The following is a 240,540-nucleotide window of genomic DNA, read 5'->3' on the forward strand; positions in this document are numbered from 1 at the left end:
GGACGCTGTCAAACGCTTTGCTGAAGTCCAGGTACACGACGTCCAAGGACTCTCCTGAGTCTAGTCTTCTTGTTACCCAGTCAAAGAAGCTTATTAGATTGGACTGGCATGACCTACCCTTGGTGAATCCATGTTGGCTGGGATCCCGGAGATTTCCCTCGTTCAGGATCGTATCTAATTTATACTTAATTAGTGTTTCCATGAGTTTGCACACTATTGAGGTGAGGCTTACCGGTCTATAGTTCGCAGCCTCAGCCTTGCAACCCTTTTTATGTAGAGGAACGACATTGGCTGTTTTCCAGTCCAACGGAACTTTCCCCGTACTTAGTGAGAGATTGAAGAGCACCGCCAACGGTTCTGCCAGGACATCTCTCAATTCTCTGAGCACTCTTGGGTGTAAATTGTCCGGTCCCATGGCCTTGTTTACCTTTAGCCTTGCCAGTTCGTTGTAGACGTCCCCAGGAGTGAACTCAACGTTTTGAAACGGGTCATCCACGTCTTGTATTATCATCAACTGTGGTCCGTGTCCCGGTGCTTCGCAGGTGAAGACTGAGCAGAAATATTCATTTAGTAGTTCTGCTTTTTCTGAATCCGCCACCGCGTAGTTTCCATCCGGTTGTCTAAGGCGTACTATACCGTCTGTGTTCCTTTTCCTATCGCTGATATACCTAAAGAAGGATTTGTCCCCTTTTTTAATGTTTTTTGCCAGAGCTTCCTCCACTCGACGTTTGGCCTCCCTAACTGCTGTTTTGACCGCTGCCGATCTGGTCTTATATTCTACTTTAGTTTCTCTTCTCTGGGTGCGTTTGTAGGAAAGAAATGCTTTTTTCTTCTCCTTAATGAGGAGTGAGATCTCTTCAGTGAACCATTGGGGTTTGTTGTTTCTTTGCCGTTTATTTACTGATTTTATGTAGCGATTAGTTGCTTCGTGTATGGATGATTTCAGGTACGACCACATAGTTTCCACATTGCCGGTCTCTGCTTGGTCCTGTAGCGTCTGATGAACGTGATCTCCCATACGTGCGAAGTCGGCGCCCCGAAAGTTGAGCACCTTTGTTTTTGTGATTGATTTAGGGGATCCTTTCCCAATGTTGAACCATACCATGTTATGGTCGCTGGAGGCTAGCGTATCTCCTACCGAGACCTCTGAGATGCTTTCCCCGTTTGTGAGTACCAGGTCTAGGATCGTCTGGGCCCTAGTGGGCTCCGTTACCATCTGTCTGAGATGTACTCCTTTTATGGAGTTCAGAAGCCTCCTGCTGCTGCTGGTTGCTGCTGAAAATGTGTTCCAGTCTGCGTCGGGCATATTGAAGTCCCCTAGCAGCAAAGTGTCACCCCGTAGAGTTATATTCTCTATGTCTTCAATTAATTCTGCGTCCATGTTTTCCGGTTGTCTTGGAGGTCTGTATACCACTCCAAGATACAGGCATTTTTTACTACCTCGTGCCAGGTTAACCCAGAGGGACTCCCCGGTATACTTGACATCAGTGATCCTGGTAGTTTTGATGTCTTCCTTAATGTATAGTGCTACCCCTCCACCTAACCTGCCCTCTCTGTCCTGACGAAGTAGATTGTACCCCGGTATAGCCATATCCCACCCATGTGCGTCAGTGAACCAAGTCTCGGATATTGCCACCACGTCCAGGTTGGCATCCCTTATTTCAGTTTCTAGTTCTAGAATTTTATTGCCTAAACTGTGTGCATTAACATACATGGCCCTCCACACTTTGTGTTTGCTGAGTCCCTGTAAGGCTATTCCTGACCGAGTCTGTGTGGCTCCAAGGGAACTGTTTGCATATTGGGTCCTTACCTCGGAATCTGAGTGTCGACTCGTCCCATCAGGGTAGTTCCTTTCCACCCCAGTATATGAGTAGGTCCCCTCCCCCAACGTGTATGACCAAAGGACATATTCACTAATCACTCTTTGCAAAATGTTGTCAATGGCTCCCAAATCTTCAGAAACTTCTTATAATGTCCCTGATGTATGACCTTATTACATTCCATCTTAAAAATGTGTCAGAGAGACTCCCACCAAAAGGAATAGTTCAGTCTATCCCAGTTTTACCAATTCCTTAGAATAATCTGTATGGCAACCCCAGTCATAATAAAGAGAAGTTTATTATTGTGAGATGATATTTGGCTTTTAGCTGTCATCATAGTACCAAATAGCACAGTGTCATATGTTAATGCCACTGGATTTTCCATTACTTTGTTTACCTGATCCCAAATGGATTTCCAAAATTGAAGTATCAAGGGACAATAAAATAATAAATGATCTAATGTCACAGGTTCAAGATGAGAGACATGATTTGTAAAATAAAATGACCAGAAATAAAGTTAGAAAAAACTTTTATTTTCTATTTTGTGATTAGAATATATCAGATTATACCATACCAGAGCTGATATTAGATATACCTGGGGACCACAAAGACTACTAACAGGGTGTGCCTTCTTTAGCTTCCAGCAGACTTAGGGCTCTCTCTGGCCACAGGGCAGTTGCCCTAGTTGCCCTAACACTATTCCTGCCATGTGTGACTGAGGTATTCTGTTATCATGATTTTCTATGTAGTATTATGTAGTAATTTGGCAGTTTTCTTGATAGTGGAAGGGATATTTGTGGGAGGGAGGGGGAGACAGGGGCTTTGTTGATCTTTGTTCTATATTATATGTACAGAATTTTGTTTCTTTGTAAAGTATATTATAATAAAATGATTTCAATATAAAATCATAACTATTCAAGGTTTGTGCATATGGGATTGGGCAGAACTTGCGGGGATGGAGTGATGACGAAGATGGAGCTCGCGGGGATGTGGTGATGATGGGGACAGAGCTTGCGGGGATGGGGCAGTGATAGGGAGAAATCTTTTCCTCGCATCATTATCTAGGCCAGTGGTTCCCAACCCTGTCCTGGAGGACCACCAACCAGTCAGGTTTTCAGGATAGCCCTAATGAATATGCATGAAAGAGATTTGCATGTAATGAAGATGATAAGGAGTGCAGATCTGCCCCATGCATATTCATTAGGGCTATCCCGAAAACCCTACTGGCTAGTGGTCCTCCAGGACAGGGTTGGGGACCACTGTTCTAGGCTACAGTACCTGAGAGGAGTGCCAGGGAAGAGAAGCAACCAGAGCTAAATTTTTTGCCTGAGGTAAAAAATTGTAAGCAGTCGATTCTGCCTCCAGGAGTTATGATACATGGATAGAAGACTGCCAAGGCAGGAGAAAAACTGTATATGTTTGGGGTGTGCCCAGAAGGGACCTGAGGTGGCATTTGTTGTCAAAGTGTTTGGACCTGGCTAAGAGCCAGCCCCTGTGACGAGTGTTTACTGACACTATATTGTGTGAGAGAAAGAGACTCTGCTTAAAAGCACTAAGCCTGTAACATAACAGAGCTGAATAGTCTTTTGGTGTATATAAAGTACTTTTTACTTTTACCTGCAATGTACGTGTGTGTGCCCGCGCGCGCCACATTTCTATGATGATGTGTAGCCAGCCACAAACCATGCTGCCACACCCAATATAACAATGTTTATGTTCTTTTGAGACATGGATGGGATCATAGGGAAGGAGGGAGAAATCATGGTTGGGAGAGCTGCAAGAAACTATGGCCTAGATTCACTAAACTTACCGATCTGGATCGTTGTTGGGTGATTCTTGGCCAAGTTTTGCCGCATGACCGATTCACTACAGATTCTACATGCAAATGATCTGATCGGACGCACGCCCTATATAGCGATCCCACTGATCGCTGTATGAGCGATTGAAATGCATGCGCAGAGTATCCTTGTTGTTTATTGATGCAATTTACGCTTGTGCTAGCTCTTCGCCCTTACTGCGTAGTTAGTGGGCGGGTTTATTCCCACACGTCATTGGCAGCAAAGCACAAGCGAGCTCGAAAGAAAGGGGGAGGGGTGGCTGCAGTTTACTTTTGCTGGCCGTACGAGTTGGACATTTTTTAAAAGGAATGATTTGTGACTGACGCAATGAATTATTTTGTGTAGCCAGATTATCGAACAGATCATGCTTTAAAACCATGGGCTCGCAATGTGCTTTGTACAGAATATATAAAAAAGGAATTCTTACACATATGTAAAGATATTTTACAGTTTTATTTTTAATTTTGATGATTGTTTTATATGAGGTTGTAACCTCGATACTGATATTTCAGGGCGGAAGAGTCGGCAAGGATAGTAAGCGACTGGTCCTCAGCAGTCACTTCTTTTCGGATCGGCAAACCCAATTGGTGTTTCTTCCTACTCTTGCATTCCATTTCCCCTCATTTGCATGGGTGGATCGGATCGGATCGGAGATTGATCGGGAAGCTGTTTAGTGAATCCAGTCGGGGAACAATTGCAAAACCAGCAAAACTGGTTTTGTGATCGTCGGGACAGGATCGTTAAGTTTAGTGAATCTAGCCCTAAGGAAGGGAGATGAGGTTTAGAAAGGGGTAGAGATGAATTGAAACCTGAGAAGGTATGGGAGGAGGAGAAGAACTGGAAATAGGTCAGTAGAGAAAGGTTGAGGGACTTGGAGGGATTGGTAATAGACAGCAAAGGGAAGCTAAGACTACTGGGAAGAGCAACAGTGAGATTTGAAGGAAAAAGAAAAGTGAAGAGACAGAAAAATGCAGAGAAGGGTGGTAAGAAGTGATATGGAAAGATCAGTATAGATTTAACAGAGATATAGATGGAAAGGAAGGTTAATATGGAGAAGTAAAGAGAAGAAAAGGTATCAGAAAAGATGGACAACATAAAAATAGGAGACCATGGGTTGTCTTCATGCTGACGGTTTAATATGGGTACGTGTGATAAAGTTCTTTTTCATTTGAATCTTTTTGGGTAACATTTCAGCGAGTGACCACTGAGGACCGTACTTTGCACCATTTATAGAATTCCTCAGAGTTCAGTTTTATCCCCTCTGCTCTAAAAGCTGTATTGTCAGGCTGCATATTTTTAGATTTCAACTATTTGCTAATGACCTGCAAGTATACTCTTTGTCAGAGGAGCCCAACTCTTTGATAAAGAGAGTTAATTCTTGTATGATAGACATTAATGCATAGATTCAAGGCCTGGGAAATGTGATGCAGTATTGATGCCAGTTATTTATAGGTTATGTTTTGATAGTCAGAGATAATTAAAGCAAATTATCTGGGTGTTTATTTGAGTGAATCATTATCTATGAAAAGTCAAGTTGCTGGAGTAGTTAAGAGGGCGTTTTAGAAACTGAGACTGCTGTGTCAAATTTGCCACTTAGACCATCCAAATGATTTGGTAACGATAATTTATGCATTGATTTTGTCTGTCATTGATTGTTTTCTGTATGGGAATATTAAAAGGCTGCAGTGTAGCCAGACTGCAGCAGCATGGTTAGTGGTCGGCGCTGGCTTTTGGGATCATATTGCCTCAGACTCCAAGAGAGTTACATTGGTTCTCAATTAAATACAGATGCCAGTTTATAAATTGCTTTCACTGATATTCAAGGTCAAGCAAGGTTTAGTTCTAAGATTCGTGGAGAAAAAAAATTCAACCATGTGATTTCTTGCTGTTTGAGTTCCCCTCAGGAAGATTTGTTAGGGCGTACACACTTACCCAGCTCTATGGGTAAGTGCTTGTGACTGACTTAGTGCTATACTGCTACCACTATTTATTGGAGAATACATTTTAAATGTGTTAGCATAATTTTTAAAATTATGTCTGGGATTTTTTTCCCCTCCCTTCTCTATTTCCTGTAATTCTTTTCTGCCATGGAATTCTAGAAGTGCCCACAAATATAAACTCAGCTTTCCCTCCTTAAAAATATCAAAACTACAGCTAATTTCCGTCGCTCCTTCACTTTTTTATTCGCAAAGATTTGGAATGAGCTTCCATCTGAGATTAGACTTCTCTCTCAATTGGCGACATTTCTTAAAATCTTTTCTGCGATTAATTAATGACCTTTTATCTGTCAATCACGATTATCTTTGTTATGATTCTTAATATCTGTAAACTGAGTCGAGCCCTCTAAGAGGGATGAATTGGTATATAAAATCAAGGAATTGGATTGGATTATTTCTATAGCACGATCAGGTGCACACAGCGCTGTAAGTTAAAGATGCAAGATGTAAGTTAAACAGTCCTTTCTTGCAAGAGCTTGCAATCTAATTATGACAGATACGCAGGACAGAAAAAAGGGGGAATTTATACATGTCGCTCATGTGGGGAGTAAGAAGGGGGCTGATGGGGTGGAAGGGATGGGGACTAATATGTGGTAGAATTAGGATTTAAATGCAGTCAAAAAAAAAAAAAGTGGAGTTTCAGCCTGGACTTGAAAACCGCCAGAGACGGAGCCTGCCATACTGAGTCAGGCAAGTTGGTCCAGGCATTCGGCACATCAATGTAGAAGGGATGGAGACAGGAGTTGGCAGTAAAGAAGGGTACTGACAAGAGAGACTTATCAGATGAGCGGAGTTCCTGGGGTGGAGAGATACTGAGGAGCTGCAGAATGAATACATTTGAAGGTCTGTATTTTTGGTGTTAAACTACCCAGGTACCTCCTCTGAACATCAGCAAAACCCAGGTAATTTCCAGAAAGCTGCTGAGTGCCTGGATATTCAGCATTGGTGCCCAGATCGGGGTCAGCACTGAGTACCCAGGCCTAATTCAGCTGGCTAAATTTTGATTGAGAAGTAGATGACAGCAGATAAAGACAGAAGTGTCCCACACTGTCTGCCTGCTAAGGTGATTAGGGTGGAGGCTGCCAGTTTGTCTAGTTTTCCCTTTCCTCTCCCCAGCCCCATACCTCCTGTTTTGATTGTGTCTCCCTCCCTCCAGCTTCATTTCATAATCTCTTTTCCATTATATTGTGAGTTCCCGAAGCCTCTCTGTGCAGGATTTGGCATTGCTAGTCTTGCAGCTTTTTGGCACAGCTTCACTAAACTGCTTCCAAACTCTCAGGGGCAGATGCACAGGAGTCCCTGCACTGCCCAGAAAGCACTGGGTTATAGAGCGATTTTAATGTCTCGGGAGATGTTCAACTCAACAGCATGCAAATACGAGTGCATGCTGTTTGCGTCGAGTATCAGTAGTAAAAGGGGGACAAATGTGCCTGGCACCTGAGCAAAAGAGCTGAGCAGTAAGCACAGCTTTGGTGCGCAGGCCCAGTGGAATGCAAGGCTTTGATTGCCAGCGCTCTGATCAAAAGGCAAACAAACAGCAAGGGCAAGAAACAAACAAACCCCTTCTAGTTGCAGCTGAAGCCTCTTTGGCTACGGCAGAAGTTTAGCCCTTTTTTGGGGGGGAGTTCAGTGGACGTTTTTAGACGCAGCTGTCGTGCATGTGTTTCCCGTGCCTAAGGCCATTCTTGCAGACTTTTTAAATTCAAGCATACTACTCCTACCTGAAGTCATTCTCTTGCTACTGACAGCTCCAGACTAGAAGTCTGCATGGGAACGGGGATTGCAGGAATCCCCCCCTAACCTAAGGGACTCCCACAGGGACCCCCCTCTAGCCAACGGGACTCCGACGGGGATGATAGGTTTGGAAGAAGGATTTGTCCATATAATATAATGGACACGTCAGCCTTAGTAAAAGAGGGGGTTTATAAGTTAATTACCTGAACAGAAAACAAAAAAAGGGTTCCACCAAAGAGATTCCACAAGGAAAACAGCAAAAGAAACTGTGGAATTGATGATCCTGTCAGAAGTAATTGCTGCTTTTTATGGGGACAGGCGGGGATGGAGGTAATGCCTTACGGGGACGGAGAGGATCCTGGAGGGGACGGGTGGGGATGGAGAGGATCCTGATGGGAACGGACGGGGATGGGTGGGAATTCTGTCCCCGCACAACTCTACTCCAGACCTGCTGGAAAATTGTGCATGCTGAAAGGTGGGCGTGCCTTGCTGTGCATTACATGGAGTGCTCATTTTAATACTAATGAGCTCCTTGTCGTAATGCCTTTGAATAGGATTCTCAGTGGCTGCTACCGTGGTTGGTAAAAGTCACCAAGAACCCTTTCGTGCACTGGAGGCTGAAATAACTTGCAAACTAGACGGTCTACAACATGTCTTACTGGCACGGCAAGTTTTTGAGCATCAGGCCCTCAGTTGCCACAAACACATGGGGCTCCTTTTATGAAGGCGCGTTGTGGCCTTAACGCACAGAATAGCGCGCTAGCCGCTACCACCTCCTCTTGAGCAGGCAGTAGTTTTTTGGCTAGTGCGCGCTAATCTGGTGTGTACGCTAAAAACGCTAGCGCACCTTTGTAAAAGGAGCCCATGGACTCCAAAACCGAAGATACTACATAGGACGTTCCTTGTCCCTGTTCTCCTAGGCTTCGGCAGCTGGCGTCATGCTTGTTCAGTTTTCCAGGTCTCGCCATGTCTTTGTAGGTAGAACCAATGTTCCATTTATCATGCTGTGGTTTTCTTCAGGGTATGCTGTGAGGTCTGCAGTTTGTCCTTTTCCCTGTTTTGTTCCTCTTCCTTATTCATACTGTTCACTTTCCCTGGTGCTTTATCTTACTGACTCACAATCTTTAAGTCCTCCATAATGATCACTAATAGGCATCTTTTCTGTTTGGGAGAAATCTCATCCTGCAAAGGCTGAGTGTAGTTAATTGACACATAGGGCAAGACAGAAAAAGTTTGCAGTTCATTTTAATGACAGCTTACTTTACCACTCACTCCAAACCACTCCCCAATGAATATATGTGTATTCTTAAACATAACAATCTCATTTAGCAGTGACGAGCGCTGACCATTTGCTGAGGCAGGCTACCATATTTGGTGTATCTGTCTGGCTGTTTAGCCAACACTACTTTGGCCTTTAAACTGCCTTCCCATACCAACAAATACACAGCTCTCCAAATAAATGATTCTTATATGTGAGGCATTTGTCTACGTATGACATCCCTGTCCACCCCAATTTCACTGTGAGTAAGAGAGTAGGCAGTGCTTGAACTTCACAGTGATTTGGCGCTGACTCTTGTCTGAATACAAAGCTGCTGAGCCTCGACAATCTGCTACCAGTGTTGCTGGTTTCCTAGTGTGATGTGATGTGATGCTGCTCATGCCTTGGCCTGCTGGTGAATAGCCAAAAAACAATGAATCAGTCAGGCAAGCTTACAGAAAGCATCTTTTATTCTGTTTCTGGGTCTGTGCTTCACAGATTATACATTTTTTTTCTATCAGACCCTAACTTCTGAAAGACTTCTGAGGAAATTAGAAAGTCATGGGATAGGATAGGAGGATTAAGAAATGATTGAAAGACAGAAAAAAAAGAGTAGGTTTAAATGGCAATATTCTCAATGGAGAAGGGTAAATAGTGGGGCTCAATACTCCAAACTCCTAGGGGATATATTCACTTGTTCCTTAATTAAAAGGAATTAACTTTGAATATAGTGTTATGCTATCATAATGTATTCAGCTCAAAGGATACCACAAGGAAAGGAGGAAAGAGCCTCAGACTCCCAGCCTGCCACTGCTCGTTAACTTTCAAGCAGGCTGTATTCATGATCTACCTCATTGGCTCAAAAATCTCCTCCTTAATTTTATAACTCCCTATCAATTTTATAATTTCATAATCAAATAATTAATTTTATAATTTAGTAATAAATCATTTTATAATTTTTAAATAAGTTTTATATATGAAAAAAACTTCCTCAGAGCTAAACACTACATTCCAGACTTACTTTCTTAAGCTGCTGCTGGAGGCCTGACAGAGGTCCTCGGGAGTACCCATAAAATCACTTCCCACTAGTGTGTTAGCCTTTTGAGCACAAAGTTAAGTGCCGATACGCAGCCTTAGTGCCCTGACGCAGCATAACGAAACGCTGGCAGGCCATCATCGGCTTTTGGCTGATGGGCTTAACAGACCTGCTGTTTTTGAACAAGAGTTTGTAATGCTGATGATCCCTTGAACTGCAAGGGATAGAGAGAAGTGTTGTAGCTTAAGGCTTTTGTGCATATTTTATGCTAGCACTCATCCAATCTAACACACTAGCGGGAAGTGATTTTATGGTCACCCCCGAGTATCTCTGTTAGGCCCCCTCCAGCTTAAGAAAGTAAATCTGGAATATAGTGTTTAGTTCTGGGGAAGTTATTTTTATATATAAAACTTATTTGAAAATTATAAAATTATTTATTACTAAATTATAAAATTAATTATTTGATTATGAAATTATAAAATTGATAGGGAGTTATAAAATTAACAAAGAAACATAGGGGAGGAGGAGGTTTTTGAGCCAATGAGGTAGCTCATGAATACAGCCTGCTTGAAAGCGAATGAGCAGTGGCAGGCTGGGAGTCTGAGGCTCTTTCCTCCTTTCCTTCATCTAAGGCAAGGCAGATATTGGGTTGTATCAATAGAAGTTTCGTCAGCCGAAAGCCTGAAGTCATAATGCCGTTGTACAGGGCCATGGTGAGACCTCATATGGAGTACTGTGTGCAATTCTGGAGGCCACATTACAGTAAAGATGTGCGCAGAATTGAATCGGTTCAGCGGATGGCCACCAGGATGATCTCGGGGCTCAAGGGTCTCTCGTACGAAGAGAGACTGAACAAATTGCAGTTCTACACTCTTGAGGAACGTAGGGAGAGGGGTGACATGATCGAAACATTTAAGTACCTCACGGGACATGTCGAAGTGGAAGATGATATTTTTTTTCTCAAGGGACCCTCGGCCACAATAGGGCACCCGTCAAACTCAGGGGCGGAAAATTTCATGGCGACACCAGAAAGTATTTCTTCACAGAGAGAGTGGTTGATCATTGGAACAAGCTTCCAGTGCAGGTGATCGAGGCAGACAGCGAGTGGGCAGACTTGATGGGCTGTAGCCCTTTTCTGCCGTCATCTTCTATGTTTCTATGTTAATACATTATGATAGCATAACACTATATTCAAAGTTAATTCCTTTTAATTAGGGAACAAGTGAATATATCCCCTAGGTGTTTGGAGTATTGAATTGTTGGTTTCCTTAGGGTTGTGTGATTGTGGAGTGTAGCACAACAAAGAAAAATGGGGAGACCCAATGATCCACAGTGAAAACAATCCACCGATGAAAACAAAAACTGTGGATACAGATGTTCTGGATGTGGAGTGTTTCACTTGGTAAATAGTGGGGCTCCCCAGAGGTCTGAGATGGGACCACTGCTTTTTAACATATTTATCGATATCTAGAAATGGGAATAACTAGTGAGATAATTAAATTTGCTGTTGACACAAAGTTGTTCATTGTTGTTAAATCACAAGAGGATTGTGAACAATTGCAAGAGGACCTTGCGAGACTGGAAGAGTGGATGACGCTTAATGTAAATGCAAGTGATGCACGTGGGAAAGAGGAACCCAAACTATAGCTTTGTGATGCTGTGTTCTGTGTTAGAAGCCATTGCAAAGGGAAAGGATCTAGGTGTCATTGTAGAGGATACTTTGAAACCCTCAGCTCAATGTGTGGCGGTGGCTAAGAAAGGAAACAGAATGTTAGGAATTATTAGGAAAGGAATGGAAAACAAAGATGAAAATGTTATAATGCCCTTGAATTGCTCTATGGTAAGGCTGCAACTTGAATACTGTATGCAGTTCTGGTTTCCCTATCTAAAAAAAGATATAGGGAATTAGAAAAGGTACAGAGAAGGGCAAAGAAAATGATAAAAGATTTGGGATGACTTCCCTATGAGGAAAGGCTAAAGTGGCTAGATCTCTTCAGCTTGGAGAAGAGACAGCTCAGGGGTGATATATGATAGAGGTCTATAAAATAATGAGTGGAGTGGAAAGGGTAGATGTAAATCACTTGTTTGCTCTTTCCAACAATACTAGAATTAGGGGGCATGTGTTGAAGCTACTAAGTAGATTTAAAACAAACCGGAGAAAATATTTTCATTTACTGTGTAATTAAACTCTGGAATTTGTTGTTGGAGAATATGGTGAAATCAGTTAGTGTAGTAGGGTTTAAAAAAGGTTTGGATAATTTCCTAAAAGAGAAGTCCATAGGCCATTATTGAGAAAGCTTGGGGAAATCCACTGCTTATTCCTAGGATAAACAGTATAAAATCTGTTTTACTATTTGGGATCTAGCTAGGTACTTGAGACCTGGGTTAGCCACTGTTGGAAACAGGTAACTGGGCTTGATGGACCTTCAGTCTATCCCACTTTGGCAGTTCTTATGCTCTTTGGGATGTAAGTTTTCACACCACAACTGGCCAAAATGTTTATTTACATAACATAAGAACATAAGAAATGCCATCTCCGGATCAGACCTTCGGTCCATCAAGTCCGGCGATCCGCACACGCGGAGGCCCTGCCAGGTGTACACCTGTCGTAATTTATAGTCCACCATATCCTTACATGCCTCTCTTAAGGAGATATGCATCTAGTTTGCTCTTGAAGCCTAGGACGGTCGATTCCGCAATAATCTCATCTGGGAGGGCATTCCAGGTGTCAACCACTCTCTGAGTGAAGCAGAACTTCCTGACATTAGTCCTGAACCTGTCCCCCCTTAGCTTCATTACATGTCCTCTAGTCCGTGTCAAATTGGACAATGTAAATAATCTTCTCTGCTCTATTTTGTCGATTCCTTTCAGTATTTTGAAGGTCTCGATCATATCCCCACGCAGTCTCCTTTTCTCAAGGGAGAATAATCCTAGTGTTATAAGTCTGTCCTCGTATTCCAGTTTCTCCATACCCTTCACCAGTTTTGTTGCTCGTCTCTGCACCCTCTCCAGCAGTTTTATATTCTTCTTTAGGTAGGGAGACCAATGTTGGACGCAGTATTCCAAGTGTGGTCTGACCATTGCCCTATAAAGCGGCATTATAACTTTCTCCGATCTACTCGATCTATTTAGCTTCTTATAAAAAGAATATCAATAGACTCCAGCTCTTTCAGAACACAGCAGTTCGCTTAATTATTAATGAAAAAAATCTGATCAGTTGAAGCAAGGATACTTTCAAAAATAGGCTGCGTTTGCCGTAAGATATCGTATGACCTTGTCAGTTGTCTTAAATTTGCAGACAGAAAGCTGACATTACGTAAACTTACTATATTTGCGTTTCCCACAGTAAAAGGTTGTATTTACAAGCAATTTTTCCAAAGAATCTTAGGGTTCTTGGGGCAAGAGTTTTAGTAAGTTGATATTAGGTTCCAGTTCTTATCAAGTTTTTAGAAAGATGTTGAAGACTTATCTATTTGAGAAATTTTATAAATGAGCTTATAATTCATTGTGCATGTACAGCTTTTTAAATTTCCTACGTAAACTGCTTAGAACTAAAAGGTATTGTGGTATATAAATGGATTTTTATGTTATGTTATGCTATAGAGCAAGACTGAGTCTGGGCTTAAAACCATATTTGCTCAGTGAGGCTGTTGAAAAGAGTCATTCTCTGGCAATATTATGGACAGAGTGGTGCGGAGGCCTTTGATGGTGTAGTTGCCCTGAGAAGCACCTGTCATTCTCACATTTTATCTAGAGTTATCAAGGAAGCAGCAAAAGAATTGTACAGAGAGAAAATATTAATGGTTATGGGATGTACTCTTGCATACTACGTTAAATATGGTTAACCAAAAAGTACTGAGAGGCCACAAGTGCCCTTTCAATTACTTCTGATTATTGATGTTCATTGTCATGACTCATAATTATGTAGGTACTATAGCATTTAACCTGCAATAACAAGGTATATTTAATTTCATAAAGAGAGAGCCAGGAAAGGATATTAAGATTCCTGGCAAAGGAAACAGCAGCTTGCTGATAAAGTATGGATAAATTTAAACCACATATGAAATGGAAAAGATATTTAATTAGAAGTGTCCTGTACTCTGCAGTGCGTTTTCAGGAACAAGAGTCAAAGAGACCAGAAAAGTGGTGTACCTGGCCGGGTGGGAACCCAGGGCTGAGCACCCCATCCCCTGGCCAGAGCACCCACCTGCGTGCGGCTGTCGTCTCTGCCAATCTCCCACCCCAGAACAGGAAGCTGATGTCAGAGGGGGCAGGGGGCCGGTAGACTGCAGATCTGCAACCGCTCCAGAACCTCTGAGCTCCCTGCACCCAGAGCAGAACCCCTTCCCCCCCCCCGCTCTTAGTATTCCACTCAACCAGAATTATGTTTATCTGAGAATAGAGCTAGCGGTGGACATAAAAATGCTGGCTACCGCCAGCTGAATATCAGCTGGTGAGTATTCTAACAGCTTTCGCAGTTTGCTCTGAGACTTAACCTTCAGGGGGAAATGCACGCTATTTATGCTGAGCACCTTGGTGAAAGGGGGAGGGGACTGTGCCTGATACCTGCGCACAAAAGTTGAGCGTTAGGAACAGCTCTCGTGCACACGCCCAGTACAGCAGCAATAGGGCAAAAAAAAAAATCCTTCCAGCTGCAGCTGAAGCCTCTTCTACTGTGGCAAGCTCGGAAGTTTTTTTTGCTTTGTTTTTTTTAGTTTTGTGTGATTTGGACACAGCAGTTGTGCATGTTTTGTGTGTGCATGTTTTGTGTGTGTATGTGTCCCAGGCAGAATGCAGCTGTTAGGCACGGGACACACACACACAAAACATGCACAAACTGCTCCTATTCAATCTACTGACAGTTCCAAACATGCTGGAAAATTTTGACTGCTGGAAGGTGGGCGTTCCCTGTTGTGCATTACACAGAGTACTCATTTTAATACTAATGAGCTCCTGGTAATGTATTTGCATAGGATTCACAGCGGCTGCTACCGCGATTGGTAAAAGCCCTGGAGAACATCTTTGTGCATTGGAGGCTGAACGACCTTGCAAGCTTACTTCCACGGTAAGCTTTTGAGCATCGGTTCCTCAGTATTCTAACAGTGGACCGAGAAAGCTAGTAGAACACTGAAAGTCATTTTGTTTATTATCGATTAGACATATGAATAATGATTTATGTATAAAATATTTTAAAGAGGTTTTTCAACCATTGATAAAATATAATCTAAGCACAGTTTTGTGCCTAAAATACTCTGAGGCTTTTTCTCCAAATTTAATATAATATTGTTTTCTGTTTACACTAATTCTGGTGAAGTTTTTTGTTTTAAATACAGTGATTTCAGATCTGCTACGTAGTATGCTGCTGAAATTGCTTTGTATCTGTCAGGTGACAGGGCCAGGCTGTCCTTTATTACTGGAATTGTTCCCACTTCCCTTAGTTCACTGGTGTCTTGTGTTTTTCTTCATGTATTTTTTTCATTTCTCAGTAGGAGGGCCTAAATTGAGCAACAACAAAAGGAACTGCAATTCACTTTACTTGCAAAAAGCAACAGTAGTAGATGGTATAGAAGAGCAGATTGGATAGGCCATGTGGTCTTCTATCAACTGTCATTTTCTATATTTCTTCTAGAAAATCTTTCAGATACTCTGAAATGCTTTAGAAATGCTTTAGAAAAGGTTTTTAAAGTGTACTGCCCTAAGGTGAATTTTCTTTTGTTTTCCTTGTAATTAAATATGTGATTAGCTTATGTAACAAAGGAAAACAAATCTGCTTTTTGTCTTAATTTCTTGAATTAGTGTTGACCACATCATTGGGGGGAGGGTGCTAAAGAGCCATGCTCAAGATGGATGTCTAAGGGCTGATATCCACACAGGAAATCCTAAAAATCTTACCCTCACCCTACTTTCAATTCTGTCATCTCTTCTGGATTTCCTGAGGTTTATTTTGAGAAGTTGGTGAACATTGGGCAAGCTGAACTTTTTCTGTTTTTAGTCACAGTGGATAAAATGCTCAAAATAAGACTCACTGTTCCCACACAAGATGGCAGGATGCCAAGAAGCCAAAATCATGCTGCACTCCCTAAAGATCAAGCTATTGCAGATGAAGGAGGTGTTGAAAGAAAGTTGGGGGTGCCTTTGCTGAAATGAGCACTGTGATTTCTATCTTATTGTACACTGTCAGCTTTCTGTCACACATACCAAAATGGCAGTCCTGGTGAACAAGATGGAAGAAGGACAACAGAAGAAGGGGGCTAGCCTCGAAAGTAGAACAGCGCAAAAAAACAGGCAAGAGAGATGTCAATACCAACCAGTAGTTACATTTATTCAAAGCATAAATCATAAACCAGCAAACATCTTTGATCTTTAAAGATCATATGTGGCCCCAAAAATGGAGTCCTAGGAAAGTCCCAACCAGTGTCGCCTTCCTCAGGCGGCAACAAACAGTTGCTGGAGGAAAGATGAGGCCAATCAGGACAGAGGAAGTTAGAAAAAAGAACAAGATGGAAATACTAATCCGGTTGTTACACTGCAGAAGCAAATAAAAGCTATCCCAACACTTGAGTGTAATTTAAAGGATTTAAACAATAGAGAAGGAATAATCTTTGTGTACCTGATGTGCCTGGGGCACCAAGCGGATTGAAAGGAAACTGTTCATGCCGACCTTAGTAAAGCTCTTCGACTTACGGTTCCTGATGCCTTTTGATATTGAAAGGGTACATCATGTTCCCTTGTACTGTATTAGCACCAGCAAGTACCCCAGGCCTATTGTGTTAGAGGTCATACTTTATCCGCAGGTACTGAAAGTTCTGACTATAGGAGAAAAATTGAAAATACAGCCGATGCAATGAAGTAAACATTGAAATAGAAGATGATAGTGTTAAGGAAACAAGTTACAGTTAAAGATAAAGAAATGAGAGAGAGAGCAAATACATATTGAGAAAAAAAAGTAACCACCCAGAAGAGGAAAAGGGGGATGGGACTTGTATATTGCTTTTTTGTGGTTATACAATCATAGCAGTTTACATATATGCAGGTACTCATTTTTTACCTGGGGCAATGGAAGATTACGTGACTTGCCCAGGGCCTTAAGGAGCAGCACTGGGAGTTGATCTCACAACCTCAGAGTGCTGAGGCAAGAGCTCTACTACTACTACTACTTATCATTTCTATAGCACCGAAAGGCATACACAGCACTGTACATTTAAAATTCAATAGCGGGTCCATGCTCAGAAGAGCTTACAATCTAATTTGGACAGCTAGACAGGACATCTCAGGATTGGGGAGTTTCTGGCAGAAGAATGATACAATGGGTATAGGTATCCGACAGTGAATGGGAGTTAAGAGTTGTAAGCAGCTTCAAAAAATTGGGCTTTTAGCTTGCATTTGAATATTGCTAGAGATGGAGCATGACGTATTGACTCTGGCGGTCTGTTCCAGGCATCCAGCATGACAAGAAAGAAGGAACACTCTGGAGTGGAGAAGGGTACAGATGAGAGGGACTTACCTGATGAACAGAGTTCATGTGGGGGGGGGAGGAGGAGTATAGGGGGATACAAGTGAGAAGAGATATTAAGGGGCTACAGAGTGAATGCACTTGTAAGTCCATAAGGGGAGTTTGAACTGTATTTGGAAATGGATGGGGAACCAATGAAGTGAGTTGAGGAGAGGGGTAATGCGAGTGTGGCAGCTCTTGTGGAATATAAGTTGTGCAGCAGCATTTTCCACCAAACCAGACCCCACACTTCCCTGTGACAACTCATTCTCTGCCAAAGTCCCTTCTCCTGCCTCATTGACGCAGCTAAAAAGATCCATATCGATGCCATTCATTCATTCTCTTTCTGTGGGGTTTATAGCTACTACTACTAAGTCGCTCCTCACCTCCAAGAGAAGATATACAAATGATTTCAGGAGAAAAAAATCATTTTTAAAAAGATGGAATGCTCGGACAAATTATTGGACAAATTATTAAGACGATTGTAAGAGTGATACTGAATCAGAAGAGGAAGGAGTCTTGGTATGAAAGAGAGCAGTAGAAAAAGAGAAATAAATAATTTGATAAAAACAAACAGAGAAAGCCAGATTTCTTGAAAGAGTATTCAGTTTACAATGAGAAATTAAGGGTGCCGGATAAACATCTCACCAGAACTCCCATACACCGTATTTTTCGCTCCATAAGACACACCTGACCATAAGACGCACCCTAGATTTAGAGGAGGAAAACAAGAAAAAAAACATTCTGAACCCAAGCTCTGCAGCCAGCCCCCCCACTCCTTGCCAGGCTCTGCACCCTGGGGGGACAGAGTACAGAGCCTGGTAGGGAGGGGGACAGGGTGCAGAGCCTGGCAAGGAGTGTGGGGGCTGGCTGCAGAGCTTGGGTTCAGAATGTTTTTTTCTTGTTTTCCTCCTCTAAATCTAGGGTGCGTCTTATGGTCAGGTGTGTCTTATGGAGCGAAAAATACGGTGTATGGGAGTTCTGGTGAGATGTTTATCCGGCACCCTTTATGTGAAGTTCACAACAGTGCCCTCTAAGGTGCCCCCCTGCTGTGTTGCCATTTCTGGGAGGCCAGTCCATTACAGGACTGGCCCCTCCCATGTCCAAATGGTCTTGTTCTGGGCATTTGGAACTTGGACAAAATTTTGGTCGAAAATGTGGTATAAAGATAGACGTCCTGGCGGTCTGGGCATCCCAATGGCCTGGAAGTCCAGATAGAGGATTTTAAAACAAATTATTTCTAGACGTATGGTGGTTTGTCTTTTGAAAACAGGCATTTTCTTACTGCCGACTTTAGACGTCTAACGCCATATGTCCAAATCGGGCTTAGGCGTTTGTTTTGAAAATGCCCCTCCACATGTACACTCCCTTGCAGTGAGTTGCGAAGGCGCTCATACATTACATTCTAAAATAACCCTAATGCAGTTGCACATGTAAGTGCTAATTTTTGTGGCGCTTACACATGCAAGGTGTGTGTATCTGCAGATGCCCAGTTGCAGAGCGGCTGCCTTTTTGTTTGTAACTGTACAAAAAAAGACTGTGATTAAGAAGAGCAGAGTCACCCAGTATAAGAGGTTTGAGGAGGCAAATCCTTCTTTTAAACCTAGACTGGCAGACAGGGGTAAGAACTGGACCATATAGCACTGACAAGGGTGGGCTGGTAAGGGTGGGCATAGTGTGGTGACTGAAAGGTTGATGCAGAAAGGTTATGTTAGAGCAGTTCTCGCAAACTGTGCTAAACTGCGGCCCACTGAATATGGTGGCTACAACTAGAGGGCATCTGGAAGTGTGCGGACATTGACGCAATGACGTCACACACATGTGTAAAGGCCCTCCAGGTGGGGTCCTGAGCCGCAAGTGGGGGGTGGAGGGGGGGTGCTGGAAGGGAAGAAGCGCTGGCATCGGCTGACTGCCTACAGGATATGCCTCTCGCTGCATGAGGCAGTCAGCCAGTGCCTCTCTTCCTCCCCGACGTCTCGTGGCACACAGTTTGCAATACATTGTGTTAGAGCCATGCACTGATTGCTTAATGCACAGCTTTCTCATGCAAGAGTAATGACCAATTCATGCTCACTGATGCAGTAAACAGATTTTATGCAAGTAGGATTATATGCAAGAAGGATGTAGCTCAATGTGCAGCCATTTGCCTCCTCTTCCTCCCATCCTATGATCATTATAGAAGGGAGAGCAACATTTTCAGCTATGCTGCTGGGGGAAATGACAGAATAAGCTGAAGGTGAGGGCTGCAGGGGGTGGGGATAGAAAAGGCCAGGGGTGTTTGCCGGGGAGAGGGAAGACAGAAAAAGCCAGATGATATACCTTGTGGGAGGGAAAAATGGAAGAAGTTGAGGGGTTTGCAAAGGATGAGAGAGGGGACAGGGACAAGCTGGGAGCAGGAGGAATGGGATGTGTCTGCTTTGGGGGTGGGGGAGAAGCTGAAAGGTGTCTTGTGGGGGGAAAATGACAGAGCAAGCAGGAAGTGTGTAGCACTGGTGGTGCTGGGAAGGCAGAATAAGCTGCAGATGTGTGCAGCAGGAGAGGAGGGGGAGGGGTGCTTAGGGGATGCGAGAGATCTTGGGGAGGAAGAAAAATGAGAGGTTGTACTTGGAATTGGAGGGGGAGAACTGAGGAAGGAGGCAGAGAAAATTGAGGGGTGGGGTTCCATAGTATCTGAAGATTGGAGGATTGTTAATGTTATCTCAGTTTTTTAAAAAGGTTCCAGGGGCAAGCTGGGAAATTACAGACTGGTGAGCCTAACATCAGAGCTAGACAAAATAGCGGAAACTATTATAAATAATAAAATTATCAAACACATACACAAACATAGTTTATAGGACAGAGTCAACATGGATTCAGAGAAGGGAAATCTTGCCTCACCAATTTGTTTAATTTCTGTGACGGCATGAATCAGCATGAACTGGTTGATGTAATATATCTACTGTAGATTTTCAGAAAGCTTTCAACATAGTCCCTCATGCAAGATTCCTAAGAAAACTAGAAAGCCATAGCAGGCAATGTTCGGTTGTGGATTGGGGAACTGGTTAACAGAAAATAGAGGATAAGATTAAACGGCCATTTCTCGCAATGGAGGAAGGTGAATAGTTGAGTGCCTCAAAGATCTCTACTCGGACCTGTGCTATTTAACATATTTATAAATGATTTGAAAGTGGGAACAATGAATGAGCTGATTTAAATTTGCAGATGACACAAAGCTACGTAAAGTTGTTAAAATGAATGCACACTGTGAGAAATTGTAGAAATTGGGTGGGACGGGATATAATTTTTATGTTTGTAGAATTATATGAGAATTACAAGTGTTATTGTTGTTACTAATGATATATTCCTGTACGCTTGCTGTAAGTTTTCAAAATGAATAAAGAATATTAGGAAAAAAAAAAAAAAAGAGAGAAATTGTAGCAAAACCTTAGGAAATTGGAAGACTGGGCAACCTACTGATGTACTTTAGGAAGATTAATCCAAATCATAGTTGCTTAATTCTAGGTTCTACCTTAGGGGTAATCAGGGGCGGTCCACCCTGGGTGCTGTCTTGGTGGAGGTGCTAGCACCCATCCTCCTCTCTGCCCCCCCCTTACTGCACGTTCCCCCCTTCCCCATACCTCTTTAACCCCAACCTGCTGCTCGCGCCAGTTCCTGGACCTGCGGGGCAGGGAAGGAGCAGATGGAGGTGCGGAGAAGAGGGTGGGGCGCCTCACACCCTCATGACGCCACTGGGGGTAACCAAGAAAAAGATCTAGGTGCCATCGTGGACAATAGGTTGAAATCTGCTCAGTGTGCAGCGGTGGTTGAAAATGCAAACAGAATGCCAGGAATTATTAGAAAAGGGATAGAAAATAAGACAAAAGAATTCTATAATGCCTCTGTATTGCTCAAGAGTATTGTGTGCAATTCTGGTCACCATACCTCAAAAAAAGATATACAGCTCCCCCTCCTAATTTGCAGTTTCCCCAATCGCAAATTCGGTTATTCACAATTTTTTTGCCCCTTGAATTTTTAATTCAGAAACGCTGCCCCTGGACATCCTCCAGACCTTACCTGGTGGTGTAGCGGCGATGCGAGACAGGAGCGATCTTCCTACACCTGCCCTGTGCAGAGTCGTCATCAAAATGGCTGCCGTGGGAACAATGGGAACTCATGGCAGCCATTTTGATGACGGCTCTGCACAGGGCAGGAGTGTGGGAAGATCGCTCCTGTCCTGCGTTGCCGCTAGACCACCAGGTAAGGTCGGGGAAGCAGGAGGGAGGTGGGTCAGAGCTGGCCCCAAAAATTATTTGCGATTTTCCCTATTCGCGGGCTGGCTCTGCCCCTAAACCCCGCAAATATTGAGGGTCTGCTGTAGTGGAATTAGAAAAGGTTCAAAGAAGCGCTATCAAACTGATAAAGGGGATGGAACTCCTCCACATATAAGGAAAGGCAAAAGAGGTTAGGGCTCTTCATCTTGGAAAAGAGACAGCTGAGGGGGGGATATGACAGAGATCTAAAAAAATCCTGAATGCAGTAGAATGGGTAAGCATGAATTGTTTGTTTAGTCTTTGAAAACATACAAAGCCTAGGGGACACTCAACGAGGTTACATGCTAATATTTTGGAAACAAATAGAAGACAATAGTTTTCTCACTCAACAAATATTTGAGCTCTGGAGCTCTTGCCAGACGATGTGGTAGAAGTACTGTATCTGGATTTAACAGAGGGTTTGGACAAGTTCCCGGAGTAAAAATTCATAATCTGCTATTAAGATAGACATGGGGAAAGCCAGTACTTATCCCTGAAGTTGGTAGCATGGAATTGTGCAACTCTTTGGGATTCTGCCAGGTACTTGTGACCTGGACTGGCCACTGTTGGGCTAGATCAGGGGTCTCAAAGTCCCTCCTTGAGGGCCGCAATCCAGTCGGGTTTTCAGGATTTCCCCAATGAATATGCATGAGATCTATGTGCATGCACTGCTTTCAATGCATATTCATTGGGGAAATCCTGAAAACCCGACTGGATTGCGGCCCTCAAGGAGGGTCTTTGAGATCCCCGGGCTAGATGGACCATAAGTCTAATCCAGCATGGCTACTCTTATGTTCTTATGATGTTGTAGACAGAGGGGTAGGAGTGGAGAAAAGAACTGGGGGGCGGTGCAGAGAAAGTTGGGGAACAAATTAAGGGAGGGATGAGTAGTCAAGGGAGAGGATCTGATGAAGAAGGTAATTCATATCTGCAGAGATGGGCAGATATGAATTAGTGAAATGAGTCTACACAGCAGCCACTGGAGTAAGAATATGCAGAAAAGTCTAGAAGAAATTCAAGTCATCTGTGAAGTTTCTGGAGTCACTGATGATGTGTCCCGAATACAGTCATGCAAGCAGTAGAAAAAGAAAAGTTGTTGAAATGTGATTGCATTTGCAGCCACTGAACTCCTGGTAGTAAGGTTGTTGACCTTGGCTGATAAATGCAAGCAAATCTGTACAGAGATACCTGATCAATATCATTTTTATTCCGAAGGGGACAGCATTAAGAGAGCAAAAGGTCAAAGGAACATGCAAGCTGTCCCTCAAGTTTCACAGCTAGGTGCTCCCTTGGCTGTGAATGGACGCCAACCGCTCATTTGGTTGCCTCCGCCCGCAGGCGCTCTGCCCTTCCAGTCCTCCGGCGTATCCCAGCTACCTTTTGGAAAACATCCCCCGAAAACTCTCTGATTTCCCTCGATCTTGTCTTCAATGATATTTCCGAAGGCTGCATTGCTAATTTTCGAGCCTCCAGACTCTTCTCTTGGGAGGGGGGGAGTGTCATTGTGATACAATTCATTCCGCGAGCTGACAGAGGAGGCATTGTTTGCTCCGTAATGGGCTTGGCAGCCAGATAAGGAAGTGAGCTGTCCTCTGCATGCAGATTCCGAGCGCGACCCAGCAGGCGCGAGCTCGGCATTCCAGCTCCATGCTGGCTTTCACCGGCGGCGGGAGGAGTTTGTGCAGCGCTCCCCAGCCCCCGTTCGCTTCTTCATCGGCAAATCGCCCGAAAACCGGACATGTGCTCCGCGACGGGGAAACATTTTTCATAGCAGGTAACGGCTGCATTTTTTTTTTTTTTTTTTTTTTTGGGGGGGGGGGAAGGGGGTTGTAAATTTGACTTCTGACGCCGCGTTTTTAATGACCGGTTAATGAACGTGTAGGATTTGAAGCTAGCTCGGCGAACAGCTTCTGCTGGACCCCAGCGATCTTTGAGCAGTGAGTCCACTGAGATGAGAATGCGTTCAAAATCTGGGTGACTTTCTACCTGATTGCCTGCATCTTACTGCCGTGACCACACTATTGGGAGAGGCACGGCACTAGACATCATTACAGAGGGCAAATAGGGTTTGTAGCTAGCCGGTAACTTCCCAGCGCTCCTTAATTGGGGAGGGGGGGGTAGGTTTATTAAAAATCATCCTATAACAAGAGAAAAAAAAATAGAGTTTATACTGATTTAAACTTTTTAAACTTTTGATGTTCATCTGTATTTTTGCTACTCCCCCCCCCCCCCAGACAGTTGGAACCCAAGCACAGTACCCGGATTCTTGCCCAGAAATAGCTAACAAGAAAAAAAAAATTTAAATTGAATCAGATTGGACAGACTGGATGGACCATTCGGGCCTTTATCTGCCGTCATCTACTATGCTACTATGTCTTTTCTTTAATGCCAAATAAGGTGGATAAAGTGATTCCTTACAGATGTTCTTTAGCGCTCTTTTGTTATTTTTTACACGCTGAATGCAATATTAATCTGAGGGGAAGTTGGGAACGGGATACAGTATGTGCTTACCACAGACAGTCAGACACAGTTCAGTTAGAGTTACAGTCGGATTAGTGAATGGCATTCAAGAAATATAGGGAAGGGGGTTGGCTGCGGCATTGATCGATCACAAAGAGGATAAGGTGAGGTTCATGTAGATTGGTGGAATGCTGCTCCAAAGAAGTGCCATTTTGCCAGGAAATGACAGGATCTAGATTTATTGGGGGGGGGGGACCCACTTACAGCTCTTTGGGGCTTCCATTTTAATCAGAACCAGGACTGGTATTCTGCTATCATGAGCCTTCATTCACAGCAAAGTGAGGATTGTTTTGTGCATTTCACAATCCTTTCTCTCCCAACATGCTTAGTCCAGTCACTGCAGTGAGAGAGTCCCCCCTACCCAGGGACTGCTAATAGGCTTTGTCCAGGAACTTAAAAGTCTGGGCCCTGAAATGATCCACTAACAATAACCATTACTCCCTCTATCCCCAGGGACATGAAAGCCACCTCCAAGAGTAGCAGACAGGACTCTGGAGGGGGGGGGATCAAACCAGGAGCCAGCACTGTCACTGAGTTTTGAATTGCCTTAAGGAATCCTAGGAGGGATGGAGCAGCCTCCCCCCCAAAAAAAAAAAAAAGAACTGGGAAGAGTGAGAGGGACAGAGGAGAAAGGAGCAGAATGTGGTTATTGAGAAATGAGGGATTAGAGATTGGTGGAGACAGAGAAGTGAATGAGGCATGGATAAAACTTCAGCTGGAAATGGGGAACTAATGGAGGGAAAGGGGAAGATGAAAGGATCACACAGAAAAGGAAAACTTTTTTTTTTCTACTGCATGGTAGTCACAGGGTGGAGGAATAGTCTAATGGTTAGAGCAGAGGACTGAGAAAAGGGGGAACCCAGTTTGAATTCTACTGTAGCTTTTTGATTTGGAGCATGTCATTTAAATTCCATTGCCTCAGGCGCAGACAAGGTTGTGAGCCCTCCCGGGACAGGAAAAAAGAAAGGGAAAGGGATTGGGACTTGTATGCCACCTTTTTAGTAGTTTTACAATCACCCTCAAAGCAGTTTACATACAGGTACTTTAAGCTTTTTCCCTGTCTGTCTTGGTGGGCTCACCATCTAATGTACCTGGGGCAGTGGAGGATTAAGTGACTTACTCAGGGTCTCAAGGAGCAGGGCGGGGTTTGAACTCACAACCTCAGGGTGCTGAGGCTGAAGCTCTAATCACTGTGCCACAGTTTTTCCATATGTAAATCCTTTTTTTTTTTTTAAATGTGGAAAAGGGTTTTTATACAACTTTTGTAACTGCTTAAATTTGGGAAAAGTAAACATGTGGAAAGGGTATGTCTACTTTTATATGATTGGTGCATAGACATTTCCAGCAGAGCATAATTGGAGTTGCAGTGCACCTGTGTATTTTATATGATGTATGAGTGCATTCCTAAAGTTCACAGAGCATGTGTAAATTTGGGTGTGTGCATTTGTGTACAGTGATGGCTGGTTTGAGGAGTCTATTTTAGAAAGTTACTTGGAAGGCCATTTTCAAACAGAACGTCTATGTCCGATTTGGACGTATCCAGCAAAATTTCCAACGTCGAGGGCCATAAAACGGGCATTTTCCAACTGGGACACCCAAATATATATATATTTTTAATGTAATCTACTTGGACATCTTGGCTGACAGAATGTCTAGAGCACCAGAACGTCTAACTTTATACCCCATTTTCGACCACAAATCCGTCCAAGTCAGAAACGTCCAAATCGGCACCATTTAAAATTTTATTTCTCGTCTTCAAAACAAAACAAGAAAACACATCCGCTTTCATCGACAAACTATTGATCCCACATACTACTTCCCGATCACTACGATCTTTCCCCAAATCTCTCCTTTCAATTACTCCACTTCACCATATTTTCAATGAGGCAACACGCAAGACTGTTTTTTCTGTGGAGGCCCCTACACTATGAAACACGCTTCCATGTCCTGTCAGGAATGAAACATCCTTATCGATTATATAAATCAAATCTATAGACTTTTCTGTTTACTTCTTTAGAAAGTCCCTCCAGTAGATAGTGCAATTCATTACTCTTACCCCTTCCCAATGTGTCAGGCCTTTGTTTCCCTTTTTCTTTCTTTTTAATAGTGTATTTTTTTCCCTTTCCCTCCTATATGCTTCTTGTCTTTTGCATTTATAATTGACTTTTCAGTATGATGTATCGTTATGTAATGGGGTGATTTTTCCTCTTTGGTTTTAACCTTGTATTTTTATTGTAAGCCGCCTAGACATAATGTTAGGCGGGATATCAGATATATAATAACCTTGAAACTAGATGTGGTAGGGGCTAGCATTGTAATGGATTGGTCACATAGATCATGGGTGCCCAAAAGGTCGATCGTGATCGACCAGTAGATCACGAAGGCAACGTGAGTCGATCGCGGAGCCCATCCCAGGCTCCGAGATAGACTCGCATTGCCTTCTGTTCTACCTGCTTCCCGACCCTATAAAGAGGATGCTGAAGCGCCGGGCCGACCAATGTTCCTCACTCGACATCAATTCTGACATCGGAGAGGAAGTTCCGGGCCAGCCAATCGCTGCCTGGCTGGCCCGGAACTTCCTCTCCGACATTAGAATTGACGTTGGGTGGGGAAAGTTGGTTGGTCCGGCACTTCAGTGTCCTCTTTACGACGGCAGCCTGTTCCCTGATGGCGGCGGTGGTGGCCTGTTCCCCGATGGTGGCGGCAGTGGCTTGGGGGAAGGCAGGGAGACGGAAAGACAGACAGGGAGACAGACAGAAAGGGGGCATGGAGAGAGAAAGACAGGGAGACAGACAGAAAGAAAGGGGGCATGGGGAGAGAAGGACATACATACAAAAATAAAGGGGGGTAGAGAGACAGAAAGAAAGACGGAGAGAAAGAAAGAAAGGGGAGGAGGGCAGGGAGAGAGGAAGAAAAAATTGGGGGAGGGAATGAGGTCTGGAGGAGAGGTAGCATACAGGAGACTGAAAGAAGGGAAGAAATATTGGATGCACAGTCGGAAGAAGAAAGGGCAACCAGAGACTCATGAAATCACCAGACAACAAAGGTAGGAAAAATGATTTTATTTTCAATTTAGTGATCAAAATGTGTCCATTTTGAGAATTTTTATCTGCTGTCTGTATTTTGCACTATGGCCTCCTTTTACTAAACTGCAATAGTGTTTTTTAGCGCAGGGAGCCTATGAGCATCGAGAGCAGTGCAGGGCATTCAGTGCAGCTCCCTGCACTAAAAACCGCTATTGTGGTTAGTAAAAAGGGAGGGGGTATATTTGTCTATTTTTGTATAGTTGTTACTGAGGTGACATTGCATAAAGTCAGTTGCCTTGACCTCTTTGAAAACCCGCGGAATATAAATGGGAAACTTTATGTTTATGTTATAAATATGAAAAAATGAATTCAGAAATTTTGTGTCATAATAAACTATTTAAATTATCCTGGGGGGTCCATGGATGAATTTTGTTAACTCTGATTAGTTGGATTATGTCTTTATTTTTCTTTTTTGATTTGCACATCAAGGAAGGGTGGGAGGGAAGGAGGGTATTATATTTTGTAATATTCATTGATTGAATACAAGTCCTGTTTATGATATTAATTTTATGCATAATTTAATGCATCTTGTTTTTTGTTCTCAAATTAGGGCGGGGGAATATTTTGTAGCATATTTTGATTGATTGTAAGTGCTGTCTATGTAGTTAATTGTATGTTTATTTTAATGCACTGTTCTCGAATTGAAAATTAATAAAGATTGATTAAAAAAAAAGAATACTCACCTTATCAAATGAGCTTTTGCTTAATTGAAAAATTAGTGGAGAGCACATTGTTGCAGTGTTAGTCTTTGAATGAATGTTATTTATGTTTCTTTTTGTATGAATGAAGTATGCTATCATATTTTAATAGCATTATATTTCAATTTTAATGATGCATTTTATTGTAAACCGTTGAATTGTGTTTCAGCTAGGGCAGTATATCAAGTTTAATAAACGATAAACAATATATGACAATATAGTAGAATTTTGGTAGGTTTTGGAGGGCTCATAGTTTCTACCATAAATGTAGTGGTTAGAGCGGCTTATGGGCCTGGCTTCTCCTTTCTATGGTTCACTAGCCCACCCACCTGGCTACTTAAGACACCTGTGCGATGCTTTACTTGGCTTCTCTATATCAGATTCTGCTATTCTAAAGACAGGTATTGTACTCTTTAATTTGGATGTTTGGGGAGTTGAAAGGGGTCTGTGACCACTAGGGGAATGTGTGTGTGTGTGTGGGGGGGGGTCATTAGTTAATCCCTCCAGTGGTCATCTGGTCAGTTAAATAGAAACATAGAAATAGACGGCAGATAAGGGCCCACGGCCCATCTAGTCTGCCCACCTTAATGTCCCTCCACTACCTTTGCCCTGTGAATAGATCCCATGTGCCGATCCCATTTGGCCTTAAAATCAGGCACGCTGCTGGCCTCAATCACCTGTAGTGGAAGACTATTCCAGCGATCAACCACTCTTTCAGTGAAAAAGAATTTCCTGGTGTCACCTCGTAGTTTCCCGCCCCTGATTTTTAACGGATGCCCTCTTGTTGTCGTGGGACCCTTGAAAAAGAAGATATCTTCCTCCGCCTCGATGCGGCCCGTAAGATACTTGAACGTCTCGATCATGTCCCTCCTCTCTCTGCGCTCCTCGAGCGAGTATAGCTGTAATTTGTCAAGCCGTTTTTCGTATGGTAGATCCTTGAGTCCCGAGACCATCCGGGTGGCCATTCTTTGCACCGACTCCAGTCTCAGCACATCCTTGCGATAATGCGGCCTCCAGAATTGCACACAGTATTCCAGGTGGGGCCTCACCATGGATCTATACAATGGCATAATGACTTCCGCCTTACGACTGACGAAACCCCTTCGTATGCAGCCCATGATTTGTCTTGCCTTGGACGAAGCCTGCTCCACTTGATTTGCAGACTTCATGTCCTCACTGATGATTACCCCCAAGTCTCGTTCTGCTACCGTTTTTGCTAGGATCTCGCCATTAAGGGTATAAGACTTGCATGGATTCTGGCTGCCCAGGTGCATACCTCTTTGGCACTTAGATACTTCTAAACAGGTTTAGCCTAAAACGTCTTAAGTTTCATCCAGGACGTCTTGCAAAATGTTCGATTATAGCCGGACGATATCCAAGTCTAAACGGCCCCAAAGCCCGTCCAAAACATGCCACTAATATGCCTCTTTACTAGTTAGATGTTCTGGAGGGAAAACGTCCTGCAAAACGTCTTCACTTTTTTGTTTAGAAAATCAGCACTTGGGACATTTTAGCGAGAAAAAAGTATAAATGCGTATGGGGGTCTTTTGGAAGCATATGTTAAATAAATGATTAAATTGGTAAAATCTTTAATTCTTGAAATATCTTAATTTTTCATGCACATCCAAGTAGGGAGGGAGGGAAAGGGAGGGGGAGGGTGTAGGGAAATTTATTTTAACTATTTATTCAAGTACAAGTGCTGTTAATTGTTGTATCTGTATACATATTGGCTTGCACTTTTGGTAAGTCTTGAAAATTAATAAAGATTTATTAAAAAACAAAAAGTATGAACTCCACTACTTTTAACTGAGAGCATTATCACCACGGAAGAAAAAGCCTCAGGTTCTATTACGGGCAGAGCAGAACGCTCAAACCTCCACCTCCCACATCATTGGCAAAAAACTTGCGTAGGTGATGTGTAGTGCCACAACCTGTGTCGGTGCAGGACTAAAACAACTACTCTAACTAACTTACTGAAGTGTTAGTACAAATGCAAGCAACTCATAAAACGTATTGGACAAATGAAAATCCATAAGCCCTGAAGAAACGGTCTTTACCATGAAACGTTGGCTATATTTCATTAACACTCAGTACGTTAGTTAGAGTAGTTGTTTTAGTTCTGCACCGACACAGGTTGTGGCACTATATATCACCTACGAAAGTTTTTTGCCAATGATGTGGGAGGTGGAGGTTTGAGCGTTCTGCTCTGCCCGTAATAGAACCTGAGGCTTTTTCTTCCGTGGTGATAGTGCTCTCAATTAAAAGTAGTGGAGTTGGTTCATGCATTATTTATTTCCCACTTTCACTGAATTGAATTGAATAGTTTTCACTAAAAAAAAAAGTATAAATGCGAACTTATTTGGGTTTTTGGACATTTTACAGTTTTGAAAACGCCCCTAATTAGCACCTACATTGTCTTTCTTAAATAAGCCTAAACAAAGCACTTCTTGTATATAGGTGCCATTTTATAAAGTCAAACCTCATCTGTGAGGATTTAGAGGGGAATTCATCAAAAGGTGCTAATGATTATTGGGCGCTAAATGCCAAGACCCCCCCCATAGGAATATAATAGGCATCTTAGCGTTTATTGAGCGCTAATTGCTTAGCACCCAGTGATGAAATTCCCTCCTTAGTGTTCAGTGGTAGTAGGAATTGGGTAGCAGAGAGCTTCCTCGGGTGTAGTTTGGAATTCTGGTTGTAGATGGAGAGAGAAAGGAATGGTCCTGATGGTGCTCCAGAGGAAAATATTATACCCCACCCCACCCCCCTTTTACAAAACTGCGCAAGCGGTTTTTAGTGCCAGCCGGGCGCTGAATGCTCTGCACTGCTTCGACGCTCATAGGAGCTCTATGGGCTCCTTTTACAAAGGCGCTCTAGTGGTTTTTAGTGCGCGCTAGCCGCTACCACCTCCTTTAAAGTAGAGAGTTGCGTGGGAACAGAAATCCCACCCATCCCCGCCAGGATCCTCCCCGTCCCCGCCAGGATCCTCTCCGCCCCACCCGTCCCCATCAGAATCCTCTCCGTCCCCACCCATCCCCGCAAGGAATTTCCTCCATCCCCGCCCACCCCCATAAAAAGCAGCAATTACTTCTGACAGGATCATCAATTCCACAGTTTCTTTTGCTGTTTTCCTTGTGGAATCTCTTTGATGGAATCCTTTTTTTGTTTTCTGTTCAGGCAATTAACATATAAACCCCCTCTTTTACTAAGGCTGATGTGTCCATTATATTATATGGACGAACCCTTCTTCCAAAGCCTTCCATCCCCGTCGGAGTCCTGTTGGCCAGAGGGGGGTCCCCGTGGGAGTCCCGTGGGCCAGAGGGGGGTCCCCGTGGGTTATGGGGGGATTCCCGCGATCCCCGTTCCCGTGCAGACCTCTGTTTTAAAGCAGGCGGTAATTTTTTGGCTAGCGCGCACCGATCTTGTGCGTGCGCTAAAAACGCTAGCGCATCTTTGTAAAAGGAGCCCTATGAGCGTCGGAGTAGCACAGAGCATTCGGTGTGCCAGCCTGTGCTAAAACCGCCTGCGTGGTTTTGTAAAAAAGGGGGGGGGGGTTTGTCAGGGAGTAAATGTTGGAGTGGAGAGGAGTGAATTTTGCTGTCCAATAATGGGTCTGGGAAGATACTGGTAGTTTATATTTATGATATCTCACCTTTCACAGAAACACTGAAATGAGTTACAGCACGAATCATAAAAATCAATACAGTTTAATACATAAACATTTGATATCCTACACAAATATTTTTGTTTTAAATTCTTTATTCATTTTTAAACTTTCAACAAGTGTAACAAAATACAGTCATATACACTTTAATATCACTTACTAATCTAGCAAAGATTAAGTCATAACACATACCCTCCCTCCATTATACATATCAATAACACTTTAGCTCAAGATATCATTAAAATAACCCACCCTCCCCCGTACTTTAATAAATAAAAGGGGAAAAATAAATTATTAGTTATAATCAATATACACAAAATTTTGTTAATGGCTCCCAAACATCATTAAACTTTTTAAAACGTCCTTGCTGAATGGCTAATACTCTTTCCATTTTAAAAAATATGGTATCCTACACAAATATTAAAAATAGACACATAAGTGAATTCTGAACTGTACGACCCCCCCAATACCTCCAGAATCTACTGACACTGAGATGAAAAAGAGGGTTTGTGAAGGAAGATGAAGAGCTCAGGCTGGGTAGGTTTTTTTTTTGCATATTAATGCAGATATGATACTGTAATTAAAAAAAAAACAACTTTTAAGAGTACCTAAGGGAAGCGTAAAATGAGAATGAATTTAGATCAGAGCACAGGGGGATTCTTGTAGTTGAAAAACAGAAGAAGATATGGATGGATAAGGTGGAAAAATAGGGGGAAACATGCAGGAGGACAGAAATTGCGAAGTTGAAGAGCGTGAAGGATTCAGAGAAGTAAAGGTGGTCAACAGTGTCTAAGCAGACAAAAAAGGCCCTAAAGAAGTGAGCTATCAGCTTTGTACTGTGTTCATACTTTGATTATGTTACGGTGGTACAAAAAGAAGTTTCATAAAGGTGGTTAATAAATCCCATTAAATAAAATAAGTTTGACAGTGAACAACACAGCAACACCTTCAGTCTTTTTACATAGACTAGTAGGCTAAAGCAACAAAATTGACTAAACATCTGTGCTAGACAGGAACTCCTCCTTCTAAAATGAGAGAAAAGGAAGCCCTTATAAAAACTTCATACTATTTTGAGTGCTGGTAAAGCAATCATGCCTTTCGAAGTTATGACAAGACACATAAACAAATCTTTAGCCAGGAGTCAGTGGCTCAAGCCATCAGAAAGTGCTTACAGTAAAGTGAAGTCTTAAATGTTGCAGGAAAACAGAGGGAAATGCCCTCAGTAGGCAGAAAGAACCAGGGGTTTTGCCATTATCTATGCTTGTTCTGGCTGGCATGAAACATCCAACTGGCAGGCAACATTGTTGCTTTAAAGAGTTTATGCCCATCATACTTCACAGTGAAGAAGTGGTGTTTTATGTTTCACAGGTTCTTCTCCACCCCTCTTTATCCCAGCAGAAAAAAAAGATAAAAATGCAATTTTCCAGAGAAGGAAAAAGGTAAAACAAGAGGGCATAACTTGAGGTTGCAGGGAGGAAGATTTAGGAGTAATGTTAGGAAATTCTTTTTCATGGAGAGGGTGGTGGATGCCTGGAATGCCCTTCCGAGGGAGGTGGTGGAGAGGAAAATAGTGATGGAATTCAAAAAAGCATGGGATAAACACAGAAGATCTCTAATTAGAATATAGATGGTATAAATTAAAGAACTAAGGTCAGTATTGGACAGACTTGTATGATTTGTGTCCCATATATGGTGATTTGGTATAGGATGGGCTGGGGAGGGCATCATTGGGAATTCCACTAACTTGGAACATAGGACGTTACTGGCCAGACTTTACAGTAGATATCCTGCAAACAACGAGATAGTTAGATGGCAACTTCAGCAGTTAGAGCCTAGGACAATATCAGGTGGACTTTAGATGGCCCAGAAATATCAAAGTGACAAGTTAATTTAATCATGTTAATTTAATGGGCAGACTGGATGGACCATTCAGGTCTTTATCTGCCGTCATTTACTGTGTTACTATGTTACAATATAGTTAGAGCTGCCAAGTGACCCATTACAAATTAGGAGGTTTTAGGCCAGTCCTGGAGATTTGACAACTTGATTCCATGCAGTGCTGATTTCCAGCGATAAAGACTAGCGTGTTCCAGAAAGCATTGGGATGTATGCACAGATCGTAGGACTGGTTAAAAATCTCCCTCTGAACTGGTTCACATAGCAGCTTTGCATATTGAAACTTGTTAGGAGCTGAAGTCCGCCCTGTTATTCTCTGTAGCTGCCTCACTGGATTCTTCTTAGCTCACATAAACTGGAGGGGTACTGTTGGCCTCTTTTTGGCTGAGATCCAAGTGCAGGATCTGAGCTCTGAAGAACCCCCAAACTGTGGACCAGATGATATAGGAAGCCTTCCCAAACCTCTTACTAGAAGAGAAAAAAAACAACAAAAAACCTTGTACAGCATGAATTCTGCAGTGGCACTGCAAGACCTGCAGGGAGGTGGAGGTGGAGGGAGGTGGAGACAGGCTTTGGATGGTTACTATTCTTTCTCCCTGATCAACCTGTATGAATCCCTATAACGAGTGCATTTTCCCCAGGGAACTCTTCCAGGATTGGTTTTGAATGCTTCTCAGTGCTCAGAGCTAGTAATACATCTCAAGATTTTTCATAATTATAAATTATTTGCTGTCATCCTTTTGCTGGGAATAGGGTCTGAAAATGAGTTAATTTTCCATAAAGCATGACAGCATTGAACCTCACTGCTATTCCAGGATATGTTGGATGATCTCGCCTTTTGGAATTCATAAAGTGCCAGGCAACGTACTAAGATATCTGTATATTATCTTCTGTTTATCCGCTTTAATTGTAGTTAATCCTCTTAGCTTTCTTATTAACTTTTATGGATTATTTTCCTACTGCCAGCAGGTCCATGAACAAGATCACTATGGCTTATACAAAGGGGTGCTGAAAAGTTCTCAGCCCGATCAACTTCCCAAATTCTGAGTGTTATTTTGCCCCTGTACCTGAAAAGAGTGTTATTTTATTTTGCAAAGTGCCAATCTGCAGAGTCATAATGCTATGTTTTTGACATTTTCTCAGATTATTGATTGAACCATGTCAACAAAAAGTGTGGAATTTTAAAGTTTGGAATGCCAAGCTGTCATGAAGTTCCTATTCCTGCAGAATAAAACTCCAAAGGAAATCCATGAATGTATGATTCAAACATTAATTGACAGATGCCCATCATACTTCATAGTGAAGAAGTGGTGTGCTGAAGATTTTGGGGCTGAAGATGCAGCAAGGTCTGGAAGGCCTCAAATGGTGTCGATGCCTGAAATTGTTGACCATGCGCAAGACCTGATTTTGGCAGATCGGTATATATCGGCTAGAACAATTCCTAAGACACTATACATATCCATGGAACGTGTTGGGTGCATAATCCACAAGCAGCTTAGTATGCAGAAGCTGTCAACCAAGTGGATGCCCAAATGTTTGAATGCTGACGAGAAATGGCATCGAATAGACACTTCCAAGTTCATTTCGCAGCATTTTCAGCAAGCTGGTGCCAACTTTTTAGAATAACTAGCACTGCTGATGAAACATGGTTACACCACTACGATCCTGAGACAAAACAACAGTCCATGCAATGGCGGCACTCATTCTCCAAGGCCAAGGAAATTCAAGACCCAAACATCAGCAGGAAAGGTCATGGCTATAGTGTTTTGGGGTCAGGAAGAAGTTGTAATGACTGACTAGCTTCCAAGGGGCCAAATAGTTAATGCAGAATACTATGGTAACTTGCTGTGCTCATTAAAGGAGGCATTGAAATAGAAAAGGAGAGGGAAGCTGCGGAAAGGAGTTCTCTTTCTGCAATACAATGCACCTGCTCACAAGGCTGGCAAAACAATGGATGTTTTGACACAGTTGGGGTTTGCTCCATTTGACAATTCTGTAGTGATTCAGAGGTGATTGCAGCAGTGAAGCAGTATTTCAGTGGCCAGATATCAGAGTACAGTGGTACCTCGGTTTACGAGTGCACCGGTTTGCGAGTGTTTTGCAAGACGAGCAAAACATTTGCAAAATCGGTGCCTCGGAAACCGAGCATGGCTCGATTTATGAGCACCCCCCCCCCGCAATCCGGCACCCCCCTGCGATCCGGCACCCCCCGCCTCGAACCGGCACCCCCCCCGCCACGATCTGACCCCCCCCCCGACATGATTGGGCACCCCCCAGCCACGATCTGACCCCCCCGACACGATTGGGCACCCCCCCCCGCCACGATCCGACCCCCCCCCCGACACAATTGGGCACCCCCCCGCTGCTTCTTACCCTCATCGGCCTTCTCCTCTGCTGGGCCTTGAGCATCTGAGCATGCTCAAGGCCCGGCAGAGGAGGAAGCCGATTTTCAAGAGTGCCCAGATGAGGGTAAGAAGCGGCGGGGGGTACCCAATTGTGTCGGGGGGGATGTCGGATCGTGTCGGGGGGGGTGCCCAATTGTGTTGGGGGGGGTCGGATCGTGGTAGGGGGGTGCCCAATCGTGGCGGGGGGGGGTCAGATCGTGGCCGGGGGGGGTGCCGGTTCGAGGCAGGGAGGGTGCCGGATCGCAGGGGGAGTGCTTGATCGCGGGGGGGGGGGGCCTTCGAGGGGAGCAATGCCGGTTCTCGGGGGGGGGGGGGAACGCATCAAAGCGAGTTTCCATTATTTCCTATGGGGAAACTCGCTTTGATAAACGAGCATTTTGGATTACGAGCATGCTCCTGGAACGGATTATGCTCGTAATCCAAGGTACCACTGTATTTTTTTTTTTTTTAGAACGATTACAGAATCTTCAGACACGACATGCCAAGTGTGTTGAACTTAGGGGTGAATATGTGGAATGACGCGTAAGTTTCATGGCTCCGCGTCATTTCCTTCTGAGAACTTTTTAGCACCCCTCATAATGTAGCAGAGATGTTTTATCTTCTTACTACTATATATTATTTCGATAGTGCTACCGGATGCATGCAGCGTTATTCATTAAACATGCATGAGACAATCTCTGCTCAAAAGAGCTTACAATCTGACAGACAAACAGGACAAAAAAGGTGAAGCTATACATGCTGCTCGGGTAGGGACTTGCAAAAGGATTGATGAGGCGGATAGGGTAAGGGACTATAGAGGGAATGACAAACAGAAACGGGTGCTTTACACGTATCTGCACTATTCCTGCCATTAGCCCTAGAGCTTAAGAGGGGGGAGCAAATTTTTATCCTAGGCAATATGGTAAGTTTAAACGTTTTGGGGTTAGATACGTAGCAGTCAGCGTTTCTATTTATATTTATTTATTTTTAGTATTTATATACCACTTATAGCCTAAGTGGTTTGCATTCAAGCATTTTTCCCTATCTGTCCCGGTGGGCTCACTCTATCTGACTGCCGCTGGCTTTACGCCTGGCTGCTCAATGTCGAGCCACGTTTGGGTTCTAGCACTGAATATCCAGGAGTATGCAGCCAGCTAAAACCTAGCCAGTTACATGCTGCTATCCAGCACTTCCCTGGCTAAGAAGAACCATATAAAGGGCCCCTTTTATAAAGCCACAGTAGTGATGCTGCCATGGTAATGCTCCAAAGACCATTCAATACCTATGAGCTTCGATGTGTTTACCGTGGCAGCACTGCTACAATGGCTTTGTAAAAGGGTCCAAAGATAGGACTATGTTTTATGTGGTCCTATTTATGTGGCTATCGTAACCGGTTACGTGCTGAATATCGGAACTTAACCAGCTAAGTGCCGACTCTGCCCCCCCAGAAAGCCCAGAAAATAGCTAGTTTTGGCTTGGGTGCTAACTGCGCATTTTCAATGGCACTGTTTGGTTAAGTACCACTGAATATACCTGATTAGCCCCAGAATGGCAATTTAAACTGCCAGGACCCTCATCTGCTCTCTTAAATTATTTTGAATATCTGCCCCTTCATTTTTCATCCTGTCATAGTTGCTTGTAGCGGTCACCTCACTGAGATTTGGTGTAGATATTATACAGCAGAGTCACCACGTGAAGCTACTCAACAGAATTTGGTAAGAAAAGGTTATTCTATCTCCCACAGAGATTCATAGCCTATGTTCTCTGCCAGTCCCAACTGGCTTTCTAGAATGTAGAGCAGGGGTGGGCAACTCCGGTCCTCGAGGCCGGAATCCAGTCGGGCTTTCAGGATTTCCCCAATGAATATGCATGAGATCTATTTGCATGCACTGCTTTCAATGTATATTTATTGGGGAAATCCTGAAAGGATTCCGGACCCTCGTGGACTGGAGTTGCCCACCCCTGGTGTAGAGTATGCTCTGAAACCCTTTTACTTCATGGTATGTTCAGACAGATTATGGATTCATAGATATAAGAAAAACTACATTATTACAAAGGGACATGCGTTAACACGAGTTATTTAACACAGGTTCCAATTGTCTTCACAAATGAGGACATTTCGACAGTGCCAGATACAGGAAAGCTATTCACCGGAGGCATAGAAGAAAGCCTCACAACAGTAAATGTGACGTTGGACATGATATACTTTCAGATTGACAAACTGAAAAGCGACAAATCCCCTGGACCGGATGGAATTCACCCGAGAGTATTAAAGGAACTTAAGGTCGAAATTGGTGAATTGCTACAATCTGTGGCTAATATGTCAATTAGAATCGGGCAAATACCAGAAGACTGGAGGATAGCAAATGTTATCCCAATTTTCAAAAAAGGATCAAGAGGTGATCCAGGAAACTATCGACCTGTGAGCCTCACTTCGGTTCCTGGGAAGATAATTGAAACACTGATTAAAGACAACATTGTACAACATTTGGAGGATCACAACCTAATAATTGCTAGTCAACACAGATTCAGGAAAGGGAAGTCATGTTTGACAAATTTACTACAATTCTTTGAGAAAGTGAACAAACAAGTGGATAGTGGAGATTCAGTGGATTTCCAGAAAGCGTTTGACAAGGTTCCACATGCAAGGCTTATGAAGAAACTACTAAGCCATGGAGTAGGAGGAGAAGTGAACAGATGGATCAGCAAGTGGTTGGAGAACAGAATGCAGAGGGTTACAATAAATGGGAATTTCTCGGACTGGGAGAGGGTGACTAGCGGCGTGCCCCAGGGCTCGGTTCTTGGGCCCATCTTGTTCAATATTTTTATAAACGATCTGGAAGAGGAAACAACTTGCAATATAATAAAGTTTGCAGATGATACAAAACTATGTCAGGCGGTTGACTCTCAAAGGGACTGCGAGGAACTCCAGAAGGATCTGAACAAGCTAGAAGCATGGGCAATAAAGTGGCAGATGAATTTTAACATAAACAAATGCAAGGTGATGCATCTAGGAAAAAAAAAACAAAGAACACGAGTATAAGATGTTGGGGGCGACATTAGCAAAATGCGAACAAGAAAGAGATTTGGGGGTACTGATTGACAGAACCCTAAAGCCTTCGGCACAATGTGCGGTGGCGGTGGCGGCGAAGAAAGCAAACAGGATATTGGGCATGATTAAGAAGGGGATCACGAGTAGATCGGAAGATGTAATAATGCCACTTTATAGAGCAATGGTCAGACCGCAATTGGAATACTGTGTACAACACTGGTCTCCATACCTCAAGAAAGATATAACTCTGCTGGAGAGGGTACAGAGGCGAGCCACGAAACTCGTCAAGGGATTGGAGAATTTGAGCTACAAAGAGCGCCTTAGGAAATTGGGACTGTTTACCCTCGAGCAGAGAAGACTGAGAGGGGATTTAATAGAGACTTTTAAATTAATAAAGGGATTTGATAAAATAGACCAAGAAGAAGCATTACTAACTTTTTCGGAGGTGACACGGACAAGAGGTCACAGACTGAAACTGAGTGGCAGCAGGTTTAGGACGAATGTCAGGAAGTTCTTTTTTACACAGCGAGTGCTGGGAATTTGGAATGCTCTCCCGGAGGATGTTGTGACAGAGATGACTGTTCTGGGATTCAAGCGCAAGTTGGATGCACACCTTCTTGCAAATCATATTGAGGGCTACGGTATATCTGGGTCTCCAATCAGGAGTACCTAAATGGGCCGCCGCGTGTGCGGATCACCGGACTGGATGGACCTCGGTCTGATCTGGTGAAGGCTTTTCTTATGTTCTTATGTTCTTATTTTATACAGTAGGATCTCTTTACTAATAACATATGCTAGTGCATTAGCACACTTCAATAAATCTAGCTTAATGTGAAGAAGAAGAAAAGCTTGTTTGAATTCTCCTCACACAAGCACATATGCACAAAACTCACTGTGTGTTTAATGATCACCACTAAACAAGTTTTCACTGGTTTAGCGTCAAAATATTACATCTATCGATGCCCAAAATGGCAGAATGCGGTCTTTTCCATGGTTTGTAGTAGCCTCTGATATAATCATATGTAAATACATTACAACAAGCTCATTGATATTAAAATGAGTGCTCCAATCAATGGCTACATGATGCACACAAGCACCGGTTTTTAATGGTCCAAAATCTTCAACAGGTCTGGAGGTGCTGGTAACATAACATAACATCACATCATACTTCTTAACCGCGTAACCATGAGTTCTACGCAGTTTACAAAAGATTATAAACTAAAAACAATTTAAGAATGACAAAAAAATTATTTGACCAAGTATTTTGAAAAGAGATAAGTTTTCAGTTGAGTTCTGAAATATTTATAAGAGCAAGCTCTAAGCAATAACAATCAAAATTCTCTGTCATGTGAAGCTGCTTGAAATGCTAAAGTATGGTCCAGAAATTTCTTACTTTTACAGCCCTGTACTGACGGGAAGGTGAATAGGGCATGAGACTTTCTACTATTTTTATACAATGCTAGAGAGAATCTATTAACCATATAAGACAGAGCGGTACCATACATCAATGGTCCCAACCCTGTCTTGGAGGACCACCAGGCCAGTCGGGTTTTTGGGATAGTCCTAATGAATATGCATGAGAGAGATTTGCATATAATGGAGGTGACAGGCATGCAAATCTGCCCCATGCATATTCATTAGGGCTATCCCAAAAACCCGACTGGCCTGGTGGTCTTCCAGGACAAGGTTGGGAACCACTGCCATACATAACCGTATAGCAAAAGCAACCCAACTTAAACAAAACACGAGCCTCCATTGGCAGCCAATGCAATTCACAATAAAATGGAGTCACATGATCATATTTTTTTAAGACCGTAGATCATTCTAACTGCTGTATTCTGAATCAGTATGAGTCGAACCATGTATTTCTTGGGAATTGTTAAATACACAATATTACAATAATCCAAAAGACTCAATAATAAAGATTGTACCAGAAGTTTAAAAGCAGAAAACTCAAAAAAAGGTTTAATAGTACGCTGTTTCCATAGCGTGTAATAACCCTTATGTACCACAGCATCTATTTGTTTTTTCATAGTTAGATGCTGGTCCAAAATAATTCCCAATATTTTAATTGTTGGTTGAATTATATATAAGGTAGAATTTATACCAATCGATGGCTCGTGAATAATCTTATGTGGCGACGCAAGAAAAAACTTTGTCTTATCAGGGTTAAGCTTAAGTTTGAAATCCTGGTAGCGTTAAAAAAGCGAATAGCAATTTTTTTTTTAATGGGCATAGGTGTTACACGTTTGTTACACAAGCACAATATCTTGTCCCTATTAAAAATAAAGAACTCACTCCATGACGGCCCACATCCCCCGAACTTAAAAAAAAAAAAAAGTAGCAGGAGGGAAGTCTACTCTCTCCAGCCTCAGCCACCCAGACCACCATGCCCTTACCCTCCCCCCCTCCCCCCCGACACCTTTAAATTAAATTAAAGAGCAGCAGGAGGGCCTACCCCGCTCTTGTATAGAACAAGCTGTCACTATTGCTCCCCACATCCAACGTACAGAACAAGCCCCTTCTTCTTTTTCCCCGGGCCTAACATCCATCCTTTGTGGTCGAGTATGTAGCTGGACAGGAGCAATGCCCAGTTGCTTCTGTCCATGTCTTGCCTGTGCCAACTCCAATCTCAAAATTACTGCTGTGTTCTTCAGCTAGAGATTACAACCACCATTTTGGCAATAGAGAGGAATTGGGTATTGATCCTGCCCCAACTACCAACTAGACCACCAAGGATAGACAGTAGGTTCTGTGCACAGGGGAAGGAAGGGCTCATTCTTTGTGTGGAGAAGGATGGAGGGGAGCTCATTATGTGTGCGGGGGAAGGGAGAGCAAGGGGAGCTATCTGACATTTCAGTTCCTGCCAAAAATGCTACTGGAATAAGGCTGAACAAGGGGTCAGTTTTAGCGCCAACCCCGAATTTCATATTCTTTAGAGTTTTATGTTTAAATTGATAGGTCGCCCAATCAGTCTGTTTTGAAGGGAAGATGCTCGCCATGTGTCAGTTGAAAGCAACTAAATAACATGGAGTAGGATTTCTGCATTCTTCCCTATATCACAAAGTGCTTCTGTTAACAATAGGTCAATTTTGGATCCTTAAATGGAATGTCATATACTGTAGTTGGAAAATGCGCACAAGCAAGTTTATTCCCATTTCATGCCTAAAATGTGGAATCAAGTTTCATCATTAGGCAGATCATTGGAAGGGATGGGTTGCTAAAAAAAAATGTCTATAAATGTGGATCCTGAATTTCTCACCTTATTTGATTGGCTTAAATATCTTAAATCTGTAGAAACTAAATTGGTGTAAAAGTGTGTCATTTGTATTATCTTACTGTTGATTTACACTGTGTATGTAGATTTGTAACCCGTTCTGGGCTCTTTTGGGGGAACCGGCTAAAAAGTTGAGTAAATAAATACCTAATAAAATACAAATTCACAACCAGTGGCACAATGTTCTGTTAAATGAATGGAGCTGTTGCATTCTGAGTAGCAATTTCTTAAACTCACTAGAAAGTTCATAGTCGATAGGTCAGGGACCCCTCCTGGCCCTTTATCAATATAACATCTCTGCCTCAATGTAATCAATAAGGTATCTTTATTTCTTAAAAATCCTCAGAATAAACCTTTCTAGAAATTAGTGTAGTATAAGCTGTAAAGGGCCTTTCTGAGATCTAAAACTGATTAGTAATTCCACTCTACTAACATCCTACTGTGAGATCTGCCAATCTCTCTGAGATAGTAAGGTTCAATTATTTTCTTAAGGGTCCTCAGGATAAAATTATCTAAATAACCATGTTTCCTGAACTGTGCTTGATCTTTTTTAAAATTGCAGAGAATCTTAATTTTGCTAGTCAAAAAGGCCCAGTCCATAGTATTTTCCAGTCATGACACAGCCCTCCTTGTAAAGATTAATGAGGCAGTTACTTACGGCTAGTTAGGCATGCAAAAGGAATTTAGGCATTGAACCAGATCATCCACAAAAATGCTTTTCTCTCATACAACAATTTAAATGTGGTCCATCTAATAATAAATGGCTTTGATTGAAATACTGGGGGGGCCCTATGTCCCAAACTAGGGTAAGATTTTGCAGTGACCTCATATTAATTGCTGGATTAACCGTTGGGGGTGTTTTCAGCAGTTTTCCTTTCAGTTAATATAGAGAAACTTTTTTAAAAAAAAAATCCTTGTTAATGCCATTTCAAAAAAACACAATGCAGTTATCTAAACCTTTTCAGCTGGCTTTAACCGCTCTGTGTTGCTTGCCACCTTAAAAGTCAATGATATCCTGTTACTGAGCTGCAATAATAATAGGCCGTAGCGTGCCCTTACATAGATCTGTCCTGTGCACTAAGGCCATTTTTACTATGGCTATAAGAACTCTGATGTTCTTTTTTTTAGTTCAATAATTTTTATTGACATTTAAAGAGATCATACATAAATGAATACAACAGTATATTAGATAACATGAGTTAAATGTATGAGAAAAGAAAAGGTAGAGAAAAAAAGCAAAACAATATAGCGATATAATGACAATTAACAATTAATCAATAATACTATCAAAGATACAAAGAAAAGGACAGTATGGATGTACACCTTGTTCAGCTGACTCATCATGGTTTTAACAGGCATGTAACTGTAAGATTTTAATGGCTCCCATATTTTATTAAATTTATTTAACCCTTTTAATCTTTCTGTAGCAACACGTTCATATTTGGCAGTTAGGCAAACAGTATTCCACACCAGGTTATATTTCCACCCTTGAAGCATCTTTCAAGTGTTGCAAAATGATTTTGATGGCCAAATTAAGTAAAACTCTGATTTTCTAGTTTGTCCATTAATGGCCATATGCTATGGCCATTAGCAAACAGCCACTCTTAAAAATTACTGTGGGAGCACTTCTGCTACCTATTTAGGAGGTATATATAAATATATATAAATATATAAATATATATATAAAAAAATATATAAATATATATATATAACTAACTAGTTGGCATGCGGTAATGTATTTATTTTATTTATTGGGATTTATTAACCGACTTTATGAAGAGATTCATACAAGGCGATGTACAGCAGGTATGGTTTAACATAACTCTCCTTCTCTCCCTATACCCTTTCCCAGGGGTAGGCAATTCCGGTCCTCGAAAGCCGGAGCCAGGTCAGGTTTTCAGGATATCCACAATAAATATGCATGAGATAGATTTGCATCTCAAGGAGGCAGTGCATGCAAATCCATCTCATATATATTCATTGTGGATATCCTGAAAACCTGACCTGGCTCTGGCTCTAGAGGACCAGAATTGCCTACCCCTGTCTATCGAGATCTAGTACTGCTCCCCCCCATTTCCTAGCCTTCCAAATTTGCCTGGATCACTAGCAACAGCAGCAATTAAGTCAGTCTGCTTCTGACTGGTGTCGTGCCCTTTCCTTTCCAGTGTCCCACACTTGCCAGTGCTAGTGATCCACCCAGAGGCGTACCTAGGGTATTTGGCACCTAGGGCCTATCATTTTTTAACCCTTCCCTCTTCCCATATAAAAAAAGGATCAGAGGAGCACCACCTAGGAGCTGTACCTGGGGTGAACTGCCCTCCCACCACACTCCCTCCCTGTTATACCACTGCATGCGGAAGGGGATTTTGGTGTCCAAAAGTTAGTAAAAAAATATATTAAAATTAGTCTAATAAAAAGATTATCTTATTTCCATTAGCAGTTTAGAAATGTTTATCAATACAGCTACAATATTACTTTAGTTTATTCTAAAGCAACAAAAAAAATATTTTTTTCTACCTTTTGCAACCTCTGGTTTTTGCTTTCCTCATCTTCTCTTCATTCTCCATTCCATCCAGCATCTGCCCTCTTTCTCTGTCCCTTCCATTTTTTCTCTTTCTGTCTCCACTCCCTCCCGCATGCTTTGGCAGCTCTCCCTTCTCCTTTCCTTTCCTTCCCTTATTCCTACCCCAACTCACCCTATAGTCTGGCATCTGCTTCCTTTTTCCCATGCTCTGGGATCTCTCTCCTCTCTTATCCTTCCATCTTTACCTCTCTATCCCCCTTAATGCTCTGGCACCTCCTTTCCTTCCTTCCCTCCCTTCCTTCCCAATGGTCTAGAATCTCAGTCTCCTTTCTTCCCTCCCCCATACCCTGGCAACTCTCCTCTCTTTCCCTTCCATCTCTCCCTCCCCCTACCCCTCCATGCTCTGGTATCTCCTCTCTTTCCTTTTCCTCCCTTCTTCCTTTCTCCGTGGTCTGGCATCTCTGCCTCCTTCCCTTCCCACCCTCCATGCCCTGGCATATCTTCCTCCCCTTCTATGGCCTGGCATCTCCTAACCTTCCCCATGGTCTGGCATCCCTCTTTCGTCTCCTCTCCCTTCTCTGGTCTTCCATCTCCCTCCTTCTTTTTGCCACCCTCCAGTTGGCAACAAAACATTCACAATTCGCTGCTCTTGTCAGCATCTGGCCTTCCTCTCTGCCAAGTCCCACCTACTTCCTGTTTTTACAAAGGTAGGACTCGGCAGAGAGAGAGACCCAATGCCAGTAAGAGCAGTGAATTGTGAATGCTGCTGCCAGGAAGAAATTCTTGGCGCTGGTGCCAGTCCCCAAAGGAGTTGTCGGAGCACCCCCTGCCCTGCCACCAACTCCAGAGTCTTCTCGGCCCTGTGTTCCACCCTGTCTGATGTAACTTCCTTCTTCCTTAGGGGTAGGATGAAGATTCCGGGTCTGGCAGCAGGGCAGTATTTGTGTACCACTGCTGCAACCGGTGCTGGCCACGTTTCGGTACAGGGAGGGAAGGGGCATGGAAGGAGAAGTGCCAAAAGTGCTGACCCTTGGAAAGTACTGCCTGAGGCTACCACCTCAATTTGCCTCATTATAGGGCTGCCCCTGGTGGGGGGTACGCAGTGTAACGCAAAATATCAAACACCCAATTTCAACTCACAATAGATCACGATGGAAGTCATCAGTAGCAAAACTTTTCACACAGGCACACAGCCTGTGATTCACTCGCTTTTGTCATTGGCTCAATAAAACTCTATGATCAACATAACTGATATTTAATAAACTTTTTGTTTGCTTTTTGTCTTTTTTTTTTTTTAACTAAAATTCTCAAATTGTGCCACAGTGTACCAAAATGTAATTGTGACCACTGAGACACTTATCTCAAGAAATAAAAACCACACTTTTCAAGAAATTCCTGAAGCAGCATTAACATCACGACCTCTTAGTAACTCTAAAACCGACATCTGATCTACCCATTACTGCACTAACAACAACAAAAGAACCTCCACTATAACCAACTATTAATTCTCTTACAAACCACCTCACCCTCAACAACCCGTTAATGTTTATAAAATCTACAACTTACCTATCTAGCCAATCAATGTAACTCTGTATTTCTAAATTAACCTTTTGTAATCCGCCTTGAACCGCAAGGTAATGGCGGAATAGAAATCCCTAATGTAATGTAATGTAATGTAATGTAATGTAATACTGGACCATACACTGGCATGGACCGTATTTTGACTTCTGCATCAGGGACTGGTCCTGTAAAGACAGATATCCACATTATCAAAGTGGTGATATTGAAATTTGCAAAACATCACCACCCTCTCATCCCACTTAAATTTTATTAGTTATTCTTCATTTTGTATATGCCACTGAATGAGCCTTATTGATTCAATGGTTTACTAAAGGCGCATTTGTAACTTGGCTTTTAAGGCTTGATTTATGTTCACTGATCCTTTAACTGTGCAAGTAGACTTCCCCACACATGTAAGCTGACAAGAACATTGAAATTACAAGTAGTATTGGCCCTATTGAGTTCTGTCCAATTTATTGTGCTATAACACCATTGGTACTGACCACATAATAGCCAATGAGTCAGTTGGATAGTCCAATCTCTTATAAGTGAGAAACTCATCTATAGTTTTGCCATGCTGCATGCTGGGTTTTGATATTTTGTCTGATAGTATTGATGTCAGTGAACTTTGGGCTCCTTTTACCCAATATCCAACACTCTATTTACCCTTAGATCTCTCTAATACTCTTTTATCTACCAAACGTTATCTAAAACCCATAATTTCACCCTATTCTTATCTCCTAAAGACCTCCACTTCCCTTTGGTAACTCTTTACCCAATATATATTACCTTAAAAATTCTATGTCATCGCTTATTCTATTCCTTCAAATTTTGAATGTAATTTTGTTTTAGTTTGGATGTAATCTGCCTTGAACCGCAAGGTAATGGCGGAATAGAAATCACTAATGTAATGTAATGTAATTAGTGCGCAATTAGTGTGCAATTCTGGAGGCCACATTACAGTAAAGATGTGCACAGAATTGAATCGGTTCAGCGGCGGCCACCAGGATGATCTCGGGGCTCAAGGGTCTCTCGTACGAAGAGAGACTGAACAAATTGCAGCTCTACACTCTCGAGGAACGTAGGGAGAGGGGAGACATGATCGAAACATTTAAGTACCTCACGGGATGTGTCGAAGTGGAAGATGATATTTTCTTTCTCAAGGGACCCTCGGCCACAAGAGGGCACCCGCTCAAACTCAGGGGCGGAAAATTTCATGGCGACACCAGAAAGTATTTCTTCACAGAGAGAGTGGTTGATCATTGGAACAAGCTTCCAGTGCAGGTGATCGAGGCAGACAGCGTGCCAGACTTTAAGAATAAATGGGATACCCATGTGGGATCCCTACGAGGGTCAAGATAAGGAAATTGGGTCATTAGGGCATAGACAGGGGGTGGGTAAGCAGAGTGGGCAGACTTGATGGGCTGTAGCCCTTTTCTGCCGTCATCTTCTATGTTTCACTAGCTGAAAAATTACCACCTGGCAATTTAGCGTGCGCTATTCCGCGCGTTAAGGCCCTACCGCACCTTTGTAAAAGGAGCCCTTAATTTCTGGTCACTCGGCTTTTAAATCTTATAAGCTGTTGAGATGTTTCCAAAAGTGTGAATTTATTAGATTGCAAAATTGAGGGAAATGAGTTGAATTATGCTGATCTGTGTATTCCATGAAAAGTTCAAAGTTTGGAGTTTCTGCTATGGCTAGTATTACACAGTTGTGTTATTTTACAGTGCTTGGGACTACTACAACTACTATTTATCATTTCTATAGCGCTGAAAGGCATACGTACCACTGTACGTTTTAACATTCAGTAGATGGTCCCTGCTCAAAAGAGCTTACAATCTAATTTGGAAAGACAGAACATTTCAGGTTGGGGAGTTTCTGGCAGAAGGAATATAGGTATCTGACAGTGATTGGGAATTAAGTTGAAAGCAGCTTCAAAAAAGTGGGCTGATATACACTTGTCGAGCTGTTTTTGGCCAGGCTTTCATTGGTTTTCATCATTCAGACAAAAGATCATAGTCTCATTTATTGTTTTCTTTGAAGGAATATTATCCCTTCTGGATGAATGTGTTGGAAGGGTGTATTAGTTACTTGGGGTCACATTGTGAAGGGAAACTATCCGGCCGTGATCCTGCCATGCATGTTCTACATACTGGGAAAAGCTGTCTTCAAATACTGTAAATGCTTCTGGGTAATCTTACTTCTCTTGCAGTTAATCTAATCTTTGCTAATTGGACAGACTAGGCTTTTAGTCATGTTAACTAAGGTTGAATTCTCTTTATGCGAGTCATAAATACAAGTCCCTTATTTCAGAAAACTCTAAGATATGGAAACATCTCAAAATCTGGAAACCGTGCATGCCTTTCCATTCCCTTGAATGGCTTTGTTCATTATTTGGGGGGGGGGGGGGATTTATTTTTTTTTAAAGTGTCTGTGAATCTTTGAGGCTGGACACAAAGACAGATAGGGCTGTCACAATTTCACCATGCAGAATAGTGAGGAAGGCAAGCCTTTAGTATTTCAGGAACCAGGCAGGCCTTCCCTTAATCTCTAATGTTCTGTCCATTTGGCATAAAACAAACATTTGCCTTTCATGCCTTTAGTAGGGACTTAGGGAAGTCCTCTGAATTAAGTTAAAATGTGTACGGCTACTAATCACTTATGTTATAGAGCAGTGTCTCTCAAATTGCCTGTCACGGCACAGTGGTGTGTGCCACGAGAGATTCCAAAATTTTACTTTATTTTTAATTCCCTTCATAAGTATAAACTAGAATAGATGACATCTATGCAATGGTGTAGTAAGGGGCCGTCTTGGTGGAGACACCAACACGCGTACTCCTCTCCGCTCTTTCCCAACCCCCATTACCACCGCAGCGCATGTACACCCTTCCCTCCCTTCATACCTCTTGAATTTTTCCGGCATGAGCAGCATCACAAACTTGCTGCCTCCATCGGTGTCGTCTCTCTCTCTCTCTGACATCACTTCCAGGCCCTGCGTCTAGGAAGTGACATCAGAGAAAGAGAGCAAACACGATGTGGGCAGAAGTTCATGATGCTATTCGCACCGGGAAAATTAAAGAGGTATAGGGGAAGGAGTGTACACGGTGGGGGGGAGGGGTGATTCGGGAAGGAGTAGGGGAGGTGGAGAAGAGGGTGGGGTGGGGTTCCCCTCGTTCCGACTGCCACTCCCCCTCACTACACCACTGCATGTATATCACATACGCAAGAGTCTATAAATGTTATGAGCGTCTGTGTGCATAAGGATACGACTGCCTAGACAAGAATCATTCTTTGTCGTGATTGGTCCTTGAAGACTAACAGTAAGTCATTTTAGTTTTTATGCAGTAACTTGATCAACAAAGCAGTCAAGGCTTTGTTACCGTTTGGATCTTCTTATCTTTGTGAACTTGGATTTTCAACTCTGACAGTAAATTAAAAAAAAAAGAGAATGACTGCTAAAGGTGGATGATGAACTGCGTGTTTGTAGACTATTGAGCTGTGTTTTGAGTTAATTTGTATTCAAAACCAAGCACATTTATCGCATTGATTAGCAATTCTATTCTATCTACTTTAGTTTCACTGTCGTCACAATTACCCATACATAGCTTAAAGAGCTTTAAATAAATAACTTTCAAATTTAAGACTCCTTTTACGAAGGCGCGTTAGGGCCCTAACGCATGGAATAGTGCGCGCTAAAATGCCACGTGAACTAGCCGCTACCACCTCCTCTTGAACAGGCGGTAGTTTTTCAGCTGGCGCGCGCTAATCCGGTGTGTGCGCTAAAAACGCTAGCGCACCTTTGTAAAAAGAGCCCTTAATTTCTTTGTTAGTTTTGCAATTTTAGAATTTCAATTATAATGTGCTGCGAAAAACATTTGCTCCGTTTACAGTGTGCTGGAGCTTAAAATAATTTGAGAGACACTGTTATAGAGGGTTGACTCTGCCCACTTTGTTTTCATTCTGTAATATATCCCTTCCTACATGCAAATTTGTATTGGGCATTTCTCATTTGGATTTTTTTTTTTTTTTCCAGTAATGGCAAAAACATTTTTTACATCTAGCTGGGTCATTTTCAAAAATAAATAAATAAATAAAATGTCTTGTGGGTTTGAAAATGACATTTTCTCCACCCAATTTTTGGACGTTTTTCTCAAAATGTCCAAAGTCGGACTTAGACATCCTATCATAAATGACCCAAGAAAATCAGGAGGGGATCCAAGATGGCTGCCGCTATCTGAATGCTGCCAGGACGCCTGAGAGCGTTTTTCTCATACCTTTCCACGATGCCGAAAAGAAGGGGCAAACTCATGGAAACACTAATTAAAAGCAAATTGGACACGATCTTGAATGAAGGGAATCTTTGGGATCCCAGTCAGCATGGATTCACCAAGGGTAGGTCCTGCCAATCCAATCTCATCAGCTTCTTTGACTGGGTAACAAGAAAGTTGGACTTGGGAGAGTCTTTGGACGTCGTGTACCTGGACTTCAGTAAAGCTTTTGACAGTGTCCCACACCGCAGGCTGCTAAGCAAGATGGAATTGATGGGGTTAGGAGAGACACTAACTGCATGGGTCAATGATTGGCTGAGTGGCAGACTTCAGAGGGTGGTGGTTAATGGTACCCTCTCTAAAACATCGGAGGTGACCAGTGGAGTGCCGCAGGGCTCGGTCCTGTGTCCACTCCTTTTCAACATATTCATAGGGGATCTTACTCAAGGGCTTCAAGGTAAAATAACACTATTCGCCGATGACGCCAAACTATGTAATATAGTAAGTGAATGCAGTTTACAGAATTATATGGCGCAGGACCTGCTTACATTGGAAAGTTGGTCCTCAACCTGGCAGCTAGGCTTCAATGCTAAGAAATGTAAGGTCATGCACCTCGGAAGCGGAAATCCATGCAGGACGTACTTCTTGAACGGAGACTTCAGCAGAACGAGATTTAGGAGTAATCATCAGTGCAGACATGAAAACTGCCAATCAAGTGGACAAGGCTTCATCTAAGGCAAGGCAGATATTGGGTTGTATCAATAGAAGATTCGTCAGCCAAAAGCCTGAAGTCATAATGCCGTTGTACAGGGCCATGGTGAGACCTCATCTGGAGTACTGTGTGCAATTCTGGAGGCCACATTACAGTAAAGATGTGCGCAGAATTGAATCGGTTCAACGGACGGCCACCAGGATGATCTCGGGGCTCAAGGGTCTCTCGTACGAAGAGAGACTGAACAAATTGCAGCTCTACACTCTTGAGGAACGTAGGGAGAGGGGAGACATGATCGAAACATTTAAGTACCTCACGGGACGTGTCGAAGTGGAAGATGATATTTTCTTTCTCAAGGGACCCTCGGCCACAAGAGGGCACCCGCTCAAACTCAGGGGCGGAAAATTTCATGGCGACACCAGAAAGTATTTCTTCACAGAGAGAGTGGTTGATCATTGGAACAAGCTTCCAGTGCAGGTGATCGAGGCAGACAGCGTGCCAGACTTTAAGAATAAATGGGATACCCATATGGGATCCCTACGAGGGTCAAGATAAGGAAATTGGGTCATTAGGGCATAGACAGGGGGTGGGTAAGCAGAGTGGGCAGACTTGATGGGCTGTAGCCCTTTTCTGCCGTCATCTTCTATGTTTCTAAAGCGTTGGTGGTGCCTCCCAGCGATTGGTGCCCACAGTTCCTACTGTTGAGGACATTTTCAGACGCCTGCAAATGGAGCAAACTGCTTCGGGGAATCGCTCGCTGAGAGTGCCCGCAGAGAGGAGTGCTTCGGCAGAAGCCCACGGGCTAGACGTGACTCTGAGACGTCAGGACGCCTCCCCTCCAGCTGCTGCCGCTGGGAGCCAGCTCACCGCGAGAGGAGAGTGTGTCCGAAGAGGCAGTATTCTCCCCTTGAGAGGCCAGTGAATCGGAGGGCTCGCCACAGGAAATAGCTCAAAAGGATTTGCTTCTTTTGGAGAAACCAGCGACCGGATCACCTTTAGCTATGGAGGAACAAGGCACTGGGGAGGTAAACCAAACATCTGAGCCTGCTTACTCTACACTAATAGTTCCTTTTGCTCCAGTTAAGCTCCCAGAAGTTACACTAGATCAGTGGTCTCAAACTCAAACCCTTTGCGGGGCCACATTTTGGATTTGTAGGTACTTGGAGGGCCGCAGAAAAAATATAGTTAATGTCTTATTAAGGAAATGACAATTTTGCATGAGGTTAAACTCTTTATAGTTTATAAAACTTTCCTTTAACAGTTTTACCTTATGCAAAATTGTCATTTCTTTAATAAGACATTAACTATTTTTTCTGCGGCCCTCCAAGTACTCTATTTTTTCTGCAGCACTCACATTTAAAGTTTAATATCTTTTCTTTCTCAAAATTGGCACATTTCTATTACTAAATTGAAAATAAAATCATTTTCCTACCTTTGGTAATTTCATCAGTCTCTGGTTGCACTTTATTCTTCTGACTGTGCATCCAATATTTCTTCTCTTCTTTCAGCCTCCTGTATGCTTCCTCTCCTCCAGACCTCATTCCCTCCCCCAACTTTTTCTTTCTTTTTCTATGTCTGTCTTTCTCTGATTCCTTGTCCCATTTTTTGCTTTGTTTCTGGCTCCTTGTCCCCCCCCTTTCTTTCTTTTTTCCTTCCTGCCTTCCCCCATGCCACCCCCGCCGGGGAATAGGCTGCTGCTGCTGCCACCATCGGGAACAGGAAGAGATCTCCATGGGGCCGACCAACTCTCGCCGCCTGACGTCAATTCTAACGTCGTTCCGGGCAGCCAGGCAGCGATTGGCTAGCCAGAACGTCCTCTCGACGTCAGAATTGAGGTCGGGCGGCGAGAGAAGCAGGGAGATCAAAGAGCATGGGCCGGCGGTGAGAAGGGAAGGGAAGCAGTTTGGCACCCCTGCTCTAGACGAGCCGCGAGCCGCACTAAGAAGAACAGTGGAGGGTGACCAGCTGTGCGGACCGCCCCCCCCTTGGTACGCCACTGGAGCAGCAGCGTGTCTGGCCGGCTCATTCCATTCAAAGCCGCGGGTGGCGGCTCCTTGCGAGATCTGCGCCTGCGTCAGAAGCCTCTCTGATGTTGTGATGTCAGAGAGGCTTCCGATGCAGGAGCGAATAGCGCAAGGAGCCGTCAACCCGCGGCTTTGAACAGAACGAACCGGCCAGACCCGCTGCTGCTCCAAAAGGAAGGAATTATCCAGTCCAGACCGCAGGCCGGAAAAAAAACTTGGAGAGCCACATGTGGCCCGCGGGCCGCGTGTTTGAGACCGCTGCACTAGACTCACTTTGGGAATTAGTTTTGGCATTGGGGAATTCCTTGAATCCTCAAATTAAAAATCTAGATAAAGAATTGAAAGACCAGAAAGAAGAAATAAATACTTTGAAAGAGGATATTATATTATTGAAATCAGATATGCAAGAAGAAAAGAAGGACATAAAAATGATTGGAAGTCATCATGATTTACTTGTAAAGGATAATTTGATTATAAGGAGAAAATTGGAAGTACTTGAAAACAATAGTCATTAATAATTTACGCTTAATTAACTTTCCAAGTGAAATGATAAAGCGTTACTTTCTGGAAATACTTAAAATTCCTGAGAACTCTTTACCACCTTTGTCAAGAGTGTATTATTTACCTACAAAGACTCAGGATTCTCAGAAGAAAGAAGGTGTTGGAAAACCTCAGGAAAGTTCTCTGGACGTTTCCACTTTACTGGAACAATCGGATAGAGAAGTGGCTATATCAGCCACTCTCTTATTGTCTGTGGCTTTGGCTCCAGACAAAGATTGGATCCTTAAACTTTTCTTTAAAAATAGATCCAGAGACTTCCTGGGTTTCCATATCCAAATTTTTCCTGATGTCTCTAGGGAGACTCAAAAGAGAAGGTGTGACTCAAATTGGCGGTTTATTTTTCCTTAGATATCCTTGCAAATGTGTAGTGAGGTATCGTACTTTAAAATGTGTTCTTTGAACCGGCTCACTTGACGGCTTTCCTCTCCACTAAGCGCCTTGAAATGGAATAATATCTACGTCCAAGTAATAATTTAGCTCTATTTCAGCATCAGATAATGAGCTTTCTTGTTTATTATTAGATAGTTCAATCACTCCTATTCCTTAATCATGGATCCTAATTTTGAGGACTAGTGTGTGATTAAGTAGAGAAATAATTTCCTATTATAATTTGATTTATTTTCTGGATGGAAAGTAATTTTAATATTATGTTATCTTAATTACACTTTCTGTACAAGATGATATGCTTGTTAAATAATGTGAAAACTTATAAATAAAAAAAATAAAATAAAATAAATGACCCTCCCTTGACTTTTGTGCTATGGCACACTTGTTCTCAGGATGTTTAAATCCTTTGGTGTGTAGGTTTTAATTATTGGCTTGCATTGTTGCACATTTTTTATTTGGTCTTGTGATTGTGTCGCTCTATGCTAAAATATGTTGTCTAGAAAAAATTCCGAAGCCGACAGGCATGGGCCTTATTTAATCTGGACTTTCTTCTATTTACTTATGCAAAGAGAAAATGGTTGAAAGAAATGTTATTTGCAGTTGATTAACTGTTATTTGCACTGCATATCTTTTCTTTTTGCTTTTGCCTTGGCTGACTTATCAATGAAACCAAAAACGAAAAGGGTCCTGTCAACTAATACAATAGAGCATGCACAGGCTTTCCTCAGGGTTACTGTGGATTTGGTGCATAATTTTGTATATGGCACCCAACATTGGATGCTAATGAGCCAATTTAGTGCCAATAAAATATTTTACACTGCTGGAAAGACTCAGATCTAAAGTGGAATATGTTGTATGGTGGAATACAGAATGTATCGCCATCAAATATGAGTGTTATAGCTGAAAAACACAATTCTACTAGTACATTTCTCAAAGTATGGGACCCTGTTCAATCTTATTGTAGTAAAGAAAATTTATGTATTAAGGCTGTTGTCTGTGTCATCCCTTCAAAAGTTGATTTGGCTGATTGTTGTTGCGTGGTGCTTACTGGGAACCCCCACCCCCTTTTTTTTCTGCTACTATACCTGCCAATATATTTTTTGCTGACATTTTAAGCTGGTTTTGTGCTATGAGTTCCACGTGTTTTGACTAGTTGTAACATGTTTGAAAAACACTGTTATTTACACAGATTTTAATGCAGCTTGTCTGTAACATGTCCCACCTCCATTTCTGTACTTAGTTTTTGTTATGTTTGGATTTATATCATATCTATGGTATAATGTTATATTATTTCACTGTTATGACATAAAATTTCAATAATCATTTTTTAAAAAAATGAATAATTTTGTGCTAATTGGCACCAATTTGAATTTGCATCCACATCTTAACAGAATTCTAGGAATGATTAAGAAGGGGATCACGAACAGATCGGAGAAGGTTATTATGCCGCTGTACCTGGCCATGGTGAGCCCTCACCTGGAATACTGCGTCCAGCACTGGTTGCCGTACATGAAGAAGGGTCCAGAGAAGAGTGACTAAAATGGTTAAGGGGCTGGAGGAGTTGTCGTACGGCGAGAGATTAGTGCAGGGGTGGGAACTCCGGTCCTCGAGGGCCGTAATCCAGTCGGGTTTTCAGGATTTCCCCAATGAATATGCATGAGATCTATTTGCATTTACTGCTTTCAATGCATATTCATTGGGGAAATCCTGAAAACCCGACTGGATTATGGCCCTCGAGTTCCCCACCCCTGGATTAGAGAAACTGGGCCTCTTCTCCCTTGAAAAGAGGAGACTGAGAGGGGACATGATCGAAACGTTCAAGATAATGAAGGGAATAGACTTAGTAGATAAAGACAGGTTGTTCACCCTCTCTAAGGTAGAGAGAACGAGAGGGCACTCTCTAAAGTTAAAAGGGGATAGATTCCGTACAAATGTAAGGAAGTTCTTCTTCACCCAGAGAGTGGTAAAAAACTGGAGTGCTCTTCCAGTCTGTTATAGGGGAAAACACCCTTCAGGGATTCAAGACAAAGTTGGACAAGTTCCTGTTAAACTGGAATGTATGCAGGTGAGGCTGGACTCATTTAGAGCACTGGTCTTTGACCTAAGAGTCACTGCGTGAGCGGACTGCTGGGCACAATGGACTACTGGTCTGACCCAGCAGCGGCAATTCTTATGTTCTTATGCCATTGTATAACAATGTGTGTCTAAATCCCATAGTGTACAATCTAAAAGGGGTGTGGCCATGGGAGGTGCAAGGGCAGTGTGCCCAAATTGGTTTCAGGCACCAAAATCAGCACTTGATGCAAATTCTTTAATGGGCACTGATTTTTGTGCGCTGTTTACTGTACCTAGCCCATGATGCTGAATGGGGTTTTGTGCACAAGCTAACTCTGCACAAAGGCTTAGATCAGTGTATCGCAAACGGTGTGTCGCGGCACACCAATGTGCCTCCTGAGATTTCAAGTGTGCAGCGAGGAGAGTCATCTGCGGAAAGATTGGAAAGAACTGGGGGTCCTCAGAATTAAGGGGAGTTCATTCCATAGTTGAGAAAGTTTGAAAGCCAGTTTAGGAAAAAGGCCCCTTAGAACGTTGAAGAAAGTAAGCCACTTTATAGTAAGTTGTCCATATGGAATACAGTAATTCCAAAGGTTTGATTCAGGAAACTGCATTTAGTTTGTACAAATGGCAGTCCAAACCATGTTCAAATTATAACAGTGGGCTCTCATTTTAAAAGCCTTTGCTCAATTTCAGATTTCCCTTAATCGGTTCTTCCATTGGTATCCATTGCAGTGTTCTATCAAGTCAGTTGTTTCATGTTTATCTGAGATGGAAGAGAGCTGGTTTTTAGAAGATATCTCGGTCCATCTAACCACCCAGCCTAAAGCAACAGCTCAGTTCTATAAAATTTCAATTTACACAATGATAAGTAGTAACCATGGCACATGGAAAATTTGGGAAACAGACTTAACTTATGTTAATCAGGTTTTCTATTCTGCCTTTACCTATTCATTTCAAGGTCAGATTACATTACAAGAGGTTGGGTCAGTTACCCAGGAAGTTTGACACGAACATTCAATAGAGTTGCTAGTACAGGTAGATCAGTACAGAGATTAATACAGTTAGTTCGTAGTTACCAATACATAGTTACAAGTACAAATAGGTCATTGTTGACTCTTGTTTTGTCCCAGGAGTTGCATTAGACAGTTTAGAAATGGGTTTTTACAATTACCGTTTCGGTTACTTCAGGGTTGGCTCCCTGTCTTGGTACAGAAATGCTTTTAAAAGTTGTCTGAGCCTGAGATAGTGGTCACAAGATCATAGTGTAATTGTCCAAATTCTCGCAGTTGAAGTTCAGCTCTCAAACCCTGGATTAATATGGAATTCTACTGTATGTTACTGCAAACAACATTAACTAACTCTGATGCTTACTTCTTCGGTCTTTTCCTTACTATGGGCTCCTTTTACTAAGGTGCCCTGGCGTTTTTAGCGCGCGCTAACCTCACGCCACACGGCTAGAACTAACGCCAGCTCAATGCTGGCGTTAGCATCTTGCACGTGCGGCAATGTAGCACGTGCTATTCCGCGTGTTAAAGCCCTAATGCAGCTTAGTAAAAGGTGCCCTATATCTTTTTGTGCAGTATTATTATTACTAGAGAGACGCACTAGAACAGTGGTTCCTAAACCTGATCCTAGAGGCACTCCAGCCAGTCAGGTTTTTAGGATATCGAAAATGAATATTTATGAGAGAGATTTGCATGCATTGTCTCCCCTTGAGCCTCTCCACCCTATCCTTCCTGAGCCAGCATCTCTCGCACCCATGTCCTCCTGAACCAGCATTTCACTCTCCCTCCTATCCTCCCCAACCAGCACTTCTCACTCTCTCCCACTTCTCACCAATCCAACATCTGTCCTCTGCTCCCCCCCTCCATCTCAAGCCAGCATTTCTTATTTTTCCTACCGCCCTGCCCAGCCAGGATCTCCGACACTCTCTCTCCCCTAAAACCTATACATGCATGAAAGTTTTCCCTCCCCCTCTCATCCATCACTCCCTCTCTTTTCCCTTTCATCCCTTCTGCCCCAAATGGCATCTGCTCCAATGGAGACCCCAGCCTTGCATGTGTCTCTCTTCCTAAGGCTCCCCCTGTGCACCTCAGTAAGGCCTAAGTTCCAATAGGCAACCTGCTGCTAGCTCTGCAGGTATCCCTCTACTGTGGTCCCGCCTCTGAAGAAGGAGGAAGTGAGGGTGGGAACATGGTAGAAGGAAGCCTGCAGAGCCTGTGCAGGCTGCCCAAATATGTCGCCGGCAGCGATTTGGGTTGCAGATGGAGAGAGTGCCGATGCCAAATTCTGCGCAGAATAGAGGTAATTCTAATTGGGGAATTCTGCACAAATTCTGCATTGCACAGTTGCACAGAATTCCACTGGGAGTAATTAGTATGAAAAACAGATGAATGCATCAGAATTTTTTAAAAAAGGTAAATGCCATTGTAATCATTGATACTCAGACTGTTATGAAAAAATGTTTTCAGACTAAGAAAAAATCCAGTTTGCTTCCATTATTTGGGTGTGTTTTGCTCAAGCAACGATGCCTCTTGAAGAGAGTTTATTCACATGTTTTTCTGTATTCATAAGTTGGTTTCTGCTTGCGCTTTTCAACATAATAATTTTCTAGTAGTTGTGGATAATATTGTGGCTTGTGATAAATAGCATTAGTTTCAAATTTTAGGGAGTGGGGGTGGAGCTGAGGGAGGAGAGGGCAGGGATCCCTGGCTGTGGCTTCAGTGGGTGGGGCAGGTAGCATGGAGGGATCCCCAATGGCGGTAGTGTGGCTTTGGATGGGCGGGCAGGAAATATTCTCCACGGCAGCCATGCACACTTTCTCATATCAAGCAGTCCTTTATGATAAAGATTTTAGATTATTGCTGCTTACATCCTATTCATATGAACATTTTAGAAAACTGTTGAAAACATTCCTTTTTTCAAAATTTCTGACAAGCTAGATCCCATTGTATTTTCTCATATTGTAATCTTTTGTTAACCGCATTGAACTTATGGTTACGCGGTCTAGAAATCTGATGTAACATAACATGCCATGTACCCCCAACAAGCGGCCCATGAACCCCCTCAAGGGTACGCATACCGCTTGTTTAGAAACACTGATCTAGTGGATGCCAACATTTCTGTTGGCCCCCTGGACCCCCTGATTCATCTTGAAGTCAGGAGGCCAGAGATATGACATCAGGGGAGGGGGTTGGGACCGCAGCAGAGAGAAGGCAGCTCGGAAGACTCGATGGCAGCTTGCAACGATCGCTAACACTAGCGATCTTATGCAGGCTGATGAAATGAGGTAAATTGAGGCCAGGGGGAACACGCAGGCCTTCTGGCGGGGAATGGGGGTGTTGTACAAGCCTTGAGGAGGGACAGGCAGACCTTGGATGCAGGCCTTCAGGGGGGACAGGCAGGCGTTGGATGCAGGCCTTCAGGGGGGACAGGCAGGCCTTTGGTGCAGGCCTTCAGGGGAATGGGCCCTGGTGTAGAAGTACACGGAGGGAGGGAAGGGGGGGTTCAAAGAGACGTGCATATGCGGGACTTTGGGAGGAAGAAATAATGGGTCTAAAAATAGAGGAGAGGGAGAGAGATGATGGGCAATGGGATTTAGGGAGGAAAGGAACAGAAAGGGAGAGAAGTTGGACACAAGGGATGGTGTGGAGGAGGGATAGAGATACTGGATAGGAGGGTAGTTGGGAAAAGAAAGGGAGAGATGGTGGCCCCCGGGGTGGTAGGGAAGGAGGGAGAGATGCTGGATGAAATGGTAGTTGAGAAAAGGTGGATCTGTGGATGGAGACGAAAAAAAGGAAAGATGCCAGACCTCCGGGGGACAGAAGGGGAGGACAGAGATGGAAGATGGATGGTTAGCATGGAGAAAGAAGGAGACCCTGGCAAGCAAGTTATCAGAAGACAACCAGAGCCTGGGACCAACAAGATTTGAATAAGGACCAGATAACAAAAAGTAGAAAAAATCATTTTATTTTCTGTTTTTTGATTACAATATGTCAGATTTGAAATGTGTATCCTGCCAGAGCTGGTGTTAGACCGCAAATGTGAGCTAGGATTTAACAGAGAGAGGAAAAGTCTTTTTTGTTTGTTTACACCAAAGTGCCAGTGTGGTTAGGAGAAGGCAAAGGGGATGAAGAGGTTATAAAATAAACCCACCAAGATGTTTAAAAAAAAACCCACCCAATTGGGCAGGAAAATCGAATCAAATTGAAAAATTGATTCAATAGGCTGAATCGAATCGAATCAAAATATTTTTTCCTGAATCGGGCAACACTAGTACACATACATTTCAGCAGAAATGTACATCTGTCAGGGGAAGGGGGGTGGGGGGTGGGCTGGAAATATGCTTATTTTATAACATAGTAAATGGAGGCAGGTAAAGACCTGAATGGTCCATCCACTCTGCCTGGCAGTGATACTTGTTAAACCAACAATGAATGTGCTATAAAATTCTCGATCATGGTCTTTCTTTGCCGTTTCTGTGACATAGACCATAGAAATCAGCCTGGCACTGTTTTTATGTTCCAGCTACTAGAGTTGCCATTTAATCCCACTCCATCTTGCCATTTGTGGGATACAGACAATAAAAGTTTGCCCGGCACCATCCTCACGTTTCAGCTTCTGAAGTTGCTGTCGAAACTCTTTCTAGCCCACCTTAAACTGGATTGCCATATACAAGACCTAAGACACAGACCATACAAGTCTGTCCAGCACCGTTCTTAGTTCTTCATAGCCAGAATCAATACTCAACACACATGCATCCATTTAAGGGTTGATTTTTTTTTTTGTTTATTTGTTTTTATAGTATCCATTTTCTAATTAGAGATCCTCTGTTCATTCCATGCTTTTTTTGAATTCCCTCACCATTTTCATCTCCACCACCTCCCTCTGGAGGGCATTCCACCCTACCTTTGTGAAAAGGAATTTCCTGACACTGCTCTTAAGTCTGCCACCCCGCAACCTCAGTTCATGTCCTCTAGTTTTACTGTTTTCCCTTCGCTGGAAAAGATTTGCTCCTGTATTAATACCTTTCAGGTACGGTTTGATTTTGTTATATTAGTATGTTTCTCTCATGCGTACTAAGCCCCTCTTCTACAAAGTTGTACGGCAACAGCCCCGAAGCCCTTTAAATCTCTCTGGGCTTTGGGGCCGTTACTGCACAGCTTTGTAGAAGAAGGGGTAAATTTAATGTACAGCCTCCACAGTTCTTCACTGTTGGGTTAAGCATCATACCCCATAAACGTGGGAAAGGGTGAATTGTAAACAGACTGAGATGTTTAATTCATCTGTTTATTTGTTTTTTGAGTTTTTTTATTTTTCTCTCTCTCACTTCTCACAATGTACTGGCTAAAAATAGCTTAATTTAATGCAGCCTGCTGAACAGGTTTATGTGGATCAATTCATCTCCACAGTCTATTGAGTGGGAATGTAATGTTAGTGCTTTTTGTCCTAAGAGGTAAAACAGGGCAGAACAAAGGAAAATAGGGCTGAACTCTGTCTGGAAACAAATCATAAAATTCATACAGAGAGTGTGATATGATTTAAGATGCACATGTATAAAGTGCATACATTATATTAGTGTCTTCCAGACTGTGTGCTGCGGCACAGCGGTGTGCCCTGAAGAGATTCCGGGTATGCCACGAGAGATTCCAGAATTTTGCTTTATTTTCAAAAATTCCCTTCATAAGTACAGTATTTTTCTCTCCATAAGACGCACCCTAGATTTAGAGTAGGAAAACAAGAAAAAAAACACAACATTCTAAACCAAATTGTGTACTAACATATACCAGGCTCTGCACCCAGCCCCCCTCACTCCCTGCCAGGCTCTGCACCCTGTCCCCCCTTCCCTACTAATGCAATTTTTTTCCTTTCATTTTTCATATACACACAGCAGATATAAATTCTCAAAACTGACACATTTCGATCACTAAATTGAAAATAAAATAATTTTTCCTACCTTTGTTGTCTGGTGATTTAACTAGTTTCTGGTTGGACTTCCTTCTGACTGTGCATCCAACATTTCTTTCACAATTCAGCTCTATCCCCTTTGGGTCCAGGTCTCTATCTCGTTTCCCTCTGCTTACCCTCCTCAGGTCCAGTGTCAGTTCTCCTTTGTACCTACCACCACCTTTGGTCTAGGTCTCTCTCTCTCTCTGTCTTTCTTCTGCTTACCCCCTCCCCCCCATGTCCAACATTTGTTCTCCTTTCTTACAGGTCTTTCTCTGCTTCTCTCTCTCTTCCTTTCTTCCTCCCTCCCTGGTCCAGAATCTTTCCACCTCTCCGCAGTCTCTCTCTCTTCCCTCTATACACCCCCAAGTCCAACATCTGCCCCCTCTCTTCTGCCTCCACTTTGTTTCAGTTTTCTCCCTTTCTCTTCTTCTGCTAACATTTTGAGACTTCTCCCCCCCCCCCCCCCGTGTCCAGATCCAGCGTCCCGCCGGGGCCCTCACAATGGGCAGGGCCTTACATTCCCTGCTTCCTGAAAGGTCGTTGTCTCCGGCTCCCAGATGGTGCTGGATTGAGCTGGGATGGTTGGTAGAAGCCATCACAGTGCAGAGCTGCAGCTTCTGCCCAGGTCCGAATTCAGACTCTCATTGCCTCCCCAACAGTTGCTCTTCTTGCTCACTACCTGGGGGAGGAGATCGGGGGGAGACACAGCTCGCCTTTTCTGTTGAGAGGTCGTCTTCGGCGCTGTAACTGCCGCTGAGTTAACTACGACTGCCTGCAAAGTGAACCTAGCAGGCTGCTGTTGGCCTCCGAAGCACATTTCCTCTATTGCAGTCCCGCCCCTTCTCTGATGTCAGGGGCGGGACCGTGGCAGAGGCAACGTGCTTCGGAGGCCAATGGCAGCCTGCTAGGTTCACTTTGCAGGCAGTCGTAGTTAACTCAGTTACTGCGCTGAAGACGACCTCTTTCGCTGGGTGCAGGAAGCAGCTTGGAGGTAAGCCCCCCCCTTGCCCGTCGCGAGCCTAATTAGCTTTAAAGGGAAGAATCCATAGGACGCTGTGTGGGAACCAAGAAGACAGCCGGGTGCACACAGACACTAGGGAGAGCCGTATTTGGCGCTGGCCTTTAAACAGGTATGAAGGGATCGGATGGGGTGTTAAAAAAAAAAGTATCTTCGTTGCATAAGACACGACATTTCCACCCACTTTTGGGTGGAAAAAAGTGAGTCTTATGGAGCGAAAAATATGGTATACACTAGAATAGATGATATGTACGTCGCATATGCAAGAGTCTGTCAATGTTATGAGCATCTGCGTTTGTAAGGATACAAACCGCCCAAACAAGCATCATTCTTTGATGTGATTGGTCCTTGAAAACTAATGGCAAGTAATTTTATTTTTTATGCAGAAGTGATCCTAACTTGAGGAACAAAGCAATCAAGGCTTTTGTTACCGTTTGGATCTTCTTATTTTTGCAAACTTGGATTTTCAGCTCTGACAGAAATTAAATCCAAAAAGTGCAGATGGCGGACGATAAAATGCATTGTTTGCTTGACTATCAAGCCGCGTTTTGAGTTAATTTGCACTCTAAAACAAGCTTATCCTTTGCATAGATTAACAATTATATTCTATCTACTTTAGTTTCACTGTTGTTACAATTACTCATACATAGCTTAAAGAATTTTAAATGAATAACTCTCAAATTTAATTTCTTGTTGGGTTTGCAATTTTATAAATTTCAAGGATAATGTGCTGTGAAAAACATTTGCTCCATTTAGTGTGCCGGAGCTAATCAAGTTTGGGAGACACTGGATTATATCATTCATGTTAATAAAAACAAACACATTGAAATTGTCTGTTATTGATATTCACAGTTCTTCCCAGTCAAAGCAAGCTTTGGGGAAAACTGCAAGCTGTGCCACATCTGAAAAGCTGCTGACTGTAGCTCTCCATGTCCCTCTAAACCAGGGATCTCAAAGTCCCTCCTTGAGGGCCGCAATCCAGTCGGGTTTTCAGGATTTACCCAATGACTGTGCATGAGACCTATGTGCATGCACTGCCTTCAATGCATATTCATTGGGGAAATCCTGAAAACCCGACTGGATTGCGGCCCTCAAGGAGGGACTTTGAGATCCCTGTTCTAAACACAGTTTTCCTTGAAAGTGCAGGAGCCATCTGAAAATCAGGATGACAGAGTTCTCTCATTATCCCCAGTATAGAAGGTCTCACATTTTCTTCTAACTAACACATTTTGAGGAGGATGATATAAGCTGTTTGCTGAAGAGGGCACAGTTCCATACCACACATAAAATTTTTAAAAAAATGCTATGTCTGATGCAGTAAACAAATCAAACGCAAATAATGTGTTCAGAAAATGTGTGCAAACAGGAGAGTGTAGTGATTTGCCATGAAACATGCATACATTGGGCGTGGGTTAGCAGCCGACCAAATATTTATTTTGTGCAAAGATTGTCCTGAGATCTAGAGCAGTGGTATTCAACCCAGTCCTCAGGGACCACCTGGCCAGTTGGGTTTTCAGGATATCCACAATGAATATGGATGACAGAGACTTTGAAAATTCGACTGGCCTGGTGGTCCCCAAGGACTGAGCTGAATACCACTGAACTAGAGGATCATATGCATTTCTGGGGTAAAGAGGCATTAACATTTCTGCACCAGTTATGTGCATAAATGTTTATAATACCATCATACATCTGTGCATGTGCACACATAGACATGTATGTCAAAAGTGTGCCTAAGCGTGTTCTGTAATTATACGCTTATCTTTGATAGTGTACAGTTTGAAGGTGGGCAAACACATGGAGAGCATCTGAGCCTACATTGGAGGCTTGTGTGCTGCTTGTTTGTAGCCTCTTCACTACTTTAATTTTTTGTGACTTTTAATGAAATATATTTTATTAATTTTCAAAACAGAAAATTTTCAGAACACAGAGTACAATACATGTATACAAAATGAGTACAACAGTCCATACCAGAAACACTCCCGTCCCCATCAACCCACCCCCCCACTCCTCAAATGAAAATTCACCCAAAATACTAGAGATATTCCAGTCCAGTGTGTCATATACCAGTGGAGATCAAACATTCAACAAGTGGCTTCGGGCTCTAGGTGTCAAGGTGTTCCAGAATGGCTCCCAGCAAGAACAGTATGCTTTCCCCAACACTGAATCCCAGGATGAGAAGCGCAAGCGTTCCATAGAAGCATGTTGGAGCATCAATACACGCCAATGTGACAGCGTAGGCGTATCTGAAGATATCCAGCAATGAAGCACAACTTTCTTCCCCAAAAGGATGGCGCGATCCAAAAAACTCCTGAAGCCCCTTGGAGAGGCTCTGGGAAGGGACTCCAATGTGAACAACATTATCGGAGAAAATGTATAGGTATAGCTCCACATTCCCGCAATGTGGCGATGTACATGTTGCCAAAACCGCTGCACCCTCTCACAAGACCAAAATTGATGTCCAAGCGTAGCGGGGGAATGATGACATTTTAAGCAGCAGTCAGAATCACTCAAAGACGCCCGATACATGTAAGAAGGCGATCTATAGAGTCGCAGCAGAAACTTATAATTCATTTCAATGAGCGTCACTTGTGGAGTCAAGCGTGCTGTTTTGTGAAGACCTCTTTTAATGACTGAGCCAGAGATTTCACAGGATAAATCCATTGACCATTTACTGGCATAAAAGTCGTAAGGAAGTTCGCCCAAGCACTCTTGCAGATGACGACGATGAAAGCGAAGCGGAATCGGCACCTGGGCTGACAGACTCAAAGCTTCAGAGATTAATTCCATGCGCCTGTCAGTGAGACAGTCCCTCGGCAGTGTGCGTACATAAGAGGACAATTGATGATAAGAATACCAAGATTGAGGAGTCCATTGATTATCCCTCTGAAGAAACTCCAGCGTTCTCAATTCTCCATTAGAGCGAACCAATTGAAATAAGTAACAATTAGAGGCCCGAGACCAGATGGATGCAGGCCCAGAGGAAAGTCCAGGAAGAAAATCTCCATTGCCCCGCAAAGGCAAGTATGGTGTTACAGTGGACGAGATGTGAAGATGTTGACAAAGAGTCCTCCACAGACGTCTCAACGGCTGAAGAAAAAGGCGCCAGGCCACCAATGTCCTTCGGGGTAAACGTTTAGTGTGTAGCAAGTAGCTAAATTGATAGGGATCACAAAGAGATAGTTCTTGAGTTGTCGCTGAAAAGTGATGAGTGCCACGAAACCAGTCGTTCAAATGTCTCATCTGGCAAGCCTGCGAAAACAGTCGGAGACTTCTCAATCCCAAGCCTCCCCTGTCTCTTGGTCGAGTCATTTGAGATAAAGACATCCTCGCCCTCTTCCCGTTCCATAGATAGAGTTGTAATTGTTTCCCCACCTCTTTTTCATGTTTGACCGAAAGCAACACAGGCAACATTTGAAATACATACAACCATTGGGGCACCAACACCATATTATATAATGCTATCCTCCCCAGCAATGAAAGCGGATATACCCTCCAATTGTGCAGTTTTTGCTTCGTGACAGTTAAAAGAGGTTCTATATTCAAAGAATATATTTGAGAAGGGTCAGGAGAAATAAGTATTCCCAAGTATTTCAAATATCCCGATGCCCACGTAAGAGGAAAAGGTCCCCTCCAATCAATCGGGATATCCGAAGATAATGGCAACACCATTGATTTTTGTTTATTTAAGACCAAACCAGAGTACATGCTATATTCATCCAGAAGATCCAAGGCACGTTTAAGGGATCTCTGTGGGTCACCCAAAGTCAGTAAGAGGTCATCCGCAAAGGCCAAAACCCGTAACTGGGAATCACCCTCTGGCAGGCCCTGTAAATCAGCGTCACAGAGAAGGGAACGTAAAAAGGGATCCAGATAAAGAAGAAAGAGAAGAGGTGAGAGCGGACTGCCCTGACGAGTACCCCTGGCTATCGGGAATGTTGACGTTCGAGTTCCGTTGATCAGTATGCAAGCAGTAGGGTCTTTATATAACAAGCGGACCATCTCATAGAACCAACCCTCAATACCCATGTAGGAGAGCACCTGAAAAAGAAAATTCCAATTGACCTGGTCGAAAGCCTTTGCAGCATCGAGACCTACCATAATCCCCTTAAGACCAAGGTCTTGCACGCGCTGTATAGCAGTTAATAACCTGCGAACGTTAAGAACAGAATGCCGATGCTTTACAAAGCCAACCTGTTCCGGGACAATCAGATGTGGTAATAAGTGCGCCAACCTATTAGCCAATATTTTGTCCAAAATCTTAATATCTACATTAATAAGAGAAATCGGACGATACGAGTCAATGTCTCCCTCCGGCTTTCCCGGCTTTGGTATTAAGGTTATATGTGCATGGTTCGCGCCAGCAGGGAACCCGCCCCCCTCCAAGGCCGCTGTGTAATAGGCTGCTAACGGCCCACATAAAGATGGAAATAAAAGTTTATAAAATTCGGGAGAAAACCCGTCCGGTCCCGGAGAGGTACCTTGTTTAAGTTGTTTCACCGCTTCCTGAAGTTCCTTCCCCTGTGTGGGCCTATTCAGGTGTAGGCGGTCCGGAGAGGATAACCGAGGCACACCCGCATCTGCCAAATAATCCATAACCTCCGGACCTTCTAAGGTTTCCCTTGTAGCGTAAAAGGAAGCATAGTAAGCGCGAAAACTGTCTGCTATCTCAGGTGTAGTAGTCACCTCTACTCCCGATGGGAGGAGAATGCGAGAGATATGGCGATTGGGTCGCTGAGGCCTAGTCAAGGTAGCCAGCAATCTACCATGCTTATTTCCAAAGGAGTAATAATGAAATTTAGCATAAGAAAGATAGCGCTGCGTACGTTCGTGCAAAAGTGTGTTCAAAGCAATTTGCGCTGCAGTCATCGCCTCTCTCGATAGAGAAGAGGGATGAGCTATGTATGTTCGCTTGGACGCACGATATTCCTTTTCTAATCTCAAAATCCCTTGAGAAATTATTTTTCTCTGAGCCACAACATAAGAGATGATGTCCCCTCTAAGTACCGATTTAGCTGCCTCCCAAAACAATAATCAGAGGATCCCGAAGTCCATGGCGAACCAGAGAAGAAAAGAAAGCGTGATCATATTGATTTGGGGCATACACCACCAGCAAATGATAGGAGCGGCCAGACATGGTAATTTTACACAAGAGGGTTCTCCCCGCTTCATCTCCAAATATACGCTCCACCCTGCCCGGGAATCCCTTCCTTATCAATAGTGCCACCCCCGCCTTCTTATTAGGCGAAGAAACTGAGATGACCTGCCCCACCCACCCCTTCTGTAATTTTGCATGTTCCAATTCCGTAAGTCTGGTTTCCTGCAGACAAGCCAAGTCAGCGTGATGGTGGTTAAGGCGCTGAAGTAGCTTCGTTCTTTTTATTGGGGACGTGATACCACCCACATTCCAAGACAATATCCGAAAGGTTTTACCCCCCACTTACCACAAAAAATGCACTATTAGAAGCAGGTTCACCATAGAATCCTCTCGGGCACCCAGCCCTCACCCAAGAGGAAGGTTGAAAATCCCCACCAGATATTGCAAAAAGAAAATACAACTCAGAAACACAAAGACACACTGGAATATACTGTAAATAAACCCCCTTTTCCCTCCCCATCCCCCCAACCCCAATCCCTCTCCCTCCCAACAATCCCCCCAAACCCCCACCTCTGCCCATCCCAAATACTACTAAAGTTCCCTAATGCCAACCGGGCAATAGGAAAGAAGATCACAATTATGAAGCCATCAAAGCCCCATCCCCAAAGTAAAGCAAGTAGTCAAATAGAGAGACATGAACTGCAGCCAGCTATAAGAAGCAAACCTGAAGCCACCTTTTTAGGTCAGTTAGTACTAGAAACCAGAATGTCCAGACTATTCAAGTTGGAGACGAGGAGGAGGGCTCCAGGTGGTTAATAAAGTCTCCTGCTAGAGATGCTGAGTCGAAAACGTGCCATTTTCCGTTTTGCTGGATTTTTAGCACTGCCGGATATAAAAACATGAAGCGGCGTTTCTGTTCAACCAGTTGAGCACAGAGGGGGTGAAACACCCTCAGCTTATCCATTAAGGCCGCTGAATAGTCCTGGCCAATCCGCACTGGATGAGATTCATAGGTCAAAGAAGCTCGCTTAGAACGGTATGCTCTCAGCAGTTCAACTTTGTGCCGGTAATTATGGAGTTTCCCGATCACTACTCTCGGCCGCTGGTCCGCCCCGACACGGGAGCCCACCCGATGTACCCGCTCAAACCGTGCGGGACCCAGAGAAGCAGGCATCGGCAGCTCACTAGCCAGCCATGACTCCACTACTGATAGAAGTACAGAATCAGCAATGTGCTCCGGTAAGCCTATAAATCTTAGGTTGCCCCTGCGCGATCTGTTTTCCAGATCCTCGAGTTTTTCCTGGTGTGAGTGTAGCTGGGCTTTGAGCGTCGCAACATCAGACGCCATAGAGGTGGCCTCGTCTTCTACCGTCGAAACTCTGGTTTCTAAAGCTGTGACTCGCGTGGAGTGATCTTCCAAAAGCGACTCCAGTTTGTTAAGTTGTAGTGAAATCTGCTCCATGCGAGGATCCAGGGCTTGTAGTATGACTTGTTGAAGCTCCGTGCGCATTTCAGATGTAAACATCGGGTTAGTTGCACGAGGCTCCTCCGCCATTTTTTCCTCTCCAGCTTTGGTCTTCTCACGGTCTTTTTTTGCGGTTTTGGAAGTCATGGCAGGCTGCGATATCGCCAAGAATCTGTCCATGTAATCGCGAGCCAGAAAGCTGGTAAAGATTTTGGTTTTCACACCGAATTTGTCTCAAATAATGAATGTTAAGGGAACAGAGCTCTGGAGCTGGCGAGAGGTGCTGCCGACAAGCTCACAGCATCACGTGATCCATTTTTGTGACTTTTAAAGACAGCCAAGTACCCTATAAGACCGCTGAAGAAGGCATTTTTATTTTGCTGAAACACAGCCTGTGTTGGGTCATTTGTATTTTATACATTATTTGATTTTTATCTTGTGAGTCACTTGTGACTGTATACGTCCTTTGTGGAATGTTTTTAAGATTATTGTTTTTAAGTTATTTGGACGCTTATTAAAATACAAACTGGTACATCATAAGAACATAAGAATAGCCTTACTGGATCAGACCAGTGGTCTATCAAACCCAGTAGCACGTTCTCACGGTGGCCAATAACATAGTAACATAGTAACATAGTAACATAGTAGATGACGGCAGATAAAGACCCGAATGGTCCATCCAGTCTGCCCAACCTGATTCAATTTAAATTTTTTTTTTTTCTTCTTAGCTATTTCTGGGCGAGAATCCAAAGCTTTTCCCGGTACTGTGCTTGGGTTCCAACTGCCGAAATCTCTGTTAAGACTTACTCCAGCCCATCTACACCCTCCCAGCCATTGAAGCCCTCCCCTGCCCATCCTCCTCCAAACGGCCATGCACAGACACAGACCGTACAAGTCTGCCCAGTAACTGGTCTAGTTCAATCTTTAATATTATTTTCTGATTCTAAATCTTCTGTGTTCATCCCACGCTTCTTTGAACTCAGTCACAGTTTTACTCTCCACCACCTCTCTCGGGAGCGCATTCCAGGCATCCACCACCCTCTCCGTAAAGTAGAATTTCCTAACATTGCCCCTGAATCTACTACCCCTCAACCTCAAATTATGTCCTCTGGTTTTACCATTTTCCTTTCTCTGGAAAAGATTTTGTTCTACGTTAATACCCTTTAAGTATTTGAACGTCTGAATCATATCTCCCCTGTCTCTCCTTTCCTCTAGGGTATACATATTCAGGGCTTCCAGTCTCTCCTCATACGTCTTCTGGCGCAAGCCTCCTATCATTTTCGTCGCCCTCCTCTGGACCGCCTCAAGTCTTCTTACGTCTTTCGCCAGATACGGTCTCCAAAACTGAACACAATACTCCAAGTGGGCCCTCACCAATGACCTGTACAGGGGCATCAACACCTTCTTCCTTCTACTGACTACGCCTCTCTTTATACAGCCCAGAATCCTTCTGGCAGCAGCCACTGCCTTGTCACACTGTTTTTTCGCCTTTAGATCTTCGGACACTATCACCCCAAGGTCCCTCTCCCCGTCCAATCCAGGTCACTAGTAGCTGACCCAAACCCAAGGGGTAGCAACATTCCATACTACTGATCCAGGGCAAGCAGTGGCTTCCCCCATGTCTTTCTCAATAACAGACTATGTACTTTTCCTCCAGGAAATTGTCCAAAGCTTTCTTAAAACTAGCTACACAATCTGATCTTACCACAACCTCTGGCAACACGTTCCTGAGCTTAACTATTCTCTGAGTGAAAAACATTTCCTCCTATTGGTTTTAAAAGTATCTCCCTGTAACTTCATCGAGTGTCCCCTAGTCTTTGTAATTTTTGACAGAGTGAAAAATTGATCCACTTGTACCCGTTCTATTCCACTCAGGATTTTGTAGACTTCACTCATATCTCCCCTCAGCCGTCTCTTTTTTCCAAGCTGAAAAGCCCTAACCTTTTTAGTCTTTCCTCATATGAGAGGATTTTCATTCCCTTTATCATCGTGGTCGCTCTTCTTTGAACCTTTTCTAGCGCCACTATATCTTTCTTGTGATAAGGAGACCAGAATTGAACGCATTACTCCAGATGAGGTCGTACCTTGGAGCAAAACAGGGGCATTATAACATTCATAGTCTTGTTAACCATCCGATCTTCTGTTCCACAATCTTTTTGTTGTCTTGCAGCATCTGAGCAGGACATTGATTTATATATGCAGCTTACAGAATACTATAGGTTATGCACTATCTCCCAAAACTAGGCACGAGCATTTCTACCTGGCTGGCACAATCACTCATGCTGAAGTGCAACAGACAGTGTAGGCATAACAATGAGCCAACAATGACCTACTTGAAATAGTAACTATGACCTAACTGTATTAATAGTTGTACTGATCTACCTGTACTAATAACTCTTATTGAATGTCTGTGTCAATCTGTCCATTGTAACTTTTGGGTAACTGACACAACCTTTTATAATGTAATCTAACCTTGAACTGAATAGGTGGAATCGAAAACCTGATTAACATAACATCTACTTTCTTTTATAGCAGTGGTTCTTAAATCTGTCCTGGAAGACCCCCAGCCAGTTGGATTTTCAAGATATCCTTAATGAATATGCATGAGATAAATTTGTATGCCTATTATCTACTTTATAGGCAAATCTCGCTCATGCCTATTCATTAGGGATATCTTGAAAACCCGACTGGCTGGGGGTCCCCAGGACAGGTTTAAGAACCACAACCTTATAGAATATGCACTGAACAGGGCAAAGACAGCCTGTCATTTTGCTGCGCCAATGCCAACCGACATAATCTTTACAGGACTACGAGGGCATGGGAGAAGTGACAGAGTAGTTCCAGACATTTGGCGAGGAAGAAAGAGAGACTGGACTGAGGTAAAGATGCTAAACCTACAAAGGAGGTAGATGGGAGGGGGTGCCAGAAGTGATAAGAGGTGGGGGCACCGAAACATTCAAGGTACTGAAGGGGATAGACTTAGTACATAAGGACAGGCTGTTCACCCTCTCCAAGGTAGGGAGAACGAGAGGGCACTCTAAAATTAAAAGGGGATAGATTCCGTACAAACGTAAGGAAGTTCTTCTTCACCCAGAAAGTGGTAGAAAACTGGAACGCTCTTCCGGAGTCTGTCATAGGGGAAAACACCCTCCAGGGATTCAAGACAAAGTTAGACAAGTTCCTGCTGAACAAGGACGTACGCTGATGGGGCTAGTGTCTGTTAGGGCGCTGGTCTTTGACCAGAGGTTCTGCCGCATGAGTGGACTGCTGTGCATGATGGACCACTGGTCTGACCCAGCAGCGGCAATTCTTATGTTCTTAAAGTAAGTTGGCTAAGGCTGCCACTATCCCTTGAGCTGGCTCTGCTTTCTCAGCAATTTAATTAACTTCTGGTCCCAGTCTTAAAAAGGACAGCCAAATTGTTTCCACTTTCCAATTATTAACCTAATTTTGCTGTGATTCATATTAACACCACTGAAATAGCCTTCCCGCCTTTTGTTCCTTAGAATAACTTTAACTTAGAGTTCTTTTGGCAGCCTTTGATTCAAGCCTTTGATTCAAATTCACTTCGTAGAATTCACATAAACAGCTCGACTCTTCATCCAGACGTTTTTAGATCATCTCAGCTGGTATGATTGGACACAGGTGGCCTCTATTTAACTTTAATTGCCTTGTTAAGGCAATTTTTGAAGCAGAGCTACTTTGGGTTTGCTGTGACAAAGGGTGTGCAGACTTAATGCAGTCAAAACATTTTGGTTTCACATTGTTAATTACTGTTTGAATATTTCTATTCACATTCAAAGTTTAGAATGTGTTGCATGGATTAGTAAAACAAACTCCTACTATATTACATTTTGAATTGTATTGTTTAGACAGCAGAATGTGGAAAATGTATAAAGGTATGAACACATTTGCAAGGCATGGTATATAAAAGTTTGACTAATCTGAAGGTGAGTATTAATATAAAATCTATACATTTTGTGTGTTTATAGGGGGGGTCAACACCTGCATCATTTTAGCTTAAAGTACAGTAAACTCTCAGTTATCCGGCACCCATGGGGATTGGTAGATGCCAGATAAATGTAGTTTCTGGTTGCTTGAAAGTTACTCTAAAAATAATTTCCCACCTCACTCTCTTTCTCTCTATCATCCCCCTAGCCCTAGTTGTAGGTCCAGCATCTATTCCTGCCGCCCGCTTTCCTGATCTGGGTCACTTTCTGTCCCCCTTCTCAAAACCCCCTCTTAACACACACACACACACACACACACACTTATGGGTCCAGCATCCATCCATTTCCCCTCCCCTGCCCTTCATTCTGCTGGACCCCCCCCCCCCCTTTTCTGGTGCACCTGTACTCCCCTCCGGGACTGCCCTTTCTCCCTCCACGTGGGTCTGGCCTCCTGGACCCCCTAACTTATCCAAAGTGTCAGCAGTCCTGACCCACTAACCCCCTCCCTCCCACCCTCACTCACCTGAAGCAACAGCAACAGTGGTCCTGACCCGCCAACCATCTCTCCCTCACTCGCCTGAAGCAGCAATGAGAAGTGTTGTAGCAGAGGAAAGGCCCTGCTGGGGCTGGCTGCAAGTAGCCTGTTCCAAGCGTTGCCTCTGCTAACCTGGCTGCTGCTTCTGCTTCGTGTGAGGGAGGGATGGGGGTTGGCAGGTCAGGACCACTGCTGTTTCAGGTGAGTGAGGGAAGGAGGGAGGAAGAGGGGTTGGCGAGTCAGAACCGCTGTCACTGCTGTTTGGGTGAGTGAGGGAAGGAGGGAGGGGGCTTGGTGAGTCAGGACCGCTGCTTCTGCTTCGGGAGCTGGAGGGAAAGAGGGGGGGGGGGGTAGATGAGGACCACTGCTGCTTCGAGGGCTGGAGGGAGGATGATTTTTTCTTTTCGTTTTTGCCGGTTGGGTGAGAGTGCAGGTTACTTGAATCCCAGATAATCAGGATTCTACTGTACAATGTTATATTTTAAATTATCTTATTTTAAAAAAAAAAATTGGTAGCCTTTCAGGCTCATTTTCAAAAAAGAAAGACATCCAAAAAGTAGCATAAAGGAACGGATGGATGTTTTTCTTGCCAAATATTTCCAATTTGCTCTTTTTGAAGCCTGTTTTCTAGATGGATATCTATGCTGTTCATCTGCATTACAAGAGGCATGGTGTGGGCAGGACTAGGGTGGGCTTATGTCTTAGACATTTTTCTGCCATTTTTGAATGTTTAAAGAATATGTCCTGAGCGCTATTTTGATGCTTGGGGCTAGACCTGTTTTAATAATGAATACGTACCAAAAGATATCCAAACTGACAGATGACCATTGAAGAGATGCAGGCATGACCCCCTATACTCCCCCAGTGCTCACTGACCTCTTCCCACCCCCCAAAGATGTAAATGAAACAGTACAGGAGCTGAGGCATGGCCAAATGGTAGAGCTGCTGCCTCAGCACCCCTAAAGCTGTGGGATCAATCACTGCTCCTTGTGACCCTGAGCAAGTCACTTAATCCTCCATTGCCCCAGTTACAATATAAGTATATGTATACTAGTGTTTAAGCCCGTTATATTAATGGGTATTAGAATATATGGCTGTCTGTCTTTCTTTCTTTCTGTGTCTCTCCCTGCCCCTGTCTCTTTTTTCATTTCTTTCTATCTCTCTCCCTCCCACTGTCTGTCTTTCTTTCTTTCTATCTCTCTCCCTGGCCCCCTTTCTTTCTGTCTGTGTCTCTCTCTCTCTGGCCCCCTGTCTGTCTGTCTTTCTTTCTGTCTCTCTCCCTGCCCGCTGTCTTTCGGTGTGTCTGTCTTTCGTTCTCGTGTGCTGCCTGCCTGTCTTTCTGTCTCTCTTCATGACCCCCTTATGTCTCCCCCCAAAGCAAACCAAGATTACTCCCTGGCCCCCTTTCCTTCTCCCCCCACTTCCCTGTGCTGCAGCAGCATTCCCCCCTTCCCTGTGCAGCAGCAACAGCAGCATTCCCTCCCTTCCCTGTGCAGCAGCAGCATTCCCCCCTTCCCTTTGCAGCAGGGTAGCAGCATTTCTCTTCCTCAAAGCCACCGCCGCAGCTCCTCTCACGATCCACGCCTGCATCGGAAGCCTTCTCTCTGACTTGACGTCAGGGAGGCTTCCGACGCAGATGCAGCTCGTGAGAGGAGCTGCGGCGGCGGCAACGGAATGAAGAATAACTTCAGTAAGGGAGCCAGCCAGACCGCGGGCCGCAGCCAGACCTGGGGGACCTGTAAGGCAGGAGGGGGGGAGTTGCCACCGTGGTCACCGCTGCCGTGGTTAAGGTGCCTCCACATGTGCAGTAGAAGGAGCCAGCGTCCACCGCTGGCTCCTTCTGCGCATGTTTGACACGGAAGCACACATCATGGTGGCAGGGAACGGCGTTGTTAGTGTGCATGCGCGCTTAGGGTTTTATTATAGAGGATATATAAACCACTTTGAATGTGTAACCACAAAAAGGCGGTATACAAGTTCCTTTCCCCTTAGATATCAGTAGCTGCAGATATTATGCCCAGTCCTAGTAGAGTAGAAAGCAGTTCTCTGGAGTAGCCTGGTGGTCAGTACAGTGGACTGCAGAGAATGGGATTCAGGCCCATAGTTATTTATTCAATTTTCTATACCGTTCTCCCAGGGGAGTTCAGAACAGTTTACAAGAATTTATTCAGGTACTCAAGCATGTTTCCCTCTCTGTCCTAGTGGGCTCACAATCTATCTAATGTACCTGGGGCATTGGGGGGATTAAGTGACTTGCCCAGGGTCACAAGGAGCAGTGTGGGTTTAAACACACAACCTCAGGGTGCTGAGGCTGTAGCTTTAACCAGTGCGCCACACTCTCCCCTATCTTGCTCTTAACTACCTTGCTTGTTTTGGAAGGCGTGAACCCACCAAAAGCCTACTGTACCATCATATAGGTGACACCTGCAGGCATAAGGGTTATTGGTGTGGTATATAGATGGGTCCAGTAGGTATTTGGTAGGCTCACCATATACTGTAAGGGGGTTATGGTGATATACGTATATAAGAACATAACAATTGCCATACTTGGACAGACCAAAGATCCATCAAGCCCAGAATCCCTATTTCCAACAGTGGCCAACCTAGGTCCCAAGTACCCAGCAAAATACCAAGTCGTAAAACAGATTTTATGCTGCTTATGCTAAGAATAAGCAGTGGATTTCCCCAAGCCATCTCGATAATGGTCTATTGACTTCTCTTTTAGGAAATTATCCAAACCTTTTTTAAACCCCGTTAATCTAACTGATTTCACCACATTCTCTGGCAACAAATTCCAGAGTTTAATTACACCGTATGAAGAAATATTTTCTCCGGGTTGTTTTAAATCTACTGCATAGTACTGGGTTTTTTCATGTGAAGTTCACTTCAGTGCCCCTTAAGGTGCCCCACTGCTTTGCTGTGATGTCTATATGGCTAGTATACTACAAATGCTGTCCCCTCCTACATTTTGATGGTTTATTTTGTGCATTTTTCTTGTGTTGTTGTTTGTTTGTTTGTTTTTTAAATAATTCAAAAAGAAACGCACATCTGAAAAATTACCATTTTCAAAAAAGCAAGATATATGTTTTACAGTTTTGAAAATGGGCATGTTTTGATACTGTTTTGTGCATGTTTTGCAAAATGTCCAATCTCGGATTTGGATGTCATACCGAAAATGGCCCTTTTTATGACCCTCTGAATTTATATGGAATAAATAAGAATTTGAGGGAACGTTTGCAGGTAAGAATTAGAAAAACAGGGCTCTTTTGAGTATAAAATCAATTGCAAAGGCTCAGATCTCCTTCAGCCTATAAGCATTTCTGATGCCTATAATATAATGATCCATAAAATAATCAAGGACTCCTGCCCACTTAAATCACACTCAGCAAGCCAGCCACCAATATTCAGTGACACTTAACTGTCAGTGCAACTGAATATCAGCCAACTTTAATCTCGACAGAAGTAGAGTATTCTGGGGATGGAATTAGAGAGGAGCCAAGAGTTATATAGGTGCTGGTAGTATCCAGTATCGGAGCCTGCATAGCTAAGCAGACAGGAAGGACTCCACAAAAAATTGGTCTTAACTCTGTCCAATTAGCACTGAATATCAGCTGGCATCCTTAGAGCTTCCATGTCCTAGTATCACTGCTCATTTGCCCCTTCCCTCCTGGTCCCCCCTACATGACCCAATTCACCCTTCTACTCCTTCTTAACATGTCTGACCCCTTCTCCCAGTCCCTCAAGCCCAAAAATAGATGACCTTCCCCATGACATCCTGCACCCCCTCCGGCAAAAAAATCCCAGTAGGCCTCCTGGAGCCTACCTTAATTTTGTTGGTGATCCAGTGGCTAAGTGAGGAAGTTGAAAGAACAAAACCTAGTTGTACCTCCTCATGGCAGCTTTTGCCTAAAAATAGTGGCCATCTTTCTGACAAACTGCTGCCTCTTTTTTCTAGAAAAATCTGTTCTTTCTGGGCCGCTCTGCTTGCTCCTATTTTCTTAGCCATTACCACTGTAAATTTGGACCTCAATCTCACCCTTCTGCCTGTCTTCCAGTCAAGAACTCTTTCATCCAATCAGGATTTTATTTCCTCGTTCTTTAATTTCTTCTTGTGTTGGCACTACCATTTCAGTTTGGCAGTTTCCTAATCTTCCCATTTGAGATTATGTGAGGGTATAAGCAGGACTTTACTGAGCTGTAAACGTGCTATGTGCCACATGCCCCTTAGAGCTCCTATCCCACCCCCTGCATCGCAACCAAGCATGGAAGGCAATGGACAGGACACAATTTTGAAGCTTCTACCTCAATTGCCTTGTACAACCACACTGCCCTCACATAGCTTGCTACCGTGCTGGTTACAAGTGAATTATCTCTTGATAGACTACATATTGGGAACCATCTGTACAGTTTACAATTCAGATATAAATAATATCTATGAATTAGAGGACAAGGAACTCCAATAACATTTAAAAAGAAAAGAATAGATAGAGTTATCATAATACTATTCTGTGCACTATGGATTCCAGCCCTGCCTCAGTCTCTCAAAACTAATTTGTGTAGGTAAACATTAATTTCTGAAAGACTTTTCAAAAAAGTAAGTTTTCAAACCTGCTGGGAACTTTTAGTCAAAGCACAGATAATAGTGTAAGTCAATGGTTTTTAAACCTGTCCTGGGTGACCCCCAGCCAGTCGGGTTTTCAAAATATTCTTAATGAATATGCAGGAGTGAGATTTTCCTATAAAGTAGGAGGTAGGCATGTAAATTTCTGTCTTGCATATTCATTAACATTCACACTAGGAGTACACTTGAAAATCACTGCTTGTGTGTAAAAACTTTCCATCAAAAAACACAAGTCCTGTGTTTCTTTGCGGATATCTTGAAAACACAGGTTTAAGAACCACTGGTGTAAGTTATTTCACTAGGTAAGTCCAGTTAAGCTAAAGGTTAAAGAACCTATGATGTACACCACTTTGATGGCTTGCAGGTGATATATAAGTAGGGTTGCCAGATTTCCTCTTTAAAAAGAGGATGCCTAGCCCCACCCCATTCTGCTCCAGCCCCACCCCCACACAAACCTCCCCAAGCTTGTGACCACGTCTGGAGGGCCTCTGCGCATGCTCGGACATTGAGGCGATGATGTCACGTGCATGTGTATATGACATCACTGCATTGATGTCTCTAGATGTGGCTCCAAGCTCAAAAACATCTAAAATCTGGACAAACTGCCAGGTTTTGGAAATCCCTCCGGTCACTCAGACAGTCCTCTAAAAAAGAAGACATGTCTGATAAATGCTTAATCACATCCAGACATTTCTTTCACTCTCTCTCTTACACACATACATACACTCACTCCTCCATTCTCTTCAAGCCACAAACCCTGAGTACCCCAAAGTGCTAAATCTAAAAATGTACATTATTCACTTTCACCATTGGTCCTTTACAAGAAACCCTGTATAAAAATGTGGCAAAACTAGAAAAATGAGATTTACTGAAAGTATTTCTGGTATGTCTGTTGGAAGAGGTCAGAATAGTACAAAGTGATTCCTCATGATTTGTTAATGGTCCAGAGGACATACCAGAGACCTTTGAAGCACAGCTGTGCTCGCTCACAGTTCATAGTACAGCACTGCAGGAACTCGGCTAGTCCTGAATGCAGCCAAGTTCTTTCCAGATTTCAGTATTCTGTGTGTGCTGAAGGCAGGAGCCACACTGGGTTATTCTTTGGACTGGAGGCAAAATCTACTGTAGGCCAGATGGACTTCTCTAGATTTTTATTGGCTGCAAGGAGGATCTATTCCACTCTGTATAGGCCAGGGGTCTCAAACTCAAAGCCTTTGCAGGGCCACATTTTGGATTGCTAGGTACTTGGAGGGCCTCAGAAAAAATAGTTAATGTCTTATTAAAGAAATGACAATTTTGCATGAGGTAAACTCATTATAGTTTATAAATTTTTCCTTAATTGCTTCTGATAATTTCAGCTTTACACAGCTGAAAGCAGTGCAACATGCAGAAAGTGAAAAACTATCAAAGTATCAACTGCAAGAGACAAGATTTTGGACCAACTATTTTGAGGCTCTCGGTATTATAAAGAATGATTCTTTATAGAAAACTTGTGCCTTAAGTGTCCAGCGTCTGCAACCACCTTCAGCTCTCACCTCCCCCTGTACCGGACACACGCACAAGCTGCACTGCCTCCAATAGTTATCTAACATTCTAGAACATTGTCCGCCTCACTGCTGTAACCTCATGCAAGAGCTTTCCTTCATCTGTATGCGATTGGACTCTACCTCACAATCGCGTACAGACGCAGGAAAGCGCTTGTGTGAGGTTACAGCTACCGCCGGACACTTAAGGCACAAGTTTTCCATAAAGAATCATTCTTTATAATACTGAGGGCCTCAAAATCGTACCTGGTGGCCCGCAAGTTTGAGACCACTGGTATAGGCTAATAAAATGGCAGGTATGAGCCCCAAAACTTGAGCAACTAGGCAATCAGGAATGCTGCCCCCCCTGCATATAAGGAAGGGGTAGTATTTGTTATAGATAGGCAAACTGGATAGACCATATGATATTTATCTAGCATCATTTTTTATGTGGCTCATCATCTGATTTCTGGTCCTACCCTAACTCCCACCTTAACCCATTCCTTGTATCTTCTGTTCTAATGCTACTTTTTGCTTTCTCCTATCTAATTTCAAGGCTGATAGGCTGGGATAGTTATACCAGGCTATAATCTGTTCAGCAAAGACAGGGTAGGAAGAAAAGGAAGGGGCATGGCATTTTACGTTAAAGATCATATTAGTCATACAATTGCAAGATCTGTAGGGTAAGGAAGAGGCTCTGTGGGCCAATCTGAAAAGAGGGAATGGAAAATGCATTTACATTGGCGTGATATGTAGGCTTTCTTTACAGATAGAAGACGTGGACGTAGATTTAATATAAGACATTCAGAATATAGCTGTAAAAGGGGAAGTATTACAGGTGATTTTTAACATGCCAGATGTTGATTATGGTATCCCTACTGCAGGGTCTACTAGAAGTAGGGAGCTCCTGGATTCTCTACAAGGAGAACTGTTCCAGCAGTTTGTAATGGAATCCACGTAGGATGCAGCCATACTGGATTTAGGGGAAGATTCTCAAATGTTTGTGGTAAAATCTGATACAGGCTGCTGTCGTGGCCGCTATTGTAACAATTTCAAAAAAGCAAGTAATTCTTTAAAAACTGTGCATGCAAATGAGGTTTACAGAGTCACAGGGGACCGCTAAATTTGCTTGTGCCAATCGTTGGTGATAGCAGTTGGCATATGTGCAGAATAAACCCACAAATTAAAAAAACAAATCGAAGATCGACAGGAGGGATGCCCACGCCCTCCCACCACCGCCACAAAGCAACCTACCCAAAACACACACACAGCAGTGGGAGGTAATGCCCATTCCCTCCCACCACTGCCGTAAAGCAGTCTCCCCCCCGACCGGGCTGTGAAAGGGATGGCCCACTCCCTCACACCACTGCAGTCAAGCAACCCCCACCCAGCAGTGAGAGGGATGCCCACTCCCTCCTGTTGCTGCTATCAAGCAACCTGCCTCTGACACTCCCTCCCCTGGTAGCGGGAGGGATACACATTCCCTCCTGCCGCTGCCATAAAGCAAACACCACAACCCCTGGAAGCAAGAGGGATGCCCACTCCTTCCCGCTGCTGCTGTTGTGGCCCCAATGTCTCCCCCCCTTACCTTCAGCCAAAGGGATGCCTAATCCCCATGGCCAGCAGGCCCGCCTCTTCATAATGTTGGGTCTTCCCTTCCCTGGTGTATCCTGGGATACACTGGGGAGGGACCTAAGGCTTTGATTGGCCCAGGTTGCTTAAGGCCCCTCCTATGTCTCAACAGCAGATTATGGACTTTTCCTCTAGGAACTTTTCCAAATCTTTTTTAAAACTAGCTACATTAACCGCTTTTACAACATACTCTGGCAGAGCTTAACTATTCTCCAAGTGAAAAAATATTTCCTCCTATTGGTTTTAAAAGTATTACTCTTTAACTTCATCGTGTCCCCTAGTCTTTGTAGATCTTGATGCAGTAAAGGTGGAGGTGTGGTAGACCCTGATCAATTTTTCAGAAGATTGTGTTCATGAGGAACTAGCTAAACTATGGGTGGACAAAGCGATGAGGCAGGATGGTGTACATCCAAGGGTACTGAAAGAACTTAGGGAAGTTCTGGTGACTTTGCTGGCTGACCTTTTCAATGCTGCTCTAGAGTCAGGAGTGGTACTGGAGGACTGGAGAAGGGTAGATGTGGTCCCTCTCCACAAAAGTGGAAGTAAGGAAGAAGTAGGGAACTATAGGTTGGTAAATATGACTTCTGTGGATGTTGCAGTGGATTACAAGACCTGAAGCAACATGGATTCACTAGAGGCAGGTCTTGTCAGACAAATCTGATCAATTTCTTTGACTGGGGGACAAGAGAATTAGATAGCGGGAATACGCAAGATGTGGTGTCCTTAGATTATAGCGAAGCCTTTGACAGTGTTCCTCACAGGTGTCTAATAAGTAAACTGAGTGCCCTCTGGATGGGCCTTAAAGTGACGACTGGGTCAGGAATTGGTTGAGTGGAAGGTGACAGAGGGTAGAGGTCAATGGAGATCTCTCTGAGGAAAGGGATGTTACCAGTGATATGTCTCAAGGTTCAGTTCATGGCCCTGTTCTTTTTAACATTTTTGTAAGTAATATTGCTGAAGGGCTGTCAGGTAAGATTTTCTCATTGCAGATGATACCACAATCTGCAATAGAGTAACACACCCCTGAAGGTGTGAATAAAATGAGGAACGACCTAGTTAAGCTTGAAGAATGGACTGAAATTTGGCAGCTAAGATTTAATGCTAAGAAATGTAAGGTCATACATTTGTGCTGCAGAAACCTGAGGGAACGGTACAGTTTAAGGGGTGAAGAACTTTTGTGCACGAAAGAGGAGCAGGATTTGTTGTGATGATCTTAAGGTGGCCAAACTAGGTTGAAAAGGCAATGGCGAAAGCTAGAAGGATGCTTGGGTGTATAAGGAAAGATATGGCTAGTAGGAAAAAGGAGATATTGATGCCCCTGTATGAGACTCTCTGGTGAGACCTCATTTAGAATAATGTGCACAGTTCTGGAGACCGCACCTTCAAAAAGATATAAACAGGATGGAGTAAGTTTGGAAGTAGTCTACTAAAATGGGATAAGACATATGGAGACAGACTTGAAGATCTCAATATGTATACTTTGGAGGAAAGGTGGGAGAGGGGAGATATGATAGAGGCGTTTATATACCTATATGACATAAATTGCATGAGGCAAATCTCTTTCATTTGAAGGGAAGCTCCGGAATAAGTGGGCAAAGGATGAAGTTAAGAGATAATTGGCTCAGGAGTAATCTAAGGAAATACTTTTTACAGAAAGGGTGGTAGATGTGTGGAATAGTTTCCAGGTAGAGGTGGTTGAGACAAAGACTGTCTGAATTCAAGAAAGCCTGGGACATGCACATGGGGATCTCTCAAGGAGAGGAAGAGATAGTGGATGCTGCGGATGGGTAGACTGGATGGGCCATTTGGCCTTTACCTGCCATCATATTTCTCTGTTTGAAGTACTTGACTTCTTGGTTTCCTGTCTTTATTGTAGGGTTTTTTTCCCTTTATTCCCTTATTTTATTGTATTGTGAACCACTTTGCTACTGTTTGTGAAAGGCAGTATATGAAAAGTAATAAAAAAAGCAAAAAAAACCCCTGCAGATGGAAATGTACAAGGACAGGAATCTTTATTAAAACCATATAAATTTGTAATCCTTTGAAAATAACTCTCATATACATGGCATGCGGACCCTACACGGTCCGTGTTTTGGAGAAACACTCCTTCCTCAGGGGTCCGAGGTGTCCAATATATCACATGCGGAAAAGTTCACATTCCATGTATATGAGAGTCAATTTCAAAAGATTACAAATTTATATGGTTTTTAATAAGGATTCCTGTCCTTGTACATTTCCATCTGCAGTTTCTTTTCTGCTTTTGGTGTTTGTTTTTCACTGCAGATTCATTGGATTTTGCTTTGCTTTGCTTTATGAAAAGTAATAAACCATAAATCTTCTGGTACTTTGGCCTATTTTTAGGGAGGAGGAGTTTTTTACAGTGCATGAATTAGTATGTGCTGTATTGAAGCAATAACATTTTAACCTGTGTTTCATTCTTTTCCAGTTTCTTCAGTGGCAAGGATTGTATGATATACTGGCGACAGCATTGATATCAGGTAGGAAAAACATGTAGCATAACAGGCTGACTACAATATTCCAAAAATGTAAAAGGAATAATGTATGTTGAAACAGCATTTCTGCAGGTATTGTGTTATGCTAGATCCTATGAAGCATGGGTGCAGCTCTTAGAGGTTTTAAATTAAAATCAGCTCACTTGACCAACCAGTTTTTATACTAAAAGTATGTTAACATCTGATTGATTTATTTATTTAGTAAATTGGCATAGCTTTCTTCCCAGGAGACTTTAAAGTCAATCATTAGTTAAGAAGGAACAAGGGTAAAGAGTGCAGTGCTTGCTGCAGAGCTTAAGGAGTCAACATTGAGCCAGTGGCTACAGCATTCAGAAAACCTGTATATTCAGCACTGCTATCTGGATAGTCATTGGCACTCGAAGTACTGTTTGTATGGTACTGACATTTATCATGTCTCTTTTATCTAATTGTTCTGCAGTGCTGATCTTACTTCATATTACAGGCAGTCCCCGGATTAAGACGTTCGACTTACGTTGGACTCATACTTATGATCCGGAGTTGTACCTCTCCCTTCCTGTGCCAGCGCACCCCTTTTCCTCCATTCCATGTCCCAACGCACCCCTCGTCGTCCTTCCCTCCGTTCTGCGTCCCAAATTCGTGCCTCCCTCCCACAGGTGTTTACCTCCTCTGGCTGGCTCCCTCCTCCCAGCCACACTTCTCCTCACAAAGCCCTGAGCAGCGGCTCCTGTACACAGTCTGCGGCTGACCCGGAAGCCTTCCCTCTGTCATCAGAGGGAAGGCTTCTGGGTCAGCTGTGGGCCGCAGGTAGGAGCCGTGGCTGCGGCTTTGCGAAGAGAAGTGTGACAGTTGTGCATGGATGTTGTGCACAAGAATACTATGAAAAGTCCGCACTTCTGTGCCTGACTTTAGGCATGAGCTCTTATGCCAGCCAAATAGCTGGTATAAATACTCACGTCTAACTGCAGGTAGTTAGGCATCTAACTGCTAGTATTCTATAACCTGCATGCATAATTTCTAGGCATGCACTTGACCCACTCATGCCCCTCCCAGGTCCATACCGCCCTTGTAGTTGCACACTGTGGAAATTGGGCCCCCATTTCCATAATGCAAAACTACAAGGGCGGTATGGACCTGGGAGGGGCATGAGTCAGGCACGGAAGTGCGGACTTATCCTAGTATTCTAGTGCACGACATCCATGCACAACTGCCATTTTATATATATATAATTTTTAAAAAATTATTTATTATCATTTTATTTTATTGATGTATTTTAATATAAACCGCCTTGAATTGTGCTGCAACTAGGGTGGAATATCAAGTTTAATAAGTGATAAATAGAATTCACACTTAGTGCTCAAATATTTGGCACCTAAATTTAGGCAGCTTTTATTGACTTTACCCCATAGTACCACAGATAGATTTATCCATATAATGGTGGTCAATATATTGATAGGTCTCTCTGAACATCTGGTTTGGAGGGATTAGTCCACTATGCCTAAGTATGTCATTAGCCTCCTTCCAAGGGTGGGGGGGAGGTGAGAAAGAGAGAAATGTGTCTCAAATTATATGACATATTTAAGATGAATCCTCTTCACTCATTATGGGGAGAATCCCCTCTGCAAATCTTAACTCTTCTCCTCCAGGCCTCATCTACTAAAGATCTTTTTCCCATGTTCTGTCTAAGAGGCAAATGTTTGGTGCATGCACTTCTGTGCTCCATGTTGGTCTTTACCTGCAAAATATTATTAAAATTAACTACTAATTGGAAAGCTGGAATTTTATTACAGATTGAATGGATAATAATTGTACAGGCTGTGAGCCCAGGGGAGTCCAGTTCAAATCCTACTGCAGCTCATTTTGATCCTGGGCAAGTCACTTAACCCCAAGAGAGAAAGAAAAATTCTGTTCTAGATCAACTCTTAATTATCCAAAGCCCTGTCTTCGGCCTTTAACTAGGTTCAAGTTTAATTCAAATTAGTTTGTGCATCTCTGAGAACATGCTGAATTGTGAGATGTGAACTTAAATCAAATGTGTGCTTATATGCATCAAAGAGGAAAGAAAGGGTATTCATTAATGCTATTATGTCATGTCATTATGAAAAGAGGGTAACTCTTGAACGCTGGTTAAAGATACATTATATTAGCCCCCCAAAAAGATTTCACAGCTTGGTTGATGACCCTTATGTTTACATACTGTGATACTTTTTGATTAATAGTTCTCTGCTTCCTTTGCCTTATATTGCACAAGCTGTCAGTTCTCCCCTTTCTCTGCTTATAGCTAAGTTGCAGGTGATCCTTTTTTATTGCAGCAACTTAATGAGCCTTTGACAAGCTTTCCAGAATTACCCTTTCTTCACCAGATCAGTGGAGAAACATGAGGTTAAATAGTACAAACTCTACTAGGTCTTAGGTTATCTCTGTGATTTCAGTTTAGTGAAAGAGATAGACAGAGATAATGAGACAGTAACACTTTGCAGACCAAAGACCCTGTTTCTGATAGTGAGAAAGTCAATGTCTCTATTGTGTCCTGTTGTGTCAAAGTGTTTAATCATTCTAATTTTAAACTTTTTCTGGTTCCCCTTCCTGTAATTTTTAAAGGTTCCTTTAAACACCTTTAATGTAAGGTCCGTAGGGGAGTATGATCTTCCTTTAAGAATTGTTCACCTATTGAGCTGTCCTTCTGGGATTTTTTCTATAATATTTTTTCTGTTACATATACACAGGAGTCCGTACATTAGGTGATCAATTTTTGCTCATGAACCACTTGTAGAAGGATGTCAATCACATCTTTCAGCTCCTCCTCCGTCATCAAGTTGAGTATAGCTCCCTCTTCAGTTTTCCTTCTGCAGGCAAACTAAAGAAGAGGTGTTCTGATCTGCTCTGTTAGTTTTTATTATTTTTGGGTCTTTAAACTCTGTTTTTGAGAGGATTTGGTGCCAGAGGACTCCATGAGGGCAAACTGCAGCCTGCAGGGCAACCCCCCAGTTGTATCTGATGAGCCTGCCTGCTGTGTGTTACTTCGTAGATTGGGGTCTGTTCCCCTGGGAACCTGCTTACCTTCTAATTTATTAGAGGCTTGAGCGCAGGCTGTGGGGCTCCTGTGTGAACCCTTTTGAGTTTCAGGGAGCCAGCTGCATTTTATTCCTCCCCCCCCCCCCCCCCCCCCGTCACACCGCAAGAATTTGTGGAGGTTGAGCCTTCAGTCAGTTCTGCTCTGACTGGCAGTCTAAATATTTCCAGGTCTGGACTGTTTCACAAGAATTCAAGGCAGAAAGTTCTCTCCACTTCAGTTAGAGTGAAGCAAAGCTGGCACAGGCAGGCACCGAGTACAGCCCATTATTTCCTATGGGAAAATTGGGGGGGGGGATTAAAAAAGTTGAATGTAAGGAAAAGCACGGACAGACCAAAATAACAGTCTGATTCAGACTATGGTGTCATACCAAGTAAGGAACATACCTCAAACACCCGTACTAAAGGTCACACCCCAAGTCTTTCTGGGGTCATGAATAATATCACTGGTACTTGATCCTTACAAAAATATTTTTAATTTATTATTTTTCAAAACTTAATTTCTGAATATTTTCAATTTTCCAATTCAGACATGTTAGGAGAAAAGTATGAAGCATTGCAAAAAAGAAACACTTAGCTTTGATTGACCCGATGGAGAGTCTGACATTTCACCAAGGCTTCCTCAGGGGTTTAGTATCTCAATCGCTTCTTAGTCCACCAAATGAACATCTTAATGTAAATAAATAGCCTGTATTAGACATAAAAATGCTTGGTAAGTATACTGGAAAGAACCTGTCCTATAAACAATGAACAAATACTCACTGTTCTTTGGCAACATTCAGTCCAACATTGCAGCTGAATATCAAAATTTGAGGTACGTTCCTTACTTAGTATGACACCATAGTTATTTTGGTCTGTCTGTGCTTTTCCTTACTATTGTGATTGTCATTTCCTACGGACCAACTGTCTGGCTTCTGCTAGCTCATTCAGAGACAGGGTCCCCCACCTCCAAAACCCCTTTCCCTGAGCTTTTTAAACTTTCAAGAGAGCCCCCACGGGCTGTTTCTGGCACAATTTTTCTGATGGCAGCCATCTTGGATGTTAAACAATCTTTCTTTCTAAAGCCTCCATCTGCCCCATCTGCCTGAAAACCCGTTGATTCGGCTCAGAATGACTGGAATAGAGTCCTCAGGCTGTTCTACCCCTATATCATTCCAGTTTGGAACTGGATGGTTGACCGAAGGGCATCCATGCAGCATGGCACATGCAAGGGAGGGCAGGAACCTTGGGTTTAGCCTTCTTTGAGTCCTCTAGGACTGGCGAACCATAAGGGGACTGAGTGGTAGAGAAAAAAATCTCTCCCAGAGTCCTCAAATAGTAAAGGCAATTGTGTGGACACTGCAGAGTCCAAGAGAAGTCAGTCTGAGGTCCTGCCCAAGGATTTACTCCAGAATTTATGAATCTTCTGTGGAAAGCTTATTTGATGAGTCTGGGATCCACTGCACTGCCTGGGGGCAGGCCGGTATCAGACCGGGGAGAGATGCCTCTTTAGGAGGTCTCTCCGCCGTGTAGCAGGCAGGCTCTCAGCCGATGTGACCAAGCAGAGAAAGACTGGGAGGATTGGAGATCAGGCTCCATGCCTTTTTTGTCCCAGGGCACAACTTCCTTCCTAGAGGATTCTGGTTCCCTGTGAGGGACTGGGAGTTGAGAGGTGATTGTTGCTCTCGACCAGGGAGACGATCTGTTGGTGCAGCAACTGTTTTGTCGGCTACTATCCTACTTGTCATTATGGATGCGTTCCGGGAGTTGAAGTTGGAGCCTCAACAGTCATCCACATCACAGTGCACAGTCATGAGCATCAGAAATCCTCAGACCACCTTTTTTCCCTCGCATCTGGACATTAACCTTACTGGTCACCTTTAGGTTATGTGACATAAGAATTGCCACTGCTGGGTCAGACCAGTGGTCCATCGCGCCCAGCAGTCCGCTCACACGGCAGCCCCCAGATTAAAGACCAGTGCCCTAACCGAGACCAGCTCTACCTGCGTTCGTTCTGGTTCAGCAGGAACATGTCCAACCTTGTTTTGAATCCCTGGAGGGTGTTTTCCCCTATAACAGATTCCGGAAGAGCATTCCAGCTCTCTACCACTCTCTGGGTGAAGAAGAACTTCCTTACATTTGTACGGAATCTAACCCCTTTTAACTTTAGAGAGTTCCCTCTCGTTCTCTCTACCTTGGAGAGGGTGAACAACCTGTCTTTATCTACTAAGTCTATTCCCTTCATTATCTTGAATGTTTCGATCATATCCCTTCTCAGTCTCCTCTTTTCAATGGAGAATAGGCCTTTACTGTTGCTCTTACTTTCTTACCACGCCATTTGATAAAACAAAAAACTATTTACTAACTGTCCTTAAAGGCCTTGATTATGGGTGTACACGGGGTTTGTCATTCATTTGCTAATGTTTTATTTAATTAGGTAGGTAAGCTCCATTCCTAGATGAATACTGAGCTCTGGGCTTGATTAGCACTTAAGGCTGCTGGTAAATGAATTATTGCCTTCGAGGCACTAGCAGTTCACTGCTCCCCCCCCCCCCCCCGGGACACCAAGGAGTGAGGAGGAAAAGAACGGGATTTCCTTTTAAGCATTTTCAAGACCATTCGGATTTGGCATTTTTAGAAATTATTCAGAAAAGAAGTTTGTGCCTAGCAGTGGTGATGCCGAACTTTGTTGCAGATTATTGGAAATGTCCCTGGACATTAATGCTATTGTAACATGTTTGATCACAAAGTTTAGTTTGAAAATACAGTAGATGCCCATCAGAAGAAGTGCAGAAGCGGCCAGTGCAGAAATATGTGCATTAGAACCACTGACCGTAAGGTGTCTAACTCGAGCTTTTTGTTAAAAAAATAAAAATTACTGCCAGGAAGAAATAATCAATGAGCCTGCAGATTGATGTCATGTTGAAATCGAAGTAGTAATCTGCAGCTTATTGCAGAATGGCCACATTCCTGTCGGTGCTTAAGCACTAATTGCCTAATGCACTGAAAGGGAGTGGAGAATTTGAAAGCAAAAAGAGTCATTGGGTCTGCTTTGTCCCCTTTCCCCTGGTAGTCTAGCAGCCCCCCCAAACTGAACCAAATCAAACCAATCTGACTCCATCTCTACCCCTAGGAAAACAGGAGATACCAACTTCCCAAACCTAGGGTCTCCTTCGCTGTTCTATTTTCCATCTCTACCCCTGACATAAAACCAAAATACCCTGATAGTCTAGCAACCCCTTCTTCCCCACCAAATCAATCTGATCTGATTCCCCTTCCCATACACCATGATGTACAGTACAGTGGTGCCTCACACAACGAACTTAATCCGTTCCAGGAGCAAGTTTGTTATGTGAAACGTTCGTTGTGTGAAACGCGTTTTCCCATAACAATACATGTTAAAAAAAATAATTCGTTCTGTAGCATAAAATATGCTAAGATGACATAAAAAAAGATAAATTTTTGGTTATTATTTTTATTTAGATACATCTAAAAACATAATTGTTTTTTAAAACAACACACATTTTTTAAATTTAAAGACAGACTAAGTAGAGTCTAATTTTACAGTGAGAGAGAGCAGAGTCTCAGCGGCAAAAACTGGGACTTAACTGTTCATTTTTTTTTTTTTTCTACCGTGTTTCCCCGATGATAAGGCAGGGCCATCAAATAAGACAGCCCCCCCTTTTTAGAAAAAAATGTAAAATAAGGCACCCCCCCCGCAAATAAGCCACCCACCGATACCTGCGCTTACCTGAATCGGGTGGTACGGTGGGTGACTCCGTGTGGTCCCTGGCACCCCCGACACGATCGGGGCAAGAGGGAGCTCAAGCCCTCTTGCCCCCCCGACTCCCCGACACGATCGGGGCAAGAGGGAGCTCAAGCCCTCTTGCCCCCCCCGACTCCCCGACACGATTGGGGCAAGAGGGAGCTCAAGCCCTCTTGCCCCCCCCCGACTCCCCGACACGATCGGGGAAAAAGGGAGCCCAAGCCCTCTTGCCCCGCCGATTTCCCAACTCCCCGACAATATCGGGCCAGGAGGGAGCCCAAGTCCTCCTGGCCACGGCGACCCCCTAACCCCACCCTGCACTACATTACGGGCAGGAGGGATCCCAGGCCCTCCTGCCCTCGACGCAAACCCCCCCTCCCCCCAACGACCGCCCCCCCCAAGAACCTCCGACCGCCCCCCCCGCCGACCCGCGACCCCCCTGGCCGACCCCCACGACACCCCCAACCCCCTTCCCCGTACCTTTCTGTAGTTGGCCGGACAGACGGGAGCCAAACCCGCCTGTCCGGCAGGCAGCCATCGACGGAATGAGGCCGGATTGGCCCATCCGTCCCAAAGCTCCGCCTACTGGTGGGGCCTAAGGCGCCTGGGCCAATCAGAATAGGCCCGGGAGCCTTAGGTCCCTCCTGGGGGCAGGGCCTGAGGCACATGGTCGGGTTGGGCCCATGTGCCTCAGGCCCCGCCCCCAGGAGGGACCTAAGGCTCCCGGGCCTATTCTGATTGGCCCAGGCGCCTTAGGCCCCACCAGTAGGCGGAGCTTTGGGACGGATGGGCCAATCCGGCCTCATTCCGTCGTTGGCTGCCTGCCGGACAGGCGGGTTTGGCTCCCGTCTGTCCGGCCAACTACAGAAAGGTACGGGGAAGGGGGTTGGGGGTGTCGTGGGGGTCGGCCAGGGGGGTCGCGGGTCGGCTGGGGGAGCGGTCGGAGGTTCTTGGGGGGGGGCGGTCGTTGGGGGGAGGGGGGGTTTGCGTCGAGGGCAGGAGGGCCTGGGATCCCTCCTGCCCGTAATGTAGTGCAGGGTGGGGTTAGGGGGTCGCCGTGGCCAGGAGGACTTGGGCTCCCTCCTGGCCCGATATTGTGTGGGGAGTTGGGGAATCGGCGGGGCAAGAGGGCTTGGGCTCCTTTTTGCCCCGATCATGTCGGGGAGTCGGGGGAGGCAAGAGGGAACCAGGCGGAGAGAGGGCAGTTAAGCGCAGTGCCTGCGCGGAAGGATGCAGCTCGGGCGACTTCGTTGTGTGAAACGAAGTTCGTTGTACGGATCAAGACATAAAGTTCGTTGTGCGCAGCGTTCGCTGTGCGAGGCGTCCGTTATGCGAGGCACCACTGTATAACCAAAAAGCCCTGGTAGTCTAGTGCCCCCCCCCCCCTTACTCATGACATGATTTCCCTGTCTTGCCATTAAAATAATCCCTGGTGTTTAGTGGTGCCCTCTTCCCCCAAACTGTTCCTTGGGCTCCCTAGATCCCCCTCCCAGGGCATTCTTTCAAGAGGCAGGAGCAATGCCCACTAACTTCTGCCTCATCTCTGCATAGAGTCAGTCTGCCTCTTGAAAGCATGTCCTTTGGGGGGGGGTGTCTGAGGAACTCATATGGGGTCTGAGGGTGTCGCTAAGAATTTTTTTTAATGGTGGGGCAGTGCGGTTGAGTTGGGGAGGAAGGGGAGCCATTAGACTACCAGGGTTATTTGGTTTTGTGTCAGGGGTTAGGGGGGGTGTCAGATTGGTTCAGTTCAGGGGGAAGGAGCCAGTGCAGAAAGTTATGTCAAGGGCATGGGTTTTGAGCCAGGGGCCGCTTCTTATATTTTTTCCTCCGTCTCAAATATGGCAGTAAATATCTTGGTATTGTTGACATCGTGCTCTAGCATTGTTCACCTTTCTGCATCATTCACCTGCTGGTCCACACGTTGAGCCTTTGTTGTTCACATACTTCTGCCCTCGGTAATTTTCTGCATCGGCCTCTGTATACGAGGGGCTGCTGAAAAGTTCTTAACCAAACCAAAAATATTGGGGCACTCTCCATTGAGGGCTATATACTTAGTCCAGAAGACACTGTGTGGATATTTATGTGGTCTCAGTCTCTTCAACTGGGGCAGTGTTTTGGGGAGGGTGGTAAGGAGCAGAATTAATTTTATAATGCTTCCTTTGTTTGTAATAAGTGGCCTGTATTACATGAACTTCTTGTTAGAAATTGTTCAGGTTTGGTTTTCATAATAGACGTAGGTACCATTAGAGGGAAGCGTAGCTGTTTTACAGTTATGCCTTGTGGGCAACTACAGTAAACTCTCAGTCACCCATGGGGATTGGTGCATGCTGGATAACTGTAGTTTCTGGTTGCTTGAGAGTTACTGTAAAAATAGTTTTGGCTCCCTTCCCACCCCACTCTATCATCCTCCCACCCTCACTTGTAGGTCTAGCATCTGTTCTTCCCTTCTTTCTGAATCACTTTCTCTCTCCCCCTTCTCTCCCATTTATGGGTCCAGCATCCATCCATCTCCCCTCCCCTGCACCCTGTTGGGCCCTCCCCCCACAGCACCACACACACTTCTAATCCACCATCCCCCCCCAACTGGCCTCCTGGAACACTTCACTTACCATAGCAGCAGCTGGTCAGTGGAAGTGATGCATCAGAGGAAAGGCCCTGCTGGGGCTGGCCACAAGTAGCCTTTCACTGCTATCTGGCTACCACTGCTGCTTCCGTAACTGAGGGGGGGGGGGGTGTTTCGTGGCTCAGGACTGCTACCACTGCTTCTGCTTCACGGTTCAGGGCAGCTGCTGCTGCTGCTTCGAGGATAATTTTTTTTGCCAGTTGGGTGAGAGTGTCGGTTGCTTGAATATTGGTTAATCGGGATTCTACTGTACACGCTCCACCTTCAAAAAGGATAAACAATGGGGAGAGCAGGAAGGAGTTACTAATTCTCTTGGCATTCCTCCCTTAGTGATGGCTTGCACAATCTAAAGACTGATTTTGTATAGATCATGCAGGTCAGATAAAGGACATCCACGTTGAAACATTCAGAATTTGCAGCATATTTTAAAAAGGCTCACTGAATACAGAGTTTTATGTAAAATACTAGCTGATGCCCCGGCGTTGCACGGGTATTTAATTATAGCAATAACACTGTAAATGGATTCAAATAAAGATACTTTATAGTGGTGAATGAAATTATTTTTTTACAGCTTAATAAAAAGTACAATATTCAAATTATAATGTGCAATATTTGACAAAATGAATACAATACAACTAACACAAAACTTGATTATAAACAACATTTTTAGTTTCACCTCCTGGAGCAAGAACATATAAATTCTTGGGTGAACCCACCCTTGAGCAAGCAACATAGAATTGTGGGCCGCAAGACCCCCAGAACATATCACCCCAGGTAGTGAGGGATCTGCATACCAAGTTTCGTTCAAATCGGTCAAGCCGTTTTTGAATTACTGTGAGAATGGCAGCTTTTTACATTTTTTCCATTGACATGAATGGGTGAAATCTGATTTTCTGTTTGTAGCTCCGCCCACGTGTGCAGGTGGGACGCGAGACCCCCAGAACATATCACCCCAGGTAGTGAGGGATCTGCATACCAAGTTTCGTTCAAATCGGTCAAGCCTGTTTTGAATAACTGTGAGAATGGCAGCTTTTTACATTTTTTCCATTGACATGAATGGGTGAAATCTGAATTTATGTTTGTAGCTCCGCCCACGTGTGCAGGTGGGCCGCGAGACCCCCAGAACATATCACCCCAGGTAGTGAGGGATCTGCATACCAAGTTTCGTTCAAATCGGTCAAGCCGTTTTTGAATTACAGTGAGAATGGCAGTTTTTTACATTTTTTCCATTGACATGAATGGGTGAAATCTGATTTACTGTTTGTAGCTCCGCCCACGTGTGCAGGTGGGCCGCGAGACCCTCAGAACATATCACCCCAGGTAGTGAGGGATCTGCAAACCAAGTTTCGTTCAAATCGGTCAAGCCGTTTTTGAATAACTGTGAGAATGACAGCTTTTTACATTTTTTCCATTGACATGAATGGGTGAAATCTGAATTTATGTTTGTAGCTCCGCCCACATGTGCAGTTGGCCGCGAGACCCCCAGAACATATCACCCCAGGTAGTGAGGGATCTGCATACCCAGTTTCGTTCAAATCGGTTAAGCCGTTTTTGCGTGATTGCGGCACATACACACACACATACACACATACATACCTCCGATTTTATATATATAAATGTATACGGCTGTATGACAAATATGGGTATTTGGAAAGCAACTTTACAAAGAAATTGGGGACTTTGTAAGTATTGGCACTTACTGTACAAGCAGTGACTAAATTAATGAACAAAGCTCAGTTTTTGTGCCATTTGAGGTGGTTTTGAACCTCAGAGAGAGAAGCAAAGATCCCTCCTCAATTACTTCTGCGAACCCCAAAGCCTTAAGCAGTTAGCGGATAGTGTTGTGTGCCTTAGAGCAGGAGCAAATGCTGGTACCATCTTTGAAGTATTTGTATATTTCCTTTTCAAAATAGGAAATATATGTATAATGTTAAGGTTTGTCCAAAACATTGATAGAATACGCTCCCTTAAAATCTGTGTTGTGGATGCATACACAAAATCATGAAGTTAGGGAACTTGCTAGTGGACATCTTGGGCAGACTGGATAGACCATGCATTCTTTATCTGCCGACATTTGCTTTGTTACTACCTATATATATAGTGCATCTTCTAAAATGGATAGATGTTTGCCAGTTCATGCATGCAGTTATGCATGGCATTTTTTATGTGTGTAAACCTTCTAAACTTGTCCTCCAATTCATGTGCTGGGTGACTTTAATCTACATGTCGATGAATGTAAATCTGCACAGGACTTTGCATTAGTGCTAGCATTGAACAATTTGGTTCAATTATCCAACCACCTACTCATTTAGGAGGCAACATTTTAGGCCTTTAGTTTGCATCAAACACTACAAAACTCAAAGAAAACTAGCCAAATGTAAGTATTATTCTGAGCAAATCGGAAAAGGAAAACCAGATTTGAAAAAAATGATTTCAAATAATGCACTTCCTATCTAATCAAACTGAATTAACAACCAAAATAAACAAATATTCCAACAGCAGGTGAACTGGCAACCTTTTTTCAAAGCAAAAGTAGACCACATCAGAACTGCCACTAACAAAGAAAACACAGCGAACTGCATAGAAGTACTAGGAAACGGCAGAAAATCAAAATGCCCAGCAGATAGGTACGGGAAGAAATTCTCCCAGATCACAGACACAGAACAAGATTATTGCCTAAATACACCAAATCTCAATGTTCATTAGATGTCTGCCCAATTTTCCTACAAAAAAAAAAAAAATCCATCAAAAATATACTACAACTATCTATTAGACTGGCTGAATGACTCACTAGAAAAAAAAATATTCCCCATGCACCTAAGAAAAATCATTTTAACATCCATTCCAAAAGACCAAAAATGAGAAATGAATGATGTTAAGAATTACAGACCGGTAGCTTCAATCCCATTTCATGTCAAGCAATTAGAAAGTATGATAACAAATCAAATCACAAAATACCGGTACCTGAAATACCATAAACTACTACACACCACACAATCGGTTTCAGAAAACGCTATAGTGTTGAAACGCCTCCCAGCATGAGACCCACTCCTCTGACTCAGCCTCTGACTTGACAGACTAGCGCCACCTACCATAAAGTGGCTGCAACCTCGGTGAGGGAGTATTCTTAGGGGCACCTGCCACTGTACCACTCCCTCCCTCACAGGGAATTAAAAATTAGGGGGGAATCCCCCTAGAAGGCAGAGAAGACATGGGTGGAGCACAGCCAGTGGGGAATGGACCTAGCTCAGGATTATACAGGAGAGAGACTGAAAAGGAAGTATGTTTTCCTTGGTTCAAAAAGCCTAGCTCCCAGAAAGAGGTTGATGGAAGGGTTCCAGCCCACAGTAACAGCTGAGAATGCTGAACTCCCTATGGATGTAAAGGCAGCTTTACCAACAAACTCTGAGACACCAATTGATATTATGGTTTATAGTGAACAAGGAATGGATTACACAGATGAAGGTATGGACATTAGATCCTAAAGGGATTTATAAATTATGTGTTTGGGGTGGGAGGGTTCTATTCTTTTAGCAGCTTGGAGTGGGCAGTAACTAGTAAGACGTGAATGGAGCTGCTGTAGCCTTGGTACATAAGGAGCAAAGGCTGTATTTAGACTTGTGGTATTTGTTTTTCTTCTGCTGGCTCTTGCCAGAAAAGGAACTGCAAGAAAAGCAACAGTCAGGAAACTGTGTTTGTTATAATGGCAGCTGTGGAACTGTTTAAAACTATGAATGATGGTTTGGGGATTTGCTGGATATTCCTTTAACCTTGGAGCACTGTTGAAATTATTTGAGAACCTAATGCAGCAGAGTGCTGCCACAAATCTTTGAAGCCCAGGCCTGAGTGCACAGGGGAGAGGGAACTCTTCATTTACCTTGTTACATGCTAGAAATCAGTCGGTTATGGCGGTATAGAAGAATAAAGTTATGTTATGTTATGTTTTCCCATTTGCTAAGAGAAAGCAAGAGAGTCCTCAGTGAGCGTGGGAGCTTTAAGAGAAAGACCTCAAATGTTAAGCAAGAAGCTGAAGGACACATCAACTACTCCAGCGTTATTATAGTATCCTTGCATAAAATACGTGGCATGTTACAACCTTTTGTAGAGTAAGTGTAATTTTGTGCAAACAAAATGTGTGAACTGTTAGGGATAGTTCCAAGAGCCTATTTTAGAAATGTGCCCAGCTTGTCTTAATCAAAGTAGCATAAAATAGACACTTTTGGGGGGAAGATTTTCATAGGTATGAAATTATTCCCACACATGAGGATAATTTTCTAACTGCAGAAATGCATAAAAACTGCAAAATGATATTCAAAGTAATTTAACTAGCCAGAAATAGCTCCTGGCCAGACCTGTTCAGGGCTTTCTGGTCATTTTCAGCAGCACAACTGGTCATGACAATGCAAATCAGATACAGTCAAACCTCGGTTTGCGAGTGTTTTGCAAGAAGAGCAAAACATTCTCGCAAAACTTGTCTCGCAAACCGAGTGTTGACTCAATTTGTGAGCACCTTCCCCCCCCCGATAACTGGCATCTCCGAGAATCTCGGCGAGAGGGAGAATTAGAAGGCCTTGAGCATGCGCAGATGCATGCTCAAGGCCGGCAGAGGCAGGAAGATCTAGCAGCACCGGCAAGTCCTGTGGGCTGCGTGCCGGTGCCAGACCGGGGGGGGGGGATAAGTTCAAGTTATTCGGGCGGGGGGACCAGTTCGCGTGGGGGGGGCCCTTTGCGAGCGGGGGGGGGGGAGCAGTGCCACTGGCCTCGGGGGGAGGAACGTATCAAAGCGAGTTTCCATTATTTCCTATGGGGAAACTCCCTTTAATATATGAGTATTTTGGTTTACGAGCATGCTTCTGGAACGAATTATGCTCGTAAACCAAGGTTCCACCGTACTGCATTTCTTTGAAGGGTTGAATGAACATGTGGATAGTGGATAAAGATGAACCGGTTGATATTGTGTATTTGGATTTTCAAAAGGCATTTGACAAAGTACCTCATGAAAGACTTCTGAGGAAATTAGAAAGTCGTGGGATAGAAGGTAATGTCCAATTATGGATTAAGAAATGGTTGAAAGACAGAAAACGGAGAGTAGGCTTAAATGGTCAATATTCTCAATGGAGAAGGGTAAATTGTGGGGTTCAACTCTCAACAACCCTTGAATATACTATACAAGCCTTTCTGATTAAAGGATTGCTTTTAACACTTTTGACTCACAATTACTGAATTAGTTTTAAATAAATGTATTTTAAAGAGGGAGGAAAAAAGCCTCAGACTAGCAAGTTAGCATACAAACAGGCATACACATAGAGATACCTCATTGGCATAAAAAAACCCTCCTCCTCACCAAACACCTTTAAATTCTTTTAAATTGTGAACCAAACTGCTGCTGTTTAGATCTTATACATGCAAATAAGCTGTGTTCTACTACAATGTCTTTAAATGTCCCACTAATGTGCCTTTGTCAATCTTTCTCAAAGGAGAGCTCAAAGTTCATTTGCTCATGGCAGTGTTCATGTCACCACACTTTTTTTTACTTATCTTGCAGCACTAGTGTCTTACGTCTTCTGAATAGACACAGCCGCTAAAAATCAATCTGCTCAGCCGTAGCCAACGATGGCCAGCCAGCGTTTTGCTGAAGCTGCTTTGGGGCATTCCAGGCTGTATTCGGCACCTTCACGCTGTGCTCATTGGCATTGGCATTGGCTTCAGCGAAATGCTGGCTGGCCATCATCGGCTACGGCTGAGCAGATTGATTTTTAGCGACATAAGACACTAGTGTTGCAAGATAAGCAAAAAAGCATGGTGACATGAACACTGCCATGAGCAAATGAACTTTGAGCTCTCCTTTGAGAAAGATTGACAAAGGCACACTATTAAGCACATTAGTGGGACACTTCAAGACATTGTAGTAGAACACAGCTTATTTGCATGTATAAGATCTAAACAGCAGCAGTTTGGGTCACAATTTAAAAGAATTTAAAGGTGTTTGGTGAGGAGGAGGGGTTTTTTTTTGCCAATGAGATATCTATGTGTATGGCAAATGAAGTTTAACGTGGATAACTGTAAGGTGATGCATGTCGGTAACAAAAATCTTGTACACAAATACAGGATGTCTGGTGCGGTACTCGGAGAGACCTCCCAGGAAAGAGACTTGGGAGAGTACTGGTCGACAAGTCAATGAAGCCGTCTGCGCGGCAGCGAAAAGGGCAAACAGAATGCTTGGAATGATTAAGAAGGGGATCACGAACAGATCTGAGAAGGTTATTATGCCGCTATAGCGGGCCATGGTGTGACCCCACCTGGAATACTGCGTCCAGCACTGGTCGCTGCACTTGAAGAAGGACACAATACTACTCTAAAAGGTCCAGAGAAGAACAACTAAAATGGTTAACGGGCTGGAGCAGTTGTCGTACAGCGAGAGATTCGAGAAACTGAGCCTATTCTCCCTTGAAAAGAGGAGACTGAGAGGGGACATGATTGAAAAGTTCAAGATAATGAAGGGAATAGACTTAGATAAAGACAGGTTGTTCACCCTCTCCAAGGTAGGGAGAACGAGAGGGCACTCTCTAAAGTTAAAAGGGGACAGATTCTGTATAAACGTAAGGAAGTTCTTCTTCACCCAGAGAGTGGTGGAAACTGGAACGCTCTTCCGGAGGCTGTTATAGGGGAAAACACCCTCCAGGGATTCAAGACAAAGTTAGACAAGTTCCTGCTAAACCAGAACGTATGCAGGTAGGGCTGGTCTCAGGGCACTGATCTTTGACCTGGGGGCCGCCGCGGGAGCGGACTTCTGGGCACGATGGACCACTGGTCTGACCCAGCAGTGGCAACTTCTTATGTTCTTATGTTTAGAATATAAGAACATAAGAATAGCTTTACTGGGTCAGACCATTGGTCCATCAAGCCCAGTAGTCTGTTCTCACGGAGGCCAATCCAGGTCACTAGTACCTGCCAAAACCCAATGTGTAGCAATATTCAATGCTACCAATACAGGGCAAGCAGTGGCTTCCCCCATGTCTTTCTCAAAAACAGACTATGGACTTTTCCTCCAGGAACTTGTCCAAACCTTTCTTAAAACTTTTCCTTCAGGAACTTGTCCAAGCCTTTCTTAAATCTGCTAAGGGATATGCTTATAATATGTTGCATGAGTTTTGTGACATTCTCGGAGGTAATAAAAATAAAGCACCTTTATTTGCTTCTAATTTTTGATATTTGTATGAAATCTCTACCATTATTTATGTACATTTCTTCTCACTTGCAAAAGTACCTTTCCATGTCTCTGAGCAAATTGATCTTAGTTACATTCATTGTGGATATCCAAGAAATCAGAAAAGCTGTGAGGACTCCTGAGAAAGTTAGGGAAGCCCTGGGGTATCCCACTATCCTTGTATTGTTCCTCTCTCCTCAGCCACCCAATTCCTGAATACCGTTCCTTCTGAGGTCAGCTGTGCAAGCTTGGGTTGTCTGAGTTTCCCACAGGAAAGAAAGTAAAAGCCTCAACTGCTTCCCTCTTTGAAGTATTTTTATTGCTTGACTGCAAGTTAAAGGGCTGTGAGTGTTTCTTCCTTATTGTGGCACCAAAACTCATACCATACATGCTGAAAAGAAAAACTTTAGCAAATCAGGCTTCAGATGTCCTGTCAGTAAAATCCTGCTGAAAAGGAAGTAGCCTTATGCATACCACAGGGGTAGAAATGTTTGGGGAAAATTTGTGTGCCAATTCAAATTTTAGAAGCTAGGGCTTGAAACATCTCTATACTGTAGATTTGTATTATTACAATTATTCTTCTTATTTCTGGTATAATCAGCATGAAATCTGTTTTTACCCTTTTTGGGGTCATGCCAGGTACTTGTGACCTGGATTGGCTACTTTTGAAAACATGATATTAGGGTTGATGGACCTTCAGTCTGTCCCAGTATAGCGATGCTTATATTCTCTTTGTATACTTTTTGTTATCTGGTGGTTTTTCTTTCTACCTCCTAAGTATTTCTATCCCTTCCAGAATTACCTATTTGGTAGCTAGCCAGTGGCAGCTGCCCTCTTGTTTCCAGTAACAGCAGCTCCTCATTCATCTGACTTTTCTCCTACCTTCTAAAACTTCAGCTGTCCAGAACTGACTTCTTTACCAACCTTTATGGCAGCAGTTCTTTGCCTATTCAGGCCTAATTCTAAATGTCCTCCCCCCCCCCTTTCCTTTTCTTGGCATGGGCACCAAAATTTCGGTATCTTGGAGACTTGGTGCCTGGAGTATCTTCAGCTTTGTCATAAAGTAAAGAGTGGAATGGTCCTATCTGGTTAGTTCTACCAGGCCCACACGTAGAATTCATCTGTTCACCTATCCGACAATAAAGGCCTGCCACTACAAAAGATTCCTGGACTGAACTCTCACCTTCCAAGCAGGTAAATGGAACGATTGGCTGGGTAACATCATCCCGCACTCCTCATCCTACTTCAAGTTCAGAAAATCAGTAAAAAACGAATTTGTTTAATCAATTTGTAACCTAAGAATTTTATAGTTTTTCTCTTCTTCCATTCTGTAAGCTTGTATTCGATGACTTTGTATGGTGACCTGCAGAGACAACGATTTGTAACCTAAGAATTGTACAATCTTTCTCTTCTTCCATCCTGTATTCGATGACTTTGAATGGTGACCACTTCGCTGTTTGTCCAGCACCTCTTGTTGTAAACCGCCTCAAACTATCATGGCTTGTATTCGATGACTTTATATTGTGACCACTTTGCTGATTGTAAAGCACATCTTGTTGTAAACCGCCTCAAACTATCATGGCTTTGGTGGTATATAAGAATAAAATTATTATTATTATTATTATTATTATTAAATAGACTGGTGGACTCAATCTATTACATAAAATGTCCTTTTATTCATCCAGTGTTTTAGTGACTTGGCATAGAGGATTGGGCCATTGTGAGTTGTGGATTCAAAACCTGCTTTTCTACCAATCTCCAACACTCCTTGTGAGCTTGAGCAAGTTCTTTTATCTCTTGTCGGGTAGTCACTTATTTTATAGAAACACAGAAAAATGAAAGTAGGCAAAGACATGGCTCATTCAGTTTGCCCTTCAATGCCACCCACTCAGGGCCTGCTCAAGAGATTATGGTGCCCTGGTCCATACCCCAGTCCCCAGGCCAGTTCCCTCCTCCCTCCTCCAACACTACTGCCCGGTCCCAGCAGGACCTGGCTTCATAGGCCATTTGCCGTTAGGAGAGAGGGCCAGCATTGGGGTCAAGCAGTAGCGTCAAAGGAGGGAAGTACTGCACTTCCCTCCTCTGATGCTATCGCTGGCCCACCCCTCTCACGGCAGCTGGCCTATGAAGCTGCAGCCTAACGGGACTGAGCAGCAGTGGAGAAGGAGGAGGAAAGTGTTAGTAGGTTAACTTATAGGCTGGTGATGTCACAGTCCCAGGCATTTGGCATCCTTTAGTGCCAGCGCTTTGGGCTAGAGCCTCACCTGGTCCATAGGTTAAGCCAGCCCTGTATCTACTATTCCTTCCTCTCCTTTTGAGATCCTATGTACTTATCCCAAGCTTTCAAATACAGTCTTTGTCTCATCTCCACCAGTAGACCGTTCCATGCATTCACTACCCTTTCCATGAAAAAATGTTTTCTGAGGTTACTTTTTGAGCCTGACCCCTTTCAACTTCATCTTATGTCCCTCATTCCAAAGCTCCCTTTTATTTGAAAGAGACTTGCCTCCTGTGCATTTCTCACACTGAGATATTTAAATGCCTCTATCATATCTCCCCTGTCCCACCTTTCTTTCCAAATATACATATTGAGAGCTTTAGGTCTGTCCCCATACACTGTATGATAAAGATCACTGACTATTTTAGCAACTGTCCTCTGGACCAACTCCATTCTCTTTATATCATTTTGAAGATGTGGGGGCCGATATCCAGACCTCAGGAGGCAGGTGCGCTAACTCCCGCAATCAGCTCTGACCATGGATATTCAATGTCAGGCTGTTTTCAGTGACTGGCGTTGAATATCTGGGTTTTGTTTGGACATTAAAAAGTTAACCATCTATGTCAGTATTCAGATAAGTCACTTCCTTGAACACATTACTGGAAAACAGCAAAATTGTTTATGCCATGCCTCAGAGACCGAGTATTCAGGCAACAATTGCTAGATACTTATTTCGGTCAGAGTCTCAATCACTGGCAGATGGCATGTAGTATAGGTACTAATTTTATATTTTTATCAACTTTTTTTAAGACTTTTAAATTTTTCTTTCAATAAATTATTGTATAAGATTTCACTGCACAACAATTTTTTGGTTAAGTCTTGATTCCTGAAAAGTTTTTGGTGATTATGACAGGTACCAACTTGGTATGCTCAAATATGGTTTTGGTTTTACTGCATCACGTAAGAACTATGAGAAATAGACATTTTTATGTTTACTGACAATAAAATATATAGTCAAGTTTACGTTTCGCACAAGCGACTAAATGAAACAGAATTAAAAGTGTTTTGCTCCCGAGTTTCTTTTATATTCAGTGTCTGGTGCATCACGTTGTAGCATCCAACAATAGTCGGCAAGCATTGACGGATTCCAATTGCCCTGGTATCGTTTCTCCATCGTAGCTATGTCTTGATGAAACCTTTCACCGTGCTCGTCACTCACAGCACCGAGATTTGCGGGGAAGAAGTCCAAGTGTGAATGGAGGAAATGAATCTTGAGTGACATATTGCACTTCATTCTCTTGTATGCTTTGAGAAGTTTGTCTACCAGCTGAATGTAGTTTGGGGCTCTGTAATTGCCCAGAAAATTGTCAACAACGTCTTTCAAGGCTTTCCAGCCAATTTTTTCCGGCCCAACTAACAGATCTTCAAATCGCTTGTCACTCATAACATGTCTGATCTGGGGGCCAACAAAAATACCCTCTTTGATCTTGGCATCAGTTATTCTTGGGAACATCTGTCTTAAATAACGAAAACCTTCCCCTTCCTTGTTCATTGCTTTCACAAAATTCTTCATGAGTCCCAGTTTAATGTGAAGAGGAGGCAAAAATATCTTTGTCGGGTCAACAAGCGATTCATGTGCTACATTTTTCTGTCCTGGAACTAACTTTTTACGGAGTGGCCAGTTCTTTCTAGAATAGTGCGACTCTCTGTCTCGGCTGTCCCATTCGCAGATGAAACAGCAGTACTTTGTATAGCCAAGCTGCAGTCCTAGTAACAGAGCAACGACTTTGAGGTCTCCACAGATATTCCAGTTATACCTGGTATACTGGACATACTTTAGTAACATTTCCATATTCTCATATGTTTCTTTCATATGTGCTGCATAGCCAACAGGTACTGAAGGATAAACGTTGCCATTGTGCAACAGAACAGCTTTCAGGCTTAACATTGACGAATCAATGAAAAGACGCCACTCTTCCGGGTTGTGATCACAACCAAAGACCGAGAACAATCCTTCAATGTCACAACAGAAACAGAGACTGTCGACTTGTGCAAAAAATTTGGTTATATCATGATGCCGGTCTCGAAACACAGAAATTTTCGTACCTGGTGATAGCAAACACCATTCCTGCAGTCTCGAACCTAGCAGCTCAGCTTTTGCTTTTGACAGACCCAAATCTCTGACCAAATCGTTCAATTCGGACTGTGTTATCAGATGTGGATCGCCTGATGAGGATGGTTCAAAATCCGGGTCAATGTCACTGTTAGAACCCTGCACTGCAGTTTCTTCATCTGGTTCGTCTAAGGTTCAATCCTCTGGTGGTTTCGGAACTGGAAGACTGTCATCATGTGGCATGGGTCTCATTGCTGAAGGCAGATTAGGATATTCAATTGACTTCTTGTTTTTGGCAGAGAAACCAGACACATTAGTCAAACAGAAATAACAGTCCGTCACATGGTCTTTCTGTTCTCGCCATATCATCGGAACAGCAAATGGCATCGTCTTTCGAGTACCTCTGAGCCAGGCTCTCAGACTAACAGCACATGTCGCACAGCAAATGTGAAGCGCCCATTGCTTGTCTTGATCACCTATTTTGCAGCCAAAATACAGATGATAGGCTTTCTTTACAAGGGCAGTCATCGAACGTCTCTGAGGCGTAAGTGTATATTCCCCACAGATATAGCAGAATGTGTCGCGGCTGTTACGACACCGACGAGACATATTGCCCGACACCAAAACGTCTATAGCATCAAGCTTACTTACTGTTATATTGCTACAGCTACTATACTACTATACTTTACTATACTGATACTATATACACACACGGACTATCTATATTAACCAAATGAGCAGGATCGGTGTATGGAAGCCACCATTATAGCATGGTGAGACAGCGCAAGCTCGTTCAGACCTGCCCAGACATGCCCAGGATGTCATCTTCCATAAAACAGCTTCCAACCTGGCTAGATTTTATGCATGGACATACCCAGGCGGCACAAACCGTTGTTGATAAGACACTTATGGGAGAAAAAATTGTTTGCATCCAAATATAAGAAAAAATCACGACAAAATTGAAGATTTCTCTGAAATGGTACGTGATGGGTAATTTTTGATGTAATATTCATGATCAGCACCCAAAATTCTATAAGAAACACCCAGCAGTGTTCAGGAAGCAAAAACTTTGTTGTGCAGTGTTTTTAAAGCAGATGTGATAACATCTTTTTTGACATCAAATATCATGAGAATTACAACCGATAGTGCATATATTTTAAAACAAAAGCACTTATCTTTTTGTAGTATTTGCACTGTTTTAATTCCCAACGGGGCCACCGTTTCACCTGGAATGGCTTCATCAGGGGAAAAAAATGGACAGTGCCTGTAACAAATAACAAATCATTAAAATTTAGCATTATCAAGATATTTGAAAGTAAACTATGTTATTAAACTTTATTTTTATGTGTTAAATTCATCAGCAAACTTACGGAACCGAGGTTAGCCTTAGCGTATAATTCTCAAAGATGGCGTCGGTGAAAACCAACGCTGAGCCATTTAAATTGCCCGCTGAACGAATGCCGGTACGACGTCATTTGCGTGAAAGACGTCAAAAACGTCATGACGTCAACAAGGCAGGAGAAATGCAAAAAAAATTTTCTATCTTCAGCCTCCAAAGGCCAAAGGTGCTACACAGACCAATCAAAAACTTCAGAGCATACAGGTAAAAAAATTACATTGATATACATTGATATTGAAAATCAATAGTAAGCTGACCAATCGATCTTGTCATTCAAACCCATGGGATATAAAGATTGTAAAGTGAATATCCAATAGGTTTCACGCTGTATGCTTTGAAGTTTTTGATTGGTCTGTGTAGCACCTTTGGCCTTTGGAGGCTGAAGATAGAAAATTTTTTTTGCATTTCTCCTGCCTTGTTGACGTCATGACGTTTTTGACGTCTTTCACGCAAATGACGTCGTACCGGCATTCGTTCAGCGGGCAATTTAAATGGCTCAGCGTTGGTTTTCACCGACGCCATCTTTGAGAATTATACGCTAAGGCTAACCTCAGTTCCGTAAGTTTGCTGATAAATTTAACACATAAAAATAAAGTTTAATAACGTAGTTTACTTTCAAATATCTTGATAATGCTAAATTTTAATGATTTGTTATTTGTTACAGGCACTGTCCATTGTTTTCCCCTGATGAAGCCATTCCAGGTGAAACGGTGGCCCCGTTGGGAATTAAAACAGTGCAAATACTACAAAAAGATAAGTGCTTTTGTTTTAAAATATATGCACTATCGGTTGTAATTCTCATGATATTTGATGTCAAAAAAGATGTTATCACATCTGCTTTAAAAATCTTATACAATAATTTATTGAAAGAAAAATTTAAAAGACTTAAAAAAAGTTGATAAAAATATAAAATTAGTACCTATACTACATGCCATCTGCCAGTGATTGAGACTCTGACCGAAATAAGTATCTAGCAATTGTTGCCTGAATACTCGGTCTCTGAGGCATGGCATAAACAATTTTGCTGTTTTCCAGTAATGTGTTCAAGGAAGTGACTTTGTATACTCATTTGGAATTGTACACTTCTCTAGTATTTGTAATTTGAGTATTCAGATAAGCCCAGCTGGCTGCTAAACTTAGCTGTTCGGCGATGAAAATTGCTGGTTATCACGCAGTATAGCCTGTTAACTTGTAGCCAATAACCAGGAATATTCAACAGAGATAACTGGCTAGCCTAGAATATTCATTGCCATTTCTGGCTGGTTAAATAGCGCTGAATATCAGCTGGGTGGACTCCAGAATTGTACACACTATTCTAAAAGAGATCTCACCAGAGCCTACAAAGGCATTAACAACCCTTTTTCCTGCTGGCCACTCCTCTCCTTATGCACCTAAGCATCCTTCTGTTTAGTACAGGAGCCGTTTCCCTGTATGTAATATATTTTGTAACCATCTATATATAGTGCTCTGAAAAATAAATAGTTAAATAAATGAGTAAATGAATGTAAAAGTAATTTGTCTTCATTTACTGCATCATTAGTACATGTGCATTATTAATAACGGAGAAAATTAAAACTAGTAATAAGTAAAATGAAAAATTGTTATGGGAAGACATTTTGATGTGAGCTCTCTGTTTGGCTGGAATTTCATATGAATGATAAGAATGAGCAATGTTTGTTTTATATATACTGGGCCCAATATAAAAGGATTTATTTGACAGTTATGCTTCTAAATTTGCTTTTTGAAAATTTGCTAGGGCTGTCTAATTTTATACTCAGAATTTCATTCTGGGGTAATTCTTTATATGGAAGCCTATTTTTAAGTGTGCTGGTTCTGAGCTGTGAGAGCAGGTTCTATAATGGCATCTGGGCATTATTACATTACATTACATTACATTAGAGATTTCTATTCCGCCATTACCTTGCGGTTCAAGGCGGATTACAAAAGAAATAAAAAAATGGAGGGTTACAATGGAAGAACATTTGTCCTTTCTGGAGAGGTAAAGAATAGGTTATGTAGTTTCTATGTGGCGGGAAGAGGGAGGAGGGAAGGACGGTAAGTTTGAAGTGAGGGTTGTTTCAGGAATTTCTTGAAGAATGTAGTTTTTATTTCTTTTCTGAAGTTATGGCAGTTTCAGGAATTTCTTGAAGAGTATAGTTTTTATTTCTTTTCTGAACGTCTTGTAGTCTGGTGTCGTTATCAGTAGATTGGAGATTTGGTTAACTAGTTTAGCTGCTTGAGTGGCCAGGAGGCCATCGTATAGTTTTTTCCGTTTTACTTCTTTGATCGAGGGGTGTGGGAATAGGGTGTGTGTTTTTCTATGTCTGATTGAGGTGGTTTAGATGAGGCAGTTGTTCAGGTAGGTTGGGCTGTCTCCGTTTAAGGCTTTAAATAACATACAGTAGAATTTAAATAGTATTCTTTCTTGGATTATAGGTATTGGGGTGCCTAAAATGTAGATACTCACAGCTACGTCAGTCATAGACTCGACATAAATGTGGGTGCCTCAGTGTGGCAAGGGCACATGTAACTTACATGTGCTTACATGTAACTTACATGTAATTCTGTAAGCAGCACATGCAAGTGGTAGCATCATCCATGCCACTCCTGTGTTTTGCCCATGTAAATGCCCACCCGTCTTGCATATATGTGCAATGGGACACATTTTCAAAAAAAGAAAAACGTCCAAAAGACAGCATAAATTGGCACTTGGACATTTTAATCACTAAAATGTCCAAGTGTTGATTTTCAAAACTGACTTTTTAGATGTCTTACAGATTATTTTTCCTCCAGTATGTCTAACTTTTTAAGATCTTGAGCGGGCATGTTAGAGGCGTGTTTTGGACAAGATTAGGGAGGTCTTAGGACTTGGATGTCCTGCAGCAATAATCGAATCTTTTTGAAGATGACTAGGTTGTTATTTAGATGTTCGGAGCTATACTTGTTTTAAAAGCGAATAAGGGCCAAAAAGGTAACGGTAATGCGTAAAAGTGACGGAACTGGCGGCGCACATTCGTCCTGCATGCAGATGTCGATGTGCCAATGTCCAACGTGCTTTTGACGTGCCACCGGTAGAATCTAGTGCTGTAGATACAGGTGCAGAAGGGTTGTAAGAGTGGTGACTGGGATCTGGTGCTGTGGGTCAGCATTTCTTTATGCTAAGGAGGTTTTGATACTGCTAGGTAATGGTACTGTAGAGTAGATTTGTGTATTAAGGTAGACTTGGAGAAAGCCATTGCTTACCTCTGGGGCGAGTAGCATGAAATCTTGCTGCTTTTTGGTGGAAACATGATTTTGGGCTAGATGGACCTGACACAGCAATTTTTAGGTTCTTATTCCTCAAGCTAGTGAAATTAAGTCACTATTGACTTTGGGATGCAAATCATCATGGCTCATCTTCCTGCTCTATTTCATTTCATAGTTCACTGGGCACCAAGACAGTCTGCTGCTGCTACTGTTGCATGATATGAACCGCTTCGATTAAGCAGTTGCATGCACTTAGTCAAAGTTTTTGAAATGATAACTGAGTTTTAACTGCCAGCAGACTAAGGGAGTAAAGAGGAGAAGGAATTTCAGTGAACCACTGGGGCAGAGAGGACAGTGTGAAAGAGGATTTTGGCTGACGTATTGGAGCACTGCTGGCCATAAACTAGAAAGTGTGCACTCTCTCTCTGTAATCTTCATTTCGCAGGGACCAGTTGCAACTTCTGTCCTAGTCCAAGGTCAGCAGTGCTCCAGCATTCCATCCAGAATCCGCTTTCACACTGTCCTCTGCCCAGAAGTTCACTGAATCTCTTCTTCTCCTCTTGACTCCCTTACATAAATTTTCCTTACTTGCATGTGCCTCCTCAAACCAACACAGTCAAGTGGTACAGAAAATATACAATATCCTAATCTTCTTGGGCCTTCAGGTGGTATAAATACTAGGTTTTTGACCGAACTATTCACTTATCTTGGTGTCAACCAATTCATCATAGGTCCATGGAGTGCTTATTCATAATGCTTTAGACTTCTCAAAATATCTTATCTTGTCTCCTCCATATTCCTCCAAAGCTGAAGTTCAAATTCACTCCATAGTGACTGCTCTTCAAACCACTTCACCATATCACATTCACCAGAACTGTTTCCTGTTATACCACTGCTTGGTAGTTCATATTACTTCCGACATAATGCTAGCCATCTGCAGCCTGTAGTTTGAATATGCAGCGTTCCTTAGTTTCACAGGATCTGTCTGCTGTATGGGGCTGATATTCAGCACTAGTGAGATGATTGGGAATGGCTCCCGGCCATCTAAATAGCACATCGCTGATATTCAACAGGGGATAGCCGGCTTTCTCACGCTGAAAATCCAACTTAGCGAATTGACTGGTGACCAGCTATGTCACATGTCACACTGCCAATATTCACCAGCTTGCAGGCTAAGTTCGGTGGCCAAAGACAACTGCCTAAAAGGGCAGTATATCTTTGGCTATTGAGACTTAGCCGGTTAGCCGCTGAATATTGGCCAAACATAAGACTGGAAATTGTATTCATTCATTTATTCAAGACTTGCTATACCACTTTAACTGAACTGAACAGAGCAAGGCGGTGTGCAATTCAGTAAACTGGAAAGAGTACAATAGATTGGATAGGAAAGAATTATTCATAACAAACGCTGGCTTATACAAAGCTGTGGTAGAGGTTTCTACTGTGGCGAAATAAATGCTCCAATGCTCATAGAATTCCAATGAGCGTTGGAGCATTTATCTTGCCGGTCCACTTTAGAGACCTCAACTGAGGCTTTGTAAAAGGAGGCCAAAGTCATTTTTAAATCAATCAATAGATATAGGGAAGGGGGGGGAGGGATACAGTCACCAAGGACTACATGTTCACGCAGAGAATGCTTGGTCAAAAAGGTAAGTTTTAACTGCAATTTTGAAGTTCTTGAGATTGGATTCTTTGCAAATATTGAGAGGCAGAGCGTTCCAGAGTGCTGGAGCAATGAAGAAAAAGGTAGACTCTCTTATGGATTTCAAGTGAGTGTATTGAGGTAGGGGGCGAACTAATAAATGGTAATTTAATGAACAGAGGATATAAGAGGGTGTGAATGGGATGGCCAGGCAGTGAAGGTAGTCAGGTAGCCCATAGTATAGTGCTTTAAAGGTCAAAATGAGGATTTTAAATTTAATTCTAGATTGAATAAGGAGTCTGTGATGCTTCTTAAGTAGTGGTGAGACATGGTTATACCTGTTTACTCGACATAGAAGATGAAGCGCACAGTTTTGAAGTTTGCATAAAAGTCCTTGGTAATTCCAGGGTAGATGATATTGCAGTAATCCAGCTTTGTCGTAAAAAGAGTGAGAAAATATGGCAGCATCAAAGACACTTCTGACTGTACGCAGTTGTCTGAGGATTTGCTTAGTGCTGAGATCTGAAGGGCAAAAGATAACAGAGTCAAAGAGTATACCAAGATAGTGGAAAGAGTTTGCTGGAGCAATTTTAGTGCCTGGAAGGGAAAGTTTGACCTTTAGAATGAGGTAGGTGGCGAGAAAGCCAACAGGCCACTATTTAATTGGTGTTGAGAACTAGGTGATGATTAGAGAGCCAGCCAACTATCTTACTGAGACAATGATGTAGGGCAGGGGTGCCCACACTTTTTGGGCTTGCGAGCTACTTTTAAAATGACCAAGTCAAAATGATCTACCAACAATGAAATTTTTTTTTTTTTTAAACCCACAAACCACACTGAAAGGCAGAGAAAATGTTAATTATCATTCATATTCTGGTGTATTTTCAAAGAGGTCACGGCAGATGACTCTATGCAATGTCACCTCAGTAACAACCATACAAAAATAGACAAATATACCCCCTCCCTTTTTACTAAAGCGCGATAGCAGTTTTTAGCGCAGGGAGTTGCGCTGAATGCCCCGCGCTGCTCTCGATGCTCATAGGCTCCCTGCGCTAAAAACCGCTATTGCGGTTTAGTAAAAGGGAGCCATAGTGCAAAATATAGACAGCAGATATAAATTCTCAAAATGGACACATTTTGATCACTAAATTGAAAATAAAATCATTTTTCCTACCTTTGTTGTTTGGTGATTTCATGAGTCTCTGGTTGCACTTTCTTCTTCTGACTGTGCATCCAATCTTTCTTCCCTTCTTTCGGCCTCCTGTATGTTTCCTCTCCTCCAGAGCTCATTCTCTCCCCCAACTTTTTCTTTCTGTCTCCCTGCCTCCCTTTCTTTCTGTCTCCCTGTTCCCATTTCTTTCTGTCTCCCTGCCTGCCCCCTTTCTTTCTTTCTCCCTGCCCTCCCCCAAGCCACTCGGTTTGCCGCCTCTGCTATCGGGGAACAGCCCCCAAGCCACTGCCGCCCCAAGCTCTCCCTGCAGAAGCGTCGCACTGACCAGCATTCCGCTCCCCGACGTCAATTCTGACATAGGAGAGGAAGTTCCGGGCCAACCAGGCATTTCTCCCCATTCCATCCAGCCTGAGCCCCATGGCTCCTTGATCCAGCATTTCTCTTCTGTGTCTGTCAGAATTACCATTCAACTTATTTTTTAACATCACCCTTCTTTGTGTCCATCTCACCGATATCCCTATCTCACCATTTTTTCAGAATCTTCATTTGTCTCTGTCCTTGTCTTTTACATTCTCCCACTGTTCCCAGGGGAGGGGGGTTGTCTTCTAAATTTCGGTTTTTGAGACCTTTTTGTTTGGCATGGAGATGGTGGCGTCGGGTTCAGGGTAGGACCCCCAGTGCTTCTCCAACTTCTACAACTCTCGGGTAATCCCAATTTCTCGCCGGGCCTTAGAAGTAGCCTTTTTGCTGATTGGGCTGCTCGTGGGGCCTCTACTCTTCATGATATGATAGAAGGGGACCCGGCCTCTTTTTTTTCGTTTGCCTCTTTCAGGGACCGCTGGGCTCTCCCAAACACTCAATTTTTTGCTTATTTACAAGCCAGACATTATTTCTCCAGTCTTCAGCAGTTATATGGGACTCGGTGGTTGTGTGGGCCCTTAGATGAGTACTTATTTCAGATTCCTGCTGAGGGGGGTTCCCTGTCTGTCTGGTATAAGGTGGCCGGTTCTGTTTGCTCAGCAGGTCGCCTTTCTCAGTTACGAGCCGCCTGAAATCGTGATCTCTCGGCTCACTACACACCGGAGGCTTTCCAGGAGCTTTTTCATACTTTAAAGGTCTTTGTGAAGTCCGCGGCTTGGCAGGAAACCCAATTTAAGATTCTCCACAGGGCTTATATTACCAGGGCACGGGGCGTCCGGCTGGGCCTTTGGGATACTGCTTTATGTACTAAATGCGAGGGGGCGCAGGGGTCCCTCTTGCATTCCTTTTTGGAGTGCCTCACCCTTACTTTGTGCAACATGTCCTTTTGCACAGCTTCGATTGGTCTTGCAGGTGAAGGTGGAATGGGATTATAAGACGCTGCTTTTGGGGGATCAGACCTTACTAGAGGCTCAGGGCCTTATTGTGCCCCAGCGGCGCTTTATATACTTGACTTTTTTGACTGTCAAACGCACTATATTGCATCACTGGACACAGGTTGGGGATATTCCTCTCGAGAGCTGGTTGGGACACATGACTGAATTGGCTAGCTTTGAGCTTACCTATTACAAATGCTCGCTTAATCCTGAGGTGTTGGCATATCTAGCTCTTTGGCAGGTGTTTCTGCAGTTACCCTTAGTCGCACGTTCTGGGGGAGGGTCGGGGGGTGTTTGAGTGGGGTGTGTGTTTCTGATGGGGGAGTGATTGCTTGTTGGTATGTCTGACTTTGGGGTTGTGGGGTTGTGTGAGTGTGCTTTCTCCTCCTACGAAATGTAAAGGGTTGGCGGGGTGCCTGGGTTTGTATTCAGTATTTTTCTTTCTCTTTGTTCTCACTTTTCGGTGTCTTTTTTGCGGGGGGAGGGGGGGGTCGATCCCTTTTTTGCTGTTGATTGATTACTTTTTGTTCCCCCTATGGCTTTGATGCAGTGCGGTTGTGGCTGTATATTTTCTTGTATTACTCTTACTTCTTTGTACCTGAGCCTTTGTTTTCTGTATGGCCAGTTGCCTTGTTGTACCCTTTCTCACAATAAAAATATATTTAAAAAAAAAAAGAAAAGTATAGGTGAAAAGATAGAGTCCTGAGGTATACCACAAGTTAAGTTTATTAATGGATGAGAGGTTGGGAGAGGAGGTGGACTGAACTCTAAAGGATCTATTTTGGAGAAATGATGAAAACCAGGATATAGCACTGGCATTGAATTTCCACTATCATTGCATACTACAGTAGATTGCTGGCAATCTTCCGCGGTCTGAATATGAGCCTGTATGTGTTCAGACCTTGGAGTAAGCATCCAGTGGAAAAACATTTTATAGGTATTCTCCAGCCACTGGAGGGAGGATACACAGAGGATTGTGTTGAGGCTGAAAGGGTAACAGAGGTCAGCTGGGGAGGGGAAGGTGATAAGATCTGAATAAAACAAGATGTTCTGAAAGCCAAGTGGGCCACATATCAAAGCTTCTGGTTTAGGATGTTCTGCTAGGAACCGCAGAACTATTCCTTCACTCCTAAAGTTGAGGATAAACTCTGTATCCCCTGTTTCTCAGAGGTACACAGGCTTGTCTTGATACTTGTTAGATATCATATTTAATGAAGATGAATAATTTCTGTAGCCAGGATTTTAATAGGTGGTACTAGTTTCTGGTGGCAGGCTTCCAGGCTTTTTCCCTTGATCTACAAGAAGAGAGGCACTAGGCTGCCACCATGTGGTAAGAGCTGATTCTGCTATTATCTACTGTAGCAACATGAGCTGAGCATATTGTTCAGAACACTGGCTCATTAGAACTCTTACTAAAAGTCTGAGCCAGGGCTGACCCTAGAGTAGCATAAAGTCCTGTGTGAATAAGCTGCAAAGAGTAGAGCTCCCTTGGAACTCAAGATAATGATAAGGTCACCCATGTCATGTGCACAAATACACAGCTGATAACACTTCTTCATTTATGAACGCATAGCTGATAGTGCAGCCTCATTCTGCACCTATTGAAAGCTGTGTACGTATGCAGGGCTTCTCAAAGCATAAGGCCAGCCCTCATTCTTTCTCCCCCAAGGACAGTTTTCTTTTATTTGTTTCAATAAAAATGTAGCAGCAATGAATTATTCCGTATTCTTCCATTTATTGCTCTTTTAGATTAAAAATAGAAACATAGAAACATGATGGCAGATAAAGGCCAAATGGCCATTTAGGCTGCCCATCCGCAGTAACCATTATCTCTTTCTCTCTCTGAGAGAGCCCACGTGCCTATCCCAGGCCCTTTTGAATTCAGGCACAGTCTTTCTCCACCACCTCTTCTGGGAGACTGTTCCACGCATCTACCACCCTTTCCGTGAAAAAGTATTTCCTCAGATTACTCCGGAGCCTATCACCTCTTAACTTCATCCTATGCCCTCTCATTGCAGAGTTTCCTTTCAAATGAAAGAGACTCGACTAATGCACATTTATATTATGTAGGTATTTAAACGTCTCTATCATATCTCCCCTCTCCCGCATTTCCTCCAAAGTATAAAGATTGAGATCTTTAAGTCTATCCCCATATGCCTTATCACAAAGACCACACACCATTTTGGTCACCTTCCTCTGGACCGACACCATCCTTTTTATATCTTTTTGAAGGTGCAGTCTCCAGAATTGTACACAATATTCTAAATGAGATCTCACAGGGGCATCAATACCTTCTTTTTTCTAATGGCCATATCTCACCCTATGCAACCTAGCATCCTTCTAGCTTTCGCCATCACCTTTTCAACCTGTTTGGCCACCTTAAGATCATCACATACAATCACGCCCAAGTCCTGCTCTTCTGTCGTGCACATAAGCTCTTCACTCCCTAATCCAGGGGTGTCCAATGTCGGTCCTCGAGGGCCGCAATCCAGTCGGGTTTTCAGGATTTCCCCAATGAATATGCATGAGATCTATTTGCATGCACTGCTTTCAATGCATATTCATTGGGGAAATCCTGAAAACCCGACTGGATTGCGGCCCTCGAGGACCGACATTGGACACCCCTGCCCTAATCTGTACCGTTCCCTCGGATTTTTGCAGCCCAAATGCATGACCTTGCATTTCTTAGCATTAAATTTTAGCTGCCAAGTTTCAGACCATGAGCACTAACCTAGTAGTTAGAGCAGGGAAGCCAGTTTCAAATAGTAACAAAGAAGCAGAAAATGACAGCAGATAAAGATGATATGGCTTATCCAGTCCGTGCATCCCTACTATCCCTTTTTCTCCATTAGATCCTATATGCCCATCCCATGCTTTCTTGAATTCTGAAATAATTTATCATTGTCACTCCATCACTACCCTTTCTGTTAGATAGCTTCTACTGTATGTTGGCAGCTTGATAAACAACCTCAAAAAAATCCAAACTATTCGGAAAACAGTGACTTGATTGATATTCTCAGCTTGTAAATATGACCAAGAGATCCTCCTTTTGATAAATTTGCATTAACTTCCTGTGGAGGCCAGGGTTTATTTTAAGATCTGTTTCATGGTATTTAAATCTAAGAATATAAGAGTTGCCATACTGAGACAGACTGGAAGTCCATCAAGCCCAATATCCTGTTTCCTACAATGGCCAGTCGAGGTCAAAAGTACCTGGAAAGATGCCAGAAGAGTAAAACAGATTTTATGCTGCTTATCCTAGAAATAAGCAATGGATTTTCCCAAGTCCATCTTAATAATAAATGTTGGCACTGTCATCTTGAAGCAGGGACTTTAGATCATTTGTTATTCTATTGTCCATATGTTATAGATTTTTGGAAATCAATTTGGACCAAATTAATTGTTTATTATATAATCCAGTGGCATTGTCATATGATACTGTGCTGTTTGGTATGGCAATGAGAGCAAAAAGTCAGATTTCTTCAAATAATAACAAATTATTACTTATAATGACTGGGGTTGCCATTCAACAAATTACTTATAATTGGAAGAACTGGAGTAGACTAAATTATAATTTTTGGTGGAATTCTCTATGTCATATATATAAAATGGAAAGATTTATTGCAATACAGAAAGGGTGTTTTAAGAAATTTCAAGATGTGTGGGAGCCATTAACAAAATATTGTACTGATTAGAGGACATTTTTTCCCTTGAATTTACAAGTTCAATTGTGAGGGGGGGGAGGGAGGGTAATTTATTATTACAAATCGTACAAGGTATTTGATTATATGATAAGAAAGGTGGGAGATAAGGGCATATCATTTGTACCATTGATGATTATTAAGTGATATATTTATTGTTAATTTGTTTGAGTATATTGTCACACATATTGTAAGTTTGAAAATGAATAAAGATTTTTTTAAAAATAAAATAAATGACTTGGGAACTTTTCTTTTAGGAAATTATCCAAACCTTTTTTAAACCCTGTTAAGCTAACTGCTTTCATCACATTCTCTAGTAATGAATTCCAGAGTTTAATTACATATTAAGGGCTTGATTCTATATATGGTGCCTAAAAAATTTGCATCAACTAGTACAGTGCTAAGTGCAATTCTGTAAAAGTTACATGCACCTTATGGAATCACACTTACCCCCTCTTTTATGAAACTGCTATAGCAGTTTCTAGCGTGGGGAGCTGCGCTGAATGGCCTGCACTGCTCCCAACGCTCATTGAGTTCCTATGAGCGTTGGGAGCAGCACAGGCCATTCAGCATGGCTCCCCACACTAGAAACTGCTATCGCAGTTTTGTAAAAGAGGGAGTTAGTGTCAGTGCGTGCCATACCTTTTAGGTGCATCTATTTAGGCCAGCTAAAATAAGGTCTAAATGCCTGCATCTAAGTTATGCTCCAACCCATTGTGACCCATTATGACCGCCCCATCCACGCCCTTTTTTGATCCACCTCTAACAACATGGCAGGTCTTCCCCTTCCTGGTGCATCCTGGGATGCACCAGGGAGGGGCCTAAGGTTCTAATTGGCTCAGGCGCTTAAGGTTACGACAGCTCAGACCAGTTGGCAAATTTTGGCCGCGAATGTGGTGCAGTGAGGTTAGGGAATCACTTGGTGATGATAGAGAATCGCTCGGAGTACTCATTGTAATATTAATGACCTCGTTGTGCTACATATGTATGGTCATATCGGAGACTGCTAGGAAACTCAGAAAAGACCACAGTAAGCACAACACTAAAATACACGCACGCTAGAGGCACATTTTAGTTTTGAGAATCTTCCCAAGTCTTGCTTTATAAGTTCATTGACAGCAGGTGGCATTAAAGCATCGGCAGGCTGGCACCCCCATCTCTTCTGCTCACTGCTCCTTGGAGGCTAACTAATGTGCTGACTGTTATAAATGCAGCAGGCAGCTCAGGCCCATCTGTCATATTTTAATGGTCCCATTAAAGTCAATGAGACTTACTGCAGGAGCTATGGATGCTGCCCTTGCCCATAGCTACTCTTATATTTACATCTCTCTCTATATATTATATACAGTATCTGTGTTCTCCATAAATTGCCTGTGGAAGCTAAAGAGACTGCCACTAACAAGCATAATAGTTTGCATATCTATAGTGCTTTTCTTCCCCCATCCCCCCCCCCCCCCAATCATACAAGACTCCATTTTTTTCCACATTTACAAACGTACCATTTCAGCTCTGTTCATGGTGTGGGTGACTTGAATACATGAGTACTTCTAGGGAGAAAAAAGTGAGAACAGATATTATTTTCTTTTTATTATTTCAATTGTGTCGGGGTAAAGTGGAGAAGAGGAAGTAACCCCCCTCCCGTCAGGTAACACAGTGTTATTAGGAAAGCATGAATTAGAATAGTATAATGATAAAATAATAAATGCATATTAATGTGAATAAAGCATAGATGAATATAAATATAATACTATGGGCACTTATTAAGGAAAGGAAGGAAAGATCAATAACAGATCAATAACATATACATTGTAAAACAGAGGGGCAGCTGCTGAAGCTGGCTAGGGAAAGAAGGGAAGGCAACATTGATGTGCAAAGCCTAGACTGAAGGAAAGGCCTGGGTAAAATAAAAAAGTCTTCAAGGCCAATTTATATTTGACAAACTATGCCTCAGAGTGAATGTAAAGCAGGGCTGTGGGTTGTGAAGGATGTGGATGGGGCAAGGGAGGCTTAACCTCACCAAGCCTCTTATAATAATAATAATAACTTTATTCTTCTATACCGCCACAATCTTGCGATTTCTAGGCGGGTTTACATTCAAGAGAGCTGGACATTCAGCGAGTTACAATATGCAGATAGTCAGAGGAAATACAGAGTACAGTAACTTTAAGAAAGCGAAAAAATCAAATATATAGTTTGCTAAGAATTTTCCGAGAGGACCTGTTTGGAAAAGGTCGCGAATTACAAAAAAATACAGCGGAAATGACAATATACAGAGCACCCCACCAGAGGCATAGCTGAAGAAGGGGGAAGAGAAAGAGGAACATGCTGAAGATCATATGGGGAAGGAGGAAAGAATGGAGAGAGATGCTGGAGGCCATGGTATAGAGGGTGGGCAGGAAAGAAAGTAGGGAATTAAGAGAAGTATTAGACAACATGGGAGGGGGTTGGGAGGGAGGGAGGTACACACTAATAAGCAACTAAGGAAGGAGCAGCGACTGCAACTTTCTGCACCATATGCTGGTTCCATTTATGGCAAAGGAGACGGGACCAGCACAGGACACAATAGCAGAGTGTACTGAGATGTGGTCCTGCACTACTTCCTTGGTTGTTCATTAGCATGGACCTGGTGGAGGTGCAATTAGAGGTAGGAAAATTGTGCTGTATAGAGGTGGAGAGAGAGCGAGAGAAAAAAAACAGGGTAAGACAGGATGGATGAAAGGGAGAAAGAAATGGGTCAATACAGGATGGGTAGAAAGGAAAACAAAAATAGAGCAAGACTGGATGGAAGGGCAAAAAGAAAATAACAGAACAGGGCAATACTAGATTAGGAGAAAGAAAGAGAGAGAGAGGGCAATAGTGAATAAGGAGGTAGGAGACAGAGACAGGCGATAGCAGAAAGGGGAAATACTGCTTAGAAGGAGCGAAAGAGGCAGTGCCGGATGAAGGAAGAAAGGCAGGTGCAATGCTGACTGGTGCATTGTGGGGGGGGGGGGGTTAGAGAGAGAGGCAATGTTGGATAGCAAAGGGGGAAGGAATAGAGACAGAGGAGATACTGGATGGCAGAGAAGAGAGAGAAAGGCTTTCTCTGTGAGTATGAAATTAAATACCACTAATGCAAAACTCCTATAGTTTGGTCCTAAATTAGATCAATTGCCTTCTTCATTGTTGTTAAATTCTGGCGATTGTTTGAAGACTGAATTTTCATCAGAAATTCTGAGGGGGGTTTCTGGATTCCACTCTTTCTTTATCAAATCAAAAATATAATGAAAAAATGTTTTTTCAGTCTTCGGATGTTGAGAAGGGTTCGTCATTTGTTTCATCAACAACATTTTGCTGTTTTGGTTCAGGCAATTATACTCGCTTATTTGGATTATGAAATCTAAAAAGGGGTGAAAGTGGGTAAATAAATAAATAATTTGCTCCACTTGTTAGGCTGAGAGTATTATCTCAACGGAAGAAAAGGTCTCAGGTTTGTTCTGGCAGAGCATAAATGTTCAAACCTCCTCCACCAAACTGTGCGGCAGAGTTAGGACCAGGGAGGAGTGTGAGGACCTACAAAGAGACCTGGACAAGCTGGAAGACTGGGCAAACAATTGGCAAATGCGCTTTAACGTGGACAAATGCAAGGTCATGCATATAGGGAAAAAGAACCCGTTGTTCAACTACAAATTGGGGGGGGGTACTGTTGGGAGACAGCAGACTTGAGAGAGACTTGGGTGTGCTGGTGGATGCTTCACTGAAGCCATCTGCACAGTGCGCAGCAGCCTCGAAAAAAGCCAACAGGATTCTGGGCATCATAAAGAAGGGCATAACAACCAGAACACGGGAAGTCATCATGCCATTGTATCGAGCGATGGTGCGTCCACATCTGGAATACTGCGTTCAGTATTGGTCGCCGCACCTCAAGAAGGACATGGCGGTACTTGAGAGAGTCCAAAGGAGAGCAACGAAAATGTTAAAAGGGCTGGAACACCGCCCATACGACGAGAGGTTGGATAGGCTGGGGCTCTTCTCTCTGGAGAAAAGGAGGCTCAGGGGAGATATGATAGAGACCTTCAAGATCATGAGGGGCATATAGAGGGTGGATAGGGACAGATTCTTCAGACTGAAGGGGACAGCAAATACGAGGGAGCATTCGGAGAAACTGAAGGGAGATAGGTTCAAAACAAACGCAAGGAAGTTTTTTTTTCACCCAAAGGGTCGTAGACACTTGGAATGCGCTACCGGAGGAAGTGATCCGGCAGAGTACGGTACAGGGATTCAAACAGGGATTGGACGGATTCCTGAAGGATAAAGGGATCATGGGATACTGAGGGAGGAGCTGGGATGTAACGCAAGTATAGAAAGCTAACCAGGTAATGAGTATAGAAACCAAACCAGGTCGTGCATGTGCAAGACCGGAGGGTTAGGACTTCGATAGGAAGACAGGACTTAAATGAGAAACCAAGGTGGCAAGGGAGCCCCTTCTGGTGATACAGACAGGTCGTGACCTGTTTGGGCTGCCGCGGGAGCGGACTGCTGGGCAGGATGGACCTGTGGTCTGACCCAGCGGAGGCACTGCTTATGTTCTTATGTTCACCCACATCATCGGCAGAAAAAACTTCCGTAGAGAATATACAGTTGCCACTATGCTAATCTTAAGTGTGGGACTGAGATGTTATATAGCAACATTGACAACTGTGTTATAAATCTTTTAAGTGGCATCTTGTTTACTAGCCAACGTTTCACAGTATACAACCGTTTCTTCAGGGCTTCCTGATTCCCTCTTTCTTCACACAGGTCTGTGAAAATAATGATATAAAGATCTCACTCATCCTTTTTAATGGTATACTATCTCAAAAGGAATTTAAAGGATATTACTCACTGACTTGTTTTCTCGCACGATCTCACCAGCGTCCTGTTTTCATAGCGGCTTCTCAGAATTTTTTAGAGAGAGATTCACCACGTCACTGCTAAAGGGAGTATTTGGATTCTCCTCATTCATATTACAACATTATCTTCCCCAACAGGAGGGGGAGCAAAGAGTCCCTACAGAATTTTTGATTAATTTGGCTAGGATAGCTATGTGTGAGAACTTTTTTATGTTTGACGGAAAATTTATAAACAAAAAATGGGGTTGCCATGGGAGCAGCGATGGCGCCCTCAATCGCTAATCTATTTATGTCAAACTTTGAATCTGAATGGATTTCTGAGAATCCTTTTAGTGAGAAGTTTTCACAATGGTCAAGGTTCATAGACGACATCTTCTTTGTTTGGAAGAGTGACCGTAAGCATCTGGTGCAGTTCTTGGAGTGGTTAAATACCTGCCATTCAAATATTTTATTTGTCATGCAATGTGATACAATAAAAATAACCCTTCTGGATATAGTATTGAGACGAGCTGGTAAAAAATTGTATACCATGGTACATAGGAAGGAAACAGACAAGAATACATTTTTGCATTATAATAGTTTCCATCCTCCTCATTAAAAAATATAATTTACCAATATCCCAGTTTTTATGGTACAGGCGATTGTGTAGCACCATGGCTGAGTATAAAACGCAATCGAAGTTCTTGAAGAATAAATTGAGACAACAGGATTATCCAGAACAAGTGATTCACAAAGCATACAAAAGAGCGTTAAATGCAAATAGAGATTTAATGTTTTTGAACAGACCTCCACAATCAACAGACAAAATAATGTCAGATCTGATCAGAAATCTCATGAACTAGGTAGAATTCTACACAAATACTGGCCCTTAATTAAAATGTTGCCACCTTTTAAGGAATATGAGTTACGATTAGCATATAGAAGGGGTGCAAACTTGAAAGAAAAATTAAGTCCTGCAGTACTAAAAAAAACCAAAGAGGGCACAAGAGAGAAGCCTCAACATACAGCCTGTGGGAAGTGTATGAACTGTGCAATCATGGTGACATCGTCTGAGTTTATAAATCCATTAAACCAAAAGAAATATGTGTTTAAACATGAGACAACATGTACTACTGAATTCGTTGTATACTGTATTGTATGCCCGTGCCTAAAAGTATATGGGGCCAGACCATTAGATAACTATGAATTCGTTTAAGTGAGCACAAAAGTGCATTAAGCAGGCAGAATATACAAGCTCCAATGATTCAACATTGCTTAGACTATAATCATGTTTTTATTTTCAACTGAAATGTTATGTGTTAGATCACATAGAGCAGGACAGATGTGGAGGGTATAGGCAGCTATATCACCAACAACGAGAACAGCACTGGATTTATGAGTTGTTTCCTTTCTTTTCCTTGGACGATTGAAATTGCCACGATTCCATTGAACCAATCCAGTACAATCATGGCTGTGTTAGTCAACCAATGAAGAGAATCCAAATACTCCCTTTAGCAAAAACTCTGAGAAGCCGCTATGTAAACAGGACGCTGATGAGATTGTGCGAGCAAACAATTCAGTGAGTAATATGCTTTAAATTCCTTTTGAGATAGTATACTATTAAAAAGGATGAGTGAGATCTTTATATCATTATTTTCACAGACCTGTGTGAAGAAAGTGGGAGTCAGGAAGCCTTGAAGAAACGGTTGTATACTGTGAAACATTGGCTAGTAAACAAGACGCCACTTATTTAATTGCTGTAAATCGAGTCGAGTCTTCTCAGAATGATGACTCTGTATACAAAGTTAAGCTTTAGTTTAGTTGTCAATGTTGCTATATAACATCTCAGTCCCACACTTAAGATTAGCATAGTGGCAATTGTATAGTCTCTATGGAAGTTTTTTCTGCTGATGATGTGGGTGGAGGTTTGAGCATTCATGATCTGCCAGAACAAACCTGAGGCTTTATCTTCCGTTGAGATAATACTCTCTGCCTAACAAGTGAAGTAAATTATTTATTGTCATTTGGATTATATAAATTCTCTTTATAACAACTTAAGTAAATGTAACATGAAAAGGATGCAACTTATTCAAAACACGGTGACCAAACTGATATTTGGTAAGAGTAAATATGATCATGTTATTCCTTTGTTGAAAGCCTTGCATTGGCTTCCGGTTTATTGGAGAATCCGATTTAAATGTACCAGAATAACATTTAAAATTCTATATGGAATTTTCCCCCCCATTGATCGCTCTTTCGTTTAATTCTCAACAGCCTTTGTACTCCAAGGAAATTCATAAATATAAACTAGCCTTTCCTTCTATTAAGGGAATTAAAGCATTAGGCAAGATCTGTCGATCTTTTGCAAAAATTTGGAATAATCTTCCTGCTGAAGTTAGACTTCTTCCTTCTTTATTAACTTTTTTGAAAACTTTAAGATAGCATTCCAAGAGCATTCCTCAGTGCTTTTAAGTGTATTCCAGGTTCACATAATATACGATTACAGGGTACTAGGAACAGGATATTTTCCTACGTTGCTCTGACCCAATCAAATTCCCTCCCGCTGTGGGGTGAGGGTGGTGGTGGATGGGTATTAGAGTCAGGGGATTGTGCTGCGGGAGGGAATGGGCATCTCTTCCACTGTGGGATAGGGGGGTGGGATAGGGGGGTGGGTAGTAGTGTTGGTGAATTGTGCAAACTTAGCAGGAGAGAGTGGGCATCCCTCCCGCTGCCTTGGGTGGATGTCCGGAAGTTTTGCGAGCGTGGTGGGAGAAAGTGGGTATCTCTCTTGCTGATCTTTGATTTGTTTTTTTTTTGGGGGGGGGATTAATAGTTTGCGCATGTGCTGATCGCTACCACCAGCGACTCATCTCAAGTAAATTTAGTGAGCTTACATGAACATCCGCAAACCTCATTTGCATGTGGGGTCTTTTGAGAATGACTCTCCTTTTTGAAATCATTAAAATAGTGATCTCAGTAGCAGCCCATCATATTTTATTGTGAAGTTTTGAGAATCTTCCTCAGTCTTATATAAAGTTTCACTCTTTCACATTTAATTTCCAGGGCACCCCAGATGTTTAATCTGTGTAGCAGCTGTGACTAGAGTGATAATCAAGAACAGTAGGGCAGGTTTGGGGAACATACTACTTATATGTCAGCTGTTTGATTACTGCTTGCAGAGAAGCCATGTTTCACTCATTAGGAGTATGTTTTACTCATTTGAAGGCATTCTTACTCTCACAGACTTTGAGCCATTATCTCACTTATTAGGGCTTCATTGCCAGCACGCTGATTTTGATCACTACTTTCATGAGAAGTGAGCCTATGAAGAGAGAAGTCAGGTGGTCCAACCAATAGAAGAAATATGAGCACACACAGTAGCACAGTAAATGATGGCAAAAAAAGATCCTCATGATCCATCCAGTCTGCCCAACAAGATAACCAGAGCTCCTCTCACCACTCTGTGTAAAGCAGATCACCCATGTTTAAATGCTGGTTGTGAAGTCACCACCATGCCAACCATATAGGCAGCCAAACATGATGAGAATGATATATGATGTATGACAGTATTCAACTTAACAGTCAAGATGTCTTCTCCTCAGCTGCATAGTCCCCTCACTCACAGTATGTGACGATAAAATGATTAACACACTGGAGCTATCGATCCTGTCTCTTGCCATGTTCGGGACATAGATTGTACAAGTCTTTCTGGCATCGGCCTCCATTCCCTCATGCTGGATTTGGCCACTCTTCTTTGTCCCTCACTATTTGCGGGACCAGACCATTCAAATCTGACTGACATTGGCTTTAATTCCCACTATTCTTGCCCAAGATAACAACTCAACAGCCATGTTGCATTTTCATCTTCCTTCTATTTAAGCATCCCCTGTGTCTATCCTATGCATTTTTTTTTCAAATTCTTTATTCATTTTTCATCTTACAACAAGTACACAATATTACATAATTTAAAACTTTTACACATCACTTGAATTTCTTTCTATTTTCATTGTAAATACATAAATTTATTCCCTCCCCACCCACCCTTCCTACAAAAATTTCAATCAAAAATATCATATAAATATTGTATTCTTATCTATTGATTAAACCTTTAATAGAACTTTATACCATCCCCCTCCCCCTATGTATAAATATATTGTCAGTGGAAAATGATGTCTAATCATTATAATAATTTATCAATGGCCCCCAAATCTTTTTAAAATTATTATAATTCCCTTTCTGGATAGCAATTGTTCTTTCCATTTTGTAAATGTGGCACAACGAATTCCACCAGAATGTATAGCTAAGATTTTTGTAATTTTTCCAGTTACTGGTGATATGTTGCATGGCAACTCCTGTCATAATCAATAGAAATTTACTATTGCTTGATGAAATTTGACTTTTTGTTCTCATTGACATACCAAACAGAATTGTATCATATGATAATGCTACATGGTTTTCTAATAAAGAATTTATTTGAGACCAAATTGATTTCCAAAAGGCTATGATACAGGGACAATAAAATATTAAATGATCTAGGGTCCCTGCTTCGAGATTACAATGCCAGCATCTATTAGACTTAGAGCTATCTAACTTTTGTAATCGAACTGGGGTCCAAAGTGCTCTGTGTAACAAAAAGAACCAAGTTTGTCTCATAGATGCGGACATTGTGCATCTCATTCTCCAAGACCAAATTCGTGGCCATTGAGACGCAGAAATTTGATGCTTAATCTCAATGCTCCAAATGTCTCTAAGTCCAGTCCTTGGTTTTTTATTCATAAATCTAGATATCAATTTATACCACTGTGCAGCTTGGTGTCCCAAGAAATCCGCCTGAAAGCATAAGAACTCCAGACTATACTGATTATTGAGATTTTTCCATTCAGGGAACCCCACCTGAATGGCCTGCTTCAGTTGCAACCATTTATAACTTTGCGATTTATCTAGACCATATTTATGTTGCAACTGTGAAAAATCAAGCAGTTTACCATTTGAAATAACATCATTTAAAGTCCGTATACCTGCAATAATCCAATGCTTCCAAACGATTTTAAATCTGCCAATTTGAATCTTGGAGTTTATCCAAATAGATTTATCCTATGCATTTTTGAATTTGTTCAGTGTTAGACTCTGCCACCTCTCTTGGAAGAGCATTCCAGAATCCACCACTCTTTCTGTAAAAAAGTATTTACTGACATTAATCCTGAGTCAACCTCCCTCCCTAGTTTTACCGCCCATATGTCTCTGAAAGAGGTTTGTTAGAATATTAATTCCTTTATCTGCCATCTTGTTTCTGTGTCTGTCATCACCTCTTTCTCTTCTTTTTCCCAGTATATACTGTACATATTCAAGTTCTCCAGTCTCTTCTTATACATCTTATAGCACAAACCCTGTACCATTTTTGTCACTTTCTTCTGAACCACCTCAATTCTTTTTATATCCTTGTAGAGATACAGTCTCCAAAACTGGACACAGTACTCCAGGTGGGGCCTCACCATTGACTTGTACAAGGGCATCAATACCTCTTTCCTTCTGCTGGTTATACCTCTCTCTTTGCAGCCTAGCATTCTTCGGGCAACAGCCACCACTTTGTCACATTGTTTCACTGCCTTCAGATCTTCAGACACCATCACCCCAAGATCTCTCTCTTGATCTGTGCATGTCAGTCTGTCACCCCTAGCACATACTGCTCTCTTGGATTTCTGCACCCCAAGTGCATCACTTTGCACTTCTTCACATTAAATCTTAACTGCCAAACAGACCATTCTACTAATTTTTGTAGATTCCCTTCTCATATTGCCCACACCCACTGGAGAGTCGACTCTCGCAAACAGGAAGTTACGTCAGAGTGAGGGACAAGGCCAACAGAAGCTTTGAAGACTTGAAGAGGTAACACTGGTTTGCCCTTCAGAGAGCCATTCCAATACTGGGGGAAGAAAGGGGAGAGGTGCTGGCATCCCAAGTTGACACCCAGGGCTGTCCTCCCCCCCTTGCTGCACCACTGGGGAGAGCTTACGACAGTTTAATCTACATTTTACTAACACAGCTACATCACTATAGCAAGGAAGGCTGTAGGATATTGTCTACTATATCATAGGGAAGGGGTTTCCATGACCAGTCCTTAAGGGCTGAACAGGTTGGCTTGGGCTTCAAGTTGTCCACAATGAATATTCAATAGGTATATTTGTATGCATTTGATCTAAGAACTGGCTTAATTGCATATGTTGGCTACCTTGAAACCAGATCCGTCTGTGGCTGTGCAGGACAAGATGCGAGAACCTCTTTCGTAGGGAACCACTGCTACAAACTTGAAAACTATGTACAGTTCTGGTCGCCGTATCTCAAAAAAGATATAGCGGAATTAGAAAAGGTACAGAGAAGGGCAATGAAAATGATAAAAGGTTTGGGACGACTTCCCTATGAGGAGAGGCTAAAGTAGCTAGGGCTGTTCAGCTTGGAGAAGAGATGGCTCAAGGAAAATATGATAGAGGTCTTTAAAATACTGAGTGGAGTGGAAAGGGTAGATGTAAATCACTTGTTCACTCTTTACCAAAATACTAGGACTAGGGGGCACGCAATGAAGCTACTAAGTAATAGATTTAAAACAAACCGGAGAAAATATTTCTTCACACAACATGTAATTAAACTCTGGAATTTTTTGCCAGAGAATGTGGGAAAATCAGTTAGCTTAGCTGGGTTAAAAAAAAAAAGGACTGGCTAATTTCCTAAAAGGACTGGCTAATTTCCTAAAAGAGAAGTCCATAGGCCATTATTAAGATGGCTTGGATCCACGGCTTATTCCTAAGATAAGCAGCATAAAATCTATTTTACTACTTGGAATCTAGCTAGGTGCTTGGGACCTGGGTTGGCCACTGTTGGAAACAGGATACTGGGCTTAATGGACCTTCAGTATGGCAATTCTTATGTTCTTATTGTACATCCGTCTTTTCTGTGGAAGATCTAAAGATGCAGAAGTGTATTTTGTGTCAGAGTGTGAGGGCAGTTCATTACCCTGATCCTGACCTCCTTGACCAGGAAAATCAGGTGTAAAAACTGCAGCAGTCACTCCTGTGAATTCAGCACAGGGAGCACATACGTCACTTTGAAACAAATTACTTTTGAAATTACTACTTTTCCCTGGGGCACAAAATTAAATTGAGCTGCAGACAGAATACTGTAATAAGACATTTACCATTTTTTTCTTTTTTTATGATGATTAAGTAAATGCTGAGTTCTGAGTTGGTGATAAGCTGCACAGATTTCAGGAGGTCCCTCTTCTTGTTGCAGGAGAGATTTGCGGCCTGGGCCACAGATGCCTGCTCTCCCTGAAGGGTGACACAGTTGGTGCTGATGGCTCCGGTTCTAGCAGTGGAATTCTCAACTCACGAGCAGGTTGATATTGCCTGGGGAGGGCTTGCTGCAGTAACAACATTCCTGGCTGTCACTGTCCTCTTCATTCTCTGCTCCAGCTGTGACAGGTAAGAGTCAGCCACACTGGAGAGTGGGCAAGCGCAGGAAGTGAATAATGAGGAAATACAAGTAAGCATGGGGCTAGCGGAGAGAGCTGCTGGATGAGAGGGGGCAAAGGGGTGCAGTGCTGCAGTGGCACAGGCAAGCAACTGAAAAGTCGTTAGCATTGGTTTTAATTGTTTCTGAGCCAGTATTTACTGACCGTGAAACAATTACAGTGGTACCTCGGTTTACGAGTGCACCGGTTTGCGAGTGTTTTGCAAGTCGAGCAAAACATTTGCAAAATCGGCACCTCGGAAACCGAGCATGGCTCGATTTACAAGCGCCCCCCCTGACACAATCCGGCATTCCCCCCCCCCCCCCGACGCGATTGGGCACCCTCCACCGCTTCATACCGTCATCTGGGCACCGGCATGTCCTGTGCTTGGTGCCGGTGCCCAAAGATTGGCCTCCTCATCTGCTGGGCCTTGAGCATCTGCACATGCTCAAGGCCTGTGAGTGGCACCCTCTGTCACTCAAGGAGAGCTCACAACTGGGCAGCCTGATAATATTTCAACACATTAGGAACCGCCAAACCCCCTTCCTGCTTACTAAGATAAAGCACCCTTTGACCCACTGGCGGGCACCTACCAGCCCGTATAAACCTAAGAATGCTACATTGCACCCCTTCCAAAACCCTCCTGCTAACCCATACCGGAAGAACCTGAAAAAGAAACAGGAGCCCAGGCAAAAACCATCATTTTGACTAACTCCACCCGCCCCAACCAGGAAAAATACTGTCCCTCAACACTCCAAATCCACCTTAGTACGCCGAAATAAGGGAGGATAATTAAGATCATACAGACTCATGCCCGGGGGTCCAATAAAGACTCCCAGATACTTCATAGAGCTCTTAATCCACCTTAAAGAGAATCTCCTACAAACCATCCTACCCACTCCTCAGACAAATTCACGTTCAACAATTCCGATTTTCCAACATTAATGCGGAAGCTAGAGATAACATCCAAACACCTCCAGTTCAGTCAAAACTTCCTGCAAAGAGTCTTCCGGCTCCTCCACAATGAAGAGCATGTAATCTGCGAACAGGTTCAACTTATACTCCCCTGTAGGCATAGCAATACGCCGAATGTTCGTATTACTACGCACTCTCTGCACCAGGGGTTCAACGACCAAGGCAAACAAAATAGGAGAAAGGGGACAACCCGAGACAAAGAAAAAGTGTCAGAGTAACTCCCATTCACCTTTACACAGCCCACCGGGATAGTATAAAGAATGCGAATCCACTCCCTCATCCGCGGAATCAAACCTATCGATTCCAAAACTTGAAAGAGAAAGGGCCAGGAAGCCCTATCAAAGGCTTTTTCGGCTTCAATTGACAGGAATACCGCTTCCCTGTCACCCCTCCGGGCCCACTCCAATAGATTATATACCCTCCTAATATTATCCCCATCTGCCTACCCACCACAAACCCCGACTGATCAGTGTGAATCAAGCGTGGAATCCAACTCACCAAATGATCCACTAATACTCACGTAAATATCTTAGTGTCCACGCCCAATAATGAAATTGGACAATAGGACGCACACTCCATAGGGTCCTTCCCCTCCTTTGCCAGAATAATAACCCCCGCCAACCGCATGAAAAAGCTGGCTACCTCCTTTCAGAGAGTTAAGAAAATGCAACAGGGACATCAATAACAATTCCTGATAGCATTTATAATATTTAAAGGTAAATTCGTCCAACCCTGGGGACTTCCCGACCCACGTCTTACATAAGGCCCCTCTGGCTTCCAACACTGTAATCAGCCAGTCAAGCCGCCCCACATCCCCCTCCACAATCCAAGGCAACAGAAAGGAAGCCAAATAGTTCTCCTGGGCAAGTTGCATCCCCTTCGCTTCCGGACTATAAAGATGTGCATAATATTCCACAAAGCTAGCCCAAATAGCCTCCTCCTGTTGTAACAACTCCCTCGAAGCCACCCTGATAGACAAGATATGATTCCGCATTTGACACACCTTCAACCGATGTGCAACCAGTGTGCTAGCCTTATTGGAAACCTCAAAATACTTCTGTTGCAGCAACTGTAAGTTGAAGCGCAAATGCTTCAGCTCAAAGGCCTGCAAGTCACTACCTGTCCTTTGAAGTCTTTTACCCACCTCCCTATTCCAAGGTTGATACTTGAGCATCCCTTCCAGTCGCCTAATCTGAGCCAACAGAGTACTAGCTTCCTCTCTCCTACGTTTCTTTTTAGAGGATGCCAGCACAATCAATCTCCCCCTCAGGGTTGCTTTCAACCCTTCCCAAATGGCCTCCGAAGAAGCTCCACACTCAAGGTTCAGAGCCAAATAATCCCATATCCATACCTCAATTTGATCCGCTACCTTGGAATCGTCCAAGAAACTATCATTGAAATGCCAGTCCTTCCGTCCCATACGTCCTGCGGCGCCAACCATTGTCAACCAAACAGGGGCATGATCCGACCATGTGATTTTCTCAATTCCCACCTGTTCCACCCTCTGGAGATCATACTCTACAAAAATATAATCAATTCTTGAGTAGGAAGCATGAATAGTCGAAAAATGTGTATAATCTGTAATCAGCGGATACAGCCAGCACCAACCATCCTCTACATTCAAAGATTTAATCGCGTCTTTCCAGTCCTTAATTAAATAAATCTTGTACTTTACAAAAACAGCAATTTGAATACAGTTCCAAATACTGTGTCTTCGAGCACTACAGCTTCTTGCTAATGTGTACTTCACAAACTTTCTTGGATGGCTTGTTCTGAGCTCTCAAAACCCTGCCTCTTTTGGCTTACAGACTTGCCTCAGCTTTTAGTTCCTTTTCAATTCTCCCAGGGGACTTAGCCACTCTCTTAAACTATAGGGTATTCCTCTACTCTGCCAAACATTCCTCAACAGCAGTGTGCACATAGCACAATCATTCTCACCTCATACACTGAATTTATCAGCTAGCCACTGAACCATAGCTATATCCCTGGGTTCAGTGTGAAGGGGCTGTCCTCCCATTAGATGGTGTTCCTTCCCAAAAACCCCTGTAGTGAGGTTCAACTTAAACTTCTAGATTTCATTCTGATAGCTTAGCACTACTTCATAGCGTAGCAAAAGGAATGGAAAGGAAAGAAAATATTACTGATTCCCTCCCCCACTCTGTAGCTTCCCAAGCACATAACAAAACACTATTTGGAATGTGCTAGCCTTAGCTCTCTTTATTAGCTTGGCACTATACTTAACACAGCATTCATACAAAGTTTAAACGCACCTCATGTGTTTTCCTCTGGCTCCCATTGTATTTCTATAGTATCTCCAGAATTCACAGAAACATGTTCTCATCACAATCCATGCATTCCTCTAACAATGGATCAGGTTCACTTCTCTCAGACTCTGATAGCATTTCTACCTCCTGAACCTCTGGAATTTGGTTCCTACCCTGAGTAGAATCATTAGCTTTGTTGAGACTTAGAAATTCTCTAGCCTTGCTCTCTACCAGCCTTTCTTCCATTAGTGGCTGTAAATTCTGATGGCTTTTGCTAACTGCCTTGCTGCTTCTGTGCAATGGGACTCTCCTGCTTCTGCTTCCAGTGAGCAGTAGAACTCTCTGGCTTCCCCTTCCAGCCAGGACTGCAGCTCCCTTGTTTCTGTTCCCTCACCTGTTTAATCAAGCTCAAAGGTGAGGCAGAAATTTTCATTGGCTGCAGCAAAGGCTGCCTGCCTGTTTGCATTGAAGCATTTCTCTGTGCTTTTTACTAGAGAGGCTTTCTCCACCCCAGCTCCTCTTTTGTCTCTATCTAGACCAGGAGATGTGGAATATGTGGACTGTCTCCCTTTATCAGGATCCTCAGACAAGAATGAATAAGCTTTTGTTGCAGAAATATTTTTATTTTTTGCAGACTTTGACTTTGCTATTGTTTCTAGGCTTCTCCTCAGTGACAAGGCAGATTTCTTTATTTTCATGCTGAAACCTAGGGATTTTGTTGGTTGCTAACTTTTCCCTGTCGATAGATAGATAGATAGATAGTGATCCAGAGCGTACCTCTTGAAATGTTTGCCAGCGCGAGCAGCACCTTCTACCAGCTGCTCGTGCCGGTATCAGCTCCCTTCTGATGTCACATTCTGGTCCCACAGCCAGGAAGTGACATCAGAAGGGAGACAATGCCAGTGCAAGAAGCAAGTGGAAGATGCTGCTTGCACTGATGAACATTTAAAGAGATACACAAGGAGCGGAGAGAGGAAGAAGTGCCAGCGCCTGGGGCGGTGTCACCCCACTCCCCCTTTACTTTGCCACTGACTAGAAGCCTTCAAAATCAGTCTTTATTTATGTTGGTTCAAGAACAAAAATCAGACAGTAATTTTTGTTCCCTTTTCTACAAGTATACATAGGCAGGTCATGGTCATTCCTATAAGTTATGTGCAATCGGCATGGGCTTTCTCGTACTTGGTGTAAATGGCTGCAGCTAAATTTTACTCATAGGAACGGGCGCTACACATGATCTATAAACCACACCTAACTTGATATGCGGTTTATAAAATGGCGCTAAATGCAAATTTTTTGGCACTATACAGTATATAGAATTATGTCCTTACTATTTTACCTATCTTACAAACAAGTAGGTTCTTCTCCCGGTTTATAACTTTAGAGATTTGCCTTCAACTAAAAGCTTCACTACTTTATATGAGTTAAACAGGCAGACTTTCTGTACACTGGCTTCCTGGAAAACCAAGCTCCTTTCAATACTGTACAAACATAATAATTATTGTTCCCCATTCAGCTGCTGAACTGCTTAATTACTTTTCCAGCTTAGTGTACAGCCTCTCTCTCTAAATAAGCCAAAAGGCTTTGTTAAATGCTGGGGCTGTCACTAAAGCATATCCTCAAAGCCCTGCACATATTAAGCAAATAAGCCAGCTGTCCATCTCCCCTTTTAACATTTTTCCTACTGGACTCTTGGGGTCAGTGCTAACTCCAGCCAGCCAACAGGGCCGCCAGTTCCCCCTTACTACTCTCTCTCTCAGATAGGTTTACCAGATGTCCAGATTTATCTGGACATGTCCTCTTTTTCGAGGAGTATTCGGGTGTCCAGACAGATTTTGAAAACCTGACAGTTTGTCCAGGTTTCGGAAGGCCCCGGCTCTGCCTGAGCTCAGGGGCACATTTGGAGGGCCTCTGAGCATGCGCAGATGTGACACAATGAGGTCACACTGAACTGGAAAGCTGACCTAACGGCATTGTGAACTCCCCTTCCCCATGGCTCCCATTCATGTCTGTATTTCTCCTGCCCTTTTTGTACGGTAAGTAGTGAGAGTTATTCATTCCTCTATTCTTCAATGTCATTTGCCTGCTTTTTAGTGAGAAACCAAACTGGGCTGTCCACCTCCAGATTTTACCTTTCTCTCAATCTTACTGTCTTCTCTAGGTTTTAAAAGAGCTCTTTTGGCTCATTTGCTGCCTCCTCTCTCCGTTCTGGAGAACTGATTACATCTGCAGTCACAGTGGGCCCAATATTTAGCCGGTGGTGAGCCAGACATTCAGCAGCTGGCCTGTTAAGTTATAGTGATTAAAGACAGAACTCCAGTATATGCAATCTGATTTAACCGCTAATCTTATCTGGTCTAGTGCTGAAAATCCATGCCTAACTGGATAAGTTGCACAATATAGCTGGTTTAGCAGTAGGCACTAAGGCCCGGATTTTCTAACCAGTGCTGTTTTTTTAGGCGCCAGTAGGTGCCCAAGCTCAGCAAAAAAATGACATTCAAATGACATTTTTAACTGAGTTTCAAGGTGCTAATCAGCACCAGAATCACACCTCCATAGGCACATTAGGCCGCATACACTATGGTTGTGGCTGACACCAGAAGTGGCATTAGGCGGCCTAAAGTGCTTACGAAGGTACATTTCACAACAAAGATAGGCGCTGGAGATGTAGGCCTGTTAAACCCTGGCCTACATTTCTAGTGCCTATCTTTCACAGAAATGTGATTCTCTATACGGTGCCATTGTGTGATTGATACACGATCAGCAGATGCCAATATTGGCGCCCTATAGAGAATCCGGGCCTGAATGTGCATATCCAGTGAGAGATAGCTTGTTATCTCCCTTTGAACATTTGCTGTTAGTCACAAAAACACTATTTAGCATAAGAACATAAGAATTGCCATCTCCGGATCAGACCTTCGGTCCATGACCAGTTAAATTGCATTGAATATCAGAGACAATATAGATAGATTTAAACATATACATATAAAGGACAGTTTTCAAAAAATACTTAGACATTCAGTACCATGCCAAACATCTAAGGGAGTGTAGATGATATAGCACTTCCTGCCCATTTCTCTTTCCCACTCATCTTTCATTCTCCTCCTTCTCCTTTTTTCCCCATTTCCCTTTATATTTATTTATTTATTTAAAGATTTTGCTGTTGTCTTTATAAGCAATATTACAGTCCCCCTCCCTTAATCATATATTCCCTCCCATTCCTCTATACCTTTCCTGCCTCACCTCAATCTGCTCCCTCAGGCTTCTCTCCATCTTCTCATTATCTGTTCTCTTTCCTACTCCCCCCCTCTCCCCTCCCCGGTCTTTTCCATTTTACCTTTACCCACCTACCCTCTATTTTCCCTCCAGGATCCTATCATTTTCTTGGGACCCACCAGTCCCATGGGCAAAGTAATAGCAGACAAATAGAGCAAAGACACAGTGTGCATGTGGCGCCTGTCCCTTTGTGCTCTTCCCCATGGTGCCATCAGGAAGGGCAAGTGGAGGAGCAGCCATAGAGACTTTGAGCACATGCTTACCAGGGACACCGAGGTGGCGGGACGGGGGGGGGGGGCAAGGGCAGGGGGGTGCAAGATTCCACCAGGCCCAGCCTCCAAGGGGGCCCAGCACTGTCAGTAGAAAAGCTGGGAGAGGGGTTCAGTTTTCCTGTGTCAGGCAGAATACTGGATTTGTCTCCTGCTCCTGTGCCAGTTGTCGCATTAACTGCTCAGCTGGCCATGGGTGCTTCTTCCTGCTGTATCCCATCTCCTCTGTGAAATACAGGTACAGGATCATTTAACTGAAATTCTAAACACCCAAAAGCTCCAAAACCCGAGATTTTTTTGTAACATTATTGCATTACTAATTTGTACAGAAAAGTTTACTTCTGCATCAAACGTGGAACCTGGCCCCAAAGTCACTTTAAAGACTTCACTGTGCTGATAGTAGTTCAGTTTTTTTCATTTTACCTCACACTGGTGTATCTCTGAGGTATTTCTGCTTCAGCGATTCATATTCGTTGCTTGCTGCAGTCCCGCATGTTCTTCTCTGTCATGTCCAGCCAGGAAGGAAAGAGGAAGTGAAGTCAACAAGGCAGGAGGCAGCAGAGAGAAGCCTGCAGGGCTGCAGCACGTTATAAATATGAACGCTATGGCCACTGGCAACGAAACATTCCAAAAACTGAAAAATTCTAAAATCTGAAATGTCTCTGGTCCCAAGAATTTCAGATAAAGAATCTTGTACCTGTACTTCCTGTTTCCTCATAGAAAGGAAGGGGGGAGAAGAACCTGTAGCCGTACTCTGCATTGACTTTCTGTTCATGCTTAAAGGAAAATCTTCAATTTCTAATGTCCTCAGTGGCTATTCTTAAAATGTTGGATGCACTAAAGAGAATGTTTTCATGCCACTGTTCTTATTTTTTTAACTGAGTTTTGAGAGGGTAGCAGTGCTCCTTGCTTAGCCTCAGTGCTATAAAATAGTGGCACTTTTACTAGCAAAAAATATACTCAAGTAGATCATTATTAAACACATTACTAGGTTATGCTTTATTGGGATTGTAGTATGCTAATGTATGACTGTTCCTTTGTTTCAATTCCAAGAGAAAAAAAGCCTAAGCACCAGAATGGGGACCATGAAAACCTGATGACTGTGGTAAGACCATCATCCTTTGCTTCCCATTTACTCAGGGTTTGTCATCAGCTCATTGCTGTCAATGTCTGACTCTGGTCCTCTGGAAATGAAGACATTTGTTGGCTGAGATTCTAAAATAGATTATTCCTCTGCTAAAATATTTTTCTTTGCAGATTGTTTTAAACTCATTATGGGCATGAGGCCATGTATACCAATAAAACTTAAAGAAGTTTCTGATATGTATTTTCAGTATCTCGCAGTCTTCTGATGAAACCATGCCTTTTCACAGATGCTCATAATTGGTCAGATGTACTAACAGATGTATATCATTTTTGTGTATGAGAAAAATGGTTATCCTTTATTCTGCTTAATATTATTAAATCACCCAATCAATCCCTGTGGAAAACGATTGAAGGCCATTGTGCAGTCCTAATGGTTGCTGCCATCTTCTTGCTTGAGCAGATAAGGAGGAGTGGCACAGGGCACACAGTTGGTTCAGAGAAGCAGAAGAAGTTGGTCTTGTGATTTATTTAGACATAGCACATTCCTTTTCATTGGCTTTTTAAAATTAGGTACGTTCAGATATATTGGGCTTGTGGGAGTTAGCTGGGCTGACTCCTGCACTCGTCGCTGAGCCCAGATATTCAATGCTGGGCTGTTTCCAGTAACCGGCATTGAATATGTGGTCTATTTTTGCCCATTAAAAACTTAGCTGGCCATGTCAATAATTCAGCGCTAGCCAGATAAGTTCAGAATGGCCAAAGATAGATCAGCTATTTGAGTAGCCTGATTTGATAGTTTGATTTAGCCAGCCTGTGGTCTGAATTTCACAGATGACCACTAATATTCAGCCGTCATTTCATGCTGAATATTAGCACTTAGGCAGCTATGTGCTATTTAACCAGCCAGAAACCATTCCTGGCCAGCTAAATAGCTCTGAATATTGGACAGAATGAGTATTTCCCTGTCCCCAGAAGCCTTAGAATTAGAGAATGACATGGGGACAAATTTTTCCCCGTCCCCATGGGAACTCATTTTCCTTTCCCTGCCCCCTTCCTGCAAGCTCTGTCCTCATCTGCTTAAGCCTCCAAACACTTTAAGGGCTCGAGGCATGTGCGGTTAAGGCGGAGCTTACAGGAATGGGACAGGGAAAAGGAAAATAACTTGCTGGGACAGGTCAGGAAAATGAGTTCCCATGGGGACGGGGAAAAATTTGTCCCCATGTCATTCTCTAATTCTAAGGATTCTGGGGACAGGGAAATACTCATTCTGCCTAATATTCAGAGCTATTTTGCTGGCCAGGAATGGTTTCTGGCTGGTTAAATAGCACATAGCTGCCTAAGTGCTAATATTCAGCATGGGATGACTGCTGAATATTAGCGGTCATCTGTGAAATTCAGACCACAGGCTGGCTAAATCAAACTTATCAAATCAGGCTACTCAAATAGCTGATCTATCTTTGGCCATTCCGCACCCCTTACCACATGCACACATACCTGTTTAGCTGCCAGCGACGGCGTCAGCTCTCCCTCGCGGGACCTGGAAATAACGTTGAAGGATAGCGCCGAGGCCGGCGCGAGCAGCAGGTTGGAACTGCTGCTCGCACCGTTGAAGAGCTAGAGGTATGGTGGGGGAGAAATGAGCGCATGGTGGGGGAGGAGTGGGAAGGAGCGGGAGGGTGGAGAGGAGGAGAGGTGCCGGTACCCCCACCAAAATGGCACCTGGGGTGGTCCACCCCCCCCTTCTTTATGTCACTAACCACTAGCTTTCAACCCAGTCCTTGGGTCACACACTTGCTAAAGTTTTTCCAATGCATGAGATAGATCTTCAGACACTGCCTCCAATGTCTGTAAATTTACCTCATACATATTTGTTGGAATAGTGTGAAAACCAGATTGACTGAGTGTGTTGAAGGATGAAATGCATAAGGTACTTTGGATATAATGAAGGCATTGCTTGCAAATCTAAATTGCATGCATATTTGTTGGAGATATCCTGAAAACCAGACTGATTAGGTGTCCTGGAGACTGGGTTGAGAATCCCTGATGCTTATGGCAGTATATGGAAACTCTAGTATCCTTTAGTTAATGTTAACAGAATGTCTTTGTTGGACCCAATAGTCAGTCAGCGGTGATCAGCATTTTGTTAACACACTGTCAGCTTTTTCCCTGGAAGTTTAATGCCTGGCCATGTCCAGGCTCCAGCATTGAATTTCTAGGTATTCAGGGCCAGCAAAAACATAGCCGACTAAGTGTGTTCCTATTTATGTGATACCTTGTCTTGTTAAAAGCTGACTCTGCCCTCAGAATGTCCCTGAAATAATGCCCCTGGTTTTGTGTTAGACGCTAACTGGACATTCTCAGTAGAACTTTCTGGTTGGTTCAGTGCTGCTGAATATGCCCGGCTAGTCCCAGACTGGCAATTATATGACCAGGAACAATTTATATAGTATACCGACTAAGGGCAGATATGCATGTAACTGCCAAATAACACCAATTATAACATAGTGGTCATTAATACCAGTTAGCAGCTCACTAGCTTATTAAGTTACCTGCACAACTGACCCTAGTCTAATAGCATGGGCAACTTTCCTGCCAGAATTAGGGGATTTGTGCATCTTTGTGGTGAAATATCTTGAAAATCTAACTGGCCAGATGCCCTTGGGCAGATTTGGGAACCTTCAAAGAAGGTTTGGATAGGTTCCTAGAGGACAAAGGGATTGAGGGGTACAGATAAGAGTTGACGTAGGATGTAGGGATAGGAGTAGAGATAGGTTATAGAAATAGTCAAGGACCACTGCTTAGGCAATGGGCCTGATGGGCCGCCGCAGGAGCGGACCGCTGGGCGAGATGGACCTCTGGTCTGCCTCAGCGGAGGCAACTTCTTATGTTCTTATTACTTTACGATATTGCTTTTCTCTGCTAACATGACCAAATATGCCATTATATTAATCCCACTTTACCAAAAAGAAATAGAGAAAGCCCACATTATTTCTGCAATAAGTTGTAAATGAATTCTGGGATAGGCATGTGGGATTTCTCGGAGAGAAAAAGATAATGGTTTCTGTGGATGGGCAGACTAGATGGGCCATTTGGCCTTTATCTGTCATCATGTTTCTATTTAAGCACAGAATATCACTTTATGGCCTTAATGGCACTCATTAAATGAGCTGAATAGTAGACATATGAATTCTATTTTGCAGCCTTCTGATAAGGAGACATTCAGTCATTCCATCACAAGTCTGGGCACAGACCCTCCTGCCAGCAGTTATCAGAATGGGGGAATCAGCAATGGTGATGGTAAGTGCTGATACGCATGCTATAATGGCTAGGCAAGGCTGCTAAGTTTCTCATGGAAAATTTACTTTTAAAGGGATACTAAAACTTTCCCTGCTGTGGATCAGGCAGAAACAACTTTTGTCTATGTTTGTGTAGCCCTGGCTCTGCCCAGCTTATCGGGTCACAAAAAAAGATGAGAAACAGGTCACACACTTCACAGTCTCTCTCGAGCTTTGGCGTAGGCTGGGGCCAGATACCTTTGGTAGGCCGGAGGAGCCGGGAATCCTGGGCCTTAGTCACCATGCTCAGTCTCTCGCCTGCTATTTTGCAAGAAGCAGACGCCAAAGTACTCTTTATTCAACTTGATTATAGAAGTTGCATTCAACTATTTACAGTTCCTTCAGTGTTGCAGTCATCAGGTTCAAGAAATTAGAGTTGCTAAAAAGTCACTTCTCTCTAAACTCCAAATACTCTACTTCTCTGTTCTCTCTCCCCAGCCAGTAAGGAGGCTCCCTCAGGGCTGCAGCTTTGGCTGGAGAAACAGAATAGACCAAAGCTTGTATTTTTCTGTCCACGCTCTTCAATTTATCAGCCTTTATGTTCAATTCACTATTCTTTGTCCTCTCCCTCAGTACACTAGATTTTTTGACGGGAGAAACAGGATCAACCAAAAGCCTTGAGTTTAACTCACACTCTCCTTTTATAACCTCCGCCCTCCTTTTGTTAATATTTTATTTAGTTAGTTAGTTTTCCATACCGTTCTTCCCAGGGAGCTCAGAACGGTTTACATTAGTTTATTCAGGTGCTCAAGCATTTTTCCCTGTCTGTCCCGGTGAGCTTCCAATCTATCTAATGGGGGAATTAGGTGACGTGCCCAGGGTCACAAGGAGTAGCGTGGGTTTGAACTCACAACCTCAGGGTGTGAATAGTGACCTCCTACTCTTCCCACTATGTTTTCATAACCATTTTAGCTTAGTCTCAGTAACCCTCTAAAAAATTCACTGTCTATCTCTGTGGCAGAGGCATTTTTCAAGGAGGGGGTTTCACATTTGCTTACATATAGCCTATACTGTATACATAAAGGAATTTTCCATAGTTACTATTGACTCACTTGTTTAGGATAGGGTTACCATATAACATAACATAACATGGCATTTATATCCCGCAAAACCTTGCAGATCCATGCAGTTGACAATTAAAGAAAAGTGAACTACTAATAGTCTGGACGTATTAATCTCTTTCAATGGAAGTAAAACCCAGATGTCTGGAGCCATATGGTAATCCTTGTTTAGGAAGACCGAAATGGAGGTGTAGGTGAGGGGGAGGAAATGTCCCTGGCTGCACAGACTTTCTGAAAAGAGCGACTAAACTGATAAGAGGTATGGAAAATTTTGCATACGCTGACAGGTTAAAAATGCTGGGGCTGTTCTCCCTGGAGAAGAGGAGACTTAGAGGGGACATGATAGAAACCTTCAAAATCCTAAAGGGCATAGAGAAAGTGAATAAGGACAGATTCTTCAAACTGTGGGGACCCACAACCACTAGGGGTCACTCGGAGAAATTGAAAGGGGACAGGTTTAGAACTAATGCTAGGAAGTTCTTTTTTACCCAGAGGGTGGTGGACACATGGAACACGCTTCCGGAGGAGGTGATAGGCCAGAGCACTTTACAGGGGATCAAGGAAGGTTTGGATAGGTTCCTAGAGGATAGGGGGATTGAGGGGTACAGATAGAACTAGAGGTAGGTTATAAAAGTGGACAAAAACCACTTCACAGGTCACGGACCTGGTGGGCCACCGCTGGGCGAGATGGACCTCTGGTCTGACTCAGTGGAGGCAACTTCTTATGTTCTTATGTCCCCTTCCCCTCCAAACACACACTTCCAGGGCTTTATTAGTTATAGTGCTGAAAGGCGTACACAGAGCTGTACATTTTACATTCATTAGATGGTCCCTGCTCAGAAGAGCTTACAATCTAATTTGGACAGGCAGATAGGACATCTCAGAGTTGGGGAGTTTCTGGTAGAAGGAGTGATACAATAGGTATAGGTATCTGACAGTGAATGGGAGTTAAGAGTTCAAAGCAGCTTCCAAAATGTGGGCTTTTAACTTGGATTTGAAGACTGCTAGAGATGGAGCATGATGTATTGACTCTGGCAGCCTGTTCCAGGCATACAGTGCGGCAAAAATGAAGGGACGGAGTCTGGAGTTGGATCTGTCATAAAATCATATGATTTCTCCTCTGTCTGTCTGTTCTACCACCCACACCCCACCTGATAATTGCAGAAGTAGCAGAAAGTATTTGCCTAACTCTAGCTGCCGATTGCCTCATTCTGTTGGCCGCAACCAGTCAGAGGCAGGACAGGAGGTGAGGAATTAGCAACTGCAGCAAGCCGAGAGCTTCTTGCCTCTGTCCCCATTCTAGTGCCTGCCCTGTTCTGAGCCTAATCAAAGATAGAGAGGCTCTTCAGGTCTGCACAAAAAAAAGATGCACCAAAAAAAAGCAGGTCCCAAGAAAAAAAAAATTATCCTTTATTAAAACAAACACCCAATGTGGTTCACATTTCATCCACTCGTGGGCTGCCTCAGGGGTCAGCACTAAAACAATATGCTAATAATATACATATAAATAAAATTATGAAGATATCAATACATAAAAACACCTAAAATGTGAGCTTCACTGATCAAATTGTGTGCACTTACAAAGGACTGACAAATTTAAAAGCGTTTGTGTATACTGTATATATATACACTAGTCTTATAGCCCGTTACATTAACGGGTGCTAGAATATATGTGTGTGTGTCTCTCTTTATTTATTTTTCTCTCTCTCTCTCCTTAGCCGCTTTCTTTCTTTCTGTCTTTCTTTTTCCTTGGCTGTCCATCACCACTCCTTGCCTGCTCCCCGTCCATTCTCCCTTCCTTTTACCTCCCCTGTGTCCACCACCACCCCTTCACAGCTCTCCTTATGCAGCAGCAGCCCTTCTCCCTTTTTAGCTCCCCCCTGTCCAGCAGCACCTTCCTTCTCCCCCTGTCCAACATTAGGCCTCCGTTCCTTTTTCTTCACCCACCCCCTGTCCATCAGCACCTCTTTCCTTCTCCCCCTGTCCAGCAGTAGGCGTCCCTTCCTTTTTCTCCCCCCCTCCTCCTTCTTATCCCTATGATACAGTTACCTTGCTCTGCCCCTGATCAGAGGTTCCCGACAGCCGCCCAGTTGCACCCATTGGAAAAGTTCCCTCTGCGGCATCCCGCACCCTTCCTGACGCGACTCCCGCTGTCTTTCTTTCTGTCTGTCTCTGTCCCTGGCCCCCTTTGTCTGTTTGTCTTTCTGTATATCTCCCTGCACCTGTGTCTTTCTTCTTGTCTTTCTGTCTCCCTTCCTTCCTCTGTCTGTCTGTCCAAAGCAGCATTCCCTCCCCCTCCATTTCCCTCCCCCCATACCAGTTCCCTGTGCACCTGCCCCTGTGTCTTTCTTCTTGTCTTTCTGTCTCCCTTCCTCCCTTTGTCTGTGTGTCCAAAGCAGCATTCCCTCCCCCTCCATTTCCCTCCCCCCACACCAGTTCCCTGTGCACCTGCCCCTGTGTCTTTCTTCTTGTCTTTCTGTCTCCCTTCCTCCCTTTGTCTGTGTGTCCAAAGCAGCATTCCCTCCCCCCGCACCAGTTCCCTGTGCAGCAGCATTATTGTTTCCTCTACCCCCTTTCCCTTCCCACAGTCGCGACTACAAACGGGTGCTCGAGTCCTTTTCCGGCGGCCCCCCCCTTCCCTTCCCTTCCCGCGGGTCCGAGTACACATGGTGATTCAAGCAGCGGGTCCACCAGTCTTCACACGCTGCTTCGGGTCCTTCTACTGGCCTGATTTACTCTGGCACATCCGGAACAAATCAGGGTAGTAGAAGGGCCCGAAGCAGCGTGTGAAGACTGCAGGACATGCTGCTTAAATCGCCAGTCGGGGCCGCGGTAAGGGAAGGGGGGGCGGCGGAAATCTTCTTCTATCTTGCCTCTCCTCCACCGTCGGGAGTCAGCGCCAGGAGCTTTAACGTCTTGTTGTTGGTCCGCGCTGAAACAATCCCGCGCCTCTTTGAAAACTGTGACGCCGCTGAAGCCGGGAGACGACGGAGAGGGCGGGGGTGAGCCGCGCATGCGCACTTCCTAGCTACAGCTCACAGAAAACGGACCCACGCTTAGTAAGTGTGCATGCGCGGCTTACCATTTTATTATATTAGATGCATTTATCAGAAAATACTTTACATAATGGCATATCTGTGCAATATAAGGTAAACATTCCTGTGGCTATTCCAAAATCATATATCAGTTGCATATGAAAATGTAAAAAGGTGCACGCACAGTGATACATTTTGGAGTGGCCATAGGAATGCTTACATTATACTGCATAGATATGCCATTATTTATTTTCTCATAGAATGGTATTAGATAGAATGAGGCCCTTTTAATGAAGTACATTAGATTTTGCAGTTCCTGTGGTTTAATGCAGGATATTAACACTCAGTAACTGCAGAACTAATGCAACAACTGCATTTTTCAGTACTGGTCCCCTGTTAAATATTCCCGTAGCGGCCGGGGGGGGGGGGGGGACAAGATGGCGACCAAGTAGGAAGCGTGAGCGTGAGCTCGCTCATCGGCATTCTAAGGAATTTCTTCGTAAAGATTTATAACTTACTTTTTCATGCCTAAGAGGAGAGGTAGGCAGAGGAGTTCCCCTCTGCCTCTGCCGGTACCATCAACGCCGCGACAAACTGTAATAACAGCTTTTACAGTTCTTTTGGCATCGGGCATATTCGCGGCTGGATCCCAGGAGCGATTCAGCTTGGAGAGTGAAGTTTCACTCAGCCCATTGGGACCTGACCCCCCCTCCCGATCCTGGAGGATTGCTAAGAGAGGGAAGTTTAGAGGGACCTCGAGTAGGATCGAGTGTTTCGGGATCTCCAACGCAAGTAACCCAGGAAGGAGAAGTCACTATGGCTTCCGGGTCATCTCAACCAGACGAAGGGGATGCACTGGGAGCGAATGGAGCTGAACTCGGAAGAGGCACAAATCAGCGTGGGGAGCCACTAGCTGAACAAGATCTTTGCCGATTACCAGAGTTTAAGCCACATGCTAAACTGCCAGTGGTGACAACGGATTCTCTATGGTTTGCAATTGACAACCTTCAGTCAGTATGTATAAACTTTATCGCACCTTTGTCTCGAGTATCCAATAAATTAAAGAATTTAGACACTTTGGTACAGAACCACCAGGAGAAGATAGGAGAAATTCAACAGACTGTTCAAGAGTCTAAAAATACTATTAAACAGCAAGTACCGGATAAAGCTTTTCTCCTCCGGAAAATAGAAAATCTGGAGAATCAAATATGTCATTAAATTTGAGAATTTTGAATTTTCCGGCAGCTAAGTATAAATCTGCTAGAGAGACCTTTAGAGACTTTTTGTTAACTACTTTGAAAATTTTGGACACAAATATACCACCTATTCAAAAAGTATATTTCTTAAATAAAACATTAAAAGAGACTAATGCGGCTTCTAAGCAGGATTTATCAGCAATATTGGAGACATCTGAGGTTGAAATAATAGGAAGAGCTACAATGATAGTTTCATTTGATTTTCATCAAGATAAAAAGAGTTAATTTTAAGATTGTATTATACTATAAAACAGATGTCCTATCTTGGGGAAAAAATTATATTTTTCCAGATGTCTCTAAGTGGACTCAAATAAGAATTTCTTGTATATCGTGAAAAAGTTGTTTCTTTAGGGGCTACATTTCAATTGAGGTTTCCTTGTAAGTGTTTTGTTCTGTACCAGAATACTAGATATGTTTTCTATGAGCCAGAGCAGTTACGTTTTTTTCTTGACGGGAAGGAGGTGTCTGCTGCACTCTAAGATAACTCATTGTTAATAGAGTCGGTATATATTAGTGCTCGAAGGTACCTACTTATTTCCTTGAAATATCGTAATAATTTCTTTAATTTATTAGATTTCACTCTTGTCTCTCTCTCCTTATATGAGGACTATAATATAACAGAGAATTGTTGATTTTTAATTTAAAATCCAACTGTTTATCAGGATGTGATTATGTATTATCGTTACTAGAGTTTCTGTAAAGCATTATTGCTTGTATTATTAAAAATTAAATAAATAAATAAAATATATATATATATATTCCCGTAGCATGCAGAACTGAGATGGCAGTTAACGCTCCTCCTATGTAGTATGTGATAAGTTGTCCCACGATAACTACACACATAGGCAGTGGAACGCTTTTTTGTTTTTGGGGGGGGTCCAAAAGCTCCGCACAGCGGGATCCTGCAGCATGTCTCTCTCCAGCTCCAGACTCCCCCACCCACCTCCTCCCAGGTGCTGTGATTTTAAGTATTCGGGCAGCCACCACACAGCATCAACGAGCAGGCCTACCCCAGCGGTGTTCATACTGCAGCGACACTCGTCGACGCTGGGCAGCGGCTATCTGTAGACTTAAAACTACAGCAACCGGGAGGAGGCGAGTGGGGGAGTGAAGCCGCCCATTACCGACTCCTCCGACTGCCAATTTTTTGGGGAGGCCTTGGCCCCTGTGACCTCCCCAATTCCTTTGCCCATGACTACACATTACTCAGGACACGGTAAATGCAGCGTGTTAAGTGCTGCAAACTCTTCACATCTATTCCTCACCCGTGCCCTGTCCTAGAGTACAGGGGTCTCAAAGTCCCTCCTTGAGGGCCGCAATCCAGTCGGGTTTTCAGGATTTCCCCAATGAATATGTTTGAGATCTATGTGCATGCACTGCTTTCAATGCATATTCATTGGGGAAATCCTGAAAACCCGACTGGATTGCGGCCCTCAAGGAGGGACTTTGAGATCCCTGGTTTAGCACATGGTACTTTGAGAAAATACCACAAAAGTGGTTATTGCTTTTGTGCATTGGCCTTTACTGTACACTAAACTATGCATTAACTTAAGTAAAAGGACACTAATATTTTTAAAATTTGTTTCTTTTTTTAAAACTGTTAACCTGTAAACTAGAGACAGCATCTGTGTATTAAGTTCATGTATATCATCAATAAATCAAAGCCACTATACACAGGTTTCCATGGCTGTCAGTATCTGTTCATGATTCAAGGAGTTTACTGGGCCACAGTGGGGAGTACAGGGATAGTGAATTCATTTACATCATTCAAAAATTTGCCATTTGTGGGCAGCCTTTGTATTCTTGATGAAATTATAGGCAAATGTGATTACTGTCTATGATTTCATCAGATATGAACCCTGGATTTTGACCACAGGAACACAGTGAAGTAGCAACATGCACTATATTCCTGTGGTCAAAACCTCGTCCATATTTTTAAATTAATGTAATTTAAACAGGTATTTATGAGCATTCGAGACAGTTTACAGAACAAAACAATTATAAGAAAAAAAACCAAGATTATCTCTTACAAACACAAAGATATCCTAGCTAGCCAATATGGGAGACCATTGGTTAGTTGCTCTCATAGACGTCATCAAAGCCCATAATATTATGGACAGTAATCTGTTTTGCTGTTGTTTATATCCTAAGAATCAAGACGGTAGGCCAACATTAGTCATGTATTTTCCAAAATGCATGTCTGTAGAGTATCAACAAAAAAAAAACACACACAGCAAATATAAGGTATGTACCACCATACCCATTATTAAGAATCCTGCCCTTCTGCATGACTCAGGATGCCATTATATCTGTAACATTTGTTATTTAAATGAAGGCATGTCTGATTTCAATTGTTTCATCCCTCAAATCACATTATCTCATTGCATTTAAAATGCTTATTTTCTTTTGCTTTGCAGTCATTTCCGAAGACAGTACAACTGCCTGTATTCAGCCTTATGAGGACGTGCAGACCTCTTACCCCGACCTTTGTGATCAACAGGACTCTACAGGAAAGTCCCTACGATGTCCTCAGAGCAGAGAGCTCCCACGAATCCCTCCTAATAGTAACCTAGAGACTGCTCTTTCAGCAAGACCAGTAGAAAACTATCCAGGTCTCGGGACAGAAGGACCTTATGAGGTCCTAAAAGATAGCTCCTCCCAAGACAACATTATCGAGGACTCACTCTATGAAACAGTGAAAGAAATAAAGGAGGCTGGTATGGTCTGCAGCACAGATGGAAACAAGAAACTGGACAGCAGAGCAACGACTCAACACGCCCCTGGGCAGAGCCCCGAGAGCAAGATTGAAGCCGTGGAATATGCTTCTGTCAACCGAAACAGAAAGAGCCAACAGCGTGTCAGTGCAGAGTGTGCCGTTAACAGTCCAAGAGCTCAGGAGGATGAGGCTCCGCCACCAGTACCGGAGAAATTCCTTGACGAGAATGAGAATGTGCAAAGGAAGAAAGCAGATGAAGAAGCAGAGGAGAATGACACCGAGGGAGCCAGCCAGGTAAACTCTACAAGTACAAGCACTGTATCTCAATGGGCTGTGTTGGTTTTGTAACCTAAGCAGGATCAAGCCTAGCTGCTAATTGGATGGGAAATCATATTCCTTGCCTTAATCCCCTCTATTTCTCTGGCTTTCTACAATCCAATGGTTAATGTGAATCTATGTGAATACCTTTGAGCTGGTTCCTTAAGTCCTGAATATTGGAGGCTTAAACCAAAGGAAAAGAAGATTATTATAGGTGAACTCACACAACCCTAGGCAAAGAACCCCCTAGCATCCAGCTGTAATATCATCAAAGAGCCCCGATGGAGCCTATTGTAAACCGAGTCGAGCTTTCTTGGACTGATGTCTCGGTATATAAAGCCAAGCATTAGATTAGATTAGACATTGCTGTCGTTTAGTCCATGAGCTGTACAGCCATCTTCAAATTTTTGCAATGAGGTTATAAGTAATTACAAACTTGCAAAATAACACATCTAAAGTCCTATCCTTTTTTAGTCAATACTCACCTATACCTGTTGCTTTACCTGCCTAAGAAGCCAATATACCATTCTTTGACCATTTTCCTGGTGATAAGAATTCTTTTCTTATTTTATCAATAGTTATAAATTTTGTGTTTTTTAATGAGCTCTATCATATAACCTTAGAGGCCCGAAAAAAATGTACAGGAGAGTGTAGCATAGTGGTTAGAGCTACAGCCTCAGCACCCTGAGGTTGTGGGTTCAAACCCTGTGCTGCTCCCTGTGACCCTGGGCAAGTCACTTAATCCTCCACTGCCCCAGCTATATCAGATAGATTGTGAGCCCACCGGAACAGATAAGGAAAATGCTTGAAGTACCTGTATTTAAAGTGCTTTAAGTGTAGTTGGATAACTATAAAAAAGGTGATATACAAGTCCTAATCCCTGTCTTCCCCCCCCCCCCCCCATCCTTTTGCAAAGAAATCCTCTGGCTTGGACCCTTGACTTTCTCAAACAAGGGGGGTTTGAAATTTACCTCACTTGATTCATTCTTTCAGATAATAACTAAACTAAACCCTAAGTTTATATACCACATTCTCACCATAAAGATAGAGCTCGGCACAGTTTACAGAAACTTTAATTAGGGAAGTCTCTACTTTTCAAAATTACTGAGCTGTGGAATGATTTTTCTATTCATCTGCGCGATCTGGGTTCTTTCCAACCATTTCAAAAACATCTGAAAACTTGGCTATTTTCAAAGTTGTAAATTCCGCTCCTCTCCATACTATTCCAAATCCATATTGTGTCTGTTCTCCTTTCTAATTTTCTTGTAAACCATGCCAAGCTCTGCTGTTATAGAGAAGATGCGGTATATAAGCCTAAAGTTTAGTTTAGTTTAGTTTAATATAAGGAAGGAAAAAAAAATAAGAATTAGACATTAAAAGGAGGGTAGCAAAATTTACATTTTTGAGAATAGCCAAGTTTTCAGATGCTTTCGGAATAATTGGAAGGAGCCCAGATTCCACAGCAGGGCAGGAAGGTTATTCCAAAGCTCAGTGATTATTTTTTTTTTTTTAACTCTTTATTGATTTTCCATACTTCAATAGTGCAATACATGAATATATAACATATAATACGTCAATACAAGCACATTCAACTTACAAATATACATAACCAATCATTTTCTCCCACCCACCCACCCACTCAATGATTATTCAATCAAACACAAAAACATAAACTTTCCCAATAACCTTACCCTAATCAAATTAATAATATCCTCCCATCCTCCCCAAGTGTAAACACTCAAAGGTCAAAATTAGGACAGAAATAACCCCCCCACCCCACCCTTCCCTAGATGTGTATGAAAAAAAAAACAACAAAAAATTGACTCATAATCAAACACCTGCTATAGTAAAGTAATATAAGATGTCAATGGGCCCCAAACCAATTTTAAAAAATTACTGTGCCCCAAACTATCGGCATTCATTTTTTTCGTATCTATAACTGGAGCACAGATTTGCCCACCAGAAAGGGAAATTTAGACGATCGCAATTATTCCAATTTCGAGTTACTATCTGCATGGCTATCCCAGTCATTATAAGGAAAAGACAGCATTTATATCGATCCATAGGGGGTTTAACATGTAATAACGTTCCACATATGACCGCCTCATACGTCAGTGGAATTGATGATTCTATTAATTTTACCTCATATTGACCTCCAAAAGTTAAGTATCAAAGGACAATAGAACAACAGATGATCCAGTGTCCCAATTAGAGAGCTGCACGGGAACGGGGACGACGGGAATCCCGTGGGACCCACGGGGATCCCGCAGGTTCCCCCTTCGGGTCATGGGGATCCCATGGGGATGCCCCCTAGGGTCACGGGGATCCCGTGGGGACACCTCCTAGGGTCGCGGGATCCTGCGGGGTTCGAAGCAACTCGAGCCGCGAGGCTCATCTTCTTTTTCCTACCTGCTCTGCCGCAGCACACAGCCGACCGGAAGTCTTCCCTGATGTCAGCGCTGACGTCGGAGGGAGGACTTAAGCAAAGCCCTCCCTCCCTCCAACGTCAGCGCTGACATCGGGGAAGACTTCCGGTCGGCTGTGTGCTACGGCAGAGCAGGTAGGAAAAAGAAGACGAGCCTCGCAGCTCGAGCTCCATTTTTCTGGTAATTTGCTTGCAGATGAGGGCTGGGAGGCGGAACACAAAAGGGGGGAGCATTGTCTCATTTCCAGCCTCATAAAGGGTGAATCAACCCCCATAGACACTGGCTCTTCACTTTATTATCCATTTTGGCCAATATTTTTCCAGTATTACCAAAGATTCCCCATTATGGATATACAATTGCATTCAATACCCAAAAGAAATATTTCAGCAGCTGGTTAGTCACATTGAAATACTTAAAAAATTCCTTTGAAGAAACATATCAGTTAGCATTTGTCTGTAAAAATGATTCAAAGGATTTAAGTAAAAATGATTCAAAGGATTAGGAACTGAACACAAATAGATGAAGACAGATGTTTGCAAACAGCATTCATTCTGCAAGTTTAAGTTAGATTTAGAATTAGATATTGTCATTTTCTGGGGGAGGGAGTGCATTTTGGACACAAGGCATGAACTTGGGAAAGAGGATGGAAGAAGGGAGGGAAAGAGATGCTGAGGTGGGGGAGGGAGTGCGTTTTGGACACAAGGCATGAACTTGGGAAAGAGGATGGAGGAAGGGAGATGCTGAGGTGGGGGAGGGAGTGCGTTTTTGGACACAAGGCATGAACTTGGGAAAGAGGATGGAGGAAGGGAGGGAAAGAGATGTTGAGGTGGGGGAGAGAATGCGTTTTTGGACACAGAAGGCATGGACTTGGGAGAGAGGAAGGGAGGGAAAGAGATGCTGAGGTGGGGGAGGGAATGCGTTTTTGGACACAGAAGGCATGGACTTGGGAGAGAAGAAGGGAGGGAAAGAGATGGTTGTATACACGAGAATGGAAGAAAGGATAATTTTTGGTCATAGGGAGGGAGGGAGGTACAGATGTGGTGGAAAGGGAACAGTGGGACAGATTGAAATGGATGCAAGAGGGAGAAATGTTGGACATAGTGGTGAAGGGAATGGAGGGAGAGATGTGTCATGGTGCTGGAGAGGGGTGATAGAAGGAGAAATGTTGGGCATGGGGCTGGTGGGCAGGCACAAAAGATGAGAAAGGGATAAATGCTGGACCATGGTAGGAGGAACCAATGGACAGCAACAGAAGAATTTACAGAAGATGGGAAAGCGGAAAAAAGAAACTGGGACCAACTTTATGGAAAAATAAGTCTCCAGACAACAAAGGTAAAAAATGGAATTTATTGACTAAAATATGTTAGCTTTGGGAAATGATATAGCAGATGTCTTTGTATTGTGTTCAAAAGAAAAGGAAATGCATTTCTGGTTTTATTTCTACAGTGTTGAAGTACTTGCTGACCCTTGCTGTGACTGGTGGCAGAGGACCTCCTCTAGAGATGGCCAGAATTCCCCTCCACCATGCACAGCAGTCACTGGCAGCATCCATGAGCCACTGAGGTGCCAGCATCTGTGACTCAGGGACGCTACTGCTGCCTGCCAAACTTGGCAAAAGGGACCCCCAGCCAACTGCAAAGGAAGTCCTCAGCTGACATCTTGGGGGTTCTCATCAGCTGAGTATTTATATTTTATATTTACATTAGAGCAGCGGTCTCAATGTCCCTCCTTGAGGGCCGCAATCCAGTCGGGTTTTCAGGATTTCCCCAATGAATATACATGAGATCTATGTGCATGCACTGCTTTCAATGTATATTCGTTGGGGAAATCCTGAAAACCGGACTGGATTGCGGCCCTCAAGGAGGGACTTTGAGATCCCTGCATTAGAGGTTCTGGTAGAAACCCGTTTACAAAGTATGTATTCTTCTCAATTAATATTTCCAAATTAATAAAGTCTCTTTGCTTATTTGTAAATGGGTCTCTACCAGAGCTTTTAATTCAGTAGCATAATTAAATGAAATAACTATTTCTGAAGTTTATAGGGACAGGCGGGGATGGAGGGGATTCCTCACGGGGATGGGTGGGGACGGAGGGATTCCTCACGGTGATGGTGGGATTCCTCACGGGGATGGGTGGGGACAGGTGGGATTTTGGCGGGGACGGGTGGGATTTCTGTCCCCACGCAACTCTCTAGTCCCAGTGTCTAAATGAAAATGTCAGCATCTATTAGATTTAGAACTGTCTAACCTAACAGGGGTCCTAAAAGATCTATGTAACAGAAAAAAACCATGTTTGTCTCATAGATGCTGATGCTGTACATCTCATTCTCCATCGAGATGCAGAAATATACTGCTTTATCTCAATACTCCAAATGTCTCTAAGACTATTTTTTGTTTTTTTATTTAAGAGGTCAGCTATGCTTCCAGCAAATCTGTCTGGAAGCATAGGACCTGCAAGCTATAATGATATTTGAGATTCTGCCAATCAGGGAACCCACTCTGAATGGCCTGCTTCAACTGCAACCACCTATAAGAACATAAGAAGTTGCCTCTGCTGAGGCAGACCATAGGTCCATCCTGCTCAGCGGTCCGCTCCCGCGGCGGCCCATCAGGCCCATTGCCTGAGCAATGGTCTATACCTATCTGTACCCCCCCAATCCCTTTTTCTTCTAGGAATCTATCCAAACCTTCTTTGAATCCATTTAGTGTTTTCTTGTCCACAACAGCCTCTGGAAGCGCGTTCCATGTATCTACCACCCTCTGAGTGAAAAAGTACTTCCTAGCGTTTGTTCTAAACCTGTCCCCTTTCAATTTCCCCCAATGCCCCCTTGTACTTGTGGTGCCCCTTAATTTGAAAAATCTGTCTCTGTCTACTTTTTCTATGCCCTTCAGGATCTTGAAGGTTTCTATCATGTCTCCTCTAAGTCTTCGCTTCTCCAGGGAGAAAAGTCCCAACTGCTTCAATCTGTCGGTATATGGGAGATTTTCCATTCCCTTTATCAGTTTGGTTGCTCTTCTTTGTACTCCCTCAAGTACCGCCATGTCCTTCTTGAGGTATGGCGACCAGTCCTGGACACAGTACTCCAGATGCGGCCGTACCATTGCATATAATTTTGAGATTTTGAAAGCTCAGTGATTTTAAAGAAAAGAGATTGCCCTAATTTTCCAGCATATATAACGCCTTTTAACGAGGGGAAAAATAGTTTAAGTTTTTGGATGAATCAGGCTATACTTTTAATAACAAGAAAAACACAAGTGCAGCAAAAAGCCACAGGCAGCACTAATATTAATGTATTGTCTACCAGCTGCTGCATCTTCTAGGGGTGGAAAAGATCTGGATTCCTCAAATGGGTATTCTAGGCTAGGCACAAGTCTAAATAGATGTGGTACGGAAGCAGTTTCACTGAACTCATTAGAAGGGACAATTGAATGTATGTGCTGGAGGAAATAAAAGATGGAAAATATAATAGATATATTCAAAAATCTAATAGGTTTCAATAAATTTCAAGGACAAGAGTGATATGATAGGAAACTGGAGATAATACAGGCTCACAGGAAAGATAAGGCGCTTGAATTTATTAAAGGTGAGAGAAAATAATACTTGCTTGGGATGAGCTTAGAAATGAGTGCTAAAATAGGCTTGAGGGTTAATATAAAACAGCATTTTCCAACCACTGTGTCACAGAAGACTAGCAGATGTGATACTCTTCCACCAGCCAGCCAGAGCCTAGAAAGCAGTGGACCAGAGTTTCCACCACTACCGACTGCTGCAAATTCTTCAGTTCTGTCCTTTCCCCTACCAGCTTGCACAGTTTCCTTTAGTCAGCAGGGGGAGATAGTATGCAGCATTTACAGTGATGAGAAAAAGTCACAGAAGACTAGAGATGGGATACTCTTCCACCAGCCAGCCAGAGCCTAGAAAGCAGTGGACCAGAGTTTCCACCACTACCGACTGCTGCAAATTCTTCAGTTCAGTCCTTTCCCCTACCAGCTTGCACAGTTTCCTTTAGTCAGCAGGGGGAGATAGTATGCAGCATTTACAGTGATGAGAAAAAGTTTAGGATCTAATCATGTTATGGGACAAGGATTGGGACTTGTATACTGCCTTTTTGTAGTAATCCAACCACACTCAAAGTGGTTTAAATATAGGTACTTCATTAATCTCCCTATCTGTCCCGGTGGGCTCACAATCCATCTAATGTACCTGGGGCAGTGGAGGATTATGGGCTAGATTCACTAACAATAGCGACTCAATCGCTGTTGGCCGATTCTCTGGCCGATTTTCCAACAGTGATTGATTCACTATTGTTTGCATGCAAATGATTTGCATGGAGGTGCAAATCATTTGCATGCAAACTAACCGACTCAGTCGCTCAGTGAGAAATTGAGACATGCGCAGAGCCCTAACAGTAGTGACAGGAGAAGCAGCCTCTTGTCACTACTGTCAGGGTTTCTGCCGTTTTTGTTATTTTGTTATTTTTTTTTTTCACCATTTTTAAGGTAGGAGTTACAGGAGCGGGGCAGGGTGGGGGCCTCTGGTGGCAGGAGGGGAGTGGGCAACCCTCCTGCCATTTTTTGGGGGGTGCGGGAGGATAGGTTCTTCATGGCAGGAGGGAGTGGGCATCCCTCCTGCTGTTTTTTTCAGGGGGAGGGGTATGTTCTTCATGGCAGGATGGAGTGGGCATTCCTCCTGCCATTTTATGGGTCGCTGCGTTTGTTGGGGTGGTGGGGCGCACGTTTGTTGGGGGGGGGGGTCGTTAGGGGAAAGCCAGCAGTAGAGGATTTTTAAAAAAAAAAATTTAATGAGACAGATATTTTGTGTGTGTAATATTCACAAAATATCTGTGCCATTAAAAAAAAAAATAAAAAAGAGAAAAAAAACCCGGCAGACCTGTCAGTAACACAGTTACTGACAGGTCTACAGCATTCGGGTTTTAGCATCAGTAAAACCCGATGCTAAATAGCCAAGCGACATAAGTGAATCAATCGCTTTGCTATTTTGCATGGGATTTTACTAATTTGCATGGCCGGATCTGATCAGAAAATGGGTGATCAAAGGGAAAAACATGCGGTGGGCCGTTTAGAGAATCGGGTCGGTTTGCAGCGATCGTCGCTAAACCTGTTAACAACGATCACTGACTTTAGTGAATCAAGCCCCAAGTGACTTGCTCAGGGTCACAGGTTTGAACCCGCAATCTGTAGCTCTAACCACTACGCCACACTCTCCTCTACAGTCTAATAAGATAAGAGAGATCAATAACCTCGACTGAATAAATAATTCAGACATGACATAAGATAGAGAAGGAAGAGCATCCTGGTGTGAAAAAAATATGTGAACCTTCATTTAGAAACTAGTGACACCTTTTAAGTAGCAACAACTTAAGCTGTTTCCTGTAACTACTACTAATACTATTAATTATTTCCAGAACACTTAGCAGACATATACAGTGCTGTACAGAGTCACGAAAGAGACAGTCCCTGCTCGAATGAGCTCACAGTCTAATCAAGACAGACAAGCAGGATGCTAGGGTATGGATTACAGTTAGCAGGTGATGGTTAAACTGCTGGTTAGAGTGATGAGTAGGGTTACCATACGGCTCCAGAAAAAGGAGGGCAGATTGAGACATCCGGCTTTTACTTCCATCGAAAGCAGTAAAGTAAAACCCGGATGTCTCAATCTGTTCTCCTTATTTCCATTGCTTTCAAAGCCCGAAGCTGCCCAAAGAAGCAGCCTGCAGACCGAAGCCACCTGAAGTCCAAAGAAGCAGCCTGCTGCCCGAAGCCACCCACAGCCCCCCCACCCCCGGTACCTTTTTTTAAGTGGCGGTGATCCAGCGCAATCTCCTGCTGGACGGCTGCTTTTCTCCTTGCAGAGCAACGCACAACGCAGGAACGCCACCTTTGCGCTTCCTGCCTGGTCCCACGCTGCTCTGTGATTGGCTACAGTCAATTCTCATCATGAGAACTGATTGCAGCCAATCATAGAGTGACGCGGGACCAGGCAGGAAGCGCAAAGGTCATGTTCCTGCGTTGTGCATCACTCTGCAAGGAGAAAGGTAGCCATCCAGCAGGAGACTGCGCTGGACTAATGCCACTTAAAATTGTAGCTGGGGGTAGGGTGGGGGGGGGAAAGGTCTTGAAAACATAAGTTGGTCACCCTGAAATTCTGATCTGTTTGCAGCCCTTGAGAAGTGGAGTTGAGAACCACCAAACTAAATAATGCAAGAAATGAGTAAGCAATAAGTTAGCTAGCCAATGACAGTGACAGATGAGGGATGTGACATCTCAAATGCCACAGTGCATGGCATTCATGTAAAACTGTTTTCTTCTCCTTTCAGAGGCACAGTTCGCATTCATACAAGTCTCGGGAGGAAGACCCCTGTCTAACAGAGGAAGATGTAGGTCTCTTGAATGATTTTTAAACATTTTTTACATAAACAGGGCAGTTCTATAAGTGGACGCTTACAGTTATGCATGACTTATGTAGGAAAATAAAGAGAAACTTGGCACTTGCGTAAGGAAGCACACTTTGCGGTGTTTTATAATGCAACATGTAATTTGCTCAGGCCCTGAGTCTATAAACATAGGCACTAAGAAATGCTGCGCATAGTGCATGTCAATCTTAAATTAGGTGGAATTCATAGAATCACGCCTAGTGGCACCTAAATTGGGCTTAGACATCAGTATGCGTCAAAACATTTGGCGCACCCTATCTAAGCCAGGGTTTTCTTGGCCTGAATACTGGCGCCCAAGTCCAATTTAGGTGTCTAATTGCAAAACAGACCCATAATCTGTCCTTAACCGTGCCCGCTTTCTTGTAGTCGCCTAGCAGAAAGTGGTAGTCGCCTACTAAGTTAGGTGCCCAGCAACCAATTAATTTTAATTTAAGCCAGTTATGAGGTGCGGATTGCTTGTTATCAGCACCCATTAAGCTTTTTAAATAATTAAGGTAGGCACCTATAATCTTTTATGGAATCTGGGCCTCAGTGCTTAACTACAAAGGGACATACACATGGGCAGAACATGGGCATGTCTCCAACTTATGCATAAGTTTTGAGGGCATCTTGCACACTTAGATGTGCAATTTTATGCCTGTCGTCAGCTCTAAGCTTTCAGAAATAACAACATTCTGAATCTTTCTGTATGCATTCTGGGAGCAGATGCAACATAGCGAAACCAGAAAGCTAGCAATTACTACTACTACTACTATTTATCATTTCTATAATGCAGAAATACGTACGCAGAGCTGTACATTTAACATTCAATAGATGGTCCATGCTGAGAAGAGCTTACAATCTAATTTGGACAGACAGACCGGACATCTCGAGGTTGGGGAGTTTCTAGTGGAAGGAATGATACAATGGGTATAGGTATGTGATGGTGAGTGGGAGTTGAGTTGAAAGCAGCTTCCAAAAAGTGGGCTTTTAGCTTGGACTTTAATACTGCTAGAGACGGAGCATGACATATTGATTCTTGAAGCCTGTTCCAGGCGCAGCAAGAAAAAAAGGAAGGCGGTGATATTGAAAACCATGGGAAGAGATTAGTGTACTGAGAGAGCAAGTATATATGGAAAAGAGGAGAGGGTCCAAGATATAGAACCTTGAGGTTGTGGCCGGGCTAGTCCCCAGGTAGGTGGGAAGTCCTGGCGCGGACCACAGGTAGATTTTTGTAGCGCCTTTTATGTGGCTGGATGAATGAAAAACCCGGAAGACGGATTTTCTAGGGACTGCACTCAGGTTTATTAAAGTTAAAAAAAAAAAAAAAGAAAACATGTTGGAACAGGTAATTAGTTCTTCACATTCTCTAAGGCAGTGTTTTTCAACCTTTTTTGGGCAAAGGCACACTTGTTTCATGAAAAAAATCACGAGGCACACCACCATTAGAAAATGTTAAAAAATTTAACTCTGTGCCTATATTGACTATATATAAAGTAATTCTCTTGAATAGGAATCAAATAAACACAAAGAAAGTATTTTATAATTACTTTATTATGAAATATTAAGTAAACAGAATAGTGAAAAATTATAAAATACTTTATTCAGTGCGAAACCTGGGTCTGTTTGGCTGAACACAAAGCTGATATTCTGGCTGGAATCTTGACGCTCATAGGCTCCCTGCGCTAAAAACCACTATTGCGGTTTAGTAAAAGGTGACCATATTGTAAAATATAGACAGCAGATATAAATTCAGAACTGTGCATAGTAAGTGAAGGGAAGTTTTCATCTCTGGGAATTTACCCAGTTAACTATTAAGTTATTTGGGCAAATTCCTTTGAAAACTGTGGTAATACTGCCTCCACTTTGCTAAATTTAAAATAAAATCATTTTTCCTACCTTGTCTGGTGATTTCTGGTTGCACTTTCTTCTTCTGACTGTGCATCCAATCTTTCTTCCCTTCTGTCAGCCTGTATGCTTTCTCTCCTCCACACCTCATTCCCTCCCCCAACTTTTTCTTCCTCTCTCCCTGACCTTTCTTTCTTTTTTTCTGTTTCTCTTCTTTCCTTCTGTTTCCCTGCCTGCCCCCTTTCTTTCTTTCTCCCTGCCGTTCCCCAATCCACTGCCACTGCCGCTGCCATCGAGGAACAGGACCCACCAATGGATAGCAGGCCCCAAAGCCGACGTCGACGCATGCTCTCCCTGCTTCGGGCCGATCAGTCTTCCTCTCCCCGACGTCAATTCTGCAATCGGAGAGGAAGTTCCGCCCAGCCAGGCAGCGATTGGCTGGCCCGAACTTCCTCTCCGACTGCAGAATTGACGTCGGGGAGAAGAAGACTTATCGGCTCGATAGATTAGATCGCCAAGACAAAGTGAGTCCTGGGTGATCGACTCACTTTGCCTTGGCGAGCTACTGGCGCCCCTGCCTTAGAACACTGCCTAGGACCCTGGGGGAGCCCGGGCCCCCTGTCAGCTCCGGGCCCCTGAATGCAGGACTGGTAGTACTGCCCTGATGGCGGCCCTGCGGCACACCAGGCAACATCTCGCGGCACACTAGTGTGCCGCGGAACAGCGGTTGAAAAATACTGCTCTAAGGCACCACATGTACTCAAGTCCAAGCATCCTGCCTTGAGCTTCCAGGTCAAACTAAACAATGCTGGTTAACATGAAAAGGTTTAATTCAAAAACAATAATCTCAGAATGTGTCCTTAGTTACTTGGTGCAGCCAGGCCCAGCCTGTGCTGGCTTTCAGATTCCTCATACAATTGATTCAGTCCAAGAGGAAAACAAAATCATTACCTTCTCCTTGCCAGTTTGCTCAGAAGTAGGGCAAAATGTTTGTTCAGGGAATATCTTCACTTAATTAGATGGAGCTGCCCTTTGCCCTGCTCCTATCCTTGCTGTAGTTCAAGGTCTTAATGTACCTGGACTGGATTTCTCCTAGGACTGGAAGGACCTCTCATATCTCACTCCCTCCTATATCTATGTCCTCTCCAGATTCACTCTCATCGGGAAAGCTGCTCATTTCCCATTCATTAGTCCTGTAGCCACGGTTGTTTCTCCACCCATTAACTTCAGGCTGTTCCTCCCATCCCCCTCTTTGCCTGCCTGCCAGCTCCTTCAGAACGTTCTCTCTCTGAGGGAAAACCCCTAGATTTCCTTCCCAAGATTTGCTAGGCAGAGCACTGTACCTCACAGAGATTACACCTCCTCCTTTGCTGGGTTGACCTCCTGCAAACGTCCGGGGTTAGGGAACTGGAACTCTGGAGTCTCCGCATGTGGCTGAGCTCTCTTGATTAGAGCCAGCTGAGCTCCCCCGATTACTCTGCCTCTTTCCTATTTGAGGCAGTCTGTCCTGCACACCATGAGTGCTGACTCCACCCCCTCCTGGGTTGGTTTTCTGTTTCTGGGTTTGAGGAAAGGATTGATAGGGGAGATAATTAGCTTTCAGTGCCCTCCCCACCTGGCTGTTGGGTTGTGCTACACCCTGCCTCTGCACCTTCCCTCCTGGCTGAGCCAGCTGTCTCTGCTCCAGGCCAGGTTTTCCAGAGCCCATTGATGCTTGCTGGGGAGGTTTAGACATTCTTTTCACTGGGATAGGGGCTTCCCTGTCACAAGGTAATTGGATAGACGGTGAGATAGCAGCGGAGGAGGCTCCACCATTACGTACACTGAAAGTATGATGGGAAAGATAGGAAGAAAACCAAGAGAAAGCAGAACCCTGGAATCCCAATGAGAGAGCCTAATGTTCAAAGGATATGTTTCTAATTGTTAGAGTTACACTTCTAAATTGGCATTTTTAATATTTTATAGAGTTGACTGGCTAAATTTATGCTCAAAATTTCATTAAGGGGTTGATAATGAGAGGCTCACGGCCATTTTAATTGCTTGTGTGGGGCTATCCTGGAGTTGAGGAGTAGCCTAAGTGAGTGCAGTGGGCTGAGAACCTGGGGAACTGGGTCTAATTCCCACTGCAACTCCTTATGACTCTAGGTAAGTCACTTAACCTTCCATTGCCCAAGTACATAAATTAGATTGTGAGCCAACTAGGAACAGAGAATAGCCTGGGTCAGACCAAAGGTTCATCAAGCTCAGTAGCCCATTCTCACGGTGGCCAATCCAGATCACTAGTACCTGACCAAAACCTAAAGAGTAGCAACATTCCATGCTGCCGATCCAGGGCAAGCAGTGGCTTCCCCCATGTCTTTCTCAATAACAGACTATGGACTTTTCCTCCAGGAACTTGTCCAAACCTTTCTTAAAACCAGCTACACTATGTATTTATTTATTTATTTGCTCAATTATTATCCCGTCCTACCAAAGGAGCCCAGAACGGGTTACAAAGTACATCCACAATATAATCGAGACAGGACAGAGATGACATAATTTACAAAGTAGACATGAAGTAGACATTACAATAAAACATGTACATTAAGCAGCATCTCTTGAGAGTTAGGAGGGGACAAGATCGAAACATTCAAGATAATGAAGGGAATAGACATAGTAGATAAAGACAGGTTGTTCACTCTCTCCAAGGTAGAGAGAATGAGAGGACACTCTCTAAGTTAAAAGGGGATAGATTCCATACAAATGTAAGGAAGTTCTTCTTCACCCAAAGAGTGGTGGAAGCTGGAATGCTCTTCCTGAGGCTGTTATAGGGGAAAACATCCTCCAGGGATTCAAGACAAAGTTAGACAAGTTCTGCTAAAACGGAACGTATGCAGGTAGGGCTAGTCTCAGTTAGGGCACTGCTTTTTGACCTAGGGGCCGTTGCGTGAGCAGACTGCTGGGCATGATGAACCACTGGTCTGACCCAGCAGCGGCAATTCTTATGCGTAGGTGCGTTGACTCTGATGGCATTTCTGGGTGCATGTCCTTAAGGCGCTGGGTTTGTGAAGAGGAAGGTTTCACAGAAATCTGCTTTTACCACAACCTCTGGCAACGCATTCCAGAGCTTAACTATTCTCTGAGTGAAAAAATATTTCCTCCTATTGATTTTAGAAGTATTTCCCTGTAACTTCATTGAGTGTCCCCTAATCTTTGTAATTTTTGACGGAGTAAAAAATTGATCCATTTGTATATTCTTAGTCTTGTTAACCATCCCTTTTTTAATAATTCCAAGCATGTTGTTTGCTTTTTTGGCTGCCCCCACACATTGGGCGGAAGGTTTCAGTCTACAATGACATTCAGATCCTATAATTGGGTGCTAACCCCCAAGGTGGACCCTAGCATCTGGTAACTGTGATTCGGGTTATTCTTCCCAATGTGCATCACATTGCATATGTCCACATTAAATTTCATCTGCAACTTGGACGCCCAATCTTCCAATTTCCTATGGTCCGCCTGCAATTTTTCACAATCCACATGCATTTTAACAACTTTGAACAGTTTAGTGTCATCTGCAAATTTAATCTAATCATTCGTCATTCCAGTTTTCAGATTATTTATAAATAAGTGAAATAGCACCAGTCCCAGTACAGATCCCTACAGCACTCTACTGTTTACTCTCCATGGAGAAAAATGACCATTTAACCCTACCCTCTGTTTTCTATCTGATAACCAATTCCTAATCAACAATTGAACTTTGCCACCTATCCCATGACTCTTTAATTTTCTTAGGCTTTTCATGAGGAACTTTGTCAAAAGCTTTCTGAAAATCTAGATACACTACATCAACCAGCTCTCCTTTATCCACATGTTTATTCACACCTTCAAAGAAGACAAGCAAATTGGTGAGGCAAGATCTCTCTTGGCTGAACCCATGCTGACACTCTCATTAAATCATGTTTGTCTACATGTTCCACAATTTAATTTTTTTATAATTGTTTCCACCATTTTGCCTGGCATTGAAGTCAGGCTTACTGTTCTGTAATTTCCCGGATCTCCCTTGGAACCCTTTTTAAAAATCGGCGTAACATTGGCTACCCTCCAGTCTTCAGGTACTACAGACGATTTTAGCAACAGGTTACAGATCACTAACAGCAGGTCAACAATTTCATGTTTAAGTTCTTTTAGTACCCTGGGATGTATACTAGAGAATGACACGGTGACAAAATTCATCACCGTTCCCGTCCACGCGGATAACCATGGGAAATAATCCCATGTCATTTTCTAGTGTCTATTTCAACCTCGGTCCTTCGACACCAGCATTCTTCAAAGCAAAGCTTGCGGGTCAGTGGTTGTGGCCATTCATACTCTGATTCTTCCCTCTCTCCTTAAAGAATGACATGGAGATGGTTTCCCGCGGTTATCCGCGGGGACGGGAACGGTGATGAATTTTGTCACCGTGTCATTCTCTAATGTATACCACTTGGTCCAGGTGATTTATCACTTTTTAACTTGTCAATTTGGCTTAGTACATCTTCCAGATTCACCAAGATTTCTTTCAGTTCCTCTGCATCATCACCCTTGAAAACCATCTCCGGTTCAGGTAGATCTTTTACATCTTCTTCCATAAATACCGAAGCATTCATTAAGTCTCTCCGGTATGGCCTTATCCTCCCTGAGTTCTCCTTTTGCTCCTTGATCATCCAACGGTCCCATGGATTCCTTCAAAGGTTTTCTGCTTCTGATGTACCTAAAAAAATTGTTATGAGTTTTTGCCTATTGCAAGTTTCTCTTCATATTCTTTCTTAGCTGGCTAGTTTGTGGGAAGTCTGAGACAGACTTAGTTTGGAGTGGAAACTTTAGCTGGTTAGCGGCAATTTTCAGTCCGCTAATCCAACTAAGTGACTTCATAAAGGTCCCCTTTTATCAAGCCATGTTAGGATTTTTTATCACTGGCTGCTGCAGTAAAAGTTCCTACACTGATAGAATTCTGTACCCCATTCTAAGCTCTTCTGAGAGGATGGACTATAAAACTAAATAAAAAAAATAAATTTTCAACCACTAGTTGTATCGAAGACTCGGATTTTAAATTTCTTCTAGGACTATACACAGACAAACCTTGCCAGCCACTTACTGCCACAGGCTGAATATCAAACCCTAAACTCCTAAGTTAAAGACCATAAAACAAGGGTAGCAATGAGAAAAAGGTTAGGAGCTTAGTACTGATTTTTAGAGAATGACACGGTGACAAAATTCATCACCATTCCCGTCCCCGCGGGAAACCATCTCCATGTCATTCTTTAAGGAGAGAAGGAAGAATCAGAGTATGAATGGCCACAACCACTGACCCGCAAGCTTTGCTTTGAAGAATGCTGGTGAAGAAGGACTGAGGTTGAGATAGACACTAAAGAATGACAGTCTCTGGTATCCAGATATTGTGATGTCATAATGCCTCATTCCACCAATGCCTAAGAGCCAAACTCATCAGTAATGTCACAATGGCTTGATTGTCCTATACTTGGCTCCCATAAGAATCAGAGTATGAATGGCCACAACCACTGACCCACAAGCTTTGCTTTGAAGAATGCTGGTGTAGAAGGACTGAGGTTGAAATAGACACTAGAAAATGACAAGGGATTATTTCCCGCAGTTATCCGCGGGGACAGGAACGGTAATGAATTTTGTCACCGTCTCATTCTCTACTGATTTTCATTCATGTAGGCAAATGAACGGCAGTCCTAAATTTATAGGCAAAACGACAACAAAAGACCCAACAATATTCTACAGCAGTCATAGGGATACCAAAACATGAAGAAGACTGTGGAATGCAATGTTCTCGAAGTCTTATTTATTGAGAATGATGGAGGATTCAGATAAAAGTCATACATCCACTGTATAGAGGTGCTGACCCTATCCGAGTCGACGGGCCCGTGTTTTGGCTAAAACAAGCCTTCCTCAGGGGTCCAGGTCAGTTTTCACCACTAAAAATACTGAGATGTATGTCGTAGAACTCCGTCCATCAGATAAGCTGCTCTTAGCTATACCCTTCTCCTCCACTGTCAATTCCAGACTTTGTTCCTTTCATCTAGTTGCCCCCTGTGCTTGGAATAAATTACCTGAGTTTGTCCTCCAATCTCCTTCCCTTGTTTAAAAGCCCTCCGGACCCCCGGACATGTCCTCAAAAGGAAGATATGTCCGGGGAAATCTCAACAGACATTCAATCCTGAGTTTCATCCTGCCTGTTTGATATCAGTACCTGAATGTCTCACCGCCATCTAAAATTAAACATGGCCAAGACTGAGCTCCTAATCTTTCTTCCTAGACCCACCGCTCCTTTTCCCTTATTCTCTATTTCTGTGCACAATGCCCTCATCCTCCCTGTCTCATCGGCTTGCAAACTCGGGGTAATCTTTGACTCATCTCTTTCCTTCACAAATCCAACAAACTGCCAAAACCCATTGTTTCTTGTTCTACAACATTGCTAAAATCTGACCCTTCTTTTCCGAGTGCACTGCTAAGACTCTCATCCATACCCTCATCACCTTTCACTAGATTATTGCAACCTGCTTCTCTCTGGCTTTCTGCTAAACCATCTCTCTCCTATCCATTCAGAACTCTGCTACACTCATTTTCTGCCCATGTCGCTATGTCCACACAACCCCTCTCCTCAAGTGGCTTCACTGGCTCCTTATCCGTTTCTTAATTCAATTCAAACTCTTCTTACTGACCTACAAGTATATTCACTCCACATCTCAGTATCTCTCCTTTCTCATCTCTCCCTATATTCTTCCCCAAGAACTCCACTCATTGGGTAAGTCTCTCTTATCTGTACCATTCTCCTCCACAGCCAACTCCAGACTGTCCCTTCTACCTTGCCGTAACCTATGCCTGGAACAAACGGCCTGACTTGGTATGTCAGGCTCCGTCCCTGGCAGTATTCAAATCCAGACTCAAATAGCTGCTTTCAATTCCAAACTTTAACCCACCTACTAAGTACCCATATCTGTCTTATCATTCCTTCTGTAATTTCCCTACTTTAGCACTTTTTTGTCCAGTTTGTCTGTCATAACTAGATTGTAAGCTCTTTTGAACAGGGACTGTCTCTTCCATGTTTTGGTGGACAGTGCTGCATATGCCTGGTAGCACTACAGAAATGATAAATAGTAGTAGATTAAGAGTTACCACTCTAAACTAATGAAAAGGCAGGAAATGCAAAATGCAGTTATCAACACCTCTGGAGGTGCTGCGGTGCTAGCAGTTAACATATAATAACAACCTCTGCATTAACTGCAAAGCAGATTTCCTGTCCACCAAATATCCTCTAATAGCAGTTTTCATATTAGGTGTTTCACATGGCAGTTAGCACATGCTAACAATTAACCTATTAAAAGTCACATTAAACGCCTAACTCTGCTTAGGCAATAGGCCCAAAATTAACCCTTTAATTGGCAGGTGGTGAAAACAGCTGCTTTACGTAACTTGATGTTGAACGAGAGCAACTATGCCAATTAACAGGCATTTGGAGATACAGATCTCCCATATGAGCCATAGAAACACATATTGCTACTGAGCAACAATGCTAAATAAAGGGCTGCTATAAAATTATACTATGCTATGTTTTTCGATATTTGTGTGTACTTCAATTTCAAGTTGTGGTCTTCTTCAAATTGTATTTCTTGTGTGTCCTAGATCGCAGCTATGTACTCCACAGTGAGCAAGACAAGTCACCCTGCCAAATCTCAAGACACGCCGTCCGATCCCACCTACAGTCAAGACATCACCGCGTCGCGATCCCCATCTATTTGCAGTGACCTTTATGCCACCGTCAGAGACCACGAAAAAAGTCCAAACACAGTCGATGTGCCTCATCCAGCACAGAGAACAAATGGGGAGTCCGATCCAGAGTACGACGTGATTCCACCAGTCTGTCAAGAGGAGGAAAGGACTGCATCTGTTCCTAATGCCAACCGCCCAATGCAGTTGATGGCAGAGAATGACTATGAAAGCATCGGAGACTTGCAACAAAACAGAGATACCACAAGACTCTAGTGATTATGAGAAACATAAGATTTTGTGAAACGTATCTTCAGCCAGTAGCTAAAATGCCTCAGAAAGAAACGCTAGATCAAATGAAAAGTGAGCGAAAAGAACAAACAGAAGAAAAAGTGTTGCATGTTTGTAGGGGGGCTGCAAGGATTATTTTCTTAAGTTCACGTATGGTACAAACCCCAGTGAGAAGTAAACACCTCTGTGATCCCACTTTGGGGAAGGATTATGATTGTATACTCTAGACTGTTGAAAAACTGTCATTCGCGTCCAGCCATACAAACTGTTCATTTGCCAAAAAAAATAGTCCGAAGGAAGATGCTCACTAATTTGATTCTCAGGCTTTTCAGTGAGAATTTTGTTTTCCAGGCTGGCCGTTCTTCATGTTCTTAGTATTGCTGTAGGGAGTTTGGCAGAAATTTTTTCCCTTATATCATGACAGCTAAAGAGCAGGTTAAAACGGGGACTTTATTCCAAAGATATTCCTTTTATGGCACATGGTTTTTGCAAGGTGAGGCGTGGCCTAGTGGTAGAGCTGCTGTCTCTGCACCCAGAGGTTGTAGGATCAAATCCCAGGGCTGCTCCCTGTGACCCTGGGCAAGTTACTTAATCCTCCATTGCCCCAGGACAAATAAGTACCTGTATGTATGTAAACCACCTCGAGTGTGGTTGTGCAACTTCAAAGAGGCAGTATACAAGTCCCAATCCCTTTCATGTGATTTGTAAAAAATTGTACAGCTTCAGCAGGGCACAAACTTGGACCTAGGAATATTTATATCAAGTTGCAAGAGAGAAAACAAAGAATGTCGGGTACATTGCACTCTGCTGACAAAATTAAAGTACTTCAAAGTACAAAGCTTTGAAGGTGACCGACCTATCCCAAAATACATGAAGACATCTTGGGTTCCATTTGGTAAGCATTTTTCACATAGACTCAAAGAGGCATAATTATCAATGTGCACTACCATTAAGATGGGTTATTTTACCACAGCTCTCATTTTATGCAATGAGTCCTAGTTACTAATAGTTACTAATTACTGGAGTTAACAGTAAAATAGTCTTAATAGTAGACCATGTTGATAACTGTACCCCAAAAATGGGAGACAACATTAAATAAATAGGTCCTTTTGTTTTTTAAGATAGCAAGGATTTTTTTGTCAGTCAGGAGCTTTCTGTATGTAAATTTTATACCTGAAAATGGGCTGAAAGTATACTGTTTAAACTTGTAGCCTTAATAATCATGTTCAAAAGCAACAGTGTGGGAGAAATGTTCAAAAACCTAGAGTTACCATATGGCTCCAGAAAAAGGAGGACAGATTGAGACATCTGGGTTTTATTTCCATTGCTTTCAATAGAGGTAAAACCTGGATGTCTCACTCCATCCTCCTTTCTCTGGAGCCATATGGTAACCCTACAAGAAGCCACCTAGCTTCTATTAAGGATGTGCAGACAGTAAAATATTTTGGTCTGTTTTTGGCATTTTAATCCCCAACCTCTGGACTTCTTTTTCCATCCATTTCCCACATTCATTTTAACTCCTAAAAAATAAGATAGATATTCTGCTAGTGGTGATGAGAATTTTTATAGCCACCGATGGCAATATTCCCAGATTGTCAGTGCCAGGCCATGTCGAGGTCCCATCACATTGAATATTCAGGTTTAGGCAGCCGGCTATCTCTTATGCAGTTAAGTGTGATATTTGGCACTAAGGCCCTGATTCTATAAATGCCACCTTAAAGATAGGTGCTGAGGAACACAGCGCATAGTGCTTGTTAAGTGTCATTTATAGAATTGCGCCTAAATTGGGCTTAAGTGACGGTAGACATCAAAATGTTACACACATCCTATTTATGCCAGGGTTTTTGTGGCCTAAAAATCAGTGCCTAACTCCAAACGAAGATCAAACTTGTCCACGCACTCATTTTCTCAGTAGTCAATTATGGATGTGAAAGCTAGATACTACGGAAACAAGACAGAAGGAAGGTTGACTCTTTTGAGCTTTGGTACTGGAGAAGGATTTTAGGTGTGCCGTGGACCACCCTAAAAACTAAGAAATCTGTTCTGGAAGAGATCAAACTAGCTATGTCACTCAAAGCCCAAATGATGAAGTTACAACTGTCTTATTTTGGTCACACCATCAGAAAAGAGAGATCACTGGAGAAGGACATCATGTTTGGGAAGATTGAAGGAACCAGGCAGAGAGGGCAACCTGCAATCAGATGGCTGGCCATGTTGAAAACAACCATGGGGATGACGCTGGAGGGCCTTTCCAGACTAGCACAAAACCGATTTCTTTTTAGATCTGTAATTCATCAAGTCGCTGGGACTCGAACACAAGTCAGTTGTACCTAACTAAGTCCAATTTAGGTACCAACATGGAAAATATGTCTGATATCTGCTCTTAACCATGCCCACTTTCTGGTAGGTGCTTTGGTCTAAGCACCTACCCAAAAACAGTAGGTGTCTACCAAGTTAGGTACCTGGCACCCAATTAATTTACATTTTTGCCAGTTATGAGCTCATTATTCATTAATGGCACCAATGGGGAAAGCGTCTCGGAAGTTTCGGTAGGTGATACGCTAGCCTCCAGCGACCACAACATGGCATGGTTCTACCTGAAGAAAGGGTTCACTAGATTGAGCACAACAACAAAGGTCCTCAACTTCTGGGGCACTGACTTCAAGCGCATGGGTGAATTCGTCCATCAGGCACTACAAGACCAAGTTGAGACCGACAATGTGGAAACTATGTGGTCAACCCTGAAATCTACCTTGCATGAAGCGACAAACCGCTATATAAAAACAGTAAGCAAACGACGGAGAAACAATAGACCCCAGTGGTTCACTGCGGAGATCTCGGACCTCGTTAAGAAAAAGAAAAAGGCATTTATTTCCTACAAACAATCAGGAAATGGGGAGGCTAGAAAAGACTATCTGGCCAGGTCCAAGGCTGTCCAAACGGCAGTCAGAGTGGCCAAGCTTCGAATAGAAGAGAATCTAGCAAAGAATATTAGGAAGGGGGATAAATCCTTTTTCAGATATATTAGTGATAGAAGAAGAAACACGGATGGGATAGTACACCTCAGGACACCAGACGGGAATTATGTAGAATCGGATTCCGACAAAGCCGAACTACTAAATGAATACTTCTGCTCTGTCTTTACCTGCGAGGCGCCGGGGTCCGGTCCACAGTTGCAAGCAAGGCAATGCACGGAAGACCTGTTTTGGAACTTCAAGTTTACACCCAGCAGTGTTTACTGCAAACTATCAAGACTCAAAGTGAACAAAGCCATGGGTCCGGACAATCTACACCCCAGGGTGCTTAGAGAGTTATGTGATGTCATGGCAGAGCCGTAATTTGTGCTCTTCAATCTTTCCCTGAGTACGGGAAGAGTCCCCTTGGACTGGAAAACAGCTAATGTCATCCCACTTCACAAAAAGGGCTGCAGGGCGGAGGCTGCTAATTACAGAATCTCACATCCATAGTGAGTAAACTCATGGAAACACTAATTAAACGTAAACTAGATACGGTCCTGGACGAGGAGAATCTACGGGATCCCCACCAACATGGATTAACTAAGGGTAGGTCCTGCCAATCCAATCTAATTAGCTTCTTTGACTGGGTAACAAGGAAGCTGGATGCCGGGGAGTCCCTAGACGTCGTGTACTTGAACTTCAGTAAAGCTTTTGATAGCGTCCCACACTGCAGGTTACTGAGCAAGATGAAATCAATGGGACTGGGAGAAACTCTAAATGTATGGGTCAATGATTGGCTAAGCGGTAGACTTCAGAGAGTGATAGTAAACGGTACCCTCTCCAAAACATCGGCGGTGACCAGTGGAGTGCCGCAGGGCTTGGTATTAGGTCCAATCCTATTCAACATATTTGTAAGTGATCTGACTCAGGGGCTTAAAGGTAGAATAACATTGTTCACCAATGACACCAAACTCTGCAACATAGTAGGTAAAAGCACTTTGCCCGACAGTATGATGCAAGGCCTACTTCTACTGGAACATTGGTCCTCGACTTGGCAGCTCGGCTTCAATGCAAAAAAATGTAAGGTCATGCACCTTGGCATCAGAAATCTGTGCAGAATTTACACACTAAATGGCGAGACCTTAGCCAAGATTGTAGCAGAACGGGATTTAGGAGTGATAATCAGTGAAGATATGAAAATTGTCAATCAGGTAGAGAAGGCTTCATCCAAGGCTAGACAAATGATGGGTTGCATCCGCAGAAGCTTTGTTAGCCGGAAGCCCGAAGTCATCATGCCATTGTACAGATCCATGGTGAGACCTCACCTGGAATATTGTGTTCAATTCTGGAGGCCACATTACCAAAAAGATGTGCTGAGAGTTGAGTCGGTTCAAAGAATGGCCACCAGGATTATCTCGGGGCTTAGGGATCTCCCGTATGAGGAAAGGCTGAATAAATTGCAGCTGTACTCACTCGAGGAAAGTAGAGAGAGAGGAGACATGATTGAGATGTTTAAATATATCACAGACCGTATCGAGGTGGAAGATGATATCTTCTTTCTTAAAGGACCATCGGCCACAAGAGGGCATCCGCTAAAAATCAGGAGGGAAATTTCATGGCGACACCAGGAAGTATTTCTTCACTGAAAGGGTGGTTGATCATTGGAACGAACTTCCACTGCAGGTGATTCAGGCAACCAGCATGCCAGATTTTAAAAGTAAATGGGATACACATGTGGGATCTCTCGAGGGGTAAAGTCGAGGGGGTGGGTCATTAGAGTGGGCAGATTTGATGGGCTATGGCCTTTTCCTGCCGTCATTTTTCTATGTTTCAATTAAGCAAATTAAAAAAATTAATGACCCCTTTATCAAGCTAATCTATTAGCACCAGAGCATTTACCTCACCGGCCCACGCTAAAAACCTCTAGCACTGCTTGATAAAAGAGGAGGTAAGTTAGGTTCCTAGATTGTCTTGGCTTGCCGATCTAGGTGCCTAACATCAAGTGCCATTTATAGAATTTGGGCCTAAATGCATAAGCAACACTGCATAAAGATAGGATTGTGTTTTATGTGATCCAATATGGCAGGTGAGGCGTGGCCTAGTGGTAGAGCTGCTGTCTCTGCACCAAGAGGTTGTAGGATCAAATCCCAGGACTGCTCCCTGTGACCCTGGGCAAGTTACTTAATCCTCCATTGCCCCAGGACAAAATAAGGCGGTTAAATGCTGAATATCTGCACTTAACCACATAACTTACACTTCTTATTTAGCAAGGGCCACAATGCCCTTATCATGGAATTTGACATGAGTTTGGCCTTTGATTTGGTAGATCACGAGAAATTGTTACAATGCTTGGATGCAATTGGCATCAGAAGAGAGGTATTGGACTGGTTCCGAGGTTTCCTTATATCCCGCACCTATCAAGTATGTTTCAATTACAACCTCTCTAATACCTGGAGCAACCCATCTAGAGTTCCTCAGGGGTCACCACTGTCCTTTAACATTTACATGTCATCATTAGGTGCACAACTGGCCCAGCGGGGAATAAAATTATTTAGTTACGCAGACAACTTTACAATCATTATTCCATTCGCTACTTCTCTCTCTGAAGCTATCCCTATGGCAACCGAAGTACTAAACTTGATGGAACAATGGATGACTGAATTTAGATTGAAGCTTAATTCAGAAAAAAATGAATTCTTTGTAGCCTCGCCATACCCACTCTTCATTAAAACATCCTTATGCATCAACAACCTCAGTTACCCTATTCAACCTACAATGAAGGTTCTGGGAGCAATACTTGACCAAGGCCTAACCATGAAAGACCAAGTGGACTCATTGGTTAGAAGGGGTTTCTTCACTCTCTGGAAACTTTGGTCCATCAAAGCATACTTTGACGCTTCATCATTCAGAATTCTGGTACAATCCCTTATACGAAGCCATCTGGACTACTGTAATATCGCCCACCTGGCAATCTCCCAGAAGAACTTGCAGAGACTACAACTGGTACAGAACGCAGCGGTTAGGCTGATTTTTGAGTTGAAGAAGTCCAATCACATAACCCCTTCCTACCGACTCCTGCACTGGTTGCCAATGGAGGCACATGCGAAGTTTAAGCTGGGATGTTTCTGCTTTAACGCACTATACGGTTTAGCCCCTAAATATATAACTGACTTCTTCTCCTTCTCAACCAACAAACCATAAGAGAAGCTCACACCCGAAGTTCGTCTCCTCACCGGTTAGAGGATGTAAATTTAAAAGACACCATCAACATCTCCTCTCATATCAAACAGCATCATGGGGCAAAGATCTGGAAAAACTACTTAGGCATTCAAACAACTATGATGAATTTAGGAAACACCTAAAACATATCTGTTCTTGAATTATCTAGGTAGCTGATCTGCACAATCTCTCCCACAACAACCGCTCTCATATTCTGTTAGTCACTAACCTCCAACTATGTAAGTTCTACTCAATTGTAGCATTCTTTTTAATCATTGTAAACCGCATAGAACTTCACGGTCCTGCGGTATATAAACTGCTATTAGTATTATAAGTGCCAACTCAGTCCACCCACAAAATAGTTATGTGGATTAAAGGTTCACCCACTTTAATCAGTCTCCTAGATGGCAAAAGTCCATGCAGTATGGAGATAATTCTAGAACTATGGACCTATAAATAGGCAGCTAGAGGGCACCTGGTAAGAGCCTAGTCTATAAAGGAACATAGGCACCTATTTTCCTTTCCTGGGATTAATGTCAGCAGGCATCAACAGAGCTCAGTGGCGTAGTAAAGGGGGTGGGGGCGGTACCCTGAGCACCATCACCGCTCCTCCTCTCTGCCCCTCCCCACTGCGTACCTCTTTAAATGTTCACCAGCACGAGCAGTATCTTTCAAGTGCTGCTCACGCTGGCCTCGGCCCCCTTCTGACATCATTTCCAGGTCGTGGAACCAGAATGTGACTTCAGAAGGGAGCTGAGTCCACCGCAAGCAATGGGTGGAAGATGCTCGTGCCAGTGAAGATTTCAAGAGGTACGTTGGGAGTGGGGGGGGCACACAGCATAGTTGGGAAGAGTGGGAGGTGCACGGCGAGGCGATGTTGGGCGCCAAGCTCCCTGGCTTACACCGCTGATAGCGCTGCACACTGCTGACTGATTATCGGGGGGGGGGGGGGGACTGGGCTCATTCTGTCCTAAACTGTGCCCATATACACACTCACAGTCAAACTGCATATTTTTTACACTGGCTGGAAAAAGAGGTTATTTATGCCCAAGAATGATTAAAATACTTCATTTCCACACATTCTTGTTGTCTAAAACTAGTCAGCTCCTTATGAAATCCCCCTTTTAATGACTAATTTAATGAATTCTACATATTCATAGTTATTAATGTAAAAATAAATTGTTGCCAGTCCTGAAAAGGGCAATTCTATAACTGTCGCCCAAATGTACCTGCCACTTGCATGTACAGAATACCATAAGCTTTACTGGATCAGATCAGTGGTCTATCCAGTTCAGTATCCTGTCCTTACATTGTCCAATTCAGGTCACTAGTACCCAAAAGTAGCAACATTCCATGCTACCAACCCCAGTAGCCCGACCTCAAAGGTAAGTGTACACTTATGCCTGCAAATGGCAGCACAGTGACTAAACGCTGTTCTGTAAGGGCATTTGCAAGTGGCACAGTGTGTAAATGCAAGGGGCGGAGCATGGAAGGGGCACAGGTGGTGCTGCTACTTCACATGCGCAACTTACAGAGTTAAATGATCTTATAGCAGGAGTGAGCTTTGACGGCAGCTTCACCGGTTGAGAAGTAAGACCCAGGCTGGGAATACTTCTATAGCCTGAATCCCGTAAATGGCAAAAGCAGATCAGGAGCAAGGCTGGAGTGGGCTTTGACAGCAACTTCAATATTTGGGGAAAGTGGCATAGTGAGGGTGAGTGGCGCCCCTCCCCGCCCTCTTCTCTGATCCCTGCTCCTTCCTGACTCCTCCAAGTTTCAAGTTTATTAGGATTTTATATACCACCTATCAAGGTTATCTAATCGGTTTTTACAATCAGGTACTCAAGCATTTTCCCTATCTGTCCCGGTGGGCTCACAATTTATCTAACGTACCTGGGGCTATGGAGGACTGAGTGACTTGCCCAGGGTCACAAGGAGCAGCTCAGGGTTTGAACCCACGTGTGCCCCTTCCCTCCACCTCCTGGCACAAGCAGCATCACAAACTTGCTGTCCACTCCCCCTCTGATGTCACTTACTAGGCGTGGAACCCGAAAGTGATGTCAGAGAGAGCCAATACCGATGCGGGCAGCGAGTTTGAAATGCTCGCATCAGGAAAATTAAAGAGGTACAAGGGAAGGGGTGCACGTGCCCGGCAGGGGGGGTTGGGAAGGAGTGGGGGGGCAGATAGGAGAACGAGTGTCGATGCCCCCATCAAGACGGCGCCTGGAGCCCCCATCAAGATGGCGCCTGGAGCCCCCTTACTGCACCACTGCTTGGGAGTGTGTGGTGCAGTGGTTAGAGCTATAGCCTCGGCACCCTGAGGTTGTGGGTTTGAATCCTGCACCGTTCCTTGTGACCCTGGGCAAGTCACTTAATCCCCATTGCCCCGGGTACATTAGATAGAGTGGGAGCCCTCCGGGACAGTTAGGGAAAAATGCTTTAGTACCTGAATAATTTGTAATTCGCATAGAATTGTAGGATATGCGGAATATAAATTTTTTTTTTTTTTTTTTTTTTAAAGAGGTAGGACCAGTGCCCCCAAATTGGCAAGGAGAGACAAAGATTCAGTATACCAGCATTAAATCATGAAGTGAAACCTGTGCAGACTGCCAGATTAAACTCTAGCCACCTTGCTGGGCAGATTGGATGGACTCTGCAGGTCTTTCTGCCCACATTTACTGTTACTATGTAATATTGTACACACCCTCACCAAATTAAGGTGCCCACATTTACACCAGGCTGATGCCAAGTTACACTAGTGTTCTATAATATCCATGTGCCCAGATGCCATTATAAAATAGGGGTTCCCCCTCCCCCCACCCCACAATATTGAGACGCTCAGCTATAGAATCACCCCCAAAGCATAAAAAAGTCTTTTCTCTACACTGATACTAATTGTTATCCCTTGTTTGCATTTGGTGTATGAAACCTGTTATATGCAAGTTACATGTTCATTATTCTATTAAGCTTTTCAGTCTGTTCAATTTCATATTTCTAAGTTATGATTGTGTATGTTTTTAAATTTCAACCTAAAGGGTCTTACTGACCTGGCCTTCTGTTGGAGATATGATCTTTTTTGTTGTTGTTGTTTTGACAATTTAGTCTGTATTTGCATTTAACATCGGTGAATCTGATATTTAAAAAGACGCATGTGGTCAGTCCCAATAACCAGCTGTTCTATGCACAGACTGTGCCATTGTGCAGAAACCTGTGCAGAGACCAAGAGACAGAGTTTGAGGCGGTGGGTAAAGTTATACGAAAAGTGGTAAAATATAGCCATTCTGCATAGAACTTAAATGATTGAGAAGCCCTATTACTAAGCTGTGTTAGGTGCTAAGGTGCGGTAAATGCCATTTTAGTAAACACTAATTTGCATGCTAAAATACGGCTTTACCGCACAGAAAAAACCCAAGCAAGGGTGCGCAAAGGCTACTTTTTTTTCACAGCTTAGTAAAAGGACCTTTACGTCATCAAAAAAGGCCTAATGCGTTCTTAGAAGAGCTGCACAGTCACTACTTACATGTATCTTCAGCCCATTTAAATGACTGATTTTGTGAATATAGGAGTAAAATATAGTGCTCTGACCAAAATCAGGCATTGTGTCTTTATCATTTTAGAGGTGCAGCAAAGGATTTATGTTATGGTATATGATAGGACTGTCAAAATAGAACATTTGAGTTGCCATATTGGGACCATAAAGGTCCATCAAGTTCAGTATCCTGTTTCTAACAGTGGCCAACCCAGGTCGCGGGTATCTGGCAAGATCCCAAAGAGTAAAACAGATTGTATGCTGCTTATCCTAGGAATATGCAGTGGATTTCCCCAAGCTATCTTAATAATGGCTTATAGACTTTTAGGAAATTAGCCAAACTTTTTTTAAACCCTGCTAAGCTAACTGATTTCAACACATTCTCTGGCAATGAATTCCAGAGTTTAATTACACATTGAGAGCTCCTTTTACAAAGCTACAATAATCGCTCTGACACCCAGAGGGATTTAATGGTTGTCGGAGCATTTGCCGTGCAGCAGCTGCTACTGGGGGGGGGGGGTGAGTGGGGAAATATTTCCTCTGGTTTGTTTTAAATGTACTGCGTAGTAGCTTCATAGTATGTCCCCTGGTCCTAGTATTTAGAGCAGGGCTGCCCAAGTCTGGTCCTTGAGATCTGGCAGGCCAGGTTTTCAGGATATCCACAATGAATATCCATGAGAGAGATTTGCATACCAAGAAGGCAGTGTAGGCAAATCTCTCATGCATATTCATTGTGGATATCCTGAAAACCTGGCCTGCCAGTGGAGCTCAAGGACTGGACTTGGGCAGCACTGATTTAGAGCTTAATCTGCAGAAAAAAGGCTTTACATGCAGAGCAGGTGATGAAAGTATTAACTTTCCGAATAGTGCAGTTTACAAAGTTTAGCTCAGGCTGTGTTATTCATATCTACCAATAATGAGCTTTTTGAATGTATTTGTATATGACATAGCTCATTACTTTGAACAACAGTCTGGGCCACATTTGTTTTGCTGCTAAGCTGCATTTTAGGGAGATAATGTGCCCTCATTCTCATTCTCCAACTGTTTAGTGAAAGGGAATATGTACTGAAAGTAACTGCCCTTGAAGCTGCCAGTGAAATTGTGTGAGCTAAATAAAATGAAGCAAATAATAGTATTGTTTCATTCTATAGCCACACTCAGTAAAGGACAGCAAATTAAACTCAGCTGACCCATCAAGTATGCACAGTTGAGTAGTTTAGCCTTGGGTGAATCTTTTCATCAAGGCAGTTAATCCCAATAAATAAATAGATAAGAATGGAATTTTCTGTACTTTATCCAACACCAGCTCCCTTTCCTCCATGTTTAATAACTACCTTCTCTGTCCAACTTCTGCTACAATACTAGCTATCACAGGAAAGGGAGTAGCCCTATGTGGGCTTGGGCATCTCCATTTTTGTTTCTGGACTCCAGCAGCTGGGTGCATCATTGGCTGAAAGAGCAGTCACGGTCTGCTGGCTTCCTTATTGCATGCTCCAGATTTCTTCAGCTGGTCAAGCTTAGGGATCTCTTTCTGCTAAGGTATTTTCAAATTTTGGTGGGGGAGGCAGAAAAAACTATGTGTTTGGTGCCTAGAATCTCCCCCTCCCCCCTAAAAAATGTATTTTCTGGCTATGCTACTGTCCACGTGTAGGCCCTTTCAGGTTTGTCATCTTCACTGACTCTTCCAGTCAATCTGGCTATAATTTTTATGATGTTGCCATGGCCAGGCAAAGTGTGCAGCAAGATAACATGGTAGCCCCCTAAACCAGGGCTACTATGTTTTCCCCCTGAATAAAGTATTACCATGGAATTGATTGATCTTCTGAGCAGACTTTCAGGAGTCTGTGGTGAGAAGGACAGAACTGAAATTGTAAGGGAGGAATTTGGGAACAGTGGTTGGGGTTCCGACCAGAAGCTTAGATTTGTCTTTTTAAGGCCAGAGTTCTGTGAACCACCAGGGATTTTGGAGTACAGGAGTCTGGCCCAACATAAGACCACTCAGCTAGCCCTCCATGGCTGATTGCTGCGAACTCCTCTCGGGATAGCAGTCCTTCAGTCATCTCCATGCCTGCACTGCTTCCAGGTTGAAGGGGAGCTAGCCTCTGTTCTAGGCTAAGCGAAGCCCAGTCTACACTGAGGTTAGCCAACTCACTCGACTTCCCTCTCAAAGCAGAATCTGCAGCTAGAACGTGTTGGGAAACAACTCTGGGTATCGTGGTCTGGACTAACCATTTCAGAGTTGCCGTCGCTGGAGGTAGAGATTAGGTAACACTTTTCACTTCCCCATCACTAAAACCAGTGAGAGAAAGCAGCAATGGTCCACCGGCCAGACACTCAGAGAGAGAGACCCAATTGTGTGTCTGCTCTTGATATCATCTTGACCTGCCACTTTTGTTAATATTTTTAAAAATCTTTTTTGGGAAGGAGCGTGTTGTGGGCGGGGAATAGGATGGAAGTGTTATTCAGTTAGTGTGTTCTGATTAGCATATACTAACTGGTTAATGCAGACTTACCCCTCCCCCTTTTCAAAGCCATGCAAGAGGTTTATGGCGCTGGCCGTTGTGCTGAATGCTCTGCGCTGCTCTGACGGTCATAGAGTTCCAACCGGTGCTAAAATCCTCTAGGTCAGTTTTATAAAAGTGTGTGTGAGGGAGGGGGGTTATTTCCAGTTGCAGCACACTAATGACATTAGCACATGATTTACAAATAAAAACATGAAAAAGCCTTTTACTGATGCATTAAATATAAGCTTAGCAGGTGAGAAAGCCCCACATTAAAGTGTGCTAAGGCCAACATTTTAGTAAAAGGGCCCCTTAATTTCAGTTATAATTTAACCCTATCATTCCTTCAAGGTTATTGCACTCAGGTTGCCACTGGAAAAACACCTTTCTTAGATGTGAGTCTCTTCTTTTTGTATCCCTGTGACATTATGCAGTGTTGGGGTCACCGACAGCTTCCACCTTCTCTTCCAGCTGCAACGAAGAAGAGGAAGTAATGTGGCAATATTTTTATACTGTATATCAAATGTGTTTTTATTTTTGTCACTATGGGTTTCTGTTAATAAAAAGGTACAGATGAACTTGCTCATGAAAAACTCTAACAATGTCAGTACTGAAATGGTTAAATTATACTGTATTGGAAATAATACAATATACTGTTCTTCTCTTTGCCCTTCTTCCATTTACTTGTACAAATTATAATTTCCCAGGATCACAACACATAGGCATAAACTTAATTCATGATAAACGCTATTGAAATTATTGCATGATATTCTATAACATGAGTTTGCCAGGTGCAACAATCTTTGGCACCTTTGTTATTTATATTTGACTTGTACTTGGTACGGTATATAGGAAAAGCCTAGTGGAATGCATGAGCTATATATCTTTTCTAATTATAGCACTTCTTTTAATGTATTTTGTATTATACACCAACATTGGTAAGAAATCAATTCACTGTACTTCCTGGATCTTTGTTAACTCTTTTGTCAAAAAATAGAAGAGGGGAATGTCTCTTACTAATTAAAACTAAGATGATGGTGTTTTTTTAATAATGTGCTTTTGTTTTCTTTTTTAAAGTTTTAGCTCATTGGAGGATCTAGGATTGTTCCTTTGCTGTCTGCAGGGTGACCACCTAGCACCAGCCAATAGTAAACACCTATGTTTGTCATGCTTTTACTTTGAAATAAAATAATCACCATTTGGTACTAGTGAGCTTAGTTTGCTGCTATGTCTACTATGGCTGGTAGTCTCGACAGGTAATACAAAGAGCCGAGAGGCATAGAGACGATTACCCTCTCTTCCTTAGAGAGCATCCTTGAACAGGAATGATACACCTATATTGCCACCAACTCTGTTGGACCCAGTCTTTGGAGAGAGGGAGTATTAATCAGGTCAGTAGTCAGTGATTTAACCAGCCAGAAATGGCTAAATAAAAGGTGCCTGAATCGCGCCTATATACAGTTCTGGCTAACACCAGAAGTGGTGTAAAGTAACTATGCAGGCACGATTCACAACAGAGGCGCCAAAAATGTAGGCCTGAAAAAACCGTGACCTACTACTACTACCCTGTTTCCCTGAAAATAAGCCTAGCATGATTTTTAAAGATATTCTTAATATAAGGCCTATTCCAAAAATAAGCCCTAGTTAAGATCGAAACCCCCCCCCCCCCCATTTCCGATTGTCCCCGACACTCCCTGACTCCATCACTGACACACTAGTACAGCCTGATTTGCTGAAAAAAATCAGACTCGTCAATTCAGCAACACTTACCCCTGCTGCTTTAGGAGGCCTCAGAGTGGAGATATGTCAGTCTCACGGTGGGAGGGTTGGTGAAGTTCTGCTACACAAGGGGATGAGTGACAGAGGAGGAATGATGCTACACATGGGGAGGGGGGAGGAAAGAGGAAGAATTGGGGGAGAGGAAGGGAGAGATGATTGTTGTAAATGAAAAAAAAAATAAGACATCCCCAAAAATAAGCCCTAGCGTGTTTTTTCAAGATTCATGGAAGGATTGGAAAGGACTGGGACATCTCAAAATTAAAGAAGTTCATTCCACAATTGGGAAAATTTAAAAGCCAAAGAGAGGTGGGCCTTCATTTCTAGTGCCCATCTTTCCTGGAGGCACAATTCTGTATATGGCACCGATGCTTGATTGACACACGATCGGCAGCCGCCAATATTGGCGAAATATAGAGAATCCGGGCCTTAATCACCTGTTCAGGGCTAACTGAAATTTTCAGTGACACTTAACCAGTTAGTGTCGCTGAAAATACAGTTACTGCCAAAATGAAAACCATCTATTTTGAGGGCATTTCAGTGTGGATTTGTCGCATGCCGATTCAGTGCCATCGATATTCAGCACATAGGCCAAGTTAACCACAAAAATAGGGCCCCAGCATTGAATTTCCAGTTTTGTTTTGTTTTTTTAGTTGCATTTTAAATAATACATAGCATATATCATGTATTAGAAAACCTGTTCAATTGCAGCAATTTAATCTAGACAATTACATTCCTATACCTTCCATAGACTAAGGGGTCCTTTTATCAAGCTGCGGTAGGGGTTTAACACGCGTAATACCGTGCGTTAAACCGCCTGCTGCGCTAGCCACTAACGCCTGCATTGGGCAGGCGTTAGTTTATTAGCCGGCTGCGGGGGTTAGCACTTGATGAAATGTCCGACGCGCTAACCCCGCTAGCGCAGCTTGATAAAAGGACCCCTAAGTCACGTTACTTATAAGTCCCCGATCCGTCACTGGAATCTGTACAGATTGCGTGTTAGAAAAGCCTTAAGTTGCTTTGGATCATAGAAAAGGTATCTTAAAATCCAAAAGAACCAAACATTTACAAGGAAAGAGTAAGAAGAAATGAGCGCCTGTGGGCAAGTTAACAAAAACTGTTTTCTGCGTATCCACACAGATATCCCGAAAAACCCCTACCTTCCCTTCCCTTCCCAAATACCAAACTTGTCACGATTCCAAAAATAAAGTCTCATTACCCAGTCCTTATCAGACTCAAAAAAGCTACTCCCCCCCCCCCTTTATGAAGCCGCGTTAGGCTTTTTTTTATCGCCGACCGCAGCAGTATTAGCTCTGATGCTAGTGCCACGGTGGCAATAAGCCTAACGCGGCTTTGTAAAAAAAGGGGGGAGGGGAGGTAAGAGCATAGTTCTAACACACTTTTTTTCTAAAGATCTTTCCAACAGCTGTGTAACATTCAAACTATCTTCCAGTCTTGATTCCTGTCATTTCTTCTCTGGGAAAAAATGCACCCAAAAGGTAGGAGGACTAACTTCCTTAGGGACCCCCCAAGTCTCCATCAGATATTTCTTAAACAATTCTATAGGAGCTTGGGGAAAGTTGACAAAACAGATTCAATCTTCTAGCATCATTTTCCAGTTTTTCCACTTTATTGCTCAATCCAATAAATCCTTGGCCTGTGTCTGGGATAGGCACATGGGATCGCTTTGAGAGAGAAAGAGATAATGGTTACTGCAGATGGGCAGACTAGATGGGCCATTTGGCCTTTATCTGCCATCGTGTTTCTAACCTCCACTTTCCTCTAACGCAAAACATTTTTGCCTCCTGGATGACTAGATGAGTCTTACAATCTTGTAAAGAAATATCCATAGCTGATTTAGTTACCAAAGAAAACCTTTTTCCAAATATGCCACAGCTTCCCAGATGGAATCTAGTGTAACATGGATAGGTTTAATTAAAGATGACAAGAAGAGCTCACCAACCTGGCATTTCAAAAGTTCCACAGCCTGAGGATCTTCCAGCTACTGGATCTCTCATTCTCCAACGACCAACTTCTGAGCTCACAAACACTTCAGGCTCTTTGGAGCTTAGGTTGGCAGTGGCGTCTGTCTCTCCAACAGCCTCCTCCATGCTCCAAAGACTCCCTTCAATTGATATTGCAGTAGCCGCTAGACTTTATGTTTCCGGCAGAGCCTAGCTAAGATGGCAGCTGGTAGCTCGTCCTGAGATGCCACGGTGCTGCTGCTGTTAAACTTTTTCCTGCTGCAGATGGTTAAAAGGAAATCAAAGGTCCGGGTTCACCTGGACCAATCCAGTACTCCCCGATGGATGTCTTTGTCGAGCATGGAACCCAAATGCCAGACCCGGAATCTTCCTTGGCTCTGGGAGGCACGCAGACTGAAGCATCGGATCTGTCCTTTGAGGCTACTACCTTATCTCCGGAGGAGCGGAGTCCTACGAGCCGCCCCGGAGAGCCAAAGGGGATGTTGGAGGTGGAATTGGCCCAGGGCATTCTCTTTCCAGCCCAACAGAGCACGGGAATTGACTCTGGAGGGAGGTCTGAGAAGCCAGCGTTGCAGCCATCAGAGCGTCCTGAGAGGGAGAAGTTGCAGACCCCCCCCCCAAAGTTTTCCTTAAATTAAAAGGCACATCTACTGAGGATACAGGTACTGTAATCCAGTCAGTGGGTCCCGGAACAGAGCTTGCACCCATGCAGAGACCTGAGGTCTTCAGTTTGGAAACATTATGGGATGCAATATCTAATTTACAGCTCTCTTTAGAGACTCAGATGCAGCAACTTACAGCATGCTACAGAGCAGTGGTGTCAGAAAATATGGCCATAAAAATAGACTACTGTGGAAAATAAGATAAACGGACATGAGACTAGATTAAAAGTAATTGAAACACAGGCCTCAACATGGATTAAGGATAGTGGAAATCTTCACTTTAAAATAGAAATGTTGGAGAATGTGACCAGGAGATGCAATCTTCGGATTGTAAATTTTCCAAAAGTATTTCCCATGACCACACACGACATGTTCAGAAAATACCTAACTGAAATTTTGAAAGTGCCTGAGTCTTCCCATCCGCCTCTCTCAAAAATTTATTATTTGCCTTATAGCAAGGATCTCAAAGTTCCTCCTTGAGGACCACAATCCAGTCGGGTTTTCAGGATTTTCCCCAATGAATATGCATGAGATCTATGTTCATGCACTGCTTTCAATCCATATTCATTGGGGAAATCCTGAAAACCCGACTTTGAGATCCCTGCCTTATAGAGTTAAAGCTCAAAATCCAAACCAGCAGAATTTGTCTGCTGATAATCTGGATTTAACTCATTTCCTTGAGAGATCATTTAGTGAAGCCCAAACAACTGCCACGTTGCTGGTACAATTTTCTATTGATTCACATAGGGCAGGGGTAGGCAATTCCGGTCCTCGAGAGCCGGAGCCAGGTCAGGTTTTCAGGATATCCACAATGAATATGTATGAGATGGATTTGAATGCACTGCCTCCTTGCGATGCAAATCTATCTCATGCATATTTATTGTGGATATCCTGAAAACCTGACCTGGCTCCGGCACTCGAGGACCGGAATTGCCTACCCCTGACACAGGGAATGGGTGCGTAAACTTTTTTTCAAATATAAAGATGTTCCATTTATGTCAAAAGTTATAAGAATGTATCCTGACGTAGCACGCTCAACCCAGAAAAGAAGAAAACAGTTTCTTACCTTGAGACCTCAAGCCCTGCAGCTAGGGGCAATGTTTGTTTTTAGATACCCCTGCAAATGTGTTATGGTTTACCAAGGTAACAGATGTTTTTTATGAACCTCGGCAGTTGTCAAAATTTATTTCCGCCAAAGGGCAAAGTGCGTCCACTACGTGAGATCTGCTGCTTCGATATTAGCTCAATGAGCCAATGTTCGGGGTCTATCCAGCCACATCTTTATTTTCTTATTTTCTTTTTTTATAATTGCTAGTGGATTATTTCAGTCAATTTGCAGTTCCGCCTTCTATATTGGGGACTAACTATACAAGCCGGTGTATTTATTTCTTTGTTAAAAATTGTGAAGATATTGATATTTGTGAATGTTTGTTAAAAACTGGCATTGTATTATTTCTTTTTCTTTTTGTCTGTCAAAAAGTTAAAATAATAAATAAAGAATTATAAAAAAAAAAAAAAAAAGACTTTCTGCTTCCAGCAGCTGTACCATGCTTGAATCTGGGGGTGGAAAATTGGAAATCTCTCCTTCTGGCTAAGAGTCGCATCAAGCCCTGGTAAGGCTGCCTCATTGCCAGCACTGGCTCCAGAAGGCAACGCTGTACGGACTACAAACTTAGTGGAAGAGATGGGAAGTGTTGAGGACACAGAAGGCTAAGTCCTTATCTTTCCCTTTCTCCTCACCATTTTACCACACAAAGAAAAATGTTAGCAGAAGCAGAAGACCAATTCAGCGTGACCGCCTAGGTTGCCATCTTGGATCTCCTCCAAATTTCCAGTTTTAACCCTGGCAGTGGTCAGCAAAACACTGATCGTCACTGGCTAAATAGGAGGAAATTTTTTTTTTTCACTCAGAGAATAGTTAAGCTCTGGAACACGTTGTCAGAGGATGTGGTAAGAGCGGATGGCGTAGCTGGTTTTAAGAAAGGTTTGGACAAGTTCCTGAATAAAAAGTCCATAGTCTGTTATTGAGAAAGACATGGGGGAAACCACTGCTTGCCCTGTATTGGCAGCATGGAATATTGCTACACCTTGGGTTTTGGCCAGGTACTAGTGACCTGGATTGACCACCGTGAGAACGGGCTACTGGACTTGATGGACCATTGGTCTGATCCAGTAAAGCTATTTTTATGTTCTTAAATATCAGGTCACTGGTTACCAGTGTTGTCAATTTGGCAATTTTCTTGAACAAAGAGTGGGCAATTCTATAAAGTGGTGCCTTTCCTTAGGCTCCTACACTCTAATTCCACAAACGTGTGTTCCTAATTATAGAGCTTTGAAACAGCACAAGCCAGATTAATATCATTCTTATTTCATGCATCAACTGGATGACATAAGCAATCGTTTTTAAGAGCATTGTCACATCAATTTAAATTTTTATATAAAGCCTTCAGAATCAAACTTAAAAATTCTCAGTTCAAGTAAACACAGCTATAAGCTTCCTCATCGGCTCAATTTTTTACTATTTTTTTTTTTTTCTAAACATCTTCAGAGTTCATTATATTCAATTCTGTTTAAATGATAACTTATCTTGTAGCTGATTATTTTACTTTTGAACCGCTCAGTTCAAGCCATTGCCAACTTCTCTTATAGCTGATAGTTTCACTTTTCAACCGCTTAGTTCAATGGCTAATTGAATATTATTGACCAGTTTAAGGGATTAATTATTAGAGCTTAGCATGCAAAGTTGCAAGTGCAAGTTATGGAATAGTGGCAGCTGTGTGCATAGCGTAATAAAATAATTAGATACTAACTGGCATTAACGACCAGTTATTGGCTGCAATTGATGTTCCTTGATGCTCATTAACACTAAGGGCTCCTTTTACACAGGTGCGCTAGCGTTTTTAGCGCACGCACACGATTAGCGCACGCTATAGCGCGCGCCAGCCGCTACCACCTCCTTTTAAGCAGGTGGTAGTTTTTGGGCTAGCGCACTTATGTAAAAGGAGCCCTAAGTATCAGATACGTGTATAACTGATCTTCATAGTCTGAAAATTGCATGTGCAAAGTCCGACACCCACCACTGCAAGTGGGACATGGCACAGCTTATATAATGCTACAGTTAGGTATGAGAACTTACTGTAGCTTTTTTTTTTTTTTTTTTTTAATATCTTTATTAGCAATTGCAAAGGGAACATACAACCAGTAGGGGGAAGAATAGAGAAAAGCTGAACAGCCAGGGAAATCAACATGGGAAAATCATGGCAACAAATGAGGCATATTACAAAAAACCCTGTAGTTAGATGCCCAACACAATTGACATTTTGAAGTACCAGAAAATCCCCAGACAAACACAAGCAGACCCCAAACATCCAGCCACAAATCACAACAAGCATACACCAAACACCCCACAATCATACCCCCCAACCAACCAAACACACACACTAGCATTGGTGCCTAAAGTTATGCATATGTATTCTGTAACAGCAATTGCTTAGCGCACATCATCCCAGCGCTTATTTTTAGGCAACCTCTATAGAGTTGCTTCTTTAAAGGACACCTATTCTATGAAGGAATGTACATACCTATTTTCGTTTATAGAATTCTACTGTAATTGGGCATATATGAGTGTATGGACTTAGGCACAAGCCCTTATGTCAGGTATAGAACTGGTATAAATGTTTGTACCTACTGGAGATACTGGAGATAGTATTCTTTAAATTCTACACCTAAGTTTCCACCTATGCTCTGCCCATGTGGAATGCCCACTTTCAACGGCACATATGCCAGTGTTCTATTTATTTTAAGTATTTATATACCACTTATAGTCTAAGTCTGGGCTGCCCAAGCCAGGTTTTCAGGATATCCACAATGAATCTGCATGACAGAGATTTGCCTGCACTGCCTTCTTGGTATGCAAATCCCTCTCATGCATGTTCATTGTGGATATCCTGAAAACCTGGCCTGCCAGTAGATCTCAAGGACCGGACTTGGGCAGCCCTGGTCTAAGTGGTTTACATTCAGGTACTTAAGCATTTTTTTCCCTATCTGTCCTGGTGGGCTCACTTTCTACCTAATGTACCTGAGGCAATGGGGGACTAAGGTCACAAAGGGTCACAAAGAGTAGCATGGGGTTTGAACCCACAACCTCAGGGTGCTGAGTCTGTAGCTCTAACCACTGTGCCACACACTCCCATTTATGTTTGTATTTGGCACATAAATCTTGGCTGCTTCTTCACAGAGGTACCTCAATGCTCAAATGCTTGCCATGCAAGTTGCAAGTCAGCTCAGCCCCCAATGCACAAAAGGTTTCTTGGGGGCTTTTACCAATCACGGTAGCAGTTACTGAAAGTCCTATAAAATGCTTACAAGGAGTTCATTAGTATTAAATAAGCACTCCGCGGAATACACAGCAAGGAATGCCCACCTCTTACCATGTAAATTTTTCCAATGGGACTGGGGCAGTCAGTGACTTCCCTAGTAGGAGCGGGTCACTTTAGTTTGAGAAGTTGCATGTCTGATGTGTGTGTGCTGCTTCCTGGAGTTCTGTGATCACAGCTCTGCACTAGAGGTCTGCACGGGAAAGGGGATTGCGAGAATCCCGCGGGGGTCCCGCGGGAATCCCCCCCTAACCCACGGGACTCCCACAGGGACCCCCCTCTGGCCCACGGGACTCTTAAGGGGAGCCCCCTCTAGCCCACGGGACTCCCACGGGGATGGAATGCTTTGGAAGCAGGGTTCGTCCATATAATATAATGGACACGTCAGCCTTAGTAAAAGAGGGGGTTTATAAGTTAATTACCTGAACAGAAAACAAAAAAAGGGTTCCACTAAAGAGATTCCACAAGGAAAACAGCAGCGCAAACACAAATGAAACTGTGGAATTGATGATCCTGTCAGAAGTAATTGCTGCTTTTTATGGGGACGGGCGGGGATGGAGGTAATTCCTTGCGGGGATGGGTGGGGACAAGAGAGGATCCTGATGGAGCCGGGTGGAGACGGAGAGGATCCTGGTGGGGCTGGGTGGGGATGGGTGGGATTTCTGTCCCCGCGCAACTCTCTACTCTGCACTGTACCAAGCCTGCACACAAGAGCTGTGCCTTGTGCTCTTGTGTGCAAGCGCCAGGCACAGTTTCTCCTCCTGTCACTGTGGTACATATAGCGTACATAGAATTTGCATGCTATCTTTGCTGAGCATCACCCTAAAAATGAAACTCGCTCCCAACTCGGTGTTTTCCACCGAGTTGCTGGAGTTCTGTTTATATGACTCCTAGTCACTAAGCCACAATAAAATATACTATTGTATTGCATGAAGATTTACCACAGGATTCATTGACCACATGACATGGAAGGTTATTAGTGTTTCACAGGACCAGAAACTGCTCTGATGAATCTGCATTTCTTTAAAATTCACCATTGCATTTTAAAAGAGGATTGGGGTGAGAGGTTATTTTGAGAAGGGAATCAGGGAGAAGGGGGTGTTAAAAGGGGACTGGGGGGGGTGAGGCTTTTTGAAAGGTGGTCAGAGGGATGGAGGGTACTTATTAAATATATCAGTCACTTTAAGTTGCTTCCCGAGAGCATCAGGCCATGAATCAGTGATTCTGAGAGGAAAGATAACACCTCTTGAGGTCTTGTTATCTTTCCATGAATAACGCAGCTTGCAAAGTTTAACACAAAATGCTGTTATTCATTTTGCGTAATAATGAACTGCACTTGCATGTTTTGTATCTCATTATTATTTAATGTGCCTTGAGGTAAAATAGTTCATGTTGACATATGTTATTTGGTAAATTGCCTGCTTTATTCCTTCAATGCAGCTTAGTAAACCAAGTAGCCTGGAGAATATGATCTTGTCCCAGCCTATTTATACCCATCACTACTGTTATCTTTGGCCACAGTCTCTGCCAATTTCTACAGCATAATTATACACTGACTGAAATAATAGTTTCTAAAATTTGTTCTACATCTAACAGATAGTACAACCAAGTGTCCCATTTTTTTTATTGTACTTTTGTAAATAACTGTTCCCTACTAATCTGTTCTATACCACACATAGTTTTATTAACATCCATCATTTCTCCTTTTCAACATCTCCCAACTAAAGAGTAGTAAGCCATTCAGCCTTTATTCACATTCCTCCCTCCCCCCCACACTAATATAGTGTCTTTCTGAAATTCACCCAAGGCGGTGTACAGCAAGTATAATCTGAATATAGGCAATACAGAATCACAAAAATGAAATATTCATATAACAGCACACATTAAAGCATAATCAAATATCAAAATAAAGTTAGTGTCATGCTGTTTACAACATGAGCACAATATACATTTAGACATCTTCATAGCAAAAGGGACAAGTGGTAGTGGAACGTTTATTTTGAGTGTACTAAGCACGAGTTTATGGTTTATTCAAAATTTATACCACTTTTTCAACCAACAAAGTTCTATAAATGGCGTCCCAATTGTAGGCAGCAGTAGGCATCCTACCGTTGTCTAACCAATCAGGGAGCACTTTAAAAATAAAAAAAAATCACCACGAGGCAGGCCGTCTACACTGGAGGTATCTGTCATGGTTGAGGAGATGTGTAGGAATGCTTAAGCTCACCCAAGGCTGGGCGTGGTTTCGCCCAGAAGCAGCCTTGGGTGTCTCGCTAGGGCCGCAATAAGCGCCTGAAATGTAGGCCAATAAAAAACTGGTCTACATTTCAAATAGACACGGCCACTATGCTGATCGCAGCAAATAAATCTCACTGCCGCGATCAGCTGAGTAGCCGGGGCAGGGAACTCACCCCCTGAGAAGTTGGCCAGGAGGAGGGATGCCCACTCCCTCCCAGTGCCACGCCTGAACCTCCACCCACCAACTCCCTTCTGCCACCACCCCTGAATCCCCCGCCACTGTCTGTGGCAAGAGGGATGCCCACTCCCTCCTGCTGTCAACCCCATCGATCCCCTGAACGCCTGACATTCCTGACATGCCCCCCTCATCCAATTTGTAGTAAGGATGCCACTCTATCCTGCTGCCAGACCCGTCGATCCCCCGAACCCCAGACACTCTCCAACACCCATCCAATATTCTCCATTTCCCAATACCCACTCGACATTCTCCAAAATTTCCCAGCACCACCTTACACTCCCCAACACTCCCCAATACCCACTTGACATTCATCCAATATTCCCCAACACCTCTCCAACATTTCCCAACACACCCCGACACTTCCTCACATCCCAACATCTCCCCTGACACCTCCAAACCCTCACCCCTGTACTTTTAGCAGATGGCCAGCAAGAGAGACGCCCATTCCCTCCTGCCGGCAGGTCTGCCTCTTCCAAAATAGCAGACCTTCCCCTTCCCGGAGCATTCTGGGATGCACTTGGGAGGGGCCTAAGGCTCTGGCCCAGACACCTAAGGCCCCTCCCCCAGGGCCAACCGGAGTTGTAGGCCTCCTTCCCAATGCATTCTGGGATGCGCTAGGAGTAGTCTAAGACTCAGATTGGCCAGATACCAAAGGCCACTCACATGGTTCATCTGGGGAGGGGCCTAATGCACTGATTGGCCCAGGCACCTAAGGCCCCTCTCATAGGAAGGGCTTAACCTGGGCCAATCAGAGCCTCAGGCCCCTCTTTGGTTCATTCGAGGGGGGGGGGGCTAAGGCTCTGATTGGCTAAGACACTTAAGGCCTCTCCATAAGTGGGGCCTTAAACAACCTGGGCCTATCAGAACCTCAGGCCTCTCCCCGGAATGCCTGCCATTTTGAAGAGGTGGGCCTGCTGGCCAGAGGGATTAGGTGTCCCTACGGCCAGCCATCATAAGTAATGTGAGGGAGAGGGGGGTCATCAGAGACACTGGGGGGAGGTTGTGTGGCAGCGGGAGGGAGTGGGCATCTCTCCCACTGCCAGGTGGGGTGTTGGGGGGGTCATTGCATGGCAGCAGGAGGGAGTGAACTGGGGAATCATTTATTCTGCACATATACCCATCGTTATCTTCAGCGATGGGCACATGCAAATTTATTGAACCTTCGCTCCTCTCCGCCAACCTCATTAGCATGAGCGCTGTTTGGAGAATGACTTGCTTTTTTAAAATTGCTACAATAACAGCTGTAACAGTGGCCCATCGGTTTTTAAAGCAAATTTTTGAGAATCTAGCCCTAATTGTATAGCCCTCGATGGAGACTGCCCCAACTTTGTTGGTTGGGCTGAGAAGTTTTCTTCAGCCCCTAATACTGAAGAAATAAAAGCATTATAGAATTACCCTTAATATTTTAGTAAAGTTTTCTACATGGACTTGTGAAAAGTATGAATATTAAGAATAATTACATGATTCCTACTGCTGTGCTCAAATGCTGATATTTAGTGACAGAATAAAGGGAAATGACTGCAATTATCCTTCCTTGGCTGCATGCTTCGATAACTAGCTTCCAAGTGTGAACAGACTTCCTGCACTTTATTCTGTTAAATTTCATTTGTTCCCAAAAGTCTCTCCTTCCTTTATTCAGCACTGCTAATTAACTGTTAAACTAAATCAAAATCTGTGTTAAAATTTCCCTGAAATAAGAAGCTCAATTATCACCTGGTTCTGTGCAATTGATAAGGAAAATCTCTTGTTTAAAGTTGTCCTAGGCCAGCTTCGTTATGCTATCTTTCTCTATAAGAAAAAGAATAAATGGACACAAATCTGACATCAAAAATGGTAGCATTAATAAACCAATAGGAGAATGTGTTGGACTTCTAGAACACACTCTATCTGACCTCAAAACAGCTATACTACCTACAAAGAACATTCAGAATGAAACCCAGGAATTAAACCTCAAGAACACCTAAATGGCAGAATTCCTAGCGAACGCTCATGAGAAATGTCCCAATATGTATAGACAAAATTCACTTATCTCAATTATGTTCATCATATGACCAGGAACACTTCACCCAGAATATCTCCTGACAGGGTTCCTCCTGTTTCGCTGCTTAATTGAGCTACCTCAGTAATTGAGCTACTTTAGTAATTCTTCATCTGTTCTTGACGCCACAAAACAGCGGGATTGTTATCAAAAATGGCCGCAAATCTGAATACTGCCATTTAGGCAGTTTCCACATTTTTTTCACTTTAGTTGCCTTCACGCTTATAAGTTTATTGTTGTGGACTCATACTGGAAAGAACAAACACTGAAGAGTAAGAAGATTAAGAATGAGTGTTGATTTTTATGTTATGGGAGTGTTTTTTTACAGACCTATGATGATACGAGTTCTAAAGAATGGTTTGTGAATCCAGGAGCCAAGTTATTGAGGTCTGTTTTTCTCCACTTTGCACTTTATTATTTATCTGTTTCAATTATGTATGTTTGAATGGTGGTCCCAATAATACTTACATAGCAATATGTTTACATTGAATATAGCTGATATTTATTACGTCTGCAACCAGAGAATTTAGTGTATCCTTTAGTCTATGACAGGTTTAAGGGTCCCTTATATAGGAGGCCAAAGAAATTGTCCTGGTTGTACTTTGCCAGCTCTATCTGGATCTCTCTTGGGTAATACAAAGCTGGTTTCCTTCCTTCCTTTTTTTCCTCCAATAGACATACTGCATTCCACTGCAACCCTGGTTTTTAATGGGGAGGGGTGGGGGGATTATGGCTTTTTTTTATTTAGCTGGATAATTTTGTATATTCACTTTTATTTATAAACTTTTCTATACCAGACTTCAAGATTGTAGCTTATCGCAATTTACAATGCCAGGCAAATTATAGGTATCATTCATAAAACATAGAGGGAGCTTAGTGCCTACAAAATGGAAGTCATCAGTCATCAGACCAATCTTGCAAAAAACACACACTAGACCCTACCATACCCAGCAACTTTAGCCATGTGTCCAACCTATCCTTCATCTCCAAGATCCTGGAAAAAAACAGTACTAAACCAATTACACTCCATCATTAACAAACAAGGAGCCCTATCCACCTTCCAGTACTGAAACCGTCCCTTCTCAACATCATTGACAACTGCTGGAAATTCATGGATAAGGGTAATGATATCCTTCTGGTGATAGTAGATCTCAGTGTGGTGCTATTGACCATCCTTTCCTCATTGCACAGCTTTCTGAAATTGGAATTTGATACACTACATTATGATGGTTCACCTCCTTCCTGAATAATTGATCCCAAATCATACTGCTCAACGATGCGCTATCGAAACCGAAACTAATCAAATACGGTGTTCCACAGGGGGCTCTACTATCCCCCTTATTATTCAGTCTTTTCGAACTTTCAAAAAATAAAAGAACAAGAGGGCATTCGGAAAAATTGAAAGGGGACAGATTCAAAACGAATGCTAGGAAATTCTTCTTTACCCGTGTGGTGGACACCTGGAATGTGCTTCCAGAGGGCGTAATAGGGCAGAGTACGGTACTGAGGTTCAAGAAAGGATTGGACAATTTCCTGATGGAAAAGAGGATAGAGGGGTATAGATAGAGGATTACTACACAGGTCCTGGACCTGTTGGGCTGCCGCGTGAGCGGACTGCTGGGCACGATGGACCTCAGGTCTGACCCAGCGGAGGCATTGCTTATGTTCTTATGTTACATTAGATCTGTCCTAGACATAGCCCACAAATTCCAAAATACAGATTCCTTCCTTCCCAAATGACATCCAATTGTATCTACCGCTAGGAGAAACTCATAACTCCCATAGAAACATAGAAACATAGAAAAAAGACGGTAGATAAGGGCCGCAGCCCATCTAGTCTGCCCACCCTAATGACCCTCCCCTATTTAACTCTGTGTAGAGCCCCCACTTGACGATCCCATTTCTTCTTAAAATCAGGCACGCTGCTTGCTTCGATAACCTGAAGTGGAAGTTTATTCCAGCGATCAACCACTCTTTCGGTGAAAAAGTATTTCCTGGTGTCGCCGTGCAATTTACCGCCCCTGATTCTCCATGGATGTCCTCTTGTCGCCGTCAGACCTTTGAAAAAGAAGATATCCTCTTCTACCTCGATACGGCCCGTGAGGTATTTGAATGTCTCGATCATGTCCCCTCTCTCTCTGCGTTCCTCGAGTGAGTATAGGCGTAATTTATCCAGCCGTTCCTCGTACGGGAGATCCTTGATCCCAGATCACAAAACTCCTAAACTGCCTCTCAGAAATCAATAAACTGGATGTCCCTCAATAAATTACAACTAAATGCCTCCAAAACAGAAGTCTTTTGATTCTGCAAAGATCTCTGCAACTGCATCAGTCCCTCCCTGCACTGGGACTCAACTACTATAACTGCAAAGGACCAAGTATGCAACCTAGAAATACTCCTTGACTCCAACCTATTGCTTTCCATTCATATCTCACAGATGGTATCTTCCTCATTCTACTACCTATGCCAACTCCGAAAAATAAGGAACTACTTTTCTGAGTCTGACTTCACCCAACTACTCTATGCCCTTGTCCTCTCACACATGGACTACTGCAACACGCTATTCATCAGACTCACAGTGAAGAACATATGACATCTCCAGCATGTACAAAATGCAGCAATCAGATTTCTAAAAAAAACCTCCATGCCCGTGACCTTGTCTCCCAGGCCTTATCATCAACTCACTGGCTACCCACAGCCAAACATTGTGTCTTCAAGGATCTGATGCTAGCATTCAAATCCGTGCACGACATGGTACCAGGCTAGATGATAACCAAGCTTCCTCCTTACGTGCCAAATAGGTCCCTCTGCTCCCAGGATAAAATACGCCTCAAAATGCCCCCTGGTCGTGCCCTTCAACTGTAACCACCAAACGACGTTCATACTCCCACTTCATACAGAACCACAGGAATCAACTGCCCCTACAGATCAGATCCCTTGAAGGATTCCTGAACTTTAGGAAAGCAATAAACACATACCTCTTCACCTAATTCTCCTGCCTATAGCTGGTGGATTACAAAGAATTATGTATTGGTACTAGATCCTTGGTATGTGTCACATTAGGAAAAAAAGTTATATTAAAAAATCAAGCAAATTGTGACCTGTAAACTGTATATTATGTATAATGGTATTAGATCCCTAGTATGTGTAGAGTTAGGATAAAAACTTGTAATGGAAAAACTCGTACTGTTGCTATGGCAAATAGTAACCAGTTAACTGTACAGTATATTATGTACTGTATGTTAACCTGTAATCATTTCTGGGCTCGTTGGAGAGAATGGGATAGAAAATGAATTAACCCCCCCCCCCCCCCCTTTTCAAAACCGACACTCATAGTGGTCCTATAAGTGTCGGGAGCATTTAGTGTGCCGCCTTTGCTAAAAACCGCTTCTAAGGTTTTATAAAAGGGGAGGTTAAATAAATAAATTGAACAGCAGAGGCCCAGGCCTAGCCAGTTCTGTATGCTTCCCCTCAATTCTTGGTGAAAGAACCCATCGAAGGGAAGAAAGAGAGAAATGGTGCAATCATTAGTTTTAAGTATTTTAGATTATTGTAATATTATTTACCTCCCTGATTACCCAAATAATCTTTGCAGACTGCGTATAAAACAAAATAGGGTAATCCGTCTAATTTTTAATCTTAATAACTCAGACTATGTGACACCTTATTATACTGAAAGTTCTTCCTGTTGAGGCTAGAGTACTTTTTAAATTTGGATGTATGTGTTAAGGTTTCACATGGTCTTGCACTTATCTTGTTGATCATTTTATTTTTACAAACTCTGGAGTCCAGACGTTTGCTGCGTATTGCAACCCTATTTGCTTTTCCTACTGTATAAGGCTGTTTATTTAAGTGATATTTTCAGCATTTATCATCATTCCAAGCAGTTAGCTGGGATGCTGATTTTCATCAACTATTAGATAACTCAAATTCTTATCTGCATTTTAGAAAATTATTGAAAGCCTACTTATTTGTTAAATTCTTGGAAAATTGATGATTTTTACTTCATTGTAATTTATTCGATCTTCTTTTATCTTGCTAACTGCACTGATCTGCAAGGTATTGGGGTATATAAATAAATTTTACGTTATGTTTTGGTTATGTTATGTTATGGAGACAATGAATTGGAAGCTAAGGACAGGGCCTCAATGACGAGACGAAAATGCACAACAGGAGAGTCGTAAGGGCTGGATGTCAATAGATCAACCAAGGGTGTATTGTTTAAAAATCATTTTATTGATGAATATGCTGCATGGGCTCGATAGACTCTATCGAGCCCATGCGGCATATTCATCAATAAAGTGATTTTTGAACAATACACCCTTGGCTGATCTATTGACATCCTGCCCGTATGACTCTACTGCAGTGACGTATCTAGCATATGTATGAACAACACTTCCAATGAGAGACAGGTGTGGTCATAAGATGTTGTAGTAATATAAATATACTGCAGAAGCTCTATGGAACCAGTATCAATTCTTTATCACTCTAAAAGAAGGAAAAACGCCTCAGAAAAGGCCCTCCCACCTCCACAAAAGTGGATCTTAAAGGTGGTAAAGCGGTAACCTCATAGGCAAAAACCTTCTTACAAAAGTGAGCAATTGAATCAAAAACTGTGCTTCACATAAATAATAAATGAAAGATAGAAGCAAAAAAGCCACTTATCTTAGAGCTGATCGGCTCTAAGATAAGTGGCTTTTTTGCTTCTATCTTTCATTTATTATTTATGTGAAGCACAGTTTTTGATTCAATTGCTCACTTTTGTAAGAAGGTTTTTGCCTATGAGGTTACCGCTTTACCACCTTTAAGATCCACTTTTGTGGAGGTGGGAGGGCCTTTTCTGAGGCGTTTTTCCTTCTTTTAGAGTGATAAAGAATTGATACTGGTTCCATAGAGCTTCTGCAGTATATTTATATTACTACAACATCTTATGACCACACCTGTCTCTCATTGGAAGTGTTGTTCATACATACATTGGTTTTCAATATATCTGAGTTGTTCATAGCTGTATCTAGCATATGTGACACCCGGGGCCCATCATTTTTTGACACACCCCCCCAATGGCACCCTCTCTGAGACATCGGAGGTGACTAGCGGTGTGCCTCAGGGCTCAGTCCTGGGACCATCCCTTTTTAACATATTCATAAGGGACTTGACCCGAGGGCTTCAGGGTAAAGTAGCGCTGTTCGCCGATGACGCCAAACTGTGTAATATAGTGGGTGGAAGCAATCCCACGGATGGTATGACGCAGGATCTGATCAAGTTGGAAAAATGGTCCACGACATGGCAGCTGGGCTTCAACAATAAGAAGTGTAAGGTCATGCATCTCGGCAGCAGAAATCCATGCAGAACATACACCTTGAATGGAGAAACACTAGCTAGGACTTCAGAGGAACGGGACTTGGGAGTGATCATCAGTGCAGACATGAAGGCTGCCAAACAAGTGGAGAAGGCCTCATCCAAGGCGAGGCAAATGATGGGATGTATCAATAGAAGCTTCGTCAGCCGCAAACCTGAAGTCATAATGCCACTGTATAGAACCATGGTGAGACCTCATCTAGAGTACTGTGTGCAATTCTGGAGGCCACATTACCGTAAAGATGTGCTTCGAGCTGAGTCGGTCCAGCGAATGGCCACTAGGAAGGTCTCTGGACTCAAGGGTCTCTCATACGAGGAAAGACTGGGCAAATTGCAGCTGTACTCTCTAGAGGAGCGCAGGGAAAGGGGTGACATGATTGAGACTTTTAAATACGTCACAGGTCGTGTCGAGGTAGAAAACGATATATTCCTTCCCAAGGGACCCTCGGTCACAAGGGGGCACCCGCTCAAACTCAGGGGAGGGAAATTTAGAGGTGACATCAGGAAGTATTTCTTCACAGAAAGAGTGGTAGATCACTGGAACAAACTTCCGACGCAGGTAATCAAGGCCACAAGCGTGCTCGACTTTAAGAATAAATGGGACATCCACGTGGGATCCCTACGTGGGTCGAGCAGCACTCAGACTTAATGGGGTGGGTCAGTAGAGTGGGCAGACTTGATGGGCTGTAGCCCTTTTCTGCCGTCACCTTTCTATGTTTCTATCTATATGAAAATATGATTTTTAGTAACAATCTACATATCGCACAAGAGTGTACCTAGGAAAAGGCAGCATCTTAAACACTGCAGTGAGCACTAGCATATACATATACATTGTAAAACTAAACAAACCAGATCCTGCACAGTCAATTGATTCAGTACAGTCGATGCTATCAGAAAGCCATGTCCCTTTCATACACACAGACAGATACACCTTTGCCCAATATGGAATAATCACAAACTAAAAATAGAAATATGTAGACCAGTGATTCCCAACCCTGTCCTGGAGGAACACCAGGCCAATCGGGTTTTCAGGCTATCCCTAATGAATATGCATGAGAGAGATTTGCATATGATGGAAGTGATAGGCATGCAAATTTGCTTCATGCATATTCATTAGGGCTAGCCTGAAAACCCAATTGGCCTGGTGTTCCTCCAGAACAGGGTTGGGAACCACTGATGTAGACAAAAGTTAAACTGAACTGCCAAGAAACCAGACTCTGCATACAATGCAACACCACAACACCACAAAAACAGTAATACATGTCCTCTAATACTGTGCAAAATATAAAGACAGTAGATGTAAATTTGAAAAACTGATACATAACAATCACCACTTTACAAATTAACAAATAAAAATAAAACAAATAATGAGAAATATGAAAATACCATTTTATTGGACTAATCCCCGTAAGCTCGGTCTTCATCCCCACAAACCACCTGATTCCATCCACACAAGCCTTGAATTGTTTTATATTGAACTTATTATATTAAAGTATAAAAAGAAACAATATTCTGTACAATTGTCAATTTATAAATCAGCATCTTCTCCCCACTCTCTCTTCCCCATTTCCCTTCAGCGTCCTCAGCCCACTCTCTCTCCACTTTCCTTCAGCACACGCACATAAAAACAAGCAAGTAATTTTATATCATTTTCATTCTATTCATTCATAGAAATTAAAGTCTAAATAATGCCAGTCACATAACAAAAAATGATTTTACAAAAATAATTCCCTGCAGTCAAGCCTGCAAGGATTACTAGATGTCTTTCAGCAGCTCCCCTCCCTCCCTCCCCGTTACCTTCGTGGCCAAGTCAAAATGATCTACCAACAATAAAATTTTAAAAACACAAAGCACATTGTACGCAGAGAAAATGTTAATTATCATTTATATTCCGCGGATTTTCAGAGGTCAAGGCAGATGATTTTATGCAATGTCACCTTAGTAACAACTATACAAAAATAGACAAATATACCTCCTCCCTTTTTATTAAACCGCGATAGCATTTTTTAGCGCAGGGAACTGCGCTGAATGCCCCACGCTGCTCTCGACACTCCCTGCGCTAAAAACTGCTATTGCAGTTTAGTAAAAGGAGCCCATAATGCAAAATATAGACAGCATATATAAATTCTCAAAACGGACACATTTTGATCACTAAATTGAAAATAAAATCATTTTTCCTACCTTTGGTAATTTCATCAGTCTCTGGTTGCACTTTATTCTTCTGACTGTGCATACAATATTTCTTCCCTTCTTTCAGCCTCCTGTATGCTTCCTCTCCTCCAGACTTCATTCCCTCCCCCAACTTTTTCTTTGTTTCATCCTGTCTTCTTCTTTCTTTCTCTCTCCATGCCCCCTTTCTTTCTGTATGTCTGTCTTTCTCTCTTTCTCCGTGCCCCATTTCTTTCTTTCACCCTGCCCCCTTCTTTCTTTCTCTCTCCATGCCCCCTTTCTTTCTGTATGTCTGTCTTTCTCTCTCTTTCCCCATGCCCCATTTTTTTCTTTCTTTCACCCTGCCCCCTTTCTTTCTTTCTGGATCCCTGTCCCCCCCTTGCTTTCTTTCTGGCTCCCTGGCTCCCCCCCCCCTTTCTTTCTTTCTCCCTTCCCTCCCCCCCACCACCGCCGGGGAAAGGCTGCCACTGGCCATCGGAAACAGGCCGGTGCCAAATTCGCCCTCCTTCTTTTCCCGCGGGCCGACCAACTCTGGCTGCCCTACGTCAATTCTAACGTCAGAGAGGACGTTCCGGGCCAGCCAGGCAGCGATTGGCTGGCCCAGAACGTCCTCTCCGACGTCAGAATTGACGTCGGACGGCTAGAGTTGCTCAGCTCAGGGAAGAGAAGCAGCAGAGAGGGAGAATTTGGCGCCGGCTTCTTTCTTTCCACAGCGGCAGCCTATTCCCCGGTAAGTGGCCAGCTGAACAGCCCCTCGGGCCTTGCACCTGGGGCGGACCGCCCCCCCCCCCCCCCCCCGCTCCCCCCTTGGTACGCCACTGCTCTCCTGCTATATATTATGGAGACAAAACAGAAAGGCAACCAATAATCAAGTCTTTATTTGAATTAAATAGTCCCAACAAGGATCCCAGTTTTGGTATGTAGAAAACACCTTCTTCAGGGGACACTTGACTGGTGGACACTAGGTCCAAAGCTCTCTTGTACAGACAAGCAGCAGCATTCATAGCAGTTCAAAGTTGTTTGAAAAGACACCGCCCGGTTAAACCTGATGGAAATGAAGGGATCCAAGATGGCGTCTGTCTGAGCTCGACGAGAGGACGCCGGGGAACTCATCAAAAACTTACCTTTTTTCTTCTCATCGAGAATAACTTTTCCTGGGCATGCCGAAAAGAAAAGGCAGGAGCGCGGCTGGTGCCTCGCGGCGCTCCGGGCCGGCTGCATTCAGCAATATTGATAAACTCCTGCGGCGTATGCAGGACATGACAGCGGTGTCAGTAGTTTCCCCACTGGAGGCGCTGCAATGAGGCGAGGTGCAGGCGATCTCCTTGGGGCTAGAAACAACACTTAGCCCCAACGCTAGAGCACCGCCCCAACAACCCCACACCACTAGTTCTCTGCGGGAAGGGGTGTTGCCGAGAGACGGAGGACACTCTACTCCAGAGGCCAGAGAAATCGATCCGGAGAGTAGAAGCTTAGGCTCTCATTTTCTTCAAGAGAGCCTGAACTTGGAAAGTGAAGATCTAACACCAACTGGAGCAAGATCATCCCAGACGATGCAGAAGCAGGAAGAATAAGCAGCTGATGAGCAGTTTGAATTAACTTTACAACTTTTCTTGTCACAAAAATCCCATGAATCTCTAGAATCCCTTTGGGACTTCATATTTAATTTGGGAAAAACCTTTAATTCTCAGTTCCAACAAATAGAAGGGAAAATTAAAAATCATGATAGTGAAGTTGGGAATTTGAAAAAAGAACTAGAAGTCTCTAAATCTTTAACAAATAATTTACAAGAAGATATGGGACTATCAAAGAAACTCCAAGGGACATTGATTAAAGATAATACAAACTTAAGAAGAAAAATTGAATCACTGGAGAATTTTTCTAGGAATAATAGCTTGAGATTGATTAACTTTCCAAAAGTCCCTATGATAACACCTAGAGAAATGCTGAAACGATATCTTCAAGAAATATTGGAAATTCCCGAGTCTTCATTACCACCTTTTGCGCAAGTTTATTATCTTCCGACTAAGAATCGAGATATTCAACAAGTGGCAAACCAAGAACCAATAGACATTTCAGCAGTATTACAATCATCAGATATGGAAATGTCTGTTCCAGCTACTTTATTGTTGACACTTGCACTTATCCCCGATAAGATTTGGCTTATGAGAATGTTTTATAAACATAGGCAAAAAGAATTTCTAGGTTACAAGGTACAAATGTTTCCAGATTTGGCAAGGGAAACCCAAAGGCGTAGAAAATAATTTATTTTGTTGAAACCTGGTGTTTTGGCTTTGGGGGCAACTTTTTTTCTTAGAGATCTTTGTAAATGTGTAATTCTCTATAAAACTCAGAAGTATGTTTTCTTTGAACCTCATCAGCTGACGACTTTTCTGTCCCTGTCTCGATTGGAGGAGAGTGCTCGATAAAATAAATGTCCTTACTCTCTGATAGCTTATGATTTCATAAAGAATATTTTTCTTTGTTAACTCGCTTTTGAATTACATTTTGGATCAATTTGAGGACTTGAGAAGATTTATGTTAACATATTAAAATTATTTAGTTTTGGTGTTATAGTTATTTTTTTTTCTTGTCATAAATCCTCTTTCTGTACAAGTTTATCTTGATTGTATATTGAAAACTTATAAATAAAATAATAATAATAAAAAAGAAAAGACACCACCCTTGCCTTTCTGTTTTGTCTACATATATCCCAAGGCGAGGTGTTCTTCTGTTTGCTTGTCCGCTTTGTTATGTTAAGGACCTGTGGGATGGAAGAAATAAAGAGCGAGAAATGATGGATCAATGGGGTGGAAAGCAGGGAGGAAGAGATACTGGATAACAGAAAGAAAGGAGGAAAGAGAGATGTTGGACCTGGCAGTCTCAATCAATGCTCCCTCTAAGGAGTGGCCAGATGTGTGCAAATTTTTTTTGTATGAGCAATAAGTTCTAAAAAACAACAATTTTTGATTCCAGTATTAGCAATATATTTCTGTACATAGCACATAACAAAAAACACATATATGATAATTTATTGGGTTTAGTTTAATTAATTTTTTATAGTTTAATTTTGTTTGAAAGTCAGGTTCGGTCAATATTTTTGTGAGTTACCATGTAACAACCATAGGTCTCATTCTCCCTTTTCCTGTGCAAGTATCAATTTAGTAAATCCAATCCTGGGTGTTTTCCCCTTCCATACTGTACATCTATACATCCCTTCTTCCTTTCTTTGCACCCAAAGTGACATAATCTGCAAGGGATACAAGAGTATTGGGAGGAGCATTATTTAAACCAAGGGTATTCGGCCCTTTTAAAGAAATTGACATCTCCTTCCGTTGCAAGCACAGCTGGTGAATTTTGGAGAGTGTATGAATCACATTCTTTTTGTATACCTAACCTAGAGTTTATTGGATGCCATTGTTTTATAAATGGAAAGGTCTGTTTATATTAATGTGAAATTTTGAGTTTGGTACCCTGTTGGCTCTTGATAAAGATACTTAAAAAAAATAAAATAAAATAATGCTAATTGAATGACCCCACTACTGTATTTTTTTTAACAAGAAGTAGGGAGAATTCATTACCAGCAGGGAGACAGGGGAGGAAAAGCTCCTACCAGTAGTGTTTTTTTTGTATAAAGTGTATGGGCAGCCTGGGAGATGAGATGTAAATAATTTTATGCATATTAAGGTGTAGCAGATGGAAGAAAAGAGCTCCCATTGCCACAGGGAGTTAGCTTCAGAAATTTTATGATCGATGCATGACCAGAAATTTCTGTTGGAAGGAGGGGGGGTGGATTGGGGAGCCATAACACTGACTGTTCACTCCTGCTCAAGATTGATATGTTTTAGTGCAAAGGAGAATTTTAAAGCATGTTTAAAAAAGATAACAATATTAAGAGTGCAGGGTGTGAAACTGGCATTCCCTGCTTAAAAGAGAAGGCTTGAAAAAGAGATTTAACTGAGCTGAAATTGCCTCTCTCACTCAAAAAGGCAGAAAGGAAGATTTAGGTGGTCACAGTGTGAAAAGGAGTGAAGAAGCTGTGTGAGAGAACACAAGTAATCTTCTTACATCATAATATCAAATATATTGATAATTGAATTATCTGCTGAAAATCAGGCTCTGAATAAAACCAGAGAAAATCTGAAATAGTTGTGATTGTAGAACCAACATTTAGGGCTCCTTTTACGCTGATTTTTAAAAAGGGTTCCGGGGAGATTCGGGAAATTACAGACCCGTAAGCCTGACTTCAGTGCCAGGCAAAATGGTGGAAACAATTATAAAAACAAAAGGAATTGACCCCAAAATATCCACAGAGAAGAAAATCCAGAGAAAACAAAAAAAAACCTCTGTGGAGTAACGATGTTCCTAAATGAACTTTATTTGAAAGTGTCAAAGTTCCAAAGGTACACTGAAATCATCCACATAAAATAAATTCATCCACATAAAAATAAATTCATCCACATAAAAATAAATCATCCACATAAAAGCCTTAAAGGACCTAGTCCGCAAGGGATACAGGACTCAACACGGTCCGCGTTTTGACAAAAAGTCTTCTTCATGGGTCCCTGTGGGTCCTATAAAGGTTAATATGTGGGAAACAATTGTGTGGTGAGCCAGAAGTGAGACACTGCTTGTGTTTGAAGAGTTCTGGACTTCCACCCTGGCCTATGAGCATAACCTGATGGCATTTGGACCCAGCCGAGTCTGCACTGATCCCAGCTATTTTGGAAGGGCATAGAAATAATCTAACCATTTTAGTCTTTTCTGCAGCCATCTGGAGTTAGTCTGAAGTCTTGAATTAAACCCTGTGCTCCTCTTTATTGTCTCATGGAAACAGGCCCTACTTCCGGCCTTTCCCTTTTCCTCCTCCTCTTTCCACCTCCGACATATTTTCTAGATCCCTTTAAGAAATAAAGGCATTGGGCACCTCCCTACATTTATTTTTATACTTTCTTTCAATTTTCAGGAATACTTCCAGTGCTTCCAACTCCCTCATCATCTTTGAATGGTACTACCATGAACAGGGTTGGAGAATGTTGCTCCTGTTACTGTGAGGAAAACACATTTTTGCATCCCAATATATCTGTTTCCAGTCTTACTTAGGAGTTTAAGTTTTCATCTAGATTTAGTTGCTTAAAAGTTGTGACCTTACATTTAGGCCTGCAGGTCATTTGTCTAGATTTAGGAGCCTAATGTTTATAAATTGGATTGCACTGAGAAGGGGGGGGGGGGGAATTAGGAGCTTATTGCTGATTTTAGAGTCCCCAAAATTAGTTTAGTGAAATTTGTAATAATTTTGTTTAGTTTTTTCATTCTTGCAACAATCAATCACCTTTACAGTATATGTGGAAGAAACTTCCTTGGGTTTTGTTGTTTGTTTGTTTTTTTAAACAATTCTGCATTATATTGAAAAATAGCATTAGAACATCTCCATATAATTACTGAAACTACTATAATTTGCACATTGGAAATGGTTTCTTGTGATTCTTCCAATTGTTCATCATGAAGTCTTGGAGTTAAGTATAAAAGATCAAAATACTGAAGTCACAGTGAAAAAACGTTGCCCAAACTGGTGGAAAAGAAAAACGCTCAGTCTAAAGGTTGATCTGATGTCACAAAAAGATAAGCTACACATATTTTGTGTGTCTAAGTGCTTTCTTTTTCTGAAATTTTCAATAAAAATTTTGACCTGAAAAATGAGCCTCATCAAACCATGTCTTTACACACGGTGTAAAATGGCTGCCAGTTATTACACCTTGAGCAAGAGTTTTTAATCAGTGGTGCCTGAACCCCATAAGGAGCACGGAGAAGTATCTTGAAGTCCGATACAATTTATGGAAACTTTCTACACAGAGTGAAAGTAGTTAGGACAGTTACTGGTAGTGTAACTGTGCTAGCAACATTTTAGCAGCTAGCACACTGAAGGCTCCTTTTACTAAGCTGCGCTAGTGGTTTTAGCATGCGCTATATTGCCCCGCGCACTAGATGCTAATGCCTCCATTGAGCTGGTGTTAGTTTTTCTGCGTAGTTCAGGGGTTAGCGCGCACTAAAACTGTCAGTAGTCTCTAATGGACACATGGCTTAGGAAGGGGCTGTGATCAGTTAATAATAAGAATAATGATAACTTTATTCTTATATACCGCCAAACCACAGTAGTTCAAGGCGGTTTACAACAAGAGAAACTGAACAGTCAGCGGCATGTACAAATCATAAGAAATATATAATGAGCAAAATGAAGTTAAAACAGTAAAACCTTAGGTTACAAATCGATCAAACAACTGTGTCTTTACTAATTTTCTAAAGGAGTGGTAAGATGAAACTCGTGTAATAATTTTATCAAACCAATCATTCATTTTGCCTGCCTGAAAAGCAAGAGTTCTATCCAGAAATCGCTTAGATCGACAGGTTTTTACTGCTGGATAAGCAAATAAGTGAGTTCTACGTGTGGACTTGTTGGAACAGGTGCAAGAAGCCCGAAGTCATCATGCCATGTATAGATCCATGGTGAGACCTCACCTGGAATATTGTGTACAATTCTGGAGGCCACATTACCAAAAAGATGTGCTGAGAGTCGAGTCGGTTCAAAGAATGGCCACCAGGATGGTCTCAGGGCTTAGGGATCTCCCGTATGAGGAAAGACTGAATAAATTGCAGCTGTACTCGAGGAACATAGAAAGAGAGGAGACATGATTAAGACATTTAAATATATCACAGGCCGTATCAAGGTGGAAGATGATAGGACCCTTGGCCACAAGAGGGCATCTGCTAAAAATCAGAGGTGGGAAATTTCATGACGACACCAGGAAGTATTTCTTCACCGAAAGGGTGGTTGATCATTGGAACGAACTTCCACTGCAGGTGATTGTGGCCAGCAGCATGCCAGATTTTAAAAGTAAATGTGATACGCGTGTGGGATCTCTAGGGGGTAAAGTCGAGGGGGTGGGTCATTAGAGTGGGCAGACTTGATGGGTTATGGCCCTTTTCTGCCATCATTTTCTATGTTTCTAAGAAGCAAAATAAACATAAACATATAATTATTTTTTTTTTAAATCTTTATTGAGTTTCTAAAGCTAACAAAAATGCAATTCAATATCTATACAAATAATAGAAATCATATAAGCACTTATAATCAATCAGAATCCATACAACATTAAAAACAAACAAACCACCCAACCAACATTTTCATAAGGGAATAGAACCATACAAAAGAAATATCCCCCTCCCGCCCTTCCTCCCCCAGGGTGTGGGTTTATTATACCAACAGAAATAAAGAAAAAGACAACTATAATGAACCCATAAAAGAAATATTAAGAATCCCTGCTCTAATTTGTAGATGCTTTTCGTACTGTATTGGTTTAGCTATGATCAAAAGAAATTCCAGAATGTTCAGAAAAGAAAGAGCTTGCCAGAAGTACCCACAATATACTCCACTTTGTTCTTTTTTGATCACTCTCTATATATCAACCAGGTTACTTTGGCTTCTGTTCGAGCATCATCTCATTCTTTCTCCTCCTTCAACAGATTTGACTCACCATAGAATGTTCTGCCTGAATTGCTTTGAGCTACACCTTCACATAAAAGATTTAGGGCTCCATTCAAGAACTGATTATGGTGGACAGAATGTTTGACGACAGGGAATTGTGGCAATGGGAACTGGTAGGTTTTTTGGTTTGACTGATGTATGGATTGCCTGTATGACATCATTTGTAAATTAGTGACTTTGGGGTCCTTTTACTAAGGCGCGCTAGCCGTTTTAGCGTGCCCACTAAACGCTAACGCGTCCCTAGGCTATAAGGGACGCGTTAGAGTTTATCACACGCTAATATTTAGTATGTGCTAAAACGGCTAGCGTGCCTTGGTAAAAGGACCCCTTTGTGTGCTTGAATGATGTATGGGCTGTCTATATGATATCCTTTCTTAAGTTTTATTTATATTTTCTGTATTTCAAATTTGTATGCGTGATGAATGCTTTTCTATGTAAAATGGAGTTCCTTTCTTCTTTCCTTTTATTTTGTATTGTACATTGCTTTGTCAAGCTTAAAGGAAAAGTGGTAAAGCAAAATCAAATAAACCATAAATCTCCTAAGAAAGACTCATAACAGTCGGCTATGTAGCCCCAGAGTCTCTGTACAGATGATTTGAGTTCACACCTTTCTTCAGTAGTAGCTCAGTAGTTGCGTTAATTCCATTTCACCTTTATTATTAAATCTTACATTTATTTGATTGTTCTGGAATGAATTGTTTTGGAAGGAAGTTAAGAAATGGGTCCACCTGGAACACGAAGCTCACTCTAGATTCTGCTTACCTATCTACACAGTGAGATGGGGAGCAAAGGCAGAACAACTAACAAGCTGACTGTCTGTAAAGAATAACAAAGACAGAACTTGCAGATCACTCTTATATATGAATTGACTAATTATCATTGCAAAAAGCTCTCATTCCTGCTAAAGCAGAATTTGCTGCATTCAAATGAATGTCCAGTGTAGTGGAAGTTTGCCAATAAAGTGCTGCTGCTCCAAAGAGAATAAAAGTAGCTTAGCAAATTGTAGAGCATTCACCCTGATGCCTGTAATCTGCAAAATAATAGAGACAATGGAGGGGTAGGAGTGAAAAAAAAAAATGAATATCCAAATGCTGTATTTTCTGCTATTAATCGGGGGGGGGGGGGGCGGGAGGAAGCATACAGGATAAAAGAGTCTCGGTTGCTATCTGACTTCTATGGCAGAAGATATAATAATGGATGGAGTCTAGTGCTGATGTCTTTGGTACTAACAGCAGCAGACATAAGTCTGCATCCTTTGCATTAGAGAATGATATGGGGACAAATTTTTCCCATCCCCACGGGAACTCATTTTCCTGTCCCGTCCCTGCGAGTTCTTTTCCTGTCCCTGCCCCATTCCTGCAAACTCCGTCCTCATCTGCACAAGCCTCAAACTGTTTAAAATCATGTGTCAAAGGCTTGTGTGGTTTAGGCAGAGCTTACTGGAATGGGGCAGGGACAGCGTCAAAACTCACAGAGACGGGACGGGGAAATTGAGTTCCTGCAGGGACGGGGACAAATTTGTCCCCATGTCATTCTCTACTTTGCACATAATATCATTCTAAATAATTAAGGCCACAGCCCCAGTCATTTTGCTACCTTTTCTAGGACTGATAAAACATATGTACTGTGTAAGCTTTCAGAACTACAAAAGGCTCTTCTTCCCTTCTAAATAAAAGGTCTTTGTGATCCCAAACATTCATGTATTTATTTATTTATTTAATTAATTTGTTTTCTATTTCATTGTCCCCAAAGAGATCAGAACGGGTAACAGGTTAAACATACATAATTTTAGTACAAGTTTACGATATAAGTTTTTATCCTAACCTGACACTTAAAGGGTCTAATATTAATATACATAATATACAGTTTACCATCGTTATCCTTACAGTGCAAGTTCTGACCTTTTTGTACTCCAGTCATGCTTCCTTTTTCTGAATTACTTAGTGCAGTTTAAAGGAAGTTAGTACATATTAAAATGCTGACTACAATTTCCTGAAGATCCAGCCAAACAAAAGCTCCCTTGGCTCCATTGTACCCTACCCTGGGCACACTCTTTCTCTCTGACATATCTGAATTCTGAAGTGCTTTCCTCGAGCATACTGAAGCCGCAGAAGCTTTTATAGCAGGGATGAGGAACCTCCAGGTTTCTGAGGTCCACAGGCCCAGTCATACATATCTCTAATAGATACTATATGGATGCTATCCGCTATAATAAAACCCTTAGCGCGCATGCACACTCCAAACTTCGTGCGTCTGTGATCCGTGGTTCCGTGTCGCCGCAAACGCAGTAGAAGGAGCCTGTGGCAATTTGCGACACGTGCAGTGGTTTCCCCAGCGGCGGTGGTGGTTTGCGATGCGTGCAGCGGTTTCCCTATCACTACAAGGAGACTGCGGCGGGTCCTAGCAGAGCTGCTTCAGAAAACACGGGAGACTTATCAGATAAGAGCAGGGAAGGGGTGCTGCTATACAGGGGGGAGGTAAAAGGAAGGGATAAGGGCTACTGCCGGACAGGGGGAGCAAGGAAGGGATGCTGCTGGACAGGGGGGAGGTAAAAGGAAGGGAGAAGGGCTACTGCCGGACAGGGGGAGCAGGGAAGGGGTGCTGCTGGACAGGGGGGAGGTAAAAGGAAGGGAGAAGGGCTACTGCTGGACAGGGGGAGCAGGAAAGGAGTTTTGCTGGACAGGGGGGGAGGTAAAAGAAAGGGAGAAGGGCTACTACTGGACTGGGGGAGCAGGAAGCAAAGAAAGAAAGAGAAAGAAAGAAAGAAAGGCTTCAGCACCCCATTGTGCCAAAAGTTTACACATCTATTCTAGCATCTGTTAATGTAATGGGCTTAAACACTAGTTGCATATATTTGAAATAAGGAACTTGAAAATCTATCTAATACTTATTCATTAAAGGTAGCATGAAAAGCCAATTGGTTCCATACTTCTGCTTTATAGCTAAATATTTCTAGCCTAAATTTAATTTCCTTAAAATGCAAGAAATTAAAAACTAGAGGAAAGCCTTCTAACAAGGCTAAGTACAACTTGAGAGCTAATGGAAAGAGTAGAGTTATATGGCTCCAGGGCAGATTGAGACATTGAGACATTTGCTTTCAATGGAAGTAAAACAAGGATGTCTCTATCTATCTTCCTTATTTCCACTGAAAGCAATGGAAGTAAAACCTAGATGTCTCAACCTGTCCTCTTTTTTCTGGAGCCTTAGGAAAGAGGCTCTGAGGGGATGGAGTTCAGGCGAGCTGTGCCACTTCAATATCATATTAACAGGGATGGCCCTATCATTAGGCAGACTAGGAGTCCATCTAGGATGGCAGGCCTCAAGGTTTGCCTCATCTAGCTCTGTCCAACAGGGCATTGGAAGAAGTGACATAGCCACTGGGGTGGGGGCTCAGGCCCCCTCTAGAACTGTAGTACCCCTTTAAATGGCTGGTTGGGATGCCGAAGTCCCACCAGCCAGTTCCTGAACCACTCCCCTCCTTCTTGCACTGATTCTTGAATGTAGAGTTTGGTGGTATGCCTCCACCTACCTCCAGGACTTCCCAAACATGCTCAGATCATGAACTGCGCATGCGGCCAAAGGTCCTGGTGGTGGCTGGAGGTGCACCACTAACATCTATATTCAAGAATCAGTGCCAGGAGGAGGGGAGCAGTTTGGGAACTGGTTGGTGGGGCTTAGGCATCCCCACCAGCCAAGGTACAATTAACATGTTGAGGACTGGCTATACCCCTGATTTGGAAGGGATGGAATGCAGCCGGTTTTGAATGCATGTGAGAAGGCTTGGTCAGTGGCCCACTGTTGTGCTGTATTTCCTTTCTCTTCTATGGAGGCTTAGCTCCCATGTTGGTAGAGTAGCAGTTGTGGTGGTAAGAACAGGAGAGGGGGAAAGATTCTGGACACATAGGGGAGGAAGAGATGGAGAGAGTTGCTGTATACCTGCGGGGTGGGAGAAAGGGAAGGAGTGAGATACTGGACACCTGGTCATGGTGAGGTATATGGCCAAAGGTTTGCTAAATAAAGTGTCTGATAGACTTGGCCAACACTGAATATTAAAGACTTCCAAGAAATAGAAAATAAAAGATTTATATTTTTTAGAATAGATTTTGGTGGCTAAAGCAAATGCCACATTTTAGGTTCAGAATTTGGGTAAGGGTCATAAATTTGTAATCACGATGGTTCTCCTTTGCTGGTACTGGAGCCAGCATTTCAACACACTTGCCCAATAATACCTGGTTCTAATCTGAAGGAAGACTTTGCATTTGAATTGAGATCTATGGATGGATTTGCAGGGGTAACACCTTGGAGGTTGCACCCCCTAGTTGATGGTAGGTATATCATGCTACTAAGTGGATTTTTTTAACCATTCATGACAGGACATCCAAATGAGTTTTTACTTCAGCAGCCACATCATGAATGTTGAAACCAACCTTTACCGCTGCTTGTTGGCGGAACCGTGTCCGTCTTGCCATAGCAAAGCGCTGAGTTTTGTTTGGGTACAGGCGGCAGGAGCTCGCAGTCAGCTCTGAGAGTAGCGTAGAAGGGGTGTGCCCAGCCTCTCGAACAGGGCCATGCCTGTTTATATTTATGAAGTTGGAGAGAACATGTGCACTGGATTCTAACACTGGTGTCTACTTAGTATCCAATGTCATTTGGCATGTGTTTATGACGGAGGTGTTAAGTATGCAAAACGCTGCTATGCTGGTTCTGATAGTTTATTACATGTGAAAGATAATTTCTTGGAGTTTAGGGGGGATTTCTCCTCGCAAATTAAGGGCTATTGCATGAGTTAGTTATCTCATTTGGAGTATGTGACAAATATCTCGGAAGAGTAAGGCCCTAAACCAGTATCGCAAACTGTGTGCTGCGGCACACCAGTGTGCCTCCTGAGATTTCTGGTGTGTCGCGGTACACTAGGGAAGAGGAGAGGTGCCAGCGCCGGATCACTGTCTACAGGATGTACCTCTTGCAAAGAAAGGCACGTTCTGTAAGCAATCTCCTGATGCCAGCACCTCTTCTCTCTGCCGGCCCTTCTGTCCAGTACGGGTCTTTCTCTTGGCGCAAGGCCCGTTTGAAGGACCTTTGCTGATGGTGGCGCGCTGATGTCATGCATGCATTGACATCACGCATGCACACGTCTAGGTTTAGTGTTCCCCTGTTCGAAAAAGTTTGTGGGACACTGTTCTAAACCTACTGTGCATCTGATTGACACTAAACCAGTTCTAACTGGTTTAGTGTCGAAGTATTTTACCTACTGATACACATAATGACTCACTGCAGTCTTTTCCGTGCTTCATAGCAGCCTCCAACTCTGCTATGCAAATGTAGTACAAGGTCATTAATAGTAAGACGAGCACTCTGGGCAATGCTCTGATATCGCCTGCTGATGCACAAACTGAAATGCCGACTTTTAACACCCCAAAATTACCAGCTGGGTCGGGGGTGTCAAAAGTGTGTCGCAGGTGTATGCGTCTGGGACTGGGGCTGATGATTGCAAGACATGGTAATTAAAAAAAAAAAAACCCCCAAAAAAACCCTGCAAAATCTGGCAGGTCTCACCCTCTTATTTCTTAGTAAATTTTTACTATATTTTTCAGATACTAAGGGGCTCATAATCAAAATAGAAATACGTCCAAAAACTGGCCTAAGTCGGCACTTGCATGAACATTTCCCAAATATGTCCAAGTGCCGATACTAAAAACGGGTTTTGGACGTATTTCTAAACGACCTAGGCCTTCATAGTGCCGCTGAATGACCAAAGCTAAACAGGGCATTTCGGGAGGAGTGTCGAGGGCGGGAGTTGGGCGGGATGTGGGCCGGCTTAGACTTAGTCGTACAGCATGTATAACCGAAAGTTATACAGCCCACGATCGACAAAACTTGGTCGTTGTGACTTAGACCATCTAAAACATGGTCTAAGTCACAAAAACTCACCAGATAAACACTGAAAACACATAATACAGATCCCCACACACTACCCCAGTGATCACCAACCCACCCCCACCCCCACTCCTGTAGGGGTGTTTCCTTATTTGCACCTGAAGGTTAGGCCTCTCTGACATCACCAAGCCTGAACCATTATTTGCAAGAATTCTTTCCAGCCTGAACCTAGCAAGAAGAGAAAGAAGAACACATCTTTGCTGTTTCTACCTGATGCCTTCTGGGTATGTACCAGAACTGTATTCTAGTCAAGGACATCCAGCTATGCCTATGTGATCTGCCCATGTGAATTTTGGGGGAGTTATACTCCTATGCTGTGCTTATCTATCGAAGGTGCCTCTGTCTCCCAGCCTGTATGAGACTTTATACACAAAGGCTATTCATCCAAGTTCTGTTTCTGGACTGGTCCGGAGAAGTCATCTGACGGGATTCAAGTGAAAAGGTGCTAATTATACTTTAGTCTGTGTTAGGTGTGGGTGAACTCGCATCTCATCACAGGTATTCTCCATGCACCTCTTTTATAATAATTAAGGGGGCATCAGGGATAGACGTGTTGTGAGAGGCTCCCCTCCCATTGGCGTTTTTTGCTTTTCTTCTTCGAGATTGTCTTACTAGTTTTTGCATTGCAGGAATGCCGAAGCGTAGGGGGAAACAGAGGAGCGATCTCCCGGCTTCCTCTGTCTCGTCAATAACACGCCAGACAGCAATAACAGCTTTTGCTGTCCCCTTTGGTTTGGGTGAATCCGTGCTCCGAGGGGAGCAGACCTCGGAGCTGGACAGTGATTTTTCGCTGAGCCCGCTTGGCCCGGTGATCCCTCCCCGTCCCGGGATGATGTCAGGCAGTCCCGTGGGGCAACGGGAAATGTCGGGGAATGAATCTCCGCTGGATCCGATGGTGCTGCCTTTGACCCCGGAGGTGGTTCAAGCTATGTCGGGTTACCAGCAAATGGCAGAGGGAGGAGGAGGTGTTCAGGGAGCAACGAGTGTGGGAAATGGAGTATCTTCTCCAATTCAACCTCTGAAACCCCTGATTAAGCCGAAAGTGGTGGATATGGAGGCGTTGTGTGGAGCCATGGAGAGCCTTCATCAGGTATGCTCCCAATTTATTTCTTCAACTCAACAAACTGCTGTTCAAATTAAAAACTGTGAAGGGAAAATTCAACAAGCAACTAGAATGGATAGTATTGAGAAAACAGTCTCTGAAATAATTAAGGCCTGAACAGTTACCTCGTGTGACTCTCTGTCTGAGAGAGCGAATCGGACCTTATACAGATCTGAATTCCATCACATCAAGGAAACCCTTGCTGCCAACCTAAATTATAGCTGCACCAGTGGCTGATGAACACTTGTTCCTGTAACAGAAGGATTTCTACATCTGCTAAGCTCAGGAGAGACGTCTTCCATTTCACCTGATTCTGTGCTGCCTAATTGAATGGTGAGATAAGGAACTTATTATCTTATCAGCTGGGGTTAGATAAAGTATCCTATTGTGATATAGGATAAGGCTTGTAAAGCTACTCTTGGTGATAACTGTAATAGATTGCTGTTAATCAGGAATTGTTATTATAAGGAATTGTTTAGTGTGTGTAAGAATTATTTTTACTTATTTATCTAGCAAGAGTGTTGTGATAATCATGTACTGAGTTTCATATAACTAGCTGATGCCCCGGCATTGCACGGGTATTTAATTATAGCAATAACACTGTAAATGGAATCAAATAAAGATACTTTATAGTGGTGAATGAAATTATTTTTTAACAGCTTTATAAAAAGTACAATATTCAAATTATAATGTGAAATATTTGACAAAATGAATACAATACAACTAACACAAAACTTGATTATAAACAACATTTTTAGTTTCACCTCCAGGAGCAAGAACATATAAATTTTTGGGTGAACCCACCCTTGAGCAAGCAACATAGAGTTGTCCATGGGAAAAACAGGGGGATCTTAAATGCACTCCACAGTATGTAATAGTCTGTCCCTGTGATTTGTTGATTGTGATAGAGAATGCAAGTCTCACTGGAATTTGCAATCTCTTAAACTGAAAAGGAAGATCTGTTGGAATAAGTGGCATCCAAAAGTTCCAGTATTGATTAAAACAACTCAATATGTGGAAACTCAGGTTGAAAAGAAACTCCATGCAGTTGTTTCCCGGTTCAGAATGGAACCTGTGTTCCAAGATCAGCATATGTGAGTACTCATGTAATGTAATAACATTATGAACTGGGGTGCATGAAGGAAACAGTTACAAACACAGTTAGAACATACAAACTCTATATGTATGGTGTCCGTGGTAGAATAGAAACAATGTCCCTAGTGGTTATAGTGTCATAGAAAGTGTTTTATAGTTGGAATTACGGTGAGAATGGCAGCTTTTTACATCCTTTCCATTGACATGAATGGGTGAAATCTGATTTTCTGTTTGTAGCTCCGCCCACGTGTGCAGGTGGGCAGCGAGACCCCCAGAACATATCACCCCAGGTAGTGAGGGATCTGCATACCAAGTTGCGTTCAAATCGGTCATGCCGTTTTTGAATTACTGAGAGAATGGCAGCTTTTTACATTTTTTCCATTGACATGAATGGGTGAAATCTGATGTTCTGTTTGTAGATCCGCCCACGTGTGCAGGTGGGCCGCGAGACCCCCAGAACATATCACCCCAGGTAGTTGGAATTACTGTGAGAATGGCAGCTTTTTACATTTTTTTCCATTGCCATGAATGGGAGAAATCAGATTTTCTATTTGTAGCTCCGCCCACGTGTGCAGGTGTGCCGCGAGACCCCCAGAACATATCACCCCAGGTAGTGAGGGATCTGCATACCAAGTATCGTTCAAATCGGTCAAGCCGTTTTTGAATTACTGTGAGAATGGCAGCTTTTTATATTTTTTCCATTGACATGAATGGGTGAAATATGATGTTATGTTTGTAGTTCCTCCCACGTGTGCTGGTGGGCCGCGAGACCCCCAGAACATATCACCCCAGGTAGTTGGAATTACTGTGAGAAAGGCAGCTTTTTACATTTTTTCCATTGACATGAATGGGTGAAATCTGATTTTCTGTTTGTAGCTCCGCCCACGTGTGCAGGTGGGCCTCGAGACCCCCAGAACATATCACCCCAGGTAGTGAGGGATCTGCATACCAAGTTTCGTTCAAATCGGTCAAGCCGTTTTTGCGTGATCGCGGCACATACACACACACACACATACATACATACACATATACATACCTCCGATTTTATATATATAGACTAGCTGATGTCCCAGCGTTGCACGGGTATTTAATTATAGCAATAACACTGTAAATGGATTCAAATAAAGATACTTTATAGTGGTGAATGAAATTATTGTTTTACAGCTTAATAAAAAGTACAATATTCAAATTATAATGTGAAATATTTGACAAAATGAATACAATACAACTAACGCAAAACGTGATTATAAACAACATTTTAATTTCACCTCCAGGAGCAAGAGCATATAAATTGTTGGGTGAACCCACCCTTGAGCAAGCAACATAGAGTTGTGGGCCGAGAGACCCCCAGAACATATCACCCCAGGTAGTGAGGGATCAGCATACCAAGTTTAGTTCAAATCGGTCCCACAGCTTTTTACATTTTTCCCATTGACTTGAATGGGTGAAATCTGAAGTTATGTTTGTAGCTCCACCCACGTGTGCAGTTGGGCTACGAGACCCCCAGAACATATCATCCCGGGTAGTGAGGGATCCGCATACCAAGTTTCGTTCAAATCGGGCAAGCCGATTTTGCAGAGGCAGTTTTTACATTTTTTCTATTGACATGAATGGGTGAAATCTGATTTTCTGTTTGTAGCTCTGCCCAGGTGTGCAGGTTGGCCGTGATACCCCCAGAACATATCACCCCAGGTAGTGAGGGATCTGCATACCAAGTTTCGTTCAAATTGGGCAAGCCGTTTTTGCGTTGGCAGCTGTTTTACATTTTTTCCATTGACATGAATGGGTGAAATCTGATTTTATGTTTGTAGCTCCGCCCACATGTGCAGGTGGGCCGCGAGACCCCCAGAACATATCACCCCAGGTAGTTGGAATTACTGTGAGAATGGCAGCTTTTTACATTTTTTTCCATTGCCATGAATGGGAGAAATCTGATTTTCTATTTGTAGCTCTGCCCACGTGTGCAGGTGGGCAGCGAGACCCCAAGAACATATCACCCCAGGTAGTGAGGGATCTGCATACCAAGTTTCGTTAAAATCGGTCAAGCCGTTTTTTAATTACTGTGAGAATGGCAGCTTTTTACATTTTTTCCATTGACATGAATGGGTGAAATCTGATGTTCTGTTTGTAGATCCGCCCACGTGTGCAGGTGGGCCGCGAGACCCCCAGAACATATCACCCCAGGTAGTTGGGATTACTGTGAGAATGGCAGCTTTTTACATTTTTTTCCATTGCCATGAATGGGAGAAATCTGATTTTCTATTTGTAGCTCTGCCCACGTGTGCAGGTGGGCAGCGAGACCCCCAGAACATATCACCCCAGGTAGTGAGGGATCTGCATACCAAGTTTCGTTAAAATCGGTCAAGCCGTTTTTTAATTACTGTGAGAATGGCAGCTTTTTACATCTTTTCCATTGACATGAATGGGTGAAATCTGATTTTCTGTTTGTAGCTCCGCCCACGTGTGCAGGTGTGCCGCGAGACCCCCAGAACATATCACCCCAGGTAGTGAGGGATCTGCATACCAAGTATCGTTCAAATCGGTCAAGCCGTTTTTGAATTACTGTGAGAATGGCAGCTTTTTATATTTTTTCCATTGACATGAATGGGTGAAATATGATGTTATGTTTGTAGCTCCTCCCACGTGTGCTGGTGGGCCGCGAGACCCCCAGAACATATCACCCCAGGTAGTTGGAATTACTGTGAGAAAGGCAGCTTTTTACATTTTTTTCCATTGACATGAATGGGTGAAATCTGATTTTCTGTTTGTAGCTCCGCCCACGTGTGCAGGTGGGCCTCGAGACCCCCAGAACATATCACCCCAGGTAGTGAGGGATCTGCATACCAAGTTTCGTTCAAATTGGGCAAGCCGTTTTTGCGTTGGCAGCTGTTTTACATTTTTTCCATTGACATGAATGGGTGAAATCTGATTTTATGTTTGTAGCTCCGCCCACATGTACAGGTGGGCCGCGAGACCCCCAGAACATATCACCCCAGGTAGTTGGAATTACTGTGAGAATGGCAGCTTTTTACATTTTTTTCCATTGCCATGAATGGGAGAAATCTCATTTTCTATTTGTAGTTCTGCAGGTGGGCAGCGAGACCCCCAGAACATATCACCCCAGGTAGTGAGGGATCTGCATACCAAGTTTCGTTAAAATCGGTCAAGCCGTTTTTTAATTACTGTGAGAATGGCAGCTTTTTACATTTTTTCCATTGACATGAATGGGTGAAATCTGATGTTCTGTTTGTAGATCCGCCCACGTGTGCAGGTGGGCCGCGAGACCCCCAGAACATATCACCCCAGGTAGTTGGAATTACTGTGAGAATGGCAGCTTTTTACATTTTTTTCCATTGCCATGAATGGGAGAAATCTCATTTTCTATTTGTAGTTCTGCAGGTGGGCAGCGAGACCCCCAGAACATATCACCCCAGGTAGTGAGGGATCTGCATACCAAGTTTCGTTAAAATCGGTCAAGCCGTTTTTTAATTACTGTGAGAATGGCAGCTTTTTACATTTTTTCCATTGACATGAATGGGTGAAATCTGATGTTCTGTTTGTAGATCCGCCCACGTGTGCAGGTGGGCCGCGAGACCCCCAGAACATATCACCCCAGGTAGTTGGAATTACTGTGAGAATGGCAGCTTTTTACATTTTTTTCCATTGCCATGAATGGGAGAAATCTGATTTTCTATTTGTAGCTCTGCCCACGTGTGCAGGTGGGCAGCGAGACCCCAAGAACATATCACCCCAGGTAGTGAGGGATCTGCATACCAAGTTTCGTTAAAATCGGTCAAGCCGTTTTTTAATTACTGTGAGAATGGCAGCTTTTTACATATTTTCCATTGACATGAATGGGTGAAATCTGATGTTCTGTTTGTAGATCCGCCCACGTGTGCAGGTGGGCCGCGAGACCCCCAGAACATATCACCCCAGGTAGTTGGAATTACTGTGAGAATGGCAGCTTTTTACATTTTTTTCCATTGCCATGAATGGGAGAAATCTGATTTTCTATTTGTAGCTCTGCCCACGTGTGCAGGTGGGCAGCGAGACCCCCAGAACATATCACCCCAGGTAGTGAGGGATCTGCATACCAAGTTTCGTTAAAATCGGTCAAGCCGTTTTTTAATTACTGTGAGAATGGCAGCTTTTTACATCTTTTCCATTGACATGAATGGGTGAAATCTTATTTTCTGTTTGTAGCTCCGCCCACGTGTGCAGGTGTGCCGCGAGACCCCCAGAACATATCACCCCAGGTAGTGAGGGATCTGCATACCAAGTATCGTTCAAATCGGTCAAGCCGTTTTTGAATTACTGTGAGAATGGCAGCCTTTTATATTTTTTCCATTGACATGAATGGGTGAAATATGATGTTATGTTTGTAGCTCCTCCCACGTGTGCTGGTGGGCCGCGAGACCCCCAGAACATATCACCCCAGGTAGTTGGAATTACTGTGAGAAAGGCAGCTTTTTACATTTTTTCCATTGACATGAATGGGTGAAATCTGATTTTCTGTTTGTAGCTCCGCCCACGTGTGCAGGTGGGCCTCGAGACCCCCAGAACATATCACCCCAGGTAGTGAGGGATCTGCATACCAAGTTTCGTTCAAATTGGGCAAGCCGTTTTTGCGTTGGCAGCTGTTTTACATTTTTTCCATTGACATGAATGGGTGAAATCTGATTTTATGTTTGTAGCTCCGCCCACATGTACAGGTGGGCCGCGAGACCCCCAGAACATATCACCCCAGGTAGTTGGAATTACTGTGAGAATGGCAGCTTTTTACATTTTTTTCCATTGCCATGAATGGGAGAAATCTCATTTTCTATTTGTAGTTCTGCAGGTGGGCAGCGAGACCCCCAGAACATATCACCCCAGGTAGTGAGGGATCTGCATACCAAGTTTCGTTAAAATCGGTCAAGCCGTTTTTTAATTACTGTGAGAATGGCAGCTTTTTACATTTTTTCCATTGACATGAATGGGTGAAATCTGATGTTCTGTTTGTAGATCCGCCCACGTGTGCAGGTGGGCCGCGAGACCCCCAGAACATATCACCCCAGGTAGTTGGGATTACTGTGAGAATGGCAGCTTTTTACATTTTTTTCCATTGCCATGAATGGGAGAAATCTGATTTTCTATTTGTAGCTCTGCCCACGTGTGCAGGTGGGCAGCGAGACCCCCAGAACATATCACCCCAGGTAGTGAGGGATCTGCATACCAAGTTTCGTTAAAATCGGTCAAGCCGTTTTTTAATTACTGTGAGAATGGCAGCTTTTTACATCTTTTCCATTGACATGAATGGGTGAAATATGATGTTATGTTTGTAGCTCCTCCCACGTGTGCTGGTGGGCCGCGAGACCCCCAGAACATATCACCCCAGGTAGTTGGAATTACTGTGAGAAAGGCAGCTTTTTACATTTTTTCCATTGACATGAATGGGTGAAATCTGATTTTCTGTTTGTAGCTCCGCCCACGTGTGCAGGTGGGCCTCGAGACCCCCAGAACATATCACCCCAGGTAGTGAGGGATCTGCATACCAAGTTTCGTTCAAATCGGTCAAGCCGTTTTTGCGTGATCGCGGCACATACACACACACACACATACATACATACACATATACATACCTCCGATTTTATATATATAGACTAGCTGATGTCCCAGCGTTGCACGGGTATTTAATTATAGCAATAACACTGTAAATGGATTCAAATAAAGATACTTTATAGTGGTGAATGAAATTATTGTTTTACAGCTTAATAAAAAGTACAATATTCAAATTATAATGTGAAATATTTGACAAAATGAATACAATACAACTAACGCAAAACGTGATTATAAACAACATTTTAATTTCACCTCCAGGAGCAAGAGCATATAAATTGTTGGGTGAACCCACCCTTGAGCAAGCAACATAGAGTTGTGGGCCGAGAGACCCCCAGAACATATCACCCCAGGTAGTGAGGGATCAGCATACCAAGTTTAGTTCAAATCGGTCCCACAGCTTTTTACATTTTTCCCATTGACTTGAATGGGTGAAATCTGAAGTTATGTTTGTAGCTCCACCCACGTGTGCAGTTGGGCTACGAGACCCCCAGAACATATCATCCCGGGTAGTGAGGGATCCGCATACCAAGTTTCGTTCAAATCGGGCAAGCCGATTTTGCAGAGGCAGTTTTTACATTTTTTCTATTGACATGAATGGGTGAAATCTGATTTTCTGTTTGTAGCTCTGCCCAGGTGTGCAGGTTGGCCGTGATACCCCCAGAACATATCACCCCAGGTAGTGAGGGATCTGCATACCAAGTTTCGTTCAAATTGGGCAAGCCGTTTTTGCGTTGGCAGCTGTTTTACATTTTTTCCATTGACATGAATGGGTGAAATCTGATTTTATGTTTGTAGCTCCGCCCACATGTGCAGGTGGGCCGCGAGACCCCCAGAACATATCACCCCAGGTAGTTGGAATTACTGTGAGAATGGCAGCTTTTTACATTTTTTTCCATTGCCATGAATGGGAGAAATCTGATTTTCTATTTGTAGCTCTGCCCACGTGTGCAGGTGGGCAGCGAGACCCCCAGAACATATCACCCCAGGTAGTGAGGGATCTGCATACCAAGTTTCGTTAAAATCGGTCAAGCCATTTTTGAATTACTGTGAGAATGGCAGCTTTTTACATTTTTTCCATTGACATGAATGGGTGAAATCTGATGTTCTGTTTGTAGATCCGCCCACGTGTGCAGGTGAGCCGCGAGACCCCCAGAACATATCACCCCAGGTAGTTGGAATTACTGTGAGAATGGCAGCTTTTTACATTTTTTTCCATTGCCATGAATGGGAGAAATCTGATTTTCTATTTGTAGCTCTGCCCACGTGTGCAGGTGGGCAGCGAGACCCCCAGAACATATCACCCCAGGTAGTGAGGGATCTGCATACCAAGTTTCGTTAAAATCGGTCAAGCCGTTTTTTAATTACTGTGAGAATGGCAGCTTTTTACATCTTTTCCATTGACATGAATGGGTGAAATCTGATTTTCTGTTTGTAGCTCCGCCCACGTGTGCAGGTGTGCCGCGAGACCCCCAGAACATATCACCCCAGGTAGTGAGGGATCTGCATACCAAGTATCGTTCAAATCGGTCAAGCCGTTTTTGAATTACTGTGAGAATGGCAGCTTTTTATATTTTTTCCATTGACATGAATGGGTGAAATATGATGTTATGTTTGTAGCTCCTCCCACGTGTGCTGGTGGGCCGCGAGACCCCCAGAACATATCACCCCAGGTAGTGAGGGATCTGCATACCAAGTATCGTTCAAATCGGTCAAGCCGTTTTTGAATTACTGTGAGAATGGCAGCTTTTTATATTTTTTCCATTGACATGAATGGGTGAAATCTGATTTTCTGTTTGTAGCTCCGCCCACGTGTGCAGGTGGGCCTTGAGACCCCCAGAACATATCACCCCAGGTAGTGAGGGATCTGCATACCAAGTTTCGTTCAAATCGGTCAAGCCGTTTTTGCGTGATCGCGGCACATACACACACACACACATACATACATACACATATACATACCTCCGATTTTATATATATAGACTAGCTGATGTCCCAGCGTTGCACGGGTATTTAATTATAGCAATAACACTGTAAATGGATTCAAATAAAGATACTTTATAGTAGTGAATGAAATTATTGTTTTACAGCTTAATAAAAAGTACAATATTCAAATTATAATGTGAAATATTTGACAAAATGAATACAATACAACTAACACAAAACTTGATTATAAACAACATTTTTAGTTTCACCTCCAGGAGCAAGAACATATAAATTTTTGGGTGAACCCACCCTTGAGCAAGCAACATAGAGTTGTCCATGGGAAAAACAGGGGGATCTTAAATGCACTCCACAGTATGTAATAGTCTGTCCCTGTGATTTGTTGATTGTGATAGAGAATGCAAGTCTCACTGGAATTTGCAATCTCTTAAACTGAAAAGGAAGATCTGTTGGAATAAGTGGCATCCAAAAGTTCCAGTATTGATTAAAACAACTCAATATGTGGAAACTCAGGTTGAAAAGAAACTCCATGCAGTTGTTTCCCGGTTCAGAATGGAACCTGTGTTCCAAGATCAGCATATGTGAGTACTCATGTAATGTAATAACATTATGAACTGGGGTGCATGAAGGAAACAGTTACAAACACAGTTAGAACATACAAACTCTATATGTATGGTGTCCGTGGTAGAATAGAAACAATGTCCCTAGTGGTTATAGTGTCATAGAAAGTGTTTTATAGTTGGAATTACGGTGAGAATGGCAGCTTTTTACATCCTTTCCATTGACATGAATGGGTGAAATCTGATTTTCTGTTTGTAGCTCCGCCCACGTGTGCAGGTGGGCAGCGAGACCCCCAGAACATATCACCCCAGGTAGTGAGGGATCTGCATACCAAGTTGCGTTCAAATCGGTCATGCCGTTTTTGAATTACTGAGAGAATGGCAGCTTTTTACATTTTTTCCATTGACATGAATGGGTGAAATCTGATGTTCTGTTTGTAGATCCGCCCACGTGTGCAGGTGGGCCGCGAGACCCCCAGAACATATCACCCCAGGTAGTTGGAATTACTGTGAGAATGGCAGCTTTTTACATTTTTTTCCATTGCCATGAATGGGAGAAATCAGATTTTCTATTTGTAGCTCTGCCCACGTGTGCAGGTGGGCAGCGAGACCCCCAGAACATATCACCCCAGGTAGTGAGGGATCTGCATACCAAGTTTCGTTAAAATCGGTCAAGCCGTTTTTGAATTACTGTGAGAATGGCAGCTTTTTATATTTTTTCCATTGACATGAATGGGTGAAATATGATGTTATGTTTGTAGCTCCTCCCACGTGTGCTGGTGGGCCGCGAGACCCCCAGAACATATCACCCCAGGTAGTTGGAATTACTGTGAGAAAGGCAGCTTTTTACATTTTTTTCCATTGACATGAATGGGTGAAATCTGATTTTCTGTTTGTAGCTCCGCCCACGTGTGCAGGTGGGCCTCGAGACCCCCAGAACATATCACCCCAGGTAGTGAGGGATCTGCATACCAAGTTTCGTTCAAATTGGTCAAGCCGTTTTTGCGTGATCGCGGCACATACACACACACACACATACATACATACACATATACATACCTCCGATTTTATATATATAGACTAGCTGATGTCCCAGCGTTGCACGGGTATTTAATTATAGCAATAACACTGTAAATGGATTCAAATAAAGATACTTTATAGTGGTGAATGAAATTATTGTTTTACAGCTTAATAAAAAGTACAATATTCAAATTATAATGTGAAATATTTGACAAAATGAATACAATACAACTAACGCAAAACGTGATTATAAACAACATTTTAATTTCACCTCCAGGAGCAAGAGCATATAAATTGTTGGGTGAACCCACCCTTGAGCAAGCAACATAGAGTTGTGGGCCGAGAGACCCCCAGAATATATCACCCCAGGTAGTGAGGGATCAGCATACCAAGTTTAGTTCAAATCGGTCCCACAGCTTTTTACATTTTTCCCATTGACTTGAATGGGTGAAATCTGAAGTTATGTTTGTAGCTCCACCCACGTGTGCAGTTGGGCTACGAGACGCCCAGAACATATCATCCCGGGTAGTGAGGGATCCGCATACCAAGTTTTGTTCAAATCGGGCAAGCCGATTTTGCAGAGGCAGTTTTTACATTTTTTCCATTGACATGAATGGGTGAAATCTGATTTTCTGTTTGTAGCTCCGCCCAGGTGTGCAGGTTGGCCGCGATACCCCCAGAACATATCACCCCAGGTAGTGAGGGTTCTGCATACCAAGTTTCGTTCAAATCGGGCAAGCCGTTTTTGCGTTGGCAGCTGTTTTACATTTTTTCCATTGACATGAATGGGTGAAATCTGGTTTTATGTTTGTAGCTCCGCCCACATGTGCAGGTGGGCCATGAGACCCCCAGAACATATCACCCCAGGTAGTGAGGGATCCGCATACCAAGTTTCGTTAAAATCGGTCAAGCCGTTTTTTAATTACTGTGAGAATGGCAGCTTTTTACATCTTTTCCATTGACATGAATGGGTGAAATCTGATTTTCTGTTTGTAGCTCCGCCCACGTGTGCAGGTGTGCCGCGAGACCCCCAGAACATATCACCCCAGGTAGTGAGGGATCTGCATACCAAGTATCGTTCAAATCGGTCAAGCCGTTTTTGAATTACTGTGAGAATGGCAGCTTTTTATATTTTTTCCATTGACATGAATGGGTGAAATATGATGTTATGTTTGTAGTTCCTCCCACGTGTGCTGGTGGGCCGCGAGACCCCCAGAACATATCACCCCAGGTAGTTGGAATTACTGTGAGAAAGGCAGCTTTTTACATTTTTTCCATTGACATGAATGGGTGAAATCTGATTTTCTGTTTGTAGCTCCGCCCACGTGTGCAGCTGGGCCTCGAGACCCCCAGAACATATCACCCCAGGTAGTGAGGGATCTGCATACCAAGTTTCGTTCAAATCGGTCAAGCCGTTTTTGCGTGATCGCGGCACATACACACACACACACATACATACATACACATATACATACCTCCGATTTTATATATATAGACTAGCTGATGTCCCAGCGTTGCACGGGTATTTAATTATAGCAATAACACTGTAAATGGATTCAAATAAAGATACTTTATAGTGGTGAATGAAATTATTGTTTTACAGCTTAATAAAAAGTACAATATTCAAATTATAATGTGAAATATTTGACAAAATGAATACAATACAACTAACGCAAAACGTGATTATAAACAACATTTTAATTTCACCTCCAGGAGCAAGAGCATATAAATTGTTGGGTGAACCCACCCTTGAGCAAGCAACATAGAGTTGTGGGCCGAGAGACCCCCAGAACATATCACCCCAGGTAGTGAGGGATCAGCATACCAAGTTTAGTTCAAATCGGTCCCACAGCTTTTTACATTTTTCCCATTGACTTGAATGGGTGAAATCTGAAGTTATGTTTGTAGCTCCACCCACGTGTGCAGTTGGGCTACGAGACCCCCAGAACATATCATCCCGGGTAGTGAGGGATCCGCATACCAAGTTTCGTTCAAATCGGGCAAGCCGATTTTGCAGAGGCAGTTTTTACATTTTTTCTATTGACATGAATGGGTGAAATCTGATTTTCTGTTTGTAGCTCTGCCCAGGTGTGCAGGTTGGCCGTGATACCCCCAGAACATATCACCCCAGGTAGTGAGGGATCTGCATACCAAGTTTCGTTCAAATTGGGCAAGCCGTTTTTGCGTTGGCAGCTGTTTTACATTTTTTCCATTGACATGAATGGGTGAAATCTGATTTTATGTTTGTAGCTCCGCCCACATGTGCAGGTGGGCCGCGAGACCCCCAGAACATATCACCCCAGGTAGTTGGAATTACTGTGAGAATGGCAGCTTTTTACATTGTTTTCCATTGCCATGAATGGGAGAAATCTGATTTTCTATTTGTAGCTCTGCCCACGTGTGCAGGTGGGCAGCGAGACCCCCAGAACATATCACCCCAGGTAGTGAGGGATCTGCATACCAAGTTTCGTTAAAATCGGTCAAGCCGTTTTTTAATTACTGTGAGAATGGCAGCTTTTTACATTTTTTCCATTGACATGAATGGGTGAAATCTGATGTTCTGTTTGTAGATCCGCCCACGTGTGCAGGTGGGCCGCGAGACCCCCAGAACATATCACCCCAGGTAGTTGGAATTACTGTGAGAATGGCAGCTTTTTACATTTTTTTCCATTGCCATGAATGGGAGAAATCTGATTTTCTATTTGTAGCTCTGCCCACGTGTGCAGGTGGGCAGCGAGACCCCCAGAACATATCACCCCAGGTAGTGAGGGATCTGCATACCAAGTTTCGTTAAAATCGGTCAAGCCGTTTTTTAATTACTGTGAGAATGGCAGCTTTTTACATCTTTTCCATTGACATGAATGGGTGAAATCTGATTTTCTGTTTGTAGCTCCGCCCACGTGTGCAGGTGGGCCGCGAGACCCCCAGAACATATCACCCCAGGTAGTGAGGGATCTGCATACCAAGTATCGTTCAAATCGGTCAAGCCGTTTTTGAATTACTGTGAGAATGGCAGCTTTTTATATTTTTTCCATTGACATGAATGGGTGAAATATGATGTTATGTTTGTAGCTCCTCCCACGTGTGCTGGTGGGCCGCGAGACCCCCAGAACATATCACCCCAGGTAGTTGGAATTACTGTGAGAAAGGCAGCTTTTTACATTTTTTCCATTGACATGAATGGGTGAAATCTGATTTTCTGTTTGTAGCTCCGCCCACGTGTGCAGGTGGGCCTCGAGACCCCCAGAACATATCACCCCAGGTAGTGAGGGATCTGCATACCAAGTTTCGTTCAAATTGGGCAAGCCGTTTTTGCGTTGGCAGCTGTTTTACATTTTTTCCATTGACATGAATGGGTGAAATCTGATTTTATGTTTGTAGCTCCGCCCACATGTACAGGTGGGCCGCGAGACCCCCAGAACATATCACCCCAGGTAGTTGGAATTACTGTGAGAATGGCAGCTTTTTACATTTTTTTCCATTGCCATGAATGGGAGAAATCTCATTTTCTATTTGTAGTTCTGCAGGTGGGCAGCGAGACCCCCAGAACATATCACCCCAGGTAGTGAGGGATCTGCATACCAAGTTTCGTTAAAATCGGTCAAGCCGTTTTTTAATTACTGTGAGAATGGCAGCTTTTTACATTTTTTCCATTGACATGAATGGGTGAAATATGATGTTCTGTTTGTAGATCCGCCCACGTGTGCAGGTGGGCCGCGAGACCCCCAGAACATATCACCCCAGGTAGTTGGAATTACTGTGAGAATGGCAGCTTTTTACATTTTTTTCCATTGCCATGAATGGGAGAAATCTGATTTTCTATTTGTAGCTCTGCCCACGTGTGCAGGTGGGCAGCGAGACCCCCAGAACATATCACCCCAGGTAGTGAGGGATCTGCATACCAAGTTTCGTTAAAATCGGTCAAGCCGTTTTTTAATTACTGTGAGAATGGCAGCTTTTTACATCTTTTCCATTGACATGAATGGGTGAAATATGATGTTATGTTTGTAGCTCCTCCCACGTGTGCTGGTGGGCCGCGAGACCCCCAGAACATATCACCCCAGGTAGTTGGAATTACTGTGAGAAAGGCAGCTTTTTACATTTTTTCCATTGACATGAATGGGTGAAATCTGATTTTCTGTTTGTAGCTCCGCCCACGTGTGCAGGTGGGCCTCGAGACCCCCAGAACATATCACCCCAGGTAGTGAGGGATCTGCATACCAAGTTTCGTTCAAATCGGTCAAGCCGTTTTTGCGTGATCGCGGCACATACACACACACACACATACATACATACACATATACATACCTCCGATTTTATATATATAGACTAGCTGATGTCCCAGCGTTGCACGGGTATTTAATTATAGCAATAACACTGTAAATGGATTCAAATAAAGATACTTTATAGTGGTGAATGAAATTATTGTTTTACAGCTTAATAAAAAGTACAATATTCAAATTATAATGTGAAATATTTGACAAAATGAATACAATACAACTAACGCAAAACGTGATTATAAACAACATTTTAATTTCACCTCCAGGAGCAAGAGCATATAAATTGTTGGGTGAACCCACCCTTGAGCAAGCAACATAGAGTTGTGGGCCGAGAGACCCCCAGAACATATCACCCCAGGTAGTGAGGGATCAGCATACCAAGTTTAGTTCAAATCGGTCCCACAGCTTTTTACATTTTTCCCATTGACTTGAATGGGTGAAATCTGAAGTTATGTTTGTAGCTCCACCCACGTGTGCAGTTGGGCTACGAGACCCCCAGAACATATCATCCCGGGTAGTGAGGGATCCGCATACCAAGTTTCGTTCAAATCGGGCAAGCCGATTTTGCAGAGGCAGTTTTTACATTTTTTCTATTGACATGAATGGGTGAAATCTGATTTTCTGTTTGTAGCTCTGCCCAGGTGTGCAGGTTGGCCGTGATACCCCCAGAACATATCACCCCAGGTAGTGAGGGATCTGCATACCAAGTTTCGTTCAAATTGGGCAAGCCGTTTTTGCGTTGGCAGCTGTTTTACATTTTTTCCATTGACATGAATGGGTGAAATCTGATTTTATGTTTGTAGCTCCGCCCACATGTGCAGGTGGGCCGCGAGACCCCCAGAACATATCACCCCAGGTAGTTGGAATTACTGTGAGAATGGCAGCTTTTTACATTTTTTTCCATTGCCATGAATGGGAGAAATCTGATTTTCTATTTGTAGCTCTGCCCACGTGTGCAGGTGGGCAGCGAGACCCCCAGAACATATCACCCCAGGTAGTGAGGGATCTGCATACCAAGTTTCGTTAAAATCGGTCAAGCCGTTTTTTAATTACTGTGAGAATGGCAGCTTTTTACATTTTTTCCATTGACATGAATGGGTGAAATCTGATGTTCTGTTTGTAGATCCGCCCACGTGTGCAGGTGGGCCGCGAGACCCCCAGAACATATCACCCCAGGTAGTTGGAATTACTGTGAGAATGGCAGCTTTTTACATTTTTTTCCATTGCCATGAATGGGAGAAATCTGATTTTCTATTTGTAGCTCTGCCCACGTGTGCAGGTGGGCAGCGAGACCCCCAGAACATATCACCCCAGGTAGTGAGGGATCTGCATACCAAGTTTCGTTAAAATCGGTCAAGCCGTTTTTTAATTACTGTGAGAATGGCAGCTTTTTACATCTTTTCCATTGACATGAATGGGTGAAATCTGATTTTCTGTTTGTAGCTCCGCCCACGTGTGCAGGTGTGCCGCGAGACCCCCAGAACATATCACCCCAGGTAGTGAGGGATCTGCATACCAAGTATCGTTCAAATCGGTCAAGCCGTTTTTGAATTACTGTGAGAATGGCAGCTTTTTATATTTTTTCCATTGACATGAATGGGTGAAATATGATGTTATGTTTGTAGCTCCTCCCACGTGTGCTGGTGGGCCGCGAGACCCCCAGAACATATCACCCCAGGTAGTTGGAATTACTGTGAGAAAGGCAGCTTTTTACATTTTTTCCATTGACATGAATGGGTGAAATCTGATTTTCTGTTTGTAGCTCCGCCCACGTGTGCAGGTGGGCCTCGAGACCCCCAGAACATATCACCCCAGGTAGTGAGGGATCTGCATACCAAGTTTCGTTCAAATTGGGCAAGCCGTTTTTGCGTTGGCAGCTGTTTTACATTTTTTCCATTGACATGAATGGGTGAAATCTGATTTTATGTTTGTAGCTCCGCCCACATGTACAGGTGGGCCGCGAGACCCCCAGAACATATCACCCCAGGTAGTTGGAATTACTGTGAGAATGGCAGCTTTTTACATTTTTTTCCATTGCCATGAATGGGAGAAATCTCATTTTCTATTTGTAGTTCTGCAGGTGGGCAGCGAGACCCCCAGAACATATCACCCCAGGTAGTGAGGGATCTGCATACCAAGTTTCGTTAAAATCGGTCAAGCCGTTTTTTAATTACTGTGAGAATGGCAGCTTTTTACATTTTTTCCATTGACATGAATGGGTGAAATCTGATGTTCTGTTTGTAGATCCGCCCACGTGTGCAGGTGGGCCGCGAGACCCCCAGAACATATCACCCCAGGTAGTTGGAATTACTGTGAGAATGGCAGCTTTTTACATTTTTTTTCCATTGCCATGAATGGGAGAAATCTGATTTTCTATTTGTAGCTCTGCCCACGTGTGCAGGTGGGCAGCGAGACCCCCAGAACATATCACCCCAGGTAGTGAGGGATCTGCATACCAAGTTTCGTTAAAATCGGTCAAGCCGTTTTTTAATTACTGTGAGAATGGCAGCTTTTTACATTTTTTTCCATTGACATGAATGGGTGAAATCTGATGTTCTGTTTGTAGATCCGCCCACGTGTGCAGGTGGGCCGCGAGACCCCCAGAACATATCACCCCAGGTAGTTGGAATTACTGTGAGAATGGCAGCTTTTTACATTTTTTTCCATTGCCATGAATGGGAGAAATCTGATTTTCTATTTGTAGCTCTGCCCACGTGTGCAGGTGGGCAGCGAGACCCCCAGAACATATCACCCCAGGTAGTGAGGGATCTGCATACCAAGTTTCGTTAAAATCGGTCAAGCCGTTTTTTAATTACTGTGAGAATGGCAGCTTTTTACATCTTTTCCATTGACATGAATGGGTGAAATATGATGTTATGTTTGTAGCTCCTCCCACGTGTGCTGGTGGGCCGCGAGACCCCCAGAACATATCACCCCAGGTAGTTGGAATTACTGTGAGAAAGGCAGCTTTTTACATTTTTTCCATTGACATGAATGGGTGAAATCTGATTTTCTGTTTGTAGCTCCGCCCACGTGTGCAGGTGGGCCTCGAGACCCCCAGAACATATCACCCCAGGTAGTGAGGGATCTGCATACCAAGTTTCGTTCAAATCGGTCAAGCCGTTTTTGCGTGATCGCGGCACATACACACACACACACATACATACATACACATATACATACCTCCGATTTTATATATATAGACTAGCTGATGTCCCAGCGTTGCACGGGTATTTAATTATAGCAATAACACTGTAAATGGATTCAAATAAAGATACTTTATAGTGGTGAATGAAATTATTGTTTTACAGCTTAATAAAAAGTACAATATTCAAATTATAATGTGAAATATTTGACAAAATGAATACAATACAACTAACGCAAAACGTGATTATAAACAACATTTTAATTTCACCTCCAGGAGCAAGAGCATATAAATTGTTGGGTGAACCCACCCTTGAGCAAGCAACATAGAGTTGTGGGCCGAGAGACCCCCAGAACATATCACCCCAGGTAGTGAGGGATCAGCATACCAAGTTTAGTTCAAATCGGTCCCACAGCTTTTTACATTTTTCCCATTGACTTGAATGGGTGAAATCTGAAGTTATGTTTGTAGCTCCACCCACGTGTGCAGTTGGGCTACGAGACCCCCAGAACATATCATCCCGGGTAGTGAGGGATCCGCATACCAAGTTTCGTTCAAATCGGGCAAGCCGATTTTGCAGAGGCAGTTTTTACATTTTTTCTATTGACATGAATGGGTGAAATCTGATTTTCTGTTTGTAGCTCTGCCCAGGTGTGCAGGTGGGCCGCGATACCCCCAGAACATATCACCCCAGGTAGTGAGGGATCTGCATACCAAGTTTCGTTCAAATTGGGCAAGCCGTTTTTGCGTTGGCAGCTGTTTTACATTTTTTCCATTGACATGAATGGGTGAAATCTGATTTTATGTTTGTAGCTCCGCCCACATGTGCAGGTGGGCCGCGAGACCCCCAGAACATATCACCCCAGGTAGTTGGAATTACTGTGAGAATGGCAGCTTTTTACATTTTTTTCCATTGCCATGAATGGGAGAAATCTGATTTTCTATTTGTAGCTCTGCCCACGTGTGCAGGTGGGCAGCGAGACCCCCAGAACATATCACCCCAGGTAGTGAGGGATCTGCATACCAAGTTTCGTTAAAATCGGTCAAGCCGTTTTTGAATTACTGTGAGAATGGCAGCTTTTTACATTTTTTCCATTGACATGAATGGGTGAAATCTGATGTTCTGTTTGTAGATCCGCTCACGTGTGCAGGTGGGCCGCGAGACCCCCAGAACATATCACCCCAGGTAGTTGGAATTACTGTGAGAATGGCAGCTTTTTACATTTTTTTCCATTGCCATGAATGGGAGAAATCTGATTTTCTATTTGTAGCTCTGCCCACGTGTGCAGGTGGGCAGCGAGACCCCCAGAACATATCACCCCAGGTAGTGAGGGATCTGCATACCAAGTTTCGTTAAAATCGGTCAAGCCGTTTTTTAATTACTGTGAGAATGGCAGCTTTTTACATCTTTTCCATTGACATGAATGGGTGAAATCTGATTTTCTGTTTGTAGCTCCGCCCACGTGTGCAGGTGTGCCGCGAGACCCCCAGAACATATCACCCCAGGTAGTGAGGGATCTGCATACCAAGTATCGTTCAAATCGGTCAAGCCGTTTTTGAATTACTGTGAGAATGGCAGCTTTTTATATTTTTTCCATTGACATGAATGGGTGAAATATGATGTTATGTTTGTAGCTCCTCCCACGTGTGCTGGTGGGCCGCGAGACCCCCAGAACATATCACTCCAGGTAGTTGGAATTACTGTGAGAAAGGCAGCTTTTTACATTTTTTCCATTGACATGAATGGGTGAAATCTGATTTTCTGTTTGTAGCTCCGCCCACGTGTGCAGGTGGGCCTCGAGACCCCCAGAACATATCACCCCAGGTAGTGAGGGATCTGCATACCAAGTTTCGTTCAAATCGGTCAAGCCGTTTTTGCGTGATCGCGGCACATACACACACACACACATACATACATACACATATACATACCTCCGATTTTATATATATAGACTAGCTGATGTCCCAGCGTTGCACGGGTATTTAATTATAGCAATAACACTGTAAATGGATTCAAATAAAGATACTTTATAGTAGTGAATGAAATTATTGTTTTACAGCTTAATAAAAAGTACAATATTCAAATTATAATGTGAAATATTTGACAAAATGAATACAATACAACTTACGCAAAACGTGATTATAAACAACATTTTAATTTCACCTCCAGGAGCAAGAGCATATAAATTGTTGGGTGAACCCACCCTTGAGCAAGCAACATAGAGTTGTGGGCCGAGAGACCCCCAGAACATATCACCCCAGGTAGTGAGGGATCAGCATACCAAGTTTAGTTCAAATCGGTCCCACAGCTTTTTACATTTTTCCCATTGACTTGAATGGGTGAAATCTGAAGTTATGTTTGTAGCTCCACCCACGTGTGCAGTTGGGCTACGAGACCCCCAGAACATATCATCCCGGGTAGTGAGGGATCCGCATACCAAGTTTCGTTCAAATCGGGCAAGCCGATTTTGCAGAGGCAGTTTTTACATTTTTTCTATTGACATGAATGGGTGAAATCTGATTTTCTGTTTGTAGCTCTGCCCAGGTGTGCAGGTTGGCCGTGATACCCCCAGAACATATCACCCCAGGTAGTGAGGGATCTGCATACCAAGTTTCGTTCAAATTGGGCAAGCCGTTTTTGCGTTGGCAGCTGTTTTACATTTTTTCCATTGACATGAATGGGTGAAATCTGATTTTATGTTTGTAGCTCCGCCCACATGTGCAGGTGGGCCGCGAGACCCCCAGAACATATCACCCCAGGTAGTTGGAATTACTGTGAGAATGGCAGCTTTTTACATTTTTTTCCATTGCCATGAATGGGAGAAATTTGATTTTCTATTTGTAGCTCTGCCCACGTGTGCAGGTGGGCAGCGAGACCCCCAGAACATATCACCCCAGGTAGTGAGGGATCTGCATACCAAGTTTCGTTAAAATCGGTCAAGCCGTTTTTGAATTACTGTGAGAATGGCAGCTTTTTACATTTTTTCCATTGACATGAATGGGTGAAATCTGATGTTCTGTTTGTAGATCCGCTCACGTGTGCAGGTGGGCCGCGAGACCCCCAGAACATATCACCCCAGGTAGTTGGAATTACTGTGAGAATGGCAGCTTTTTACATTTTTTTCCATTGCCATGAATGGGAGAAATCTGATTTTCTATTTGTAGCTCTGCCCACGTGTGCAGGTGGGCAGCGAGACCCCCAGAACATATCACCCCAGGTAGTGAGGGATCTGCATACCAAGTTTCGTTAAAATCGGTCAAGCCGTTTTTTAATTACTGTGAGAATGGCAGCTTTTTACATCTTTTCCATTGACATGAATGGGTGAAATCTGATTTTCTGTTTGTAGCTCCGCCCACGTGTGCAGGTGTGCCGCGAGACCCCCAGAACATATCACCCCAGGTAGTGAGGGATCTGCATACCAAGTATCGTTCAAATCGGTCAAGCCGTTTTTGAATTACTGTGAGAATGGCAGCTTTTTATATTTTTTCCATTGACATGAATGGGTGAAATATGATGTTATGTTTGTAGCTCCTCCCACGTGTGCTGGTGGGCCGCGAGACCCCCAGAACATATCACCCCAGGTAGTTGCAATTACTGTGAGAAAGGCAGCTTTTTACATTTTTTCCATTGACATGAATGGGTGAAATCTGATTTTCTGTTTGTAGCTCCGCCCACGTGTGCAGGTGGGCCTCGAGACCCCCAGAACATATCACCCCAGGTAGTGAGGGATCTGCATACCAAGTTTCGTTCAAATCGGTCAAGCCGTTTTTGCGTGATCGCGGCACATACACACACACACACATACATACATACACATATACATACCTCCGATTTTATATATATAGACTAGCTGATGTCCCAGCGTTGCACGGGTATTTAATTATAGCAATAACACTGTAAATGGATTCAAATAAAGATACTTTATAGTAGTGAATGAAATTATTGTTTTACAGCTTAATAAAAAGTACAATATTCAAATTATAATGTGAAATATTTGACAAAATGAATACAATACAACTTACGCAAAACGTGATTATAAACAACATTTTAATTTCACCTCCAGGAGCAAGAGCATATAAATTGTTGGGTGAACCCACCCTTGAGCAAGCAACATAGAGTTGTGGGCCGAGAGACCCCCAGAACATATCACCCCAGGTAGTGAGGGATCAGCATACCAAGTTTAGTTCAAATCGGTCCCACAGCTTTTTACATTTTTCCCATTGACTTGAATGGGTGAAATCTGAAGTTATGTTTGTAGCTCCACCCACGTGTGCAGTTGGGCTACGAGACCCCCAGAACATATCATCCCGGGTAGTGAGGGATCCGCATACCAAGTTTCGTTCAAATCGGGCAAGCCGATTTTGCAGAGGCAGTTTTTACATTTTTTCCATTGACATGAATGGGTGAAATCTGATTTTCTGTTTGTAGCTCCGCCCAGGTGTGCAGGTTGGCCGCGATACCCCCAGAACATATCACCCCAGGTAGTGAGGGTTCTGCATACCAAGTTTCGTTCAAATCGGGCAAGCCGTTTTTGCGTTGGCAGCTGTTTTACATTTTTTCCATTGACATGAATGGGTGAAATCTGATTTTATGTTTGTAGCTCCGCCCACATGTGCAGGTGGGCCATGAGACCCCCAGAACATATCACCCCAGGTAGTGAGGGATCCGCATACCAAGTTTCGTTCAAATCGAGCAAGCCGGTTTTGCGGAGGCAGTTTTTACATTTTTTCTATTGACATGAATGGGTGAAATCTGATTTTCTGTTTGTAGCTCCGCCCAGGTGTGCAGGTTGGCCGCGATACCCCCAGAACATATCACCCCAGGTAGTGAGGGTTCTGCATACCAAGTTTCGTTCAAATCGGGCAAGCCGTTTTTGCGTTGGCAGCTGTTTTACATTTTTTCCATTGACATGAATGGGTGAAATCTGATTTTCTGTTTGTAGCTCTGCCCAGGTGTGCAGGTTGGCCGTGATACCCCCAGAACATATCACCCCAGGTAGTGAGGGATCTGCATACCAAGTTTCGTTCAAATTGGGCAAGCCGTTTTTGCGTTGGCAGCTGTTTTACATTTTTTCCATTGACATGAATGGGTGAAATCTGATTTTATGTTTGTAGCTCCGCCCACATGTGCAGGTGGGCCGTGAGACCCCCAGAACATATCACCCCAGGTAGTGAGGGATCGGCATACCAAGTTTCGTTCAAATCGGGCAAGCCGTTTTTGCGTTGGCAGCTCTTTACATTTTTTCCATTGACATGAATGGGTGAAATCCGATTATCTGTTTGTAGCTCCGCCCACGTGTGCAGGTGGGCCGCGAGACCCCCAGAACATATCATCCCGGGTAGTGAGGGATCTGCATACCAAGTTTCATTCAAATCGGTCAAGCCGTTTTTGCGTGATCGCGGCACATACATACATACATCCGATTTTATATATATAGATAAAGAGTTTTATTTCATGCAAAATTGTCATTTCTTTAATAAGACATTAACTATTTTTTTCTGAGGCCCTCCAAGTACCTATAAATCCAAAATGTGGCCCTGCAGAGGGTTTGAGTTTGAGACCACTGTTATACAGTGCACAGGTATTTTCTCTGTCTCTAGCGGCTTACAGTCTAAGTTTTGTTCCTGGGATAATGGAACAGGATGCACTGGCCTTGTTTGGCTCAGATGCCTGAGGCCCCTCCCAGGAAGGGGAAGGTCTGCCATTTTGAAGAGGCAGGCCTGAGGCAGGAGGGATAGAGCATCCCTCCTGCCGAACCTTTCTACAAAAAGGTATGGGGTGTGGGGGGGTCCCAGGGCATATGGCTGGGTGGGGGAGGGGGGCACAGGAGCACTAGATTTTTTTTGTGTTGGGAGCTTGGCAGAAGGGGAGATAGGGTATTATGGATGGCTGAGGGGGTCAGTGGGAGGGATGGAGGTCTTTTTTTAATAGGTACATCTCTTGTGCAAGGACCCCATACACTTCAGCGTTTAGTCTTCTTGATCACTAGGTGGCCCCTACTTTGCAGGAATTTCTGCTCTAAGCATTGCACAATGGCCTGTTTCTCTGAGTGTGGGTGGGGTGCGTACATTCAGATAAGTGTGTGATCCCATGTACAGTACTTAACTGGTTGGAGGGTGTGAATGGGTGGGAGATGTGAGTGTAGAAGAGAGGGAGGGTGTGGGAGAATATAGGTGCCACAGGAGTACCAGGGTTCAGTGCTGAGGATGTGTGTGAGTCAATCCCTCTTCACTCCCTGCTCTCTCACTTTCTTTTATCTTCCCTCTTTCACTCCCTCCCCATCCTCTCCAAGACCTCCTTACAATCACTTCCTCTCATAGGTTCAGATACCCGGGAACCCTACGAACATCTCTGTTTCTGTGCCATCACCTGTCTTAATCTGTGTCTTGACAGCTAGTCACGCCGCTGCCATCCGTGGAGACCAAAACAGATGGCTAGACTAACAGTCCTTATTGTGTACTTTGGGGTGAAATGCACAATTCCCTTGAATGTATTTCAGTGGCAATTTAAACTGTATCTCTACTTTCATGACACACACGGAAGGATAAATAAATACAGGCGTTTTGCCAAAGATGAATCAAAACACCAACTGAAGCGACATGCATGTTGGTAATCTGCAAACACAAGCACATAATGCTGATTTGAAGGCAAAAAAAACAACAGATTA

General features: G+C 43.2%; 1 protein-coding gene across 1 annotated transcript; it reads left to right on the top strand.

The window, feature by feature from the left end:
• The first annotated feature begins 22,829 nt into the window (after positions 1-22,829).
• PAG1 (phosphoprotein membrane anchor with glycosphingolipid microdomains 1) lies at positions 22,830-169,890 on the top strand. Its single transcript, XM_033934977.1, has 8 exons — positions 22,830-23,238; positions 84,373-84,424; positions 130,045-130,235; positions 138,099-138,150; positions 141,332-141,428; positions 149,236-149,828; positions 158,616-158,675; positions 168,228-169,890. The coding sequence occupies exons 3-8, from the start codon at positions 130,108-130,110 to the stop codon at positions 168,585-168,587; spliced, it is 1,290 nt and encodes a 429-aa protein (XP_033790868.1). The 5' UTR covers positions 22,830-23,238; positions 84,373-84,424; positions 130,045-130,107; the 3' UTR covers positions 168,588-169,890.
• The last annotated feature ends 70,650 nt before the right edge of the window (positions 169,891-240,540 follow it).

This window comes from Geotrypetes seraphini, chromosome 2 (genome assembly GCF_902459505.1).
Source record: "Geotrypetes seraphini chromosome 2, aGeoSer1.1, whole genome shotgun sequence".
Classification (NCBI taxonomy): domain Eukaryota; kingdom Metazoa; phylum Chordata; class Amphibia; order Gymnophiona; family Dermophiidae; genus Geotrypetes; species Geotrypetes seraphini.

Bases quoted from the DNA above. Each gene is read 5' to 3' on its own strand.
- PAG1 (XM_033934977.1), top strand. From the start codon at position 130,108: ATGGCTCCGGTTCTAGCAGTGGAATTCTCAACTCACGAGCAGGTTGAT. The intron at 130,236-138,098 runs GTAAGAGTCAGC...TTCAATTCCAAG, and splicing joins CTCTGCTCCAGCTGTGACAG to AGAAAAAAAGCCTAAGCACC. The intron at 138,151-141,331 runs GTAAGACCATCA...TCTATTTTGCAG, and splicing joins ATGAAAACCTGATGACTGTG to CCTTCTGATAAGGAGACATT.